The sequence below is a fragment of the Lathamus discolor genome, chromosome 4 (genome assembly GCF_037157495.1).
Source record: "Lathamus discolor isolate bLatDis1 chromosome 4, bLatDis1.hap1, whole genome shotgun sequence".
Lineage (NCBI taxonomy): Eukaryota > Metazoa > Chordata > Aves > Psittaciformes > Psittacidae > Lathamus > Lathamus discolor.
Window position 1 is genome coordinate 37,950,916 of NC_088887.1, and position 272,083 is coordinate 38,222,998.

The 272,083-nt window shown below is 39.2% G+C and overlaps 4 protein-coding genes, 1 long non-coding RNA gene and 1 pseudogene across 11 annotated transcripts; 3 read left to right on the top strand and 3 right to left on the bottom strand.

Annotated features, from left to right (window-relative positions):
* Positions 1-16,722: 16,722 nt before the first annotated feature.
* CASK (calcium/calmodulin dependent serine protein kinase) lies at positions 16,723-221,399 on the top strand. Of its 4 annotated transcripts, XM_065677115.1 has the most exons (26): positions 16,723-17,442; positions 73,305-73,417; positions 102,289-102,394; positions 107,397-107,474; positions 108,386-108,458; positions 129,514-129,616; positions 140,791-140,966; positions 142,906-143,028; positions 144,239-144,322; positions 146,023-146,122; positions 158,759-158,880; positions 175,493-175,570; positions 176,868-176,948; positions 182,094-182,282; positions 182,733-182,811; positions 189,164-189,249; positions 191,066-191,134; positions 196,662-196,730; positions 198,073-198,108; positions 200,785-200,981; positions 202,231-202,346; positions 207,180-207,260; positions 207,352-207,432; positions 211,654-211,856; positions 214,063-214,146; positions 219,985-221,399. In XM_065677115.1, the coding sequence occupies exons 1-26, from the start codon at positions 17,384-17,386 to the stop codon at positions 220,159-220,161; spliced, it is 2,763 nt and encodes a 920-aa protein (XP_065533187.1). In that variant the 5' UTR covers positions 16,723-17,383; the 3' UTR covers positions 220,162-221,399. The 4 variants fall into 4 exon arrangements, with proteins under 4 accessions (XP_065533187.1, XP_065533188.1, XP_065533189.1 ...); XM_065677116.1 differs by lacking the exon at positions 198,073-198,108; XM_065677117.1 differs by lacking the exon at positions 196,662-196,730 and having other exon boundaries at positions 16,724-17,442.
* Positions 21,736-24,860, top strand: LOC136013359 (uncharacterized). 2 transcript variants are annotated; one of them, XR_010612238.1, is made up of 4 exons: positions 21,736-21,937; positions 22,396-22,583; positions 22,961-23,093; positions 23,198-24,860. It is a non-coding gene; the product is annotated as an uncharacterized LOC136013359 (long non-coding RNA). The 2 variants fall into 2 exon arrangements; XR_010612237.1 differs by having other exon boundaries at positions 22,396-23,093.
* Positions 114,757-117,970, bottom strand: GPR82 (G protein-coupled receptor 82). 3 transcript variants are annotated; one of them, XM_065677113.1, is made up of 2 exons: positions 117,188-117,970; positions 114,757-115,940 (listed from the first exon to the last, which is right to left on the bottom strand). In XM_065677113.1, the coding sequence occupies exon 2, from the start codon at positions 115,905-115,907 to the stop codon at positions 114,870-114,872; it is 1,038 nt and encodes a 345-aa protein (XP_065533185.1). In that variant the 5' UTR covers positions 115,908-115,940; positions 117,188-117,970; the 3' UTR covers positions 114,757-114,869. The 3 variants fall into 3 exon arrangements, with proteins under 3 accessions (XP_065533185.1, XP_065533184.1, XP_065533186.1); XM_065677112.1 differs by having other exon boundaries at positions 117,184-117,970; XM_065677114.1 differs by lacking the exon at positions 117,188-117,970 and adding an exon at positions 116,064-117,175.
* On the bottom strand, positions 123,105-127,892 carry GPR34 (G protein-coupled receptor 34). Its single transcript, XM_065675713.1, has 2 exons — positions 127,802-127,892; positions 123,105-126,090 (listed from the first exon to the last, which is right to left on the bottom strand). The coding sequence occupies exon 2, from the start codon at positions 126,062-126,064 to the stop codon at positions 124,928-124,930; it is 1,137 nt and encodes a 378-aa protein (XP_065531785.1). The 5' UTR covers positions 126,065-126,090; positions 127,802-127,892; the 3' UTR covers positions 123,105-124,927.
* A 4,223-nt stretch (positions 221,400-225,622) lies between the features above and the next one.
* LOC136013375 (tax1-binding protein 3-like) lies at positions 225,623-227,657 on the top strand (annotated as a pseudogene).
* An 11,734-nt stretch (positions 227,658-239,391) lies between these two features.
* Positions 239,392-245,073, bottom strand: NYX (nyctalopin). Its single transcript, XM_065675714.1, has 2 exons — positions 245,028-245,073; positions 239,392-241,668 (listed from the first exon to the last, which is right to left on the bottom strand). The coding sequence occupies exons 1-2, from the start codon at positions 245,047-245,049 to the stop codon at positions 240,269-240,271; spliced, it is 1,422 nt and encodes a 473-aa protein (XP_065531786.1). The 5' UTR covers positions 245,050-245,073; the 3' UTR covers positions 239,392-240,268.
* Positions 245,074-272,083: the final 27,010 nt, after the last annotated feature.

Here is a 272,083-nt window from a genome sequence, read left to right on the forward strand (position 1 = left end):
ATGCTGTTCTTCCCAATAGCTTCTAAATTCCTCTTTTCTGCTGCTCATTCTTTCTTTTTTTACATGATAATCAGAACTGAAATGTTCCTAATAAACATAACAGAGATTTATTTAGCATATAAATCCATATGTTATTCCATGCCAGTCCTAGATTTGCACTCAATCTTTTATTTTTTACTGATCGCCATTAAATTTGAGCTCTGACTTCTGGCAATTCTTACAAAATGTAATACCCACATTAATGTTCGTCTGATGCTCAGTGACCTAGCTTAGCTGTCTCAGTATTGCTCTTCAGTCTTCTCTTGTTTTAATTATTCCAAAGAATTTTGTCATATTGCAAACATTGCCACCTCACTGATCATTCTTTTACAGAGTGTGAGTTACATTAGTCACTAAGTACTGTTACTCAGCCTCAGGCCATTCCACCACTTCTGTTGACATTTCTTTATCTGTCTCACCATGTTTCGATAACAACTTTTTCTTCCCTCAAAACAATTAGCATTTTTCACAGGTTCCTAGTACTTACAAAGGATTTTTGAGGAATATTTTTTATATTAATTTCTGTAAAAAAATTTTGCATTTTCTTTCATGGGAAAATACTTATTGCTACCACATTACATCCACTTAGGTGTCTTGTACCTATTCAGAATTATTTAATCCAATTTACTCAGCAAAGCTCACAAAGGCTGTAATCAGAAGATTGTCCAGAGCATTTACAATCTGTTCAGCTGTCTAATACCCTTGCAATGTCTCATTTCCCATTTGTGCTCTACCTCCCTGGAATAAAAACCAGCCTGGTGACGCAGGCAGAAAGCCCAGAGTCAACACTAGATTCTTGCTCCAGCTCTGCCAACTACTGGCAGTGTAGCCTTAAGTAAGTTTTCTAACCTTTCTGCATCTCCCTCCTTTCTCCAATGTAGATGGTGCGTAAGAACGTCACAGAATAGATTTGACAGGTCTCTGTGTTTGTCTTAGTGCCAGTTTCCAGAGGCTTGTTAGATGTCTCCATCAGAGCATTAGAAGTCAGGGTATACATGAATGCAGAGCAAGCAGGGCCTCCTGCTCCTCCGTACATCTCTGAATACCCCACCAGCTTTCCAAGGATTTCCTTTCTGGATGAGGCAGGGAACACTTTGCAGGCACAGAGTGGAAACTGGCTCTGGGGGCCAGGCAGTGGGGCTTCAAACTGCCTGCCTTTGGGAGCAGACACATCTGGAAAAGCTACATATTAATTTTTTATGAAGCTTGATTATTAATGTTTTGTAAAATGCTTGGAGATCCTTGGTAGGGAAATTTTACCACCTGCTAAGTATTAGGCTTCTATAAATATTTTCAAGCAGGTCACAGTTGCCAAATATTTCAGTTTGCATTTAACTGTTCTAAGGCTGGGCTTGGGAGAAGTTTCACAACCATCCAAATCTTCTTGCTGAACAAATCTTTTCAATTGTTCATTTTTCATTCGAACAATGTCTCAGCAGTCTCCATTGACTGTCTCAGTAGTCTCCATTGTGTCCTGTCCTAACCTGTGCTTTAAATGGTAATTTTAATCATAAACACTTCTTGTCAAACATGTATCTTCTTTCTCAAAGCCAGAACTCTAGTCTTAGGATTAATGCACCTGTATGCTACAGATACTAGTTTCAAGGTCTTACCATATGTAAAGTAATTAGAGAATCTGATTAACTTGTTCCAGTATTGTCATTTTAATACTGTATTAGATTTCAGCTTCATGAAGTATTGCATAGGACTCTGACTGCAGTAAGTCTGAGAGAAATTACACCACTTGAATTTTGAATTTATTTACTCAGTAGCTTGTAACAAAATTCATAGTAATTCTACTGGTTAAATTATGGTTGTGACTTGTTGGCAGCTTCATTTACAATATTAGTAGCTGACTTCAAAATTAGTTAAGGCAATTTAGTCCCATTCAAACTTATGCAAGACCAACATGCAAATGGAAGAGAGAGATCTTTAGACATTTAGAACTACTACTACTTGAATAAATATGTATTTAAATTTTTATCTCAATAAGCACATCACAGAGACCAGCCAATGCCAGCTGGTCCTCCTACAGTGTAGGCTGGCTTTGATCTCCACGTTCCATGTATTTCTTGCCTTATTTCAGCAGAGCTCTTGGCTTTCTCTCTGCCAAAGCACCATCTAAATGACTGACTTGAGAGTTTTTCTCTTCTTTTCCAGATGCTGGTGCTTGAATCAGAAAACATTATTCTGATTTTGTACCACATTTGTGTAGGACACTATCTCTCCTTATCTCAGTATGGTGTGTTAAAGATGGAAGAGTAAAATTATGTGATTGTTCATAATGAATTCCTGACAACAACCCGTTGTACTGTAACGAAAATCCTGCTTGGCTCAATTTTCACTTAGCATCTCTCCCATAAGTGTACTAAGAAGACAGGGGTAAAAATACACAGAACTGTGTGTTTAGAGTGATGTTTTCCTCATGTTGTATGTCTAGTCTATATGACCTGAAGACCTACTCTAAAGCTTGGTGTTCTGTGGCAAGAACCATCAGCAAAGAAATAACTATACAGTTCAGGCTACATACTGAATTTGGTGGGGGATTCCTGGGTTAGTATCTCTCCTGCATTACCTCTCCCTTGGAGGAAGGTCTTTTTACTGCAGTGGCTGAAAATGAGCCAGACATGCTTTCAGAGTGCACTTGAGTTTGATATCACCATACAGAGAAGTCTGATTCAGTTAAACAGACAAACCAAAGTTTCCAGATACTTAAACACACACTTGACCTTACATATGAGAGTTCCCAAGTTTAAGGAATAAATTCTAGATGTGATCTTCCAGTGTGCTGCAGGATTGAACTCGAGGGGTTTAAAACTATGTGGAAACAAAGCTTTTTCTATACTATTTCACATCAATTTATTTTCCAAAATATTTTGCCTACCTGTCAAAAAATGACAAAGGTGCTTAAAATTGACCTTGAGACTAAGAGAAAAAGAAAATAATTAGTTTTTAGTCAAGAGCTAAGTTTAATCAACTCTTCTAATAAGATTAATTTTAGAGAGTCTAATGAGCAATCATCTGCTATATTTAGGGCTACTGTGTCGTTTGAGTAACATGAAAAATCAAAGCCTAACGAGGAAAAGGTAAAATGAAAAATCGGGCAAATGCCTAATGTAGCATCTAAGAAACAGAGCAGTTATATTAGCAGCCTCCTCTTATTTGAAGTGAGAAGTTAAACCTAAAAGAAAACAAAAAGCAGAAGTTATTTTGAAAATCTTAATTTCTGATTTCAGTTGTAATTCTAGTAAAACAGGTGTCTGCTGACTAACAGCATACAGGTCTGCCAAGGGTGACAGGACTGCTGAGACCTCTGACATTTTCACGTTGAAGGTAGAATCTCTCAAGTGCTGAAATGAAATTTTTTAATTACAATTAAATTGCCAGCTTTTTTTGCCTATCCACAACAAATTATTCTGTAAACATTTTCAGCACTAGAGAGCATATTTCAGAGATGAATGATGGTTGTAAGTGCCATCCATAGACTTCTAAGTGCAAGACCTGAGAACATTTTCTGAACCACAACTTCTGTTAGCTGACAGTATCATCTCTAAGGCTGGCCAGCATGGGTACCGCAGCTTTCCAGAGCTCCGGAAGAAGCCAGGAGCTGGTGCTGACAGCCAGGTTAAGCCATGGTGGTCAGTGAGGTATCAGACAGGGAATGAATCAGATTTCATTCAAACATCCTGGTTCTGTATGCTTTCAGAACAAAGCCTGGGACTGAAAATCAAATGAGCTAAGGCTATAACTTCACTGAGGACTTCAATGGACAGCACAGATATCTGAGACAAGATTAAGGCAGATATCTTGGACAAATTTAAAGTAGGTATCTTAGACAAGTTTAAAACTTTAAAGTTGAAGACTTCAGTGGACAGCACAGATATCTGAGACATGTTTAAAGAGCTTTCAACAGAACAACTTAACCTATGCAGAGTTTCGCACTTTCATATGCAACCAGCTTAGCATATGAGCACACTCTTAAGAAAGTTTGTCATAGCTGCTTTAGTTTATGACGTTTAATCTAAGGTGTATAATCTTGTAACTGGGATGTGATGGATGTTTTGGGACAGATAGATATCCATTCTGGTTGTAGCAGTTGTGGCAGAAGCTCATGTGTTGAGTCAGAATGAGCTGGGCAGCTTTAGCAATTTAAATAATGTCTTCATTAATCCAGCTTATTCTCTAGAATGGTTTAGCAAATGATCACACAAGGGAGGTTGATGTTATCATTAGTATACCTAGCCTGACAGACAAGAAAGGGTTTAAAGATTCCTTGGAGAGACGAATGTTGTAGGCAAATTTGTGCCTGATGGAGCTGCCAGAACCAGCTTTCTAAGCCTGCCACACTACGAAACAGAGGGCATGGCAAAGACTTTGAGAAATGAGCACCACCAACAGTGGCAAAGCTTTTGAGAAACCAAAGGAGTTAGAGAGGCCTGTAAAAATAATCACGACACAGTTTTCTGCCACCTGCTCCAAGAAAGGCAGTGGCACAAGTCCTCTTTGAGCTGCACAGCAGCGGCATGCATGTTGGGAGTGTCAACAAAATGCCAGTGCCCTCAAAAGGCAAGGAAAGCAATGGCTGACAGCCCTGCAGCTAGAGTGGTTCACACTCTCATTCCCCAGAGTTCAAGTTTAGCTGAAAGTGACTGTCAGCCATAGGGACCTGGGAAATAGTTCTTTAAAGAGGGATATTCAGCTACAGATATGGGATTTACAAGTTGAATGTAAACCTAGGAAACTTTTAGTGGTTGGAGACACGCTCTCCTAATTAACAATAGGGCTGTGATTCAAAGTCCAGAGTCAGATTTTACATGAATCTGGAAGATTCTATAAAAACAGAATGCACTTTGTCAAAACTTCTCTTACGAACAAGTTACTTACAAAATGAAATGATAACTATTTACATACCTTGCCCAAGACACGGTACTCTCTGTACTGATAACTTTTATCACTCTACAGCTGGAGGAAGCTCTTAGCACCAGATGGATGTTTGAAGACACCGGAGAGGTCATTTTTAAGACATTATTGGAAAATCATAAAATGGTCAGCGGAAACCCACTTAGGGATTGAAAACTCCAAGAGAAGGACTAGAGGTTTGTCCTGATCTTAGGGAAACAATGCCATTAAGGAAGTGGTAAGACTTGTCATATGGCACAGCAACTTCTTATTCTCTGTGAAAAGGAGAAACTAACTTACATGTCCTGGATCAAAAGGAAAATATGCAGTCAGCAATCCCTTACTCTGAAATACGTATGTAGAATATTTGCATTTTCCTGAGATACTGTTGATAGAAAACAAAACAGCTTAGAAAGATGACATCCCAAATTTGATTCAATATGCTGGGCTTGGTATATGTGACATAGTAATGTCTGACATTTAACATGTGCATGCTTAACTGTTCTGCTCTAAAATATAAGTTTAGTCATATAATCTTAGCCTCCATTATCTCTAGCCTCTGAAGGCTATCAGAAAATAGGTTCAAGAATATACAGGAACAGATGCCAATTCTGATCTGTACTTGGTACCGCTAAACAACAGAGTGGTACCTTTGTAACATGACTTGTTACTTGCTGACATTTTATTCAACAGAAAACTGAAAACAAGATCGCCTGCTCTTGAGCGCCTGTTAGGAACTCATGTCAAAGTCATGGACATCCAGCAGATTTATGCGAGAAAAGGCAGGGTGGGGTGAAGGTAAAAGGGAAACAAAATCTGGGGTAACGGGAGCTGTCACCGTTTTGTAAAAACAGCTGAGAGACTGTTTGTAATGAAAAGCAGTGACGACAAACAGCAATAATGTCACAATCCTATGGTCAAACTTGACACACCAGGTGGACTTACGCAGACGAATAAGTGACAATTTCTCCAAAGGAGGAGTACCAACACAGCCATTGTACCTAAGAAATTCTGACAGCCAACAGCCACAACAGATTGAGATGAATTAGTTTCAGAACATGGCAAAACTGGCACTAACAGACTTGATGCCATCTGACAGCAAGAGTATTGATACTCTGGGAGATATTTCCAATTCCATGAATCAGTGCAGAGTACCTCAGAGACTAACTGAATGTGTGCTTGTTCATTAAGTTAGATTAAGTTAGTATCTGAACTTCCTTATTATGTTAATACTTAATTTCAGGATGCAGAGGGAAGTTGCTGAGAACCATGTCTTTAAGAGGTTCTGGCCTGAACCAGTCATTAAATACAAGGTACAGAGTGCAAAGCTCTTGTTAAGAGCTCATACTCCAAGTAAAGCAGATCCCTATCAAACTCCATGGTGCCTGCTGGTCGCAGGACAACACAGACATGTGGAGGAGACATCTTTTTCACTTCTGTGGAAAGTGAAAGCCAGACGAGGAAAAAAATAATATTTTCTCATTACTTTTTAAAAAGCTAGTAATTTCTTGTTATCTTTTATGGCAGTCATTACTATATTAATGGAATAGTTTAAAGCACCCCTCTGGAAGATCAAAGGCAAAATACCCTTATTTGTTATAAGAGAAACACAGGAACTTTGGTGGAGCTACTCGCTGCCTCCCCAACATATCCAGAGTGATTATGCCCCAGACATGCCTTTATCTGTTGACTGGCTGTAAAAGAAGCCCAGAAAACTATCCCAGATGTAGAACTTTCTGCAATTGGTGTCTAAAGTTATATGAGATGATTTGGATTAGAAACATACCAGATGAGAAAAGAGACTTAATGACCACTTGCTAAAATCTTGGTTACCTGAGATAACAGCTGGGCACTGGCTGTAGCTATACAGCAGAGGTAATAATAATGTTTCCCTATATATATTCCATTCTTGGTGTGCAGCCCCTTCACATTCTTGAGCTGACAAGCTGACATCCTTCTGGACAGATACAACTACAGTAGGCCACATCTGCTCTCTGATTACCTTCATACTTCCAACCAAAGGCGCCAAAGGACAGACCATGCAACCAGCATCAGGACTGGCACTATGAGTCACAGCTTTTCCACTCATGGTAGGGTTTACCCATTGTTCTGACAATTACTGTAAATAAGTACTTAACAGTTAATTATTAGTTGCCAATGCTAAGTTCGAAGTTTTTTAGACAGTATCTCCTTCCTTCTGAAACAAGGAAACACTTGATTCCGTTTTGTTCTGATTTGAAAGAATCAGTTACTATGACTGAACTCGAGCCTCCAGTCTCAGAGCTGTCCTTTATCCAAAACTGTAATGACTGAGCACAGGCACGCCCAAAGCTTGTGGGTGTGGAGCACACATACATACACCATGGTATTTGTAAATCTTCCTTAAAGAGAACCCAAACAGCAAGGGAGCCAGAGGGATTTGAGTGACACATAGTGACAGCATGGTGAGGACACCAGAGTGTATTCCTGCTCTGGGCTGGCTTCAGGGATGCTTCCCTGTACTTGTTACAGCATCCCACAGTCTGGGTGGACTGTTAGCAACAGCACTGGGTTTAATTAGCCTAAAACTGCACTGTAAGTGGGTATTTCAGAGTCTGAGTGACAGGCAACATAGCCTCTGCTCCAGAGGTGGGGGAAAAAGGAGATGTTAAAGTAGACCCCTGTTTTCCATCATCAGAGCCCGAATTTTCTTAAGTTCTTTTTAAAGAAGGTCATGTAGCCCAGAAACCAGCCTCACAGCAACTAAATCAGAATTTTTTTCAGAATTCATCAAAAAGTGTTATTTTGATTCTTTTCTCACAGAAAACATAATTACTCCTAAAGCTTTTTCCTCCTTATTTTATGGCAAAAATATAACCTTGAGAATTTAGTTCTGCTAGATGCTTTTGCGTTACCTGTGCTAAGGACATTACCAGCATCAGACAGAGTTTCCGATAAGGAGCTATCATCTGTAAAATATAACTTAAGTTAGAAAAGGTATTCACAGTTCTTTAGAAACTGTTCACATATTTCCATGATTCTTGGTTTTCCTCTACCTTTATCATAACATACGGATTTTACATTGGTGAAGAGAGATGTGTTTGTTGTTGCTGTACACGTAGAGCTGTGAGAAAACTGAAGGCAAAGTCTTGTTTCCAGATGAGCACTGATGGCTGAAAAAAACCTGAAGCTGAGCATACTGGCCTCATTTATAAACAGTGAGCAAAGCATCACCAGGGACCACATTTTACTACAAAATAAATAACAATTTGTTCACCTGTGTGTCAATATCCCATCCTAACATCAAGATTCCCCACCCACTTCTTCCCACCTCACACATTGCACACAAAAAGCCTTTTCCCAAAGGAAAAAATATTTTGCTTTTGTGGAAGCGTTTTTCCCTCCTTAAATGAAAGGCCTCAAGTAACTCTTAAAAATCTCTGCTCAGATTTGGACCATGTGCAGCACACAGGTGATCATCAGGGGAGTTATGGCTGGAATTTCTTCAAAATAAGGGTGCTCTTGAGCCTTTAAAGGAAGAGATCAAAGAGATACTATGTGCTGGGTTTAGAGAGAGCTATTACAGAGCATGGTTTTGTTTTATCTCTCTCCGCTGTCTCTAACCTTCACTTTCATGACAGCTTTTTAGCTACAGCCAGAGTGTCAGGCTCCCAGCACAATCCTGTGTGCAGTGGACAATGCCTGGGACGAGAATGCCCATGGCTGGTCCCTTGGATGGCTGCCAGAGTGCTGCTGCCAACATAAGCCATAGGAAAAAAACAATACTTTTCTCCCAGCTTCTCCCTGTGTCAGACCTGAATAGAACTCCATGGGACACAGAATAGCATACATCTTTGCTCTCTAGGACATTTTCCCTGCTAAATTTCAAAGATCTGTTGCAAACAATCTATGAATTGGATTTCTGCAGGCAAAAGACTCACAAGCAGCTTTTCCAATGGTAAGTTGGCCACTCTGAATCAAGAAGTCAATATTAACTCCTTCCACTGCAGGTGTGCTTGTTCTTTTAAAAGAGCCTCAAAGTCTGAGGATGAATTGTCATGCAGTGTCAGCAGAACAATTCAGAAAGGGAAAGCATAAGGAAGAGGGAGAGGGAAGTGGGAAATAACTAGATGGCCAGGCGGAGTGGTGTTTGCTCTCCTCTCTGAAGCTATACCCCATATGGAAAAAAAGTAGGCTGAGAAAACCAGGAGGAAAGGGAAAAAAAGCTGTGTGACAGAGAGTAAGACAGAATTCTTGCCAAATGATTATTTACTGTATTCGTATTCTCTTCTGAAGTTATAAAATGTGGTAAATTTGGCTTACCCTGAGGCTATAAGGTAAGTGGTAAAGCTATAGCTGTGTCTTATAAGTCTTCCACTGTAAGTCTTGTCAGCTTTTGGACTGCATTACTGCACATTAATAGAATAGTTATCTGGGAAATGCAGTAAGAAAAAATAGGTATCTCAAACCGCACAAACAAGGTTTGGAAAATAAATTGGTGGCAGAATGAGGACAAAATAAAGGACAAATTTGCAAATGAAAAATTAAACATACAGTGAAGCTAAAAGGTTGAAAATGTAAGAAATGCCCTAATGGGTCCACCTAGCTCTATTTACCCAATAGGGGATAGACTGAGATCGATAACAAGGCCTTCCTGGCTAAGGATATTTTTTGCATTCCAGGTATGCTGACGCTGGTGATTTCCCTGAATGTAAAGAAGCCAGTAGCATAATTTGTAGTGAAAGACTGTATTTTACACCTTCAAAAATGAAAATGAAGCAGTGGCAGTAGGATGTAATTTAGAAAGTACATGAAAGTCTAGTCACTACCCGCAGTCATTTTCCTTCCACTTCCCCAGTGTCTACGCTTGTTGTACTAGGTAGGGGTGCTCCATAGCCCACCCCTGCCTATTGCTTTCAGTATTTGTTTCTAGCGATGTGTCATCCCTGAAATAGTCTAATTCCTTTTTGAACCTGCTGACACTATTGGTGTCCACCATCTCCTGTGGCAGCACATTCTCAGAGGTTGCTATCCAGTGTGTGTGTATGGTTTTTTCTACTTTAAATACGTATTTCATGTATCTGTCAAACTACCTTCCTACTTATTTTACTGAGCACCCTTTACTTTTAGTATTGCATGATTTGGTGAATAACATTTCTGCCTTCACTTTATCTACCACCTTCATGATTTTTGTAAAACTCAACTATATCCTGCCTCAGGTGTCTCTGCTTAAAATTGGCAAGTCCCAGCCCTTTGACCTCTCCTGGCAAGACAGATAGCTCATCCTCAGTTTCATTTCATTTCCCTTCTCTGGCTGTTCCTTTGCAAACTCCTTTGTGTCCTTCTGGAGACAGAGAGTCCTGAAATGTTCCAGCCCTCCAGCTGTGGTTGAACAAGAGCTTCACATGGATGCAAAAACACACGCCATGCTTTGTTTTCATGCCTGTCCTGATATGCCTGATATTTTATTGGCTTTTTTTTGGACTGTCACTGAACACTGCAGCAATGGTTTCAGAGAAGTGCCATGTTGAATCTGAGGGCTCTTTCCAGAGCTGCAACTGATTGTTCCAAATTCATCATCACGTGTGGGTGGTGTAGATGACGATTTCCTCTAGATGCAGTATTCTTTGCCATTTATCTACACCGAAGCCCCGCTGGGAAATTTCTCTGCTTTGCAGGGCCCTTCTGGAGTTCTTAACTATTAGGGTGGCACATGTCTACTCAAAAGAGCTTAATACATTTCTACAAAACGTAGTAAGAGGGCAAGAAATGCAACAAAGAAGAAAAGAAAGATATAAAAGGAAAATACAAGGTGGCCTGTTGTTGGTTGTTGGTTTTGTTTCAGTGCTAGTATGTAGCATTCTGGTATTATACTTGTGATGCGATTTTTAATTATTCTTGTCTACATAGGTGCACAACTGTAGCATATGGTTGCAATTTTCTGCTTAGGATAATGAACAAAAGATAACCCAAATTATGAGTTGTTTTTATTACTTTGTTTTATTCCCTGTATATCTTGTAAGCTCTTTTTAATTTTAAAAAGTTTCAATAAATGCAACATGGAGAGATTTCCTCCACAATTCTTATTATTTAATCCATAGCCATTAATGAAGAAAAGTTGCAACTGGGGAGAAAGAAATAAGCACCTCCAGTAATACAACCAAGATTGTTCACAGCTACACAGTAAACAAGGAAGGGGAAAATAACCAGAATGGCAAGGAAAAGTGAAGAAAGCAACTTCACTAAGTGGGGATTGTGTAATTTCTGTGTTTTTTGGGTTTTTTTTATGTTGCCAGCTGTTCCTACCTGAGACTGTTTCACCTTCGGAAATCAATTCTGAAGGGTGACCGTGAGCTTCTTTGGCAGTGTCAGATAGGCTTGGGTTTGGTTTAGTTTACTATCTATCTTCAGCAGTGTTACTGTAATATATATTTAATTATGATGACAGCCTAATTACAGATGAGGAACGTGACTTTCTCCCTTACCATTCCTTGACCACGACCCAGCTGATGACTTGACCTGACACTCTCGCAGCTGAGTGGCTGGGTCAGAATAAGTCAACGGTCTGGTGAAGGGTATGTGGTCCACATGTCTGAAGTGCAGTGAAAAAGAATTCCTCATTCAAGAGAGGCAGCTCTTAGCCAGTTGCTTGAGAAATTACATTTACGCTTTACCATGGTCACATGTATATACAAGCCTGTACCTTTCCCAGGAACTTTTGGACCTGGTTGTCTGTTTCAACAGAATTAGATGGGGGCAAGGTACGGATTCCAGAGATAAGCTCCAACTTTCCTTTGAAGATAGGGGGCTGCAAAGAAGAGACCTGATAATGTCTTCAATGAGGAACGGTGGCAGTGAAAGTCCACTTCTCATTGAACAATGGAGAATTGGCACTGTGGAGGAACTTAAAAAAAACACCTCCACTAAGGAGAAAAATGGAGATTTATCTTCCTAGACAAACGTCATTCATCTGTTAAGACATGCAGTCATGGGAAGCCAGCCTCCTTAATTACGGTGTGGCATGACTTGTGCAGTGTGCTACACCCGAGCTCTGCAGCTGCAGATTGCTCGACCACACAGTAGATTTATAAGCTGATTTAATTATATGCTTTCTTAAGAAGTTATCCAGACTTATTCAGGGCTGGCTGATGGCTTTTCAGGGTTATTTTGACCAACATTTTTTAAGTGGATTGAAAAGGTCTGCATCTAGCATGATCAAAATGTTGTCTTTTCGTTGCAAGCAATATACCTTTCTATTGTCCAAAAAATGAACTATTTTCAATTCAAAGAATTTGCACTCCTAAACAATATGGAAACTTGTCAGCAATCTGGTAGGCCTCCAGCATTCTCTCTTACAAAGTACAAACAGTTTATACTCATCTTCAGTGTCAGTATCATCCTCAAACTTTGTAAGAGGGAGTGAGTTGATACATGCGTTACAGATCAAAGTAACTGAGGCCTTATTATACCTGGAACCTAAGGCACAGAATTTGGTGCTTCCTACCTTTTTTTGGTAGGAAGGTTTAACTATCAAACCATTGACGTTTTTTGTTCATTGTCACATACCTTTCACATCACACTTTTAAATGGGAACAGTATAAGAGCTGTTTGGATGTAACTAATTGATAATTATAATTCCATAAGCAAACTTTGGAGAAACTTACCTTCCCTATGGCTCACTGTCATGGTTTAAGCGGACACTCACGAGCAGTGTGCAGACTGTCTGTGCACACCCTGCACAGGACACAGCCAAACAAAACTTGAGAACCCCATGAAATTTAAGAAATGAGTCTTCAAGTGCCCAAGCCCACACTTGGCTTTTTCTAAGGACTTAAAAATAAACTTTCTAATGAAACAATAGTGGTTTACCACACCTTCACCTAGCAGTTCAGAACCTGACAGGCAGCGGGCAAAGGTTTCGGGAAGGCTACTAGGGATTATAAAGCATTTCCTTCCTGTGAATAGTCAGTGCCTTTTTCTTGCTGTTCACCTAGGAACAAGTCCCTCTTCCAGCCCTGAAACAAGTGATGCTCTGCACTGTTTTCAGACCAACCATTATCCTTGCCGGTAAATCATTCCAGGTCTCAAGTGTAAAGTTTCTTCTGCTTGTATGACAATACATACTTTTTAGTAAGATGTTAGATGCACATATTTCAGAATTTGAACTTTTATATTAAAGCAAGAATCTATAAGATGTGTTGGATACGTGGGTGAAAAACAAGAATGCCTGCTTGTGAAAGGGAAAGAGAAATGACCACTTTCAAACTTGTAGCTGAAATTCATCACAAAATGGTGATCACAATGGTTTTGGGTTGGAAGGGACCTTAAAGATCATCGAGTTCTAGCCCCCCTACTGTGGGCAGGGACACCTCCCACTAAACCAGGTGGCTCAAAGCCCCGTCCAGCCTGGCCTTGAACACTGCCAGGGATGGGGGAGCCACAGCTTCTCTGGGTAAACTGTTCCAGTGCCTCACCACCCTCACAGTGAAGAATTTCTTCCTTTAATTTAAGTCTACCCTCCTGTCAGCTTGAAACTACCTCCACCTCATCTCTCACCACATGCCCTTGTAAAAAGTCCTTACCAAGATTTGTTGTAGGCCCTCTTTAGGCACTGGAAGCCTCCCTGAAGGTCTCTCCAGAGCCTTCTCTTCTCCAGTCTGAAGAAGCTGAACTCTCTCAGCCTGTCTTCACAGGAGAGGTGCCCCCACCCTCTGATCATCTTCACGGCCCTCCTCTGGACTTGCTTCAACAGGTTCACATCCTTCTTATGTTGCGGGCATGCGTTCACAATCACAAACATGTCTGTATATGCATTGCTTGAATGGCCATATTACTGGGTATTGACTGCTGGCAAAAGAATGCTCGTATTTTCTCAAGCCCATTCAATCTGAACCTGAGTTACAGCATACTTCTCATTTGTTCTAGTAATTGCTGATGCAGTGGTATCCTTGCTGTTTTTGCTCGTTCAGTGATCTGCACGCAAATCCCAGTTCAGACAAGCTCTTCTCATGCAACTCCAATGGTAGGTAAAACATGTTTTTGCTCTTCCCCTGTACTGAATGTGGACAACTGACACAGTTTGTAGGCTTTGATAGATTTGCCTTGCTTCTTGTCAACCTAAGCAACAAGTGCTACAGCTGCTTTAACAAGCATGTCTCCTTTGCTCCAGAAAGGGGAAAAAAGGGAAGGGAAAGGAAGGGAAGCCTGAAAGGCAGTAGGACCCTTCAGAGAAGCTAGATGCCAGTGAATGAAATGAACCACCTCTCTTCATGGAAGTCCATTTTTTGTTCACTGTCTTCCAAGAAACTACCTTTCCATCACAACTCTCCAACCCTGTATTGTGAAACCCCATCCCTTAGCAGAAAACCATCCTATGTGCTGCATCATCCCCAGATGGACCCAACCGCCATCCAAAGGTCTTGAAGGGTTTGCTCTGTTACAACACTTTGGCTCAAAGCCACCCTTGTGTTATGCTTGGTATTCCTTGTTTCCAGATTAATCTGTCACACACAGGTGATGTGGCCTAGTGTGACCCTCAGCACTTAGCACCCAGAGGGAGGAAAACATCTATCAAGTGGCATTGCTGGATAGCAGAAGCATTTGCCTCAGCTCGGGAAGGAATCTGCTATGAGCATTCTTCTTTCTCACACATCTTTGTATAATTATTTCTTGTTAACTTGACAGCTCCACATACGAGATTGTAGAATTGTAGATTCTATGAGATTGTAGAATTGTAGAAAGGTTAGGATTGGAAAGGACCTTAAGATCATCTAATTCCAACCCCCTGGCATGGGCAGGGACACCACACACCAGACCAGGTTGCCCACGATCCTATCCAACCTAGCCTTGAACACTGCCAGAGATGGGGCAGCCACAGCTACTTTGGGCAAACTGCTCCAGTGCCTCACCATTCTCACAGTAAAGAATTTTTTCCTTATATCCAACCTGAATCTCCACTAAGTTTGAACCCATTACCCCTTGTCCTGTCACTGCAGTCCCTGATGAAAAGTCCCTCTCCGGCACCCCTGAAGGCCCCCTTCAGATAATGGAAGGCTTCTATGCAGTCTCCACGCAGCCTTCTCTTCTCCAGGCTGAACAACCCCAGCTTTCTCAGCCTATCTTCGTACAGGAGGTGCTCCAGCCCCTTATGGCCCTCCACTGGACTTGTTCCAACAATTCCATGTCCTTCTTATATTGAGGACACCAGAAATACATAGTAGATGACAATTTCAGCCGAAAACTTAAACAAATACTCACCCGTATTCTAAAACTCACTGCTGTGAGGCCTATGTGAGGGCAAATGTCTACCCATGCTTGCTGCATGAAATTTGGGGAACAATCTAAATATAGTGGCTTTTCCAAAGAGCAGACAGTGTTTAAATCTTTTCTAAAGGTTTGTATGACATAGAGTGCAGCCTCACGGGAATGTCTCTCACCTTGTATCTTAACATTGTGAAATAGAGAAATGGAGTAATTTTTACTGCTTTTCTTCATTTTTTTTCTTTTGAATTTATCTGGAGACAGGAACAAGGTGTTCTTGGTGAAGTGTGGTCAGCTCTGCATTTTAAATCTAACCTTTAAACCATTTCATCAGGTAATTCTGCTGTGACAGGCTTTTTTTTTCCTCTGTGTGGGTAACAACTGTATAATTTAGCTTTGTTAATGATTTTTAAGAAGTTGCGTGTACGCTAAAGTACTTTGGCAAAAAATAACACTTTGTAAACTGTAATAGTTCCCAACTAATTACTATAAGAGAGCTTTGCTTTCTTATACAATTTAAAACTTGCGAAAGCACACAGCTGCAACTTGCGCCTATCTTTCATAAGCAGCTTTCTTTGCAACGTTAAAAATCATGTAATGCAATGTATCAGGTGAAGTACTTAACATTCTGAAAGTCACCAACTATCTCAGATGTTGTTTTTAAGTAGCTACTAATAGAAACAAGAGCTGCCGGTTAGCAGCCCAACTGGAAGAGCATTGAGAGCACTTCCTAAAGGTTCTTTTCATTCACTGTTTTTAGCACTAATGTGAAGATAAGTGTTTTCCTAATAACAAAGAAGGCTCAAATTGTGCTCCAGAAAATGCTTGTATCCTCTTAGGCAAAAAAAAAAAAAAAACAAAACAAAACACAACAACCACCAAAACCACCCAAAAAAAAGCCACTTCAACCGCCCCTGGACAAAGCTCTCCAAGCCCAGTTTTGCACAGAGGTTCTTTATTACTACAGTGAAAACGCGAAGGGACGCCCGTCACCAGAAACCACGCTTGCGTGCGGCTGAAACGCGGCTCCCCTCGCCCAAGCGGCAGCCATCGCGACCCCCTCAGGGCGCACCAGGCCTTCTGCCTCCCCTCCCCGTAGCTGCCAACGCGCATACGGCCCCAGAGCCGCGTTCCCCCGCGGCCTCAGTGTCCGCCGGTGCTTCCTTCGGCCGCGGCACCAGCCAAGCGCGAAGCCACCGGCGCTCAACGACCGGTCGGCGGAGGAAAAGATAAGGACGGTCGGCACCTGAGCCCCGCCGAGCCCAGCCCTTCCCGCTGCCGCTCCCCCCGGCCCGGCCGCACCCTCACGCACGGTAACTCCAACACCCGCCACCGCGCTGCCAAACCCCACTCCCCGCGCATGACGTCACCCCAGCCCACGCCTGCGCACACCGGACCGACCCCCCCCTCCGAAACGGGTGGTGGGCGTGGCCCCGCGCGCGGTTCTGGCGGGGCGGGAGGAGGTGGCCGAAAGGGAGCGGAAGCGAGCGCAGCCCCCCGCGTGCTGTGCGTGCGCGCGCCCGCGCGCGGTGACGGCTTTGCGTGACGGTGGCGGGGGCGCGCCCGCGCGCTCCCGCCCTCCAGTAAAGCCAGCGCCTATCGCGGCCGCCGCTGCCTTTCCTCCTCCTCCAGCCCGGGAGCGTGATCAGCGGCCGCGCCTGCAGCTCCCCGCCTCTCCCCCTCCCACCATTATCCTCCCTCCCGACGAGCCCCCCCCCCCCCTCACCCCCCGCCCGCTCGGCGAGAGAGCGAGACGGCGCTGCCCGCTCCCCACCGCGCCGATCCCCTCCATGGAGCTGGCGCCGCCCCGCTAAGCCGGAGCTGCCCGCCCGCCCGCCGCCGCTGGGGAGTAGCCGGCTGAGAAGGGGAGGGAGGGGGGGTGGGGGGCGGAGGAAGGTGGGGTCGCGGAGTGTGTGACACGCGCGGGGAGCGGCGGCGGCGACTGCGGGCCGCGGGAGGAGGAGCGGGGAGTCCCGGCGCGGCCGCGGGAGCCCCCCGGGGCGGGCGGCTGGAGCTGCCGTAGCGGCCGGGATTTACCGTGGTGGTGGCGGTTGGCGCTGACCGGCGGGGGAGCGCGCCGCGCGGCGGGGACCGTGCCCGCGGTCCCCCCTTCCCCCTCCCTCGCCCCTCTCCCTCCTCCTTCCCTCCCCCCCGCTCCCCCTCCCCGGGGCCGCCGCCTCTCGGGCTGATCCCCCCGGCCCGGACCATGGCCGACGACGACGTGCTGTTTGAGGACGTGTACGAGCTCTGCGAGGTGATCGGCAAGTGAGTCCCGCGGGGAGCGGGAGGCGGGCAGGGCCGGGCGGAGCGGGGGAGGGGGAGCCCCGGGCCCCTCCCGCCGGGCGCGGGGGCTGAGGGATGCTCGCTCTGCCCGGGACCCACCTGAGTTGCCGCCGGCGGGTCCGTGCGAGCGGCGCCGGGTCCGGGTCGTCCCCGCCTCGGCTGGTGGCGGCGGCACGGTGGGTGCCTCCGCCACGCTGCCCACCGTCCTTATGACAAGGGAGGCGGAAAGGGGAGAAGTGACCCGATGTTTCCTCAGCCACCATGATTAACCGCCTCACCATCGCTCAGGCTGGCTGCAGCAAGCGGCAACCACTTCCCACCCCCTTTCTTCTCCTCCCCCCTATATCCCATTCCTGGCACACCCATCGTGGATTGCCTATTGGGGAAGGGAAAGGGAAGATATCTCTCCGTAGATCCACCTATTCACTGGGTGTCTGCATGTCGGTGCGCCAGGTGTTGTTTTTTCCTCTCCTATGCTGCATAATAACCAGCTTGTTAGTGGCAGCTCGGGTAGTGCTCGGTTTTCGTCCAGATCTTTCCCTCCATTCTCATTCGTGTGGAAATAGAGATGTGTAAGGCAGTAGGAGTGTTTGGCCTTTTGAGTCTTATTATGCAACTGCTATTAAACCGGTGTTCGAGGCTTGTATCCAGCCTAAGAGTTGAGGTAGTTGCTGGCGTTCCCCAGCTGCCTATTTCGGGTTGCCACTGTTATAGGGTGGATGGAAATGACAGTTTAAGTCTCAGTCGGTGTGATCGCACCAAGAAAATAGAGTCCCCCACTTCGTATGGTAATAGCGAATTAAAGCTGAACTCTATTTCTGGCCCATTTTTGTGACTGCTCAGTTTCAAAATCCGTTTTTATTTATTTGTTGTCATTCACGTATTTTCTGTAGTTGTGTCTGTGTTGCAAAATGCACATGAAAGATGTAGCAATATTGTGACTTTGTAATTTTCTATGTGTTTCTGATTCCAAACCTGAGATTGCTGTGGAAGCCTTAGTAGTGACACCGTTTGGTGTGTCTGGAGTTTTTTCTTCCTGACAATTAATTTTATAAGAGTAATTGTTCACCATGTTTTGATTATAAACAAAGGATTTTTTCTGCATGTATTCTCTTGCCTGCTCTCCACTGGTATGCTTTTCAGTTTATATCAAGTGCTGCCTACTTTCAAAGCTGGGGTTGCAAATATTCTCGGATTAATCTTTCCTGGCGATTACGTGAAAATGTGAGTCTTGGACTTGGCAGGTGACTTTGGTGTCAGCAGGAGTTTCAGCACTCAATTCTGTCATTTCACAATGTATTGCTACCTCTCTCAACACAACTTTTTAATATATTGAGCTTAAAGGGCCTTGTTTGCTGCCATAATCGCTAAGCAATTGCTTCAGTGTAATGCTGGTTGTTGGTGAGGAGCTTCTGTAGCTCAGAAACAAAACTCGGTTATTAAGCATGTTTTGAGGACAATTTTTGGAACACTCCTTTTATGAGTGGTTTTGTGCTAGCCACTGCAGTTCACTCACTAGTTTATTCATACCTAATTATTGTTAGAAAGACGGTGCAGTGATTATGTGTGACCGCATACCCGTTTAGAGAATGGATGATTCACAGGAGTCCAGATGTTTGTACACCTCAAATGGCTTTTTTGTTTTGTGATCTGAGAATTTTGAAGAAAGTGCTCAAAAACTGTGGGTTCGGTATTAGCTGCAGAAGTTCTGCATGAAATTTTGGTAGTATAGATAGTGTTGTGATGTAACTAGATGTAACAGATAAATACTGAATCACAGTAGCATAATGCCGCCAAGAGTACTGTAGCAAAACCAGGGTGGATCACTGAAAATAGCAGCAGTGATGGTGAGAAGGGCTGATAGCTCGTTGTGATTGCTCAGGCTTTTCCGCACAGATGTCATATCAGTCCTCTAAAAAAAAAAAAAACCAAAAAAAAACCGCAGTTAAAATAAATACACAGTGTCATGAACAGTTGTATAAGGAGTAATTCCTATTTCATTGCAATGCTGTGCAGGTGAATTCCAGGGAACCAGGAATGCAGCACCTTTATTTAGCTTACAGATTTTGGATACCACCTTGGCTGCCTGGAAGCAACTTGAGGAAAGATGCTGTAAATCTGCTTTCAATTGCTACGTATGCATCTTACTAAACCTCTTTCAGTGAAACATCCGCTAAATGTCTGCACATTCTTGTGATATATCATTGATTGATACAGTAATTTAATTCTTGCAAATAGCACATCTGGCCCTGATTTGTGTTTCGGACACATCAAATACTAAACCAGGTAATTTATCTTTTCTAAATAGGTAGTTACCACTGTCATGTAAGGTAGTAAAAGGTATTTTCACAAAGGGTGTGGGAAAGAGATCTTTGCCTGTAAAATAACTGAATATTTAGTCAAAGTTCCCATGCAATTCACAAGCTGAATAAGGAGATAGTTTCTTAGCTGACAGTATGCAGTCCAATTTGTTGAGGCATATTCTGATGTTCAGGATAAACTTTAAACGCTTTAAAATATAATAAACTGACAAGATTTACTTTGTGTAAATGCAGTGATGATAGCTTTTGGTGTGCTGGCATGTGGAACACTTACTATATAATAGTATATGAATGGATTGGAGTGACAATGATAAACTGTTTATCGTGTGACATTTAATGTGTTTAAGTTCTGCAAGCATGCATTTTTCATATTGAAAAGAAAGGCCAGGAGGGATAAAGAGAACTATTTTGTCTCCTTTAGAGAGAAAAAAAAAAAATAAAGGAAAGTGAGATCTTAATTTCCATATATTTCCAGTATACTGTTCTGTCGCTGAAAGCTATATGGAGATACAAATTGGAATAACAATACCAATTTCTTGTTGAACTTTTAAAGCGGCATTTATGATCCTATCATTAGTCATGCAACTTTATTTTGCCAGGTGTGTTATGTTCTAAGTTTACTGTCTTGTCTTCTGACTTGACTGACACAAACACACTTCAAGCAAGAAGTAAATTGGGATTTCTACACTAGGCTTCAAAAATATGTTAACATATCTCGGGATAACAGGTGGTGATGAAAAACACAAACTGGTAGTGATGGAAAACACAGGTGTGCTATTTTTTCCCCTAGACTTTCTTTCAGGTGACTTTGAAGAGGTTCTTCCTGTTGATTATCATAGAATCGTAGAATAGGGTTGGGTAAGTACATAGTCTAAAATATTTAAGCCTTTTGTTATGTCGATCAGACCATGCATTTGATTGACAGTTCACAGATAATCGTTCTAAATGTACTACTTAATTTTCTTATTAACACTTTCACTGAAAAACGCATTTATTTGTTTATAAAACATAGTAGGTGTAGTGTTGAAACATCTTGGGTATTCATCTGAGGTGAAAACTGGTCTGAGTTCATCATACGAGCTCCACATACACATAGCAAAAGTTTTATTTATGCCAAAGAGAGAATGCCTGTGTTTAGTTGGTATTGAATCTAGAAGACAAGAACATGAGATAGAGTCCTTGTTCTGCAAGGACTTTGTTTTACATCATCTGGTTTTGAGTTTCTGTACCTCTTCAGATTCATCTCCAATTATGTTAGCATGAGGGAAGCACTGTAAAGGACTGCAGACTGCTTAAAAAAATCTCTAAATTTTTAAGTTGTAAATAGTGTGTGATAAAGTTGATAAATGTTTACTCTTCTTAAAAAGGGCATTGATCCCAGTTGAAATCGTTAGTCTTCATATTGTCACTTAAAGTGTAATTTTTGTAATTTTGCCTTCCATTGGTGAATTATGTATGAACAATCATTGTGCATAGTAGTAGTGCAGTTTTTTTTAGTGCCAACGTATAATGTGATGAGCGGTGCTGCTACTATTGTAGCTTTCAGGATGTTCTCTGCAATACATCTGGGATCAGTGTGTTCCTTTTCTGCCCTGCATGCTTGAGGATTTTAGTTTGTTTTCACCCCTCCTTCCCCTGTGATAGGATAATTCTCTCTGCTTGGGCTCATCTAGTAAAGAAGAGTTTAAGTGCCTGAAGCCTGCAGGTGTTTCTCTTCAACAGCCTACTAGCACTGTTGGAACACTGCAAAAGATGTGCAGGAGGATACAAGGTCTTTAGTCAGGACAGGGGACGGGGTTGTTTTGCATTAGAAGTTTGAAGGCTTGTATCCTGTTGGAGTTAGGCAGGAGGATGGTGGTTGCAGTTCCATCCTAAGCTCTTACCTTGACATGGAGATGCTTTGTATTTATGCTGTAGACTGGGAGTGCTTAGGAAAGAAAGGAGAGAGCTCATGGATTCTTTGTCCAAGGGAAATGTTTATAATTTGAAGTATTGTGATAACAAAACTATCTAGAAGTATTTTGATGGTTTCAGTGATACTTTCTTTTCATCGTTGCTTTAATTTTCTCTGCACAGGAGTGAGAATACTGTTCACTATCAAATGCACTTTTTCTGTATACACTTGAAATTTTGCATCTCCTGGTGAAGTGATGCAGGTAACTGATGGGTGTAATTTTAACAAACCAAATGAAAATGTGAAACAACTGTGTTATGTCACTGTTTAGAAAGTGGGGAGAGGGAAGAGAACTTCTCTGGAGCATGGAAAGTGATTTGTGTGGTTTAGCTTTTGAGGGGTTTTTAAGACTGAAATAGACGAGAATGTTTTATTAGTGCACTGGTTTCTGTATTACAGTGTTTAAGTGTAACAGATGATAATGAATATTTGATTTAAGCATGAGGTCATAATGTGCATTGCTTCAGGAAAATAATGTTAGATTGTTTGAAGTATGTAGTTGCTAGAATATCTCCTTAGCTAAGTTATTCTGCTATGGATTGAAACTTTAATAGTGACTTGTTTATACTTAAGAGGTTCAACTGTGGGTGAACACTGAATAATATACCTGGTTGCAAACTACATCATTTTAATCACTCTCCATTTCTGTTGTTTTGATAGGCAGCTGCATTCTGACATAAATCCATATGGTGTGAACAAGACTGCTGTAATGACTGGGAAGTAGAGCCTCACTTAAGACAGGGGTTTGAAGGAACTTGATCTAGGAAAATGCAAACTGAGAAAGATCGTGAAGGGCTTTACAAGTATGTTTTTGTGCTTAAACACCTAAGAGAAGGAAGCCCTTGAAGGTAAGGGCACATGAGCAAATGTGTGCAGATTAGTCCTGAGTAGTTTGAGACTGAAAATTAGAAAATTTCAGACCAATTTACTGCTGAGATTCTGGAGCAGCTGTCTGTGAAAAGTTGTGGGACAGGAAATAAAAAAAGCTCCCTTGTCTTGAAGATTTTCAAGAGTTTGATCTTTTTATTAAAATAGTGTGAAATTTTGCTGCCTTCAAGAATGGGGGCTTTATCCCTGATAATCACTTCAATCAAATACAATGCTTGAGATAAAATGCTCTGGGATAAAGAAATATTAGGGAAAGAAAAGACACGTTTTATGTCAATAGAAACTCATCTACTTAGCTCTCTGTCTGATACAGTGGCTTTTTTATAATCTCATACAGGTGTCACTACAATGAAAGGTAATGAAGCAGTATTAATCCTAATATGATGTTTCCAAAGATCACTCTTCAGAAACTTGTAGTGCATCATCTAAAGAATGGTGACTTCAGAATTCTAAGTGGTTGTCCCTTAAAAGTAGGTGTTTTATGCCAAATTTGGAGTTGATAAACATAACTATGAATTGTCCCTTTCCAGTAGTGAGTTTTTTTTTTTTTTTTAATTATTTTTTAAATGTACAGTGTGAAAACGCATCTACAGGATACATTACATGTGTGGCCAGGATTGTCATCCCTCTTCGTTTAAAAAGTTCGACTGATCTCTGAAGATAGTGTACCAATCAGTTAATATGCCCACAGAAAGAACCTCAAGAAGCCCTTTTTCTTTGCATGTGTCAGATGCGTGTAAGGGGACACCTAGGCAAGGCATCGAAAGCATGGGAATAGAGAACCTTCACTTCAATGTAGCTGTAAACTGAACTGTTTTTTAGAGTGTCAGGTTAGTAACTTCTTATAATAAACTTCTGCTGTATTCAGAGTGAGTTATAGTGTTTCTTGGGAGATGTCTGTTGGGGAAAATAATGCCTCCCTTGTCAGAAAAAGAAGTCCACCACAAGCTTTGGTGTTTCTGTTGCAGTAATGTTACTAGTAGTGTTTAAGCCCCATTCTTAGCCAGTATCTTTTTCTGAAATGAAAACAGCTAAATAGAGTTTGGAATAATTTTTGGAGCTTGACCATAAAAGACCCTTGCATCATGGTAAGAGTTTAATTTTTCACTTCACTTTGTATGAGAAGCAAAGACGTCTTTTTCAGAAAAACAACTAGAAATCTGTTACAGCATAAATTCAGGACTAAAAGGACCAAGAAGTATTTCCTAACGTATTCTCAAATGACAGAAGTGACTGTACTTTGGTTAACAAGTGCCTTGCTCTTTTACTTTCATATCTTTTTGCTAAAATAGTGTGAGCAGGGGTAGCCAGAAAGTTACTATTCAAGGTACAATGGGGCTGTACTTCCCTTCCAGTCTCAGGATGTGTCAGTTTTCTTGTATTGTCCATATTTTGTCAATTTCTGTATTGACTTTGCTGCTTCAGAAATCAATAATTAAAATAAGTCTTCACCATGTGAAGACATTTATAGTTGATGTATAGTTCTTATGTACTTGCAAAGTTCACCGTGTGCCCCTTAAGTCCTGAGTGTTTTCCTTGCACCATAGGTTTATAAATAGCATTTGGTTAAATAGATTTTCACGTGGCTCCTTCACCTGCTTCTTTGGCTACCCAATGGCATATGTAACGGCTTGCAGGTACTTCAATTTCAGTTTTTATTAACATCCCCATTTTCTAAGCAGTTACTCCTAGCATTTAACATTGAGTACGTTTCCTGGGATACGTGAATTAAGAAAGTTGTAAAGAACTTGCTTCTAAACAAAATTTTTAGAAGTAGAAGCTTTGGTGTAAGTGAGCATTTAAACTGGTATATAAAATATGTTCTGTTTCAGTTCAGTTGTTTAGGAAGCACTTTCAGCTCAGCTGAAAAACTAGTTTTATCTCATTAAAATGTTAGTTCTGCTGTATTTGAGAATGAGAAACAATTTTAAAGTGTTCCTTTTCTAGGAAACACATGGTTCTTGGGTAACTTCATTTAAACTCACTGTTACCAGGGTTTGGAAGGTAGTTCACATTTCAAACTTTTTGATCCGAAGAGCTCTAGGGGTAAGGGAAAATGTCTTGGCTGAGGCTTTGCAGGCCTTTAAGATATTCAGAACTTTATGAAATCCATCTCTAGATGTCTTCTTACGTGAGTATGTAAAGTATCCATGTATCTTTTATGCCTTTAGAAGTCATTATGGATTTTCCCGGTATTAAATCTGTTGTCTTTAAAGAGGAAAAAAAATAAAAACAATCTGTACAAAGGTAGTCCCTTGTTCATTGCTCTTTCAAGACGGGGAAAAAGCCCAAATGCACACAAAATACCAACAAACAAGCAAAACCAAACAAAGACCACAAACCAAAAGAGAAAATTTCTTAGTATTTCTCCTGAAGGGAAGTTTAACCTGTCCTGACAAGGTCTTCAGGCATGTTTTTCTGTCTTCTTTATTCTCCCAGTTTTGTTTTGGGGAGAGGGTCTATGAATAAAGCCTTTGACTGCTTTCCTGATGTTCTACCTTGGAGAAGCCAAGTCTCCTATTACTTTACTTCTACCCTGCTCCAGGGAAATGCTGCAGCTGCTGCTGCAAATGTAGTGGTCAGCTGCCCACTTTTCTTTTTTTTTTTTTTTTAATTTTTCGTCCAGATGTTGTTCTGGTTACTGAACAGGGGGAAGCAATTCTGAACAGTAGGAAAGCACTGGTTAGAGGCATTTGTACACCTGTAAGTGGAAGGCACAGTGAGGAAGCAAATGAGGTAATCCTACTTCCCTCTCCAAACCTTCCCTCCACCCCCTCTTACTGGTTGTGAAGAGGCTATCTAGAGAGTAGGGATGAGGGTAGCCTGGGAAGATTACAAAAAAAAAAAAGTAGTGAATGATTTATTTTAGTAATAGGATCTTCCCTGCATCAATACTGATCTGATCTAGTAACTTTTCCTAGAACAGAGCAGATCTTTGTGGAACACTTTAGATTTGCTAGGGTTGAACTCGAATCTAGCAGGATGAGATAGGTTGGGTTCAGATGGCTTTAGAGAAAACATCTGTTTGGCCAGCACTAGTCTAACTAGAGAGCAGCTAATTGAGGTTAAGGGAATTGAGGTTAAATCCTGCATCTCCGTAATCCTGCAGCCTTTTTAAGAATGCCATGATTCCAGAGGAATGCAGTATCTAGTTATAGCTGGTCTGTAGATTCTGTCAACATGGTAGTATTAGCCTTTCTCTTTATTTTGCCTCTGTGTGAGGCACTGTGAGCATATGAGTTCAGTTATGATGTAAGCTGAATTAAGTTTGCTGCTGCTGGAAGAGGGAGGTCTTGCTCTAATGATGTGGTTTCATGCCCTGTGATATCCACCCTTCCTCTATGCCAGCTATAGTATTCATCTGATCTATATAAGCCGGGTGCACTACAAAAATATTTAATTGTTGAATGGGTTGTTGTTCTGTTGATTTCACTGGCTTGACAAGACCTACAATGCAGTCAGGGCTAGCTCAAGGTAGAAAACTTAGGAATGGAGGGAGAGAAGTGTTCAGGACAACTTCCCTCTTCTTGCCTTTGACAACAATGAACTACTAAGGCCGTATCATAAAAGGCTTTGTTGTTGCTTTTCATAAAGCATGTTTGGCTTTTTTACATGTTAAACAGAAGGATAGCCTGCAAGCTCTTTTCTGCAGTAATCCAAAAAATACTAAGGAAAGGGAAAGAGGGTTTTTTTTGTTTTTGTTTTAAGGAAAAAATAAGTTTTAAATTAACAAAAAACTATTAACACACACACACGAAAATCACACTTAGTTGCTTTTATGTTATTAATTTGCTTCTTTCTTTCTATACACATAGACATTCCTCATAATTAAAACTAAGCACTAACTTTGTCAGGACCTCACCTCATTTAGGATTTAAATTGAATACACAATAGAGTCAAATTAAAATTAGGAAGGCAAAGTGTGAATGTGGGATTTGTGTTTTTTGAATGTTTGAACTAAGTCTTTGAAGCATATTAGCTTATGACATGGTTAGATGCTTTTGAAGTGTGCATGTATTTTGTTTGGTCCTTCAGGACTTGAATATTAACAGTCGGATGTACTCTGAACCACAAGCATGCTTAACATTTGTGAGTGCTTCTAAGTTTTATAGAAGCCAAACCTCAGTGTGTTTCTGCTGGTTCTGGTGTGATTGTGTGCAAAAGTACTGGTAAGATATTTAGGAAAATTGAAGAAATTAAAAATATTCCTGAGCTACCTTTTTCTTCAGATTTGTTTTGCTCTAAATCTAAAATGTATTGCATTAGTCAGGAACTTGTTTCAGTTAAGATATTTGCTCTCCCCCCTTTTTTTTCTTTTTTTTTTTTTTTTTTTTTTTTTTAATATGGAAAAGTTCTGTATTAGTATGTCTAGATCATTTAGATTTAAAAGTACCAATTTGGGCTTACAGAAAACACTGATTTTCTCTCTACACCCCCCAAGCTAGAGCTAATCTCTTCTTTAGTATGTTCCTACAAGTGTCTTAATTCCAGAGCTTTGGCACCAGAGAGATGAAAGCAACAAAAGGGGCTTTCAAACTGAAGGTCAGGCAGAGCTGTTTCGCTCAGTTACAGCTATTAGCTTAAGATTTTATTTATTATTTATAGTTTGGGTTTGTTTGTTTGTTGGGGTTTTTTTTCTGTCTATGAAAAAATGGTTACCTGTTGGATAGGTTTCTCAGATGTTCAGCCCTTAAGGTTCAATTATCTTTAAAACGTGTTCCTCTATCTTGTTTATTCTTAAAGTAAACAGGGTGCTTAAAATATCAGGAGCTCTTTCTCTAATCTTAGATCTGGAGTGCGTCTTTTTTTTTTTTTTATCAGCTGCAGGCACTTCCAATTGGAAAGTATTGAATACTTCATAGCTGTCATTGAGGAAGGATACGTTCTGAACTCTTGCAGACATATCGTCTTTCTTGAATTCTTAGATTTTTAGTTATTTAAAGTGTTCCAAAGTCTGAATTGTCTGTTTGCTCTGATGGTTAGGAATGTTTTCAAATAGATTGCTGGCTGTAGAGTTGGTTTCTTGTGTGTATGAAATAAAATTCTCACAACAGGAACTGGGAATCAGATTTCTTTTTGCTTAGTGAGTATGATCATCGTGGATGTTGCTTTTCCCTTCTTAGTGGTCTGGTGAGTATTAAATGCTTCCATAAAACAACAGCCAGCAGTGCTGAGAATACCTTTGTTTCTCATGTATTCTGGTGAGTGCTTTTTCAGGTGCTGTGTGTTAGGGGAGGACTTGCCTCCCAATTTCAGAGTGAGTGTTCCAAGCGCTGATGAGAGAGTAGCAGATGCTGCTGCACTGGACATGGACTGACAGTTTAGTTCTGAGAACACGTCACAGTTAGCTTGACAAAATATGTAGCAGAACTGTTGGTTTTGGTGTTCGCCTTAGTTGTGAGATACTGAGATATTTGTTGCTGTTGAGACAGAACTTTTCAATATGCGAGGATCCTTTTCTTTTAGAATTAAAGAGCAAACACAGAAGTGTAGCATTTTAGAGTATTCTCAGGAGGCAGTTTAGCAGAAATCTGAGATCACTTTGTGAAACTTGTGATTCCTTCCCTGAATATTTGCTATTTTTCAGAATAGAGCTTAGTTTCCTAGACTAGTATTTTTTTAAAAAACTAGGTGTTGCAGGAGACTAAGAGGTGGGAATTCTTTTCCTGCAACTGAGCCTGTACCAGATTTTTCAGTATTCATTAGGGTTGCAAAGCCAAGCAAAAGCATGAGGCTAACGCATTCCTGAAATGTGGTTTCAGATACATGGTTGGAACACTCAGAAATCAGTGGTGAACTTCTGAGTACATTGATACATGATAGATTTAAATATGCATCTTCTCTTGAAAGCTGCTTAAAAATGGGTTTTCTGATATGTGCTGAAGATTGATCTGTGAAGTCCTTGTGTTAGAAAATGAAGTCTTACTGTGGTTTATACCTTTTCTTTCTAATGGGTTTCCTTTTTTTTTTTTTTTCTGTATTGTCACTGTTTAAAAAAAGGAAAAAGAGAAAAGCAACTTGAAATGTTTACTGTTTGACAAGGCTGTAAGAATTATTCAGAACTTTCCTTTTAATTTAACTTTTACTCTCAACTGATAGCTTGAGACTTTGCTGCCATCTCTAGTTTCTTGATGAAATTTATCTTGAGCTGCTATTTGGTTCTACATTTTCATCTGTGCTCTTAAAATGACAAATTTTGGCTGGATTTCATTAGTGACTGCTGTTACAAGAATTTGTTTTGTAAAGGCTGTGTCAGTGAAAGAGAGCTGTGTGGTGTTTATTTTCTTTAGAAAAAATCGGGGAGTTTCTATGAAGAGAAGTATCTTGTATTCCCTCTTGCCTCATCTTCAGATACAGAATCACAGAATCACAGAATCCCAAGGGTTGGAAGGGACCTCAAAAGATCATCTAGTCCAACCCCCCTGCAAGAGCAGGGTAACCTACAGTACATCACACAGGAACTTGTCCAGGCGGGCCTTGAATATCTCCAGTGTAGGAGACTCCACAACCCCCCTGGGCAACCTGTTGAAGTGCTCTGTCACTCTTACAGTAAAGAAGTTCTTCCTAATGTTAACGTGGAACTTCCTATGCTCCAGTTTACACCCATTGCCCCTTGTCCTATCACTGGATATCACTGAAAAAAGCCTAGCTCCGTTAATGAGCAAACTTTCAGTACTTTTTGCTTTAGTTTTGGCTGCTAAAAATTTGCACGTGGCACTCCTGTTATTGTTCATACTATGATACAGCACCTTAAAGTTTTGATCTTAGTTTGCTTTCTGTAATCTTAAGAGCTGTTTCAGAAAGATTGCAGTTTGGGTGTAGAGATGAATATACTGTTTTGTATCACTTCTGTGCATATTTATATATTTTGGAAAAAATAAAAGGATTTGTTCATCTTATTCCTTCCTACGCCTTTGTGTGTTTTCAGAATAACTTGAAGAGAAGATTATACTGGATCTGACTCTGCGTTCTCTGTTGCTTGGTTAATGAACACAGAACAGTTTTATTTTCTGCTAGTCTCTTCAGTACCAATATTTTACTTCCAATTTGAGTGTCAATATTCCTTAATGTTTTTTAAGTGTTCCTCTGCCATTTTTCATTATTTTAGTATTTCTTTTATAATATAAAGCTCCTCCGTATCTCTGCCAAAGCTTCTTTCTGGCTTTTTTTCCCCTCACTTTGTCTTACGTTTCTTTTTCATAGTAATACTATTATACATTGTTTCACACTGTACTTACTGTCTTACAATGAGATCTCGTTTAGTTTTCTTCAGAGTCACTGGCCTCCCAGCATACTGTAGGAAGTTTATTAATTAGAATTTTGCTCCCATGGAAACTGGCTTGCTGCAGAATTGAACTGCAATTTTGGTTTCTGAAATAAAACTAAAAAGTTTCTCTAGTGTTCATAGTTACAAGAACCTTTGAAAAAAGCGTCATCATTATGGTTTTATCTTTGAATCTTCAGCCACCTGCAGACTGTAGTGTTGCAACCTGGATTGTTTTCCTTAGAGGGAGTGGTACACAGTAACCTGTTCTGTTACTGTCTCTTGAAAGTCCTCCTGGCAGTTCAGGTATTTGGTACGTGATGTGTATTTCCCCTCTGCCCCCCATAATATTTGTAAAAGCTTTAGGGGAAAGAGCTTTTCTTTCAACAGGTCGACTTTGCCTCTGCAGCATGGAAAAAGTAAAGTTTGTTGCTTCACTGGTTCTGCCTAGAATTCAACGGAGAGGTAGTTCTCCACACTCAAATTGTATCCTGGTGAGCATGTGTGGAAGAAAGAAGTTTGCCTCATCCTTTCTCACCAGGGAGAATAAGATCTTGACCACTTTGTTTGCACAGCCATGCTTCCCTACCTAATCCCTTTTGGGGAAAAGAAGGGTTTCCTAGCACACAAGCATGTTTTACACCTACTAAGTACAAGCCTGAATAAGTCATTCTTGTGTACTGTAACTAGCAAAACCTTTTTTTTTATATTTTTCACAGTTTTCCAGTATCTAATCTCATGGCTTTGGCAGGGGATGATCCTCAAAGAATGATTAAAAAATGTTTGTCTTTTTCTCCCTGCTTAGCTGCTGCTGTTTTACAGGATAGCACTTGAAATCTCAGGAAACGGAAACTTGAACGCCTAATGCCCCTGTTCAAAGTCCTGGTTACTTTCAGAAATATAAGCCTCCAAGAGAAAGGAGGAAGTCATATCTCCCAAGTCTGGAACTGTAACATATCTTCTGCAGAAGTGTATGTGTTCTGTGGAAAATGTTACTCCAGTAAGCTTGTTTGAAGGGGGGTGATCATCCCTGTTACTGAACAAGAGATGATACCAACAGTGTATATTATCATCATCTTTATCCACATGTAAGTGTGCTGGTGGTAAAAGTCTTCAGGTTTTTTTTCCCCTCTATTCTCCTTCACTTCTAGTAAAAATAAATATGATCTTCCATCCTCTCAGCTGAAATGATACTTGGAAATTTGTTAAAAACCTTTGGAAAGTATGTTGTTCTTTAATGACATGTAAAAATCTCTTGGTCAGCATTCTTTGGAGTGGCTCAAATGCACAGAGGTTTGCTAAGTCCAAATTCACACTTGACCAATTGCTCATTAAGTGCTTTTCTTGTTTGGAGTTAAGACCCTGTGAGACATGCAAAAAACCTGTATTCTTTTCTGCTTTAGTGGATATGAGCTGAGTCGTTATAGTCAGTCAGTATCTTTCTCAGGAGCAAATTTTTGGTCCTGGCACACTTAATGCATATAGTAGAAATGAGAAAGTACACAGTATTGATCTAATGTGAAAAGTATTTGTTTTATTTGTTTGTTTTTCCAGTTGTTTCAGATGTTTTCTATATCTTCAGTCCTGTTTCTCAGTAAAGCATGTATAATCTGTTTGCTTCTTCTTTTCCAAGAGGTAAAGTGGGAAGGGCTATCACTCAGTATTGGCAAGTTAGTAATCAACAAGAAAAATATGGTGATATGGTTTGGAATGATCCAGTATCCAAAACTGTCCGTGTATTTATGAATGTTTGGTTCCATTCAGAGCGGGCTGAAAAAACATGTTAAGCTTCTCAGTATTATGTTGGAGGTGACTTCCTAATTAAAATAGATTAGCATATGCTCTTTCATCAGTCAAAATGGTTTCTCAATTTACATACTTAAGAAAAATCTGTCTAGTAGTAGAAGATGCTGACTGTAGTCAGATGCTTGTCATAAAAACAGTTTATTTAAATCATAGACCATGTTGGTCTACGTAAACAGTTTGTAATGTTTATGTAGTATATGAAAATCTTGCAGATTTACATAGATAATTCTGTAAAATGGGAATTATTTGCTTGTGAGGAAGTTGACAGCAAGTAGTAGAAAATGTTCACAATATTGATATTGCAGATCAAATTGCCTTGTCCAGAAAAGAGTTTCTGTGCAAGTGTTCACTTTCAAATATATTTACATTTCATAGTAAAATGCATATAATGAAGTCCTAAAAAAAAATTGTGAAGTAGTGTTCCTTTTAGGTGTGTTCCTCCCCTCCTTGTCAGTTTTGTTCACGTTCTTACTGTTCTGTGGCCTAAACTAGGCTGGGAAAAAACCCAACTCAGGACTAAAAAGAGCATCTCTCTCTCCTCCCACCCCTGTCATAAATTTCCCACTGAGTCATTCTCTTCAGGGATTTTGGCCACTTTTCCAGCTACAGAGCAATTACTCTGAAAACCTTCATATTTACCTGGATAGAAATCAGGGAGCACCAGAAAGCAAATTGCTGTGTGAACAGCCATGTGTCTTGATGAAAACAGTTAAGCCAGGAAACCAGTTTGTCAGAAAGATTACAGTCCTTTGATTTTTAAGAAGGAAAGTACATATTATATCAATTATTTTACCTCTTGGGCAAATATTTTCTGCTTCTCAGTGGATTACATGTGGCTTTAACATGCTGGGAAATGTTAATGAGGGAAGGGTTTTTTGCTGTTGGCTCCCTTTTGATGACGTGATACTTGGAATCTAGTTTGTCACAGGGAAGTGTCATGTAGTAAACGGATTTATTTATCCCTTAAGTATCCCATGTGTAGAAATCTTGTTGAGAACCAGGCCAGCACCTTCCTTGAGTGTTAAAAAAAACCCCAAAGCCCACCCCCCACCCCCCCCAAAGAAAACCAAACACAACCACCCGGGAAAAAGAGGACCAAGATACCATTAGCAGTTTTGAATATACGTATCCAAAACCCCCCTTCTTTTAGTTTGGCATAATCTTCCTCCAGCTTGTATTTTAAATCACATATAGACTCTGAATAACAAAATAATGGTTTTAAAGCTTTGTTCAGGGCAGATTCTTGCAGAAAGGAGAAAACTGTAAAGATGGAGTTTTCTAGCCTTATGGGCTCCTTTCTCCTTAGGATAGGAAAGGAGGAATCAATCGGAAATAGAGAATCAATTTTGAAAGTATGCCTAAACTGTTTGGGAAACAATAACTAAATAAATAAATAAAAAAGGTGGCTACCCCAGACATATGATTTAACCATGCCATCCACAAACTATGTAAAATGATTTCCAGATACCTTAGAGCACTCATTTTGTGGATTACATATTCTGGTTTTGGCCACAGAAGGATCTGATTTTAGCTATAGCAGTTGCTGTTGAATAAGATTTCCATAACAAATGGGGTGATTGCTGCCTCTTTGTTCAGAGGGAAAATAACCCTAGGTTTAGAGGAGACCGTATTTATTCTGCATTCCAAGTCTGCAACCAGAGGGGAGAAAAGAAGCAAGATCTGGAGAGGTGTGCAGAGGGTTGCTTCATTTCTTTCAATTGCACTTTAACTCAAAAATGAGAAAGAGGGCTTTGTTTCAATTTGTAGTGTGTGTTTCCACTGACAGTCAGGAATGGGATCTCCATTAGCGGGGGAGCTAGTAAAGGGGACAGTTCTAGACCTGTTCAGCAGCTTCTCAGTTGAATGTGGAGAGAAAAAGCAGGTAATAGCAGTGACCAATTCTGCCTAGTTCCTACTAGCATATCATTGGGCTTTCAAGTAAAAGTAAATAAGTCTTCTATTTTGCAAGGTAGGATAGATTGAAATGAATGCTTGGACAAACTGATTAAAGAAAACTTTGCTTAGCTGCTGCTAGTCCTTATTTTAATTAGTACATTAACTTCTGAAATATAGCCTAAGCTTACCCAGGAGAGTTTCACAATAAGCTGATAGCTGTCTGGGGGCTGGGGGGAAAGGTTTGTTCATTTGTTTGTTTTCAAAGTATATGCATAGCATTATTTTTAGTATGTTGTTGGGGAAAAAATAAATGGGGAGTTTTACTGCCAAGCAGACAGTAAATCCTTCTTTTCAGCATTCAACCTTGCTCCAGCTGTGAAGGTTCATGCAGTACAGCTTTGAACTTTTTTATGCTTGTAGCTGTACTGAAGTTGCATCTCTGCAGAAGGGTATGTCATATTTATCATCTGCTACCATGTCTACAGAAGGCTTTCACCACCAGTTAGGATGCATGCTTCACAGAATCACAGAATCACAGAATCCCAAGGGTTGGAAGGGACCTAAAAAGATCATCTAGTCCAACCCCCCTGCAAGAGCAGGGTAACCTACAGTACATCACACAGGAACTTGTCCAGGCGGGCCTTGAATATCTCCAGTGTAGGAGACTCCACAACCCCCCTGGGCAGCCTGTTCCAGTGCTCTGTCACTCTTACAGTAAAGAAGTTCTTCCTGATGTTAACGTGGAACTTCCTATGCTCCAGTTTACACCCATTGCCCCTTGTCCTATCACTGGATATCACTGAAAAAAGCCTAGCTCCATCATCCTGACACCTACCCTTCACATATTTGTAAACATTGATGAGGTCACCCCTCAGTCTCCTCTTTTGCAAGCTAAAGAGACCCAGCTCCCTCAGCCTCTCCTCATAAGGGAGATGTTCCACTCCCTTAATCATCTTTGTGGCTCTGCGCTGGACTCCTTCAAGCAATTCCCTGTCCTTCTTGAACAGAGGGGCCCAGAACTGGACGCAATATTCCAGATGCGGCCTCACCAAGGCTGAGTAGAGGGGGAGGAGAACCTCTCTTGACCTACTAACCACTCCCTTTCTAATGCACCCTAAGATGCCATTTGCCTTCTTGGCCACAAGAGCACATTGCTGGCTCATGGTCATCCTCCTATCCACCAGGACCCCCAGGTCCCTTTCCCCTTCACTACTTTCCAGCAGGTCACCCCCCAACCTGTACTGGTACATGGGGTTGTTCTTCCCCAGATGCAAGACTCTACACTTGCCCTTGTTAAATTTCATCCAGTTTCTCCCCGCCCAACTCTCCAGCCTGTCCAGGTCTCGCTGAATGGCAGCACAGTCCTCTGGTGTGTCAGCCACTCCTCCCAGTTTTGTGTCATCAGCAAACTTGCTGAGGGTGCACTCAGTTCCCTCATCCAGGTCATTGATGAAAATATTAAACAGCACCGGTCCCAGCACCGACCCCTGAGGAACTCCACTAGTCACAGACCTCCAGCTAGATTCTGCGCCATTGACCACAACTCTCTGCCTTCTTCCTTTCAACCAGTTCTCGATCCACCTCACTACTTGATCGTCAAGCCCACACTTCCTCAGCTTATCTATGAGGATGCTGTGGGAGACAGTATCAAATGCCTTACTGAAATCAAGAAAAACTACATCTACCGCTCTACCATCATCCCTCCACCTAGTCACTTCCTCATAGAAGGCTATAAGGTTGGTCATACATGACTTCCCCCTCATAAAACCATGTTGGCTGTTCTTAATGACCCCCTCATCCTTGATATGCCTAGTGATGGAGTCAAGAATAAGTTGTTCCATCATCTTTCCAGGGATGGAGGTAAGGCTGACCGGTCTATAATTACCCGGGTCCTCCTTCTTGCCCTTCTTATAGATTGGTGTGACCTTTGCCATCCGCCAATCCTCAGGCACCTCGCCCATTTCCCACGACTTACCAAAGATGATGGAAAGTGGCCTAGCAATGACCTCCGCCAGCTCCCTCAGCACCCGTGGGTGCATTCCATCCGGACCCATCGATTTACAGATGTCCAGTTTGCATAGCTGATCCCTAACCCAATCCTCATCTACCAAAGCAAACTCCTCCTTTGTCCTGACTCCTTCTGGGGCTATAGAAATCCGGGGCCCTCGGGGAGAGTCTGCAGGAGTAAAGACAGAGGCAAAGAAGGCATTCAGCACCTCTGCCTTCTTTATATCCTCTGTCTCCAGGGTACCCACTTCGTTCTCTTGTCAGTTTCTCATTGTCAAAACTAAGCTTTGTCTGCACGCAAAGTTGAGGCAGGTATATGCCCTTACTGTAGTATCTGCAAACCTTTTTCTGTTAAAAGTGTAACTGAATATTGTTTTGTGGGAATTTAGGTCCATTTCTGGGACTTCTCCACCACAATCCTAACTTGCCTGAAGGTCTCAACAAAGACTGAAGACTGTCAGATACCTTACATTCATTCTGTCTTGTCAAAAGATGTGATTTTTGCCTTTTTTTGTACCTATCATTCATGAGCTGCTGAATTTTATCTTAATTAGTATTTTGCATTGCTGCTTGAAGATGAATGGAACAATTATGTTTTTCCAAATATCCCCATCACAGATGTTTTTGAAACATATTCACATCTCTTATGGGTTATAAGGTATAAAGGCAAATTAAAAGTTTGAGCTTTTATATTGTGACAAACTGAAGGGATTATCTATTGTTTAATGGCATTGAGTTAATCATTGGGCTTTTTGTCCTGATAAAGGTAAATGTGCAGTTTCTAGGGATGAAGTTCTACATTAAAGAAAAAAATGCTGCTTAGTATTTCTAAAGTGTCATTTAATTCTTCCCACCTTCCTCAGCTCAAATTACCTTTAGCCATATAATGTACTTTCTAAAGTTATTGGTCAGTTGCACTCACTGAATAGAACTGTCAGTAAAAAAAAATCTGCATCTGTGTGTTAAGCAGAATTGGCTCAGTATTGCATTCATATCAAGGATTTTGCCCAAATTTTACTTTCAGAAGCCTAGCAGAGCCTCAGTCATAATGGTTCTATGATGACGATGATGATGATTATTATTATTATATTTTGTTTATTTAAATCTTCACATGTATCTTCATTTCAGATGGCGTTGAAAATGATACATTTTCGAGCAATAAAGTAGCAGTGCGCTTCAGCAAAGTCTTGTTGCTGAAACAATGAGAAATTCATGCTTAAATCTGATCTGCTGAGGTAGTTGCTTAGGATTGGTTTGAGCTCTGTTATGCTGCAGCAGTGAAGGCAACAGTGCAAAACCTTTCCTCAACCCTTGAATGTTTTGACATAAGCTTTTTCAGGTCAAGTCTGGCCATTTTAGAATATCTTGAACTTGGAGCAGAGCTCATCAAGCTTGATTACTTTTGATCAAAACTAGGCGAAGGAGGGCTGGGGATGGGAGAGCAGGAAGCAAGTTCCTTTTGTCTGGTGTGTGGTTAGTGCACCAGCACTGGCTATTGGAGACCTGAGTCTGACCAAGTGCCCTGAGCACTGTGCTAGAAGTTGGATTTAGATGTGAAGCTCTACAATCTTGCTGTTCTGGCTGCATGACTCTGTGCCCAAAAATACGCTGTTACAGGGCTACAGGTAATAGGGAATTTAGATTGTGTTCTTGCCTGCAAAGGGAACTGCACTGAACAGTCTGGAGCTTCTAGTGCTATTGATGCATCTTGTTCAGTTTGCTGTACTGAAGAATATACAAGTCTTTGGAGCAGGAGAAGTGTTAGACTCATCTAGGATTTCAGTATATCCATTAGTGTATGATGTGCTCCTTCTAGCTCTAGCTGTTTGTGTACAGTTCAGCTCATGAATGCTGTTTTTTAGTTTGGTGGGTTTTGTTTGGGTTGTTGTTTTGGGTTGTTGTGTTGGGTTGTTGTTTTGGGTTGTTTTTGTGTGTGTGTGTGGTGGTGTTTGGTTTTGGTTGTGGTTTTTTTTATTTTTATTTTTTCTTTAGAAAGTCATATTGGTTTGATCAGTGCCCTGGTTTCAGCTGTGACAGTTGTAGATAGCTCATGCAGTAGCTCTTGGGCCAGTCTGGACTGGCCAAGGTGTTAAAAATGCCCTCTACACTGCAGCCGGGGAGAATGGTCCTACCTGGAGCCTCTGGCAGAAAGCTTTTGGGGAGACTTGAGTCAGCTCCTTGGCTTTTCGAGTCAGGGATACAGAGGATCCGAGGCTGACTATACTCCAACTGAAAAAGAGATACAGGCAGCCTGTGAAGTGGTTATAGCTGCTTCAGAAGTGATTGGCACTGAAGCACAGCTCCGCCTGGCACCCCAGTTGATGCAGTTAAGTTATTGGTTTAAAGGGAGAGGGTAGGGAAGGGGGGAAAGAAAAGAATACTGAAAGTTAGCCAGGATTAATTAGTAAGTGTGACTCTTTCCACCTTTCCTGTGATGTACAGTGTAAATGCTATAACCAGAGTGTTTTTTAAATCTATTGTCTAGGCTTGAATGAGTTGCATAGAAGTCAGCATATGGTTGTTAAACTGGCAACGATTTCCTATATAATTTCCTTGCAGTCTCCTTGAGTAAGGATAGGATTGTACAAGGTTACCAGCAGAGCGAATTCAGCTTGCAGCGCTATTGTTGGTGATGGCACATTGCAAAGAAAGAACACTTGCTTAAACATTATTGGAAGGATGTTAACATATAGAAATACCTATTTTACAAATATAAACCTGGAGATTACCTTCTACTTAAGTCCTGCTTTGCTGTAAAAGAACCTTCTGTTCTTACATGTAATAAAAAATTAGCCATTGCTTATATCACATTTTTGTATACTGGCTTAACAGAAATCAAGCATTGTAATTCTTACATTTCTTTCTTAAAAAATATGCAAGATAGTGTGATGCCACTCAGCTTTCCAGGTCTCTACAGAATTGTGTGATAGTCTTATCTGTCACTGGGAAAGAAGATTCCAGTGTATGTGTGTAGTCAGAGAATGGGGTTTTGTGTCAATCAGACAGTTGGTTTATATTCAGTCAACAATGGGAAATAGTGCTCTGTCCTTCCTCCCCACAGATTTTTTCTGTCTTCTGTGCTGCTGGAAAGAAGCAGGTGGTTGTCAGCTCTCTGCCTCAGACTAATAAGACCGGAGATGCTTAATGTATTATACAGTATGAATGCAATACAAATTCTTTTGCTGCTGGACTCTTTGAATATCTGAAGATTTATGGGTGAGAAAATGAAGAATATCTCTTTAAGTCACTGAAGCTGTGGCAGTTTTCTTTCTCATATGGTGACCCATCAGTGCAGAGGCAGCATGATGGATAAATAATATATGTGCTGCATTGTTCCTTTGGCAAAGGAAAAAACCCTGAAGACTCAGATAAATGAATGAGGTTTTGGGGATGAATGAGTTATGCTGTGTATGCTCACTACATGTGTGGTGTTAGGACACTCTAAACATAAAGTAAAATTGATTTCATAGAATCTTTCAGATTAAATGGCCCAAGAGGTCTTCAGTCTGATCTGCTTGAGGTGGATTGCTCAAGGGTTTGTCCAGTTGGGTTTAGAAAAGAATGGAGAACCATAATTTCCCTAGGCAGCCTGTTTCAGTGTTTAATTATTTCCCCAGGGTGAAATGTTTTCCTTGTATCTAGATGAAACTTTCACTGTTTCTTTTTATGACTGTTGTGGCACAAGGTATGCATTCACTGTATACCTTGAAAAAGAGCTTGGTTCTATCTGCTTGATAACCTCTAACATGTTGAAAGACTACTGCTAGGTACCTTATTATGCTCTCTTTTATAGGCTATATAAGCTAATTTTCCTCATCTTGTCCTCATAGGCTGAATGGTTTGAAATCAGATGCTGTATTTGTCATTTTTTTTTTAAGGACCTCTTTGCAGTTGGCACATCACCATCTCTTTTCTTCTAGTAAGAAAAATCATGTTAGATGAATGGACAGCAAGAAATACTGTCTAGACTTCAGGAAGGCCATTGACACTGTGTCCCATAAGATCTTCATAGAGAAGCTGATGGCGCATGAGATGGATAAGCAGACAGTGAGGCAGATTGAAAACTGGCTGAAAAGCCAGGCCCAGAACATACGCATCAGTGGCAAGTATAATTGGAGGCCAGAAACCAGTGGTGTACCTGAGTAGCAGAAACCAGTAATCACTGGATCTAATAATCTTCAGCATCTTCATTAGCGGCCTGGGTGATGGGATGAAGTACACACCAAAGCTGCAGGTGACACCAAACTGGAGAAGTGGCTGATAAACCAGAGGGTCATGCTGCCATCCAAACAGGATTCATCGTTGACAGGAGCCTCATGAAATTCAACCAGGGAAAGTATGCAAAGTCTTACATCTCGTGAGGAACAACCCCATGCACCAATACAGGCTGCAGGCTGGCCGGCTGGAAAGTGTGGTGTTTTTTTTTGTTTTGCAGAAAAGGCCCTGTGGTGGTCCTGGTAGACACCACGTAAAATGTGAGACCACAATGTGCCCTTGCTGCAGAACGACTAACAGTATCCTGGGCTGCCTCCCTAGGAGTGTTACCAGCAGGTGGAAGGAGGCAAGAGAGGGAGTGGGCACAAACACACACAGGAGGTTCTGTCTGAACATCAGAAAATAGGGGGGTTTTACTGTGAGGATGACCAAGTATTGGCACAGATTACTCAGATTGTGGAGTTTCCATCCTTGGAGTTATACAAAAGCTACCTGAACACAGTCCTGGTCAACTGGCTTTAGGTGTCCCTGCTTGAGCAGGGGGGCCCTGGACCAGGTGACTTCCAGAGGTCCCCTCCAACCTCAACCATTCTCTGATTCTCTGTACATGATCTGGACTAACAGATGGTACCTCTCGTGTTTTTTATGAGCTCTGTGGCAAGTTTCCTCAGCAGTAGTCTAAAGGCTCGAGATTTTAATTGGATCCAACCTAGGTTTTCTTGTCATAGCTGCTTTTAATGTTTTTTGAGAGTGGAATAGCCTTTGATACTATATTCAATATATTGCAGTTTATAAAAAAAGTGGGAATGGGATGGCCAGTTCTACATACCCAGGTTTGCTGTGACCAGAAATATGTTGAAAATCTGGCTGTAATATATCTTTAAGTTTGTCCTCTTAAATTGGATCTTCCATTTTGTACCAGAAGCTATTAGGCAGCATTCCAGACCTCACATCCTTCTAAACCTGGGTGGCACACATAACTTCCAAAATATTTGGAAACATTTTTTATGATCATAGACTCATAGAATGATTGGGTTGGAAAGGACCTTAAGATCATCTGGTTCCAGCCCTCTTGCTGTGGGCAGGGACACCTTCCACTAGATCATGTCACCCAAGGCTCTGTCCAACCTGACCTTGAACACTGCCAGGGTTGGGGCATCCACAGCTTCCCTGGGTAAACTGTCCCAGCACCTCACCACCCTCATGATAAAGGAATTCTTTCTTATATCTAACCTGAATTTCTCCTGTTTAAGTTTAAATCCGTTACCACTTGTCCTATCGCTGCCTCAGTTCTTAACTGCTGCCTTGTTCACTATGTATGGCGATGATTTCTCCCACAGTGTGGTGCTATTGTCTTTAGCTCTGTAAAGCCAGTAACAGCTGAAATAAATCATTCTCTAAAAGGGTATAAGATAATAGAGTGACAGCTAAGAAGGATACAAATCTTTTCCGCCTTCTGAACACTACATTCCAGTTAATGTTTGCTGTAATAGAAGCTGTGAGCATGGAGAAGGTTTTCATAGAATTATTGTGCTAGTAAACCAAATTATTGTTAAAGTTTTAGTGGCTTCACAGCCTCCTCTTACTTTGCATTGTACAGAGAAGTAAGTGGAATATTTTTCAAAGGTAGTCTTGCACATTCATTCATGTTTCTGGAACAGATCCAGTGAATATTCCTGATGGCTTTCCATGTAGACTTCTATAGAGAAGGAAGATAACAATAGTTCAAACACTTGGGTACAAGGTAGTATTTTCTGCTTAGTCTCCACTAAATTAATGTAGGCATTTGACTAGGTCATTGGGCCACCTTTACTAAACCACAAGTGAATATCCTTCTGCACAGGAGTGGAAAAAATTAGCTTAATTTAAAACCATTATTTAGTTTTGTTTAATTATGAAATGGATTTCTCTTTCTTTCAAATGATACTGGAATTTAAACAGAAATGTTAAACCAGTGGGATGTTATACTAAGATACGTATCACATTAAAAGCGCCATGCAGTAAACTCTGGTCATCAGTAATTGTTCAATTTCCTGTAACAAAATGTGCCCAGCTGCTTGCAGTTCATGAATAGTTGTCAGTTCTGCTTATTATTTTCTTTTTTTTTTCCTTCTTTCTTAATTATGAATTAACAATTTCTGTTTCCTGAGAGGAAGTTGTTTCTTAAGACTTTGATTTACAGTAATGTGGTCATGAGTGATTCTGAGAGCCTTCTTTGCTTCTTTTTTGGCATGCTCTTCGAGTATCTTCCTTTTCACCCCACTACATACACAGAGTTCAGATTATTTTCCTTTTTTTTTTTTTTTAATCTTTTCATCACAATCTTCTCTCTCTTTCCCTTTTATTTTTTTTTTTTTTTCCCCAGTAATGTTTACTCTTCTCTGTTTTAGCCACATGGGTCTGAATTTAATCCTCATTCCCGTTACTTAGACCCAGTGCTGAAGAACAAAATTAGCTTATTTAAATCCAGTTACAGAAAGGTATTAGTTCTTGAATTTGCCTTGCTGATTTAGTATGCATAGACAGACTTTTACTTGAAGGTGTTGTAATGAATGGCTTGTTTGCTGTCACTGTCCAGTTTGTTTGAATTCATGACATCCTTTAATGTAACATATACTCTGTAGTTATTAAAGGTGTGAAGGGGTTTCAAGGGTAGTTTTGCTAACATTTAATAGGGTGTTGCTTAAGCTTTAAAATGTGTTGAAGAAACTGAGGTTTATGCAGTTATTTTAAAGTCATTGCATTTTAAATAAACAAATCTTCAAATAACTGTTAAATAGGCTAATGAGACTTATCTGGCTTTCACCATGTTTATGCTATAAATAGATCTAAAGCTGGTCCTTGGCATCAGGCCGCTTAACAGGCTTCTGTGTGGCTTTACAGTTAAAGCTGTGAATGTCTGGGGGACCCACCTGGTGAGTAAGCTTACTTTTTAAATGGACCTTTTTTTCACTGGTGAAAGTAGGAAAAAAAATAAAAGTCATAGTCATGGGAAAATGTAGAGGGGCTGGATCCATCTAGTGATTTTTATTTCTTCTAAGATCTTCAAGAGTTAACAGCATGCCTTTGATACTTCGCTACTTGGATGAATAAATTGATTATCAAGTATCCAAAGTTTCCTGGTTTTCTCAGAATGTACCACATTTAACACATCACAATTGATATAATTTATAATTTTCTCAGTGATTGAAAGAGACACAAGTAAAATTTTGTTATGTAAAAGGACATAAAGGATCACCTGCTTCAAACTTGCTACTCGGGAAGAGTTAACATAAAATACCCTTTCCATAGTTAAATTATGCTTAATGTGTATCCCAATTCAGGGCACAAATGAGGTAACTGGAAAGAATGTTCTCAAAATTTGCTATGCTAGAATAGGAGACCAGAGATACCTGGTTTAGATACAGAATTTTTCAGAGAAATGTTAAAGTAATGGGGGGATCAGATTGAAATAATTTTCTTACCAAGACATAGAATTTAAAAATCTTTTTCAGGAGATCATGGTGCTGTTTCTCTCATTTAAATTATCTTGTAGGCATGTGATGAGTAATTAGATCTTAAAGACTGTATGTTTAGATTAATTTCTGAATCTGCTTAAAATGAGTATGCATACATATATAGAAGTGGCCGAAGTGCATCAAAATTGCTCTGTATAATGTATTATCTGTGAAAGCAAAACCCCAAGATATCTATCTGAGATGATATACTGTACACTGTAATGGTTTTTATGCAAAGCAGCATGTCTTGTTTTCTGCAGAGTACAGTGACCAATGGAGGGAGGAATTCCACGAGAGACAAAGCAGCTTCTTGATGAAGGGTGCCAAGTTTTCTGTTTAACTGCTAGTAGTGTTGAAACCTGTCAGCTATTTGCAGTTTGTAAGCTGGTTTTGCTTTTGTGCCTAATATTGAAATCAGTCGTCGTAATCACTTGATTCGAAGTATTGACTGCTTAAGACATTAGGCATGTTTGTGATTTCCAACCCATTCACACAGAATTTCAATTTGAAAACAAAATTACTGAAACTAATAGCTGGGAATCTGATAGTATTTTGTTATGTTTGTGAGATGAAAAATAGTATGACAGCAAATAACAATTTAAGAAAAGTTTTCTTTTTTCTTTTTTTTTTGTCATCTGTGCTCCTTTGTGCAAAGAATGTTACTAATGCATGCATGCATTTCATCTGAATATAATTTGTTTGGGGTTTAGGAGATGGCTGTCGCCTTAATGACAGCCATGATACAGAAAATTCTATTATTCTGTAACAAAACTGTTTTGTAATGTAATTGTGGCGAGGACTTTAATATCGGTACAAAAAGAAAATTAATTTCATGAGCGCATTTGCATTCCCAATCCTGAAAAGTACTGCCTCTGCAAATGCAGAGCTAGATAAAGAAATCAGTTTCACTAATAACTGGAGAATGTATTATTTGGGCATTTTACTTAGAACTTTAAATTTCTTAATGTAGCATAAGGAGAAATAGAGAGATACAAATTTCTCAGGCTTGTCTCTACATTGATATCACCATGCATAGTATTCTAAAGTTGTGTTCTGTAGTATGTAGTCTGTATGCATGTAAACATAGTTTGTAGGGTAACTAATAGCATCTCTTTGAAAAATGACCAATACAGATTTGTCAGAAGGTTCATCTTAGAATATTATGGAGAACAGTTAATGCCTGTCATTGCTTTCTTCCAATGGGAGCTCCATGTAGCTAAAATTGAACGAAACTAGATATTCTCTGAGGCTTGAGTTTTTCAAAAAACCACAAGACTACGTGGTGTTTGCTTTATATATTTTCCCAAATTGATGTATTATACTATTTTTTCATCAGTGCGATCTGTGTATGAGCTACACATGTAAGAAAGATTCATGACGGGAGCATCACTAGCAGAGGCAAACAAGTATAATAATCAGGTTCTATTGGTTTGGAAATGCTGTAGCTTACTAATGGGCAATGTTTAAATGAGTTTATCCTGTGTGCAGTAATGCTTTATAGCATAGTGCTTGAACAATAGTTTTAGTGGTATCCTTTAGTTTGTTTAAGGTTCTCTAAACCAAGATTGTGGCCTGAGCAGATGCTGCTTATGAGTGACCCCACTGTTTTCAATTAAATGAAAATAGAAATGAAATAATTTCAAGTTCAACTTATGGTGAGCAGTGATTCTTTAATATAAAATAACAGTGTTACCATTTTTGATTGCAAGCACAACTGTGTAAGTTAGACACAATGACAACTTTCTTAACTCTGAATTCTTCATCTTTATAATTGTACCTGTAACTACTTTAGTTATATTCCTTATGGATCTGTTAATCTTTCTGTTCAAAACTGAAGAATAATTTGAGTTACTGAAAAAAGTAGATGCAAATATGTATCACAGAGCTAACAATCATTAAAATGCTGTAGAATTCCTGTATGTTTTCTAGGTAACTTTATTGCATGCTGTAAAAATTGCTGTACTACTACTGTATATTATAATAAACTGATCTCTCTATGTATTCTCCAACATATCGAAGTAATACTGAAATGCTTTTCTAAGCACAATTAAAAGGGCTTTTTATAATACCCCTTTGTGGGAACTGTGACCTAACTATTAGTCTATTTAAAAACAAACAAATAAACCAATAAAAAAAACCCCAAACACAACAGAGCCAAACCAAAGAAACAAATAAACCCCACAGCAAACCAAAACCTCACAGACACACGCAACATACAGTCCCCTCTCCAAACTAATACATGTTTTGTGTTGAAGGGCCATGTTCTGTGTGTATGGAAATTCTACAGTGGTTCACATAATGAAATTACATTAAGTGAATATGGTTACCATAAGGAATATGTGCAGCACTTAGTTGTATGTATTTAGTTTTAAATGTGTCTCAAATTAAACTTTGCTCTGCAAGAGGCTTGCTTTTGTCATGGCTGCTAAGAATAGCATCTTCTGTGTTAGCTACACAGATTATGGTTATCTAAACTATTCTTTTGTAACAGCATGTAGCTTTTCTAGCATGTCCATGTCACTGACAGATGGTTAAAACTGGTCCAGAGGAGAGAGTGCCCCACTTTGTGATGTAATCATTCCTGCTTATGAAATTTTGAGAGTTAATGAAAGGTACTTAATTCTATGTCTGAGACAAAACTTGGTTGCCTAGAATTTTACTAGTTGGAACAATGGGGTTTTTTTGGTGTTATGCTTCGTGTGTGTTTTGGAATTTAGTATTGTTAGAATAACTGCTTGTTCATGCTAAAATATTCTAACAAAATTGGAATGCAATTAATAATATGCATGTTGTTATGGGATTAGAGTTATGTTAAACTCTACTGTCAGAGCTCATTAGAGGAAGTATTGTCTGAATGCTTTTTTTAAGCTGTCAGAGTAGAATTTATGGAACTTCATCCTACAAATACTAGTTGCTTAATTTCTTTAATATTGGTAACATTAAGGCTATCATTCAGATAAGCAGTAAGACTGTAGATTATACATACAAGTAAAACTATAGATAATACATACAAGTGTTTAATAGATTTCACTATTTCTGGATTACTTTACTCCTGCAGTTAAAATACTTTGGGCAAATTGGCATTTTGGGCAAATTGAATAAGGCAGATCCTTATTCAAATAGGATTCTGTACTGTCTTTTCTAAATACATAGAAGTAAATATGATGTATCTCAAGGTTATGTTTGCAGATAACTTAGGCTTAGTATTTTCACTGTAAAGAATTCTTTGAGTTGTCATTTTTGCTAAACACTGTGCTCTGCTGGTACTTGTGGTTATGAATAAGTTGAGAAATGTTATGTCTTGCAAACTTGGCTTATTGATTTTATTATCAAAATGGAACTGTGTTTTAAATTTCCAACATTCGAACATTACTGTCTTGCTAGTATTATCTGTACATACCTATGCAGTTCAAAGCTTATCAAGCATTCAATACAACACCTTGGTTTTGTTCTGAGTGCTGGTTACAGTAGCTTGCTCTTTGCTTTCAAGTCTGACCTTTCAAACTGAAGAACAGAATGCTGATTTTGTTGTTTTTGTGGAATGTATTTAAGTTGCATCCTAGCTCCTCTGCTGGGTAGCAGAAACATCTGTTCTGCTGGCATCAAGTTCTTGCAGATCCTGATGTAGACTGGGGGGCAGGATTTAGTCTGTAAGTTAAGCAGAAATGTCTGGGACCAAAACTTCTATGAACTTCCAGTGCACAGCTAAACAAATCCCACTAACTTTTTTTAAAGTGTCATTTTTTGAAACTTCTTTGCATATTGGTTACTGTCCTGGTTTCAGCTGGGATAGAGTTCATTTTCTTCTTAGTGGTTGCTATAGGTTTGTGTTTTGGATTTAGAGTGAGAATAATGTTGTTAACACACCAGTTTTTTTTAGTTATTGCAAAATAGTTCTTATGCAAATTAAGGACTTTTTGGTTTCCCATGCTCTGCCAGTGAGGAGCTACACAAGAAGTTGGGATGGAGCATAGCTGGGACTGACCTGAACTAGCCAAAGGGATATTTATAGAATCATAGAATGTCACACTCGGTATAGAAACTGGGGCGGGGGGGAGAAGCTGACTGTGTGCTTGGGCATTGTTTGGCGGGTGGCGAGCAATTGCATTGTGCATCACTTGTTTTCTGTAGTCTTATTCCCTTCCATTTCTGTCACATTAAACAGTCTTTATCTCAACCCATGAATTTGACTTTTTATTCCCAATTCTCTCCCCCATCCTCCTGCAGGATTGGGGGCTTAGAGGAGGAGTGTGTGCGTGCGTGCTGGTGTGTGTAAGCAGCTGGGTGGTGTTTAGCTGCCTGCTGGGTTAAACCCTGAAGGTTACCAACATAGTACCATTATTGACTAGCAGTGAGAATGTAAGACAGTATTTTTTAACGTTGATACAGTGAATATGGATAGTCTTCATGCAGCTTGTTTGCATCTTGCCCCCTGTGCTTTAGGGCATATATACCTGTGATCCTAAAAATTAACAAGTAATTAAGCTCAAATATAAACCAGAAATGTTTAAATGCATAGATGTTAACTCTTCATATGCCTTTGATTTTAATTGCTCTCACTGCCTCTCTCAAGAAGAAAAAAAAAACAAAACCCTTCTGTAGAGCTGGCTAGCTGTGAGCATTGCATATATGAGCCCAGTGCTGTTGCTTAACCTACGGTCCAGGAATGGGTCTTCAGTTGTCTCTTATTTGGCTGTTCAGCAGTTCAAAGGTCACTTTCTAACTTCGTACATTTGAGTGTACAAAATTATTAGCTGAAGCCCTTCAATTATTGCTTGCAGTTACAAATGTGGTGTTCCAGACTGTATCGCAGATTATGTGTCGCGAGTACAGTATGGGTATTTTAAATATTGTTTTCCCAAATCATCTAAGCTGCAGATCAGTGTGATTACAGGGGGAGGAGGTGGAAAGCCAGGCAGAATAAATAAATGTATCAGGTATAAAATAGCAAAAATTAAGTACATGTACAAAAGTTGGACTACAAAAAACCAGACATGATCTCTTGGGGTCCAATAACAGTGGAGATGTGAAAAAGACTGTAACAGTATTTGCCCATAGATTACATGGTGCATTTCTTGATGGAGTATCTTTAGAAGACTGCTGCAAAAGCACTTAAAGTTAATTTAGTGTCCCCCTTGTGAATTCCGTGGAGAAAAGAGAAAATCAAGAGATGAATTGAGCAATGTAAATAAATTTGAGATGGAGCATACTGAACTCTCCAGTCAGCTCTTACATTAATTCTTCAAAGGGAAACAATTAAAATTTAATTATTTGTTAAAACTTTCCATTTGCATTATTTTTTTTCCTGTGGTGGTTGTTGTTTTCCAGATGTCTGCCTCACAATAGTCTGACTTAGTGTTTTCAAGTCACATTGATATGTATCACAGCTGAACTCTCAATGGTGTTGGAGAGAAGACGATGGCTCTTAACATGGTGCTTTATCAGAATTGTCTAAGCCATACAACTTCTCTGGACTTTGTCAAAGCATTTTTAAACACTTCAGAATTTACCAATTGAATACATAAAAATTAGCATACACTTTCCCCAAGAATAGATGTACAAGAAAGATACAACACTCTAATTTCCGTTCTGTTTGCAGTGTAGCTTGTTTTGCAGTATGTGATATGTTTTCTATAGTTCCAACGTGAGTTTTAGATTTCTTTGTAACAGAAAAATTAGTTTCAAATTAGCAGACCTGCAATATGGGTGTGTGTCTTGGTGTTTTATTTCAGGTCACAAGTGCTCTTCTGAAATCTTTTGATCATCCAACCTTTGCTGCATTTCATAGTGATCTTGGAGTGTGTGAACTGAATTCTTTTTGAATGAAACTAAACTGAATAATGTGCTCGGAAGGTGAATGTAATGCTCTCCAACCTAATGGGTATTTAGTTTAAGGGACCAGACCAGAGACAGTTCAGAGCAAAACCTCTGAAAATACTTCCAGTGTGAATGTTTGGGTTTTTCATTACTTCTTTACCAATCTGTTCCTATTGCACTGTTCCACTTGCTAATGTTCTCTATGTAATTTGAATTTTTTTGACAGGAGAGCTATTGCAGAATATTTGCAGATAGCACAAGGTTGAGCAGGAGTATCCTTTGCTGGAGGGTAGGAAGGCTCTATAGAGGGCTCTGGACAGGCTGGATTGATCAGCAAGGGCCACTTGTATTAAGGTTCAATATGGCTCAGTGCCAGTTCCTGTGCTTGGGTCACAAGAACTCCATGCAACAGTACGGGCTTGGGGAAGAGTGGCTGGAAAGCTGCCTGGCAGAAATAGAATCAGAAATAGTGTGGCCAGCAGGGCCAGGGAAGTGATTGCCCCCCTGTAATTGGCACTGGTGAGGCTGCACCTCGAATACTGTGTTCAGTTCTGGGCCCCTCACAAGAAGAGAGATATTGAGGTGCTGGAGCAGGTCGAGAGAAAGCCACAAAGGTGATGAAGGGTCTGAAGCACAAGTCTCATGAGGAACAGCTGCGGGAACTGGGGTTGTTTAGTCTGGAGGAACAGAGGCTCAGGAGAGACATTATCACTCAAAAGGAGATTGTAGTGAGGTGGGTGTCAGTCTCTTCTCCTCAAGTAACAAGCAGTAGCACAAGAGGAAATGGCCTCAAGCTGTGCCAGGGGAGGTTTAGACTGGATATTAGGAAAAATTTCTTTACCAAAATGTTTGTCAAGCATTGGAATAGGCTTCCCAGGGAAGTGGTGGAGTCAACATCCCTAGAAGTATTTAACAGATGTGTAGGTGTAGTGCTTAGAGATATGGTTTAGTGGTGGACTTGGCAGTGTTAGGTTAACAGTTGGACTCAATAATCTTAAGTCTTTTCTAACCTAAAAGATTCTATGTTCATCTTTAGCTGTCCTAGTGAATTTGACAAGTTGTCTTTCTTTTCAGATGCATATGGTAACAAAGTTTTGATACAAATTGATTTACTAAAATGTTTTAGAGCATGTGATTGCAGTGGTAATGTAGTATGAAGGATGTCATCTTGTACTGATTCAGATATCCAACTACTATCATTTAAAGGTAGGGACTATAGCACATGCTAGGGGTTGACCAGCTGGAAAACACCTTTGCAGAAAAGGCTCTGTGGTGGTCCTCGTGAGCACCAAGTTGAACACGAGACCGCAACGTTCCCTTGCTGAAAAAAAGTATCCTGGATTGCCTCCTTAGGAGCCTTGCCAGCTCCCCAGTTCCCCTAGTCAGCACTGGTGAGGCCACACCTAGAGTGCTGGATCCACTTTTGGGCTCCCCAGTATGAGAGACATGGAAGTACTAGGGGGAGTCCAGCAACAGGCCATGACTAAGATTTCTCTAAATTGGAGAGACATTAATCTGATAGGTGTACCACTCGGTGGATGAAGAACTGGCTGGATGGCTGCATGCAAAGAGTTGTGGTCAATGGCTCAATGTCCAGCTGGAGACCAGAAATGAGTGGTGTCCCTCAGGGATTGGTGCTGGGACCGGTCTTGTTCAGCATTTTTGTCAGTGACATTGACAGTGGGATTGAGTGCGCCCTCAGCAAGTTTGCTGATGACACCAAGCTGTGTGGTTCGGTTGATACGCCGGAGGGAAGGAATGGCATCCAGAGGGACCTTGACACGCTTGTGAGGTGGGCTGATGCCAACCTTATGAAGTTTAACCATGAGAAATGCAAGGTCCTACACCTGGGTCGGAGCAATCCCAGGCACAGCTACAGGTTGGGCAGAAAAGAGATTCAGAGCAGCCCTGCAGAGAAGGACTTGGGGGTGCTGGTCGATGAGAAAATGAACATGAGGCAGCTTCAGTGTGTGCTCGCAGCCCAGAAAGCCAACCGTATCCTGGGCTGCATCAAAAGGAGAGTGACCAACAGGTCGAAGGAGGTGATCCTGCCCCTCTACTCTGCTCTTGTGAGACCTCACCTGGAGTCTTGTGTGCAGTTCTGGTGTCCTCAACATAAAAAGGACATGGAACTGCTGGAACAAGTCCAGAGGAGGGCCACGAGGATGATCAGGGGACTGGAGCACCTCCCGTATGAAGACAGGCTGAGGAAGTTGGGGCTGTTCAGCCTGGAGAAGAGAAGGCTGCGTGGAGACCTCATAGCAGCCTTCCAGTACCTGAAGGGGGCCTATAGGGATGCTGGGGAGGGACTGTTCATTAGGTACTGTAGTGATAGGACAAGGGGTAATGGGTTAAAACTTAAACAGGGGAAGTTTAGATTGGATATAAGGAAGAAGTTCTTTACTGTAAGTGGGGTGAGGCACTGGAATGGGTTGCCCAGGGAGGTTGTGAGTGCTTCATCCTTGGCAGTGTTCAAGGCCAGGTTGGATGAAGCCTTGGTTTAGTGTGAGGTGTCCCTGCCCATGGCAGGGGGGTTGTAAGTAGATGATCTTAAGGTCCTTTCCAACCCTAACTGTTCTATGATTCTATGATTCCAAGATGATGAGCACCTCTCCTGTGAGGAAAGGCTGAGATAGCTGGGACTGTTCAGGCAAAGATGAGACGGCTCAAGAGGCTTCTCACTGATGTGTACAGATACCTAAAGGGAGGGTGCAAATAAAACAAAGCTAAGCTCTTTTCAGCGGTGCCCAGTGACAGGATGAGAGACTGTAGGCACAGTATGAAACAGAGCAGCTCTGTCTGAATGTGAGGAAACGCTTCTTTTACTGTGAGGATGACTGAGCACTGGCACAGGTTGCCCAGCATGGTTTTAGGGTCACCATCCTTGCCGATACTCAAAAGCCACCTGGACAAAGTCCTGGGTAATATGCTGTAAGTGGCGTGTCTAAGCAGGAGGCTTGGACCAGATGATGCCCAGAGATACCTTCCAACCTGCTAAATACACTTTTTAGTTAAAAGCAAATGTGGAAACAAATGGAGAAAATGCAGGTAGTCTGAAATTTGTGGGGAGTAACACTGGATTGTTTTAAATAGTAGCTTCTTTAAAAGAAGGTTTTTGTTGAGAATCATTTAGGAAACTTATTTAAATGGTGGTATATATTGGAAGCTTGACCAAATGCTGCTCACCTAAAATTATTTTCCTTTTGTCACATTTGGCATGTGACTTGCAAGGTTATTTCAGGTAGGTGTTATGTCTAAAATAACTTCTAAACTTGGAGAACTGCAGAATTGCAGTGTGGGTGATCAAATTGAGAGTGAGATACATGTTTTGGAGAGCTTTTTTTTTTATGGTCATCTGATTGCATTCAAAAGCATATTAAGATTTCATTACTGGTTTAGTAGTCTGTAAGAACAGCAAAAGGGTTTTGTTTCAATGGTTTGTATTGTGTGATTCTCAACTGACCCAAAATAGTTTTGAATGATAGCTTAATTCTTTGTAGTTAAACTTTAGGCAAAAATGAATTAGTTTTTGACAAAAAGGAAATAATGGAATGTCAATTTTGCTTTCATACAAATGGGATCTTAGCTTTACTTTTATATTTAAGTTTCTGTCTGGAGGAATCTTAGTGATAGCAGCTGTAATTTTGGCTTGTGCAAAATAGAAGAGTATCGGTATAAAAGAGAAGCCAAGCCTGTTTTGTAAACGGGATTCTTTTAAGACCTGTCTGGTTCTGCTAACAGTATTTTGTTCTTAAACATTGACAAGCACTTGAGTTATGCTTCAGTTTCTTTATTTCAAGCTGATAGAAGTAGCATCTATTTCTGAAAAAGGTAATCATTCCACTGACTAGGAAATAACTGCAAACCAGCTCGTCTAAGCCTAGTTCTTTCTGATGAGCTATTTTTCACTAGGTACATTTCTTATCCGTCTGACTCCTGTGGCCACACAATTGCCATGGATAGTATAAAGAACCTGGCAGAAGTACATGCCTGGAAGAACAGGATTTCCTCACTTGGTGACGGCCTGCATAATGGTTCATTTTAAAGCAATCATCAAGCCATAGTCCAGGTGGCAGTTAGTCACTTTTGGTGTCTTCCCAACTTTTCTGCTCTTGAAAAAGGTCCAGAGGTGTGGTAGAGCACAGGAAAGAGTTATTGAAGTCTCGCCAAAATAATCTGCTTGTGTGTAAATGAGGTGCACGCTTGTCTAGCATTTGTCTGCTTGTGCTGCAAATTAATGTTAAGTAATAGGTTATTTTAACTGATGCTGTTTGGTTTTGACCCAGTATGTTACCTAAATTACATTTAAATTACAGTAAGGTATGTATTACAGTGGTTATAAGTGGGTTTGTTTGTTTGGGGGGTTTTTTTGTTTGTTTTTGTTGGCATATGTGTGTTCTGTTTGTTATTTGATGCATTGAGGGCAGAAAATATACTTTCAAATAAAACACAGATAAGTGCTTTCACTTTAAGTGCAAAGAAGCACCTAGAAAAGTCTGAACTGTAATGTACAAAATTGTTCAATACAATATGGAGTGTATTTTTTAGTCTAGATAAATATCGTAGTACAGAGTTATATATAAGCATTACATTCTCAACTGTGCTAATTACATTAGCTATCCAGGAATAACCTTTTTGTTTTAATTTCTGGATAGCTAATTTGCTAAATATACTTTGGCCATAAATCATTTTATTAATATTTAGTATTGAACAGCGCTTTGCAAAAGCCACTTCTCAGCCTCAGCAGAGAGAGAGGCAAGGTAGTGATAAAGCTGCAGATACATGCAGAACCTGGAAAGAGTTTTTCAAGAGTTCAAAAACTCTTTTTTCTAAAAAAAAAAAAAAAAAAAACCCAAAAACTTTTATATGTGAAAATGAACTAGATTGCCTGCAAGAAATTTAAACCACCAGAAGCAACACAGAACTGATGGATGTTCTCCAGAGAGGAAAGACCTGGATATTCTGTAAGCATTAATCTAGGTGGAACTTGTTGATAACTTTTTGAACTGTGAAGATTTGCAACTTCATCGGTTGGGTTGTTGTTTTTTAACCCTTGTTTCTTGGCAGAGCTATGAATACAAGTGTAGAAGATAGAGTTGGTGAAGAACGAGAATAATTATGTGCTAGAGAAGTTGACTTTCACAGCCAGCCTGAATCTCTCAACTTGTTCCTGCCTTAAGGAGGTGCCCTGTTCCAATATCTTTGTATGGGACTAGGGTGAAGAGCTGTCAAACAGTAGTATAGGCAGAGACTTAGTATGCCCAGCGTTTTATTACACATACCTCATCTGTGTTTGGCAGAATGGTTGTACAAGGTGGTTAGACATTGATTGGTAGACTGCTGCTCCTACAATCTGTCTGACCTGCTCTCTGGTTGCACTTGGGAAGGAAGGTTGTTGGGAAAGCAGCCAGGCTTGAAGGACTTCTGTTCAGATACAAGGTAAAAGATTTTGCGCTTTATATTGAATTGTGAAGACTATTTAACTTTGTCATTCAGTCACAGTGTAATGTTCAACTACTTTGGTGTGGCCTATGTTGACCTCAAGATGCAAAGGTGCTCTGTGTAAGGTGAGCAAGTCAGCTTAAAATTGAAATGAAAACATTTCCAGGAACTGTAGTGAATTACCTGTGACTAATTCTTTTTCTGATTTTCACTTTTTTTATTGTTTAGCTTTTAGGGAGAATTTGTTTTTATTATACTTAAAATATGTAGACTATATGTGAAAACCATATACTGAAACTGTAGTCCTTGCTAGGTGCCTCCATGAATAAGGCAACATTAGCTGATTACAGAAGGACCTTTGTCTAAAGATTTCTAGAGAATGCTGCAAGGTGAATAAAGAATTGTCATGCTTCTGTCAAACCGTACAGGGGAGAAGAATTTTAAGAGCTTGTTATGAAGTTCTCCTAATACGAAGAATGTCTGAGCAGATCATAATTGCTATGTAGGCAGCTCTACTTGTTTTCATAGCTTTTAATATAACTTTTGCAAACAGTAGAAGAGTAGAATGCTCTGAGAAAGGGACCATTATCTATTAGTATTTTCTCTTTATTGCTAAATTTGTGTTACCCATATTTCTTTCCCAGTGTACGTGAAAGCATGGGAGCTAGTTTTTTCTCTGTTGGTATCACAGGACTGCTTAAATTTTGAATTAAAAACTCAATAAATGTTTTCTTCCTCCAAAGTGGTCTTATTTGCTCTCAGTAGAGCAGTTGGAAACTTAATTTAGGCAGATTATGATGTGCCTTTTAAAATGTTTGGGGGTTTTTAGAGAAGTATCATAAGAAAAATGTGGGGATTCTCCTATATCATATTGATAGATGGTAAACTTCTGTAGCTGTACGTTTCACACACACCTCCTGAAGAATCAAGAGGTGAAGGAAGAATGTCCCCTGTGATTTTCTTCTGTAACTGGTATCAAGGGTTTACCTAGGAAGAAGGAACATGAATACCAGGTATCATTGCATACATACCTACAGTGTGCTCTTGTGAATATGTATGCATATCAACTTAGAAAGAGACTTGATTATCAAAGACGTTAGCATACCTTTTCTGTAAGGACTTCAGAAATGAGACTTCTGCGATACTCAGATAATGTTATTTAATTTTTAATTCTTGTCTATGGATTTAAATAAGTGTCAGCTGATAAAAATATTCAAAATGTATTCTGCTGTCTGTAGAGGAATTATTTATTTCTTTTAAACTTAAATTCAGTGCTTGGTGTTCCTAGATAAAGATCTGTTGTGCAGCATAAAAACATTGATTAAAATACTTGTGTAGGATTGTCTTTTGTAAGATTGTGATCTTAAGCTAAGCCTTTTTCAATAGATGGGAAAGATGGATAGGGAAAGAAAAGAGATGTAGCATAACTGTGCATTCTAATAAAAAATCCAAACCTGCACTTGACTAAGATACAATAAAGTAAGTCTTTCTTATGAGTCGTGAACATAGACTTCACAAAAATGGAATGGGATCCTTGTGTTGCTGTTTTGTTTGCAATTTGTAGAAGTGGAGTTTTCTTTGAGCTAAAGGCAATGATTCTTTAGAATTGCACAGCAGTAATTGCCAGGAGGAGCCATATATTTCAGTAATGCACTGAGTTTACAGTTTCACTGGGATTTAATTTTTTTAACTTTCCTGAAGAAACAAGAAAATTTTGATCCTTGTTTTTCTTTTTGTACTAATGCACAGATTTTAGCTAATAGGTGAAAAAAGTAGAGAACATAAAACCTCTTCATTAGTTATTTTGGCAGTTGACAAGCTGATAAGGTATCAAAATCAATCCTGCTGAATTGTTTTTTGCTGTTCTGTGAAGCTGAATCATCAGGTGCTTCATAGACAAGCACTTTTCTGTCTTTCAGCAAACTAAGATCTGTAAGTTTTGCTCAGATACATTTTTTACAGGATGGATTAAATTGTTGTCTAATCTGCAACTAGATTGGTGAAGACTATCAAATTTAATATCAGGTCTTAAATTCTTTGGCTTTTCCCTCATGGTTGACCTAATGCACAAGATGGTTTTGTACTGGTGTGCTACAACAATTAAAATATGTAACTTTAATGTAGTGTAAATTTATACCCTAGTATCTGCATTTTATGAAAGAGTGGATGGAACTGAAAATTTAACACTTGGAATGATGCTTTTATCAAGCACTTCCCCCACCCCGCTCATAATAAAACAGCTTTTATCTGGTAACTTTCTATTATGAGCATGGGTTAGCTTGCATACTTGAGCCTTGCAGAATAAGAACTCCAGTAGAATTAAATATAGCAGAATAATCTGAGTTATGTAATGATGGCTCACTAAGGCAGTCTCATACGCACTTCATTTTCCAAGAAGAAAACTTGATTTCAAAAGTGCTTGCAAAAGATTTTACTTGAACATATATTGGAATTGCTTTGGCTATACAACAGTTTAACTGTGTGTTTGTGTACATACATGGGTGTGCATATATCGTATCTCTATGCCAATTTATATTATTAGTGATGTACCCATTCAGCTACCTCAAATGAAACTTCCTGGAAAGGCTATATCCAGTTTGGATATCTCTTTGATGTTGTTTGGAGTGAGTTTTGAATATTATAGCTGTTTTGCCAGGGAATTGGGTGTATTAATTCCTCATGATATGTAGGAATCACTGCTTTAAATATGTTGCCACATGTTCATTTGGAAGTGAAACTTAGTTTAGTACTATCAGCCAATAAAGTTTGTTTGCAGGGGTATTGTTAAGCTCCTAATGAAGCCATAATTTGTTGTAAGAGTTCATCTGGGGATGCCACAGACACTAAAGGAAGTTAGAAACTAAAATATACAGCTGGGTTACGAGCAAAACTCTTGACAGTTATCTGAACAAGTAGATTTTGTATCTAAATGACTAAAACCAAAACAGCTTGATTAAAATTCCTTGCAATTCTGGTATAGCAGGATGTCAAAGCTGCTTTCTGATATCAGTTATTTCTTTTGTAGTTCTGTAATTGCCATCATCCTTTGATTATTTTTTTATTATTTATTTATTTATTATTATTATTTCCGTATACCTAGCTAGGTGTTCTGGTAAGTTACAAAAAGTATCTCTCCTGCTCTCATTTCTCTGCTAAAATCTAGGATTGTGATGCCACTTTATGCCTTGCTCCTTTCTTTTGGGATTCTGAGTTACACAATCTCATGGTCCTGCAGCAAAGGCTGCCTCTGACATTGTTTGTGAAGTTTTTCCCCCTCATTGGTTCCTTAACCATGTGTGTCAGGAACTTACCATCAGTGCACTCCAGAAACCTCCTGGGTTGCATGCACTTTGCTGCTTTGTCCCTGCAGCAGATGTCAGGGTGTCCACCATGAGGACCAAGTTCTGTAAACATGAGGCTTCTTCCACTTTTTCTGAAAAAGACCTCCTGGAGGACATATCAAAACATGGAAGGCAGGGAGGTGATCAGAAACAGCCAACATGGCTTTACCAAGGGCAAGTCATGCCTGACTGATGTGACTTTCTGCAATGGAGTGATTGCTTCAGCGGACAAAGGAAGGGCTACGCATGGCATCTGCTTAGACTACTGCTAAGGCCTTTGATACAGTTCCCCACAACATTTTTGCCTCTATATTGGAGAGATATGGTTTTGATGGACGGGCTATTAGAGGGATAATGAATTGGCTGGATGGTTGTGACCAAATGTCTTAAGTGAAAACTAGTAATGAGTAGTGTCCTGCAACAGTCCATACTGGCATGAGTACTACTTAATATCTTCATTAGTTATACAGATAGTGGGATTAGATGCACACTCAGCAAGTTTGCAGGTAACACCAAGCTGAGTGATACAATTAATACCCTTGAGGGAAGGGATGCTCTCCAGAGGGACTTTGGCAGGCTTGAGGAGTAGCCTTGTGCAAACCACATGAAGTTCAGCAAAGGCCATGTTTAAGGTCCTACACCTAAGTCATGGTAATTGCTGATATCAGTCCAGACTGGAAGATAAATGGATTGAGAGCAGCCCTGTGGAGGAGGGTTTGGGGATACTTGTGACAAAAAACTGGATGTGAACCAGCAGTGTGCACTGGCAAGCCAGAAAGCCAGTCAGGTGTGGCCAGCAGGGCAAATGAGATGATTCTCCCCCTCTACTCTGCTTTCACAGGACCTCACCTGGAGTACTGCATCCAATTCTGGTGTTCCCAGCACAAGTAAGACTGTTGAAGTGAGTCCAGAGGAGAGCCAGGAAAACGGTCAGAGTGCTGGAACACCCCTCCTAAGAAGAAAGGGTGAGGAGAGGAGTCCAGTGGGGCTTTGTTGCAGTATTTCAGTGTGTGAAGGGGGCTTAAAAGAAAGATGGAGGGAGACTTTTTACCAAGGCCTGTGGTGATAAGAGAAGGGGCTACAGTTTCAGACTGAGAGAGTAGGTTTAGTTGGAACATAAAGAAGAATTTCTTTATGGTGAGGGTGTTAGAAAACAGAGAAGTGAAGGTGTTGAAGGCCATGTTGGATGGGGCTGTGATCAACCTGATCTAGTGAAAGACATCCCTGCCGTGGTAGGGGAGTGGACTCTAGATCATCTTTAAAGGTCCCTTTCAACCCAAATTGTTCTATGATTTTGCATTTTCCTGACCAGGCAGTCAGTAGCAGAAACCCACCACAGTGTCTCCTGTGTTGGTTGTTTGCTAATCCTGACCTATAGTTTCTCACCTCGCTCCCCATCAGTCTCAAGGCAAAGTTCCATACCTAAAGCTTATCTCTTACATAAGGAACAACTCCCCTTCATTACTGTGCCAACCTGTTCTTTCTAAAGCTTTGTACCCACACATTACAGCACTCCATGCCAGTGAGGCAGCCCATCATGTTTCTGTGAACCAAATGAGACTGTGGCCCTGAACTTTCATGCAGACTTCACATTCTTCAGGTTAATTCTCTATCTGGCATGAGTTATTACACAGGCACTTCAAAAAGACGCCTAGTTGTGGTGATTGGCCAAAAGAGGAAAGAGACGTGTCTAGAGAAGCATAATGAAGAAAAAACAGTATGATAATTTGATTTTTTCTTCCCATTTCCCTCTCTGCCATTCTCAACTGCCAGTGCTTTTCTCCTCATTCACTTTTCCTGAATGTGCTTTTTCTAACAGTTAACTTCTGGTTCTGTTTTGTATAACCTTAATTAATCTAAAAATATGGTTAGACTTAAATTTACAATGAAATTTCTAGTATAAAGCAGGAGGGTGCTATGGTAGGGTTCCATAGCACATGTTCATACATTTAGTCCAAAAACAATTGGCAGTTTCAAATTGTAGTTTTGTTCAAATTTGTAACCTCACTGTTTGAATACTTAGGATTCTTTGTAGCTCCTAGAATGTACCATCATTCAAACCACAGTAGTAGCTAAATTCTCTTGATTTTTTTTCTTCTAAAGGGAGGGAAGTTGGTGTGGCTATGTGTTTACTCCTTCATGTGCGTATAGCCTAGAACAAAGCTGGAAACTGCATTTCTACTGCTGGGCTCCTTTTTGGTGACAGCAGTAGCAGGTGCCACCAGCTACTTGTGGCAGCCAAAGCAAGCTAAGCTTGGGAATGCCTCAAATAGGCAGCTGCAAGTTTCTTACTGAATAGTCTCCTAATTATTTTTTAGGACTTTTACGAGTGTCACTGCACTATTTTGGGTTGTATTTTTTGAGAACATCAGTGCATAGGTAGCTCTGAGACAGTAATTTAGGGAATTGCTTAAATTCTATGGTTTTAATCAGGGGCCACAGCATTTATCACTGCAGTTGAAATCACTTTTAGTTTGATTTTAGTTGAGTGATGTAGCTGAAACTTCGACCATCTTTTGTCTTGGAGTGAGAATATCTTAAAGAAACAAGCTGATATCTAATCTTGGACCCCCAGTGATGCTTGTCTGGCTCATTTCACTATTCAGTCCTCGAATAAAATAAATAAAGGGCATCTGGAAACTGGTGAAATGTCAGATGCTGTTCCTGACCTGGACCATGAATTCAACTTCCTATTTTTGTCAATGTCCCAAAGGTCAAATAATCCCTTGCAGGAGGAGTGTGGGATCTTTCAGTCTATGCACCTTACATGGTCATGCAGGGATGGAGTCAATGCTCTAATTCCTGCTAATTTCATAGTTCCAGGAATAATATATTGCTTTGTTTTGGGCTGGTTTTTTGAGGATGTCAGTGCACAGGTGGTTTGGTGCTTTGAGACAGTGATTTAGGGAATTACTTTGATTCTATGGTCCTTTTTTAAAAACACACAGTACCAAAACCCTTGTCCTCTCCTGGCAGGTTGCTGGCGCCCCTGTGCTATCTTCACATGAGTACTGGCACAGTCTTTAGTACAACTGTGTCTCAGAGCTGACTGGGAAATTATCTAGGCAGCTTTTCGTTTTACAAAATGAAAAAAAAAAATATTCAACATATCTCTTAAGTAAAGGCTTTATGTTTAGTTTCAGGTTGTTGGCAGTTCTATTAAATGTTTAGCTATTAGAAAAATAATGTAGGGTTTTTCAATGAAGAAATTGTGAAAGTATCATATAATACCTTATGCTGTATGTGTATTAATAATTGACTTGTATATGATTATAATTAAAATAGAAATAATTGTCCTATAGTTAATATGAGGCATTTTTGTGGTCGAGTCTTTCTAATGGTAAGATCAGGCTAAGGAGAGACCCTGAACTTTAAATTAGCACATGAAGACAAAGAGTTGAATTTAAAATTCATGAACAGATGTTTTAAAGGAAGGTGGTATTTCATATTTAGATACTTGTGGTATTTGATGCTTTTACAAACAAGAGTGGTCAATTTTCCTACTAATATAACAAAATACAATTCCAAATACTTAGTAAGGTGAATAGCTCTGTTTAGTTTTATTGTAGCTGCATTAGCTTTTTCCAAGATATCTTTAGTTTTTGAAGTTAGCAAGAGAGATAATGTTACTAAATAAATTACTAACATATAACTTGCTTGAAGTTTAGAAAAAGGATGAACTAGTACAAATGGTATAGAAAAATGTTTTTCTCATAGAGATATCTAGGCTGTTGAAATACAATCTCTACTTCAAAACCGAAAAAAAACACACCCTGACTTTAGACAGTAGTTTACATGCATTAAATATATAATAATACAAAGAACTACTGTTCAGAAACTGAAGAGATCTAGATAGATGTCGTGTGTCAGATTTTTCATTCCTGTACATAGTTGAAAGCTTCAGATTTCAAGAGGTCAAAATTAATTCATTTCTCCCCTGGAGAGAGAATTCAACAGTCTTTTATAAATACCATAACCAGGAACTTTTTTCCCAATATTTAGCTGAATATTCTTAATAAATCCCATAATCCTTCCATAATTTAAAATGTTATGAATCACCCTAAAGGCTGATGATTTGAGTAATAAATTCTGCTTCTGAAATATTGGAAGTCTTCCAACATTTTTAAAAGAAAACCTCAAGTATTTATGTTTTCCTTCACTTCATACATGATCTTGATGAGAATTTATGAAATTTGATACTAATCTGCATACTTTTGAAACACACAAAACAGACCTTTTCAGGGTAGTTTTTGGTTTCCTGACACGTGAAGGTGTTTGGCAGTTCAGAGGCCAAACTCCTATAGGAAGTATAAGAAGCTGTGTGTCTGAATCAAGATTCTTTGGATAATATAGCTTTGTGGGTCAGGACTACAGTGGCAAACTTTCTCACTTAGAAAACTGGTCTCTCTTGCTGAGGTTACCTCAGTAACCTCTGGTTTGCTTTTTGGGTTCCAAAGGGTCTTGTGAATTGGTATGCACAAAGAAATACCCTTGAGGCTACGATTTTAAGTGACAGGTAAACTGAACTGAGATTTATATGTTTACTTATTTTAAAAGCAAAATTTCAGTATTGAGTGATGCAGGAAGCAGTTTTGATTGAACTGATTACCAAAATAAATTCTGGTTAGATTCAGGTATTGATTTTGTGGGAGATACTGATTTCTAGTATATGTGTGTATTTTAAAATCATTGAGGGGTTTGGCCATTGCTGTCTTTCAAGTTTAAGACTCAACTATTGTGTAGTGGTAGCAAACTAAATGTGAGTTTTGCTGTTAGTCACATGGGAGAGAGAGAAGCCCTCACAGAATCTCTGAACCATTTGCATATATTACAGTATAAAGGTGATGAATTTTCTGTTTTGAGGAACTGTTATATGTTATCACAGACATAATAACAGTATTTAAATGAGGCTATTTCCATTTAAAATGTGAAGTTTCTCTCCACTTCTGTAGTGGCCCATGCAAGTGTGCCTTTCTCTATTGTCATGAACATGTAACAAACTTACGATTTTTGTAATGCAGTAGTGTTGGGGCAGCTGAATTAGTGGTGATGTATTTGAAGAAATGAGAAAACCCCTTCTGTCAGACAAATATGCTAGTGCTTCCCTCTCACTTCCCTCTTATAGTTTAGGTTGCTAGTTTCTTTAAAACAATAAAAAAAATTACAATATGATAAATTCAAACTATTCTAGGTTGGACTGAAGAAGAAATTAAAAAGGGACATTCAGAGAGGAAAGAGTGAAAAAGGTGAAGGTTTGTCGTTCGTCAGTTTGGGATTAGTTGTCTGCCAGGTTATTTTAAAAGTAAAAACACTAAATTGAAATATAATGGTTAAACTTTGGGGGTTTTGATGCAACATTTGAGGATAATTGCTGCAGAGGAGGATCTGGCATCATCCAGAGAGGGGAAAAAAACAAGGACTTCAGTAGTGGAAATTATGAACTTCTAAATACAGGATCCACCACATGAAAATGGAAGAACTAGGAACAGGCTTCGGATTAGGCTGAGGCTGTTTGGTTGGAAATAACTGAAGAGAAGAACGCAGCTATATTAGGTAGCTATATGATGTGTGTGTTATGATGTGAAGTGTAGGTTTGTAGCAGGCACAATATTTCCAGCAGAGAAGAAAACATTGTTAACATTGTGCCAACTGTTCGTAAGACCTCATCTGGATTGCTGCATACAGTTCTGGTTCCTTTTGTTAAGAAAAAATAAAACTGGAACAGATTCACAGAACAGATACTCAAGTGAGTGACTTCATGATAAAAAAGTGCATTTTTGTAGGCTAGGTAAAAGCTGCGAGTGAAAGAAGAGGAAGTAGTATGCAAGCTCAGTTTTGTTAGCAGGACTAATAGTGGAAATGAATAATCTTAAAGTGGAAATTTAAAATCGAATCACAATGCAGGAGGGAGAGATGTAGGGAGTGCTTAATGCATGATAATTCACCTGAAGATGTAATCTCATGAAGGATATTTTGGCAACAGTGGTGGATGACATATTCCTGTCCTTTCTCTTCTTGCTCTGTCTGCTATGTGTTATGGAAAGCACTTGTAGTTGCAAAATAAACTATGCACAGTGGAGCCAGCTATATATGGATTTACCTGAGACTTCCTGAGTTAGATGAGTTCCTTTGCTTCATTGCATGAATGCATGTATGCTGTATTAGTGCAGGTCCTACAGGTGGCTGTTGGACCATATGAAAAGTCTTTGTGGTCTGAGACTAGATTCACTTTTAGCAGCAGTACTGTTTAAGCTCAACCTGTGTCCTAGCTGTTTGTTCCTGGTTTTGACTGTTGACAGAGCTCTTTTGCATAGCTTTGCTTTAAGTGAAATCAAGCAACTGCTCTAGATGAAAAGTAACACAGTAAAAAGTGGGAGAAGCTGTTTGTGTGGAATATTTCGGTGGTTTTTGCTGCTGCTTTGATTTGGTTCAGCATAACCATGCCAAAGCTGTTTCAGAGCAACATAATACCAGGATGGGTTGCTGGTTTGGCCAGTGCTGCTGCTGAAGGAATGCTGGTGAAGGCACAGCCTAAGATGGAACGAGACTGTGTTAAGATGTGAATGGGATAAAAAGGTTCTCTGAATGGGGAAAGAGAAAAGTAATGGTCATTGTCTCTAGCTGACGAGACTGAAGATATGCTTTTCTTTTGGAGGCAAAGCTATTATTTTTAATATACTCCCTTTTGTTCCTGTGATTGCAATACTTTTTTTAACACGTTTGCTCATTCTTTATGCTTTTCTTCTCACTGTTGAATGATTTCACTGTAGTTTTACAGGGTTTTTTTTCAGGTTTCCTTTACTGCCTGCTGATTTTGTCCTATAAGTCTTTCTTCACAAAAAAAAAAAAAAAAGGGGGGGGGGCAAAAGATTTCTTTGGATATTAAAGTATCTGTTAGGAGAACAGCATAATTTTTTCTGAACACTTGAACTGGTGCTCTTGATTCAGTTGCTGGTGTGTTGTATTTTTCTGTGAAGTGTTGCAGAATAAAACTTAAAATTCTGTGGATTTTGGTTCCATAATTTTATTGAAGTATTTCCAGTGGGAATTTATCAGTAAACAAAGCTTTCGCCTCTCCTGTTCAAGAAGTAGGTTTTGTGCTTTGATTACCTGTCTCCACCTGCGCAAAGTCACTTCTTGCATGGACATAAATTCTCACCTACCTGAAGGTGAACCAGGGGAAGAGTACCCTTGCCATTACTATATTTGCTATGGTTGCAGCTTTTGGACCAACTCTTTTAAGGCTGTGAAGTCTATTACTAGAATATTTATTGAAAGCAGAATTTGCTTACCTGTATGCTGAGGTGGGTAATTAATGTAAGTGGTTGTATTCAGAAAATTAGGTAACATTTATTAAGGATTTATTAAAATTTATTAAGCATGTCCTTTTAGAAGTACCCTTCAACCTGAGTTCTTCCATGAGTCTATGAATAAGATGGTAGAGTTCACAAGGAGAAGGTCAGTGTTAACAGATAATTATGGAATTCTGAAAATTAAGGATGTTGTAGTATGTGTGAACATAAAAATATTTTCTGAATAGCTTGCATGTGAAGAATGTTGGGTTTGACTTGTGCTGAAGTTTTTATTTCATGGTAATGGAATAGAGAATCTAGTTAGTATCTTGTCTCAATGTTCTTTCTTTCCCATCCCTTCAATATCCCAGTCAGTCAACATAAAATGAGTTGTTTACAAACTAAAGATAAATTAAAGATATTTTACATACCAGCATCTGTTTATAGCATATACATGCCTAAGAGATTTGGTAAATACCTCATATAGTAACATGCAGAATGACTGATAAACTCATTCTTGCTTTTTTGCTTGATAAGAATAATCAGGCCACAACTTACTATTTCTGTTGATAGAGTTTATTACAGATCAGGTAAGGATAGCTGGATAGCTTATCCCTCTTGCAGGTTGAAGATAGGAAAGACAGGATAGCAGAAGAGATCTCTTTCTGCGAGTGTTTTGCTTTTATAGTTACAAAAACATGTAAACAAGCTTCTGAGTTATAGGATAAAATCTTAAAATTGAAAGCAAGTATTTTCTCAGTATGTTGCATAAATTCTAAGCATACCCTAAAGCTTTCTTGAGGAGTGTTTCGGTCAGATAAGGCTTTGAGGAGGCCTGAAAACGCGGGTTCTGATAATACTGCAAGGAGGGCAATGCTGCCGGTAGAGCAGTCGGTTGGAAGGGGGACCATGACTGGGTGTCTGGTCCACACTAGCAGCCACTGTTTCTGACTGGAGTTGTGATGAGGTCTACAGTAGAAAGTCTATGAGTGCAAAGGTCACTCCGGATGTCTCATTAGCCCCTATAGTGTACTGCATTGATAAGCATGTTTCCCCATCGTCAGCCCCCATCAAGTATTTCTGTGTTGAATAAATGAAGTTTAAGGATTTTTGTCTAGGACTTTTGACAAGTGTTTTCCCTGATGGTTCTTTAGTTCTTATGCATAAAAGCTTGCTTAAGCCTTTAAAACAGACAGTAGTTGAATATTTTTGAATTGTAACAATAATTTATAAAACATGTTTTATCACTTGGCTAATATTTTAAAATTCTTTAAGTGCTGTTATTTAAAAAATACCTGCTATTTCCAATCTTTTATTCACATTAGTTTCACTGGTTTTAAATGTTTCAAATCTTACCAATTTACTCAGTAGCCATTCTCCAGTTATTTTGTTATTTACAAAATCATTACAAAAGAAAATCTATATTCTACTCAAATATTATGTAAGCACTGTAATTCAGTATTTTCAAAGGTGTGTAAGTTTACTTACGTCATTTAAAATTGATCATGAAGTTGAAGGAAGACTTGTTGGGTTTTTTTCCTACCTTAGAACCACAGTTTCGGTACTCTGTATGTTCTCTTTTCGATTGGATTAATATTAGAAGGTACATACGTCCACACTATATATAATATTCTATACATTAATTATAAATATATACATTAATATAATAATATAACATTTATATCTAGTGTGTGTGTGTGTGTGTGTGTATATATATATATATATATATGGCTGCTTTCTTGTGCTTTGTACTTTGTCAGTTTTGCCCTAAAATTGAGTTAAACATGGACTTGGTTTCCACGATGTGACCTGTTGAAGCATACTTGTGATAGTAATGTTGCTGCCTGGGAACTCAGTTTTGTGACTTGTTCTGGTACATGTGATTTTCTAAAGAAGTATCAGATCTTCTAAAAGTATCAGATTTTCTAAAGAAGTATCAGATCTTCAGACCAAATGTTCTCCTGCGCCACAGTCATAATAATGCAGTATTTAAAATTTTACTTTGAGAATAAAACAGAAAATGTCTACCTAACAATGGTCTGATCTCTTTTTAAATGTGGATGCCCTCTAATCCAATATGCTGATTCACGGAGAGGTTCAGTCACTGTTTTAAGCTGCAGTTCCATGTGCAAATGAGCTGATATAATGACTAATTGCAGGTTTAATTGATCTTGGAAATACTTAATTTTCAAAAGAGGTTCACTTCAATCAAAGGGAAAATTAAAGAACAATTATATATTATAAATGCCATGGGTGAGTGAGGAGATCTATCTCTTTAAAATATGATGTAATTTGCTTTTTTCCCAACAATTTTTATCTCTTTGGATAAAGTTGTTTTGGAAGTATTAAGCACATTAGGACAAAAGCAGTGTTGTCTGCTGCTTAGGTAAGAAGATGCGTAGCCTTTAAATAGGAAAAAAAATAATCTCTGTATATATGTCTTTTCTTATGTGACAGACATTGCATTCATTTATAGTATCTTCATGCAACAAGCTGACATAATCTCTTTAAGGAAATATTGATCTTCCATTTAAAATGTTGAATAAAGGTTACTTTAAGACCTGTATTGCATGTCTGAAGTTCTTAATCACATTTCAGGTTCTTAATTCATTTTCTTAAGGAAAAGGAGAATCAAAGGCCTTTTACTTCTAAATGGAAGGTCGTTTTTAAAGGAGCACTCTGTTCATTGGAGGAGATGTTCAGTGTTCTTAGTTTTACTGACAAAATGTTTGTTTCTTACTTTTTGGGGGGGCTGTTTTTTGTGTGTTTGGTTGTTTATTGTTTGGGGGGTTTTTGGTGGGTTTTTTTTAATTTTGTTTTTGGTTTTATTTTGTTTTAACTTAGTGAAACTGAATTTGAGAGCCAAAATGCATTGGTTTATACTAAGTTAGTCAGAAAATTCTGATTTGTTTGGGAGAGATGTTGAGCAAATTCTTGGTCATCTGACATATGAATTACTTAGAAACTTAAATTTTGGGGTTCTGAGGCATAAACTTCAGAATGTGTCTTTATAGTATACTTTAGTGGGAACTCCATTCAGTTCATTCCAGACATGGGAAGGGAAGAGGCTGTCACTACTGGTTGCAAGTGTTTGTGCTTGTTACAAATCAGCAAGTTATATTTTAATCACAACCAGTTCTCATTCATGCATACCAACATAGAACCATAGAATAGTTAGGGTTGGAAAGGACCTTAAAATCATCAAGTTCCAACTCCCCTGCCATGGGCAGGGACACCTCACACTAAACCGTGTCACCCAAGGCTCTGTCCAAACATAGTTTGGAGTGCAAGACAGGCAAACAAACCAACAAGATTCTACTATAAAAAAAATAAAGTTTGCAAAATATCAGCTTATGGTACTTATCCTTGAAGTCCTAATGACATACACTAAGTAAAATAATTTAAAGTGAAAGAGATTATAAAAAGGGCTTTGATGGTCTCAGATTTTTAGGATTTTATTCTGTAAGTGGTATACTTCTGAAGGAGGGAGTAATATAATTGATTTTCTTCAAGTTGGCATCTAGCTGATATAAAATTAATTGTTCTGTGCTAGACAGTAAAGCTAATCACCAGAAAATAATTTCAATAAAGTTAAGGTTAGATCAGGACCTGCCCTGCTTATTCAAATTTTGGAAGCATGAAAAGAAGTGGCTGTAAGGCACCTCTTCAGCATCCTATCCGCTTTTTTATGGCCTACCTGTAATCAACTACTTCCTTAATAATGTGGTGTTATACTTCTTTTTCCAGTTGCAGTACACAGCCAAAATCAGCTTGCATTTCAACTTCAATTCAAGCAAATACATTTTGCTTTCTGATATACATTGCAGGTGGGACTCGAAGGATTGTAGGTGTTGGAATGTGCTCTACCAGTGTTGACAAAATATTAGTGAAAAAAACATCTGTCCTTACTACTTGCATTTTTTTAACGATTCTCATGTTTTGAGCTATTGTAGACTTCTGTGTGCATGTGAACTGCAGTCAAAGATTTTGAAAGCTTGTGGGAGGCAGGAGGTCTGAAATGAAAGATTTGTGCGGATCAGCAGGAATGTTTGTCAAGGGTAGCACAGAGAGAAACAAAATATAAACCACATGATGTTACAGTTCTAGTTTATATGACTTACAAGGTGAAGCCTTACTATGCAGCTTAACTTGGTTCCTCCGTTTTAATCAATAAAGAAATAATCGGTCTGATCTGTCTATAGCAGTTTTGAAGGTGTGTATCTCGTGCTACAATTGTCCCTTCCCCTGTCTACATTACCTCTGTATTTTAGAGCTGTATAATTTGAGCTGCAGGGTTAGTAAAATGGGCTATAGAAATTGTCATTTAGAGACAATATATGTTTCCCCAGTGGCAGACACAACTGTTGAATAGCTCCTTGTCTTATTAGAGAGATGAAATATTGTAGCCCTTTTCTTCACTGGAAAGAGTGTGATTTTACTGCTGGGACTGAGGGTGGCCTGAAAGACTTCTGTTATTGAACTTCCAAATAAGGTTTGAAACGACTGGGTTAGGAAGCATGGACTTTTGTTTTATGACTCAGATTAGACAGTATCACCATGAGCTATTAAAACTTTGTTTGTAAAATTGCTATGTGTCATTGCAGCTGTGAGGAAAAAGTAAAAATCCTAACTGCAAACCTTTTATTTTAAAGTTCTTTTCTGCTACTTAGCATGTGGAGTCAATGCTGCCTGCTTAATTATTGAGTGCACCTGTCATGAGTGTTTTAAAATCACAGAATGACAGAGTATCTCAAGTTGGAAGGGATCCATAAGGATCCTTTATGGGTCCTCTCTCAATGGGACCATCAAGTCAAACTCCCTTCTTCTCGCAAGACTACCTAAAACTAAACCATATGACTAAAAGCATTATCCAGAGTTTCCTTGAACATTGACAGGGTTGGTGCTGTGACCAACAGACTCCCTGGGGAATCTGTTCCAGTGACTGAATACCCTCTCAGTGAGGGGTAATTATTTTTGTGCTAATAAATATTTTCCTAATAAATATTTCCCTAATGTCCAGCCTGAACCTCTCCTGATGTGGCTTCATTCCATTTGCTCAAGTCCTATCACTGGTCACCAGACTACTTCCCCCTCTACCACCCCACTTGTGGAAGATTTTGGTCAGGTCACCCATCAGCCTTCTCTGCTCCAGGCTGAGCAAACCAAGTGACATCAGCCACTCCTCAGAAGTCTTGTCCTTGGAAAATTCAAGCCTTTATTGTGTAAATCATCGATTTTGAGACTGTCCGTGGCTTTAATATGAGAGACCTTGTTTTGAGAAAGTTGGGAGTCTAAGGCTTGTAAACAGCTGAATCTTCAGGTTATGTTTAAAAATCTTTTCATTTGTATATGAAACTCTAACTTGGTGTATTTTGATAATAAAATCAGTTTATTGTGGGTGTCACTGAATTCTTACTTTCTATGCTTTGAAACACTTTTGATTTACTTAGAGTCTTTGCGTTCCTCAATCTAAGTAGATAAGGCTCTGTTAAAACTATAGCTAAGTTTCAGTATGCCATGAAGGTTGAGACTGTACAGATGTCTCTTGTACCCTCTTTCTCTTATGGAACTGAATAAGATGCTGAAATTTTTTTTGTCCCAGCCTTAATATGCAGGAAGCAGATCACTCAGGTTAGGGTTAGGGTTAATATGAAATGTTAATATATAATGCAAAGAAAAAAGAAGTAATGGTTAAGAGAGAGAGAAGGGAGGGGTGACCACAAGTGTGATCTCTCTTGGAGCTGTGGCTCATATGCTCTTTTTTGATTTATGGTTCCTCCAACTATCTCTGCTTATCTGCTCTAAGTATGTATGCATATTCAGGTGGCTGGACAGGCTGTCCAGCCCAGACTTGAGGAAACTGGGAAATCTAGAAGTAGCTTGGTCAACAACAAAACATAGTCATTTTCATAGAGTTTAAGTGAATGAGTATTCAGGGGTATATGAGTATATCAGGGGTCTACCTATAAGTAAGGATATGGTCTTGAAAGGTATCCCTATATTCTAGTGATCTGTATCCGATTATGTTGGAAGTGTTGTTTAATGTCTTCAGAAAGGCTTTTTGTGGGGAAAAAACAATGAGAATGAAAAGAATCATTCTAATGAAACGCATTTAGTTTCTAGTAATTTATTTCCAAATTACCATAATGTAAATTGTGTTTATACTATTTTAAAGCAATTTTACTTTGACAGATGCTAAAAGAGTAAACAGACTTGGGATAAGAAAGTGACACTAATCTATGTAAAATGGAACTTTCTAATAACTGATTACTTTTTGAAATGTGAACGGGAGTATTACAAGTCAATAGCTGTAGTCTTTCTAGTGCCAAATGAAGTCAGTTGAGCATTTTGCATTTACAGGTGTGAGTTTCTAAGTATTAGACTATTAACTGAACATCTTTTTTAGAATATCTGTGGTAGCTGTTGGTAAAGGGCCAGATACTGAATAACAGTGGAGTGTGGATTCAGAGGGGATTTCAACACATGTTAGGAGCAAGGGAAGAGGAAAAATCCATGTGTTTTCTTGTATAGTTAGTTCTGTTTGAGCACAACAGCATAATTTGCATGTATATAGCTGTGCTAGTAAGTATTTTCCTTGTTTGTGAATGTTTAGACTGTGATTCATTGACTGGTTTTGGTATTCATGTTTTGTGTCAGAAATGATCCAATTTAAAGAAATCTTTGCAAGTCTGTTATTTAAGGAATACAGGAATTGTTTTTTAGCTATGGGAGTACAGGTTTGGTAGTGTGCTGACTTACATAATTGTATCATCTGGTATATAAAGGAAAACCAAAAGCCAGTCATAAAGGTTTGTAAGTGCCCTCAGGGGGACGTTTCTCCCTTTGCAGGGAGTCTTTTATTTCAAGAATTGTGTTGCTTTGTAATCTTATTGCTCAGAAACCTGTAAGCTAACTTCCTGTTCACTGCTTGAATAGACGAATTTGTCTTTTAAGCTATATTTAAGCATTTATTTCACTCAGCAAGGTGAACGTTAACTTAATAAATAAACTTCTAAACAAAGTCTCTTTCCATCCTCAAATTTTCCCTTACATCTTTTTGAGAAGACTGCAGAATGGATTTCTTCAGAACTATCTTGTCAGTCATTAAATAAGTAGCAGTAAAAAAGGCTTGATTTGCTGCAATTTCTGCAGTCTTGAAGCAATCCTATTCTGTTTTCATGGCCTATTAATTCTTTTATGTTTGAAAGTTTGACCATAGTTACCTGATGGTATTGTTTGTTCTTTAGCATTGGATGAAAGTGTCCATATTTTAGGCAAGGCACCAAGAGCTTAAATAATCTTCTAAAGGAAGCTTACAAAAATGTATAGGTGGTCATGGTTTTTAAAAGGCTGACATTGTTCTAACTCGTGTTTTGACAAATGTGATTTCATTCATAATTTATTACTTGAGTGCAGTACTAACACCTGTCTGAACTAATTTTAATAAGTCTTTTTATCTGTAACTCTGTAAGGATTCATAAGTGCCATAGATGAGAGGTTGTAAGTTTTTGTGGAATTTTGAAGTACTGTTATGGAGGCTGTTTATATCCAGTGATGTCAAATGAGCTCAGAATAAACCTAGTTTGTGTAAGACAAATGAAACCAAACAGAATGGCTCAACAATTCTCATTGTTTAGAAGGAATAACCTTTCAGTTGTTTGAAATAGTAATTTCTAAACTTTAGCCTCTTCTTTGGAGATGTTGCTGGGTTTTGGGGTTTTTTCTTCTCTTGTTTGGGTTTGAGTTCCCCCCATCCCCTCCCCTATTTGGATTATGTATCAAATTAAAGTACACCTTTAATAATAATATCAGTGTGCTGCACAAGGTTTCTAAGAGAACAGGGTTTCTAAAGTGTCAGGGTAAGAGAGTATGTCTTTAATATAGGAAAATACAAAACTCATTTAGTGTTCCTTATACTAGTCTGTAGTTAAAATTATTAATTTTACATTTTAATGAGCAGCAAGCATGAGAGGTATAACCTTCCGTGGAACTACTACACTTGGATGTTGGAATCTAAACATTGTCTAGGAGTAATAGAACTGTAGCTCAACACATAAAAGAGAATGGGTTATATATTGCTGTTTTCTGTTTGTGTGTGTTCCAGGGGTCCATTCAGTGTTGTGCGGCGATGTATCAACAGGGAAACAGGGCAGCAGTTTGCTGTAAAGATTGTCGATGTAGCAAAATTTACTTCAAGTCCTGGATTAAGCACAGAAGGTAAGAACAAACTAACAAATTCTAAGCAGACGGATTTTTTTTTTTTTTTGTCAACCTCTTAAATATTTTTGTGCTTTGTAAGATCTTTTCTGGTTATATCCTGTAGAAGCTTTAAAGCAGGATCTTATATTGCTAATTTAACTTAGTTGCATGCATTTCTAATCTTTAGTACTTCCTATGGGTGTTCAGTTGCAATCATAAATATTGGAAATAATAGAAGGTCTATACTAATGCTAAGCCATTGCTATTTCCGTTTGGATTTATTTTTTTTAAGAATGAGAATTTCTGAAAACACAAATTCTGAAACAAAAAAGCATACAAAAGAAATAAAGTAAGAATACATCAGTTTTGTTTTAATTAGTGCAAATTTAGCAAGTAGTTTGCTACAAAATGAGTGAAGACTTGCAATGCAGGTGTATAAAATGATATAAAAAACTATACATTTTTCATGTAGCCAGGATTTTAAAACAATGCTGCAGAGCTGCTACAGTGTAAATAAAAGGCTGGTTTTCTAAGTTGAATATACAACCCATGTGTGCTTAAAGTGCTTCTTTTACACTTTATCAGAAAGAGCATGGTAACTGAATAGCAGTCATTGTGTATTCCATGTCCAGTGTTTTTTTTTCTGGAGATCATATTCTTTCGTGCAATAATGGTTTCTGAGGATTCCATATGTGCCATCCAAGTCATTATGACTTAGTCCCAGGTTCAGCAGCATAAAAGGGCCAATGACTTTTGTTGGTAATTATAGCAAACAGTACCTGGTTTAATTTACAAAGTAACTCACAAGTCTTACTTCAGACTTTAAATCTGATAATGCCATTGCTAGTTTGTTTTTTCTGGACTTCCAGCCAAGTATGAGCAGCGCCTTCTGTAATATTCAGCTTGTGTGCAGCTGCATTAAAGCTTTGGCAGGTTATATCAATACTGCGTTTGGAGTTAGTGCATTTTTACCAAAATGATTTGATATCTCTTAAAGAAGTTCTGTCCGTATTGTAGTCTTTCTTTGAACCTTGTCTAAACTACTGATGCTAGAAACACTTTTCTATCTCTAGTGGAGTATGGCTTTCCTTGCTCCATGAGAGTAATTTTTGGGCCATGAAAGAATTGTTGAGAGGGAAAATAGTAGACAAAAGAGAAAGGACTCATCAGGAGGTAAAGAGAAGGCAATAATAATAATATAGTCACTGAAAAATGGAAGGATAGCCATTGATGGTTTGCATTTGCTGCCTGGGTGTAAAGAAAAGACTTAGGAGTATACTAAGAATTTGGGTTGGGTTTTTTTTTTGAATCCACTTGTGCTATATTGATAGCACTGTAATTCAAGGTAGCATGTCACTGAGTTAACAGATCATAAAACACCTTCTGGGTTTAGAGGTTTTTTGTTTTGGTTGTGGTGATGGATTGTTGTTGAGGTTTTGTTTGGTTGGGATTTTTTAAGGTTTTGAATTGTTAGGCGTTAGATGTGTAATATTAAGACACATAAATGTGTAAATGAATGTGAAGCAAGTTCTTAAATCTGCATAAGAATCTGAACCTGTTTTTCACATACACTTTCCAGCTTGTGTGCTATTTATTTTGTGTTCTTCCTTCTGTTTTCCTCTGTTCTCCGCCCCGCCCCCCCCCCCCCACCAGGTTCTAGTTTGGCTGCGGTTTTGGTGGGGGTTTTTTTGCTTATTTCTGATATGGCATTCCTTAAACACATTGGTAGGGAGCCATGATCATGGAATCATATAGAATCATAGAATAGTTTTTGTTGGAAAGGACCTTAACATCATCCACTTCCAACCTCCCTGAGATGCGCAGGGATGCCTCACCCTGCACCATGTCGCTCAAGGTTCTGTCCAGCCTGGCCTTGAACACTGCCAGGGATGGAGCATTTACCACTTCTTTGGGCAACCTGTTCCAGTGCCTCACCACCCTAACAGTAAAGAACTGCCTTATATCTAACCTGAACTTCTCCTGTTTAAGTTTAAACCCATTACCCCTTGCCCTATCACTACAGACCCTGATTATGGTGGTAATTGCATAAAAGTTACATAACTTACCTGGGAGGAAACTATATTTGTTAATTGTGTTAAAGTGTAAGTTGGAATGGAAAGATTGATTCTTAGGAACATTCTTTACCTCAGTTTTGCGATCTGTTATCTTTGTACAACTTCCCACCTCCATTCTTCCTTTGAGGCACAGGAGTGGGAGAGCAAGGCATTCTGCATGTGAGGTAGCTGATGACAGTTCCTTTCGTTAATTTCACAAATATGTAGAGTGCCGAGTGGTAAAGGGCCCAATATGCCTCCATATTTATGACGAGGTCTTTGTTCTTGAGTGCTTTCATTTAAAAGTGCCTATGTGAGATAACATGTGTTTATGGACAATAACTTCATCTTTGTATTTGTCAGCAGTGTACTCTTGTGGCAAAGGCAGACAACTGCATAGCATACTGTTGCAGAAGTGTAGCCAGAAAGTCAAAGGAAATGATCGTTTTCTCTGTGCATCCCTTGGGAGACCACATCTGGAGCATTGTGTGCAGTCTTGGTTCCCCAGTACAGGAAAAACAATGCTGTACTGGCATGAGTCCAGCAGAGATGGACTGGGAGAAGTGAGTTTGTCTAGCCTTGAGAAGCTAAAGTGAAATTTAGTGCTGTCTTCAACTAAATAGAAGGGTACAGAACAGATGGAGCCAAACTGCATGTATCGGTGCACACTGAAAAGACAAGGACCCATGTGGACAAGTTGCAATATGGAAAATTCCAACTAGAGACAAGAAAAAAAGAAATTACCCTGTGAATGGTAGAACTGCTGCAGGTTGCATAGAGAGACTGTGGATGGAATCCTCAGATGCTCAGAACTGGGCTGCATGAGGCTCTGAATTGCCTTGTATACTTTGACCTGCTTTGGGCAAAAGTATGGAAAAGATAACCTCTGGACGTTCTTTCTCACCTATGTGATTCTGTGGTTATTAGTAGCAACAGTCTACATGTAATCTGTGGGCAATATAGTTTTAATATTGTACAAGGAGAAATTTAGGTGTAACAGTGCTATGCTTAAAAAAGTTGAAACTGTTTGACACAATGTTTCAAGTCAGAAAAGTTAAACTGCCTTTGATACAGTATTTTAATTTAAACCTGGCTTAGATTTAAATTAATGTTTCAATTAACTCTCAACTTCTTTTAAGGTTGGCTGGGAGTGTTTTAAAAGGACTATTTGACAGTCTAAACAATTCATTAAAAAGAAATAAATTATACTGATTTCTCACAATAATGGTATCTGTCTCACCACAGTAACAAAAGCAATCAAGCTTGAAAAATTGATACTTCTCTAAGCTAATCTGTGTTTATCAATTGAAATATCATGGGCATTTGTAAGCCACTAGCTTGCAAGGCAAACTTCTATCTAGTAGAGCATTCTTTCCATAAGACTGCTCAGTACACATAGTGTGTATAGACACTGACATCTCAAGTGATTTTTGTGTCTGTGTGCATGTCTGCAGTAGTTTGATAATGCAGGGGGAGGGGAAAAATAATGCTATGTAACAATGCCTGACAGCTAACAAATTTAATTCAGGCTGAATTCCATTGGATTTAAGTATTAGTATTCATGGTCTTGCATACAGTGTGTCATCAATCTCTGTAGTATTGTAATTCAAGCATATTAATGAAGTATATTGACACCTTGCCACTGTTCACGTGGCTGCATGATCTACTGGATTAGTGGTGGCTATTTTAAATGGTGACGGATTCTCCCACAGTTCACTGTGCTTTCATATCACAGAAAATTAAAAATATACACAAGAAAATGCAAAGCTTTAGTATTTTTAGTACAAAAGATACTGTTTCGCACAGTTCAATTTAGAGGATTATGTTGAGAACACTTGATGCTCTCAGAAACAGGCTTACTCATGAGGTCTGATAAAAATAGTGTAAATAAACACTTTCAAATACAGATCTTTGTTGCTATACTCAGAACTTTTGGTATAGAAAACTGTAAAAAGCATGTTCCTTATTTCTGAATCTGTTACAGCTGACACCATAGTTACCTTTTACTGTCCATTTCTTCTGCTGCTGTCTTCACATCCCATGCAGTTTCCTTTCTATAATTCTCTGTATGGCTTGCATATCTTTCTTTTAGTTGGAGGTTCTAACACCAAATATATCTTAAGTGCAAACATTGTTACTCAGGAAGAGAATGGTGATGGGTTCTTTACTATACTTAGTAAAAGCTAATACACGATATTTGCCTGCTTTTCTTTAATGTCAGATTGCTGTCTTTTAACATGCTGAGTGTTCTTTAAAGCAATTTAAATGGCAGCGCCCTGTGCTTACAACGTCTCCTTGAAGTTGTTTTTCAATATATAATTCATTGTATATTAGATTCAGTTATGCGTAATTCATTTTGATAGAAATGCCCTCACAAAGAAAGTGATTAGAATTACTTCCACAACCTTATGATAGGCTAGACTGTATTTATTAGGTTGATATATGCATCTGTACAGGTTTGTATGCATGCATATCACTGTGAAGCAGAACAGATGAGCTGATAAGGATTGATTCAGGTTTCCTTTAGAACCTCAACTGGTTCTACTGGAAGCTGTAAAGAAAGTGTCTGCAAAATGTTACGGCTGTGTCAAAGAGCAAAACTGTAGCCAAGAAAGAAGCATTTTGAATATAGTTCTTGGACTGTTTCTATCACTGAGACCGGCAGGACAGTCGAATCAAAACCAGAGTTGTTATGGTTCATCCGTTTTAGGAGAAGAATTCCAAAATTAGTTGGGGGGGGGGGGGGCAGGCAAGAGGCGATGGAAATGTGAAAGTTTGCGTTAGTTTGATTTTGGTTTGTTTTGTTGTGTTTTCTTTTCCCACAAAGAGCCCACAGATCTTTTCCCTGACATATTTTTGGGTTGTGAGGTATTTTCTTGCAGTTGAGATCTTACTCTTGTTCTCCTTTCCTGAAATACTTTACCCTTGTTGCTTGTTTGTGGGTTTTGGTTGTTTGGGGTTTTTTGAGGGGAGGGAGGGTTGGTTGTTGTTTTGGTTTTGTGTTTGTTTGGGTTTATTATTATTCTTGTTGTTGTTGTTATTATTTAGACTTGCATTTTTGCAATTGCTTTATCAGTGCTGTTAATTTTAAAAGCTTTGTTTAATTCTAGATAAAGATGCCCGACAGTATCTTAACTTTTGATGTTGGAAGGCTGTGGTGAATAGCATTATTTTTTGCAAAAGTATCTGTGTGTAAATTTCCGTACCTATATCCCTGCTTTTTTCAAATGTTTGAGCAAAAAAATGTAGTGTTAGTGTTGAACCCAAGTCTCCAAGTAAAAGGCATTGCGAATCTGTATGGCATCAGATTTTATGATACTATATTGTATGTAGACTGGATTTTATGAAAGAGCAACTTTTTGCCTTTGATTTGGAAATACCAATTTATATGCAATTTCTAGTAGCTGTGAGTTGTGTGCTGTTCTGTATTTCACAGATGGAAGTTGCCAGAAGTGTGGCATTATTGGGCCTACATCTGAGCTATTGTGTCTAGTTCAGGGCTTCACAGTCTAAGCGATGCTAAAGAACTGGAAGGTCCCAGGAAAGGACTGTCAAAAAGAGTCAGGACCCTAGAGCACATCATGGGCAAAGAAGAAATAGAGGGAGCTGGGTTTATTTAGTCTGGTGAAGAGGAGGCCAAGAGGCTAAGATAACACTAGTCTACAACTATTTGAAAAATTACAAAAATGGCAGAGACAAGCTGTCTTTAATAATGACAGCTATTACAGAAAAGAGTAATGGTCAGAAATTGTTGCTTGTAAGGTTCAGGCTGAACCTGGGGAAAAACCTGTCCACTGGGATGGTGGTGCAGCAAGTACAGGTGGCCCAGAAAGGTCATAGGACCTCTCTTGCTGGAGGTTTTCAGGAATTTGCTTATGAAGGCACAGCTGTCCTGATCTAATGATAACCCCACTTTGAGTCAGAGTCTGATCAGGTGACTGTCAGAGGTCATTTCACACCAGCATTCCTATAATTTAGTAAGAGTATGCGGAAGGCACCATTATAGGTTTACTTTCACTGAAGCAGAAAATACGAGGATATTTCAGAGAATGAAAAACTAGATCAGCTTGACTCTGCTTTTTCCTTTATTATTTTAAACCTATGAGAAATCTGAAAGGATTTAGTGATATTAGTATTGCAGATATAACTGTTATACAGGAGCTTTCTTGAAAATTCATTGAGTATGTACATATTGGTACCGAAGACGTTGAGGCATCTGTTCATAGACTGCAAAAATCAGATGGTATTAGTGACACCTCTGTTGATAAGAAAATACATAAATACGGAATTTTGAAGTGAAAGTGTTTAAAATGTTGATAGCTGCCTGTCATGGAGTTTATGTTGCTGGTCTTTTAAATATCACTACAGTTTCTGTGTATGCTGTACAAATGTTTTGGGGAGAGGGAAGGTGTCAAGGTCATGATGAAAGGGACCTGTACTAGAGTTTGTGCTTATCACCAGAACTTGAAGACTGATGCTTAAAACCATGTCTGATATTTGTCATTTCAAAAGTCTACCTTTTGGGGGAATGCGCCATTTCCAGCATAGTTCTACTTCTTATGCACATGTGTAGAGCTGTTCCTGTTCTGGTACAGGAAATGTTATCTAAGCCTTTCTGAGAGGTTTGCTTGTTTTAACTTAATGAAGGATTTGAGTTTTCTTCTTTTGTTTTCCTGGAAAAGCCATAGGCTGCTCTGGTTATAAATTCAGTTTAACTAATTTCTGTGTATAATTTTCATAAATGTCTGTTCTATAGTTCTGCTATAACTGTCATAAAGTGTTATGAAAATTAAATACTTCTATGCAGAAATAAAACATGAGAGATGAAACCAAGCTTTTTTGCCCAGAAGACATTTCTGTAAGTGTTTGTGCATGTTAACCAGATAATAGATCCAATGAATCACAGGAATGCATGAGAACATAACAAGGATTTCTTTTTCAGGATTCTTTTTAATCTCTTACTATTGCAAGTAAGTTTACTGCAGAAAAGGTGCGTGTGTTTTTTTAATGGTTAGAAATACAGAATTTGGTCTTGGGCAAAGCTTCACATAATATATGTGAAGCATAAAATACAGTGTTATATATTAGGGGCCTTTTTGGTACTGTTTCTAGCATGTGGCCAAATACAGGCTTCCAGGAATGGGCTACTAAGTGTCACTTTGTTTAGACTTCATTTGGAGTCCCACACAGGAATTTGATTGGTCCAGGGAAGCAAATACGAGGTTCTACAAGAAAATATGGCCTTTCATCCAGATCATAAGCAAAGAGTAATAAAGATCAATTACATGGTATTATTTCAAGAACATAAAATTTCTTGAAATTTGATGAAAGCATATTCACAGCAGTGTTGACATAATGCTGTTGCCATCTTCAGAAGGGAAGGCATAGTTTGTGAATATATTATACCTACTTTAAAGCACGTAAGAATATTTACCTGGTTTTTATGAACTATTACTTAAATAGAATGAAAATTATTAAGTTTTATGCTTTGCAAGCAATTTTTTTTTTATATAATCAGTCTCCAGAACAAGGACAGCTTTGTTTGCTATGTGACTTCAGTTCCTTGCCTTTAATATGTATTTGGTTTTACTGTATTTGCTGTAGTACTTGAATATACAATAGCATTGCAGGAACATACCTCTTCTCCCCTCTTTTTTGACCTTTACTACTTGACTACACTTTGCTCTGATAACTTTACCTGTTCTTGGTTTCACTGTAGTGCCAGTAATGTAAAAATGACTTGTATTTAGTGGCTGAAATCCCTGTGGACCAGTTGCACATTGCCAGATTAGTTAGGTCTTTACATAACCTTATCCTGAAACTGCTTTTGGTGATGGTACAAGCAGAAAGATTTATAAATGTAACCTTTACAGCTTGCAAAATGCAATTAAATGAAGTGTCGTTGTAATAATTACTCATTCTAAGAATAACATATTAGAATACTAATTAAAAAATTGCTGTATCTTGAAATTCTTAGAACACATATAATAAAGTAATTATGTAATTAGCATTAAACAATACAGCAGATAATATGTAATTTAACTGTTATTTTTGTTATGTAACTGAGTGTGCAGTTGACCTGGATTTTTTTAAAAAGCAGTCATAATTGATTGAGAAGTGCTCCAGAAGGAACATTGCCATAATCTTTTCTCTCACGTTACATCCCACTTCCATATATGTGAAACAAGAAAATATTTTCATGAATGCGAACAAGAAAGTAAGACCTCTGCAAGTGAATCTTGTTATGAAAAGTTGTTTTAAATTTGCTGTCATTTCAGTCAGGGAACGTCAGTGAATATGATTTATAGCTTAGAAGTTAATTCCTCTTAGTACATATTAAATAGGACTTGGTGATCATTTAATTAAAATCTTTGCTGAAATAACTAGTATTGTTAAATATGTGACTCTGGGTAATACAAAATATCAAACTATTTTTCTGAAAAAAAAAACCCAAACCAAAACACATAATTAATGCACATTTTAATCATTTCAAGTCATAAAGGATATTTACTAGTTGAGGAAAACTTCTGTACAGAGTTGCAGACTCGTACTTATGCATCACTTTTGCTTAATCTGAACCATTTAGAATGCAGCTTTCACTGAAAATTTTGAATTCTTAATAGAATTTTTTAATTTAGGAAAAACACTTTCAGAGAGTGCTTGTGGTTTAGCGTAGATCACAGAACCCAAATGATAAGCTGCAGTTGATACTATGTATTTCAAGCAGACTAGTAAAATGATGCCTGCCAGGTAATTGGGATGTCTTGTGGTATACTGAATGCTTTACAAAAGTCTCAGAAATAAGTGTCAAAGGTTTGTTTTGTGGATTGTTTTGGGTTTGGTTGTTGTCTTTTTTTTAGCCAGTGGTAAGCCTATCATCGAAATGTCCATCCCAGTCAGCTACAGTTGCATCCTCAGTCAGTCGCTTTGAACTCAGTGCTGCTTTCCAAACTCCATCTCCTAAATGGTAATTAGGACTGTAGCTTAGCAGGGTTCTAAAAAACCTTCCATATTAATCATCTCTCTACCCAGAAAAAAAAACGTAGAAAAATAAAATATTACAGACACACTTTACTATTATTCAAAATCAGTCTTTAAAATCTCATGCTACCTAAATCTTGACTGTTCCTTTACTAAGTATTTGTTTGCATGTATATGGTAGTTTAAGAGTATGGTGATATATGTGCTTACATTTGGTAGTTAGAATTGTGAAGAGTTTCTACTGGAGATGCCTAAGAACTCTCTGCTTTGAGTCAATCAGAAGCAGGACTGAACTACGTAATAGGATGATGTATTGTTAAGGTGTTCATTGCCCCCCAGTGTATTTGCAAAGATGTGGGTCCAATACATTAGAGCCCAAAAGTGCTCATGGACCTAAGAGGTATCATTGCAAGGCCACTCTGGATAATCTTTGTTTGATCATATTGATTAGGAGAGATGCTTAGAGACTGGAGGAGAGCAAATGTCATTCCTGTCTTCAGGAATCGCAAGAAGGAGGACCCAGGGAACTACAGGTCAGTTAGCTTTACTTACATACCTGGAAAGGTTATGGAGCAACTAATCCTAGAAACCGTTTCCAGGCACGTGTAGGACAAGAATGTCATCAGGAGCAATCAGCATGGATTCACCAAGGGGAAGTCATGCTTTACCGACTTGAGAAACTTCCAAAATGAAATGACTGGCCTGGTAAATGAAGGAGAGCAAGGGAATTTGTCTACCTAGACTCTAGGAAGATTCTCATAGAGAAGCTGATGCCATATGGGATGGATGAGCAGACAGTGAGGTGGACTGAAAACTGCCTGAACAGCTGGGCCCAGTGGATACTCATCAGTGGCATGAAGTCTAGTTGGAAGCCAGTAACTACCACTGTACCCAGGAGTTAATACTGAGTCCAGTCATCTTCAGCATATTCATTAATGATCTGGATGATGGGAAAGAGTCACCAAAGCTGAAGATGACACAAAACTGGGAAAATGGCTGATAAATTATAGGGTCATGCTGCCATCCAGAGAGTCCCCAACAGGCTGGAATGACGGGCTGACAGGAACCTCATGAAAGGGGAAGAGCAAAGTCCTGCACCTGGGGAGGAGCAAATGCATGCACCAGCACATGCTGTGGCCCACCCAGATAGAAAGCGTCTTTGCAAAAAGGTCCTGTTGTGGTCCTGGTAGACACCAAGTTGATCATGAGACCACAGTGTGCCCTTGCCACAGAAAAGGCTAACAGTATTCTGGGCTGCCTCCTTAGGGAGGAGTGTTGCCAGCTGGTAAAGGGGGGTGATCCTTCTCCACTACTCAGCGCTGGTCAAGCCACACCTGAAGCGTTGGGTCCAGTCCTATGCTCCCCAGTGCCTAGAGAAAGAGACATGGAGATACTAGAGGGAGTCCAGCAAAGGGCCTCCGGGTTGATGATGAAGGGACTGGAGCATCTTTCCTGCAAGCAAAGGCTGGGAGAGCTGGGACTGCTCAGCCAGAGAGAAGGCTCAGGAGGGATGTCATTGATGGAAGGGAGGGTGCGGAGAAAATGGAGCCAGTTTTTTTTCAGTAGTGCCCAGTGACAGGACCAGAGGCAATGGGCACAAACTGAAACACAGGAGGCTCTGTCTGAACTTGAGGAAACAGTTTTTCACTGAGAGGGAGATTGCGCCCTGACACAGGTTGTACAGAGACATTGTGTAGTCTCCATCATTAGGCGTTATTCAGAAGTCATCAGGATATAGTCCTGGGCAACATGCTCTAAGTAGCCCTGCCTCCGCAGTGGGGTAGGACCAGATAACGTCCAGAGGTTCCTTCCAGCCTTTACCATTCTGTCATTCTACAAAGGCAGCTTTATTACTTTCTTGATGGGTGAATGGCTTTCCTGTGATAAGCCTGGGAGCAGCTCACCAGGGTACTCTTTGGGATCTCCTCTGCTCCACATGCCATTGTCCCTCTGTACTCCTTGCTGAGTGTGTAGATAAGGTTTTATGACACAACAACATTTTTTCTTTTCTGAAGCCCTAGTTTAATTATAGCTGTCTTCTTGCTTAGGGAAGCAAACTCTTTGAGAAGGAGTTTGAGAAAGTAAGCTTGTTTGAAAAAGAAATCTAGGTTGGAGAGGGAAGCAAGGATGTTCCTTTGGTGTTCTTAAAGTAGTAAGCAATGCCTGCAGCTTTTACCAGTACAATAAACAAAATTGCAAAGGTGTGTTTCTTCACCCTCTTTGCAAAGCAAAGTCATACTTAAATTTATGCAAAGAAATATGGAAATACGCTTTTTAAAAGAGTTATTTTGAGAATGCTCTCAAGTCTTCATTCTTAAACATGACTGTCTTTAATCTCTTTGTAAAACGAATGAGGTAAGTCCAGCTTCTGTTCTGAAAAATGAAAACGCTTTCCAAAACACTTCTCTTTCTACAGTCTGTACTGATCTAACGAGTCATGATCCTTGCCAATAGTCCAGAAATAGGCTTCTAACTGTGCTTGCCATAATTCAGGCTGGTTGCAAACACAGGGAAGATAATAAGCATCAGCTGTATTTTCAAATATTTCTGTTTGGATGCAAGCATGTATTCTGTTCTGGTTTGTTCAGTCAACAAAACTCAAGATTAATTGCAGCTGAGCTGCAATTTCTGTTAATTCATTAGTCCAGGGAGAGCCTTCTTTGACTCTTAAATGCTGGGGTTTGGGGTTTTTTAATCAAATAATGTGGTGATATGATAAATAATGATACTTGTGCAATTTCACTCTTCTAGAACTGCTTTTCATGTCAGAATGACAAACCTGTATTCTGCCATAGTGTAAGATATTGGCAAAAATTGTGTCTTTGGGTTACGTGATTTTTGTTTTGGATACTTTTATATCCTGTGAAAATCCCATCTGAAATCTTTCTTGTTCCAAAAAAGAGATTTCAGGGTTTGTAATCCATAGATTCCTGTTCTTTTGTACTCTCCTGAGATTTCTGCTAAGTTAGATAGGTACGTTATGATCTTGGATAATCTTGCCACAAATCAGCTACAAACATTGCACTTGGACCTTTTCTGCATGTGCTAGTATTTTTACTAGATTATGGATGAACATGCTTTTGAGCTAGAGGCAATGGAAATTTGCAAAAGTAAAGCTATATTAGCAAACCTTGATGGACTGCCTAAATAATAGGCAGAAATGGGAGAAAGAATGATAGCTTTTAAAATAGGTGCATGTTTTTAATAGGTAATACATATATACTTAATAAGTGTGCGTGTTCATCATAAACAAGACTGCATGCCTCTAATCAAATCAAAAAATGATTTTTGATCAGGAGTACTTCAGATCACTTCTTAAGAAAATACAAAGGAGCTACCTAATAGTTGACATTGATTGCTGTTAAGTTGTATCAGTCTTTGGATGTAGAAGCTTTTACCTTTGTTTGTCGATTTGCTGCATATGCACTGGTGATTGTAAAACAGTTTACTAAAATTAAGACACATAGCATAATCCCCCTAACACCTAACTGGTCTTCAACCTGAAAAGTTAAGCAGGGGAAAAAAAAGGTAAAGCTGAAAGACCAGTGACAAACTATCACAATCTGTGTCGCGTTCATAGAAACTACAGAGTAAGGTATTTGCACAATTGAAGGTCTGCCTTTCTTGAGTGCAAGTCAATGGGTTTAGTCCGGTTGTAAACAGTGCCAAACAATGGCTGTGTTTTCCAGCATAAGAGTTGCTTCAGTAGAAAAAATAAAAAATGAATCTTGTAACCTTCTTGACTAAAGAAAATCTTGGGGAAAAAGAGGAAAAAAAATGTTGAGAGAAATTATTAAGTCTACCTAATATGAAGGCAGATGGAAATGTTTATTGTTTGGAAGCTATCTTGTAAAACAGTTTAAATAAAAGATCTTGGTTAACATATAGAGTAGAATATTGGAGATACATAGCTTCTTAATGAAGAGAAACATTTTGATTTAAATAAATCAGAGACCTGGGTGTTCTGAGAATACTGATTAATTCTGTTTCGTAAAGGCTTTCTACATTTTACCTGGTATTCTAGTTCTATCATGTCAATTATTGTCCTGTCAGTTTTCTTCCACTATATTAATAATTTTAATAGAGTGAAGGAATTTACATACAACGATTTTCTATACAGTTAAATTTAACCTAAAGGCTACTTAAAACTTGAATGAACATGCATTATGTGAAATCAATTTTAATATTGCATTACATTTCCTCCTAATTCTAACTTTTAGAAGTATTACATGTATAACCAGTAAATTTGAAGAATTTTACTGAGACAATTGTCATTACCAGAGTAATGGAATGGAAGATGTATGGTTTTAAAAGCTTTCACACTTAAGTACCTAGAAGACAGAAGGATGAGAATATTATAGCATATCTAACTAAGCACTGCAAGATAATTGCACTTTCTTAAGGTTATCACTTAACAGTTTGGGGGGGTTTTAAGTGCCATTGGCGTTAGGAGAGAGACCTGTTTTTAACAGCTCTGTGTATTACTGCAGTCTTAGCACTCTGGAACAGCGCTTACTGCCATGGCATTTTCCAACTACAAGTAATTTATTTTAACGATGATGCTGATCAGGGACACCAGAGTAACCTACTCATGCTGAATGTATTGTATGTACTTGATTTCCTAAAATGAATCCAACCAGGAAGTATACACCGTGAGAGTAAGTGAATTGGCAATGTAAATAAAAATACAGTGATCTATAGCAGGTTTACTTAAAATCCATGACAGAAATTTGTCTTGGAAGTTGTTTCATAAGATCACTTCGTATATGAGTAAGACTTAACATTGCATCTCTTGGGTGGGGGAGGGGATCATTCTATCTCTTTTGCCTAAAATATGCCATGGTCAAATTCTTTCTCGTTTGAAGTTGCTGTAGAAGAAAAAGCCCTATCACAAATGAGACTGGTTCTAAAAAGTAATGTTTTATTCTTTCAGAATGTCTCATCATTTGTTAAGACACATAAATGAGGATTAATTTTTAAAACTTTACAGAACTGAGAAATTACTGTGAAAGATCTGTTCCAAATTCTACAGAAAGTTACTTAGCAGAATCAGTGATACAAACCCCAAGCTTCTTGATTTTCTGTGGTTTCCCAGAAGACTAACTAAATAAAGTTATGTTAAAAATGTTATTGTTTTATCTACTGTGACGGATCTGGTTACTGTAGATATCTTAATATCTGTCCCTTTTAACATTGCCTGTGATATAGTGACTATTAACAATTGCAGGTCCTGGTGAAAATATTGCCTTAGTTTATAGCATCATAAATAGCAAAAATGGCTTATGAAATACCGCTTTGCCTGAGTAAGGTAAATTTTTTCGCTTTGCCAAATCGAATAAGTATTTGAATCCAGGTTGCACCACATAAATGTTTATTACAGTATATGTGTGTTACACATCACTGTTTTCAGGTCTGTACTGGTTATCATTGTTGTATTCTATTTTGTCCTCGTAATTCTCTTTGAAAAGCTGTGACAAACTGGAGCCTGTGTTTCCAGCACAGCGCTGGACAAGTGTGGTGTTTGTGCTTGGAAAGAAGCTTTTTACCTCTGATGCTGTAGGTTTGCAAGAACCTCTATTCTTGTGCTATAGAGTGATAGAGGACCTACTGTCTCTCTCTCTCTCTCAAAAGCTTAGCTTCTTGAGGGGAAACCAGTAAAGAAACTCCTATGCCCTGGAAATGCAGGATGCTAACATCTAGGATTATTAGATGCCACTTACCATCTGTGCGGTGTGTGGGTGAGTCTCACTGCTTTGCATCTTCTCCCCTTTTCCCCTCAGTAAGACTGGTTGAGCTGATTTAACGGCTCCTGGCTGCTGAAGGGAGAGGGAAAACCCTGTTTCTTCAACCCAGGTTCCTTACTGTGCAGCCCTGTTTCTTCATTTGCATTGGCTTTGGTGCTATTTTTACCTTTGGACTGATTTATTTTAACTCAAGCTGGGGAAAAAAGTGAACAGAGGACTTGCATCCTCAGCCTCCTAGTCTTTACTTTCTCTTGATTGGCTTGCTTACTTTTTTTAAATACATCTTCTTTAGAAACCTGTTAGGGTTAGAGAAGGATTACCTTGCTAAAAGGAAAATGTAAACAAGAATAGTTTGATTTTATTCAGCTGGGAATTTTAATGGTGTCTTTAGAGGAAAATATTTCTGTATGTTGTGTGTTCGTCTAGAATGTGAAATAATAAACCAGTGTGGTATACTTAGAAAACAGAGTAGAGGTTCACTTCTAAAGGCTACCAGTGACTGTTTAACACATGAATGCAAGCTGGGGTTGGACAAGGAACTGGAGAAGCATGTCTTGTAAATAGCTGTGGTTGCAACCTCAGTTCCTTCCTAAATAGCTCATAGGCGTTGTTTGATTTTTCTTTTTGCCTTAAATAACAAACAAGCAAGCAAATTAGCTGGAGAAAGTGCACGTACAAGGTAACATTAACAACAGTGAGAAGAAAAAAACTCAGATGTTATCAAAGCTGCTATCCTTATCTGTGTTCCTGTCCATCTGGTAGCACTGGTGAACAACTAAATACTAATTAAGGATTGAAAGTTAGGTGATCCATTCTAGAAATTGTCTGGGCTACCAGCTTTTTCCCCTATTTTTTGTCATGTCCTGTTTTCCTTGTGGGTGTGGAGTTGTCTGTGTGATTAGCTCTTCTTACAGGCACTGCCTGATTTACTGAAGGTGGTCATGCAGTTCAGATTTGCTGCTTTAGTGTCATCATCCCCTCCCTTCCCCATCACATGGCCAAAAGAAGAGTTTACCAGTTTAAGGCGTATTTCAGTCAGCTTTATTGATCATCAGCTGACAGACTTTCAATTGCTGGTTCTGGTATTGAAACAAACACACACAAGTGTCTCCATGCCCCTGGCCACATGTGTGACATTGAGTCTTTTTGGAGAGGCAGTTGGCAGGGAGGAGATGGGGTTAATATATGCTGGGTCCTGCAGTGGTGGCAGCCCCTAAAAATGTGTTGATAGCTTTGGTAATTACTTTTATTTTTTTCAGCTTAAGAATGCTATTATGCTGTTTATTCTGTTTTAAAGTCCTGCTTCCCTAAAAATCTCAAATAGGCTTTCCAAACTGACAGTAGTATGTGTAAAAAAACCCAGGATATGTATATAAAATGTATGAATTTATCTGTGTTCTGAGGCCATTTTTCCCCTAATTAGTTGTTCATGAGCAAAGACTTGATGCAACAGGAGGATTTAAGCTGCCAAATTTTACTTCTCTGGTAAATGGAGACAGATACTGTAGCGAGTAAGAAAAAAGAAGTGCAATAAAACAGGTACAGTGGGATGTGTTAGAAAGCAGGTGGATGTGCAAAACTTGTACGGCATGCTTGAATGTGTCAAGATTTGTGAGCTCTTTCTTAGCACCAGTCCAGAACTGACCCTTTGGTGAGTATCAGCCCTGTTTTCTTGGCAGTCCATTTCTGTGAGTGTTTATTAGAGCATCCTCAAGAACCAGGGTCACCACTGTGACTTCAGGTGACCTTACATAGAGCTAGCTCAAAGTCCATCATGGTTTATTAATTCAGGTATTGACTGGGAAAAACTATACTGTATCATCATGCCCTGAAGCAGCATAGCTGTTATGCATTTACTGCATTTAAACTAATAAAATCTGCTAGACCTGAGCTGGCTCTTAATATTGTTGCAGTCGCATATAGGACCTTCATAAACAGCTCAGGGACTTGCAAATTTGACTTTTTACGTCACAGGTATATAACTCATCCCCTTCCTGTAGTGGCATGTATACCCCTCCTTGCCTCAGTTTCGTGTCTTCCTGTGCCTACTGCAGTACTCTGGAAAAATAAGAACATGGTTGTGCATCGTGAGACACACTGAACAGGTTGTTTCACCAGGAGAGGTGTGGGAACTGAGGGAAGGCAGGTCAGGAACCAGTATTTGCTTCCTCCTTCAAGGAGTGTACATCTTGTGCAACTAAGTGTGCTTCAGATTATTTTCAGGATCAGGACAATGCTGCATTCAACCTGGGAGTCATGGGTTGTCATGTTAAGATATTGGTTTGATTTTGTTGTGGAGACAGGAAGGGTGGTCTAAAGAATCTGTGGAATGGGTCGGAGGTCTCTCGAGTCAGCTGATCTATGTGAGTGTTACATTTCCAAGTAACCCATCATGTCAATGAAATTCTTAATCCTGGTGGTATTTGGTGGTATTTAATGCAGACAGATTTATTTGGTTTTTTATCATCTTTTTTTATAACTTGTGAGGAAAGGAAATTTGGGTCTTTCTTTTAACAAAAGAACTTTCTTAATTGTTTTTTTTCCACTGGTCTTATACAGCTCTGTTTTCAAGAGAGGATGCAGATTATTATCAGTTATTTTACTTCTGTGGACTTCTAAAATCTAATAGTAGACAATATGCTTTGACCATTTAATATATGCAAGCTTATTGTTGCTCTTGCACTTCAGAGCAAGAAAAATGAGCAGAATTTATAAGGTTCTGTTCTTACTCTAATTGATCATCATTTCACATTTAGATACCAACAAAAGAAAATGAATCTTATGCTGAGCATGCAGGAGTGAGATAGTACAGGTTAGTTGTTGGAACAAATTTGGGTCAAGCATTTTAACATCTGAAGAAGTTTAATTCAGTTCTGAGAGTGTTTACATGCAAGTACTATGTAAGTACTTAAATAATCTTTGCTTTGTCAAGTAGGAGGAGGTTACTGCAAAACGTCATAGATTGATGTCAGTCCTCTGTGTCCCTTCACTGTGACAGTGAAGGAAATTGTTGAATATATTCCCTATGTGGTTCTTGCCATTGGTATCACCTGGAATTTCAGAGGCAGTGGGAAACTTCCTCAGAATTTAGTTAAAAAGCCATGCAGATACACTTGTTTCCGAGTGTGTACTTACTTTCTCATATAATTTCCAAATGCACAGATTGGATTAGGTGACCTGTTTCTAACTCAATTTTTCCTAAGTATAAATTTTAGGTATTTTTTGTTCTTTGCTCATCACCAGATAATAAAGAAGGGAAATGAAATACTGTTTTCTTAATGCTTAGGTGAGATGAAAGAAGTAACCTCTTCATATCTGTATTGATGAAGAGGAGTTGCTCTTTAAATACCATGAGAAGTGTGTGAATATTATGAAAGAAGATATTTCTCAGATGACCTTTAGTTGTGATCCAAATCAGTTTACAAGCAAAATTGTCATTGGATAGGTTTTTTACAGGGATATGCTACCTCTGTCACTTACATTTGCTAGAGAAGAAAGCATGAGTGATGATTTGTAAAACCTTGCAGTATTTTCAGCTTGTTGTACAATCCAAGTTAGGCAAGCTAAAACCTTGTTCCTGCAGCTGTGACTTGGATGTTGCTAGAAACAAGTTTGAGCTCAGGTCCACTGATTTCATCACCAATGTTACATTTTTATGGAGTGAAAGGGGGAATATATTTTAAGAGCACTAGTTTCAGAGCCTTGGAGGAGTATTGCAACTGCACAGGCAGAAAAGGGAAAAAGTGCTCTTTTAAAGCTTTGCAACTTTAATAGACAATATTCAAAAGTATTTTATGAATATGTGGAAGTAACAAGTCTAGTTAAAACTTCGGTTCTTAGCATGAAATCCTGAAATTCTGGTAAAGAATGCATCTCTAGTGCTGCACAACTGTTTTACAAAACTGGGTTTGTAATCACAGAATGGTTTGGGTTGGAAGGGACCTTAAATGTCATCTAGTTCACCCCACTTGCCATAGGCAGGGACATCTTCCACTAGACCAGGTTGCTCAAAGCCCCGTATTGTGTTAGTTAACAAAGAAAGGGGGGGGGGGGGGGGTGTTGATAAAAAAATCTGTGACTTGTGGTAATAATTGCAAAGAGAAGCATGTGCAGAAGTGGAACAAGAGCAATGGGTAATCCTGGATTACTACTGCTTGAAAAGAGTTTTCTGGTTCCTGACATTGTTCTGTCACTGAACCAGAAAACAGGTTTTGTTAAGGTAATTGTTCTCCAGCGTTCAGACATTACTCTGCTACAGGATTTCCTAGCTGGACAGAATCGGTGTCATCCTTAAAATTTGCTGGTTATTTATTACTCAGGGTGCGTCTCCGCAGTGCACTGTAAATGCTGTTTGCCCTCTAGTTCAGTGTGCTGTGAAGGGAGATTTTGGTACTCAGGCTGCCTCAGTACAGCAGCATATAATGCATCTTGTGCTGTTTTACCTGAAAAGTCTGTCAAGTAACCTGGGTGGCATGCCACAGCTGCCACAAGTAAAATGTTGTCACTCACTGAGCTATGTGACATTGCAGAATTAGCTCCATCAGAGTACACTGATATTTTAGATACTGGTTTTGCCTGGGTTGTCTAGACTAGATATGGGCAAAGTAGACTATTTCCTTTCTAGCACCAGTGAGCAACTGGTTTCGTATTAGCTATGCGGAGCCCACAGTTCAGGGCCTAAGTTCGATCAAAGCAAACAAACAAGTAAATTTTGTTTGTATGGGAAGCGTCTTAAGCAGTCACTTCCCTCTTCCGAGTGCCTTTGGACAGGCACTCTTTTTCTGCCTGTAGTGTTCAACAGTGTAATGGATTGTTTAACCCTTCCTAGAATAGAAGTTAGAGTTTATCTCAACTAGCTGAATTATGACTAGGTCTCCTTTTGTGTCTTTGAAATTCCAGATTTTTTTTTCCTGTGAAATTGAGAGCCTTTTTTTAATATCAAAAAGCAGGTTTCCCTCTCATTATGTTAAGGTAGAGGCTAAACAACAAAATAAGACATTTCAGACAAAAATAAAACTGCAAATGTTAGAATGATCAGCAACAGAAACAAACTTTAAGTTTTTCAGGATCAAGTAACATTCTTGATAATGTTTCATTGCCTTCAAGGGCACTTACTTCATGTAATGTCATTACATTTTAGTACATGAGTACTAAAAATTCATTTAAAGGACTGCAAAGTCTAACCTTTAGCTAAATTGATCTGCTAAGTGAATTTCGGCCAAAATATTAGAGAGATGTCAAAGTCTGGTGTAAAAATTTTCTGCCAATCTAAATTCAGCACTGATAATGATGCTCTTAGCACATTCTGGGATATACATTACCTATATTACTCTGGCCAAAGGCTGCAGAGCAAACATAAACACACACATACATCCGTGCACACACGTGTGCAGCAAAAATATCCCTGGAAACAAGCAAACAAAACACAAACCAATAAAAACCATCCTGGGTGATTAACCTTTGAAAAGGAGAAATTGCAGAGATTTAAACTACACTATTTGCAGGTACTGTCTTTCTAAAGCTTTTTGCCAGACTTCAAAGCAATAAATACGCTCTTCTGTTATTGTTCTGTGGATTAAACAAGAACTTACCTGTTGTAGTTGGGTAATACAGTTATTGATGTGCGCAGTGTAGATTACTGGTGTAGATTACTGGTGTAGTCGTTAGCTCTGAATGGCTTCTTAGGTGTAGAGAAAATTGTTTCCCAGAGAATCTGGATAAAAGGGTGCTTAGCCCTGGATGTACCATAATCATTTTAGGGCGGCCTACTTTGTTGTTGTTCTTAGGTTTGGACTGTAATCATTATTAGTCGGATCAATGGTATAAAACTAGCCAAATGTAAAGCTCTCCGCGGCTAAATAAAAGCAGCCACATTTCGTATTCAGTTGCTGACTACATACCAGAGCAAAGTAGGAGCTCTGTTGCCATCTAGTGAGAAATCTGCAGGTACGCAAGTCGACTTGGAATTGCACAAACGTAAGAAATTACCGAGAGGAAAGAGAAATAGGACCTGACTTACAACTTTGTTTTCAATTTGAGTTTCAGTTAAATATACGAAGCTATAACGCTACTGTAAATTAGATTTCACAGTATTATCAGGAAATGCTAGTGCTTTTAGTTATCTGACATCTTTACTCTTAGGAGGAGGAGGGCAATGTCATAGGCAGTTGTGATTTGACATATTGACAAACATTTCAAGCCAGTGCTGCTGTTGAGATGAGCAATGCTGCTGTAATCTGGCCATTTGTTTCTATTGCTCTGCTGTCAACACTATTGTGCTCGTAAGTGTTTGTGCAGATACCCAGAACTAGCCAGAACTAGTCTGGTTGAAAAATAGCTCTTTGGGGAAACAAAAAAAATGATTGTTTGCAGCCAGGTTGATTCCTTGATTCTGTTTACTGTGCAGTTGCACAAGCAGTTGCACTAGCCTGAAGGGGAGACATAGTGCAGGAGGGGAGAATGAATTGTCAGGAGGGGGAACAATTGCTACTTTAAATAGGACTGCTGGTTTTAAGAGTTTAGCGGTTAGTTTTCACTACAAGAAAGAACAGTCAGTGTAACTATGAAATTATGACCTTTCAGTCATTTAAGTAAAGACCACTGTGACCTTACAGCTGATCATTTTGCCAGTTCAATGCTCCAGCCAGCATGTAGCATTCTTTATACCAAATACACACCTGGTGTCTGATTGTTTTTCTATTTTTTGCTTTATTTTTTAAAAGAAGTTTCACAACATGTTCTGACAATGAGCTGCTGTACATACCTTTCCGATTCCCTCTGTTAAAGAGTTCATTGTATCACAAAGTGTTTAAAATTGTGGTTTGTAGTATAGCAGCCTGTGGTCTATGGTTATTGTGAAGGTGGTGTGTTTCAGGCTATTGTACAGTGCTGCATAACAGGTGGGAACATGGGATTTAATATAACGGTTATCAGCAGTGAACCCACTTTTGTAATTTGATTGATCACAACCTGAAAGTCAATGACTATTTTCAATTTCCTTTCATTAATTATTGAAGACAGAGCCTTCAATAGGCTCAAGGAAAGTGCCTCAGATTTTATAGCAGAGGTTCCAAAATGTTTCTAGCAGCAACTTCCATTTCTGTTTGTCAGTTCAAACTTGTGACACAGAGAGCTCTCTTTATTCCTTTTTAAATTAATTTATGGCATTTATAACACTGCTTTTTATTATCATGCCCCTCGTTGAGTTTATGAAACACTTTTGAAACTGCTACGTTGCAGCAGTTCAAAATACAGATTGTGCATCTAAAAGAAAAATAATCCAGGAGGTGTTGGTTTCACTTTTATGTGTTTCCCTCCTCTTCCTCTCTTCCCCTACCTCACTGAACCTGCTGTTGAGTATAAACTGAGTGGATGTAGGATGTAGAAAATCCCACAGGAGAGAGATCCAGTCTGTTTTCCTGCTTGAGAAAGATTGGATTTGAGGGGTTTTAATTGTGGTGGGTGCTTTGTGAAAAGTTGCTAAGAATTATCTTTTAATTAAATGACTGAAATTATTTGGGCTAAATTATCTTCAATAGGCAGCTGTTATTCTTTCAGGCATTCCTAAACATTTTCATTAGTTCAGGTTGATCCATTACCTAAAATACGCTGTCTTATTTATGAAGCATTGCTTATTTGTACGCCAATAAAAATTAGGAAATAAGTAAAAAAAGGCAGGGTTTGCTTTCATGCACACGACTAGGCAAACTAACTTAAAATGTCTGTTAGATATGTGATTCTGGACAAGTCTGGTGAATATATCAGAAGTCATGAGAGAAAAGGCAAGGAAAGAGTTTTTCACACCCAATTTCGTGTTCTACATAGCTGATGGAGTATAAACTGAGGAAGGGAAATTGCCTTTTAAGTCTCCCAAGGCACCAGCTCCAGCTAAAAAGCCATTAACGTGTTTATATTTATGTCCAAACACTGAGAGAGTAGAGTAGAAAATGGAAGTTATTCAGAACTTAGCGGGCGTCTATAAAGTCTGATTCCACAAAATGGAGATTTCCATAGGTTTCTGCATGGGGGCTCAGAAATATATTCTGGTTGTTGAATACTAGCTATAGCTGCATTTCAGTTTGCTTTCGTAATGTCATTCTTTCATTTCCAAATATTTGAGTAGCATTAAAACAAAAGATACTAGGAGGAGATGGAGTGTCTAACAATGTCATTGTAACTATTGATTACCATGGTGTTTTTATCAAGGGCCACTCACAAGCTATATGCATGTTTCTCTTTTTTTGTATGTTTTTATTAAGGTACAGATTGATATGCAATAAAAAATTTGATGACAGTAGAAACATTTGCAGGGAAAGGTGTGTACTCGTGCTTGTACTTGTGTTTCTTGACATCCTAAGGAGCTCCAAGTGCTGGCTTTCACAGTCTTACTTGCTTTCTCCTTCCATGTTCCTTTCCTTTCTCTTAAGCCAGCTTCTGTACTTGAGATTGCTCACTGAGCCATTTCACATGCCAAGACTGCATGACACCGAGCCAGTGGGGAAAAAATAAATGAATGGGTTTTGTTCTTTTTTCACTGAGTTAACACTGAAATGGTTTGCTGTGTGGTGTGACAAGCTCCAGGCTGCTGCACAGTGGAACAGAGGGCAAGAATGTGTGTGGGATGAAGGGAGAAACAGCCAGCAGTTAAATCAGCTTGGCTACCACGGAGCTTTAGCCACCCCAAAGTGTGTGGGAGGGGAGGCAGGAAAGCTTTTACTACTTGTAGAAACAAGGAGTCATTGACTGGTCAGATGTATGTGTGATGAGGAGTCAGTCACATATCCCAGGAAGGCATTCGATGTGGTTTTAATGAAGAGAAAGGGGAATACTCCCTTATAGCAGAGGGATGGGTGTGTAAAAAAAAAATAACATCTTTGGGGCAGAAACATTGCTGTGGTTCTGTAGTATAGGAGCTTCATTGCCAATGTCAATGTAAGATGTTCCCACCTCCAACTGCTCCTTGCTGTTGCGGTATGTTGGCTGTGCTGAGAGCTTTTATGACTTCTTCGCTATATTACCAGAATAATAAAGCCTTAGAGTAATTTCACAGAGGAGCAAAGATGACCAAACAGAATGGGGATGGGGAAACCTTTTAAGCTAGTATTGCTCTGGAAGTTCACCTGGTTTTGGAAGTGTGACCTCAGGTACAGTATGATTAGTTAAACTGCAGTTTGCTGTTGTGAAGGACGTCACGTGCTTGTTATGTGCTGTCTTGAGGCAGAGGTGTATAGCTGTGTGCTCTACTTGGAGGTAGTCTACTCTTTTGGAACCCTTTGAAGCATGGTGTCTAGTGCAGTCTTGGCTACTTGAAAATGGAGCAAAGCTGTATTAAATATAAGTTACAAGTTCTGAGCAATGAGGGGCTGCAGGGATAGCGTCTATGAGAAGAGGCTTACAGCTGCCCTGTGCCTGGATACAGCTAGTTCCAGACAGCTCCAACGGAGCAGAGCTAAACCCCTCAGACATGTGTGGCACTTCTGGTAAGATACATTTGAGGAAGGGTAGTGAGCACTGGAATGAGGCATGGGGAATCTGGAACAAAAAGAGGCGAATACCAAGATCAGGGAAGGAGGTTTGCTGTGTCAGAGCAGATGTCCTCTGCAGCATGTGGAAGACCCATTTTGGAGCAGCAGAAAGTGTGAGAAGGAACGAACAGCAGAGAGGAACCACCATGTACTGACCCCCACCCCCTGCACCATTCAGAGTTGGGGTAGAGGAGCCTGAAGAGAATGGGTGAAGTTGAGCATGAGAAAGGGTGTTATACCCAAGCTGTGGCTGGAGAGCTAATCCTTTAAGGGTCTGACCCTAGAGAATCAGAATGCTGTATATTTAAAAATGACGTATCTTCCATCTTGCTAACTCGATGCCATCCTTCCCCCAAAAATGATGTGGCTACTACAGTTTCTGCATGTCAGTTTCAAGATGTTAAAATGGTGCTATAACACAGGCTGCTAGACAGCATCTAATTCTTCCATGCTGTAGGATAGATAGCAAGAGCATACTTTCAAAATAGGCTCAGTATGCTTGAGATGTTTTAAAACCTTGGATATCTGGTTTTGAAAGGAAATCAGGTGTTTGCCAGTATTGTCAGAGATGTGTAGGATATTTGGTAGTTAATTCCCAAGGAATTTTAAATGATGCGAATGTGTTATATTTTCTGTCAAAGACTGGTTTATCTTTCTCTGCAGTTATTTAGAACAGTTACCTTTTTAGTGCTTCCAGCAAGTCATTTTCAGTGTAGCTATCCAAACACAGGACTGCATTTTCTGTGTGGGGCAATTATCACTGGGAATTACCTTTTCCATCTTATACTTTCCCATTTGTTTCAGAAGTCTTGAACTTTCATGCAATTTCAACAACTTCAGTGACTCTCTAAATAATTAGCTACGTATAAAATGGAGACTTTATTGTTTCCAGTTGCTAAAAACACCTCAAAGTTTTGTGAACAGAGTGAAATTCCAGAATATTTATTGGTAACAGTGGTGTAAAATGAGAGCTTATAAATGTTTTTCAAATTGTGATTTAAAGTATCAAACTATGTGCTAAGCAACCTAAATGAAACACTTAATTTTTCTTCCTATTTCTGGTTCTGTAACAATACCTTTCATGCAGTCAGCAGAGAAACTTTTAAGGCTTGTGCTTTTAAGCCTTGGTCTTCTATTTATTGCTGTTGTCATTAATGTTTCATTTTGAAAGAAGTGCTGACAGAGGAGGCTTAAAGTATGGACCAGAAAGCCATTTCTTCAGCCATATCAACAGAAGAAGCATGAATAAATGAAGTGTTCAAAAAGGATTCCAATATAAAGTAAATTAGTCCAGCAATTGAAATATGACGGGTTAGTTTAGTTTTCTGAGATGTTGTCTTGCCTTCAGGTATGTCCTCTTGGGTAAATTTTGTTTCTTAGCAAAGGAGACCATTCTAAATGAGATACATAGCTATTAATAAATGGTACAAGTCATCACTTGCTGCTTGAAGCTTTTAAAGCCAGCTTACTTTATTGGCAGATTCTAGAGTTGTCATGAAGCTCTTTTAGGTGTTTTGAATATGAAAGGCTTATTCTCATATGGGATGTGTGGGACCTTTATTATTACACAACTTGGCTGAAATACTGAGCATGGGTTTAGAAAATTTAACAGCAGGTAGCAAATAGTTCATACAATTTTATATTCAACATGATAAGTTACAGGTATTACAATGGGTCACAAGATAATAATGGGATTATTCTTAGGAAATCTTCAGTCACCTGCTTGCAGCCAAACATCTCTTTGGTTTTGTGTTGTATTCAGAACTGCAAGAGTATCTGTAGGCATCTGGGATTTTATTTACGTCTTGAGGAACGTGTGAAGGTAAAATTCAATTCAGTCTGGTAAAAGCATTTGATAAAGGTCTGAGTACATCATGATGTCATTTTTTAAGTGAAAACAATTAAATGTGTCATCTCTGCCTGTTCTCACCCCTCCCCTTTCCTTTTTACTGGTCTTAAATATGACATATTTTGACACTTGGGTCACAGTCCAAATGGACTTCAGGCTCCGTCATCTCTTTCCTACCCTGTGGCTTTGTTGAATCAATGTGGTATGTACTCATCTGTCTTTCTATACCTAGTTTTCTTCTTCCTTAATAGGTCTACTCTAAAAAGTCCCTGCTGTTTTACAAATAGGACTGTTCTTCTCTTGACCTCAAGACCTCTTAGTCATACAAAACCTTGTTGTGTGATTTCTGTTTATTTGGGTTTTTTCCTGTTTGGAGTTATTATTTGACACTTTCCGTTTCTCCTTCCTCTGCTGCTGACACTTAGTCTGTGAGCAATTGTTTCACTCATACAGTATTACACAAAAGAACAAGGTAAATGGCAGCATATGTTTTCTTCCTCACAGTTCTACTTCTCTCCAAAATATAAATAAGGTCCACAAGAAATTAATAAAGTAAATGGCCAAAATAAACTATTTTGAACACAATTTTTACAATTTTACAATTTTTGCTTTAAATAAAACAGAGTTTTCTGTAGTTTCCTGTTGGACTTTGACTTTGCTTTCCATCTAAAATAGGTCTCAGATACCATGGTGAAGTGTGATAACATTAAAGCTGTTATACAATAAGAGACAAAAGCAAGGTATTCTCTGAAGTCTGTCAACATTCACAGAATCCCCAAGTTCTCTGTTCTCTTAGGCTATCTGTTGTTATGCTTACCCGTGATTCCACTTAGGAAACCCTGGATGTGTACTTCAGTGAAAGACAAGGAGAACCTCACTACCTAGAAAAGAGGTTGTAATCATTTAGCGTCAAATCAATGCCAAACTGTGATGGAAGGGAATGTTGGAATGTGGTTTTAGTAGTTAATCTTCATGAAGGTGGTATAAAAACTGATATGCCAGTATTTTGAACAGTGAAAGACATACTGCTGTTTTATTTCTTGATAGAATTTCATCTCTGTATAAACGACAAATTTTATGCTGATGTCTTTATTTAAATTTCTTCTGCATCAGTGAAAGACAGTTACTCGCTTCTTTTTGCTGCTCTGTTTGCACTTCCCAAGAGGACATTACATAATGGTTTTGAAGGGGTTGCTCTGCTCATTTTGCTTTTAGATTATATTTCCAAGGGTGTGAGAGATGTAGCGCATAATGCAACTGTAATGCGAAAGTTATAGTAACAAAATTTGCACTTTCTGAATCTATTTTTTCCCGAAAATTCAGTCATCTCCAGTTTCTGATCATTTCTGTTGAATTTATAGATGACTAAAAGAGCAAAAGTCTAGCATAAATCTCTAGTAAGCTGTTAAATGCTTCACATGAAAGAATGTTCATATTGCTGCTGAAATATTTGAATGGTATTGATTCATGTTAGAAATGCAGTAAGGCACATATGAAACCAGTGCATTATACGTTTCTGTGTAGCACAGCAACACAGTGGTAACCATTCTCAAATGAAGAAACCATATTTATGTTTTCCCATACATATGTATGTAGGTCATTCTTGAGCTAATCATCTGTATGGAAAAAGAATAGAAAAGTAAAAATGTCTGTTTCAGAATTAATGAAGTAATATTTTTCCTCTCTTCTCAACTTATCATCATGGTTATTCATTCAGGATTTTGCTATTCCTCTAAATATTAGTGGTGAATTGAAAAGGAAAATTAAAAAAAAAGTTTAAGGATGATTAAACAGCAAAAATACCAAACGGTTTAAACAAAGAAGAAAGAAAATTGATCATTTTTTTTTTGCATTTCTATACTAGCAGAAGGATTGCTCTGTGATCAGAGAAAGTCAAGAGCATTGTTAAAATCTCTTAAGCTTTGAAAGATGTCATAGTGGTTTCTGCTCTTTATTCGAAACCATTTCTGCTTTACTGCCTCATACGTAGAGCAGAGCTGCAAGCTAATATATGCTGGTTAAAATTTATGCCAGTGTAATTTCATCTTTGTGATTAAAAAAAAAATCACTATTAAAGAAGTAAACTTCAAGAACTTTAAACATAAGAAAAAAAAACTTTTTTATTTAGGAGGGTAATCAGATACTGGTATAGATTTCCTGGACAGGTTGTAGAGTCTCCATTCTTGGAAGTGTTCAAAACCCAACTGAATGTAGTTCTGGGCAACCTGCTGTAGTTAATGTTGCTTTGAGCAGAGGTATCAGACTAGAGACCTCCAGGTTTTAATAGTTCTGTAGTGAGATGAAAGAGCCTGTCTTCTGTATTTGGAGATAATTTTGCAGTGATGTATGTTTAGGATTAGAATCTTGGTGTAATCTGCATATGTGTGCTAAAGGAATTTATTACTGTACAGTTCTTCAGATTATGATGGAGATCTTTTGTTAATAGTTCAAATCAAGTAAACCTATTAAGTTTTGTGTGTTTGTATTTTGAGATCTATGGGAGTTCTTAAGTTTGAAATTAAGTTCTGAAGGGGAATAGTTAAATATCATCTCATCAGTGTTCTTTTCTAATAAACTCTAATCTTCATAATTTCAGACGTGTACATAGAATCATAGAATAGTTAGGGTTGGAAAGGATCTTACATCTTTCCTAACATCATGTTCTAATTGTTTCTGGGTTTTTTTAATTCATCAGACTGAATATATAGTTAATATACTGCCTTGTTATCTTCCACAGATCTGAAGAGAGAAGCCAGTATTTGTCACATGCTGAAGCATCCTCATATTGTTGAACTATTGGAGACATACAGCTCAGATGGAATGCTTTATATGGTCTTTGAGTTGTAAGTTTCTCTCATTGATTTTACCTTTCTTTGTTGTTATTTGCTAAATAAAATCCTAAAAGTATGTCCGATTTCACCTGCTTGTTTCGTGACTGAAGTCTTGAGTGCTATCAAGTATTTATTTCTGGCAAGTACAGGCTGTCCCAAATAAAAACAAGTTGTCACAGTGGCTATGTGGCTAATGTCAGGCTGATACTTTATGGCATGCTTCATAAGGGCAGGCTTCATTGATGGCTGCTGTGTCCCTAATAGGGTACATGAGAACAAGTTAAAAATCCGCTGATTGTTTTCATCTTTGGGTAGCTGATGGCATTCTCTTCCAATTGTGAAGTTTTATTTGGTTGTCGTGGTGTTTTTGTTTTTGTTTTTTCCAGACTGTTGTTTCTTTATCACTGCTTTTCCATTTACGAGATAAGAAAGCTTATTGGGAGTATTTATGAGTATTCTTGTGAATCAATATATCTGTTCACATCATATGGAAACAGTCATTTGACTAAAAGATAGGTTTTGGAAGCTTGAATGTAATAGTTTAGTTACCATCGGCATAAGGAAGGGTGAACAAACCATGAGTTTTCAGCAGTGGACAAGTATTTTTAATAGACAATGAGAAACAAAAGGGAGGGCAGCCCCTAAATTGACACATTCCTTCTTTCGGGGAAAATTATCTGTGCTCCTTCAGTTAGGTGTTAGGTGTTAGTTAGTTAGGTGTTCCCTGACTGGGAAGGACAAAAACAAACATGCAGAATGCATGTATTTGATCTTCCTTCTCTTGCGTGTACCTATGAGCTCTTCTTTTTTATGTTCCCCATATATGTGTTTCTAGTGTGCCTGGGCACGTGTGCTTATACCTCTTTAATTTCTCTGATCTTTCTGCATAATGTTTTCTGATACATTTGTCCTGCTTATGTTGAAGCAAGCCACATCATGCCAGTGTGTTAGGTCTAATTAGCATGCCCACTAGACCCAAGAATTTGTCTTGAGATGTGCACTCAGTAATTCTCACATCTTAGTTTTACCATTCAGGTAGAGAAACATTTAGGTGGTAATAGCAAAACAAATGATGTAAAGCTGAAAACCATTGCTTGAAAGCCAGCATCTTTTTTGATGAATTTATAAAGTTGTGGTTGTGTGAAATAACTGTTTTATGCTTTCCTTTCTGTAAGTTTTATTCAATACTTTGGTCTTTATTTTGTAAATCCCAAAGCGTGGACTAAGGAACTTTAATTATCCTATTATGAAATAATGATGTACACCTTGGGGAGACATACCATGATAATTAACAAGATTTTGAAATGGAAGAAAGGGTTTGCTTCTATTTTCACCATGCTGGTAGTTCAAAAAGATGAGACAAAAGCAGTAATTCGTTTTTAATGACAGGCCTATTATCATTTATGTTTGTATACATAAAAAGTAAGTCTGAACAATTAGCATTACTACACAAATACTGTACCTGACTTCAGGCTACATGAAAGAAGGAAATATGAGGCTAAATGATGTGAAGGATCATAATCCTTTACCATTTCATAGTTCTTGTCTGCCTTGTACACTGCAAAACATTACTCTTTTGTAACAAACACTGAAAGAAAATGAGACAGGAGGAACACCTGTTCTCAGAATGCAGCAGGGAATGGAAGAGTTGTGGGCATAATGCGTTATGCTTGAGGGGATGCTTTGGTAAAGTGATTCAACAGAAGACCAGTGTTTGCTGTGGATTAAGACTGCATTGTCTGAGTTTAATTGGGTTAGTGGCATAATAACAAACTTGTATTTAGTAGGAAAGCATCTCTGTATTTTAGGTAACTTACTTTTCCACATGTTTTCTGTTTTGTTATGCTGTTATTATAACAAATTTAACTGCTTTGCAACAAAGTTGTCAGTAATCAAGTATATTTCATTAGGGTCTATTTATTCTGAAATGACAGAAAAAGAGAGGACAGTACAGATCTGCAAGGAGCTATCAGCCCAGCTGGTGATAGGGTATTAATGGATCAGCAGGTGCTTTGCATGGAAATGAATGCAGGTCCAGCACATGAAATGTACAGAATAACCAAACCTAAAACTTTGTACTATCACTTGCACATAAATGATACATAGGTCCACTACTTTTTCATGAGATGTAAGCTACATGGAGCAGCTGCTACAGTGACCCTGAATATCTGGCTTAAATCTCTTGTTACAAAAAAGTACAAGTTAAATAAGCAAAGGCAGCATATATCTGGTAACAAGAGATTGTACCTCTGAGGAGAAAACACAATCCGTGCACAATATTGACTTTTTTTTTTTAATAAACATTTAAAAAATCAAGTCACAATTCTTAGAAGCACTGATGAACATGAGCAGTAGCAATGAAGTTTAACACAAAAAAATGGCTGTTTTTAACCAGTATTTATACACAGATTCAAGCAATGTTTAGAATGGGACTATCGTGTGATGTTTCCAGTAGGTTGCAATTAGCCATATGGTAGAAGCAGTTGGTTATAATAGAAGAAGTGCATGTGTAGACTAGGAAGTAGATGCTGTACTGGAAAGTGTTATTCCTAAAGTAAAGTTATTATTTTAAAAGTATTTAGATGTTATTACATCATAAGTAAGAGAGTATATGCCTGTGTCAAGTGATTTCCCCCACATGCAGTTCAGCTGCTCCCCAGAAGAATAAGCTGTGTATAGGAAATAAGTGTTTCTGTACTTTTTGGTCTAAATTTTCAGATGTTACTGTGTAGGGCTTCGAGAAAAAATAAATACTATATTTTTACATTAATTTATGACAGTTTATTTGTAGTTAAGTGAAGATAGAAAGCATATAAAAACTGTCCAAGTGAGGGCGAAAATGCTGTCATGCACAAACCTTTAATCTTTCACCTTTGGGGGTTGGAACTAGATGATCTTAAGGTCCTTTTCAACCCTAACCGTTCTATGATTCAATGAACATATATGATACACAAAGTTCAGTAAACTCAGTTATGAGTAACATGCCCAGTCTTTTTCTTTTTTAAGTAATAATTCAGTTCCCTAAAGTAGTACTTTCTTATTCTTCATAAATAGATTAAGTTGTAGGTAGCATCTTAATAGGTCATCTGCAAATTCAAAGCTCTCATACCCTGGTATTAAAATGTAAATCTCTTCTGAAGTATACTGTTTATTCTTCAGAGTGACTATTAGCCTCAGAACAGATTTCTGCACTGCATATGACTCAGAAGTAAACTTTCTGGGAAGACTGCAACTTACCATCAGCTTTATGAAGAACAATAGAATGATTGTCAAGGTGCACAGTACCACTGATCAGAGCTATATAGAAAGAAACATTTACCTAAAGGGCCAAGATCCAGGCACAGTTCTGCTAAAATTATGGCAAAAACAATACTAGAATATGGGAAATTGGGGGGCACAGCGCCTAGTAATACCCAAAATAATTCAGATGCGGTGGTGGCTGCCTGTTAACTTCCTCTTCAGAGGTGTTTTGCCACTTCCAGTGCGGCAAATAACGTAAACCATCCCAGTCAGTTTATGTGGCTTCCGTGAGTGCCCTCTGCTGGTATCAGGTGATTCTCTCTCTTAAATTATGAGTGTGCTGTAATTTTACCAACGTTTTTTGTCTTCATCATGTATATAGTTTACTGTAGTGGATTTTAACTTAAGTCTTTTATTTTTGTGTTTTTCACTTGCCTAAAGCTGACAGGCTTCACAAAACCTTGAGACTGCCTGATCTATCTCAAATCTTTAATGCTCTTATATCATAGAATCACAGAATGCTTTGGGCTGGAAGGGACCTTAAAGATCATCTAGCTCCAGCCCCGCTGCCATGGAAGATCTTCTACTAGACCAGATTGCTCAAGGCCCCATCCAGCCTGGTCTTGAACACTTCCAGGGCTTTCAGTTTTTGCAAGTCATCTTTTATGTGGTTGTGATATTGATGAATTTTTACTCTGTTAGTGCACTGAACTCTCCGGGGTTTCTTAAAACTGAGGCTAACTCTGCCGAAATCAGGACAAAATCTCAGCTAGATAAAAGTTTTCAGGTAAATTCAGTATCATTGGGGTGATTTAAGCCCTAATTATACACAAATTAAAATCTACTCTTAAGGTTGTCTTGAAAAAGTCATCGAAGTCAGAGATGAAAATATATCTGCCACATTTTTGTGATTTTTCAGATCAACAGAGTTCATCTTAATGAAATAAAACTCTCACACATTACTGCACGCAGTTTGTAGCATTAAGCGTTTAATATCGATATAAAAGCTTTAGGTTTGAGTATCAATGTAATTTAAACTAATATAAAAATATTCGCAAAAATAATCAAACTGCCACTTACTGTTACAAAATTTAAATAAAAAATGCTGGTATGTTTAAGTGGGAGAGAGAAATGCATGTTAAAGACCATTCTGATTATAAACAGTTTAATAGAAAAGTTAGTGTAAATGACGGACTTGGCTCAGTGTCTTAGCAACTATTGATACTGCTAAAAATCTTGAATGCCTCTGGATCTTTATTGATCTGTATATTATAACAAGTCAGAGTGAAATTAGTCTTCTAAAGAGTTCTGCTGCGTCGTGAGAATGACACCTCTTAATTTTTGGTAGTCAAACATACATTTTGTATGTTCTACAGAGCTTGGTGTGGGGCTCTGGTTTGTTTGCTTTCCCGTCTAGCTGAAATAAATTGTTGGGAGGAAGCACTGAAAGGGAGATTAACATGAGGGGTTTTTCCCAGTGAGCTATCTAAATCCAGACGTATGTTGTTCTCATTGAACCTGACCCCATTGCTGCTATATAGTACCATGTATAGTGCAGCACATTGTACTGTTTTATGACATGAGGACAATAAAACAGTTAACCTGTGGCAAGCCATGTTGTATTAGATTGCCTATTAAATGCTTTTTTAGTTATTAATGCATTGTACATGTATCCAGAGTATTTTATGTAATTGCAGTAAACATTTTTTTTGAGCCTTTTTACATAATTGATTGTAGTTATCTGTCTTGAGCACTTTTCCCTTTTTACCTGCAGTATGGATGGAGCAGATCTGTGTTTTGAAATTGTGAAGAGAGCAGATGCTGGATTTGTGTACAGCGAGGCTGTAGCCAGGTACGTATTGTAAATTTAATTAATCAGACAGGATACATAAATGGAAAATAGTGGAATACACTGTAGTACCTGAAAGTTGGAATACTATAAATAATCCTGTTTCAACAGTCTGAATGTTTTTTGCAATAATTAGCATAACAAAGGTAGATTTCTGGAACATTTTGTCATTTAGTTGTATATTTGGATGGGGTTATTGAAGAAAATAGTATTTCACATACAATACTGAATTCTTTGCCTTTTATGGATCTATCAAGACAATGGCATTGGGTGACTTGCCTGACAGGTGTGAATTTTACTGCTTTTGCTAGATGCTCTTGCTCATCTTTTATATATGTATAAATATATGTTTATGGTCACTTCAACTTTTCACTTACGAGGTGAACTAAAATCAAATGGTCTATGTAAATTGCAAAAAGGACAACAAACCCCAGTGTCCTCATGATATGGTGACTAAGCTCAAAGCCCATGAGATTCTCTAGATTTTTTAGCATCATCGAAACCAGGTTGGAAAAGACATCAAGAGGCCTCTATTTCAACATCCTGCTCAAGGCAGGGTCAACATTGCATTTGGATCATGTTGCTCAAGGTTTTGCTCAGTGGTGTCTAGAAAACCTCCAAGGGTGGAGATTCCACAGTCTTCCTGGGCAACTTGATCCAGTACATAATTATGTTCCTAGGGAAAGATGCTTCGATATCACCAGCTGGAACCTCCTGAGGACAAGGATTGCCTCCTTCAGCACATATTCATATTCATTGTTATAAACACAAACTCCGTTCTACTGAACTCTGTATATTTAAGGTTAAGTTGGTTGATTAGTTTTGTATAGTTAGACTCCTAAAACTTAGTTTGTTATGTGTGTATAGTAATTTTTCCTGCAGGTTTGTCACGTATAATGTCTTTGTTTTTTCAGTCATTATATGAGACAGATATTGGAAGCTCTACGTTACTGTCATGATAATAACATAATTCACAGAGATGTGAAGGTAAGGGGTTTAAATGCTTTCATTTTTCTTTGCCACAATAGTACAAACTACTGAATTTTAATTTCTGTAATTTAGACGAAGTGAAAAGCTCTAGAAAAGGATGCTGTATTTGCTACCTGTGTGTTTACTCCTAGTGTGTCATGTAAGATTAAAGCCCATCTCTAATTCCATCACTATAGAACATTTAGGAGTTCTTTATTCACAGATTGCATATGCATTTGATTGCAACTTACTGTGAGAGTCAATTTAATTTCTAGTTTTTGAATATTCACATGAGCTCTGCTTCAATTTTTTTCTTGTTAGGAAAATGTGTGTATAAATTAATTGCATAAATTAAACTGGCATTGGTAGATTAATGGCATCATTTGATAGCATAAAAATAGTCTCCATCCAGACTAAGCTTTTGGAGAGACACACATGCTTAAATGCTGCAAGTTTGGTAGTATTATCTACTTTTTGCAAGCAGTCTTAAACATTTGTTAGTATTATGAAAACTTCTCTAATACAAACAAGTTTGGGAGGAGAAATACAGTGTTTAAGAGCAATTTATGTACATACTCGTTTTGATCTGGTGAATTTTGTATCATTTCTATGGATATTTATGGAACTAGCTTATTCCAAAGTAACTGTAATGTAAGTAATTAGGAGTTTTAACCTAAGTCGGTTTGACTCCTTTTAATTTGAATATGTATATTCTTTGTTAACAACAATAGTTATTCCTGCTTGTTTCTGTGAGAGTTTGCTTTTATCCAAAGTGAGTCAAGCACTGTTGGAATTAATAAGAATTCTAACAAGCTCTGATGGTGCAGTTTGAGAAGTGAATCTTGGGGTTTAGTGAATAGAGATGATTGAGAGAGCGTAAGCTGTCCTTTGAACTTCTACAGGTAATCTGTGACAGAAGAGACTATGGACACTGAACTGGTGATTTTAATTTAAGGAGTCTTTTGGTCTTGTATACATGGGCATTACAGACCTTTACCAATATCTTCTTCCGTTTTTTCTAAAATCAAGAAAATTATTCCATGTAATAGGTTGTTCGGGTTTTTGTAAGTTTGGTATTTTAAAAGTAATTTCTTACAGCAGATTCTAAAGACAGTTTCTTAATTGATGGTAGAATGTCTTATTTTTTTCAGTCTTGAAGGTTCTAGGTTCCTGTAATTACTCATTTTTGGTACCATATAAGAATTTCAGGATTAACATCATCTCTGTTGCTATGTCTTCCTGAAAGCTGCACCTCTTTTGATTGGACTGTGTTCTTGAACGAAAAACATTTCAGCTTCGGGGGCCTCTAAGGGAGGCCCATTTTACTGAGTGTGAGATGAGAATTTGTTTTGCAGTTTATCCAGACTCTTAAAACTCTGAAATCACTGGCTTTGTTAAATATCATCCTTAAAAATAAACCTGTTTAAGTACATGAGCGAGCAAGAATTTTTTCGTGTATTGCTTTAAAGTAGTATAAACCAGCAGTGTTTTATTTTGGCAAAGGCAGTGCAGATTTGGGTGTGGGCTTGGGTGTAGATTTGGGTGTATAGGATTTGGGTGTCGGACATATTCAGCTAACTGCAGTGTCCCAGCTCTAGATGTCACTGTAGACATTGCTTTGAAAGAAAGTAGACAAAATGACCACTTTCTAAATTATCTGAATGGATGAAAGTTAATTAATTATAGAAGTGTTTGGGTTGGAAGGGACCTTAAAGATCACCTAGTTCCAAGCCCCCTGCCATGGGGAGGGACACCTCCCACCTGTATTGCTCAAAGCCCCATGCAAGCTGGCCTTGCCTTGAACACTTCCAGGAATGAGAATCCACAACTTCCTTGGGCAACCTGTGCCAGTGCCTCACCTCTCTCATGGTGCAGAATTTCTGCCTTATAACTAATTTATATCTACCCTCTGTCAGTTTAAAGCCATTCCCACTTGTCCTATCACTACATGCCCTTGTAAAAAGTCCCTCTTCAGCTTTCTTTTAAGCCCTCCTTAGGAACTGGAAGGCTGCTCTTCTTCGGGCTGAACAAGCCCAACTCAGCCTGTCTTCATAGGAGAGGTGCTCCAGCCCTCTGATCATCTTTGTGGCCCTCTTTTGGCCTTGCTCCAATAGGTCCATGTCTGTCTTACGCTGAGAGCTCAGAACTGAACACAGTACTGCAGCTGGGGTCTCGCCAGAATGGAGTAGAGGGGAAGAATCACCTCCCTCAACCTGCTGGTCACACTCATTTTGTTGCAGCCCAGCATAAGTTGGCTTTCTGGGCTGCAAGCACACACTCGTGGCTCACGATGAGCTTCTCGTCAACCTGTTAACACAGATCTGTAATGCTCATATTGTCATACTGCCTTTTTTTTACCCTCTTAAGCTTTCTGTGAGTATTATTTTGAACTGCAAAATGTTTTAGCATTATCTGATGCAAAGGAAAAATTGCGTCTTATAGTCTGTGTAAGAATTAGGTGTCTTTTAGCCACTTCTGTGCTCCCTTAGCTCTTGACTAATTAGGAGATTTAAACAGGAATACTTAAATTTGCTGAATTTTGGTGCCAGAAACTTCAGCTGAATTCTGTGGCAAGATCTACCGAAGCTTCTGGAGCACTATGGCTGAAGCCTATGATAAATTCCTGTATGCCCCAGATTCACTTCTGATGACGGAATCAAAACATGAAAGCTTTCACAAGGTAGCCTGTAGTTGTCTTAATTTCCTTCAATGCTCTGAGAAACCAGATGCTTCTTGGGTCTCTCTATATCATTTGATCCCCTTCAGCATTGCTTAAAGGCTTTATAATTGTTGACAATTGCACCTTTGCTTTACCTTTGGTTAATGTAATCTTTTGTTCACTCAATAATGCAGTGAGGTGGAAGACTCTTAAGACAGCTGTGCGTCAGAAATGTAAATGTCAAGAACTTTTTCCCTTACCACTACATTTATTCCTATTCTGCCATCCTCGTAATATAGGACTCAGCTGTTCCTTTTATTCTTTCAGAAATATGCAGAAGATGGCTACCAAAAGTAGCAACATTGAAGTGGGACCTTTTCCAATAGAAAATACTATTACACAGTAGTTTGTACACAGAATTATCTTTATGTGAGAGAACAGGGAAAAAAAAAAGGAGGTGGGAGTAATATGTGTCTGAAATGAGATGCTTGTCTTTTTCCATAAAACCCTTGCTAGAATTTTGAGTACCAGTTGTTGCTGAAGTCACTTTCTCTTGAGCTGTCAGTATTAGAAATTAAAGTGTTTCGTTCATATGGTCATTAAAAAATGGTAAGTGGGAGAGAACCTTTGAAACAGCAGAAAGAATTAGGAGAAAAATTGCTTATATCTTTATTCTAAATTTCCACTTTGCTATATATTCTGTCCTGCAAAATAGTGTTTTTTTCTCACGTCACCTTCAGGAATAAGAAAGTAACAAATTGCGTTAAATCTGCATTAAAGTATTTTTTCTCCTAAATACAGTTGAAAGTAGTTACTTTATATATGAGAACATATTTATTACAGGCAATTATGCATGCTTCAAGATTTATTGGAACTGAAAGCAGGTAACCAAAATGTGCTGTATACCTGCAATCTCTGTTCAAGAAGGATAAAAAACAGTAGTATGCCTTTGCTGCTCTTAATTGTGAAGGATACCACTGGTCAATGAACTTCCTTAAGTTCTGGGCTATAGGATTATTTTAATAGTTATGGTTTTAAAAGCTGAAAGTGGTGGGTTTGTTATAAATAGATGAACTTGAACATTTCCACTCGTTATGGCAGATAATGTGGTGTAGAGTACCTGAAGTATCATTGTACATTTAGGATAGTCACTTTTGGTCAGCAGTCAATATTTTAAGTTGCTGTATTCTCGGCATGTGAGAAAAGTTGCTTTGTCTTGTTTTGGCAATTCCACTGAGTTACCTGTTAGTAAGACTGACGCTGATCTTGGTATAAGACTACTGTGCTAGTTACTTAAAGTAGAATGTGATTCAGCTCAAGAAATAGACTGTTTAAGCGTTGTATAACTCATAAAGCAGGACAGTGTTCTATAAAAAGTGTGTTTCTTCAGTGTTTATTGCAGATTTTCTCACCTGTTCATTTTTGCAATAACTTCAACCGGATGGGGTTTTTTTTCATCAGTAAAATACTGAGAGGCTTTACAGTCAGTCTTCAGTTAGCCTATATTGGGATGCTTATGTAGTATTTCATATAGTTGCAGAACTCCTCTTAGAAAAATACATTTTGATGTAACAGATACAAGAGTAATTTAATCACAATTGCAGGGGTTTTATCCTTAGTTCAGTCCAAATGCTCCAACTTTGTTCTATGATACCCGTATAAATTGGGTGCTTCTATATGTTTCTGTGGTCGGTAAGATGATTGGTGTGCAACTAGAGTCAGGGCAAGCTTGTTGGCTCACTGTAGACATCCAAAATCTTCATTACAGGTTTATCTCAGTAGGTATGAACATTTGTTTCCAACATGTGATCGTCTAAATAGATAAAACTGCTGGGGGGAAAATATACAGATTCTGCCCTCTTTTTCCAGAGAGTAGGACCGAGTGTTACACACTGCCGTGTGACATCCACCAATCCCAGTTGGTCCAGGTGACCTGGGACTTGATTTGTGGATAGATTTGCATGTTAATTTATGCAGTATACAAAACTTTAATTAACCATATGAATTCTGACAGCACACTCAGTTACCACTTTTATCATTCATTGCCTAAACTACTTGTAGTTAAGCACTTCAGATTTTGCTAGTAGAGTTCAAGATTCCTATACTTCTGCTTTTAGGTGTATCTAGGAACTGAGTAGGACTTGTACGTATGTGTTTGTGTGTGTTTGTGTTTGTTTAACTATATAAAAAATAACCGGAATATAAGCTATTGTTTAAGACCAGCTGCTCTTTCCAATCTTTGAATATCCAAACCAAGAAATGTGTTGCATGTTTCTTTCCTTCTACTCTTTTCAGTTTGGCATGGAACCTATTTTATGCTCTCTGAGAACAGTCAGTAACCGCTGGTGCTTTTTCTGTATTTTCTAGAAGCTATCATTGAGATCCAACAGCAACTGCTGTGCAAGGATTTTGTAATTAAAATTAAACAAATTAAATTGTTAAAATGTTATTAAGGCTGTGAAACCAATAGCAGAGGTAGAATTAAGGTGTCCTATCTGGCTGTGTTTTTCTGAGGAGCACTTCCTCACTCAGTCTAGACCCTGAATCTCCCCGCCTCTGTTTTTTCCATAAGTCATATGCTAAACACCACATGGATATCCTGTGAAAGAGGGAATCACTAAATTCTATTATGGGTAACATTGTATTAAACGAAGGACTACATTCCTGTGATTTTCTGTCTTTTTCATTGGCAACTTTATTTAACTTCCGCAAAATACGAAGCAGCTGTCAGATGAGATGAAGTCCTGGGGTGCCCCCTAGAGAAGAACTCATATTTTGTGTTTCCTGACACTTGGGTCAGTTTAGTGTACATGTCGTGGAACTCAGTGGTGGGGATGGGAAGACAGAATTGCTCATTGCTATTTTGAAGTTTTGGGTGAGTGGTAGGATTTATCAGAATATCTAGTATTTCATAACATTTTTCCACTCAGTGAACTCTTGATCTCAGTTGCAAAGATTGTACAAGGGAAAAGACCATTATGTAGTCTTAAGTATCTTCTACAGAAATGATTCTAAGTAACTGAAATCTCCACTTAAGTCATCATAACATTCTAACTTCTACAGTTAGAACCCAACCACAAAATCTCCTATTTTGCACTGTTAATAATCATTAAATGCTTATTCTCGAATATATTTTGGATACCTGTAAAGAATAAGCATTTATGCCTTCCTAATTAAACTGTAGAATTGACCTCACAAGATTAAAACTAGGATTATTGAAATTCCCCATTAAAAAAAAAAAAAGAGGAATCAACCTTCTATCTAAATACTCATGAACAAAAAAATACATGTTAATCTTGAATGTATTTTGTAGCTTTCTGTCCCTGCTTCTTTAGGCCTGTAGTATGTGATTCAGCAATTGCAGAGAAAACATCTGCATTTTGTTCATCCTTTTTTTGTAAAGGAAACCTGTGTCCAAATCCTGGGACTCTTCTATTGATAATGAAAAAGCACTGGGTCAGCAGCGTCAGCCTAGTTTCTGTCTTCCACTGTCCATAGGTCAAACATAAAATGTCTTTTGCATTGTCTTTTTTGCATGTCTTTTTGTATGGATAAAGGTGTTTACACAGTTCACTGTATAAATTACTTGGATATACACGTGGGATTTATTATGGCTAACGTTGATATAGCAAGCAAAATAATTTGGAAAAAAATACATGTAATATGTTATAATTTTATTTAAATATTTACCATTTCATACCAAAGACTGGTTATAGGTGGTTAAAATGAGTTTACTGTTATATATTCTAATAAAACCTTTCCGTATTCCCTCACATTTCGAGAGTCTCTTCAGTGAAAATACCAGTTTTACGTTTGTGGTGTTCTGGTGGCGTGGCTTTTGTAAACAGGCCATAGAGACTTTTCTTAAACGTTTTATCTAACAGAAGGGTTATAACTGGATCTAAACTACTCTTAGCAGCAGCAAGACAAGTAAGGAAATTCTTAATTTCCACTAAATAGTTTAACCTTGGGCAGTCATTATTTGTAAGCAGTACATAAAAAATTGGCCTAAAAATATGATATGGAAGAAAGCAGACAGTTAGTATCATCTGGATGACAAAAATGTTTCTTTTCACTGTACTGTAAATTAGATGTTTTTCTCCAATACATGTATGTTTCTGTATTTTATTCAGATGTCTGGTAAGAGAATAGTATGACAACACCACTGTCATAAAAGATACAAAAAAACATGAAGTGGCAAGAAAAGCCGCAATCATTGCAGCGAATTCACCAGCTTCTACCCTGATGTTGTAGCATCTGTGAAATTCTTCCTTAGTCCTTGCCTGGACATTATGTATTATAGCTATTATTGTTATGCAGAGCACAATAAGCCATATAATGATGCACAAACATTTAGCAAATTTTGGCTGACGAAACTTTGCAAGTACAAATCGGTAGAAGTTTTCATTAACTGCTTGAGAGTATTGTACATCACTGTTTTTCTTCAGTGTTGCATACTGACTTAGAGCAATTGAACATAAAATTATAATTGTAACATACATACTGACATGCATAATAAGAGTCCCAAGGTGATTTGCTATTCTGCATGCTACACAGTCGTAAGTCCATTGATACCCTCTGGCAAAATAGGCAGCCAGAAATGGCATTGTGCTACATATAAGTAAATTTGCAGTGACGAGGTTTGCCAGGTAAATGTATTGTGTTCTTTTTGTGTGCGCTTGCCTTGAAAATATCCAGGCAGCAAGAATGTTTCCAAAGCTTCCAGCAGGAAACAGGCAGGAGTAGATGACTGGTAGAGCTACAGTAGTAGCTAGTGATGGCTGAAGAAGACATGTTGAATTTCTCATTTATGCTGTTTTTTCTTGAATGAATGATCAGAGCTGAAACAGAATTAAAAGAATTATTCTTCTGTAATGTGCATCTAACATCTCTTTCATTAATTTGCCTTAATTTAACTGTTCTTCCCCCTCCTCCCTCCCACCCCGCTCCCCACACATACACACTTTTCAGTGTTATTAACTACTGTTTGTCCTCTGGGGCTACCATCTTGAGTTTGCATAAGGTTACTTTTTGGGTGTTCTCTTCCACTGAGATTCTGTGAAGAGAAGGTGGCTGATGTTAAACCCTATAGATTTGCATGCATAGAATCTAACAAAATAAATTAGGGAACAGAAGGTTCAAGCTAGGCTGTAATAATAACTTGTGTGTTCTTAGTTTATTTCTCAATCTTATGAAACATCTGTAACCTACTTTGGAAACCACTTCTAGGCTATTTTAAGTTAAATAGGCAAAATAAGTGCAAAGAATTACTTTAACTGCCAAAATGCAGAGGAGTATCCAGTATCTCCATTTAAGTACAAATGAAACTGTGCGTGATGCAGGAATCTGGCTGGATGCATTTATTTTTTGCTGATGTCTGTATCTAATGTTACTTTATTCAGAGCTCTAATCTTGTGTATGCATTTTGCGTAAATAATTCAGTCTGTATTTTTGAACATACAAAATGGTGGTTGAAAACAGCAATATATTTATTTTTTCCAAGTTCAGTTTTCCATCTTTTCCTAGTTTCCAACTAAAAGTAAGAAATCAAAGCTCTATACAATGACTACACATAAAAACTGGCATTTCATCTTACTGACCTGTACTGAAGAAAGGTTTTATTGTCATACAGATACTGTTTCAGTGAAGTGCGTCATAGTTAGCTTTTGTCCCATACAAAATCATATTGAGAAAATTAAAATATTTCAGACTTAGACTGATAATATTTTTTTTAGTAGCTGTAAACAAATGAGCTTGAGTATCAAAGAGGATTCTGTGGAGCGCTGCAGTGAAAAGCCCAGACACAAGGTTGATAAGACAGCAAAAAGTTGTGAAAGTCATATTTAAAAATTATGCTGTAGACCATGTGTAACAACTTACAAATCAACTTTTATAGCTGTTGCATTTTACTGTACACAAAGTCTCATATGGATTGTTGAAACAAGTGCAGTAAATTCTTTCATTGCAATTGAGTTAAAGTCACATAGTATTTTTTAATTCAGTCATTTAAAAGTCTAATGATCATTTTTGTATCAATGCCCAAATTTGTCAGGTGAAACAACGAAGTAGTAGTTTTAAGCTTACCTACACAAGCTGCAGGCACCTTCCTTTGCAGAGAGGAAATTTTTCTGTCTTACTTCTGTTTTATCTCCACTGTTGCACTGAAAAGGATGATATTTGAATCTGGAAAGTATAGTTAGACCAGTATCTCTCGGACATAAGTTTTCAGAATGTGCACTTTTCTTTTACAGTATCAAAAATCAGATAGGCATTTAAAGTTCAGTCAAGATGATGTTAATCTGTGCGAAAAAAGGATTTTGAAATTAGGTCAGGATGCAGCTCCATTAGAGAAATTAAAAGCATGAGATAGCGTGGAAGAGGGATTGTAACAGTCCTCTGGTCATGTAGGTATGGCACAGAAACACCTTACAGTCCTTTATATAGTTCTTTACTCTTCGGGGGGGTGGGAAGGAATTGGTGCTTTTGTTCTCTTTAGGACTGCCCACTTTCTAGAAGTGGGGGGAGGGAAATGGGAGAGAGTTGCTATTTTATGCATGAAAACTTGTTATTTTCACTTGTTATGTTTAACTGTTCTTCAGCTCGATGATGAGCTACTGGAAAGCTGGCTCTTCTGTTCCTGAAGCCCACATGTAACAGTGCTGTAGCCATGTCTGTCCTCATGTGGGTGACCAAATGAACACATCTCAGTTGTCTAGTCGGGTGATGTATTGTGTGCAAATAATTTACAGCTGGTGCATTCTGAGCATCAGTTGGGAAAAACTGACTCTGTGTCCAAGAAATATGTTATTTTATGTAAATGACTCAGAAGTGTACACAGGACAATTACCTTCCTCCACAGGGAAGGTATAATCACAGATCAGTCAAATTCTGTCTGGTTCTGCAGAACTTGAGACCTTTGAATTTCCTTCTGATACATCTGTGATTGTCAGATATGGCTTTTCTACAGCTATAAGTAAGTTCCTTTATGAGAACAGAGGAGATAGATACCACATAGAAACTTCCGCAATTTTTATAAGGTTCTTGGTTTGTTAATTTTGCTTTATTTTTAAACATACACTGTAAGAATTCCCTTCAGTGATCTCCTATGAATTTTATTGTTCAGTCTCATTATTAATTTTATGATTTTGTACTAAAATGATTCACAGGTATGCTAGCCTCCTATTCAGACTGCATAGTTGATCTTATTTAAGATTAAATTTAAGTGAGAGAAACTTGCTGTGGAGTATTAGTAATCAGTTTGTAGTGCTGTAGTTAATTTGCAAGAGCTTCAGTTCTTGTTCCTGTTAGATTTAGTTATACCTTGGTTTCATTTTTCCACTTTTGAATATATAATTATATTAAAATTTGTTCTAATGGGAAAAGTCTTGTATTAATTAAATATTTATAGTCTCTTAAGTAGTCTTAGAAGTCCTTGTTATTGTGGTGTTCCATCCGGGTTTAGACATGCATATCCTGAACACTTGCGAAGAGGAGGCATGTTGAACAATAGTGTGAGCAATTGCATTTAGCAGGGTTTTTTCATTATTATTATTATTGGGTTGGTTATTAAATGTAGCCTGTAGTATTTATAATTCAGTGACCATAACTCTTGCTGTAGAAAGAAATAATGCTACATTTTTCACTGACTCGTCCTATTATAATAGGTTATTATAGTGAATTACAGTCTATCTCATTTCATTTTGTAACTGATTAGTGAGATGAGGAAAAAAGGAATGGGATATTATAAGTGAGGTTTTTTTCTTAAAAAAACCCCAAACAAACACAAAATCTTCAGAAATACTGGTTCTAAGCTGTAGTGATCACCTTCATTATTCTTTTAGTGAACTATTGCCATTCACCGAAGTTATAAATGGCATATTTTATGTAAAATATCTTTGATGATATTCAAATGCTACAAGTGCATCTTTCATACAATTCACTCTTAAGTTCATCATAATGACTTTTACATGCATTCTTCTTCTCAATTATTTGTATTTTTACTCTAAGTTACTGGTCACTTTCTGAGTTAAACATGTTACTAGATTTTATATGCCAGTAGGCAGCATATGTTGCATTTTGCCATGAAGGCATTTGTATGAAGGCAACTTATTTTGTGGCCTGAAACCACAAAAGCAGGGACATTCTGAGGGGTGAAAGGTATTTAAGCTAGCCTTCTATAACCCATACTTAGCATGTATTGTAATATAATTATATATGACAGAGTGGTCCACCTGCAGGCTGCCTGGCCACTTCCTGTTCCCTCTGCCTGCTTGAGATGATAGAACATAACTCAATCAACCCCTTATCTCCTTATGCCTGTTACAAACCAAGTGGACAACAGGACAGTTCCTGTTGTGCAACAGAGCATATAATCTGTTGGCACCAGTTGCTCCTTATAGGATGGAAAAAGGCAGCAGCTCAGTTACCTATGGCTCCCGTAGCAGACCTGGTTCTCTGTGCTGTGGAAGACCCAAGAGATGCGCTCTGTATCTTGAAGGATGGAAGGCAACTTCTTAGGGTAGGGCACATAAAAGTGTGCAACCCTGGGCATGGCTACTGTGGACGCTGAGCATGAATCATACTGAGCAAAGGTATAGCATTCACCAAACATGCAGCAGCCTTTAATTTGAGATTTAATTTCATATACTTGGAATTTGAACTACGGTATGGCATTTAATACTGAGAGAAGTCTTTAAGATGCACTGGCTACTACACAAGTGCAATCCATATTTTATTTCAAAAAAATAATAATTTACCAAGTAGCTTGCCTAGAACTTTGACTTTGGTGCTTAGTTTTGTTGTGGATTTAAACATTACAATTGGAAGGGTTTTTTGACTGCATAAATTCTAAGGCAGATGTACTACGAAAGAACCATCTTCAGCTGGCCCTCTCTCTGGGGAGTTATTGCAGAGTACCATGGTTCTTCTCTGCCTGCTCATCAGCTTTCCATGTAGGCGTGACCCAGTGTGTGGGCAGCTCTTCTGACTGGATACAACGAGGATTTTAGCTCTAGTCACTATGTGTTGCATATTGTAAGAAGTAGTTATCAAAGCAAAATCATCCAAGATCATGTTTAAATCTACTCTTGTTGACTCTATGCTGAATCAGTGAAGATAAAATGTTCAGCAGGTTTGAGCTGACTCTGTGCTTGCTGTTCACTAATGATTTATTTTCACCAGTTTAGATTCAGCAGAATAGTCCCAGAATCAAAGTTCTTAACGTTGTTTGATGAATTACAAGCATATGTGGTGTAACTGTGACATCCTTAGAGATGTAGGAATGGGGATATGTTATAATCATAACTTCAGTTCTTTGGTTGTCATAAAATATGCAAAGTTAAGTGTTCACGGGCTCTGGGTAGTTGTTTTACATAGGCAAAACACAAACCAAACAATGTCTTTTAGGCAGGAAAATTTAGCTTCAAGTCAACAGTGCTAACAAAAATGATCTTCTAAGTTAATTTATTCTTGTATTTTTTCCCCAGTGACTTTCTTTGTACAGCCCCAGAGGTCTCTTTGTATTAGCTTCTAAAAAAGCAGTGGCTGTGTATTGGTCATGATGTATTTCACTTTTAATTTCAGAAATTGGTTTTTAATGTGAACACTCTGTTGATCATCATAGCCAAATAGGAAGCTTTCTCTGTGTTTTTCACCACCATACTATCATTTGTGTTTTTCCAAGTTAAATATGTTTGTGTGTAACAGCTTTTTGGCTTTCACAGGTTCTTAAGCCATTGTGAAAATGCAAAAGTATTAAAGCAAAACTAAAAAGCTGAAATGTGGCAGTAAAAGCAACTTCCTGTGCGAGGATTTTTCCTACTGATTCACTCTACAGGCAGTGAATGGCGACAGCTTTGTAGCACCTTCTCCTTTCTCTTGGATTTGACAGTTGGGATTTAGTTTAAGGGATGGAAAAAATGCTGGCAGAGGGTTCCCAGTGCTACAGAGATTACATTGAAAATATATTTTGATTGGTAAAACATTATCAGTGGGTGCTTTTTCTCCATACATTTCTTTCGTATTGTTCAACACAACTCCCTCCTCTCCACCCTGATTCTCTATGTGGTTTCAGAGAGAGCATTAAATTAAAGCATCCATATGGGAACTTTCTATTTCCAGGTCTAATGTGACTCTCACTTGTTTATCAGGGATGTAAATTGTGCTCCTCTTTTGTGGTTTCATTGACTGATGTTGTGAGGGAAATTTTTCAACTAAATTTTCTCATGTTATATTATCCAAAAAGAAAAAACAAAAAACAAAAAAAAAAAAAAAACCCAAAAAACTTCTCTGCCCCCATGAAAAATGTTAATTTTCAGGTTAAAGCCATAATTACAGTTAATTTCAGTGTGAAAATAAAAGTTGATGTTGTGGTTTAACCCTAGTAGGCAGGTAAGCCCCTCAGCCACTCACTCAGTCCCCCTCAGTGGGAGGAGAATCAGAAGGGTAAAAGTGTGAAAACCTGTTTATGATTTCTGTCTCTCCCCCTCCTGTTCTTGTGGCTGCTCTGCTGCAGAACAGGCTGCTGCTTCTGATGCCCTCTCCAGCTCCCTTGTACATGCTGTGGTCAAATCTGTCGTTATCGTGAGCCCTTTGAGCCCCGTGTTAGGTGCAAAATGGGTTGTTGTGGTTTAATCCCAGCAGGCAGCAAAGCCCCACACAGCTGCTTGTTTACTCCCCTAACAGTGGGCTGGGGAGAGAACTGGTAAGGTAAAAGTAAGAAAATTCATGGTTTGAGATAAGAGTTTAATAAACTGGGGGAGAGGGGGAAGATGTTTCCTACATGACACTGCTGTCTGGTTTCAGATCCCTTTCTAAGCCAGTTGATACATCCGACTTTTAACATCTTGAAGCAATGATTTACATAGCTGTGGAAATCCATCAGTATTTTCACTTGTCTGGTGGCTTTTTAAGGTTGTTTTTTTGTTCTAACTGCTACTCCATTAATGTCATACTCTGATAAAGATAGTACAGTCATACCAGTTCCTCTCTTCTGGGCCGTACCAGCTGTTACACAGTTGTGTTCCCTTTCAGATTTTCATTTCTGAGGTGAAGAGTTGATTTATTTAGTGTAGTCTGCATAGAATCCATGTCATATAAATTATTATCACAATTATGACTTCTCAGTTTTTTCCTCCTTATTTTAACAGTCTCTTTGCTCTTTCATTGCTGTTGAGCAGAGTTATATCTTGAATTTTTTTTAGGCTTGACCACCCCAAATAACTGTGTGCTGTTTGGAAACTTTGTCATCTCCTTACTCTCACTCATTCCAGATCGTAGTATTAAATGTGTTCGTAAATATATCTATTTGCAGGTTCTCTGAGTATATGATGAAGAAAAATGACTATGTATTTCTAAGCTTTCTTTCCAATTTTTAACCATTTCTAAAACAAGAATTAACATCTAACATCTTAGCGTTTCTTAGAGCCTTCGTTAAATGACTTTGCTGAAGTCCAGTTACACCATATCAACTTTACCCCAGTGTTTCTCACCTCTTCCACAGAGTTACTCTGTTACTGATTTTTCTAGGATGTGGCTTCCCTCAAACAAATCTACTCGCTTTTGCCTAGGGTACCTTATACATAGAAGCCTGCCTAATTTTATTTGTCTTTATAGGTGCTATGAATTTGCCTAATACAACTCCTAGCTCCTGAAATGTCTTTGTAAAATTTGGGTCATATTTGCTGCTTATGCACAGAGGCTGATTTTAGCAAAAGATGATTCTATATTGAAGTGTTTAATGTATACCATTAATGTGTAGTCCTGGGAAAGTGTAACTTTTCAATCTTTCTTTTAAAAAGTTTTTTCTTTTTTCTGAAACCTTGTCCATTGAGACTGTGCATAGCTTCCTTGGTGCTCCGTCTCTACAATCTGTAGAGAACAGCTGTCATGCAGAACACATCTGATCAATACAGATAAAAGCACACTAACTAGATTACACTGTTAAAATCATTAAAAACAAAAAAGCCCACGTAATACTATTCACATGATGGACCAGAATCTTGAACTTGTACTGCATGATTATTTTCCTGTTGTCTTTTAATGTATTTAGTTGCTTCCAAAATAATATTATAGTAACCAAATAAGCATTACATATTTTACAAAAGTATGCCCAGAATGCTAACGTCTTTTTTTGTCCTGTGGAACATATTCCTATTAGGCTTTGGCTTTAAAAGTCTCATTTGTTTCATTGAAGCTCTGTACTGTTGATCTTCTGAAGAGCTCTTAGTCTGTTTTTGCAACTATGTAGTGTTCAGGAATTGCATTCTTTATAAATGAAAGCTCTGGTTTTAACAGAACACTTCCTTCAAAAGAATTTTAGAATTCAGATTTTGTTCAAGCCGCACTGAGATGTTCGTGTCCATCCTCTCCCATGTTCCCACCCTGGCCTGGTGATCAGTGTCATTAATCAACTACTTATAGTAGAAAAAATACAGGCAAGGAAAGAATGACAAGATAATGTATATATCTTGTGAAATGATGGTTTATAAACTCCACTAGATTTCCCGGAGTTGATGTAACTGTATAGAACTAGAACATAGCAGAATTGCAAAGGAGGAGGAACATGCTATTCCATGCACTTTACAATTACAGAGCCAAAACAGTTCTTACTTCAGCATACACACAAAAAGATGACAAGATGATAAAGATCGTGAAAAAAATACAATGCAATTATTGTGAAGTCATTGTACAAATATCTTACTTGCCAAAAAAAATCCACTTACCATTGTACTTACATAAAAATTACATGCTCATAGGCATCTCTCTCTTGAACATTAAGAAATCCTATCCTTTTTTTGTTTAAAAAACAAACAAAAAACCCCACTGGCTGGTCATTGTAATTCATTTGACATGTTTATAGCCAATTTCACCAAAACTGAATTAAGTAAAATCACATAAAAATTAAGCCAAGTTTATATAGCAAAAGTGTTATGTTTACTTTGCTTAGTATGAGTTTTATGAGTAACTTTTGTAAAACCAGAATATTGTACAGAATTGGTAAAAATCCACAAATTTTGACACAGGTTTGGCATAAAAAAGTGACATGATCCATCAGACAAGTTACTGGTAGTAATATTAAAACTGACTTCTTTACATCAGCTTACTTGAGCAATACTGCTTGTATGTATTCACGATAATAAATCCTTATTTTATGGATCTTAACACCTAGTGTTTAATTGGTTCACATTTCTAGCCTTTAAGTTGTTCTTGGGATAAAATGCTTGCTATTTAATAAAATTAAGTGTATCTTCTGTAATTATAACTGAATTAATGGCAGTTGTATTCTTCCTCATTTTCAGACCATGCGTGTTACTGAACTGTCAAATATTTTCTTGGAAAAAATACTTCTATAAATGTAGTTAAAATGCTGATGTGTGTTTGAAACGTATTAAAACAGAGAAGTACATAAAATCTGTAATGATTTTTATAGCTCTTTTGAATAGGACACATTATTTTTTGCAAAATTCATTGTTTACATACCAAAGTTTGTTGTATTAATGTCTATGTACAAGATTCCTTATACATGTTCAATCCACTTCATAGAAATCTCCTTAAAGAGTTAGTGTTCTAGTTTAGTCCAACAGCAGATATCTGAGAACTTCCTATTTTGTTTTCTTGGATAAACAAGAGTGAAGTACTTCTGAAAAGCAACTTCTTATTTTCACAAACAGAAGTAAGACTTCTCGTTTTTGTTTTTTTTTACCAGGAAGAAAGAGGCAGGATTAGTAGCTGTACGGTATAGCATTTGGTAATCTTAAATTGATGTGATGATGAGTTGATATAAATCCTGAAGCAACAGAGAGAAATTATTATCCATTCCTTTAAACAATCAAATCAGAGATTTCTTCTTTAAAGAACTTGAGTGGGGAGTGGTAGTAGAAAATCGCTCTTGTGTATATTGTCCAAGTTTTATTTCTGAAGTACTTTCCAGTGCTAGGCCTGAATCTCCATGAAGTCTTCTGCAGATAAGTTGGAATACAGTCTTACGGACACTTCTGGACATTAGGAAATACATAACTGGGTCTAAGCAGCTGTTGAAAGATGAGAATATGAGCATCACCTCGTTGCATTTGTGAATTATTTCCTTCCAATGACAAGATGGATTTTGTAACTGTGATGTAATGTAGACAAACCGGAATATGTGGTAAGGGACAAAACAGATGGTGAAAATAATGAGCACAATGAAGGAGTTCCTTGCTGTCTGGGTGTATTTTCCTGCATTGGGAAAATTTGCTCTTTTCCTCGAAATTTTCAGGAGGTTCTTAGCAATTTTAACATACGAAAGTATCAAAAGGAAAAAAACTATCCAAAAAATTATTACAATAACATAATTTAAAATTGCTTCTGTCTTTGCATTGTGTTTATTTCGGTAATGAAAGCACATAGTAGAATTGCTGTTCTCACTCTTAAAGAAAGATGGTGCAACTACTATTATAAATCCTGTTAGTGCGATTGCCCACACCATGCAACAGATATGTATACTTCGTCTAGTAGTTAACATTTTAGGGCGCTTCACAGACTTATTTATTTTTACGTAACGATCTAGACTGATTAGTCCCAACAGTACTATGCTAATATACATGTTCATATAAAATAGAGTTCCTACAATCTTGCATAAAATCAGTCCGAACAGCCAGGTGTTGTTGGTAACATGATAGAGTATTCGGAAGGGAAGACAGAAGATCAGCAGAAGGTCTGCAACGGCTACATTTAGCAAGTAAACTTGGATAGAATTCCTTTTCTGATGAATGCACAGGAAAGCAAACAGGGCTATAATATTTCCAACCAATCCAACAACAAAAATAATAGAGTAAAAAACTATCAAAGCAAGTGACAGTGAGTTGTCATCTAAGGAACAAGTGCCATTGTTTTGAATTTCCGAGGCATTTATGGCTAGGTTAGTTAGGTTACTCCAGAAGTCCTTGTATGGAATAATGGTCAGTAAATCAGCTGAAGCTGCACCCATCCTTTGTGAGGATTTTTTTAGCTGTTCTGTAGGAGCGCAAAGAGAAATTGTAAGAATTAAATCACCACTGGATCATTTTCATGTGTTTGCTTTATCGCATACAGTCTTACGTGATATAAACATTAAAGGAAATCGCCAAAACAAGTAAATGCACCGAAGTATCATTGTAGCTGAGTAGAAGGACTTTCAGATAGGTATCATGATACAGTGTAAGTCTAGAATAACCAGTTCCCTGTTTTAGTTCACAAGAAGTACAGAAGAACAGATAGTATAGAATACTCACACAGACAACCATTTTTGTAGTTATATCTTTATAACTGTTATTGTTTTCAAAATCAACTATTATGGTTTGCTGCAAACTTTATAAATTAGATTTTGTTTTCTTTTTCTATAAGTACAAATAATTATTTTCAGTTCAGATGTTAAGATTTGTCTTTCTAACACAGAAAACTTTTTAATTAAGATGCAAGAATGGGTAAGCATAGCTAAGTGAAGTATTCTCAGTGTTGATACAAAGTACATAGAAATATATCAAAACCATTCTAAACTCATCAGTATTAATTTTAAATAAGTGCCCAGGATCTCTCCCATACAAGTCACCAGTTTTCAATTAGAAAAGCAGTTGTAAATTAATATTTATTTGGCTATGTAATCTCTTAGAAGTAACATTATGAGCTTGTTTTTAATACTTTATATCTTCCTGTAAATTTAAGTATTTTTTCCTTATCTGTTCACAAATCAGTATTATGCAAAGAAACTAATATTAGCTGGAAGTCACGTTAATGCAGTAACACTGTTTTCACATTTTCCTTGTTTTCGTTGTTTCCTTTGTTTTAATTTCAAAGCTTTTAATTTCACTAAGCTTACTTTGAGCAGGAAGGTACAATGTAGAAGTTACGAATCAGTTTTGACCAAAGAAGGAAAAACAAAAAAGTGTGTGGTTAGGAGAGCAGAATCAGAACGAGCTGTTTAGGGAGATGGTTGACTGATTACTAATGATACAACTTTGTCCTCAGTTGGTATTTCATAGTGATAACAGGTTTCATAAATAAGTTTGCTTCGATTTTTTTCATTTTTAAGCAGCAAGCTTTTTTCTCCTAATCCCACAAAAACTGTAGAATTGGTGTTAAAATAGTTTTTCATTTGCATGCTAGGTCTAAAAAATGCAAATTTACATTTAAATGTGTGACATGGCTACAGCAGTGAAAATGGCAGCACTTTAGATAAAAATCTCAGTAAGAATTCATGCACATACAGAATCTGAATTATTGACAGACTAAAATATTTTAAATGTGCTATGTAGGTTGACCTCACATTTGTGTTAAATTCATGCAGTATGTTAGCAGTTTACAAAACATTCCTGTTTCTATATTGTCCAGGCAAGATGTAATTTTGAAAGTTTCATTAAAAAAATATGATGCTTTCAAATACATCTTGAAACCTATCTACTGCTAGAATTTCTTGTTACGATGCTTTTCTGTAAAAATAATTGACATCATAACCTGCAAAGTATTGACAAGTTTTAGGTCAATGAGAGTGAAAAATCTATTACATTGCACATGCATTAGAAATACAACTTTTCACTACCATAAGTTTTGTCACCTGGAAGCAAACAGGCATGCTTAACCCTAGGTGTATTTAAGAAAGAGTTTGAAGGTCAGTAGTACCTTTATAGTTAAATGACATTTTAATAGAAATCTGGTTTAATATGGGTAAAGTATAAAAGAAGACACTTACCATTTATATATTGAGAACTTCTGCTGATTTTCAAAACCACTAGTGAAGACAGGGAGGAGTAACATGCAAGTCCTCTTATTAGAAAGCTAAATCACCAGCTTCTCTATGAAAGTGATGAGAATCAGCTGACATAGTACAATTAGCAACAAGAGGAAGTTTAACTAGTGTTGCAACTGGTTTTTTTTTAAATGTGTTTTAACTAGCAAAACTCAGTTTATTGAAAAGATCAATTTTGCTGTTAATTTGGGGTTTGCTGGGAGATGTTCTATAGTAAAATTCTCTCTGAGTTGGAGATTTGGATTTTTTATTTTATTTTTTTCTCCGGAACTTTGTTTCCAGTGAGCAGTGTCAGTGGCTTCCTTTTTGGATGACAATTTGGTGCATTCTCTCATCTTTTTAATATTGTCATGGAAGTTGATTAAAGATAAATCCACACTACAGTAAAATGGTACATTTTGCTTATGTTGGTGTAGTTGTTCCATCTACCTTCTTGCCTGGGGTTAGAAGTTTGAGGTCGATCTTTTTTCCACTCAGAATGGCAGCAATGAGAGATTGTGAAAGTGCCCTAAGTGGTGTGGCTTTAGAATTTCAATGAGGCAGAAGTGGAATACAGTGTGCTGAGATAATACTATCTGGTAATATATTTTTATCTGGTAATATTTTTTTAAATAGGGTGAAAGGGATTGAAAGTTACATTTGTAAATCGCAAATTTAGAAATGGGTTCTAGAAATCCTGATATATGGTAGCCTAAATTTAATGATCATCTCAAGAACATTGTCTTAACTTAGTATTCTCCTTAGTATTTGAAATGATAATTTCTATGTTAATTTTATTAATATATCATCTGTTTAGGAATGAAGCTTTTATGGGATTCTGCACATTTCAGTTAGACTTTTAAACAGGCTCTGTGCATTCTTACTTGAAGGTGATTGCCTTGTATAATTGAAGCTTTTTAGAGGAAAACATAGGTGAAAGCAGATAATGATTTTAAGTACTCAGATTGATCTTGTTGTAGATCTTTTGCACTATTTTGAGGTGCAAGGTTTGTAATTTCAGCAGTAATGTATTCTCAAGAAGCAGTATACACATTTGACATTCTCCCTTTTAAATAATGGTTGACTGCATAATGAGGCAGGAAGTCATTCTGTATCAAATGCAGTAGTTTGGCTATGTGTATTATATAGTAAATTGTGTTTGAATGGATTATGTCTATATGTTGCTTCATCTTACAGCAGTCAGTATCCATCCAAATTGTTGTGTGATATTATTCCATTTTTATATGTTACCACCTCACTAGTGGAAAGACAGTGGAAAATCAAAGATGACTGTGCCTGGAATCAGTTTAGAAGCCTAAACAATTCCCCTTCGCAGCCCCCTCACCCCGTACCCCACCCCTTAAAAGCTTAAGGATGAAAAGTGAAAAGAAATTACAAGTGTTAATTTTTACCTCCATTTTATTATGATTTCACTTTGTGTTCCTTGTGAATTCTGGTAAGTCCTGAAAGAATATTGCTGTGCCTGGGACAATTGAAAGGGAAGCCAGTGAAGAAAGATGAGACCATACCAGGGAAAAAAATACCTGAAATTAAGAAATGCTGAAATAAATAAATAAAAACTAGCTTCTGTTTGGAAATTTATGAAATCAAGTTCTAAAATGCCAATTTTATTTCTGAAATAATAAGATAATTTCTCTGGGGTTTTATCTTTTCAGCCACACTGTGTACTGCTTGCCTCAAAAGAGAATTCAGCCCCAGTGAAGCTCGGTGGCTTCGGGGTAGCAATTCAGTTAGGAGAGTCCGGGCTAGTTGCTGGAGGTAAGAAGTTTTCCTTTGAAGTTATATAATATTATGCATGTTTTATTGCAGAGTTCTGTTATTCTCACACAGACTGGCCTGCAAAGCAAGAACTCAAAAAGAATCTTTCACTAAAGACTTATTAACATTATAAATGCACACAGTTAAGCTAAATTGCTTGTAATGTGTAACGTAGTGCATACATATACTGACTATTAAATCCCTCTAAATGTTACTCAGTAGGAGCTTACACTGACTTGATCAAAATAGAATTGAAAAAAGCAAAGAATTTTCCACCTTAATGCAATTTTTGACATAATTCTTCTGTGCTTGACAAACCAATAAAATAACAATGCTATCAGGATTGAAATGTATGTGAAAGCAATTAAGGATTTACTACAGCATCGTCAGTGCTCCCCAATGTTTTTTAGGCAATTTCTGTCAGAACACTGCTGTTTAATAGCAAAATCTTACTAGTTTTCACATGTGACTCTTTTCTATGTTTTAATATTTCATTGTAATTATTGCATAAAACATCAATATCTTGATGCATATGTATATTTTTTGACTGTGTTTTGTTTTCTGTGGATTTTATTTCCTCTAGCTGCCTTCCATATTGTTCCAGACAATAGGGTTATGCTTTTATCAGCCTACACAGATGAAGACCCAATCAATTTTCTGGTGCTTTCATTGCCAGAGTAGGAGACCAGAGCAAAAGATTTTGTTAGTTTTATTATTTTTTTTCTTCAAAACAAGTAACCTCCTCTCAGTACTATGTTTCTTCAGAAACTCAGATTTCTTAATCTATTTGCTTAAAGGTCTGCATCAACTTGGCTTTTCTATGCTCTTTAAATTAAAACAACATAAGCATGCCAACAGCTTCCATTCCCTTCCTGATGTTGCTAATACCCTTGAAATATCCAAGTATCTTGTTAACTGAGACCCCTAGATACATCTTTTCAAAGAGAATACCCATTCAGTTAAGCTACTGCTTCCTTACTGGAAAAGTCACTCCCTTCTTTACTTTTCCTGTGTTTCTCAAATTTTCGGTACCTCAGCCACAGCTTTTTTTAATGAGTGTTCCTACACTTTTATTTATGATTCTCCTACTTTTCTTCTTCATATTCTCACTGAGCAACTTTATCCATTTCACCTGTTTCAGCTGCTCTTCTGAAGATAGTCAGATACAGTGTTCTTTCTTTCAGACTACTAACTGGCTCTTAAGAAACCTCAAGTTCAACTTGGAAAAAAATCCTGTTTCGTGATCCCGCACATCATTCATGTGCTCAGCCTCCACGCAGTTGTCAGTGCTGGTCTGGTCTGTCCTTTTTTATGTGAAAATGTTTTCATTCCTTTCTGTTCTGTTTACAGTACTTCTAGAAGCTTCTTTCTTAAGTATCATCATTATAATTATTCTCTGTATCTTTTGCCTCATCCATCTCAACTTCTGCCATATCAGTCTACCTTCATTCTTTTTTTTTAACTCTTTCTCAACTGTCACTTCCAATTTGCAGCCCTTTTTTTAGAACTTGCTGTTTTCAGTTTCAAATTCCTCTTGCGTTCAGGGATACACAGAGTAATTCCACTTCATTTATATACCATGGAAGGTCACAGTGCTACTACTTGTTTCAAGATTTCTCCTTAACTGACTCCATATCTCTTTCTTCCCATCTTCCATTTAAATCCTTATACAACAAACTACATCTGTTATCTGGCAATTCTTTTCCCTTCCCTACCTGACACATAGTCCCATCTACAGCACTTCTATGATTCACTTGCAAGATTTTATTTCTTCAGCTTTACAGTGTCACCCCATATGTGTTATGTGAAAATTAACAATGCTGTCTGTTTGAACTGGGCTATAAATTCCTTGTAAAAAAATGTTTATCTACATATTTGTTTAAGTTATGTATGTGCCCTGTGGAGAAGTTTTGTTTTGTAATGCTGACAATAACAGTAAATACAGGCAGTACCTATTTTTCAGTTCTCCTAAATTAAATAGAAGCTCTCTGTATAGACAGGTTTGAGCAGTATAAAACCCAACCCGTTCACTTTCGCATGCTTTTCCTAATTTTTAGTAAAAAACATTAATTCAGCTTAACATGGTCAATTATTTCCCTTTCAGCATGGCAATTCCTATATTTGGTGTTTCGCACATCTAAAAAGGAAAATCTCTATTAAATAAAACCTATTATGGCACTAAGATTCTTTTACTGACCTAAACCCCCCTGTGCTTCTAAGTCATTTCATTACTAAGTACACCTTAAAATTTTTATAACACTGAAAACACACTGCCTTATACTTACAGAAAGTGGAATACTTACTAATCTTTCTGTATCTAGGTAATGTGTATTACCACAGTACCCTAGCAGAATATACTAATTACTAGTGTAAATCACTATGTAAATGACCCTGATGTTGAAGGGCAGAAATCTTTTATCTTTCTTTATGTTGCTTGGAGTAATTTCTCATTTAAACCAAAAAAAGAACAGCTTTCCTTTAGAAAAAGCACGTCAACACTGAAAGTAACGTAGGTGTAGTAATGTTCAACTGACAGGACTCTTCCCTTAATCTAAACCCCCAGCCATTATGCAAAAGCTCTTCAATATCTGTGATGATAACTCTCTCTTTTCCTCCTAAAATAGGAGTTTCTGTATCTAAAATATTCAGGGGTTACAAGTGTTATAGAAACTTTTTCTTGCTTTCATGTGTTTGTGCCATTTTGCTTTCCTTTTTACACTGGTATAGCTGTGCTTGGTGTAAGCACAGATAGTGTGTAGCCCCAGGACAACACAAATAAAAGGGAATTTTCTCCCTCAATGTCTTCAAAGCCTGCCTTCTAGGGTCCAGCTTTTGCTTTCTTTGGGACTACAGAATTTTTTTAACTTAAAAAACATCTTTTTTTCCAGTGTGTGTAAATTGAAAGGGTATTTTTGTAATTAAGTTAAACTAAGTCTCGGGAATTGAAAGTAGACCAGTCCCAATCTTTTGATGTAAGTCAAAGATAGACTTGTGTTGTTTAGAAGGATTATAACTACAGTGTTCTTTTGAGCAGATAGAGGATTATTTGAGAGACATGTAAGGGAGCTTATGATAGTAACCTCTGATGTCATACTAGATGTCATTAATGAAAATGTCTGTGGAATAGATTTTAGGAACATGATTGTGTTTTATCAGCTAACAACCCAGTTGAGTTTAAGATAATTTAATTATTATTAAGTACCAGAAAAGGGAACATAGCCATAACTAATTTTTCTTAAGACCAAAAGGGAAAATGTAAGGGAATACTTCCAGTTCCACTATGTTTGTCCATAAGGGGCAATGCAATGAATAAAAAGCATGTGTCATCTTCGAAGTTACAGAAAACTGTTTTCATGAGCTGCCGATATCAAGGTCTCTTCTTGCAGTTCTTGTATCAGAAGGAGAAAGTTTTCCTAAGTGTATTCATTTGAAGCATCGAAGTAGGTACTTCAAGATGGAATTCTGGCAGTATGCTCAGTAGTTACAGATCATCATAATTTGTAAGTGAACTCTATTGTGGAACAGGATGTAGATAGGAAATTGTCCATGTTTGCATGGTTATCATGCAGCTGGAGTAGTGGAACCTCTGGGAAGTCAGTGATTTAACAAAGCAATCTCACACTACTATCTCTGTCTTCCTTGAACAACTTTCTTTCAGAATGTGGTATGAATAGTCTCAATATTTTCTTAAAATAAATGTGACATCAGATTTATCAGATATCAAATATCTCAGATGCTAAATCTTGGGGGTTTTATCTAGTATATGGTATAAAAGTCTGAAGGAACAAAAGCCATTCAGTCCACAAGTTCTTATTTCCTCCACTTAATCTACTTACTTTCTCCTGGTTTCCACTAGTAAAAATAACTGTATGAGGTTCTTTACTGTCAAGTCTTACATATGGATAGCTGACTCCTTTTCACATTTTACCTTTAGCAGCAAAAAGTCACAGGTATGATGCTAATCCAGTCCAGCACTGATTTGTATGTATTATTAGTTAGTCCCCCTAAATTGCATCAGAATCCCATAGTATCTTCATAGTATCACAACCATCATCGGCTTACTGGCAAACATCTTGTATGTTCTTAATAGAAGTACAGCACATAAATATCAAGTGTTCTTGGTTCTTCAACCACTAGCCTTTTAGACTCACTACAAAAAATAGTAAAAGAAAGCATTACCATAAATTTCCCTGCAAGTAAAACTGTGGAATTGGGGAGGGATCTTTTAAGTTCCTTTTTTTTTCTATTTTCTTTCCATCAATGTAAAAGTGATCACAGAATAGTTTGGGTTGGAAGGGATCTTTGAAGGTCATCTAGTCCAATGCCCCTGCAATGATCAGGGACATCTTCAACTACATCAGGATACTCAGAGCCCCATCCAACCTGACCTTGAATGCTTCCAGGGATGGGGCATCTACCACCTTTCTGGCCAACCTGTTCTAGTGTTTCACCAAACTGGATCTTCTTGGTTTAAAGGACATATTTTTGAATTGTTGTGTTTGTACACTGCATAGACTTTTTTCCTTTTCATCATCATTGTCTGAATGATACAGCAGATCTTTATTTTTTTTTCCAAGAAGTAAATGTTTATAAACTGATGTCCTACACTAATATTCTTCTTTCTATTAAATGGTAGCATTTCTTTCTTTGGAAAAGCAAGTGCACTATTTCACTTTTTTTTTTTTTTCCTGAAAAATAAAAAAATGTGAGAGTCTTGTAATTTTTACCTCTGGTAGACTTTAAAAAAAAAACCACCAAAAACACACCAACTTACAACTGTGGTTTACTGTCTCTCAGAAATTCCACTTCACATCTGGGTCAGTTTGAGAGCACGTGCAAGAGGCTAATGTATTTAAAAGTCAGTTTAGGTTTACTTCCTCCATCACAGTTTTATGGCTGAAAATGCCATTGAATCAGTTATTATAATTTGTCTGTTTAACATATGATCTTTGTTCATTTTCTGGACACTGATATCCGGTTACCCAGTTGTCTGCTGATGCATCTTTTAAAATACATTTTCTTGAGGCAGTCTTCTGTGCTGAAGCTGAATTGCCTTTTTTTTTTCCTCTCTCTCTTTTTTTTTCTTTTTTTTTTTCTTAACATTTTTTGTTAATCTATTCATCCTCTCTGTCCACCTGCCTTAAACATCTCTATTGTCTGGAGTAATGTGGAAAGGAATTAAAAGCATGAAGTACTGACCTAGCTGATCTGTTGTGTGTGATTCTTCAATTCCTTCCACATTATTCTGGACATCCCACTCTCTTAGAAACTCCTTAATTTATGAACATATTTCTTATTACACTATTATGAGAGGTCAGATGGTGATGTTTATTAGTACCTCACATTTTTTTCCTAAAAATTATTTGTTCCAGTTGTTTCCTTATACATCGTTCAGATACTACTGCTGTTGAAAGACTCTCCTTCTGATATCTTGGTCATCAATCCCCTGCCTTAGGGATGACAAAATCTGATTGGGTCTCTGTATATACTCTTCTTCTTGTGGAAAGCATAGCCCTATTGTCTGGAATAATATGGAAAGAGTCATAGAAACTAAATTATCAAAGGTAAGTCAACATTTATCTTTGGTGCTTGTAAATAATATCAGATTGACTACATCTGAAGACTGAAGGTCTCTGTTTATCCACAGGAATAATCAGTAAAATTAGCAATTTTATGAATTTCCAGACTACCATCATGCTTCAAAACTGGCTGATAAGAAAGCTTACCTCTAGAAATATGATATCAAATATCTGTAGCTATTCAGGCATTGAGTGCTTCCTAGGTCAGCAAATAACTTTGATGTAGTCATTTACTTACAATAAATTGGACGCATGCAATTATCACGAGTGGATACCACTGCAGAGTCTTCCTATAGTGAAGATTTTCTGTTAATGCTACTCTAGAAAAGTTAAGAAGAACCTAGAAGCATATAAACGGAAAATTGATTCCAGTCTTCCATATGATTTCTTCTCACAGACAAATACGACTGAAAATGTGTGTATTATTTATATAATGATTAATAACTAATATTTATATAAATAATATTATGTGTCTAATATTTATTTAATTAAAACAATGTTAATTTTTACGGGCAGTCATTCAAATGTATCCATGAGTGTTCTTATATCTTGAAGAACAGAAGACCTGTGGAAGGCAGAAGTTGCCTACCTAAAGAGAGAAAAATGCCTTTGCTTACTATTCTTTCTGACACGGCTTCCAAAAAACGATGCAGAGCTTCTCCCAGAACACCAAAGAAATTCAAAAGCTTCTAAAGTATTTTAAACAACTAAACTGGAACAATTTTAAAATTTTACGCTGAGTGAGTTTAGGAGACAAACGTCGTACTAGATAATTTTCAGCAGAAGTGATACTTGGTTTAAAGAGCAGCGAGTATCCCTGATTTTAGAAAACTTTGATGTCTACAGATTCTGTTTATCCTGCTGCTGGTGTTCACCTTACACTTCTTGTGGTTGCAACATAGGGAAAATCTCTATCAATGTACGTGCAGATGTGCACGCCGTTCATTTTGCTGAGCTAAGTGTGACCCAGAAGTGCAGTTCAGCAGTCCTTGCTCAATTCAGTTTTTTAGAAAAACCTCAAAAGCTGCATTTGCTCCTTTTGATGAACCCAGTGGTTTGTTGTCACGAGGATGACAGCTGCCCCGGAAACTGCTTTAGACTATACACACATATATATATACATTTTCTTATCCTATTTAAATGGACACCTCAGTATCAACCAATTAAGTTTCAGTTCGTCCTGAGTTTGCTTTTTCACACCACCATCACCCACCCCCCTATCAAAAGTATCAGGATCCTGTAGTCTGTACTAAAAAGGTTACGAAACCAAATCATTCTGTAATTATTTTCAGTAATTATAATCTAATAGGGTAAATAGCAGGATTTTATTAAGTTAGCCTAGCTTTCTTTCTTATTACATTTGTTTTTATAGAACTCTCATTTTAAATTTGAAAGTGAGTATTAAGGTTTAGTAGTACTGGTTTTTCAGCATGCTGTTAAGTAGCATCCATTTTTCATCCAGTTTATAGCAGCAGTTTCTTGGGGTTTTAAACAGCTGTGTAGAATGTTTCCTATTATTGAACTAGGCTACTCTTTCTGCTCAACATTAAGCAGTTCATTAAAGTAGATTTTTATAGTGTACTGGTTTTGAGCTAGGGCTACAAAGATCCAATTCTTATACTTGTAATCTATGTGCTTTAACTTCCAAGAGAGGAGAAAAAAAATCTGGGGTGATCAGAGAGGGGTGGTGGTTTTTAACCAGATCTTCTAAGTCTGTCAGTTTGTCTGTAAGAGCACTTGCGTACTTACTAAACATGCAGCCTCACATTCTGATGTGAGGCTGCCACAAAAAGCAAAATAGGAACCTTGAAGTATCAAGAGGCTATGACTTGTCTACTATCACATAGAGAGTAGGATACAAAAACCTCAAGAAGCTTGTTTTGTTAGAAAAAAAGTGTGTCTCAGGAAAAAAATTATTATGAAGGTCACTGATAATGAACAGAGTGCTGGCAGTGCATGGCTACTGCGTAAGAAAAGCTCGCATATTATGTTTTGTCTGCAGTTTTGATAAGCATACTGTTGCAAGTTATGTTTGCTACTTGTTGACATTCAATAGTTTTACCAGAGTTTTCGTACTTTCTTGCACTGTGCTCAGGAAGTAAAATAGAGGGGAAAAGAAAATCTGAAATTGCTGTCCACCATCAAGACCCTGCTTTGCAAATTTTAGGGAAGATGTGTAATGTTCAGTTTGAAAAAACTGTTCTGTTCTGCATATATTTATGAGTGCCTATAAATAATGAAGGATTTTTCTTGCTTATCAATCTCAGCAAAGTAATTTTCGTTCAAAATATTACTTGCTGAAGGGAAGAAGGAAGAAAAATACAAATTTTTTATCATCTCTGACACTGTAGAATACTTGATTTAACCACGGGCTGTATAAAATATCTAAGGTGATATTTCAAAACTAAAAATGAAAGAAATAAGCTGTATCTTTGGCGGAAGATTGACCGTATTTTTCCCTGTTCGGTCAGTGTTCTGTATGTTAACACCAGCATAACCCATTTGGTGGGTTGACCTTGGCTAAAGGTCAAACTCCTACCAGCTGCTCACTCGCTCCCTCTCTTCATCAGAGCAAGGGAAGAAAATAGGATGAAAAAGTTCACAAGTCAAGGTAAATACATGCAAACTGCTTGTCAGTTACCATCATAGATAAAACAGACTTAACTTGGGGGAAAAGAGTTGATTTTATTGTTGGTTCAAATAGGTTTGTGTAGTGGGAAGCAAGGACGAAAATTAACACCACCACCTCTACTCCCTGGGTGCAGTTTCACTCCCTTGCTCCTGACTCCCTTAACCTCAGTCCCAGAGTGGTGTAAGGGGATGGGGAATTTGGGGGCTGCAGTCAGTCCATAACAGCCCTTCTCTGCCGCACCTTCCTTCTCACACAGTGCCCCTCCTTCTATGTGGGTCCTCCAGGGAATGTCCGCCTGCTCCAGCGTGGGGTCCTCCTTGAGCTGCCAGGTGGATACCTGCTCCACCACGACCTCTGTAGGGGCTGCATGGCCATCTCTGCTGGGGCACCTGTAGCACCTCTTCCTTTTCCTCGTGCTCTCACCTTGGTGCTCGCCGGCTGTTTCTCACACTTTTCCCCATATTCCTCACTGCTGGGCAATGTTTTTACCTTTCTTGCCCTTTACCTGAGGCACCACCATCTTGACTGCTGTGCTGAGCTGTGCCCCTGCAGTGGGTCCATTGGAACCACCACTGTTCAGCATGGGGCAGCCCCAGCCTCTCCTCAAAGGGAACACTCCTGCAGTGCACAAACACACACACACTCTTGCCAGCATCTTGATATCTAAACACCTACACGAGATAATGCTATTGTATTCCTTATGTAGTATGTATTGCTGCTAAATATGCGATTTTACACCATAGGAGAAAATGTAGGATGCACAGTTGTTTGCAAGGGCACGTTTTCATCAGAACAAGGTGTTTTGTAGATTGGCCTTTACTGTACTGCAAATGCCCAGCAGACTTAAATGCGCTTCAAAAAAACCCTCAAAACCAAACCCCAAACCTTTAAGTCTACTTCTCACAGCACATAGTCATTTTTAACCATGTTCATCTCTCTATTTGTTTACTTAAAACACAGAGAAGGTCCTGAGCTGAGAAGAATGACACATAATTCTTGGAAATACACATTCAGTCAAATTAGGTATCATTTGATACATAGGATTCTTAGTGTCATTAGCTACATGATCCAGATGACCGTATATCTCCCTGAATTTTAATGCCTCTTTTAAATAGCTTGCTTTGTCCCTGTGATATCATCTTCTAGCTATTTTTGCTTTTTGTCTTGAAAAATTGCTTTTCTCTAGACTTTCCAGATTCCATAACAGCAGCTGGAAAGCCTCATAGGAAGGCAAAATCTTCAGGGTATATGTGATTTTTCCATTCATATTGATAAAAAAGATCTAAACAACATTTATTACCAAAAATGTTTGGGGTTTTTAATGTGTAAGGTTACACTTGCTCCAGAATTGCTGAAGGGTACCACTGCACCCAAATGCCCGGAAGTTTAGCACTGAGATAAACAAGACGTGGGTAAGCCAGACTGCTCTGAGCTCTTGCATGATATCTTCTGTACCAAAGATTTCCAGACTGCGGTATGCATACCAGTAATGTCATATGAGTAGTCTAAGTGGTATATGAATAATGTTTGAAGAGGCAGGTGTTGCTGCTTACATACATGTACAGCCTGATACAGAGTTGGAAATGTCGATGCTTTTTTGGTCATGAATGATGATATTTTGGGGTGGGGAAGTTAGGAAATGCCTTCTGTCAATTTATTACTCCTTGTAGATGCAAAAAGGAGTGAGTAAGGACTAGTTAGCAGAGCACAGTCAGGTCATACTCTTGCATTAGGTGATATAAACAAAGCATGGTCTTTACTGAGTAAGCTTCTACCAGGAAAATGTTTCCTAGGTGTTTGTTACTAGTGCTGTGACTCAGCTACCTCACATGCAAATGGTGTACAGGATAGGCTAGGGTAGTCAGCAAGAGTCTCTTTACCAGACAAGACTGAATTAAATAAGTTCCATGTGAACACCTCAGGTTTTCCAGACTTAATTGTAAACTATCCTAGACAGAACAAAGGTGCTGAAAGCCTTGAATGGAGACTCTGAATTCCACTGTAGAATCAGTAAGGAAGAATAATTTATGAAGATGGTACAAGCAGTAAGAGTTTTCTACAGTTATGTTTTTTTCTTCTGTTGGTACTTGGTGGAACCAGGGTAGTCCAAATAGGGCAGTGTTTGTACATGTCACTGATGCCTTGAGAATTCAAGCTTAATTTGTGAAAATCCTTTGCAGTGGAAACAAACCTCTTTACAATGGGAAACATTTATAGGGAGAGGTAAAATATTTGTTGCTTTTTCTTGGCTTAATGTGCTACACAGAAGTTGAATGAAGTCATTTTAATCCGTTTACCCACTCAAAAAATTTGTCGGTACTAAATACGTTTTTTTCTATGGGTGTACATTCATTGCCAATCTAGAATCAGTACTGTCCTAGAACCATTACTGTGTGGCACCCATTGAAAGCACACTGTGAAACAAATTAGCATTATCTTCTTATCTGTAGTAAGACATTGCCTTCTTCAAATAAATGAACAACATATTTGCTAGCATTTTGCTTTAGCTGCACTGGCTAAAGCTTGGGCAGTGCATCAGACAATGATGATCAAGACCATCTATGCTCTTTCTAGTCAGAAGCAGCTCTGCAGTGTCTTTGTACATGCTCTCTGGATAAATAATTCCTGTTTCAAAGGTTGTCCAAATTGATATTTTTACTTTTATATGTCATGTTTCACTTAATAATCTTAATGCTCTTATGTAAGTCTTATCTCACAGTCTGCAGGGCAGGATAAAATATTCATCGATTTATAAAAATATAAATCAAGCAAAAGCGAAACAACTGATTTGTCTTACTGGGTATATTTATTGTATACTAAACTTAAGGAAAAAAGGATTGTGTTAACAGCTTAACCCACAAACAAAACTTATTAAAACTGTTTTAGTTTAATGCAGCGATATTCTTTGTTGCCATATTTGACACACATCACTTTGACTCAATTTTGTTTTTATTTCCATTTAGGACGTGTAGGAACACCTCATTTTATGGCCCCAGAAGTGGTAAAAAGGGAACCTTATGGGAAGCCTGTAGATGTTTGGGGTTGTGGTGTGATCCTTTTTATCCTGCTAAGCGGTTGTTTGCCTTTTTATGGAACCAAGGAAAGATTATTTGAAGGCATTATTAAAGGAAAATACAAGGTAAATGACATTATACCTGAATCCTTTTCCAGTGAGATAAGCTTTGCTGGTAAAATTTCTGTCAGTTGATTTTTGTATTTAGCCTCATATAATTTGAAGCTTACAGAAATCTGCGTTACACAGGAAGAGAGATGATTTTCTGTCTCCAGTCTGTCTTGTTCCTCCTGTGTTTTGTATTAATGTTGGTAATTAGAATATAGGACTATTTACTCAGATGAAATAATAAATGGGTGCAACAACTACACTCTAATTGCACATTTAGCTCAGTAGGATTGTGTAAGGTTTAGCTGTGTAGTATAACGTACTGTACATTTCCTTAGGTTTATAGCTAATGTAAATTTTTTAATCAACTGAAAGAACTATCATAAAGGCTGGTCATCATATTGTCTTGATGTAAAACAAAATGCATGTTACTGTAAATACGTAGTTACACATTTTTCTTTATATTACAGTAAGTAGTAAAGTGCTGAGGATGATTCAAAAGGATCCACTTAGAACTGAAAGCACATTGGTGTGCATGCAAGATATGCATGTTTCACAGTACAAGTATCCTTGTATTGAAGCTGTGACTTCACTGTTTTTGTGGTTTTGTCTAAGATCAGTATGCACCTGAGGTCACACATGAGTTGTGTATTAGCAAGTTAAGAGTTGAAACTCCTAAAACTGCCTGATAGTCTGTAGTATGGTTTAGAAAGTATTTTATTATATGAACTTTACAGTATTCTGCTAGAATATAAGTGACAGCAGTGGTACTGCACTTGGTCAGGAATTTTGTATTCCTAGAAACAACAGGATTTCTTCATGGCACAGGTTTTGGAATTGCTTAGACTCGTAAGATGTTCCAGTTTCACTTTCTGGAAGATTTCTTTATGAAATCTCTTAAACAGCTAAAAACTTCTGGAATTGTATGAGTTAACTTTTCTTTGTTTTAAAAAAAATAGTCTTGGCCAGTACATTGTGTCTTCTCAGTTCCTTCTCTGTTCCTGTTTCCACAATGATATGTCTATTCAGTGAAAGTACTACAAGGATTTTAAAACCATCTTGCTGCAAATTTGCAATTTTCTTCCTTCCATTAGAGCTAATTTTCTTTAGTATGGTTTTATCGGATGACATGTTCCTGCCCGTGGCAGGGGGGCTGGAACTAGATGATCTTAAGGTTCTTTGCAACCCTAACTATTCTGTGATTCTATGATCTTGACTAGTTGGACACAAACCTGCATATGCACAATGTATTCAGACTCATCCTTCGCACTGTTGTCTCCTCAAGATACAGTTTTGCTCTAAAAAGAGTTGCAATTGCTTGTATTGTTGATCACATGTTAGTAGGCTTTCCTGCCTGAGTGGCTGAAGATCCATAACTGTTGTAAAGTTGAAAGGAATTTATTGGTAAGAGTTATAGTCCATGACCCCTCTGGAACAGGACTAAAGGAGTCCTTGACAGGCATTAGCTTACTCCCCTCATACTGAGCATCACTGGCATGAAATTGTGGTTTGACTTAGACAGACTATCATGCCATTCCTTGTAGTGATTTCAGGAGTAGACTTAATTTCTACATTTATCATATGCATAGGTAACTGTCAGACAAAGCCTAATTATTTTTTCTTTTTCTAGTGAGGGGTCACTTTCATCTGAACAAAATGTAGCATAGGTAGAAAATTGTGCTGTGATTATAACATAATACCAAGGATATATCAGCTTTTATGTGATACAGAGCTCACTGTTTTCAATTTTTTATGCCATTTCAATAGCTACTAATGTATGATTTTGTACATTATTACAAATCTTAGAAACTTCTTTTTACGTTTATTATAATAAAGTGTTTACAAGTACCAACCACTGTTTAATCTATGCAATTACTTTACATAAAAAGTAGGTTCTTTTCTATAGTCTTATTATAGATTTAATTTCTTTTTTTTTTTTTTTTTTGCTTGTAATCAGATGAATCCTAGGCAATGGAGCCATATTTCTGAAAGTGCCAAAGATTTGGTACGTCGCATGCTCATGCTGGATCCAGCAGAAAGGATAACAGTATATGAAGCACTGAATCATCCCTGGTTAAAGGTAGTAAAAGCAGTTGTTGACATACCAGTTTCCCCTGCAAGGGAGAAAATGATTTATTTCTTTGACCTTTTCATAGTAGATGTGACATTGTAGAAAATGTGTCATAATGTGCTTTAAATACTTTATACAATTAGAGCCTGAGCTTTTGATAATTGCCAGACTTGAACTCTTGCTTAACAGCAATAGCAAACTCTCTTAGGCATCTTTAGCAGCATCAGAGTATAGACATTGAAATGCGACATGATGGGGGTGTTGCACATTTAAAGAGTGGCTATTACTGGCTCAGAGCATTTCATTTTCTGGGGCAGGAACTATTTTTCTTTGTTATCCTCTTTATTTTCTAAAGTGCAAGCACGGGATGGAGAATCAGAATATCAATAACTTAAACAAGGCACTTATTTGGAAAGGGTGGTATTCTGATGTCTGCTCCTGGACTGTATATAAAGTCATACAGTAGACAAATATTCACACACACACACATACACACCCACCACAAAAATAAAGAACAGCGGAAGCACAGGCTCATCTGTTCTTCTTCCAAGTAAATGGTCTGTCATCAAATGGAGTTGTTCTTCCACTTCTCAGCTGTCTTTCTGGCTCTAACTCTGGTATTCCAAGTTGCAGAATGGTCCAGCTTATAAAAGGAGGGCAGGAGTGTGCACCTCTTGGCAATAACAGTGGTTAAGACGCTCTTCTGAATATTGGGAAACTGTGGGTCGAAACTTATCCAGTTGAAAGGAGCTGATGTCATCAGCTGATGTCATCAGTACTTCCTCCTCTGTTAGACATGTACCCCATCTCCCAAGCTTACCTGAAGTACCAAGCACCCCTTAAAAGAGTGCTTGAACATGTTGCTTCTCTGGGAGTAGCAGAACTACTTCATGTTTGCCCCCTTCAACATTCAGTGCTCGCCACAGACTGACTAAAACTACAACAGTAAAACAAAAGGGTAGGGTCTTACTGCAAAGTGGGAAAACAATTACAAAAATAACATATTCCTGGCCCAAATTAAGAATTCTCTCCAAATATTGTAATCTCTCTCAATGCCTTGACATTTTCCTGCAGTTGCAATTACTCTTCATTCTCCTTAGGATGCTTATAAGCTGGTACATTTCTTGTCTAGTTTCCTAATGCAGTGTGAATATTAAGAGCTTGCTTTTAATGTTTCTTTTGTTTTGGTTGGGGGTTTTTGTGTTTTTGTTTTCTTAAGGAGAGAGATCGCTATGCATACAAGATTCATCTTCCAGAAACAGTAGAACAATTGAGAAAATTCAATGCAAGACGAAAACTAAAGGTAAAGTGAACGTACTGCTAGAACAATACAATTAGAGAACTTAAATTTTGTGTGATACTTTATTCATTTTAAATGTGCTGAGAGAAATCTATCCTCTGAAGTCAGCAATAAAATAGCAAATTGAAACAGAGTTCACAGCTGTTTATTGCAATGTCCTGTTGAGGGTGTTCATCCTTTCTTAATGCATAGATTTCTAACTAAATTTCAGCGCAGATTGTCAGATATCGACCCAGGTGTGTCTGAGGTCTTCCTTTAAAATTAATTCAGTAATACTATGTAATACGAATTGTTGGAGAGAATGGTACAATGGCTTCTGTTAATATTCTGTTACATTTATAATAAAAGGAACATAATATTTTAATGTCTTTTTTCAGAAAGAACTGAGATGGATTCTTTGGTTTATCCTGTTATGTTTAACTATGCACAGGATTATTCTAGCTGTATTGAAAAGAATGTTAACGTTTTAGCCCAAGGCAACATGGTTTCCCCTCAGTTCCTATCTTGGAAAGTTTTTCAGAAAAACGTTTTAAAATTCACTGAAAGTCTGAGAAAATTGAAACAGAAGTGTGCAGCATTACAATTCATGAGTGGTATTTATGATTTGTAATAAAACACAGAATCAGATATACATATTGAGTTGCTGCTGTTCAAAATCTTAATGTATCTGCAACATTAGAATGCAACAGTTGTCATAGATCATCCCAAACAGCACTTTCTCTTAGGTGGTTTGTATGTCCAGGTAATGCTTTCATTAAAATGTTGGCTACTCCCTTTAAGAATATGAGCTGTTTTCCTGCTCTAGATGCAGTTTCAGATCTTTCCCGTATTTCTTCTGGGGAGGCAACTAAATTTAGTCACCAGAGGGGTTTTATAGAATCATAGAACAGGTAGGGTTGGAAAGGACCTTAAGATCATTATACCTGTGCTATTTGTTTTCTACCACTTTAATCAAAGCACTGTTCTACAGAATGTTTCATGAAATTATCTATTGTCCGTTTTGCCTGCTGCTAACCTTGCTCCCATGTAACACTCATTCTGGGGGTCTGAGATTAATACATTTTCATGTAGATATATTATGGATATATAGTTCTGTCAGTGTCAGATTCTGGCCATTTCTCAAACAACAACATATTGTGTTGGTTTAATGGGTAAATTTTTGTACTTGCTAAGTTCAGTCTAGGTAAGAGGGGAAGTGGAAATAAGTCTCCTGTCCCAGGGAACAAGGGATAGGACAAAAAGAAACAGCCTCAAGCAGCACCAGGAGAGGTTTAGGCTAGATATTAGGCACAATTCCTTCCCCCAGGTGTTGAAACAGGCTGCCCAGGGCAGTGGTGGAGTCACCATACCTGGAAGCCTTCCCAAACTGTGTAGACAAGGCCTTAGTGACATGGTTTACTGGCGGGCTTGGCAGTGCTGGGGAATGGTTGGAGCTGATGATCTTGAAGGTCTTTTCCAACCTAGTTGATTCCATGACTCCAAATTAGAGATTTTGATTACATTATAAGACAGGAATTTAGGCTTCACACTTATTATTTTAAAATAATAAATAAATCCCCTTGCAAAGACTATAAAATTTATTTACTCTTCAATGTGAAAGTCAACACCTGAGAGACCTCAGGAGATTAAGTGATCCAAGATATCTGGAACTGTTACATTATCCTTCTTTGTGTAATTTAGGCTTTATGGGTATTTTTATTCAGGGGGCAGTACTAGCAGCCGTGTCAAGCCACAAATTCAACTCATTCTATGGTGACCCCCCTGAAGAGCTGCCAGACTTCTCTGAAGACCCCACCTCCTCAGGTATTGTAACAGAAAGTATATTTACTGCAGTCAACCTGTCGTAATGCTATACTGTCTAGAGTACCAAGTATTTAATAATTTCTCATGATTTCATAAAATTGCATAATAAGTTAACACTTCAATGTGAAAGCATAAAGAGTTTTTCATAATGGTGCTAGTGACTGGAGAAAATGAAGATAAAATCTCGGCACAGTTGTAAGTTTCTACAGAAATCTGATTTTTTTTTATTTGTTTTATGTGCATTTAATTACAAATGGTGCTAGAACCTCGTATTTTTCCTTATATTACTTCAGTGTAAAAGCTTATTGAAATTTTGTCTTGAATCAGGGGCAAGGAGCAAGGGCAGTAGCAAGGTTCTCATACCTTACTAGGAGTTATTTATAGAAAGAAAATATTGTGTACCAGAGTTTCTTGACCTCCTGTTTTGGAGAATAGTATGAATTAAGATTTCTCCTCTTTAGAATATATTGAACAGTATTTCTGATATTATAACTCAGATCTTCAGAGAGAGACAATACCTGTGCTTCAGGGACCTCCCAACATACTTCGAAGGGGAAGATAATACCTTTGCTGTGCTCTGAGCACATAGCTACACCTCGGGCAGGACAGTGATCTTACTCCAAGTAGTCCTTTTGTCCAGGAATTCAAATAACCTGGCAATCCCTATACTAACACAGCCCTATCCTAGTTATGTATCTTAATTCTGATATAATGTTACTCATGACGTTTGCAGTGCGAAAGTCTGTGTTGGTCTATCTGACCTAAAATTAGGATTTAAGATCAAAATGAACTTTTAAGAAAAATCTAACGCAAACTGGACTCTCTTATTTTTCTAAACTGAATAGTACTGGCAGAATATTTATTGTATACATCAGCTTTACTGGAAGACATTTCAGGAACTTAATTACAGGTGCTGAACTACTGTGTGATGATTCTTTTCCCCAATATTTTAATAGGTGAGAAAATTACTTATTGGCTGCATATGTTAAATCTTCCTTTTTTGCTTTTTCATATGAGCAAGTAATTTTCATAAATTATTTCAATGTCATTAATGTAGGGACTGGGGGCAATTTTCTTGGTTGAAATTCTTAAATTTCATTTCTTGGAATTCAATTAAATCACTTCATCTTTAGAGATGCACACTGCTCATCATTTCTACAGAAGTGAATGGGAATCTCAGATCATTTATTAAAAATGGGTAATGACAGCCTCACGGCCCAACTTCAGGCAGCTAGCTCTTGAATACTTGATGTACTTGTAAGTAAGTATCCATATATTCTTTTAAAGAAAGAATAAGTCTGTTTTACTTCACCCAGAATTACTTCCAGTTCTTTAATTCTTGTTTCAGTTACTTCCCCCATTTCAATAAAACAAACAGGCCACCATCGTGATTGGTAGTAGCAACTTTCCTAATCTGAAAACTGCAGTTCCTCTTTCCAGTTTCAATCTCGCATCAACAGGGCATGTGTCTTCCTCATATAGTGATGTAATTGCAGATACCAGTATCTAACAAAGGTACAAGTTCTATTTTTTTCTGCTCACAGAATATATGAATCCACTACTTATGTAAATTCTATGCAATATCTGTGCTGGATCCATTGTTATATTCTGTTCATCTCTGAAATAACTGAAACAATAGCTTGGATTTCTCAGGAAAGCTTAGTTGTTCCTAGAATAACATTGTTGATCTCACTGATGGGAGATCACGGTGATCAGGAAATCATACTAAGTGAGTAGTTTTCATGATGTGTCCCTATCTGACTACATTAGCTGATAAAATATTTAATATCACAGGATAAACACTAATAAACACTGCAACTTTCAGCTTCTGAAATTGCTAGATATAGAAATCGATCCTCTTCAGAAGAATACTATTAAAGTTTTCAAATATTTTAAGCTTGTAAAGGTAGATTCTTGTAATACTTCTAAACTGAACTACTTTATAGATACTAGAGATAAAACTCTTGAATTGCCGTAAAAACTTGGCTATCTTAAAGGTTATTTAAGTTTCCTTCTTAACGGCTCATAATGCTATTCCAGACCATAAACTCTAATGAAGAGCATTTAATATTTTAAATGTTGCTGCCTATTTAATCCTCCCATAAAATTTCATGGAGCTTATAATTGAATTTAAAGGAGTTGTCAGAAATGGGCAAATGTGGAACTCCTACCAAGATAAAGATGTAAAAATATAAATGCTTATTGGGTTATGCAAATTGTATATCCTGTCCTTCTCCAGGTCTTTCTAAACACAGAAACAAAAACTTTCAATTCTTTCCTTTTGCTGGATCAATGTAGAGGTGTTCTTCCTCAGAGTTCAGTGAACCTGGGATTGCCGGAACCTTCGAGCATCTTCCTATATTACCAGACAGCCTGGAATATGAAGGCAGTATAGATAGCAAGTCAGGTGACTTTTTTAGATGTGGAATCACAAAAGATATTCTTGTTAGAGAGCTTTCCAATGAGGGTCAGCAAATTGTATAACTAGATTAGATGGCAGTGAACACAGATAAATGTCGTATAAAGTCAACCAGGTATTTTTCTGTACACATCTTCCCTTCATTCATTAAATGTATTAATAATTATTGGTTCCCAAAGCTTGTTCTGGGTGATCTATTTCCTCTTTAGTCAGTAGCTGTCCTCAGAAAGACTAGACTTAACCCACTATCATTCTGTTGGTAACAAGGCAGAAGTCAGTCTCACTAAATTTTGAGAAAGTATGGCAAAGGCTTTTAAAATGTTTTGAAAAGTTAAGTAAATATTTTTAAACTAAAGTAATATTACTTTGCTGCTGATAGGCTGTGTTCAATAACTTCTTTAGTAAAGCCACTGAACAGCTCAAACGACAAGCATCTTGCAAATATCTTTTTGCTGGAATGTAAAACATTTTACTTCCAGGTTGCCTGTCTTCAAGTCATTGTAAACGTCAATTTCCCAAGTTAGTGAATGTTTTGGATATTTCTAATATGTTGTAACAAACATATAGCAATCAGCAGCCCTAAAGGCTAAATCTGACACATGAGAAAAATTGGCCCAGTAGAGAGTATTGGAAGTGGACCATGAAATTAATTAGGTTCCAGAGAAATTACAATCAGTTCTCTCTCTGCTGCCCTTCTCCATCCAACTCCCTTCTCTCTCCTCAACCCTCCCTGCCTCTCCTATTGCCTGATTGCAAATTAGATTAAGATAGAGGATTTCCTCTGCTTATGTCAAATGCTGACCATTTGTTGCCTTTCAGGGAGTACGGAAGTATAATTTCCAAGTGTTTTAACAAAAGGCTAAAGAACAAACATCACCAGTGTAAAGCTTTTCACTTCTCCTCCTTCTGCTTTTTCAGCTTCCCCATTCTGCAGCAGCCCAAGGAAAGGCTGTGGAATTGTTTTACATTTTGACTTGGGAAGCTGAATTCAGGAAGTCTATTCAGTTTACTTTGGAGTTTTAAGTAGATTTATGATGTTTAAGTTTTTAGGCCAACAGTTAGAAAAACCCATAAATTGAAGAGGGTGTTTACAACTTTGTATTTCCAAAACCTGTTTTGTAGCCACCTTTTCAGAACCACTGAGTCAGTGTTGGATTTAAGCCAGTGAATAGCCTATAGACTTTGGAAAACTGCATAACTGATTTTTTAGATTAAAGCAAACCTTAGTTTTTGCCTGAAGGACTTTCCTCTATCATGCCTGCTTGAATTGCTTGGTTTATAGTGCTCATATTCTGAAATGTGACTAACAAGTTTCAGAGTAGCTTTTTGCTGAAAAAAGTCCTAGATTCCTGTAAGGCATCTTGTAATGCTGTATTTCAGTTTAACCACAAAGGTACAGCAGCATATTTTATAATGCACTGACTGATCAAGTGTACTTACTGAGCTCAGGCTAACAAATACCACTGTTGCAGTACTTCCTGAACATTTCTGTGATTTCTGAGCTCTGTGGTAACTGTAAAGGTGACAAACATAGAAGCAGTGCTTTTGCATTGCACAGTGAGCAGGCACTTTAAGTGTACATCAGTGTTTCTAGCTTGTTTTCTCAACTGCAAGGCATAAATTTCATGTGGCATTTTTACAAATGCGTTTTGATATTTTGTCTCAGGATTGCTGTAAATTGAAATTTTCATTCTTTTAATTTGTTCTACTATTGTCACATTGAATGAGAAAATTTTAGCAGTATGAGATCTTGATTTTCAAATTTGAAAGTAATGGCAATGGGGGAAAAGCTAAATCAAATAGTATGTCAGAGTGAGATCAAATAGCAAAAGTATGGCCAAGTTGTTTAATATACATTGAACTAGCTTAATGCATAAGTTAGTGAGTGCTTTGTAGTTTTATGGGATTTAGATTTCATGAAAAATGGGCAGTATAAGTCCATATCTTAAAAACTATCAGTCTCGTTGACACAAGAAAGAAAAGGAAATCCTGCTGTTATGAAAAACTTTCCGCTTATTTTGTAAATATTTGCAAGGGGCCTTGTGTAGCATTTTTAAGCATGACTTCTTCAGGGGAGGGAGAGAAATCATTTACCTTATAATTTACTGTTATTAATTCCTTATTTAGTATTACAGGTATTAACTGACAGGTTTGACAGGTTTGAGATCATAAATTTGAGTGTTTCCAATATTCCATTATTATCTTTATAACTTTTCAGCTGTTATATCTTCTGGTTCTGGTATGTTTACATACAAAACCTTTTAAGTATATAAAGTCATTATTAATTAAAAGCAGTAATAAAGTGGTTATGTTGCTAAATGATTCTCATATTGGTTCTCACTGAAACTTTGGTAAAAATAACTTCAGTATAATATTGCTAAATTCTAGTTAGTAAATTAGTATGTTGTTATGCTTCATTTACAGTACGTTGAATTAGTTTTTCAGTTTACCTTTTATGATAAACTTACTTGAAATCATTTTTTGTCCATGAGTTTTTTAAACTAGTTTAACCAATGTTGGAAAAAGTCTGGTATTATAGATACCTAGCACTGTGTACATGTGCTACCTTCCCAATGCCAAGTGTTTGTTTTCCTCCCATCCCAGCCTGCAAGTCCCATTTGCTTCAGACATAGAAACCATATTAAAAAAAGAGGGGGGGAGGGGGGGCGGGGAGGTCCTTGTCACTTTGTTCATACTATTTTGTGGCTAAAATAGTGTGCTAGGTTGCAGCTTTATAAATCGCTTGTTCTGAAATCTTCATACTGTTTGTTGTTTGTCCAAATGCTGCCTTCCTACTAGGACTTCTAGCAGCAGAAAGTAGGTATCCCTTTGTTTTCCTTTAAGGCATATCATTCAGCTATGGTGTGTGTCTTTGCATGTTTAAAAATCAGCTTTCTTCTCTTTGCTATTTTCAGTTTTAATACTGCCTGTTCAAGAAAAATGGCCTGTACATTTTTGACTAAATCTTCCTATAATTTTGAAAGTATAATTAACCAGGAGTGATATGTTTTCCAAGGAATTCCTAAGATTCTAGTTTAGAGGCAGTATTAAAATTACCTGAGTTTTTTGTTTTCAATATTTGCAACACAACTGAAAAAAAAATAATTTTTATCAAATTAATAAAGGATAAAGTGGTTTGGGTTTGCATTTTAGTTCCAAAATTAATGTTTTCCTGGACTAATGGGCTTTTTTCTCCTAACACTGAACATATACTGTAATATTAGTCATACATTCTTTTCTTGCTATCCCCTTGCATGAACATTCTTGACCATTCTGTGTTGATGTGATACACAATATATGCATATACATTTTGTATATGCATACACCTGATTTAATTATCTAGTATGTGTCTCCTTAATGAAGTAATATTACTGACATGTAGGGAAGAGGTTCTGCTGCAAGTTAGCTGCACACTCCATGAAAGACTGAAAACGCAAACACTTCTAATATCTACAGACTATTTAGACAGAGGAGAAGGTGTGAAATTCTAGACCCTTTGATACAAACCACAACCATTTCAAAAACAAATTCAGTGTCTCAAAATACAAGCTGTAAAAGCTGGGGGGTTTCCTGCAGCATTTTAAGACTTCTAAACTAACAGTTCTTCTATTCTAGGTCAGGGCAGCATGACATATGTTCATGATCCATTTCTGATCTAAGTCATGGATTGTTGTTTGGTTCATTCTTTTGACATTAAAGGTTGTGCGGGGTGGTGTTCCTTATCCGCCTGTTTCCCTGCCTCAGAATGCTTGCCCAAGCTGAGCCCATGTACAAGAGCTGCTGCAATGCCCCATTCCTGGAAATGTTCAGGGCCAGGATAGATGGGGCTTTGAGCAACCTGGTTTAGTGAAAGGTGTCTCTGCCCATGGCAGGGGCTTAGAACTAGGGGATCTCCAAGGTCCTTTAAAGCTCAAACCATTCTATGACTGTGTCTATGTGAAGCATGTATCTCCCACCTTATTTTGAACTATTATAGGCATATACATACATAGACATGCACACTCGTGCTTTGGCTGTCATCTGTCCTTACAGAGATAGTTGCTCTGGAATGTGGCAAACAGCAAAGAGCAACAAATCACTGTGTGAGGTTGGAGGCATCTCGGCTCCAGTGATTCTTGCAGTTGTGGTTTAAAGTGATGAAGAGATCTGGTACTCGATTAGCTTTCTCTTAATCTAAGAAGTTACATCAGCACAAGCAGTGGAAAGGTCCCACCTCTGTAAAAGATTCTTTTCTTGCCCTTAATGGAAACAGTGTATGTTTAGTAAATTCTTTACAGAATCAACAGGCAATAGGGGTGTTCTATCTTACACATTTTTAAGTGGACTCCTGTCCACTTGTCTGGGCAAACCAGACCTAAAGTGAACAGTTTAAAATGTGTATGGGATTGTGATTTACAAACCTCAGCAAACAGATACCTCATCATTTCCACAGCATTTTGGCATAATGCTAAATTACCTAATTGTGTACAATATTTATGTCTTGTGTTTTTAGGGTATCATAGTCAGATGCTAGCAAAACAAAACTACTGGAAGCATTCATTTATACAGTTATCACTAAATAGCCATTTAAAGGTGTAAGTTTCTGAGGTCTTGAAGCAGAAGCAATGAATCTTTGTTTTGTCATACATGAAAAATGAAAATTAAATCCATGAAACTTGAATCTCACATTACAAAGCTGGTGAAACTTAACTTCTCACTTCACCAGATGTGCTCTATCCGAATCTTGCAATATTTATAAAACACTTTTTTCCTAAAAATAACTGCACTTTATAATAATGCACATGCTTGGTTTTATGAGATTGTACCCAGTGACTTCATTTAGTGATTCTAATTTCTTATTTCTCTAAAACGTAACCATTTCTGATGTTTTTTCTTCTGTCCTTGTTGTATGTGCTAGCCTCAGACGTCTTCACAAAGTGAAATGCAAATCCTACCTTCCAAAATGCCTGTGCTTTGAGAGCCAGTGTTGGTTTTTAATTTCATTTACAGCAGCTGCACACAAGAAGGCAGCCAAGAGATGAAGTTGGGAAAAATCAGGTTATATGTTGATTATAGATTGACTGGCATAAGGATTGGATTGCAATATGTAGAGAAATTGCAAATAGCTGCTAAGCTTTGGTTAGTCATTTAAAAACCACTGTAAATTTTTGAGGCATAGTTACTAACCTATTTATATAACATAAAGAATAGTTGAAAAGCCAATCCAAATTAAGGTTGTTTATAAGAATGAGCAAGTTTAAAATGACTGGTTGGCGTCAGGAACTTCATTTTCTAGGGTTCCTCAAATTTAAGGGATTTAGAGATAATCAGTCTTTCTTTAATTTCACTATTATTATAGTGGTTGTCATTAGGTCTTCTACAGAGTCATTTCCTGGATTACTAATTGCAGGAGACTTGCAAAAAGGTCACAGTTTTATAGCTTTGTATTTAAATGATGTCAGGCTTCCTGTAACAAGTTTTCGTTTCTCATAAGTTTTTGTATGACCGACCAAGAATTAAATGGGCATTTGTGATCCTTGGTATTAAAAAATAAATAAATATGCAAATAATTATTTTACCCTCTTTGAATGTATTTGTAGTCAGAAAGTAGTCTTTGTATTTTGCAGCATGATCTAAGTCTTTTTATCCAAACAGATTTTTAGTCATACATTGTTGCAGATCACTGCTGCCTGAAAAGAATCTACTAATTCTCTATACTACCTGCTCCATGAGAGAGGAAGTCAGTTGTACCTGCCTGGTTTGCTGAGCCTTGGAAAAGAAGCCCTTTGGGGTGCTTTATGGTGGAGACATATTACTGTTGTAGAATACATAGGCAATTCTTGGAACAATATTTTAAAGATTTCTTCTCTTCTTTCTCTTGTGGGGAAGAAGTAAGCAACTCCTACTGGCCTCTAAAGTTCAGTTTCTGTAGCCAAACCACCTGTTCCAGATTAGAATAGCTAGATACCAGGATGTAATAACAGCACTTTATTTTACCAAAGCTTTATCTGCTTGCACCTTGATGAGCCAGTGTCCATACGAACCTCAGATGGTTTTAAGGGCACTGTATGAGAACTGGAATTCAGCTTTAAGAGAGAGCTGTTTCTGAATTGCCCTCTCCATAAATGAGTTAACAGAACCTACAGGAAAATAACTGTGATAACTTTGACTACGCACCAGGTGAAGAAATAATCCCAAATTGCTGCCCTTTAAAACAAGTATGTCAAACTGACAAATAAGAGAACTGCTTTAGTAGGCAGAAAGCTACTCAGTTCACCTCCATCTTCTTAGAAGCAATTTGGTATCACGTTAAAAAGTCATTCCATTAACTATAAAAACATATCATGTACCAGTACTGACTTCAGAAGTGTCATAAGCATTCTGACTTTTTTTACTCTAGTGAGAACACATAGGTTTAAACTTTTCAGACTTGTTAGCCCCAAGGAAACTGAATAGTTGCAGCCATCCTTTCTTAGGTAGCCTTACAGGAATACAAGAAAGACAAGGTTCTGTGCATGGCCCAGAATATCACTGCTCATTTGCACCCTGAGAACATATATGCATTTACAGTAGGATCTCACAGAACTGTGTTGTGCTGATTTTGTTACTATTACTGTGGAGAAAAGTTTTCTGCCTGTATCACTGGAATTACAACCTTTCCTTCACAATAATATGTGTATATATTTTTGTAGTAACCTAAGGCGTAGGGTGAGATTCATGTCACCTTAGTGGTTGGGGCTGATTGAAAGTTCTGGGCAGTGAGCAGCGTTTCTCACAGTTTACTTTAGAGAGTCTTAAAACAAACAAAGCCAGTCAATTTAGTCAACTTTCATTGTCCTGGATTCCTAATATTTATGCATCATTCTAATTTTTGTCTTTGTGAATTCTGTCTGTAACTGCTACAGACCATGAGCAGTCTGAGCTTTTAGATTGTATGGCTGTATAATAGCTTATTTAAGTCCTTCTTTTAACATCTCTGCTGAGGCTAAAATGGGTGCATTGGTGAAAGACATTAAATCCTATTTCTAGAGGATACAAGCTTTAATTATAAATATTGAGTGCTTTTACACTTTCCCCAAAGGCTGGAAATTTAACTTAAATGTGATAGAATATGAGTCTTTTTAGGGACAGGTGTACTATAAGGATTGCTTGGTTTTATTTTGTGTAGTCTTTTATCTGAATTTAAAACTCTTCTGAAAAGTACTCCTAGGCTTTTAACTAGATGTCTGTAAGAGAGAGAATTTAGGTGTTCACAGAAATGCCTGTAGAATTGTTCTGTCACTATTTTATGCAATAACAGGCTGTGAGTATATTGCTACTGTGCCATTTTATCATGCAGGTTCATGTTATTTGTAAAAGCATGAAAGACACAGCAGTAGATACAGCATAAGATTTTAGGTAAAACAATTATAAGATAGAACTGTGATTCTGAGAGATTAGCAAAGTCACTGTCAGAGCTTCACATTCATTATTAAGTATATTCTTGGAAATGTTGTTTTACAGCGGTCTATTCAGTGCAACCAATGGACAGGAGAAAAAATACCTAATGAACATCCAAAAGGTTGTTGGGATGCAAATATTGAATAAATAAATAAACTAACAAACGAACAAATAAATAAATAAGTAACTTTGATTGCTATTTGAAAGGCCCAAAGTATTCCACAAAATAAAATTCCCAAAGTAATATTGTTAAATAGATAATGTGATGGTCCAGAGTTGAGTGATGGTCCATTCAGTGTTTCACAATAATACAGCACTAGAGACAACTTTGAACATACTTCTCATTGCTTCTGGTTTTGGCTCACATTTTGGTGGTTATAAGCAACATTGAGCACTATTAGAGACTTAAGACAGACAAGCCTTAAGATATCCAACTGTTCTCTTGAGTTTTCCTTCAACACTCCACTTTGAAAGGGGTTTGAACCCAGGAAGCAAAGTTGTGTTAGAAAAGAAAATAATTAATTTGAACTCTGAGCATGACAAGAACAGAAGAATTGTAACAAATTTCCTTCCACTAACTCCATCCCGGAAAGTCAGGCACTTTCCTTCAGGCTTGAAAATCTCTGAGTTCATCAGCCTTTAAGTGACATTCTGAAAATGTTTAAAGAAACTCAGTACAGTCCCTTTTGAGTCCCTAGGTAGTGTTTTCCTTCTTTGCCTTTAAGGCTTAGGTCTGATGTCTCCATGCTAAACCAGCAGATTCCCAGACCCTGTGTTTTCTCAGGTTTCCTGCTGTGTTTCCCAGTATGGAAGCTGTGGCTCAGGCAGAAGAATGTGAACAGTTTCTTTCAGCTGAGTATGCTTATGCATTAGCAAAGAGCAGTTTTTTCTCCAGTGCACCTGACTCATGCGTAGCAACTACAATAAGACAAACCATTAGTTTTATTTGCTGACCAGCCACCACTTGCTGGGGAGGGACTCTTTGTCAGGGACTGTAGTGACAGGACAAGGGGTAATGGGTTAAAACTTAAACAGGGGAAGTTTAGATTGGATATAAGGAGGAAATTCTTTCCTGTTAGGGTGGTGAGGCACTGGAATGGGTTGCCCAGGAAGGTTGTGAGTGCTCCATCCCTGGTGGTGTTCAAGGCCAGGTTGGATGAAGCCTTGTGTTGGATGGTTTAGTGTGAGGTGTCCCTGTCCATGGCAGGGGGGTTGGAACTAGATGATCTTGAGGTCCTTTCCAACCCTAACCATTCTATGATTCTATGATAATGTAACTTAAACTAATACATCAGCTGGAAATAAGTAGTCAGACTCAGTGGGAGAAGACTAAGAAGGCTTCTTGCTCCTGAGCCATGAGTTGTAAGTAGAATACTGTAGTTCTTAACCTGGGTGTACAAGGAATGGTGAGGAGAATCCTAGGTTGAGACTTATACTAAATTTGATGTAAGTTTCTAGACTTGTAACTTATTCATCCAGCCATGAGGTTACAAGCCTTATATAGTAGGGGTTGTGTATTCCAGTTTTTCAAAGTTTTCAGAGAAATAATTAAAACTTGTTTCCTTGTGTGATTAAGAGAAGGTTAGGGTTTTGTTTTTATTGCGTTCTGAAAATGCAATACATCATAAAAGGGGTTGTGTTTAGGAAGGCCGGTAAGTATTGTTCATATAGTGAAGAATGGAATTTCAGGAAATATGTCAATTTTCAGATATTGTCTGTCCTGACAATGAATAAGCAAACAAACTAAGCACATTAAGGACAGATTTGTGAAATACAGAATGCATAGAATTCTGTCTCCTGAATTAGAATTTACGTATGAAGAAACATTCACTGTCAGACACCACCATTTTAGACTAACACTGCATATGCTAACATCTTTCCAGATGCTTATACCAGTGTGGAAAAACTGAAGACAAGGGCCGTGCTTAGATAAGCTAAAATTACTGTTCTAGTAATGCACACAAGTGGCAGCCACCACTAAGACCTGATTTTCAAAAAAGGAACCAATATGGGCTGGTTTACTGTGGATTTGTGTTGTGTTTCTGTATCCTCCCCTGCTGTGAATTCAACTGTTCTCAAGGACTTCCACCTTCCATAATGCATCTTCCTGTTTCTCCTTTCTGTCCCCATATCTCTTGCTTCTCTTTTCACCCTTACACCATATAAAAATCATGCCCACCTTTCTATGACCCAAAACAATCACTAGTCAAAAGGCAGCAAGTGCTGGGTCTGAGATAACCAGGCAAGCAGAACAAACAGAACAGAAAGCGGAGCTCATGTTACATACTTTTTTACCTTCTCTGGAGGACAGAGCAGCCAGCTCTTTCTCTCTTTTCCCTCCTCTATCCAGAAGCTGATTTTTAACAAATTTTGTGAGAGCATTGGTTCTTTCAAATTTTTACTGATTTGGAATATGTATTTGAGGATGGCCAGCAGTTAAAAAAGTGAAAAAAGAGAAGGTTGGGGTGAGAACAATGAGGACAGGCAGATAACCAAAGTAACTTACTAAGACATCATTAGAAACCATGGTAAAAGAGAGCAAAGTGAAGCTTAATAAAAACAGGCTTTAACCTCTTTTAGTTACACCATTTCTTATGTATAATTGCACTATATATGGGCACTGTTGATATGCATAAATTTTATTCTGTGAGTTTTCCTGTAAAAACTCCAGCTTTTTGAAGATCCTGTTCCAGTTATACCAGATGAAGTGAAAGTTTCCCTTTCCAAAGTTCAGTTTACCGTGAGTCTTTGCTTTATTGATTTTTATTCTTTCTTTTTTCCTGTTTATTGCCCCATAGGAGCAGTCTCACAGGTGCTGGATAGCCTGGAAGAAATTCATGCACTTACAGACTGCAGTGAAAAAGACTTAGATTTTCTTCACAGTGTTTTCCAGGATCAGCATCTTCACACACTACTAGATGTAAGTTTTCTGTTGCTAAGCAGTTTGAATGTGCTTCTGTATCTGTTGCTCATTGTGTATTTTGAGGGCTTTTGCTTTATACTAGTTACACTAGTGTTACTTAGTGTCATTTGAGAGGAAATATGCTCTGCCAACACTGTACAGTGAAAACCAAAAATGGGTGATGGGCATAATCAGAAGATGCATTTCAAAAATGCACTCTTGAATCAAAACCAAAATGCTCATGTGACCATATAGATGATGGCTGTTTTATTACCAAATGTAACAGCTTGGATACCTCAGTGAATATCACAAATCTGACAAGATGTCTATGTTTTTTACCCAGTGGAAGACACCCAGCTTTCTGATCTGAAGGTAGACGATTATGGTTGTAGAAACTTCAGAGTTTCTGAAAAATTGGTGAATGCTTTAGTTCCTATATGCAGCTTTGTAGGGATGTGGTGTGAATGTAAATGGTGCCATAGTTCCTCTGGTGCCCAAACTCTTTAAAATGTAGTAGACAACTTGTACACTTCTTACACTTTGTGTAGTGATTAGTGAATAGTGGGGCCTCCTGGATTCTGTGCATCCTTCAAGTTTAATGGATGCAAATCTTCACACACTTCTTTCCGGAAGATGACCCAGCTGCAGGGTTCTGAACTGGCCTGTATGGGAACATACGCTTTCTAGTGAAGCTTCCCCATGATGTAGCTCTATGACTCAAAGAACCATAGATAGTTGGCTGTTAAGTGTTGAGTGCATTGCTTTGGCACAAGACTCTACAGTTCTAATCTTTGTTCTTGATAACTGTATATTTTACATTAAACACTCATTGGATAAAATTATATGAAGCATGCAGGAAGAAGGGGTTAGGAGCTCATGACTTTCCTGAATTGCTTCTCCATCAAGTCATCTTGGAATTTGCATTAAAATTTGATTTTTTCTTTTTTGCCCCAGTAAGTTCATCTAGCTTGTGTTCCAAATGCTTACATTGCTCTGTCTTTTTATATCACAAGCTGCGGTATAGGAAGGTGATCAGATAATATGACTGAGAAATAAAAACCTGGATAGGAAGAGATTAACATGAGTCTAATAGTAAGAACCAAAACACTTGTGTCACTTATGCAGAAAGGTTTTAGGTATTTATTAATCATTCTTCTATGAGGAAAGACTGAGAGAGTTGGGGTTGTTCAGCCTGGAGAAGACTCCAGGGAGACCTTATTTGCAGCCTTTCAGTTCTTGAAAGGGCCCTATAAGAAAGATTGGGAGAGACTTTTTAGCAGGGCCCGTTGAGCTAGGATGAGGGGTAATGATTTTAAACTAAAAGAGGGGAGATTCAGGCCGGATGTGAGAAAAAAAATTTACAATGAGGGTAGTAAAACACTGGCACAGGTTGTACAGAGAGGTGGTGAGTGTGTCACCCCTGGAGACATTCAAGGCCAGGCTGGATGTGGTTCTAGACAACCTGATCTAGTTGAAAATGTCCCTGCTCATTGCAGGGGTTTGGACTAGACGACCTTCGAAGGTCCCTTTTAACCCAAACTATGATTCTATGTTGTCATATAACTTCTTGGGCTTTGATAAATCAGATGGCTTTTGTTTAAGCATTTTGGTCTATGACAGGTCTAGCAGACATTAGCTCATGCTTCTGCAATGCTTTTACTTTTTCCTGTTCTCTGCAATACCAGTCTGGTTCATAGTACTTCACTAATGATCTGTTATTTCTGTAATGGTCTGCCATACCCTTTTAAATGAGAAAAAAATGAAATTAATTCATATCATTTTGCCATTCTTGTATTTAAAAGTCGTAGTCATTCTCTTAGATAGAAATGGATGCATGTAAATGCACACTATTATAATATATTTGTGAGACCAAAATGCTATCAAAAAGCAGTTTTGTTCTGCTGTGTGAGAGGGGAATGATAGAATTGCATTGGTACTATCCCAGTTTCTGTTTGAGCTCTGAAAAAATCATCAGTTGTACTTGGATGAAGTTCTGTCAGGGATACTGGTTTCCTCTCTTGGAGTATTTGGGTTAATGAGGCCATCAAAACAAGTAACCTGTAAAGCATTATATACCAGTAAGTAGGAATTTTCTAATATGTTGTGAAGTTGTGGCTGTCTCTTTGCATTAAAACTACTGTTCCTTTTCCTTGGCCTTTTTCCACAGTTAAATTTGTTCTCATGTTCCTACTCTTTCTCAAGAGTTATCCTTATTTTTATATTAGGCACATGATGATAGATCACTCCTGTGACTGAAAATACCTCCTTTTGCTTCTGAAATAACTCTTTTTCAGAAAGAAGGAAAAAAAAAAAAATAAGGGAAGGTCTACCTTTGTGTTAAGAGTGCAGGTTACCCACATGTTGTTTTCTTCAGGTAATACAGGTCGCAAAATGGAGGTCTTCTTTCTCTGTAATTCATTAACTTCAGTGTTATGAGAACAGAGGTGCCTCTGAAGGCCATAGAAGCAGCAGTCCTGTCATCCCATCGATTGTTTTTAATTGATTCATTTATGTCTGTCTGTTTAGATACCTATCTCATGACTCTTCCACTCCACTTGGGTGCCAAAGCTTTTCAAAACAAGGGGGAAAAAGGTGCCAGCTACTTACAAGTAATTCGTATTTACTTCAGGCCAAATCCTGCAATACACCAGCATATCCTGATGTGGGCTTATTTAATTGGTTAATTTTGTGATTTTTTTGATTTCATTTTTGTTAAATAATTTTACAGAATCCCTATATTCTTTCAGTGTTTTATTCCTAAACAAAAGTTGCACAGTTCGTTACTAAAAACATCATTTTGTTTATTGGGGAAAGCAAAGCAAAGGGCCTCCAAGAAACAACCATTAAAAAATATTCACTACCTAAAAAAAATAAAAATTAAGGTTTAATAATTGATGTTTCTTATAAAGTGTAACTTTGGGTTGGACAATTTTTTTTTTTTTCTCGTTTTTGTTAGAAATGTCATGATCAAAATTTTGGTGAACGCTGTAGGACATTCCTGTGTCTGACATAGAACTGTCTTGGTTTATGACTATGTAAATCTTTATAGATGGTTTCATTCTGGTACCCTGTTTAGATTATAAAGAAGGTAATAAAGTTAAGTAAAGGATATAAATAACTTTATGGAAAAAGAGAGGTAAATTTTAGTAGTTAAGCAGCTTTAATTACCACTGACAGATTTTTAGAAGTCTTACCAAGTGCTTGAATTAAGATTTTCTTTTTTTCATCGACATTCATGAAAGAGATCCTGGAGGCAGTGTTGTCTTGTGTCAGCAGTACTGACAAAGAAGTTGAAAATAAATGTGAAGAGGTTACTGATTCTGGAGGAGTTTGTGTTTAGCTATTTTCTGTATCATGACACAAGATTTTACTTTTATTATTTGTTTTGAAAACTATGCTGGCTTCAAGACCGGTGCCTAATGAAGAAGATCTTTATAGATTATGTTTTATCTCTGACAATGCATCAAAGGAAGCGAGGTTTGCTAAAAAGTAAAACCAGAAGCTGCTATTTTATGCAGCTCTCTACACTGAAGGAGACAAGAGAAATCATTCTGCTATTGAGTCAAGTAGTTTGGTCACCTCTTCAGGGACACTCTCTGTGGGTGATTCTGAATGCAGATGTCGTTTGATTTACAAGTGAGATTTTCACTCGGCAGGAGAACAATACCTGCTTTTGTGTGACTGGGGCCTCCCTATGCTACTGGCTTTGTCTGTGTCTGTCTGTCCTGAGTCAGATAGTTCTCTAGCCTGGTGTCTTTTGGCTGTTAATTTAAGAAGTTTGTTATATTACTTTCATAGATGGAATCGTGAAGGTAAGTGTTGTTATTTCTGAAAGTATGTCTGCGATAGAAGCATTATGAACTTTCTTAAAAGTTTATTTTACCTCTTGCTGGCATAACACATTACACATGTACGGTTTTAACTAAATGAGATTAAATAAATTTTGGAGTAGCTGTATGTATTGTATCTACATGTGTAGCCACTTCCTTCCTTTAGAGTTTAATGTATATTCACAGTGTATATTCATTTAAGTTATAATGATTTTTAGAGGACTTTTGTCTCTTATCGGTTGCTGATAATGAGAATGTTTCAAAGGAACGTGCATCCATGCACACTTCTGAGTTCCCTTAGTATTTCTTTTGAACTTGGTCTTTCAAACAGATTTGGTCCTGAAGTCCAGACTTTTAAGGAAACATATTTTCTGTTTTGCCAGAATGAATGCTGTCTGGATCTCAGTTTAGCCTCTTACATGGTTGGCTAAATCTTTCTACTGGATTTATTTTGGTTTCTTCTGTTTACCCTCTCTATGTTGGATGTTGGCACAGTAAACTCGACCATCTTTTGTAAAAGTAGCAGTTGTTCAGCGGTGTCCAGCCATCACTGATGCTATAGTTCTCTATTTGAGAATGTTTTAAACTCTTCTTACACTTACTCCCCATTTGCTCTTTTCTGAACAAAGTGTGTTGATCTAACAATTCTTTTATATACTTTGATAAAAAAACAAGAGACATTTTGATTTCTATTTTCAGGACATTTTCATTTTCATCTTCTCTTTTCATTTAAATCACAAATAGACTAGTGGAATATCAATCATATGATATAGAAAAGAAATAAAACCAGCAACTCTGTATAAAAAGTTTAAATATTTTAATGGATCATCTATTTTTTCTATATTTTTATTTGACTAATAATGGCTTTCTGTGTGACTCACATGGTATGGTTCAAGTTTTTCAGATGAACATTGGTCCGTACCCTCTTGAATACTAATTACGTTAAAACTAATAAGCAGAACATGTTTTACTGAAACATGAATGAATTTCTTTTGCAAAAACAGTTCAGAAAGTGTGTGTGTGCTAGATGTCTTGCTAACCTCCCTCAGAACATGTTATGCTTATGTGAAATACTCCTTTCTTATTTTTAAGAAAGCTTGTTTTCCTGTTTTTAATCATCCTGTAAGAGATATGTTTGTAAGACAAAAGCAAATGGAAAATATTTGTAAAAAAAAAGAAGCAGCAGCTATGTTGGCAGGAAAGCACCTTGCTATTTGAGGAATCAAATCTGGCTTTTATCCCAGTCCAGCAGAGGCAGCATGCTCAGCCCCAGGGAGTGGGAGGGACAGTCTCACACTGCAATGGAAACTCCTTTCCCAAGTAGAGTAGAAGGAACAATGACCAAGCCTTAGGGAGAACTGTTTGAAGAATTCCTTCAGCAGGTGGGCTGGATCATCATCACCAGTGCAGTATGCTTTTTGTCTGAAAGGTAATTTCTCTGGGAGGCCATATCTGCAAGAACACTAGAAGCAGAGGCTATTCTAGGATTCCTTCTGCATTGTTTCATAGTCATTTTCTAAAATACCTTCAATTTTTAGCTTCCTTCATATCTTTGCATTTCATTTTCTGTGTTCCTGGGATACGTAGATTACTGTGCTAGTCAGCATCATCTCATTGTTTTCTTGTTTTTCCTGTTTGTCTTATGTATTTATATACAGAATTTGTCTTATATTTATGCTTCTGAGCAGAAATTATTTTTGTTCCAGGTTTTTATTATATCTTATATAATACTGATATATGACTGGGTCTCTTAAACCTAAGATTAATACAAAGAAGAGATAACAGTAACTTTTATATTGATTTTAATTTTTGATGAATGTATGTATCCACCAGTTTCCAACAATGCATAATTCTGGGTTGGGTTTCATGACACTGTGATAGCAGCTTTGTTGCACTTAGACTATTTTCTTTCTAATTAATATTCTGTCATTTCTGAATATTTATAAGCATAGAACTGATGTGGTGAATCATGAGGTGAAATTCAGCTTAATAAAGTATGTACTTTAAAGGAGAATTGTACTATTCAGCCTGTTCCTCTTCCCTGTGTCAGTGGTGTGTCATTGTGAATGTCTGTGCAAGTGCGTGTCTGTGTGCACCAACATATCTTACTCCAAAACCATAAATCCATAGACCTTAGCATGTAGAATTAAAAATTCCCTTGATTACCGTGTATTTTCATATTACTGGCTCCTGATCTGTCAAAGTACTCTAGAACAGTATTCCTGGCACTTGTAGAACATTTAGTTAGCTTCATTGATATTGTTTTGAGGTAAAGAGAAGCATTTTCATATTCGGCTTTCTACATTTTCTTCACTTTTTTTTGTTGTGTGTAGTTCAAGTTAGTTTCTTTTCCTTTTTAACCATAAGGGCTACCTATTTGGGGTGGGGTTGTCTGGGGAGGGGAGGTTGTTATAAAACTTCAGATTCTCAAATATAGTATTTCTCCAGGGGCTTGGGACTTACTGTGAGAAATGCTACAACACCTGGGATAAGTCCGCAAGTCTTGAACATTTTGCTTCATTGGTGCTGGGAGCTTTCTTCAGAATTATATTTTAGTCTACGCTTGGTTTATCTTAAAATACCCAAGGCAATATAGTAACAGCCCGGTAAGCTATCCTTCTCTCTTTGAAGTCAGCCAGGCCTCACTGCCTCTTACTTCCAGTTATGCAAGTAATTGGCTGTTACATGTTGACTGCTCTTTGTAGTAATGAGGTCATTGCAGTATATTGTTATTCTCAGTATATCATTACAAAAAATTTACATGGATGGGGAAAAACAAAAATGGCTGAAATGCCAACATTAGCAACTCCTGGTGCCAGATATGCTTCATGTCACAAAGCAGGTGAGAAGCTGTGTCCTTTGCAACCCTCTGTAATCACTGTGGACTTAACTAGTTTTATATGGATTTTATATCCCCCTGGAATGATGTTTGTAGTCATTAGCATCCTTTTCTTCAAGATGGTGATCTAACCCTGAAGAGTTAGTTCAACTGACAGAAGGCTTGAGTCTGTAGCTCCTGCTGTAGGTCATTAGTCCATATCGGAAGGGGAGAGAGTGGGGGGGGAAAGAGAGGAGCAAAGGTTATTCTGTGGGGTGTATCAAGGTGTTGTCCATGTAACATAGCTCTTTTTATAGTCTTTCCTGTGTTGAGGGATTCAATTTCCCTGGTGCTTATAGAATCATTTATGTTGGAAAAGATTTTTCAGATCAAATTCAACCATTAACCTAGTATGGCCAATTCCACCATTAAACGATGTCCCTAAGCACCACATCTACATGTCTTTTTGGTATCTCCAAGGATGGTGACTCCACTACTTTTCTGGGCAGCCTATTCCAGTGCTTGACAACCCTTATGGGGAAGAAATTTTATCTAATATCCAAACTAAGCCTCCGCTGGTACAACTTGAAGCCGTTTCCTCTTGTCTTGCTTGTTACCTGGGAGAAGAGACTGACACCCGCCTAACTACAGCCTCCTTTCATGTGGCTGTAGAGAATGATAAGGTCTCCCCTGAGCCTCTTTTCTCCAGGCTAAACAACTCCAGTTACTTCAGCTGCTTCTCATAAGACCTGTGCTCTAGACCTTTCACCAGCCTTGCTGCTCTTCTTTGGACATGATCCAGCACCTCAATGTCTTTAATGCTTGCTTGTATCTGACCAGCTGCTTGGTGGTTTAACCAGCTATCTTTAAAAGGTGGTTTGCCTTGGTTTTCTCGAGGTCAGCTTCAGTTAGATACCTGATGCAGGAAAAAAAATTGTCCTTGATATTACAAATATGTTAAAGTACGTTGCAAAATAACAATTGAAGCCTATGCCTTTCACAACAGTACTTCCGCTACATTCCAGAATGAGAGTGGAGTGGTTTTTTTTTATTGTGACCACTGAATTTATTGTGTTGCTGTGCTAATTTTCTTGGTACTGCGATGTGCGAAGCAGTACCTTTATCTCATTCTAGTCTTTAACTTCTTTGGGAAAGATAAAAGAACTAAGTTTTTGCAATGTGAACAGAGAAAAATCTGGTTTATGATGTAGGAATGGAGTTCACAGACACATGCACACATACACACACCCCAAGAAAAACTGGCTGGAAGGACTTGTGGCAGAGTTTCTGAAACAGAAAAAGATTAGAAGATGTCTTGTAGTGTGTAGTGGAGAACTGAAGGGTATCCTGGATATCTGCAGTCAGCTCATGGCAGCGGAAACTGAAGAGTTCGCACCTCCTTTAAGGAGGTAGGAAAACATCTTAGCCAGTCTACTTAAATCTAAATAGTTTTTTTGTCACTATGATTTTAAAGTGTACTGTGTATTCATTTAAGGTTATTCAGTGCCAGGCTTTGCTTACCACACTTTCTAATTTGAGAGAACATATGTTTACCTACATGTATCTCATATGATCTACAATTTTGCTTAATTGCAACCTCTTCCTCTTTGGCAAGCTATGTACATGTACTGTCTGGCGTGTCTTTTAACATCTGCTATCACTTGTTGAGAACTGCAGCACTTACAGCCAATAGAATTTTTATTATGATTATTAATATAGTCTTTTTCTTAAAATCTGCAATAAATTACTAGGTTAGAGTCCTAATTTATAGTGAAATATAATGTCAGATACTGGAGTCTGGATTCCTTACATGAATGAGGTATTTAGGGCGCCTGAAATGAAATAGAAGGAAATAAAGTCCTGTATGATTGTGAGGAGTAATGTAATGGTTCATTATTGATACATCTATGACACAATTAAAAAAGAAAAAGAATCACCTTCTTGGCACAATTTAAAAGGATGATTATGGAAAAAACCCACACACACCCTGCAGTTTGTTCTGTAAGAATATTGTCCTTAGCACTTTTTTACCTCTGAAGTGTGAAGGATTTGAATTTACAGGGGAAGTGTATAGCACACAGTAGTTTCTGTTAAAAAGGTATGCATTTTACAATAGAGCTAAAATCTGTTCATAGCTCATGTAGGCTGAAGGTTATAAGTTAGTCCCTTGAAAAGAAATAGAACATACAAGTCAGATACTACTGAACATCTTGACACGTGACCATGAGGTCTGAACCAGTGTAAGCACGTGCCTTTGAATCTGCTTTTAACTCTATCAGTTTAAAAAGAATAAAATTAGATCTAAGATTGATTTAGAACACTGTGAAAATATTTTACTTTCTATTGAAGACTGTAAAAAGCAATATGCCAAGTATGATGCAGAAGTATAAATATTTCCTTTATCATTTTAAAAGCTAAAATTGATGCTTGTCCTAGCAGTATAAGAACTCCAGTTAAAAATGGCTACACCCACATATGTAAGCACAGTGGATTTAGAGTATTGAGCTGCACAGATTTGTGTAGTCTTAGTTTCAGATTGAACTTTGTGTGATTTCCCCGCCTTTCACAACTGCCTGCAGTTTCTCTACAGGATTGTAACCTATTGAGAGAATTTAAACTTGGGCACATTTTCACTTCTTGAAGTTTTTGATCGAAAGATAGATACAACAGATATTCCAACATTTAGTTACATAACAAAATGAAAAAAATATACCTTAACCTTTCAATGCAAGATTTGGGTGATAAAATATTGAGTGGTAACATATGTAACGCCACTTGGCATCTTTGCCTGTTGCCAACACTGGCAAAGTGCTGTATGATTTCCTTCCAACTGTCTGTCACAGTTTAACCCCCTGGCAGCTAAGTATTGTGCAGCTGCTCACTTACTTCGCCACCACATTACCTGCCCCCCGATGGGGTGGGGAGGAGAATCAGAAAAAGGTAAAGCCTGCAGGTTGAAATAAGAATAGTTTAATAATTGAAATAAAGTAAAATATAATAACAATAATAATAGGAAAAAGAGAGGAATGAAACCCAAGTAGTGCACAATACAGTTGCTCACCACTCATTGACCAATGCCCAGGCAGTCCTCTAGCAGCAAGTGGCAGCTCCCAGCCAACTCTGCCCAATTTCTATACTGAGCATGACATACGATGGTATGGAATACCCCTTTGGCTCATTTGGGTTAGGTTTCCTAGCTGTGCTCCCACCTGGCTTCTTATGCAGCTCCTCAGCGGCAGAGCATGGGACACTGAAAAGTCCTTGATTTAGAGTAAGCACTGCTTAGCAATTAAAACACTGGTTTGTTATCAGCATTGTTCTCAGACTAAAATCAAAAACACAGCACTGCACCAGCTACTAGGAAGAAAATTAACTGTCTCAGCAGAAACAAGGACACTGTCAAGTAACCAAACTGCTACTAATACACAGACCCTGTGAAGGCAATAAGAAGGTTTTCTTCCTGGGTTTCTTTTTACCCCTTGGACTACTACGGAGTCAATGCATACACAGTTCTTTGGCTGTGCACTTCTTTGGGTTTGGGGGGATGTGTTTTCCCTCTGAAAAGACGACTGTGATTTTTCACAGTTCCACCTTTATCAGACAGATAATATATCTGTCACCTTCTGTCCTTTAGTTTATATTAATCCTCAGTAGAATGAACCTTGATCATTTGTGCTTTACTGAGATGCTGCTCCTGCAGTGTGTGTTGTCGCATTGTTTGCAGTCGTGTGCAGAGGGAATTGTACTAATACACAGAGAAAAATATTTGGCTCGGTTTAGGTGAGTTTCCTGTCTTCTCTTCTTCCCCCCAAAAGTTAAGTTCTTGATTTAAAATAAGTGAAGAAGCCCAAGTGTAGGATGGTTCCAAAGAAGAAAGGAAGCAGCTTGAAGTTAAAATTCCATAGCGTTGATTGACTTTACCTGGCATAATTTTTTCTTACCTGTTGTTTTAGGTAAAGACATAAGAAAATCTGGTTCATTTCTGATACAGGTAGCAGCAAGTGTAACTCTATTCCACAAGTAACACATTACGAATATGTAAGAATGCAGATGACTTTTAAAAGCAAATTACAGTTGGCCTACATTTTGCAGATAATTGTTCCTCTAAAAATCAAGAGTATGCATATTTCAGTTCTATCACATAAATAATCAAAGTGAAGTTCAGAGTTCTCTTTGCTACTGTAAGAATTTTTTTTACATAGAACATAATTCATATGTTGCGTGAATGTGAATATGTAGAAAGAAATGGAGTATTTCAAATTAACATAACCTCTGTCCGGGTTACTGAAAGTCTGAGTGCCTGAACTAACAAGTTGTAGTGATGGCAGCTGTCAGTTCTGTGGTATGACAGAAGCAAGTATTTGTCTGTTCAGACAGAATTAATGTACTGCTTCAGACTGTCTTGTTCTATTAATACTGTGTCAGGGAGACTTCGTTTTAGCAGATTCACTACTTCTGAAGCTTTCTATTGAGTTAGCTGTGTTCACTGTTTCATTGCACAGCATTTCACAGTGTAAGGAATTTGAATGCAAAGGTCGATCATGCTGCTAAGTGTATTACACAAAGAAGTTTGAAGCTGTGGAGAGCTGAAACTTGTAATGCTTTAGAGTCTAGAAAATAGAGTCTTAAAGAAGTTTCAGACTTTGATACAAGATGGGATTACAATGTGTACTGTAGAATTATAACATGCATTATAAATGAATGTTAGGTCACTGATGGTAAAATGGTAACAGTACGCTTGGGACACAGACCTTAACAGTGGAAAACAGGAGATTTAAAAGAACAAACTGTCCTTAAACAAAGTTTAAGATAAAGCTCCTGCTGACTGTGACCTTGTTACTCGGTGTGTTTTTCAGTAGGAATTGTTACCTTCAGGGATAAAGGCATAGAATCCCAGGGAAAGAGGCACCCATAGGAAGGTTACAACATTTTACACAGAAAAGGAGAAATGCAGCAGAACTGGCAGAAGAAAGAATGAGGTGGTCTATCAACTCTCTAATTGGCTTTTTAATTTTAGCACTACTTCGATATTGCTGCTTGTGAATATTATTTCATTCAGTAGATCGTGGATTTCTTTCAGACTTGCAGCACCTGAAACCTCTGAAGTAAATGGAGATCCATGATAGGGAGCTGTGAAAGGTAACAGGGCAACAAGCCTATTTGTTAGTAAATGTTGCTGTGCAAAGGGCAGCACCTCCACCCAAGAATTTTTAGATGGTACAAAACCTAAAAGTGATGAAAAAGAGTCCTCTAGTCTCACAGTATTGTATATATTTATATTGTTCACAAATCAAAAATCAAATACGTAATTACATGTTTTAATGAGTATTTTTAGATGTTTCAATTTGGAGATTTAAATACTTGAGTTTGGCAACCCAGTATCTGTCTGAAATAGAATGGAATCCTCAAAAAACGTGTTTGTGTTGAAAGATCAGGGGGTTTTATGCTGTAGCAGTTCAGTAGCTCTTGTTTCAACAAAAGTTTCTCTTTTGCATCGCAGTAACTTCCAGATTTTGGATAAAATACTGATTTCACTGTGTGATCTAGCTTTGGTTGCATTCAAGATTTGACCAGATAGTGAGGCTAAATTTCTCCTAGTTGTGATGCATCTAAATTTTTCAGTGTGACATTGAATGGGGGTTGTGTTTGGGCAGTATTATGACTCCTCTTACAGGAAACAGTTAAAAAGGAATTTCTGCACATCTGAAAAACTAGTCAGAAGAGACGAGTTTGTTGTTTTGTCTCGCCTGCCTGATTGTGGATTAGGCTTTGGGCTGTCTGCTTTTAAACATCAGAAGAAACGAGTTCCCTTTATACAGATAGAAGACAACTCCTAAGAAGCTGGGCAACTGATAGTGACACAGCTTGACTTCTTGTGGGTATTCTCTTCATACTGTTTGTGTTCTAGCATGCAAAACTTAAGCAAAATATGTCTTTTTAAGAAGTAATTTTAGTCTATTAATTAGCTATAATGTCAACGTTTGTTATATCAGGTTTTGTTAACATATCTGTTGTGTTTGGTAAGCTTTTCTATAGCAAGCTCTTCTTCTGATTTTCTGTGTAGCAAATGCAGAATTGGTGCTGAGAAGTGAGACTGAGAAGCAAAATATTCAGAAGTCTTGAAATTCTAACTATTACAATTGCTGTGGCATTTTGCAATTATTGTTAATTATTATTAGAAATTTTCAGTTATATTTATGCTTATTGCTGAGTGAAATTCTTGGAGGTTGGGCTATTGGGGTGAAGGGCAGTGTTACTTGCTGGAAAATAAAAGCATCCCAGGAAAAAGAGAGCCCATCCTTGGGGCACATACAGATTTTACTCCACTGACTGTCTCTTAGTATTACCTAGAAAAACATTCTGTTGAGGACAGTGAAGAATGAACCACGTTATTCTGTTCCTTAAGAAACCACCTTTGGCATGGTCCCTGAAGGACTTAGAGTTGCAGGGCTGCTGAAAAACAGCAGCATTGTAAACGGGCTGGTTTTCTCTGATTAAAATTGTGTAGCTAACTGCACATGTTAATATTTTCTGTACCACAGGAGTATATGAGGCTTGGCTGGAATTGTCATTAATGTTTACTTTAATCTACAATGTGTGCAAACAGGTTTCATTCACAGTTTTCTTAAACATTTTGTAAAGCATTCATTTAAAGGTGTGTTAGATTCTTACGTCTAAGGGAACAAATATTCTTCTTAATGTGTCAAAATGAAACCTCTAAATTCAGATGCCTTCAGAGTCAAATTACAGAGTTGCACATTTCTTTTTCTTAATTGCTTCTGCTGCAGCTGCTGTTTAAGTGCAAAAATACTTGAAAAATGTTGCAAAACAATCTTTTTTTTTCAAAGATTGCAAATAAGGTAGGACTGCTCCCCAGCTGGGGTGCATTAATGCATAGCATAAGCTTTGCTCCTCTTGCCAGATTCTGCTCTGTTCTGACAGAAAGCTTCTAATCATCTTCTGAAACCAATAAAGACTAATTATTATTAATGAGTTTTTTTAAAATAGGGTTCATAACATAATGCTAAAAAATTCTGTCCAGACTGCACATACAATTACTAAAATTGGAAATGAGAGATGCAGAATAATATCCTGGATGTGTCCTTCTGTTTATATGAGTCCATACCAAACAAGACAGTTTAGAACTAGATTTATTTTAGTGCCCAAAACATTCTGTGAAAGCATTGCTGAAATGGTATCTTGAAAAAAATCAACATATTAAGCAAATATTAAGAGGTACTAATACTTCCTTTGTTTGTGGATTTACTTACTATTACTCCCTATGATTTTAAAGATATGTCTTGATTGTAAGCTAAAAACTTCATGAACTAATTTGAATTAGAGAATACCATTTCAACCATGCCATGTTTTAATTAGAAATTCACCATTTAAATATGCATTTCAAGTTGGAGAAGTTCCAAGTTTCTTTTCAGATTTATTGTGGTGTTTTGTTTCCTTCTTGCTTTTTAGAGTTAAGATTGGACAGAACTTTAGAGAAAAACACATTATACTCAGGATAAATGTAATGTGGTGCAGGCTGTTTATATAGTGTTTCTATTAGACTCTGGAATGAGTGCCTTCCACTGTAATAAGCTTTGAAGGTAAAGTACCCAATAAGATTGTCTAGAAGCGATCTGCTTGTGCTAGGGAAGCTACTAAAAATACATCCTTTCTCTAATTGAGGCTGTCTTCTACCTCCAGAAACAATGAATGGATCCTGTATCTTGGGTAATACATAGGCTTTAAGCCTTAATGCAAATATGAAGGTTTTTCTTTTAAGTACTGTCAGAGTCCCTCCTAATAGTTTGATGCTTTGGAAGCAAATCTCTGTAAGTAGCATTCCTGGAAGACGAAATTTAAGTGCCATGCCTCAGCATGAGAAAATAAACGCACCCTTGTTTAGTCTGAACTTTGCCTTGATTTTTTTCTAAACATTCTTAGAGGCACTGCTTTCTACTTTCCTTTCTGCCTCCTTCCTAGTCTCAGAAGATAACTCTCCCATGATAGTGAGAAAAAACATTGTTTCTGTAAACTGCTGGTTCTTTTGTATCACAGTAACAGCAATTTGAGTCATCCGCAACTTCAGCAACTCAGCTTTTAAACAATTGCTAGAATAACTAATAAAGATATTTTCATGCTCTTATGTAATTTCATTAATCTGTTCTGTGATTTCTACAATTTCATTAAACAGGATGTATGTGTGACTCTTAGAAAAATACACTCAATAGTATTCATATTGGGTATCAGCTCCTACTGCACTTAGTACACAGTACTTAATGCAGTTTCTTAACAGCTGTATGAATGTGACACTTAACAGTTTGGAGTTGTTGGAGTTCGGGTATGTTTTGTTTACTTATTTAAGAAAAGGAAAAACCAAATAATTGTGTACACAGCTAAAATATCTCCTGAACTACAACGTAGCAGAAAGCTTGTAATTTAAAGACTTCACCAGTGGTCAATGCTGCTTAAACTGTTAAGTATTTTGGCAGCACAAGGTGACGTTGTTGGATGTGGAAGAAACTGATTTAGCTTGACTTTTCTATTTTTCCTCTTTATTTATTTGCATATGGACTTGAAATGTTCAGCATGTGGGATAGATTGTTAGAGAACACAAGGAAAATTATGATAATGCTATTGGATTGCATTTATTGCGATTTGCATCCCTTCTAAAATGGAATATTATTTCACGTGAGAAATACAAGAGAGCACTTCTGCAGCATGACAAGATTCCCTTTTTCAAATATCCGAGGTTGTCCTCAGCCAACCCATGCAGCTGTAAGCTTCTCCAAGCAGGCTTCTCAGCAACCCTTGCTGAACAGCCTAAACAGGGCGTTCTTATCAACTCATCCCTTACAATGTTAGGAATTCCAAAGGTGTTAAGAATCCCTTGTGTATTTTGAATCTTTGTTTATGTACACTATTTTGAATTTCAGTTGGATTTTGAGTATTTCCAAAGTTGAGAGACTCCACAACTTCCCTGGGCAACTTGTTGCAGAGTTTCGCCACCCTCACTGTGATAAAAAATTCTCTAATATCCTAAAAATAGTTATTTGTGTCTTTTTTCTGTCTAACATTTCAAAGAAGTCATCTATCATAAATAGGAATAATTACAGGCATGTCCATCTTCATATCATTTGCAAAGTAAGCCAAAAGGTTTTCATTTGAAAATAGTACTTATTACAATGCCTTTTTTTTCTTCAGTATCATTTATTCCTTTGAAACCTACACAGTCTTTTAGGTTTGTATTAAAGAAAGCCTGTAACATCTATCTCTAATTTGAAACTGAAGACAGATCTTTCTCCTGTTGTATTTTGCATAGTTAGGGGGTTTTAAAAGTTTTTTCAAAACAAATAATTAACCTGGAAGGTTTACCATTTCCTATTTAAAGAGTTTGGCATTCTTCTGTCCAATAGGAAATCCTAGTAAAAATAAGGGTACTTTTTATTTGGTGAGCACTCCTTCTTGGGAAGTTTTGATTTTCTCGTATAAGAGTTTGGTTTTTGTACCCTTCTGTCTTCAAGAGCATTTTTCCATATTCTGAGGTTTATTTAAATTACTGTTCGGAATGTTTGATGCTTTGATTTATTGAGACAAGCACGATATGCAGAATAATTTGATTTTATAGCAGAATATATGGCTCACAGCGCTTATTTGAGATTCATAGGATCACTTCTAGTAGAAGAATATAGTTTCTGTAAATCTGTGGAAAAAACATGGGAGGTTTGCAGAATCCCGTAACCTCCTGAACTTTCCCATGTCATCCTGTGAACTCTGAATCTATGGCACTGTTCAAATCTGGAAATGTTTAAAAATGAAAAGCCAAAACCATGAGCTGCTAGATTTTGTATATAAAACATCTGTGGCTCATGCAGTTTAGCAGTCATCTTAATTTTTATAACATAAGCAGGCTACTGTTAGCACTCGTCATTACTTTATGTAAAGTAGCATATGATTTCAAAAGTTTGTTTTCCTGTTATTTCAGCTTTATGATAAAATAAACACAAAATCTTCACCACAAATCAGGAATCCTCCAAGTGATGCTGTACAGAGAGCCAAAGAGGTAATGGCTTTTAAATATATATTTTTTTTTACTCTGAAAGTTTGATTGTATTTCAAGTGAAACATTTTTTCTTCAGTAAGACATCGATACATATTTTGTTGTATAATCTGAATTCTTTCTGAATTCCACTGTTGCTTATTTAAGTTACATAAACGTGCATCATTGAATTATGTCTGTGTTACGTACATTACTCAGTTTCATCGTTTAACCTTTGGTGCAACAATAGCGGCATTAAAAGGAATAGTCTTGTTGGGTAAATGTGATAGCTTTAATATTCAGTTTATCTGCAGAAGTTTCATATTTATATGATTAAGTCACAAAAAAAAAAAATTCTAGGTATCAGCTCCTTAAGTTCAAAAACTAAGTTTATCATAGGTAGTTCTAAGAAGAGCAGACCTAGAAATGCAATGATGGTGGCCCATTTGAACAAAGAGTAAGACACAGATGTTCGTAAGTATACCTGACAGACAGTATTTTGTTTATTTAAGTAGTAAAAGCAAAATAGCTGTATTACATATTATCAGTATAAGTAGGTGCAGTTCTTAAGGGTAGTGTCAAACACTGTTAATAGTCTATTAGAATGAACAGGTAGACTTTAAAACAGTGTGTAGTAACTGAAGTCACACTGATAGAGACCCTGAAGTCTTATTCTGCAAATTTTTCTGTAAATTAGTCCTGGAAGATGCTTTCAGAAGTAAATTACTCTACTTTTGTTTTCCAAGTAGTTGCATGTGAAAATAAAGGTGTAAGTATCAGGTTGCAGGCAAATGGGTTAAAGCTTATGTACTTCCTCTCTTCCTTCCCCCAGTGATAAGCTGAAGTACGGCTCCGATTTTACAAAATCTGGAGCTTGGAGGTGAGATAGCAGATGGACTACACCTACACTTGATGTCTTTAACAAGATAATTTGTGGGAGAAGGTTTTATGAGTCTTTTTAGTTCTGCTTTTAAACTGGTTATCTTAATAAATTGAGACCATGCGTGAAAGTAGCAATTGGTGGTGGTGATGTGTGTCTCCTATTAGCACTTCCTTTCTGATTCCGTATATTTGGCTGTTGGAGGAATACTTTCAATTGAAAAAAAGAGTAATTTCTGCTTTAATCTCTCAGAAAGAAAATCGAAATAAGGTATTTTATTCTCTTGGAGGAGCACATTCTCCTGAGTGCTCTCCTGTCAAAAATACTGTTTTGTATATTCTTATAGATATTCTGACTGATCAGTGAGGGTTTTCATTTGTTTGATTACTAGCTTTATTTAAAAGAAAGTTATCATGGGCATTTCTCCTGCTTATTTTGCAGGTATTGGAAGAAATTTCATGTTACCCAGAGAACAATGATGCAAAGGAGCTAAAGCGTATTTTAACACAACCTCATTTCATGGTAAGCAAATGCTACTCTTCTTGGGTTTATTTTTTATAATATTCTTTACATTAGAAAACTTACGTTCAGTAAGCTCTCCCTAAAATCTGCAAGTGATGAAACTGCATATAATACAATATACCTATTAATAAATATTTCTGCTGGTCTGGCAGACCAGCTACTACTATTGGTCCTCATTACTGTGCTGAAAACTGTCAACGGTTTGGAATAATCTAATTATGGAACAATTTCACTGTCTTTAGGGGAGCTGTGTTGCACTTAGAGCGAATCCTTTTGGATGTGCATAGGCAGAACTGGGATCCTTATTTTTCTTCCAAGGTCTTGTTAGGATAAAGGTGAATGAATTCATTGCAAAATAAGTGTTTATTCAACACTATTTTACGATAAATCAATAGCTTCTACAATCTAGTTACATATCAGTTCCTACTGTGTCTGTTTCACAAACCTGATTTGTTGGCAGTAATTGTCCTAAGTTCTGGGATGTGACTGCTTAATAACTTGATTCAAGTTAGTGAAGCCCAGTCTTTTCAAACTACTTAAAAGATTTCTTCTGTTTATGCTGTGGATGAAGTTAATAAGTTCAGAAATAAAAGTGCTTGCTTAAATCTGCTGTACACTATTGTCAGTTTAAAATCATGAATTTGACTTTTCCTTACACAAGGGTTATATGCAGGGGGCTTTGTGGAATTTGCTCACCTGAAAGCTGAATTACAGTAAGTCTGAAGGATAAACCTAATTTCCAGGAAAGAGTGAGCTGAAACAAACCTCATATTCAGGTATAAGATTAAATCTGGATAGCTGCATGTCCCAGTGTGTTCTTTTGTTGGCCACTGTAGCCTTGGGTGCATTTATTTTAGTACTTAAAATCAGAGGAGGAGTGTGTTTTGAAGTGAATCTCCTGATTGTTACCTTACAGTGCTTTGGCTTGTATCATGTAAAGGCCCCAGAGCATGCAAACTAGACTCCTTTCAGCTAAAATAAAATTCAAAGATGTACTCCAGAAGCCAGTGTAATCTAGCATCTGATGGGCATTCAGTCCACAGAGCAAGATAGAAGCTGGTCAGAAGTAATCACTCGTGCAACATGTTCAATGTGTACATCACATCCTAACTAACCCAATTGTTTTACTTGCCGATTCGTTCCTGTTTCATTATGCTAATTGCTAATATAGACATTGGCTTTTTATGTTGTACTTAGCGACACAGATATGCTATTGCCTGGAGATGATACCTATCCTGAAGTCTGTAACAAATCTGGTTGAATATTTGACAGGAATACTTGCTTGAAATAGAACATAAAACAAGGCAGAATGGTACTTAGCTGTATTATAAGAAATATTTAGGAGAAAACAATGGGAGAAAGAAAAAACCCAAGAATAATACTCTCTGATGCTCTACTTTCATTTGATTTACCTTTTTTTCTTTGCATAATTACCACACAGTGTTGATAAAATATTAGACACTGTGGACAACGACCATTTTTTAAGTATAAATTATTTTCAGAGTAGACATCAATAAAAATGATTGTGGCATATAAAAAAAATCATGTATCAAATCAAGCAATAGCAAAAGTGAGCTGGAAATAATCTTTTACAGGTATCTCTGTTTCCACCTGATATCTTCCTAAACATAAAACCATCTGTCAGAATTCTTTTGCTGCAATTTTATAAAAAGTTGGGATGGATTTTTTTATATGGAATAAGCTGCAAATCAGTAAAGAGTTTTTTTAATACAGAATAGTTTCTGTAGGTTAGTCTGTGGCATCCCAAGGTAAACTGCTAGTTGATGTAGTCACATCCCTTCTCTCCATGTTTCATCCTCTCCCTTGCACTGCACTTTGATACTGTACTGTGCCAAACTAGTAGAAAACTGCTCCAAAAAAACAGTAATCCACTTAGCAAAAAGATTTAGGGACAACTTAAGTGCTGCCAGAGCCAGAAGAAGCAAGGGAACAAACACACAGTCCAGGTTAGGGAGGATATAAGGTGCAGACACCAAAGACCAAAGAGTCTCCAGATGTCAGAGGCAATCCCATCCTCTCCCATCATTACCAGTCCTGCTTCTGGATACACCTCTTATAAGGTTGCAGACCTTACAGAGTTGTTCTTCTGTATCATGCTAAACTTTCTTTCAGAGCCAGAGCCTTTAAAATAGATACCATTATGAAAGGAAATAATTTTATAAAACAGTATTGTCAGCCTACACTCAATGTGTTTACCAAACACTGTACAGAGCAATACTCTGGTTAGTAAGTTGCTAACCAGAGACTGAAGCGTGGAGACTGAAGCAATAAGGTGTAATAAGTAGGATCATATGTATGATAGCATTGTATTTTACTATTGTTTATATTATTATGTGATGTGTATACCTGATCAGAAGACAATGGAGTATAGTCTGAATCATGTACTTAAACACAGTGTTAGTGGTTTAGACTATGTATAGGCCTTTACAAAACCAAAGCAAATAAAGCATTTGTAGGTACACTTACCGGCACAGAGATCTTCAAGTTCAAGGTTTCTTGGTTTACTTTTGGTTTATCCTTGGGTGCCTCATGGGTACGGGAGTGAATTATTAATTTAGTCTGTACATGCTTAACATTTTAATTTAAACGAACGTATGCAAATTTTGCATAGAGATCTTCCAGCGGATAATTAATTTAAGAATTCTTTAAGAGATTCTCAAGTACCTCATTTGTTGTGTTCAAGGAGCTTTTATTCCATTACACAACTAGTTTTTCAAATGTGCCAGTTTTATTTGCAAAAGGTTCTATTATGTGTGTTTAGTATGTGGCAGCAATTGAAATGCTTGCTGTACTTAATTACATACTGAAGTTTTAGCCATCATCATGTGCCTTCCTACACTGTTCTTTACAGACAATGATCCCACAATATAGTAAAAAGCAGTTGTTCTCACTAGACTAATTTTCACCAGGATTATGATGTTTTTCAAATGAAAAGGAGACAGGGAAAAATCTGAGTTATCAAACTTAAGAGAAATGCATGAAAATTAGTATCTTGAAGTCCAATCGCAGTCTTTAAAGTTTTTCAATATTTAAACTGAGCTTGCTGTACTTTAATATCTGGTGTTTCTGAATTCATGTTAATTTTTGTTAACACATTCAGAAATAATCTAGTATAGTTATGAGCCTTTAAGAATGTTCAAACTACCATACTTTAACCTCCTACAAAGTGTATATTATTGCTAAAAATATAGTATAAAGCAAGGCAAATATGTGATGTGAAACAAATGTAAGGCCCTGAATTACATAAAAAATGTAATGTTGAACCATGGAGAGTATAACAGATACAGGCAGGTGCATGAAGTTGAGTAGCTTTGAATAGATTGAGCTGAAGGAAGCATAGAAGATTATCCTGCTCTGTTAGAAAGCACTTGAACACAAAGCCAAGACCACACTCCTAGAGTGGATGTTTCTTGTAACGGACAGAGCTAATGCACGTTTGCACACAGCTGCTCTTATCTTATTTGGGACAACTGCAAACAGTTTTCAGACGCTAGAATGAGAATTAAGCTTAATCTGTAAACCTATATAGGAGTATTCACACATAAGTTTACACCCAATTAAAAGAAATCAAATTAAGGATTTATTTCATTCAAGTGATTTAACTTACATGTATGGTCCAGATTTCTAATGCAAAATGTTGCTTTAGTAGTACAGACTAATGCAGAGGAATTGTAAATTTGAGCTTAGCGGTTGACGAAATAAGGTGAAAACAGAAAATGCAGATACAGGTCAGTATTTAACTAAAAGCAGTATTTGTGTGGGTGGGCTTGAAACACTAGAAGAACAGGAAGGAACGTGGGCAGAGCCTTGCTAATTTAGGGAATTCCATTCCATCATTATAATGCTGAATTCCAAACTATAGCTTGAAACTGATTTGAGGAAGGGGAACTTAAATTGTTTACGAAATTATCATTTATAATATGGTACACTTTAGAAATCCTACCTTGGGGACAAATTCAGGTTTTTGTAGAGGCCATGAAACTCCCATTTCTCCCTTGGATTCTACTTTAGAAAAACATCTTCTATCACTTTTTTTCCGTTTAAGTTCTACTTCAACATTTTAACTGAAGACTAAGACAGAGTCAGATTTCTCTGCCAAAATAAATTCTAGATGTCAATCTAAAGCCTTGCAAGATTGCTGGGTTTTGTAAGTTAAGAGCTATGAGCATTTAGATGAAAATTAACGAGATGTGAGCTATAATATACATGGTTCTAACTGCAGTGGTCGCTGATATCTCTACTGTTGTGGAGGTACTGCAAGAGCGAGGCTTGATTTATCAATCCCTATCTGAGAAACATGACAGTTTGAGTATAAAAGCAGGATCTATGTCTGATGCTTGATGAGTCAGTATAGGAGTAGAACTAGCATGCTGACATAAATCATATCTAGCTTTTGGACAGAAGGAAGTTTGCTATAATATACTCATTAAGAGTTGAATGCAGATATGAAATGACATTTAATCGATTATCTGCTGTACCATTCTCTACATTAAGAAACAGAATAAAACCAACAAAGTACTATTTGAGCAGTTTACTGGTTTAGATGGTAATTTTTATCAGGCATCATGAATGCAATGTGGTTGTGCTGGGTCCGTGCTCTGGAGGAAGGGGAGAATATGGAAGTGATTATGCTGGTAAATAACAAAAAAAACAGTATTTCATTCTTTCAGACAAAACTGATGCACAGCCTGTCTTAATTAGAATAAAATACCATGGGATCTGAATATCCTTCCGTCTTATATGGGTAATTACTATCGAACAGTTTGCTCAGAAAGGTAGCTTCCTAATTCTGTGTCTAGGCACATAAATAAAAATGTCTTAATTCTGACACCTTGCAGAAAATGGGGAAAAGGGAAGCAGCATCATTCTTACTGAGACATCTACAGTAGAAAATCAGGTTTGCCCATGCAGATTTTAAAGGCTAGGGTTGTGTGTACACATTTGCAGTCTGCTGAAGTTTATCTTAAACTTTCTTTAAGGGAAAAGTTCCTATATAGACAGTGAGGCACAAATATCTTGGATTTCCTTTAATTTCTAAAAAGCTTCAAAAATACTTATAAAAAATGAGTGGTTGGCATCAGAGATTATGGAAGTCTGATATTTTGTTGCTGTAATCTCCTCTAGGCCTTACTTCAAACTCATGATGTAGTGGCACATGAAGTTTACAGTGATGAAGCGCTGAGAGTTACACCTCCTCCCACCTCTCCATACCTAAACGGGGATTCCCCAGAAAGCGCCAACGGTGATATGGATATGGAGAATGTAACACGAGTTCGACTGGTGCAGTTCCAGAAGAACACAGATGAACCAATGGTATGGAGGACACCTCAGTATTATTCTTGACTCTGTGCTGGTAAAGAACAGTATTATAATGATTTTAATGACATTTTCTGCACTTTGGAGTGGGGTTGCCCGTATAACTGGTATTGTTCAGCAGCCATTGTAGATGCTTATTCTCCTGTGTATATACTTAACTTAAAATGCTATGTATGCGTTCATACTACTGCTGGTTTTGTTTAAAAACAACGTTGTAGTGCTTACAGCAGATGAAGCTTTTCACTAAACTGGGGACTTTGCACTGTAATACAGAAGTGCATCTTTAACAAACCAGAATGCTCATGCATTAAAGTATTGCGTCTTCACTTATAAAGAGTATTTGTTTTCACTGCTCATATCTGAGTGGCAAAGTTTTTATTATAACCTTAGGATTTATACCCTGCCTTCAAGCTTTTTTCTCTTCTTTTTTTTTTTTTTTCTTTCTAGGGCATCACTTTAAAAATGAATGAGCTGAACCATTGCATTGTGGCAAGAATTATGCATGGAGGAATGATTCACCGGCAAGGTAATTACTTGTCATTACTAGCTTTGTCTTCAAACACAGTTGTTTAAATAATTTTGTACAAACTGTGTAATGGTTGTACTCCTCATTTTGATTGCTACTATTCCATAGTAGCGTACCTCTATCTAGATGGAGTCCAGGTGACCACCTTTGTCACCTGCCAGTCTGCATTTTGAGATGAGGGCCCACTGTGTTTCATGTAGGCCTTAACTAGGGTAATGGACGTACAGCTCAAGAAGAGATTAAAATGCCAATAATTTCTGGAGCTATACTTATTTAATGCTCTGTTAAAAAAAAAAAAAAAAATCCCTTGACTACTTACAGTACTTTTGCATGGAAAAATGAAAGAGCCTTGTTCAACAAAAATGAAAATAAATGTCTTCATCTATTTTCACACAGCATCTTTGTACTTTTGATGTTGAGGCTCATAAAAATGATTTTTTAAACAAAAACATTTCTTGTGCCTGGAACTTGAATCTTTGTTTTCAGTTTTCACTACTATAGCAAACACTTCACACACATCTTTTCTCATCTCCAGTCTACTGCTTTTTCCATTTTGTGTGTCCAGATCAGATGTCAAAAAAAATAGCTGGACTTTGTCCTACTTTAAACAGATAAAGTTCCCACTAAGTTGTTAGCTGCAAGGTTGGGTTGCAGCTTAGAAGTGTTACTTTAGTTTTTCCAGTTTGCCATCTTCTTCTTTTGATGAATACACAAATTTTCATCATTTGTCAGACCAAGGTTTATTCTAGCCTACTGTTCTGTTTCAGAGGATGCTAGGAACAGGTAATTAGGGAGACAGAACATAGAATCATGAGACCTGGACAGGCTGGAGAGTTGGGCGGGGAGAAACTTGATGAAATTTAACAAGGGCAAGTGTAGAGTCTTGCATCTGGGAAAGAACAACCCCATGTACCAGTACAGGTTGGGGGTTGACCTGCTGGAAAGTAGTGAAGGGGAAAGGGACCTGGGGGTCCTGGTGGATAGGAGGATGACCATGAGCCAGCAATGTGCTCTTGTGGCCAAGAAGGCAAATGGCATCTTAGGGTGCATTAGAAAGGGAGTGGTTAGTAGGTCAAGAGAGGTTCTCCTCCCCCTCTACTCAGCCTTGGTGAGGCCGCATCTGGAATATTGCGTCCAGTTCTGGGCCCCTCTGTTCAAGAAGGACAGGGAATTGCTTGAAGGAGTCCAGCGCAGAGCCACAAAGATGATTAAGGGAGTGGAACATCTCCCTTATGAGGAGAGGCTGAGGGAGCTGGGTCTCTTTAGCTTGCAAAAGAGGAGACTGAGGGGTGACCTCATCAATGTTTACAAATATGTGAAGGGTAGGTGTCAGGATGATGGAGCTAGGCTTTTTTCAGTGATATCCAGTGATAGGACAAGGGGCAATGGGTGTAAACTGGAACATAGGAAGTTCCACGTTAACATCAGGAAGAACTTCTTTACTGTAAGAGTGACAGAGCACTGGAACAGGTTGCCCAGGGGGGTTGTGGAGTCTCCTACACTGGAGATATTCAAGGCCCGCCTGGACAAGTTCCTGTGTGATGTACTGTAGGTTACCCTGCTCTTGCAGGGGGGTTGGACTAGATGATCTTTTGAGGTCCCTTCCAACCCTTGGGATTCTGTGATTCTGTGTAATAGTTAGGGTTGGAAAGGACCTCAAGATCATCTAGTTCCAACCCCCCTGCCATGGACAGGAACACCTCTCACTAAACCATCCCACACAAGGCTTCATCCAACCTGGCCTTGAACATAAAACAGGGAAAGGGTACAGCAGTCCTTTTCCTGATATATTGACTTAGTCTCCTTGATATGATCAAGCCTGTCAATAAGCAGGATAGATAAAACTTTCTGTACAAGCAAAAATGGAATTCATATGGACTTCTCTGTTCCCTTAGAGGCCCCTCTGAACTGAAATTTTTTTGTCTTCTAAAAGTGAATTTTACAAGGAGATTGCTCTAAGATTCACAGGAAAAAGGTTTTCTTTCAATTGTACTTGAATAGTGGTGATCTCTACAAAGAACTTTTTCACAAGACTGTGTTTGATAATATGGGTGTAATAAAACTTCTAAAACCTGTTAAAAGTGGTTAAAAAACCCAACTATGCCCATTAACACTCTGATATTTTCTTTTTAATTATACAGTGTCTTTTATTTCTAAAGATTTGGGAATCTTAACCTATTTTATATGTGCTGCACCTAAAGATCTCTTCTGCATGTTTCTACTTTTGTTAGTGCTCCAGATGCTTTCATTCACTGCTTCATTCAACATACCTATATTTAGAATATTTTTACTGAATAGAACAATATAAATGCAAGTTCACAGTGATCTTGAGCACATGTCTTTGAATCCTATTGACAGGATCTGTAGCTTTCATTTGGGGAGGAGAGGGTAGGAGAGGGGGGTATGTTGTTGTTTCTTCTGTCTTCTCTTTCTATATGGAAAACTGCCAGAGCATAACACCAATGACTAGATAACAGATCTCCTGGGAGGGTTACTGGAACTGTATAATTTCAGGTCTAGCAATATTAAGTACAAACTGCATAATTCCCAATCACAAAAACATAGCTGCTGTGATGTCTGCTTTCTATCTCTATGCCAGCTCTAGCCAGTCCTGCTGAATATAGTTGTGCCTATTCAGAAGGTTAAAGTGGGAAGATAAGCTTGTAAAGATCCTATCTACTTGCACCTACCAGAGAATTCAGCTCAATGAAAATGAAACACCAGTTTCAGCCATAAAAAATTGTCTTTTTGTTGACCTGTCTGCTCTTGTAGGATAAGTGCATGAATGTACCTTAGATCTCAGGCTTTTAATTATGTCTTGGCTTTCACTTTCGTGTCTGTGCCTTAACTTAGCTCAGTTGTCCATTCAGTTTTTACCTATGGATTCTTTTTAGAATACTTACAGTGTAAATATTCTTTTCAGGGGATCTGCATATAGCCTGAGTTCTCAGTAGCTGTCAGTACCTTAACACATTTTTTTGCTGCTGACTGGTTTTGGGGCATATGTGCTTAAATGTGAAACCATTCTTAAGATGCATTTAAGAAGAGGTCCCAGTTTGGCGTTTTAAAAGATTTCCAAATAAGAGAGAGGATTTACTGGCTGCCCATTTATTCTCATCAGAAAAACAGCAGTTGTACATTGTCTGTGCTACGTTCTCGAAGAATCTTAATGTAAATCTCACACTAATTTTTAAAACACTGATACCTCTGATAATGTTTCTTCAAGTCTAACAAAACCTATGTGAGGACTTGGCGAAAATATGATTATATGTTCACAGCCTTTCACTTTTCAGCTGCAGAATTTCCTTTTGGCTACAAAGCATGTTTCCAAAGAATTTGTTCTGTGCTCTTCCTCATAGGGTAGGATTTCTCCTACTTCTATGCAGAGCAACAGCACACACTTCCTAAAACTGTCTTTACTCTGGCTTGCAAAGACAAAGAAGGAAATAATTTGTTCCAGAAATGCATCTATTCTTTATTGTTACAAATGAGTTATACATCAATAAGTCATGAATAGCTTAAGTTCTAAAGAAACACTGCACTTTCAATAGAAAAGGAACCAAAAGCAACCAAAATTAAATGGCTAAGCAAAGGTATCATGAGAGCTACAAATAGTACAGAACCCCTGTTATTAAAAGATGTCAAGAATACTCTTTTCCAATGAGAATATTTATGAAAAGTATAAAGTTTCTACAGAATAATAATGGCCTCTTCCCTGAGACTGAAAATGTCTTCTTATGGTTTCCTAGCTCATCCACTCCCCAAAACATCTACATGACCATCTACTACTAAATATCCATGCTTTAGTCCCAATTTTTATGTATACTGCTCCATTCCAGGTACAAACGGAACAATATTCACTTCTGTCAGAATAACAGAAATGGGAAATGCTCCAGAAGAGGGAATTTCATTTAAGTGCACTGTTGAAATAATTTGATACAGGGATATCACTGACTCTGATTCTCATTCTAATATTTAATCTAATAATAATTAATAATAAATCTATATTTTGAATAATCTATATTTTGAATAATGCTAAAGAATCTTAATACTGTTCCAGGGCAGTATTATTCAGTATTATTGTTTCATGACAATTACACTCAATTCAAACACAGTTTAATTTTGGCATGATACAGTCAAAGCAAAGCCTCGTTTATTTAGAATATTTTTTAAGAATTGGGTATTTAATGGCTTCCTGAGAAAGCATGAAAAGAAATGAATTTTCAAAGTGTTTTACTAGAGGTTTGGTCATAACTATTCTAGATGTGAACTAGATTGATTCAAAATTCAGATGCAGGGCTGTTGCATTCACATTCAGTAAACTACTGATTGTGATAAACATTGTGATGAGTCCTTTTTTAAAATGCCACTATCTGCAGATCAGTTCCTAAAGAACTGTTTGGAGCATTTAATGTGGCTGAAGGACTTACTCTTGAGAGTAGCAGGAGTTTTTGTGAACTTCTGGCACTCTCTGTAGCACTGCCAAGTGAGCTTCTGTTTTGCAGAAGAGAATCCAAAGGAAATCATAGGAACAGAGCTTTTCAAGATTCTTCTCTTTTAGGCTGTGCTTATGTTTAGCAGGAACACAGTTTAGTTTTCATACATTTGTCCAGCTGAAAGTTGTACTTGCATGGTATTCTTTGGAAAAATTGATTAGTTTGGTTCAGGAAAGGATTTTAAGGATTTTTCAGGATTCAGGTTAATCAACTTTTTTCAGGTAATTTACTGTACATATGCTTTAGTTTAGGAACAGTTTAACAGTTGCTAGTTTTCCAAATAAGATTAATTATATTGGGTACAGCAATTGTATTAGGTACAGTATTTAGAAAAGGATACTTGGACAAATTATTTAAATCATACAGTAGAAAGAAATGTATGTGAAGTAAATGGTCTTGTCATTTGGGAAAGAGTGACTGGAAAGCTGCCTGGTGGAAAAAGACCTGGAGGTGCTGACTGAGAGCTGCTGAACATGAGCCAGCTTGTGCCCAGGAAGCCAAGAAGGCCAATGGCATCCTGGGCTGTATCAGCAACAGCGCAGCCAGCAGGACCAGGGCAGTGAGCATCCCCCTGTACGGGTGAGGCTGCACCTCAGATACTGTGCTCAGTTCTGGGCCCCTCACTGCAAGAGAGATATTGAGGTGCTGGAGTGGGTCCAGAGAAGGGCACAAAGCTGGTGAAGGGTCTCAAGTCTGGTGAGAAGCAGCTGAGAGACCTGGGGTTGTTTAGCCTGGAGAAAAGAAGGCTCAGGGGGGACCTTATCACTCTCTACAACTACATGAAGGAGGAAGGAGCAAGGAAGTGGCTGGTCTCTTTTCCCAAGTAACAAGTGATAGGACAATAGGTAATGGTCTCAAGCTGAGCCAGGGAAGGTTTAGACTGGCTATTAGGAAAAACATCACGGAAAGGGTGGTCAGGCATTGCAACAGGCTTCCCAGGGAAGTGGTGGAATCACCGTCCCTGGAAGTGTTCAGAAACTGTAGATGAGGCCCATAGTAACATGATTTAGTGGTGGACTTGGAAGTATGGAGGTGAAGGTTGGACTTGATCTTAAAGGTCTTTTCCAATCTAGTTGATTCTATGATTCATTATATACAAAAAACATTTCTTGCTAATAATAAACCATGCAAGTTTTTTTGGAGAACTGATAGACAATTGGGTGGGCTTGAGCTACTCAAGTCAGAAATTATAATCCAAAAAGAACCTCCTAGGTTGCTTTTATTCCTAAGGATAACTAATTCATTCACTGCCCTCTCCTTGTTTAGCTTTTGTAGTGTCTCAGAGCCATGTTGTAGCATGCCATTCCCATCCCAGCTTCAACAGGTCAGTTTATGACTTGCCTAAGATAAGTAGATATTTGTTTCATCATCTGACATTGTAGGTAGTCACAGCAATCATTCACATTCAAGCTGAAGTTAAGTGTACATACAGAAAATGCATACTGTAACTATGGTATATCAAAATCAGAGAAATGAAAAAAATACAGCAATCTGACAGATAATATTAAGGCTGTGTCCAGAAACCAAACGGCATTAAGTAGTCATCTGATAAAATGCTACTTGAATATCTGTTGAACATTTCCAGCTGACTACTTGCATGTGACTTTCTTTTCAATGTGAGCGGTTTTGCAGTGTCCTTGCATAAGGGACTTATATCTTTCCCATGTACTTTATAGATGCCTATGTATCTCATGCTGGTGTATTGATTGCACAGACAGATTCGTAATAGCTACCAACGTCCTTATTTTAGTGTTGTTTCATGTTTATACCTTTTTATGAATATTAGTACTGTCTTACAATTATCTCATTTTGCAAAAACATGTTTGAGGTAATTGTGTGTTTCATTAACTCCGCAGGTACGCTCCACGTAGGGGATGAGATCCGAGAAATAAATGGAATCAGTGTGGCAAATCAAACTGTAGAACAACTACAAAAAATGCTTGTAAGTGCCTGAAATCATTTTCATGCTCTTTACAAAATCCTTTTTTCTTCTCTTCTTGATAGTCTACTGATGTATGTAACACAAAGTCTTCCTGTGTTCAGCTGTGAAAGCCTTCTACAGGCTCTCCCCTGTTTTTTAGTGAAGTCGGTTTTTTGCACCTCATACCCAGGAATGGTAGAAGGCACCTCCAGTTGTCATCTTATTTATTCAGTTTAGTAGCCCCAGCGATAAGATCACTGATACCAAATCATTCCTGAGAGATGTACATCTGACCAGCTCTTAAAAAGAATGTGAGTAATGGATGTTCCCCAAACTCTCCAGGCAGCTTACTTTAGTGTACAACTCTTCTGTGTTTTAGAAAGGTTTTTCTGATGTCCGAGTTTACTTTGAAATGCAGGAGTTTCGTTTCTTTTCTCTGGTGGACATAACAGAAAAAAATTCTGCTTTCCTCCTATTACTCATCCCAACGTAGTCTGTAAACTTCATGCCCTTGTTTTAAATCTTCAGTCTACCTCAAGTGTAGTCACTGAGTGTACTATGAGAAAAAATAAGCTTTTCTTGACTATTGGTATACTTGTTACACAGGTACAAGGGCAATAAATCATAGAACCATTCAAGTTGGAAGTAACCTCAAGGGTCTCCAGTGCAGTCTCCTGCACAAAGCAGTCTCAACATTGAATGCAGCCCAGGTTGCTCAGGGCTTTGTGAGATTAAGCCTTGAAAATATCAAAAGATAGAAATTTGACAGCACAGGTGCCTCTTTAGGCAAACTGTTGCAATACTTACTATCATCATGGAGAAAAAATGTATTCTTTACATGTAGCTGGAACATCCCTTCTTTCAATTTGTAACTATTGTGGTTGATAGTTAGTGATGTAAAAAAGAAAAAAAAAGAAAAATACAACCTATTTTGAGTTCAGTATTGTCTTTTTGCAGGAAAACTCATTCTTAGGATTTGCTAGTAAAGTTTGATGTTCCATAACCTGCAAATTTTTTCTGTATGCAGCCCTCACCTCGGGATCTTGGATGATATCACTAATCCTTTTGTTGTGTTCAGAACCATGTAGACAAATTAAAGTGAGTCCAAGCAAATAGCATTCTTTTTTTTTTTGGCTCACAATAAGCCAGACAGGAGAAAGGGAAAAAACTCCCAAGATCACTTGAAGTGATCCGCCTACCTTTCTGCCCAGATCAAGTCCTGCAGTTGTCAGACATTTGGTGACACTTATATTCAAATTGTCATTTGAGAAAATATGGCTGAGCAAGTATGTTGCCACATCTCCTGCTACTCTGCAGTTACTACTTGTTATGAATATTCTTGCACCATAGTAAATGCAAACTAGGAGACCCCATGTTCCGTTTTGATGAAAGACTATTTCTTACATTTCTACCTTTAGTAGAGGTACATGCAGCTTTTCAGAAACTGTGAATATGCTTTTGCTATTTAAAATATATGATGAAAGGGAAGAAAATGTCATTTTAGTATAGCTACAAAGAAAAGATTGACATGGAAGAAACCTACACGCCTCTGAATCTCTCACCTTAAAATACAGCTCTAGGTTCTAGGCATTCGGAATCTGTCCAGGCTAGCAAGCTAATAAAGTTTGTTTATCTTTTAGATGAATGAGAGGAAATTTAAATGTTTGTTTATAAGTGATATGGCAAATTAGCCCTTGCATTTTAGCTTTGCTGAATATTTATTTTAGCAAAACATACTGCTGCTCTCAAACTATGATGCTTTCCTTTCAAACATTAGTGATTTGGAGATTCGATCTTCAATATCTTAGTCTTTAAAGAAGTGCTTCTCTTTTTGCAGAGGGAAATGCGTGGAAGTATTACCTTTAAGATTGTGCCAAGTTATCGCACGCAATCTTCATCCTGTGAGGTAATGAATTTAATGAACCATCCCGTTTCTTCCTCAGTCCTGTAACTAACTGCCTGCTGATGGCTGAATGTTACTGCTTTCTGGGAAATTGTTTCTGCCTGTCCTGTTAGATCACGCACACCAATTTTACAACAAAGATAACGGAACATGAGTAGGTCCCACTACCTACTCAGCCCTGCCTTCATATTCATCTCATCAGCACCTTAACTAACTCTTTACAGCCTGTTTTTTTTTTTAAAGAAAAAGAAAAAAAGGAAAGGGGATCCTCAACTCATGCACTTAGGAAGCCCCTTAAGCCCCTTTAAAATAAATTGCCATTTAAACTTATTCTCCAGGAAGTCTATTAAAGTTCCTAAGCTGAGGAACAATCGTTTGTTTAGGCACTAAATGCTATTTTACTGCTTTGGGCTGTTAAGGGTTAATTGAAGAATTTGTTTCTGTATAACCCTGTTGAGGTAAATTTGTGATGGTTGTCTGTAACAGTTACATGTGGCTTAATATTATGTTTCCATGAAAAAATGGTGGTGTCATTACAGAAGAAAAACAGATTTGGAGTGAGTTCTTGTTGAACTAGAAACTTGGTATTACTGTTCGTGCACAGTAACGTTTAATTCCCTTCTGCTCACAAAGTTATGTTCCAGATTGCAAGTGAAGGGAATTAAATTCTAGAAAATGCTACTTCAGAGTACTGTTCCAATTTAAGCATACAGATGGCATATGCAGTAGGTAGATGATGCCAGTCTTTCTGTGCCACATGCTTAACTGCGCAAACAGTTCCCGAATTAGAATTCTGAGTGAAACACAGTCCCTGTTGAAGTCAAGCACCTTATCTTAATTAGAGCTGTGATTTCACCCAAATTGGTTTTGTGTCTCAGCAGATGCTAGAACACACACAAACTGCTATTGTGATTATCAGAACAATCTGTTTGCAAGAAAAAAATTACTGCCTTTTGGTTGCCTTCTGTACTTCTGATAGAAGTACAAGAACTAAAAGGTTTTAGGGACAGAAGGCTTGACAAATTTTCACCTATGAGGCTGATTTTCTTAAAAGGTATAAATATGAAAGCAAAAGATTTTCATGAAATGCAAAAGCTTTAGAAAAAAATAGAAATTCTAGAGTGTGCTGACACATTTTCATATTGACTTTTGTGCTGTAAATAGTAATAATAAAAGCTATCTCGTTTCCCAGTATTTAAATACAGAAACTGATGAAACTATAGACCTGCTGGGAAGATGATTATTTGGAAAAAATAGTTCAGCATAAAGTTTTAAATTAATACCATTAGGTGTCATTTTAGTAGTTGCCGGTCCTCTCTTTACCTTAGCTTTGTGTCCTTAGGTTCTTAATGACTTTATTTCACAGGGATGAGAAAAATGGACTCTTACCTTCTTACGGGGTAGGGGAAGCATGTCTAGTTATCACACTTCGTGGCATTTAGCATTCATTTAATCAGAGGTGGCTGAATCTGTGCCACCTGCTCAGCCACACTATGACTTTGGCTAGATTTTCAACTGTTACAAGTGTACGCAAAAAGCCAACATTTTAAAATCACCTTATTAAAGCATCACTGGTCCTTTGGTACAAAATTTTTTAATTTTTTTTTTTTTTTTACGGAATTTTTCAGGATTGTGATTCAGATGATGAATCAAATTCTTAATCATTGATAAAGACTAAAAATGAATGTTGAAACACTTTACTAAGACACAGAAAGCCTGCTTTGCATGCTGTCTAGCAGGATAAATTCAGAGATATAGGGTCTTTTTTAGTATAATCTTACCACTTAAGGTATTTTTTTTGCAATATTTTAGTATAAATTTGTGTCTGGTGTCCCATCCTGCCTCACCCTCCCCACTTCAGTCATAGACTGATGCACACATAGTATAGTTTTACCAGAAGAGGAGTATAAGACAGAAGTGATAACTGGGGATTTTTAGGTCTCCTGCCATGATCATGTCATTGGATTGCAAAACATCTTGAATAAGAAAGACTAAATATTAGTAGAATCACAGTTGATCTGCCTTTTACATAGAATCTGTCTATAGGCCTCTATACACAAAGGTATGTGGGGGGGCACAGGATGTTCTTTTTTTTTTTTTTTTTTCCCAAATAATTGAGAATTACATTTCACTTGCCATATTTTTCTTCTTTTGTAGGCATTTAAGAGAAGTGTTGTAGTGGTGATTTCTAAATATTAAACCACTTTTGCATATCTAGGAAGTCTTGTCCCTGTAGTATGTAATGGCACTTCAGTGTCACTAGGCAGTTTCCAAAATCTCAACTGAATAATTTAAAGTTTCTTAGGGATTTGTGGCTTTTCCTGCACCCACGCCTTCCATTCAGCTACGAGGCCTTGTATTTCGTGGAACAGATTTTGCTTGAATACATAATACTTATGAATTCCCTTGTATAAAAATTTGATTGGCTGATCTGCTCTGAGATGACCTGTTTAGCCATTGGTGTGGCAAATGACCTGAATCACTCAGATACTGAGATAACACAGTGACCAGGATGTTTTCTGCTTCAGATACCCAGGAAATTAGGGTTACATAAATATGAACTTAAGTAATTATTGCAACATATTCTTCTTATGGCTGATGACTGGATTTGCTGATTCAGTTTTATCCAACTGAGTAAGCATTTTGCTTCAGCTACTTTTGCTTTTTTACTTTGTACTGACAAAACACTCCAAGTAACCTTTTATAGCGTCAGATATGTGAGGATGGTAAGGGAACAGATATGTGAGGATGGTAAGGGAATTGCTTTTTTTTTTTTTTTTTTTTTTAATTTTTACAAAACCAAAAATCCTTTCAGATCATTTTTGTGAAACACTTCAGCTGTTCCATTAAGAAGAAATGCCTTTACATGTATATGATGTTTTAAAAATCTGGTGATAACCACCTTGGGTTTTTCCCTTTAGTCTTGCAATGTTTCCATTAGTGCTCAGATTATAAGACTTTTATAGTCTTAAAACTTTTTTACATTTGTATTAAAAATACTGCCAGGCAGGTTCCTCAGGCGAGTCTGAAATGGAAATGTGTTTTCAGAATTTTGAAAGGTCTCTCTCTAGTCATCGCAGAAATACAATAACACTTCTACAGTACTCAGAACTGTTGGATCCTCCAAATGTTTCTCTGCTCTTCTCGCCAGGAAAACCAGGGCTTTTTCTGATACAGCGGAGAAACAAACTCACAACCACAAGTGAAGTTTTCCAGTCCTGTCCTAAGCAGTCCTAGCATTCTACAGGAATCTCTCTACTGATTGATGTGTTTCATTAGATTGTGCACAATGCAGTTCTTCTCTCAGCTTTTGAGTCTGATATTTAGGAAATTAAGAATCTTAATGACTTTGAAATCAAGGCTGAGCTGCCTAATTATTTAAAAATTGTACATATGCCTCTTGGCTAGCTTGATAGATTAATTTCTTACAGTTAGTACTGAAATCACCAATAGCACTTAAAATGTGCATTTTCCTCAGTATGCTATGATGAATAGTTGCTCTGAGTAAAATCCTGTATTCTGTTGAGAATTGCTGGAGGAATACAAATCAAAACATTCTCAAACCAAGAAAATTTCCTTCAAAGGGAGAAGCCTTCAAGAGTCCAGAAATAGTGGCGTTCTCTACTTGTTTTTCTCCAGACTACTTGGGTGCTTGCATCACTTTCCAAAGCTTTCCCTTGCTAAACCGTCACTGACTAGCAGATCGTAACAACCAAGGTTAAAAAAAAGAAGAAAAAGAAAAAAAGATACAATTAATTTTTCACGTCTTGAAAGTGAGAAAATGGCAGAGACAGAATTGCATAGCGAGCAGAAACTCTCCTTATAAATGCAGCAAGCCACTGCTCTTTTTGAAAAAAGTATCTCCTAGCTGCTGTCTGACAACGGTGATGCTGATAATCCTGTAGCCAAAAAAAATCGGAATGATGGTTCCTTTAGGCTTTTCTTTGACTTTTTTTTTCTCCCCCAGTAATGAATAACTTATTTATTTGGTCTCATTTGAACCTTTTAAACCTGTTATGCTGGAGTGATTTTGTAGATAGAATTAGAGCTGATTTCCCCCAGTCTGTCATTGTATGTTGCAAATAGTTGTGGGGGGCAAACGAGTATTTTGGTTTTATGCCTGTAGCAGAAGTATACAGACCTACATACTTTGAACCACAATGATTTTAGAGCCAGAATATTGTCAGATCTGTCCTCAGCTGTGTGAAAATCAAAGCAAGTGTCTAGACAACTGCATATTGAACTTTCTGTGAAATCATATCTAATGAGTCCACAAAAAAGTGCAGAAGTCCTAGATAAGGTTGCTGTACATTGAGCATGCAGGTAGCAAGAGAGATGAAGTATGGCCTGTCATTATTATTTATTTTTTTGATGCTTTAAAATAGCTATGAGTGCTATCATGTAATTAGTATAAGCTCAAGAATATTAACAGAAAACCCTTACTTCGTTGCATGAACAATTTAGGTCCAATTCTGGGTTTTAATTTCTTCACAAATGGCACTTTGTATTGACAAAATGTGAGGGGGATAACTTTGTTTTCTTTGAAGAATGTTATAGCCCTTTTTTTCTGCTAACCTTGACATTATGCAAAACTATCAGACATTCCTAAATTGACCTTTGACATGGAATATTGTATTTCAAAATCCTTTAGGGGGCCAATGAGATTTATTTTTTTTCCCATAGTGTATGAGTGAATTATTTTATTTCCTGAAGAGGTGGCTCAGTCACCTGATCTTACAGAATTAAGTACCATACAATCAAAATGGCATGTGAAAAAGATTGCTCTGCAAGTTACTCGTTTGCCTTCGCAAAACCCAGTCAGGAATTCCTATTATCCTGAACTGTAGAATTTCTCGCTATGCACCCTGCATCTGTTGTCTCCTCACTGAAGTGTAGGACCACACTGGAGTCTTGAGTCGTAAGAGGTGGCTTTTTTTAAAAGTGATGTATTTTGGCAAGGTTTAACACATTTAAGCCTATAAGAATGTCGGAGAAAAAAACCTCAGTGCGCTGTAAAATGATGAGGAGAGAGAAGAGAGTATCTAGCTTCCTTCTCAGGTGTTAGCTTCAGTGTCTTTGAGGCACTGGAAAGAGATGTATTTTACAGAGTAGAAGTCACAGAGTGATCAACACTGACCACCGCCACACAGATGAAAGAAAATTTAGAAGCATCTTTAGAATGGAACATGTTGCCCAGCATATAACTTTCAGGTGATTATGGTAATTACCTCTGACAAAGACACCTGTATGACCAGTTGCCTTTAGCATTGTCAGCCAATGAGATCTAAGAGGTCCCAGATACTCAGTAATTAAAAAGCTAAGGCAATATCTAGGATAAATCAAGATGTCAAACCTGAATCTTAAACTATGAAAAAACTTGTCAGACTTACAGAGTTTGTAGCGGGGAAACTTTCACAGATAAAGCAGCTAAGCAAATGGTTATAAGGCTGTGGATGTAACTGTTCTTTTAAATATATCTGTGTTCCTGTGATAGTGTTGTGTTGTTAATGAACCTTGTGTCTTATTTCAGAGAGATTCCCCCTCTACATCCAGACAGTCCCCAGCTAATGGTCATAGCAGCACTAACAATTCTGTTTCGGTAAGATTTCCAGTTCCACACAGAGAAAGTGTGAAAGTTTTGTTGGTGCTCATCTGCCATTACTGTGATACTTATTGTGTGGTCAGTGGAATATTTTGTCCTGATGGTAGAACCAGGGTTATTATATATGTAATTCCCCATTTTCTGTTTTTTAAGGATTTTTTTCCAACATACTCTTCTCATTAAAAGCCATATAGTGAATTAAATGTTAATAACTGTAATGTGATACTCAGTCATCCTTAAATCATTGTTAGCATTTTCCTCAAAACTGAGCAAGGGTTTAAAGTGGAAGTTTTGTTTCCATCCTGAACTTGGAAGCAGTGTTTGAAGAAGGAGTAACTGTGCAGTTGGTATTTCAAGATATTTTAGAAGCTTTTAAGTTTTGTGTTTTGAGAGACATCTGGAATGTGTACTGGTTTCCGCTATCTGAGTTAACGAATTGGTGTGCCCTCTGCTGTTGTGGTACGTGCACATACTTTGTGAAATATGAGCCTTGCCTGGATATGAAAAGCAAAAGGAAGTGGCTTTAAACTGCACTACAAACCAAGCTGTTATCATCACATCTTTAACACAAAGTACTTCCGTTCCATATGTATTCAGGTAGCAAGGTGCTGTCGATTTGCTGTTTTTCTAAAGTATATTTATGTTAAAATTTGTCCTGTTTTATCATTTGTCATCGTTTGGACCAATGTAGTAACGATACACGCAAGTTTCTTCAATATCAGTGCTGTCAATATTATAAGTTCATGGGACTAGCTAAAAAAAACCCAACAAAAAACAAACCGAATAACTACTGTTTTGACTATTAGAAATTATTTACGACAAGGTAAAGTGCTTAATTAATACAATAAAAAGGAATTGAAATAGTTGACAAATTTAAGAAATTTTTGTGAATTAAATTTCATTTGTAACATGATTAGTAGTTATAATCTTATTCCTCAGCACAATTACTTAAATTATACATTTTTAATAATTTTTTACTATTTATAATAGCCATCCTTCTCTTTTAAAAACAAGACTAAGTATTAAGTGGAAAAGGCATTCATGTAAAGAGCCTTTTTCACTTGCTGGTGCTTTTGTGTTGAAGATGCTGAATTATTTATTAAAAAGCACATTCTCTATCTGCTTAAACTTTTTACCTGCTTTCTTCAGCTTGCTGCTAAACAGCCTGGGTTTGATTTTTCTCTAAGGAAAAAAGTATTTCTAAACATTGGTCAACGCTTTATACTTTTGTCTGACTTACCATTTACTGTACTGTAGTATGAATCACTAACAAATGGTGTTGTATACCCTTAAAAAGTAAAATGAAAATTTCTTCTCCTGGGTTGACTTTATTCCGCAGGACTTGCCATCGACAACACAACCAAAAGGACGACAGGTGAATAGATATTCTCCATGGGAATTTTTGTAAATGTAGCTGCTAGTGAACATCCCTGCTTGTCTTTTTTTTTTCTGTATGTGCTGGACTAAAACATTTAAGCCTGGAATATTTGGGTTTTGGTTTTTTGTTTTTTTCATTTTCATTTTTCTTTTTAACTCATTTGTTTGTGGCTAATTCAAAATAGCTTTTTGTGTGTGTGTGTCCATATATGTGAAAGTTACAAAATCAATCTACATTTAACTAGAGATGTTGTTTTAGTTCAGAAGGCGTTAATAGACTTACTGTTATGCAGTGACCTGCGCAGATTTTAGTCTTAGAGGAAAGCTCAACTTTATATTTTGGCTGAAATGGAGACAAGTAGAGCAAATGTCTCATACTTTAAAACACTGTACTGACAAAGATTCTAAAGCTTAAGTTGGCCTATAACTAGTCATTAACAAAGCTCTTCAAAGAAAAACATTAAGGTCAATTTCTATTAATGGTGAGTAAGTCTGACCATTAATAGAAAGAGAGCCTCTTAAATTTTCAGTCCTAAGGCTGAATAACCTCCCTTAACTTGACCTGTTGGTAGCAGATGTCATCATGGACCAAAGAAAGATCTTCCCTCTCCAGAGAATTCCAGGAAAAGCCCTAAAGGACTCTTCAGAGGATTTTGTATGATTCTTTTTGCAATTTTAATAATTTTTTATTTTTTTTACTGCAGCCTCCAAATCAACACGTACCATCAAGGGATTTGCATTTCACCTTCAGTAACTTCTCCATGTATATGCGGCCCTTCCAGAATCTGCTTCTGAATCTTGAACCGTAGACTCAGCCTCTTTATCAAGCAAGGGTTTTAATAATAACTCTTGCAATTCTATTCAAAATAGTCGATTAACTCCATGATCTGTTGTCTTTGAAAATCTTTTTATACTACCATCTGGGTAAATTGGCTGGAATATCTATCACAAGAATGGATTGCTTTCACTTCATTTCCCATTTTTAAAGCTTACAGCTATATGTTTTTTTCAACTTTCTGTTGTCTTCTGAGATTTCCAGCTGAAAAGCCTTCCAAGCTGTTAGGTTTTCATTTGTCTCTCATAAGGTGTTTTTTCCAGAAGAAGAGACTTTGTTTAAGGCAACATCAGAATAATGGTGTTCCTTGTACTTACACCATTTACAGTTACCTGGTGGTTTTTTTTTTTTTCAAGAGTCTTTTCCCATTGAGCCAGCAGATTTTTCTGGTAGCTTGTAATCCTTGAAGACTGTAGGGGCTTGGATAACAGATATATTGCTATTTGTACAAAACTCTTGTTATATTCCATGAACTGCCAATATATGGTGGATAATGGCTCAAACTGGAGCAGGGACTTGAAAAGCAAGGAAGTTTCTAGGTGGTAAAAATACTGCTTAGATTTCTAGAACTATATTAGATGAGGTTGAGGGGAAAAAAGAGATTGGTTCATTACTGATTACTCAATAGAAAGCCAATTGCTGCATAAAAGTAATTGGTTTCAAAAGATCTTTCAGGTAACTAAAAGAAGTTGGGTTGCTTGTTTGAACTCACACACTCAATGCACAGCAGAACAAGGGTCAGATTTAGTATATTACATGTTAATTTACTCAGGTTGGGTTGCAGGTTGGACTACTATAAAAATTCATTTATAAGTGCCATGAGTAGTGCTAACACTGCGTAGTTACAGCTCTTTCTGAAGCAGAATTTGAGCAAAATTGAAAAGTGTTAGTTGCAGTTTAAATGAAAGATATGACTTTGCAATGTAATTTTTTTTTTAATCTAGTCAATTTTTAGTAAGAAAATCAGCAGTAGAATAAACATGACTGTCTGAGATGCTATAGGATGATGTTGGAAGTTCATACACAGTAGAAATCACCCATATTGGACACGACATTTCATTCCAATTTGAAGATCCTTGGATGCTGTAATTAGCAACCAGAACTAGAGATCACTTAAATTTTTATTTTCTAGAGTTGAGACCTCAGTAACATACAAAGCAAGGATTGGTATATTATTTTAAATTGTCAAGACAGAATCTGAATTCTTTCTGTTAATGTTCTTTAGATAATAACTTACTCAAATTGTTAGTTTTCATGTATACGTGAGTAGACTTTTACTGAAAACCCCATGCAGAGAATTCCCAGATTCCTCCCAAGTAACTGTGTGTGGTAGGTGCAACAGAGGACTTCCTGTTAAGTCTTAGAAAAAGTACTGATTTTCCAGTCTAAATACTAAAGATCAGTACTGTAGCCTAAATCCTTTATATTCTCCAGTAAAATCTCCTGTCAGACAAATTTTTAAATCATGGGACTTCAGTTGGAAAGTATAGCACAGTTCAGCTGTAAGCTTCTGGCTTATAGTCTGTAATATTTCATGATAGTCAATATTGATTTGAAGGACTCTTATCAGTTTATTACACTTGTTCATTTTTGCTGTCAGGTTTTGCAGTATGTAGAAGCCTGCTTTTAAAATAACATCATATGTCTCCATTGTTTGCTGGGGGCCTTGTTTCATTTTCAGCTATCACTCAGTCACTCATGCTTTTGCCATTCTGTTTCTTCCTTTGCTTGTTGCAAACAGTATATGTAGCTACATGCACAGAACAAATTTTCACCTGTTATGCTTAATACTGTACCTGTAATAATATTGCAGTGTCTTTTATAAACTCTTTTTTTTAGATATATGTAAGAGCACAATTTGAATATGATCCAGCAAAGGATGACCTCATTCCTTGCAAAGAAGCTGGCATCAGATTCCGAGTTGGGGATATTATCCAAATCATTAGCAAAGATGATCATAACTGGTGGCAGGGTAAACTTGAAAACTCGAAAAATGGTACTGCAGGTCTTATTCCTTCTCCTGAGCTTCAAGAATGGTATGACTTTAAGTTTTCTATAAAAAATAATCTGGCTTTGTTTTTATTTCTGTCTTTCATGCTTTTCATTGTTGTATAGCTTGGTTTTGTATATTTTCTTATTTTTTCAGGAAGAAAAAGTGTCTATTGCTTCAGTTTGTGTGGCATTGATTTTTTTGTACATGCATAGCTGTAAGGGTTACGTGTAGTATCAGATGTGTGGTTACATTAGAAAAATAAGCACCTGTGTTAGTAAACATCATGCTTTCTGATACACTACAGGAAACTGGGATTGAAGGCAACATACAAATTGTTTATGTAACGGGGTCAAATTAATTTCTCTTTTAGGTTCTAAATAGTGTTTTCATTGGTACTGCTTACGTGTCAGTGCTGCAACAACAAGGTGTTAGCAAGGCATCAAGCACAAAGGTCATTGTGGGAGTTTTGTGGTTTCTCTCCTTTTCATTTTTCTTGTGAAAGATAAAAAGTAGAAAGAAATCACAGTGTAAAGATTCCTGAATGACAGATTCAATGCACAGCAATGGCATTGAGTACCAAAAAAGCAATGCAGAGCCTTTGAACAACCTCTTGCAGAAGCTGGTTAGTAAATATTTGAAGTATATCAGCACAAACTCTGCAACAAGTACTGGGCTGTGAAAGTCACAGTCATAACTCAAGAAAGTGTATCAATATGGAGAACACAGCCCAAAATATTTCAGGAAGATTTGCTACATAAAAGAATTTGAGTGCTGTAAGGATTTAACGGCACCTGTGCCACCTGGACTGACTAAAGGAGATTTTACTAGAAGAGAAACAAAGGTAGACTATACAGTCCATCTGAAGACCTCCCTTGCAAGCCCCGACACAAGGGGAACACTGGTACACATTGCAACAGGAACACCTGCAATACTTCATCCTAAAGATTGACCTTAAAACAGTTCCACAATGCAACTTGCTCTGTAGTTAATTTAGACCATAGTGGTCTTTCCAGACCTGATGTGCTTCCAGTCTAATCTGCTGCAAAGTGTCTACAGCCAGTTTAGTAGCTACCCTTCCTCCCATGCTCACTTGATCTGTGAGCTTTAATTATCTGTCCTTAAGAAGATTTTCCTTATATCAAAGTGGGTTTAAGTCATTAAAAAATAAAAGGGTTTGAAAGGTTTTACTGTACTCTTGTACTATTAAAAGTCTTATTTTTCTAACTCATTCTGTGTGGCTTTTTAAAACTCAGTAATTACAACCAAAAACAATTTTCTCCTTCATATGCCAGGCGAGTTGCTTGTATTGCCATGGAGAAGACCAAACAGGAGCAACAAGCCAGCTGTACTTGGTTTGGAAAGAAAAAAAAGCAGTACAAAGACAAATATCTGGCAAAGCACAATGCAGGTACGAAAAAAAAGACATGAGTATCTTTAACAGGTTATATTTTTCACAATCTAAACCTTGCCACTAATTGTTCAGCTGACACTGTTACATTAACCTAATGAGGTACTTAAGAATATATAAGTAAAATTCTTACTATTATTACATTATTACGCTGCTTCTTCTTTGCTATTTAAACATATAGCTTAATCAGTGAGAGGCAAGCAACAACATAAATGCATCATAGTATCTCCTAATACAGGCTATATATGCACCAATTAAATAATATAAATCTCTATTTTCACATTTCTTCTTACCTGTGCAATCTTTGTGTGGCATCAGAGCTCACCATGTATCAGTGCTACAGAATTTATGTTTCCTTAAAACTCATTTGAAAATAAATTCTTAAAGTCAAAGAACAATAATTGTCATTTATAGTCCTTAATTCACCATCACATTTCAGGTGTTTACAGTTAAATATAAAATTACTTGTTACCCTGAAAACCTTTATAAGTACAGAACGGAAGCTTTAACTTGTTTACTTCCTTTTGCTGTTTTAACATTCTATTTGTTTTAATATTTCCACCTATTGCAGTAGCACCAAACCATGTTTTACTAACCCTTAACAAAAAGTGTTGGGATTAAATTGGATTTTATGACCTAAAGTCTTTGACAGTACTGGTTTTTAAGTATTACTGGTTGCTTCCACCATACATTCCCACAGTACTGCTGCTCCCTTCAGTTAGGGGAGCATAACTTTGTGTGGCCATGCTCTTAACTGGATTAACTGAAGAATCACTTGACAAAAAAAAAACATTGATTCTTTTTCTCTAAGGCAGATACATTTCTTAATATAGTTCACAGTGCAGGTATATAGTTCATAATGTCAGCATGACTAAGCACAGCATGCTTCACAGTAAGTGAAGGAAAGAGGATGGCTAGAGAAGGAGCAGTCAATACTTCAGGAGCAAAACTAGCTCGAAGACTTTGTATCAGTTAAACCCCTGTGTGGTGCTCAGCTGCCAGCTGGGGCTAACCCTGAAACAAAGTAAATCTAGACTTCCCTGTCTTGATGTAGGGAGTGCCTTTTGGAGAAGGTTGACAGTACTTTGAGTCACACAATTTCTTGCCTTAGTGCTTGCCACCATCAGTGCTGTTAGCCACTTTACATCAGAGCACAGTGTTAGCCAAAAATTAGAAGCATGGAATCACAGAATCAACTAGGTTGGAAAAGACCAAGTTCAACCATTACTCCAGTGCTGCCAAGTTGACCACTAAACCATGTCACTAAGGGCCTCATCTACACTGGTTTTGAACACTTCCAAGGACAGTGATTCCACCGCTTCCCTGGGCAGCCAGTTCCAATGCCTGACACATAAGTATTAAAAGTTATGATAATGACAATAAAAAAAACCTGTTCTTTTCTGAATACCATCTGACATTTTCCCCCTCAGAAGTCCAAAGGTTAATGAAAGCACTGATTACAATCATGATTTCTTTTAGAAATGTTCATTGATCTTCGTGTCCTTGAGGTACTAAAGGTGATGCCAATAATATTGCAGGGAATGATGCCAAATGTAGGATATAAAGAGCTTCACAGAAATGCTGCGGTGCTCACTTAAGTTTAACTATGGTGATACTGAATTTGCCTTCTCTGAACTACTTTTATCATCTCTGGTATTGTTAGTCAGAAATACAGCAACACTGGCTTTTGCAAGCCATCAGTGCATCTGTCTCAATATAAGCAAGATTTTCTCTTCTGTTAGATCCAAAATAAGTATGATTAATTTAGCTCTGAGAAGTCTTAATCAAGGTGTCAAAATGTTGCTCTTACAGTAAAGTAGAATTTATTTCTCTTACGTCTTAGTATGAAATTCAATAAATCGTTTAGCAGTGTGTAATCTATTTGGACTTCCTTGTTATTTTTGTCTTAGGGATAAGACTGAACTGGGGTACTGAGAAATTATCTAGTACAATACTCCATAGTGAGCTAAGATTTGTGTGGCTAGCTAATGATTTGAGGGTGAAGATTTTGCTGTGATAGATTGGAATATTACTGGAACTAGAAATTAAATTATTCTGCAAATCAAGCACAGTTTGTGAAGTAGAGGAAAATATTTCACTTACTTTTTACAATTAAATGCAAATATGTTCTCCTTTACAAGAAAAATATCCTGTTTTTCTTTCCTCCATACTTGATATTAAAGTATTGTGTCTTTCAAGAGACAGTTTCACAATCATGCATCTTATCATTGTGAAGTCAGTTTTAAACCAAAGCCCACAGGAAAAAAAATGACTATTTTTCATTATTAGTGTCACTGACATTTTTATAAATGCTCTAGAGATATACGGCAGTGATATCTAGATACATGTTTTTATTTATTCTACTGAAGTGTTATTGCAGGACTTCATAAAAGAACAGTCTTTAGAATATACTAGAACTTTGCTTCATATTATGCATAATGTAGAAAATTGCCAAGCTTTTATAAAATATGTTTATCATTTCTTAATGCGATTTATTTGCCTTGTGTTTAGACTGTTGCATGGTAAAGTTTATTTTGTGCATATACTTTTTATTTTACTAATATATTACAAGCCATATCTCAATGACCCCTGTACATTTTTCATGCTGTCTTACTCCCAATGGCCTCTGTGCATGTAAGTAACCTGTCAAGTGACAATGCCTCTTTATTTGCTTCTTACTGTTTCCTTTCAAGATCTCCTTTTCTTTATTAGCTAGTAACACAGAAGCATTAAATTTCAGTGTTTAAATGTGCCCTGTATTCCTTATCTTGTGTACTAAAAAATAAATCGTTTTTTTTTTTTTTGCATTTGAAAACCCTACAATCATTAGTGAAATCCATGTTGACTGAGACACGTCTTCTCCATGCTGCTAGTTTGTGATGAAGGCATTAATATGTATCATTTCTGTTGTTTGTTCTTGTTGGGTTTATCTAACATGCTGTGGTTTTGTTCAAGAAGAAAATAAAGGATTGAATTTTTTAGAATCATAGAATAGTTAGGGTTGGAAAGGACCTCCAGATCACCAAGTTCCAACCCCCCTGCCATGGGCAGGGACACCTCACACTAAACCATCCCACCCAAGGCTCTGTCCATCCTGGCCTTGAACACTGCCAGGGATGGAGCATTCACAATTTTATTTTTTTTAATTATTTATTTTCTTTAATGGGAAAAGATACTTGCAGGCCTAGAAGGTTAGAATGGTAAAACTGTTCAGCATGTGGCAGATCTTTAGCCCTTTCTAATATTATAATATTAAAGGAATTGTTAATTAGTTTAAATGTTGTGAAGTTGCAAAAAGGACTGTAGCAATAATTCCATGTGTGTGAAATGGAAGAAAAATATGACTAAATTCTTGCTACTAAAGATAGTAAAAAAGATACTAAAGATACTAAAGATACTAAAAGTATTTGGGGAAAGGTTGAAAGAGATTCTTTAGGATGAAATTCAAAATGCTTCAAATGGATTAGGAAGTTTTCATATCTGTATCTTTTCAACGTCTTAATGCTGAGTATGTCAATTGGCTTGATCTGCTGTTTGACCAAATTGAAGTAGTTATACTTTTACTCTTTGCTGAAGTGAATAGAAAAATCTGCCCTATAAAAAGAAATGCATTAAATTAAATCCTTTGCTGCTTTAACTGGGACTTTTGTACAAAGAGCCCGTGCCTTCTGGTACACTCCACAGTCTTAATGCTGATCTTGGTGGCTGGAGACTTCTGGAGAAAGCAAACTAAAGCGTCCGCCTATACTTTCCTACAGGGTTTTGAAAAGGGGGGGAAGGATATATCCGGACTTATCCTAAAAGATGGATGGGATATAGTTGAGGTTAATACACCAGCTTAGGACTTGGAAACACTCAGAGATCTCATACTTTAGATGCAGTCTCTCCTCCCTTCTTTTTATAGCATGCATAAATACAGAACTGAAAACTCGTTCGTTATTCTGCAATTGCTGATTGCTGTAATTTTTATAAATGTATTAAACAGCCTCCTGGCTTCTTTTTTCATTAAGAAATGCAAGAATTACCAAAGATGATGTATTACTGGGCACAGGAGGAATAAGCTGGTTTTAATGAACAAAACTTGATCTGTCAATCCTTATATACCTTGACAATTGACAATAGGCTGATAGGCATGATGGAATTCATCTGATTTCAACTGCAGTTGAAATTCTGAAATTGTACTTTTACAATTTTTCCCTAAATATGGTGGAGGTTCTTTTATGTAATGCCATCACTTTTCATTAGAATTCTTCATTCTGTCACGAGTTTTAAAAGCATGTCCATTTAACTAGCACGTGTTTAAAGAGAACTCTAATTACAATTAATATGATGGTAGTTTTGAAGAATAAATACCACAAAGTATTAAGACTCTTCTCTATGCATCCAAGTATTAACACTCTTCTCTATACATTTCTCATAAATCTTGTTAAAACATGATTATGAAAATATTCCTGTCTTTAGTGTAAATAGATGTTCTCATATTGTATTCATGTTGGTCACTGTCTACTGATTTTTCTTTAGTACTGCAATTTCTTAGGAATTCAAACATGAATGGCATGCCATTTTAGCTAATTTTTGTGGTCTGCTGAACACTGCATGAAAGGACACGCAAACTTTCCTGAGCATTTCAGTACCTTTTTTATTGCTTTTTAACAGTTTTATTAATGAACAATTTCGTTAAAATTGCATAATGAAATGCTTTTATTTTCCATAATACATCACTTTGTATTATAAATCTAAAACTTGGTAAAATTATAATTTGTACTACAATTAATTATTACCCTTGATATGCCTTTTTTTCTTATCCCTGTGGGGGTTTCTTTTGTGTTTTAGTGTTTGATCAATTAGATCTCGTCACATATGAAGAAGTAGTAAAACTGCCAGCATTCAAAAGGAAAACGCTAGTCTTACTAGGTAATTTTGACTTATTATTCTGAACACAATAGCATAGTTTTGAATCTTTTCTGGTGGAAAAATTACCATTCATTTTTGTGTTGTGGATTAGGTGCACATGGTGTTGGAAGAAGACACATAAAAAACACACTCATCACAAAACACCCGGACAGATTTGCTTACCCCATTCCTCGTAAGTAGCAATGTTCAATGTGTACTGCAAAATCCTTTGTATCATCCTTGACAACACACCTATTGTACTGCTATGTGTGTTCAGTTCTGCTGAGACGAATCCTATCTTAAATGTGGGAACTATAATACAACTGGGTATAGTTCTTCTTTTATTTTTTTCAGAGGGAAGTGCAGTAAGTAGTACCACGCATGTTTCTTACTATTCACAAACTTTCTTGTTAAGCACACCTTTCTCTAACCCAAAGATCTGTTAATTTAGAATGAAGGTTAAAACATTTTTTGGTTTTTTGTGCTAATTTTATATTTACAGTTCAGGTAAGACTGGAACAGCCTTGACATTTAAAATTGTGGATAGTTCCCATGAGAAGAATTATAAACTGGATTTCGAGGAAACCTTTAATGTGTACCTTATCTGGATGTTTTTCATTACTTTTCACAGCCTAGCCTTGAGGACTGGTATTACACTAACATAACTTCAAGTTTCCAGAGATGATAATAAGCAAAGAAAACTCAATTAACTTTACTGTTTACAAGTGGGTTGTTATGAAGAACACTGGGGTGTTTTTCTTTCATGACAACCTCTATCAATACAATCCAGGAATTGCATATCCTACTACATAATCTCTTGGAGAGGCACTCTTTCTCCTCAAACTAGGCATTCTGAAACAAGAGTCTTCCAGCAGCTTAATCTGTCTGCTGTGTTTCAGGCTGACTTCAGAAACATCATACATGCCTCAGAAGTGTCATTGATGACTGCTGTGCATTAATTTATTTTCTTTATTTTTTTCTTTATTTTCTTTCTTGTTAGTGCTTTACCCTAAACTGGCACATGTGTGGTTTGCTACCTATGAGGATTTTGTTGTTGCTAAAAAAATATTATTTTTAAGAACTTATCTGCACACCTATTTGGAAACGGAAAAGGATTAGCTGGCTGCTGATTTTAGTTCCCCTGGCTTGCTTGCTAAGGAGTTACACAAAGACCAGTGCCAGCAGATGGAAAACAGAAAGACCTAGTAGCCCTTTCAAAAGCATGAGCCTTTGGATCCCCCCAGCAGCAATGCTAAACTGTACTGTTTGTCACACTAGTGTTTATATCTAGACACTAAAATCCTACATTAGACGCTTTAGAAGTGCAGTGCCAGGAGTATCCAATAAAATTGCACCTATATATATTATATATATATACAATCTTGTCAATACAGACAAGATTATATGGGGGGAAGGGAACAGTAACCCAGCAAATATGCTTTCAATTTCAAAGAACTAAACCAAAGAGTAATAAATGCTTTACAGTACGCTTTTCACCCAGCCTCTCTCAAGTACTAACTGTATTGCTGTGAGGAGGTAGAAGCTGAACTAGTGACCTCACCTTCAAATACCTATTAAAACAGACTCGCCTAAACTGTGACAACCATGCCTTAGATTGCCTACACTAGGTTCCTGCTCACTCTGTGGTAGCACTGGAATTGTTTCACTTGATTATATAAGGCTAAAAAGCCTAGACTGGAAATCAGCATGAAATTCAGGTGCTTAAGCATCAGTATGATGTTTAGATGCTTAAGCATCAGTATGATGTTTAGATGCTTGTTTTAGACATCACCTGACCTCCAGACCCACTCCAGAAGAGCAATGGCGTCCTTTAACTCCTCTGTTACATCTAGTAGTTCCTATATGTATATTTCAGACTTCAGGCATTTAGGGCATTTGAAATAGCACTTTATGCTGGTGTTTAGAGACCAAATTAGTTTGTTGTTAGTGGTATAAATAGGTCATATAAAATATATCACATACCCTTTAAGTATTACGGGAACCTGATCTGTCTTTCAGTGGACTCTAGGTAATTGAATTTATTCTCTACGACTCTCAGGGATGGATTTTGCTGCATTTTCTGCATTCTTTTACAAAACTGTAGTAGGAGTAGGTATATTTTGAGATAGGCCTTAAGTTGGGTATGGAGTTTTGGGGACTGCTTTATGAAGAAAGTATGTACCTACTGAAAACCTGGTTATAAAAATCATGTCACATACAACAGTATTTAATTAAAAGGATTATTAGGCCATATATCTCTCACCACATAGGTCTGCAGAAGCAATATATTCAAAAGTACATTATTGCTAAGTAGCTTTCATCTCTCTGGACCAGAAGTAATTAGGCCCTCACCCACTTTTTAGGCTTATACTTTCACACTGAAGAAGAAAACCTCACAAAAATTTAAGTAAAAAAAAAGGAAAATACTTTTTTTTTTTTCCAAAAGAAAAGGATGTGGGGGAACTACAAGAATATGTAAGTTCAGTAGACCTAAGGCAGCAGTGAGTAATATAGTGATATTATATGGTTTATATAATCCATTGTTCTTGAATTCCTTAAAATAATAACTATGATCTATAATACATCTATAGAACTTTTCATCTTTGAAATATGCTAATTAATCCTCAGTACAATAACAGGTATAATTAAAAACAGAAGATGAGCTCAATTTTTTGATACCTTGTTTAAAATTATTATAGGGTTTTTGAAAGATATGGGATTAGATCGGTAAGAGATGTGGTGTTTGAGATTTGTCACTGACATAAATATGATAGTGGGAAAATATGAGAGAAAATCAGTTTGTGAGGGAATACTAGAAGAAAGAGAAGCAAGTGGATATCAGTGTGCCTGTGTGGGAAAGAGAAGCAGATGGCCTATAGAAGCACAAAATGGTTGAGATCCCTACCTCTGGAAATCATCTGGTCCAGTCCCTCTCTCTACTCAAGCAGGGCCATCTAGAGCTGGTTGCCCAGAACCATCTCAAGGTGGCTTTTGAATATCTCTGAGGATGGAGACTCCATCACCTCTCTGGGCAACCTTTGCCAGTGCTCAGTCACCCTCAGAGTGTAAAAGTATTTCCTCACATTCAGGTGGAAGCTCACATATTTTAGTGTGTGCCCATTACCTCTTGTCCTATCATTTAGCACCACTGAAAAGAGACTGCCTCCGCCTTCTTTACACTTTCACTTTGGATATTTGTACTCATTGATGATAACCATCCTGAGCCTTGTCTTCTCTATGCTGAACAGTCCCAGTTTTCTCAGCCTTTCCTCATAGATGAGATTCTCCAGTTCCATAACAGCCCTTCAACGGAATCTTTCCAGTAAGTCCATGCATCTCTTGTACTGAGAAGCCCAGAGCTGGGCACAGCACTCCAGGTGTGGCCTTACCAGTGCTGAGTAGAGGGAAAGAATTGCCTTCTTCGACATCCTGCCAATACTTTGTCTAATGCAGTCCAGGATACCTTTAGCCTTTCTTTGCCACGAGAGCACACTGCTGGCTCATGTTCAAATGAGTGTCTACCAGGACCCCCCTCAGGGCCTTTTCTGGATAGCCGCTTTACAACTGGTCAGCCCCCAGCATGTACCAATGCATGGGGTTGTTCCTCCCAGTGGCAGGACTTGGCACTTCCCCTTCCTTGTTGAATTTCATGAGGTTCCTGTCAACCTGTTTCTCCAGCCTGTCAAGGTCACTCTGGGTGGCAACAGGACTCTCCGGTGTATCAGCCACTCCTCCCAGTTTTGTATCACTGGCATCCTTGCTGAGGGTACACTATGCCCCATCATCCACATCTTTAATGAAGATGTTGAACAGGCTTGGGCCCAGTACTGGCCCCTGGGGTAAAATGGTTAATTGAATTGATTAGAAACTGTAAAAACTGTGGGATTTGGCCTTTCTTGCTGTTGACAGCAGCTGATAGGATCTGATAGTCTTGACCAGGTAAAGGTTATTTATGACCTTCTGTTCTTTCTCTGTTACCTGTTCATTTTTTACCTTTTCCACATCCCTTAGTCTCCTGCTTTTCTAAGCCTCTGTCATTCTGCCTACCTCAAGCTCATGCTTCATGGTTCTATGTGTGATTTGACAGGTCATCATTCAGCAAATAAATATTCATAAACAAAACAAAATGCCATATACAAGCCTAATATTCATAGAATCATAGAATAGTTAGGGTTGGAAAGGACCTTAAGATCATCTACTTACAACCCCCCTGCCATGGGCAGGGACATCTCACACTCAACCATCCCACCCAGGGCTTTATCCAACCTGGCCTTGAACACTGCCAGGGATGGAGCATTCACAACCTCCCTGGGCAACCCATTCCAGTGCCTCACCACCCTAACAGGAAAGAACTTTTTCCCTATATCCAATCTAAAAATATTGCTTTTGTACTAAAAGTATTTTGTATTTTCAGATACAACCCGACCTCCAAAGAAAGATGAAGAAAACGGGAAAAATTACTACTTTGTATCACATGACCAAATGATGCAGGATATATCAAACAATGAATATTTGGAATATGGCAGCCATGAGGATGCAATGTATGGGACAAAACTGGAAACAATACGAAAGATCCATGAGCAGGGACTAATTGCAATACTTGATGTAGAACCTCAGGTAACTAATGAGAAGTATATAAAAATGGAACTCATCACAAATCAACCTTATTTTATTGAGATACATTTATTTTTATTGATAGCACAGTAGATAAGTAATGTATACAGTAATATGAAACAAAAATCCCTGGACCACCAAGGTATCAATTTGTGAAGTAGAATTCTGGTAATTGTCTGGTTAGAAGAAAAACAGCAGAAACAAGTTAGTACTTTAGCTTGGTATGCAAACACTGTAGCTTGAAAATCTACTTAGCATGTAACTTTTTACTACATTAGCCTCATGTCCAGTGAAATGTATCTAAAGAAGTGATTGTCATTGCCTGCTAGGAGTAATGTTTTAGATACTTCAGAAATCTCTCCTTGATGCTGTTATAGATGGTAATCTTGCTCCTGACTGACTCTTAGGTCCATGTCACTATTGAGCATGGTCAGAAACATTTGTGGTCGATCACCTATATTAATCCTGTTTGCACAGGGACCAGATCAGTGTTGTTACTTCATCAACTGCTTTCTGTGTTGCAGTATTAGACTTTCCAGAAGAAGGCAGGAAGGAAAATCAGGCTCCAAAGAAACACTAAAAGATTGTTCATTCCTCATATAAAATCTTCAGTGGAAAATGCTGATACGTTTCCTTTGTTACATCCATGTAGTCATGACTTTCAATTCACAGGGATGTGTCTGTATGTTTTGTTAAGTGGAACAACATGAATCTGGACAAACATGATGTTTATTCTACGATACTGAAGGAAATGAGAGGAAAGACAAATTAAAATTGTTACCAGTGTTAGCTGTTTAAATTTGCTGCCTTCTTTCCTTTTTTGTGAATGGATTCAGTAACTTCAAATTCTTTAAGAATTTCGTAACAGAAATAAGGTACCTGACTAAATTATTTAGGACTGTTCACATAATACACTGGTGTGGTGCTGTTCTGAAAAATAAAATCCCATGTTTTAACAGTTCTCAGGGAGAGCAGCATTTATACTTACTTGAAATGGAGTAGCTAATAAAAGCAAACTCTATTGATAGACCTTTTCAACTTGCATTATTCAGAAACATCACAATTCTCAGAAGCCATTTTAATCTTTCTTAGCACGTATTTACATTTGGTAACAGCCACTTTGGTACGCTTCCTCTACCATGTGTATAGGAAACCTCTTTCTTAACTAGCTTCCTCATGCATCCATCTTAGCTCATTAAGACCAGCCTGTCTGTGGACTTATTCCTAGTTATCTTACACCACTTGCCTTTTTTCCCTTAGGTACTCTTAGTTATGTGAGTTTTCTTGACTTTCATATATGGGATTTATCTCTCTGTTTTGAGGGTGTTGGCATAGATAATATAAATACGCCAGTTACAAGTAGCAGAGAGGAAAACCTCTTTAGCTTGGGAAAAGGATGGATTGTGGATTGTCTGTTTGTTTGCTTGTTTTAAAAAGAAAACAAACGTTGGAAAATACAGGAAGTAGAAGGAGCAAAAGACCAGCCTTTAGCCTTACTTTATCTTGTCCATCCGTTTGAGTTCAGCTGACATATGTTTATTTCCTTTCCTGTACTTCAGTCTAGCTTGGATCTGTACCAAAGTTTTACATATGGCAGCTCTGAGTGTCACTCAGTAAATTATGACTGAGTCAACTTCTAATGATAATTCTTTTCTTTTGTATAGATTTGGTTCAAGGCTTTGGTGCTGCATTTACTGCATTAGTGCTATGCTCACTTTTTAAAAACTTCACTCACGTCATATTTTGATTTGTTTCAGAGAATAATGACGAAGAGTTGGTAGAAAAACTTAGAAAAAAAATAGTAGAAAAATTCTATTCTAATCAGTACTTACTCTAAAATACAGTTGGCTCTTTTCCCCATTTATGGCATGACTAGATTCTTTTACCTGTTAATCATTCAGTTTAAATGCAAACGGAATTCTTAATCTTTGAGACTGTATGGGAGGAGCCTCTCTGAAAATGCTAAAGCTTTTATTGTCTTGAAAACTCACTTAAATTAAGGATAAATGCACAGTTCAACCACCAAAAAATGTAAAATAATGCAATAAGCTAAGTGTCTGCATTACGAAGGTCTTGATTCTTCTTCAGTTAAAAACAAATACCAGTGTTGGTAAATCGTGATTTTATATCTTTTGCTTGTGCAACTAAACTTGTTTCACATTGATTGTTGGGGGATTCTTCTAAAGTATCTGATTTATGTTTCACCCAGGCATTGAAGGTCCTGAGAACTGCAGAGTTTGCTCCTTTTGTTGTTTTTATTGCTGCACCTACGATTACCCCAGGCATTAATGAGGTATGGCATATTGCAGTCTAATGTCTTATCAGAGACAGAATTAAGGATGAGATTCAAATATGCAGATAAGCCTCTTTAATTGTTTCCTTGTCTGTAAATTGAGAGGCAGAAAGACAGTTGTATGGCAGCATTATTAAGTTGAGATATATTTATTGTTTAGTAACAGATTTTTCTAATTTGAAATTCAAACTTCAAGTTAAAAGATCCATATGATGTATTCTAATAATACATATTCTTTTATTTCATTCCCTACCCCAGAGACCTGCTTCCAAACCCTTCACAAATTATTAGCGCAAATTACTCAGTTCTGACTTGCAATGCTAGCACTAAATCACAGCTGGCCTGAACTGAAGAAATGGATGTGTGTGACTGTGCTGACATCCCCCCTTTATCTATAGCATTTTTTCTATACAGCAAACACATGTGTGAGAAATAGGCTTATTAGTTGAAGAGTCTGTTCTCTAAGAATTGGAAGCTTTGACTGAAGGGTTATTGCTTCTAGAACAATGTTAAGTATTCATGGACGTCCATATCCTGAATTTCCTACATTGTTTTTATAGAGTATCCACTCTGCAGATTACTACTGATATCAAAGATGTTATCAAGCAGTTCTGGATTTAGAGCTCACAACAGGGCAAGCAGTATTTATATTAACGCTTTATCTGCTCAGCCTTTTTAAACCATGATACTAAGGTATTTAATCAATTGGATTTGACCATGAATCTGTTCCAAGTTTCCTACATGTCTCCTTGATCATGCAAAAATAAACTCAGAATCCCTGTTTCTATAGAAATGTAATTACAATATCGTAAGTATGAAATTGCAACATTACTGCAGAGGCTTGCAGGAAAATAAGGAACAAGACAAACATATTAAATGCCAATACCCTGAATGATTATTAAAATAGTAAGTGGAGAGTGAAAAACATTGGCCTCAAGCTGCAATTTTACTGGCAGCTGAGGCATTCTACTAGTTCACTGTTGCTGAAGGGGCCGATTCTCTCCAACTTGCTTCTGGGACACATGCTGTCACTCTGCACTAGCCATGGCACATACCAGAACCTTTAGTGAGCTACTTTAGCTCTAAATTGGATTTTTTGTCAGTTTTGAAGCGTCCCACAAAGACTCTGACAAGCACCAGTGCCAGAAAAAGCATTCATTGTGTTTTATGGACCCAAACCCTAACTGGTAAATGTCATGAGCGTATAGATGAAGATATCTCAAGACATCGCAATCTGCAATGCTAGTGAAGTGACAGTTTGTCCAACTGCAGGTGTTGATGTATGCTGTAAATTAGTACAATCTTGAGAAAATACTAAAATTTTGTATTCTACACTGACTTTGTGCAAGCAAATGGCATGACAGCGGTTAAAAAAAAAATTGTTCTTAAGAAAAATAACTGTTCTTAGGATGTGTGAGGCAAGCATTGTGCTTATAGCAGTGTTCAGGCAGCCAGGTACCCTGTGGAATTATCTGATTGCCTGGGTTTGTTGCCTCAATTCCTGTGTCTCGGCTCCCACATAGTATTACTTGCCCTCACTCATCTGCCAGTAGTACTTTTAATCTTCCAGCTGTAGGATGTAATACAGAGATAATTTGGGGCAGCTCATATGAGGCAGAAAATGTTTTCTGTGGTACGCTGGGAAGAGGACAGAAATGTACCTTTTATAGTAGTGGTGGGGAACTACTTATTCATGCCAAAGAAATATTAGTAGAAGTATTATGTTCTAAATATTTGCATTCATGCTGTAAGACTGTGTCTTTATTTTAAGCTTTTGTGACTAAAGTATCTTCAAACAGGGTTTCACTCAGGCACATGAATTGCTGAACTGAGGCCATGCTTATAAAGCATGCTAATTTATGGATCAATTAAGGAAAGGGAGGGGCAGGAAATCACAACAGCAACAGACCTTACCCACATACAGGATCCTATTTTCCAAGGTTTACATGAAGGAGATACGCAAACTGTGTCTGTGTGTGAGCAGCCTGCAAGGCAGCAAACAAAAGTGGAGAGTGTGTTCCATATTTCCCATTCATGCTTCCTTTTTGAAAAGGCTCATTTGCATAATTAGCATCCCTTTCTGTTTATCCTCTTATCCTGCTGTGTTTATTTTACTTATGCTTTTTGAGAACACTTCTGTAAATGACTATCCTTTTTCCCCCCTTATGTTTTCTTAAATTTCATCTTTGCTTTTCTTTTCATTTTCCCGCACTCGTACTAATTGTACATAGCTGCCAAAATGGTGCAGAAAATTGCCTGTAAGTACCAGCTAGGGGCGGACAAGGTAGTCGTGGTTATTTTCGTAGTTTTAGAATGTAGATATGCTTGTTCCCTTTTAACGTTACTTTCGCCATTGGAATAAAAACTTAGTGTAATGATGACTTCAGATACCTGCAGTAAAATCGTTTGCTAGTGAAAAAGGAACTAGAGCATAAATTTTCTGTTCTTACAGCTATAGATCTGAACTTTGTGGTAAAATCAGTGCAGAGGCCTGATCTTAAAAGTATCTCTCTTGAGACACTTTAGCCTGTCGCAGACTGCACAAAGTATCTCAATAATCAAGGACCATACAGCAAGAGGTAGAAGACAAAGTATTATGCTTCCTAACAGAATATAGGAGTGCACTATGAGCAATTCTGCAAAGCACAAAACCAATAAAAACCATATAGGAAATCTCCCAGAGTGTAACCACCTGTCTAATCACAAAGGAAGCTTAAATCAGATTATTTCTGTGCTAAAACAGAGAGAAGAGAGGATATCAGGAAACAATGAAGTAGTTCCTCTTTCCTCCAGCTGTTTTCTACCTCACACTGCCCAGGCAGCAACAAATAGGAGTTGACAGGCTCCACTTTTTTGATCTAAATCTTTATTGAGCCATGTGTAAATCTTTATTGAGCCAAATTCTTCTGAAATTTAGCTAGGCATTCTCCCTTCCTACCGCCAAAGAATAAAAGGATATTTTCTCAAGAACTGTGCAGTCCACCAGCTGTTTAAATTGAGGAGAATTTCTTTCTGTTGAAGCAAAATTGGCAAAGGCTTGATGGTGTGTTTATACATTATTCACAGCCTTAGAAGGGAATCTTAGTAATTTGTTAGGCTGTGCTTTGACTGTCACAAGTGGTAGCTACTGGCCTATGTACTTTGAAGGCAAAAAAAACCAAAAAGAAACCCAGTCCTCAGATACTAAAGGTACTACTTGTGGCCATTGTGTACAGGGGAGAGATCTCATGGATAAAAGCCATGTTTCACTCCTTTCTGTCCCACCTACAGTGGGGAAGGAGAGAAGATTAGACTGTTACATGAGAGCTGGGGAAAGAAGAAAAGACAGAGATGTTCTGCTCCCAAATGTGGAATTAATGAAGTTGTGGCCACTCATTTGTTTGTCTGCAGCTGGCTGAACATTTCAATTTATACCTTTCTTGACACTACTGAGAGCACAAATGATGGAGAATATTCTTCTTGGAGAATAATCTGAGGTGTTCACTATTCAAAATTTAATTCAGGAATTTTAAAGAAATTGAGAGGATCTTACTACAGCAAAAATTTTGAGGAAGCATTAACTTCAAAGATGTATTTAAGACTTACACAGAGGAAACAGCAAAGTCTGATGTGGTTTTGAATGTACAAATAGATACTCAGAAAACACAAACACAGATGAAATTTGGTCACAGAATAGAACAAAAATCAAGAACTGTAATCTCTTTTTGCAAAACTTGAGAAAGTTTGAATCTATTTGAAAACTCCTGCAATGGCCTTTCTCAAACTTACTACTGCCCCTAAAAGTTTATGAAAGAAGTAACGTTTGACATTTCCAACAGACTAGGAAATTTAGATAGTCCAAAATACAGTAAAGTTAGATCTAGGAGAATCTAAGATAGAAAAATATTAAAAATCAATTAATTTTTGAAAAGTTTTGTGACCTCTATATGTACAGGCTAAAAAATTAGTATTCAGTCTTCTTTATATACCAGTTGAGGTTTTTTTCAAGTGAGATCACTATAAATTTTTACGATTTTTATTGTCAGTCACAGTAAGATAGATGCTTTACTGAGAAAAGTTCATTATCACACTTGTATGTAAAGATGACACGGGAAATCTGAATAGCATTTTAAAATGCTACATAGGACTTAACAGTTCATGGGGAGTTTTCAGGTACTGATAGCCTTGTGCCATGAGATTGAAACTCTTTTATAGGTGCAATATGGTTTTGTTAAGAATGGCTTTAAACATAAAATAAATCTTAACTAGATGTATTCAAGGCACAGGAAATATTCTGCTTGACCAGTATGGTTTCATTTTCTTTGTAGGTTAATTTAAGCAGAAAAATTTAGATCCTCTGCTGATATAAATTGATGTCTCTTTTGGAATCAATGAGAAGTTGGTAGTGTACCTGACTAGGTTTTGGGCTTAATGACACTAAGCCATATGAAACACTCCACAAAAGTATTTAATATTAGTATTGATCCATATTGTCCAATTTCTTACTAGAAGAAATTACATTTCCATGCACTAGTATTTTCTATAGAAGTTCCAGGAATCGCTGGCAATGCATAATGGTCCGTATAAGGAGCATCCCTTGTACAGAGTACATGTGAGGAGTATTTGTCTAACCTGGAATGAAATTTATAGTGATAATCATGTGAAGGAGACATATCCTCCCTCCCCCCATTTGAGGCTGCAGCTTCTGGAGAGAAGCAGAACTGTAAGTTTAGTACAGAACTTCTCCAGAAGTGGCTGGTTTCATTGCTATAGGGAAGGAGAACTGTCTCAATGCAGGTTATTCCCTTTAGAGGACCTGAAAGCCACTGTTCCACAGCTACTTGTCACTATAATTACAAATACTTGGAAGCTAAAACAGAAAAAAAGGGGAGGAGGGGAATCTCTTATTAGATAGATTAAAGTCTGTTCCCAGAATAATTTCTTGTGAAAACAGCTATAGGCACTGTGTCCGTACTTCCTGCAGCCTAAAACTCTCTTCTAATGAAGTGTATCCCAATTGACTGATCAAGTAGGATGGCCCTATAGATACTACAGAGCAGCAGGAGTTTATACTGTTCATATATAATTTTTTTCCCATATCCACCCCAAACCTATGGGGTACAATGGACTTGATCACTTTCACGAAAGCAGCAAATTATTTTTTTTCTTCTTTTTTTTTTTTTTTCATTTCTAAGGGAATTTGCAGGAAGAAAATTCAAACTTATGATTTGCTGCAGAGCATTAGAAAGAAGCTGTTTGCAACCCTGATCTCTCAGAAAGGCAGATCCTCATGATCTCACACTAGGAGATGCTGGGAATGGCATGCTCTGAAATAGGAACCACAAAGTAACATGGGTTGAAAACTTCCTTATCAGAAAACTATTATTAAAGGAAGTAGGCCCAGAAGACTGATGCTGAACAGAAAACATTACCAAAATCAGGAACAGCTGATACATGACAATATACCTGCCCTGTTTCTCATGTTCTTACCTGGACATAGGCCAAATTTGTGCTCGTACTTGCACACTTCATACATTTTATTCATATATGGTGTCTGTTGCTCATGTCTGTGCTGCTTTTCTAAGCTTCCATCCTCTACTTCCCTTGTTAACACTAGACTCGTGTTTTGTCTCAATATTAATATCTGAGTGCTGTTTGAGTGTCAGCTTCAAGAGAGAAATTGTGCCATTTCTCCCGTGCAGTTTCCATAGATTGAGGTGGGAGATCTAAACCACCCAGACCTCCCTAAGGCTTTTTTGTCTGTTTCCTTCTCTGTAAGTAACAGTTAGAAAGCTAGTTTAGAAGCGTACAAAAAGATCCAACTTCTCTCTCCCATTTTCTTTTCTGACCACCAAACAGGATGAATCTCTTCAGCGCCTGCAGAAGGAGTCTGAAATCTTACAGAGAACATATGCACACTACTTTGACCTAACAATTATCAACAATGAAATTGATGAAACTATCAGGCACCTGGAGGAAGCCATCGAGCTTGTGTGTACAGCCTCACAGTGGGTCCCAGTCTCCTGGGTCTACTAGACCAGTCATGAGAGAATTGAAAAGAAAAAAATCTGTCATTACTGGGAACCACCTCATACATGGAAAACCTCTTCGTTACTGACCTTGTGTCAACAGGTCTTGGCCCCTAGAGACTACCTAGATGTAGTGTGACCTAAAATATAATTATTGTCATGTCCGAATAGATAGGAGGAGGGGGAAAAAAATTCAAACACTAATTTAAAGAGACAGTATCTTTTTTTTAATCATTTCTCCTAAACTTTAATAAAATGTATCTTTAAATATATGTATTATTCAGTCCTTTGGAATGTTATATTTTTGGAAACCATAGCTTTTTATTTCAAGGGCCCCTAAAAACTGCACAAAATAGATGCTGCTTTCTATAATCTATTTTAATAGTAATAATAATATGATTCTGTTACCTTAACTTGGGGGTGGAACACTACATTCTTTTTAGAGTCTGATTTTATGGATTGGAATACTTTGCGTTCCTTTATTTATTTGAAGTAATTAGTCTAGTGGTTACGAAACAAATTCATAAATTTTAAAGGCCTTTTTTCGCGCTTTTTTTTTCTAGGATAGCATTTTTAAGTACTTTTGTGTAACATCCAGATAATGTGATACTGTCTCTTTGAAGAACTCTGTAAAACTTTTAGAAATCTGAAATTGGGTCTTGACTCTTAATGCATGTGGACAGTCGCAAGCGTTCATGCCGTTGGTGTATCTGTGTTGATAAAACCTGTAATCTACAGCAAAGTACATTCCGTTCATGGGAACACGTACCCAAGGGAATAAAGTAAAATATTATTCTGACTAAGTTGTAAACCTATGCACATCCCTTGCATTTTGGGCAACTTTATAAAAAAAAAAAGAAAAAAAACAAAACTGATTTTTATTAATAATAATCATGTAGTGAAATGTGTTTGTAATTTTGTCTCAATTTAATTTGTTGTAAGGTGGGAGGGGGCAATTACTGGTTTCACCATTTCAGATCCGTGTTGTCTGAGAGTATTAACGTTTTAATTAAGTTTAAGCAAAGAAATGCTGATTTTTAATATGTATGTAATTGTTTAAAAATGCACACATTTTAAAAGAAAATACTGTGCAATGAAGAAACCAGTTTAGGCATTGCGATAAACTGACTATTCCAAAAGACTCATCTACAACAGCCCTGTAAATTCCTTTAAAAATGGTAATTGACTCTACAGTCTGACCAATTTTTTTTATTTTAAATATACTTCCTTTTATGTGTTCAACAATTACATGCTTTTGGGTCCTTCATTTCATTGCAGGGAGTTTCAAGAACAAGTCAGCAGCTCATGCAGCAAGCAAAGGTTTCTTACAGTCTGTTAAGGGAAGACCCTTGGAAGAGCACAGCCTGTAGTGTGTTCCAGGGTCTCTGCTCCACCTGTACAACCACAAGTTAAACTAATTTAGAATTAAGAGCGGAGCCAAGTAAGAAAATTTAACTACGTGCTGACCTGGTGTTTTGTTTCCCTTCTTCATGCTCTTACTGGCCCAGATGCTTGCATTTTTTTCTGAAAATGGCCACCAGAAGCAAGCAATGCCACCTCTTTTTAGGTGGCAGAAATGCAGTGTTCCTTAAAACGATTTATCTTCAAAGCTTGGTTGGTGTGCTGTTGTGTAGTATGAAGTTTAGTGTTTATATTAAAATGATACAGTGTTCTCAAAGTGTTCATCCTCAGAGGTGAACTATCAGCTGTAATTGATCTGTGGGCTGTTCCAGTTGTTTGGCACCGCTACACATGTAATCAGAAAAAGTTCTCACAGCTGAACCTTTATCATATGGGTAATTATCTGAAACTGAACATGAGCTGGCAGTGTGCGCTCACAGCCCAGAAAGCCAACCATGTCCTGGGCTGCATCAAAAGGAGCGTGACCAGAAGGTTAAAGGAGGTGATCCTGTCCCTCTACTCTGCTCTCCCACTTAAAATATTGCAATACAGTTCTGGTGTCCTCAGCCTAAGAAGGGCATGGAGCTGTTGGAGCAAGTCCACAAGAGGGCCACAAGGATGATGAGGCGACTGGAGCACCTCCCACATGAAGACAGGCCGAAAAAGTTGGGGCTGTTCAGCCTGGAGAAGAGAAGGCTGCGTGGAGATCTCAGCAGCCTTCCAGGTATCTGAAGGGAGCCTGTAAGGATGCTGGGGAGGGGCTCTTCATTAGGGACTGTAGTGACAGGACAAGGAGCAGTGGGTTTAAACTTGAAGAGGGGAATCTTCTGCTTACTCCTGCTGCAGGTGGGGTAATCAAATCTCTGTTCATGTAAAATCCTTAGGCAAAGTCTAGGTCCAGCTCGGCCTCCTCACCAGCCAGGTCAGGCAAGGTGTTTGTCTTGTGCAGCACTCACAGGTCAGCTTGCAGCCTGCAGCACAGAAGGGAAGTTGGTCCATCACTTTACCTCACCTGACTGCATCCCAAAGCAAGTACTGTAACAGGTTCCTTGAGCTTGTGGTTTGTGAAGTGCTGGAAACTAATCGATGAGAAACAATCTGTGTGAGTCTTGTGTAAGCAAGCCAGCATGTAAGAGGGAACCTATTGGAATAATGATAGCTACTCATGTGTTCTGAATTTAGCCCCTGAAAAGGGGGATAGGTGCAAACTGTGAACTATTTAGTAAGAGATAATTTTTCAAGTAGTTGTGTCGTCTCATTCTAGTCCTGGATGAACCTTATCAGGTGTTCCTGTAGATCAGCTGTTGCAATAGTAGTATCACATGCTATCCGAGCTCATCGAAGTGACAGATTCATTCACTCTCAAAACTACCTCTTTTCCCAGTAAAGCACAAAGGTGGGACAACCTACTACTGAAAATCAAGCAGTGGAGTGTTTCTGATGTTAGAAATACAAATTTCTTCTCTGGTAAGCATTGGTATATGACTTAAGTGACACATCATTCTTCTGAAATGTTTATGACATTAAACAGTTAAATAATTTTGATAATTTGGGCATAGTCTGCCATAAATGTTTTGACTACATATTTTTGACTCTGTTAAAGTGAATTTCTTGGAGTTTCTGTGTACCCATCCTATAAGAAAGAAAACTCACCATTCCCATGAGGGTGCTTCTGCCTTATGTAGATGACAATAAGCAGTGATTCAATGTAACTAATACACTTATCTTAAGTGGAGCTACCACTGAGTTAATATTACACAGTAGAAAGACTAACTTGGAGAGCTCGTTTCTTTGATTCCTATGTATAGTCTTTTATCAAGGGACAAAAACTGTACAAGCACATCAGCTAGCATACTGTCCTGCCTCCCCTTTACCATAGACTGTTTTCCTATTGAGAACCTCCAACTTGGTTCACCCCCCTAGGCTTTACGTACAGCTGAACCAGGCAGCCCTACAGTTCCAGCAAGCACAAAGCAAGCCCAGAGACGACTCAGTCTGCCCAATGCACACCTTCTCTCCCTCCTGCCTTGCCCAAATCCTTCTGATGCATCTCTGTTATTTGTGTGGTATGTAGAGGGCAAAAGGCTGCCATAAATCAGCTAGAAGCTTCCCTTGCATAGGGAAGACTCAGGCAGGTGCAGAGCTAATGTTGCCATATTTCTAATTTTTTCCAAACCCCAAATGGAGAAGCATCCTCCTAGTGTTGTAAATATCACTGCATAATTTAGTGCATCTCTTGGACTTCTCTAAATTCATGCTGAATGTGACCTCAGAAGCAGCCCTGGGATTTGGAAGAAACAAATATTTCTGTTTGCCCCTTTTATACTTTATTTTTGTACAGGGGTTCATAGATTTGTAAAGAAAACTTGGACTTATCAGTATGCTGCCTCTCAGTCTGACTGATGCCTGTGATTTCAAGGTGTTAAAGTTAGTCCAATAAATGTTCATCAACCTCTGCTTCCATTTACTTAATAAAAGTACACTAGGTTATTCAATGTCTCAGAGTGGTAAGATTATTGTATGGAAATGGTAACCTAGTTTAGACAGTCCTGGACACTGTCATACAACTATTTAAAATCAGAGGGACATTTTTAAACTCATTACCAAAACTGAGTTCTTCAGTATATTTTAGCATTGGTTATCGTTTGATTTGATTTGGGTCAAGAAAGATGCTGTGTCACTAGCCTCCAAGTGAAAATATTGCTACCTGCTACAGAAACTTCATTAGTAAGGTTACTCAGTTGATTTTGAAATGACAGCATACATGTTACAGCACGAGCAGCATTGAACTGGAGTGTATACTTCAAGAACTTGATACCAGAGCCGTTAGGGAAAATTAATGCGCAGGTTAACTTCAGTATTTGTGCCATTTTTATTCTTTTCTCTAAAGAAATTATTTATTATTTAAACAAATACTTGGAAATACTGCCGAAGTTCATGTTTTTTTGTAAATCTAGATTGAAATACAAGATGCAGTTCAGGGCCCATTTTCTTGCACTGCAGTTAGTTCTCAACATCTTTAATGAAAGCAGTTAGAACTCAGTTTTGGGCTTTAAAATACTTGTAGACAAGGAATGGTGAAAACTAAAGGAAAAGTACATTTCTTGACTGACTCCAGTAAGAGTCATCTGTTTTTGTAAGTTAATCAACAGAGTATGAGCTAAAGCAGACACCACAAAAAGTCTGCTTTCTCTTTGTAATGCACATTCATTTTCTTAATAAGCCTGTCTCTGAGACTAGCTTCTTCACTACTTTTAATGAGCTAAGAAATACCCATAACTCTTACCAAGGAGACTGCTGCACATTATATCATATAGTCACATATAAATTAAATTCCTGCACAACAGGAATTACATCACAGACAAACAGGGCAGAAGTAACTTCTCATCAGTGAGTGTGCCTTGTGTGCATACCATGATTTTCTACTTGCTGATACACACAGTTAGTGCAGCTACAGTAATTTTTACTTTCTCCCCCGTAAGTGATTTTTAGCAGTCATCCAATCCAGTGAAAGCTGGACTGACGCAAATACAGAATCTTTTTGACTTCTTATGATTCAGCCTCAGAGTTAAAGGCTTTTAAAGCCTCTTTCCCAGACCTGTACAATACATAATTAATTCTTACCTTAATTATGGGAAATATGTTTCCCATACCTGTAATCCAATTAAGATTTTAGGCAGTTAGAAAGTTAATTGCTTTTCGTGTAGTCTTAACACCTTTCTAAGAAAAAACAAAGGGGAGAGAGGATGTATACGCACGTTCAGGTGTTCTGCTGTATCCCTTCTTAGCAACTGCCATGGGAAAATCAGTAACAAGCAAACTGAATCTGGCCACCTCTCTACCCTGTGTCTTATGATTAACGTGTAACTTGAGCCTGGTTTTGTGTTGTGGAAGAGAACAGAACTAGTAGCACATTCCACACTTTGTCCTTGCAAGAGTTCATGTTAGTATTAGCAAAGTAATTCCAAATTTTCCCTCATCAGTAGCTAATTTTTCTATCTGCGTAAAGAAAATACCCAAAGGGAGGGGAGGAATTTGGTTGTTGTAACTCATCATGAAACTGAAAAATGAGTCTGTTTTTCTCCATTGCTGGCCATCCAAATGGAGACTTCGTCACTGTTTTTCACTGGATGGTTGTGGTAGGCCAAGTCCTGAAAATAGCAGGGATAACATGTGGATTGTGCTGTGACACAGTTAACAAAGCAGGAGATATATCAAAAGCTTTAATTCTTCGACCCCAGTCTAGGGCAACAGCCAACAGCAAAAGCCCAAAACTTAAAAAAGCAACAGAAAGCATTTTACTAAATAAAATCAAGCGTCTTTCTGGACACCAGAGATCAGAAACAAGGTGATAGTTAATGACCAAATTCAATCCACAGATCAAGGCAGTCTAAGCTCAGACTTTAATTACCAGGTTTTTTTCCTCTTGTCATTTGAAAATCCCCAAACCTTACATAAGTAATCCACATGCTCTCTTCAAGAGTTCATAACCAACCCTATTTGGATTTGTAAGGTACCTGCCAATAGAAATTAAACATGAGGACTGAATGAACAAAGAGAAGGCTAAGTTGCTTACAAAGAAAATAAATAGATAAGGACTGAGAAATAGAGCAACAGATTTGAGAACATGAGAACCGTGATGGATTCCAGGAGTCATCTGCTGTGCAAGATGGGGTAAGTCACTGCACTTCTCACTACGTATGCCTCCTGCGTTGTGCTTGCTATCTGTTTAGGTTGCAAGCCATGTGGATAAGGACCTGACATTCACTATGTGTTTTAGTGTCAGACTGTGAGGTGATACCAGAACATACAGGTATTAACAACTCTTCCAGTGCTTAAAATTGGTGGTGAGGCTGAACATTCCCCAGCCCCTGAACAGCATCTGCAGGCATGCTCCATGTAAAGTAACTCAGGCTTTCATCAAAGATTCTCCCCCATCACAGTAACATTCAGTGCACAAGTCTGTTTCAGTAGGTGCTGTAGATACAGGTGTGATGTTCACTGTGTGCCTAAAGGACAGGCAGGTTTCCACCATGAGATGTACTTTAATCAGAGCTATTAAATACTAGCTCTTTTAATACTAAGCTGCACAGGCAGCATCCTGAGTAAAAGCCTCCATTGACTGAAGATTGAGAGATGACAAATTCACTGGAGTGGAAAGGAAGCCAAGGAAGCTGCCCACAGAGCTTAAAATCTGGGACTCCACAGTCTGTGGGATGTAGGTAACTTCATAGCTGTTGCTTGTAGCATTTTGTGGTTTATTTCCAGTTTCAGGGCTTTGGGCCTTGTTTTTTCAAACTGTCTTGTCTTCTCCAGTGTGACAACAATTGCAATGCTCCTTCTACAGTTGTGTCTGCCTCCTCACAGTTTTCCGAAGTGTTTCTGACAAACTTAGCCCCATTTTAGTGATTTAATGAAAAAAATTTCCCTCTCAAAAAGGTCAGTTCCATATATGACATACTTGAAGGCTATGTAGTGGTTTTTATTGGTTGATGTTGCCGTAAATACCAAACTGTTGAAACCTCACATGGAAATCTTGGGTTTAAGTCCAAAGTTTTAAATATTTAAGCCTTGTTTTAAAGCTTGGGGGCCTTTTACTGAACTGTATCATAAAAGCATGTAAATTCACATAAAAGTATGGTTTTATTGCTGTAACACTTCATAAGTTTAACACAGCCTGACAAGAAAGAGACAGCTGACGGAAAGGACCACTTCCAACTGACATGATATGAGGTGGCTGTGTCATACATGCCGGGGCAGCTGATCACTGCTGTGGTGCGAAGAATTGAAATACATAAGCTTTGTCAAGGTGACAGTTTGATTCTGGGGTTCAGCATTGGAGGTGGCATTGATTAGGATCCTACTCAGAATCCTTTCTCTGAAGACAAGACCGACAAGGGTATCTATGTAGCAACGGTATCAGAAGGAGGCACGGAAGAAGATGCAGGACTCAGACTGGAGATAAGATCAGGCTGGGATATGACGGTGGTGACCCATGACCAAATGAAGAAGAGGCTGACAAAAAGGCATGAAGAAGTGGTACGGCTGCTGGTGACTGGGCAATATCTGCAGAAGGCTGTGCAACAATCCTTAATATCCTAATCAGTCACTGAGTTGGAGTAGTGTTGGAGAGGGAGATATATAGACTGACGTCAAGCAAGGAAACAAATCCCAGGCTGGAACAGGTTGGCTGGAAGGGGACCATGTTCCTAACTGTGGTAAACATGATTTTTATTTTTCCATCTTCTGGTGTAACTCTCAGTAGGAGAATTCTGGTCCCATCAGCAGAGTGCTTCTCTAAAAGTCTTCCCTGCAGGTACATGGTAAGAGACGTCCATCACGGCACATACAGGAAAGGAGGAGGACATTAATACAGGAAGCTGGGATCTAGCAACAAAAAAAACCCAAAAACAAAACAAGAAAAAAAAAAAAGACAATTAAAAGCAAGGGGCTTCCTCCAAAATCCAGTGTCCCCACACAGAACCGCTTCACATTGCTGCAGGAAGCTAACGAGGAAACACCACACCAAATTAACAACCGGCTGATGCACCAGTAAAGAGGATCACTACTGGTGCCTCCAGGAAAAAGCCATGGGTCATAGCGGTAGGTGCAGCTACTTTGAAGGGCACAGAGGCACCCATCTGTCAGCCTGACCCAGTCTCAAGGGAGGTGCGTTGCCTACCAGGGGCTCACATCAGGGATGTTGCGGAGAGGCTGCCTGCTCTAAGTCCTGCTGACTATTACCCACTTCTTGTGGTCCATGTGGGTGCCAGCGATACTGACAGCAGTAGTCTGGGAATCAGTAAGAAGGACAATAGAGCCCTGGGAGAGGTGGTTAGGGGCTCTGGGGCTCAGTTTTTCCATTGATCCTCCAGGTCAAAGGGGAGGACTTTTAAAAGGACAGGCAGATTTGGCAGGTTAATAAATGGGAGGGGCTGGTTGGGAATGTGATGCTCCAGGGCAGCCTCAGCTGTAGTGATCATGAGATGGTTGAGTTTGAGATCCTCGGGACAGTGAGAAGAGCATGCAGCAAGCTCACTGCCCTGGACTTCAGGAGAGCAGACTTTGGCCTCTTCAGGAACCTTCTTAGTAAGGTGCCATGGGATAAAGCCCTAGAGGGCAGGGGGGTCCAAGACTGCTGGTTGACATTCAGGGATCATCTCCTCCAAGCTCAGGAGTGTTGTGTCCCCACTAGAAGAAAATGTGCCAGAAGGGCCAGGAGAGACCTCCATTGATGGATAAGGGACGGCTGAGGAAACTTGGAGGGAAAAAAATGGCTTACAAAAGGTAGAAGTGATGACAGGCAGCCTGGGAAGAATACAGGGATGTTGTCTGGGAAGCAAGGGACCAGCTCAGGAAAGCTAAGGCCTAGTTAGAACTGAATCTGGTAAGGGATGTGAAAGATAACAGGAAGGGCTTCTATAGGTATGTAGCAAACAAAAGACAGACTAGGGATAACGTGGGCCCTCTCCGGAAGGAAACAGAACTGTGTACCTTGGATCTGGAGAAGGCTGAGGTTCTCAGTGATTTCTTTGCCTCAGTCTTCACTGGCAAATGCTCTGAAGACACCGCCCAAGTACTGGAAGGCAGATGCAGGGACTGGGGGAATGAAGACCTTAGGCCTCACTGTAGGAGAGGATCAGCTTTGAGATCATCATCATTCAAGAACCTGAATGTGCACAAGTCCATGGGACCTGATGAAATCCATCCGCAGGTCCTGAAGGAGCTGGTGAATGAAGTTGCTAAGCCACTGGCCATTGTATTTGAAAAATCATGGCAGTCAGGTGAAGTTCCTGACAACTGGAAAAAGGGAAATATAACCCCCATTTCCAAGAAGGGGAAAATGGAAGATGCAGGGAACTACAGGCCAGTCAGTGTCACCTCTGTGCCTGGCAAAATCTTGCAGCAGTCTCTTGGAAACCATGCTAAGACACACGAAAAACAATGTGGTGGCTGGTGACAGCCAGCATGACTTCACTAAGGGGAAATCCTGCCTGACCAATTTGGTGGCCTTCTATGATGGGGCTACAGAACTGAGGGACAGGGACAGAGCAGTTGACATCATCTACCTGAACTTGTTCAAATCGTTCGACACCGTCCACCATTACATCCTTGTCTCTAAACTGGAGAGACATCAGTTTGATAGGTGGACCACCCGATGGATAAAGAACTGGCTGGATGGCCACACACAAGAGAGTTGTGGTCAATGGCTCAATGTCTGGTTGGAGACCAGGGGTTCGGACCAGGGATGTTGTTGGGGTCATTGTTGGGACCAACATCTTTGTCGCTGACATGGACAGTGGGATTGAGTGTGCCCTCAGCAAGTTTGCCGATGACACCAAGCTGTGTGGTTCGGTTGATACGCTGGAGGGAAGGGATGCCATCCAGAGGGACCTTGACACGCTTGTGAGGTGGGATGATGCCAACCTTACGAAGTTTAATCATGCCAAGTGCAAGGTCCTACACCTGGGTCAGGGCAATCCCAGGCACTGCTACAGGCTGGGGAGAGAAGAGATTCAGAGCAGCCCTGCAGAGGAGTTGGGGATGTTGGTTGATGAGAAAATGAACATGAGCCGGCCTCGGTGTGCGCTCACAGCCCAGAAAGCCAACCATATCCTGGGCTGCATCAAAAGGAGCGTGACCAGCAGGTCAAAAGAGGTGATCCTGCCCCTCTACTCTGCTCTTGTGAGACCTCACCTGCAGTATTGTGTGCAGTTCTGGTGTCCTCAACATAAAAAGGACATGGAACTGCTGGAACAAGTCCAGAGGAGGGCCACGAGGATGATCAGGGGGCTGGAGCACCTCCCGTATGAAGACAGGCTGAGGAAGTTGGGGCTGTTCAGCCTGGAGAAGAGAAGGCTGCGTGGAGACCTCATAGCAGCCTTCCAGTATCTGAAGGGGGCCTGTATGGGCACTGGAGAGCAGCTCTTCATAAGTGACTGTAGTGATAGGACAAGGGATAATGGGTTTAAACTTGAACACGGGAAGTTCAGGTTAGGTATAAGGAAGAAGTTCTTTACTGTGAGGGTGGTGAGGCACGGGAACAGGTGGGCTAAGGAAGCTGTGAATGCTCCATCCCTGGCAGTGTTCAAGGCCAGCTTGGACAGAGCCTTGGGCAACATGCTTTAGTGTGAGGTGTCCCTGCCCATGGCAGGGGGTTGGAACTTGATGATGTTAAGGTCCTTTCCAGGATCATCCCCTGATGCGAACCCCTGGTAGGCAACACACCTGCCTTGAGACTGGGTCAGGCTGACAGATGGGTGCCTCCATGCCCTTCAAAGTAGCTGCACCTACCGCTATGACCCATGGCTTTTTCCTGGAGGCACCAGTAGTGATCCTCTTTACTGGTGCATCAGCCGGTTGTTAATTTGGTGTGGTGTTTCCTCGTTAGCTTCCTGCAGCAATGTGAAGCGGTTCTGTGTGGGGACACTGGATTTTGGAGGAAGCCCCTTGCTTTTAATTGTCTTTTTTTTTCTTGTTTTGTTTTTGGGTTGTTTTTTTTTTTTTTTTTTGTTACTAGATCCCAGCTTCCTGGATTAATGTCCTCCTCCTTTCCTGTATGCGCCGTGATGGACGCCTCTGGCCCCTGCACAGCGCAGGCCCGGAGCAGGCAGCCCAGCTCCCTCCCAGCTTCCCCGACACCTTCCAGCCACTGACAGCGCCCCGCGGCTCAGCCCCTGCTGCAGGAGGGCCTCCCCCAGGGCACCGAGCGCAGCCCTGCCCGTGGCGCGCCCTCCCCTCACGACCCCGGTGCAGGCGCTCTCTGCCCCCGAGCTCCGCGCTGCAGCCTCCCCTCCCATCGGCTCTGCCTGGGGCCGACGCTGCCTCCGCCGGGGCAGCCGGGGCAGAGCTCCCGGAGGCGAGCGCTGGCTCCCCGGGGCGGGTGCTCCCCGCGGAGGGCGGGGCCGTCCCTCCTGGCTCCGCCCCCTGTGAGCCCCTGCTCGCCTCGGCGGGGCTGCGGCTCCTGGGCAGGGCCTGGGGCGGGCTCGGGGCTCCCTCGGGGGCTCTCGGCTCCGAGCGGGGGCTGCGGGGCGGGGGGGTTCCCCCTCGCTCCGGGGTTGAGGGCTCCTCTCTGGAGCCGCTCACCTCGGCCTATGACCCTGTCCTATGTCATATGTCAGCATCTATTTTATCTGTCACATTGCTCCAAATTACCTGGCTTTCAAGTAATTTGGAATTCATCAAAGCCCACTTTAAGCTCTACTGGCCTAAAAAAAAAAAAACTGTGTCGGAAAATTTCAGCGCTACTTTTTGCCTATTAAAATAATCAATCACCTGTTTCGGCACAGATATTTACAAGAAGCTTTGTCTGACTGCAAGTTTATCATTTATTCCTATACTTTGTCTTCTGACTCTGCCAGTCTTATACATCAAGAAAGTGTCTGTCTATACAGTGTATATACAGAGATTTATCTTAATGTCACAGCACATTGAGACATAATCTTTCAGTACGGTGAGGAATTGCTACTGCCAACTCCATCCCGATTTATACACACACAGCTAGCTGTCTTTTGTTACTGATTTATCATGTTTGCCAATTTGCCTGCTCCTGGCACTGTGCACTCAGCCTTGTCTTCAGCATCAAAAGCCCAGAAGTAAAACCCCACCGAGCTATGCATATTTTTACACCTGCCTGCATGCTGTTTCCTCTGAGTTCCAGCAAATCTTCATCCCGCCAGGCATGCAGTGCCGCCTTGCTTGCATCAAGGAAACCCTGCTTGTCCCCTTGTCTGCTCTTGCAAAGCCCAAGCCTCCCTAATACCCTGTATTCCTGTGCCCATGAGTCAACCTTCAGTCTAAGCAAAATAGAAATAAAAAAATAAAACCATTACTCAATAATTAATGCCCACAGTCCCCACGTGCTGTCAGCTACAGGCAGGTCCTACAGAGCTCCCAGCAAAATCCCATCTCACCCATCCAGAGCTAGAGCAAACACATGCCAGATCCAGACCTTGCTGCCTGTCCTCTGCTGCTTTATCTGTCCACCCTGGGCAGACACGAGGTCTATTCGCATCCAAGAGGGCTGTGAGGAGCAGAGGTCTTGGCAGGCAAGGCAGCTCCCCCAGGCAAGGGAGCCCTGGCTGCTGCCTTCTGCCTCGGCCCATCTCCTGCCAGCCCCCCAGTTTGCTTCCTCCATGAATGCTGACAGCTCAGCCCCTCCCAGGGGTTAACAGCCAGCTGGTGCAGCCCTTGCTCTAGTGCTCAGAGACAAGCTTCTCAGAGTTGAAAGGTTTGTGTTTACATGGCTGCTGAAATCTGTGCTATACTATGGTCCCTACCCTCTATGCTCCATAGCCCCCATGGATCTATGCTATCCATCCCCATTGCTACTGATGGGAACAGCCCCTTACCCATATTCTCATTCCCCAGGAGGCAGTTCAGGAAACCAGTTTTGTCCAAAACTGACCCAGGGACAGTGGTTCCTAATCCAGCTATCACACAGCTGTGCAAATGCTAGTGCTAGCCCAGGAGAGCGGGAGAATAGAATCACTGCCTGAGACCTCCACCTCATTTGGGCTACAGGCTGCATTGGATTGAAGCTCTCTGAAAATCCCACTGTTGTGGTTTAAACCAAGCCACACAGCTCGTCCACTCACTCCCCTCCCTTTTTTCTCCCTCTTTCTTTCCTTCACCCCCCCCCCCCCCGCCCCCCTCGCTCCCGGAGGGATGGGGAGGAGAATCGAGAGAATGTAACTCCCACTGGTTGAGATAAGAGCAGCCCAGTAACTAAGGTATAACACAAATCACTACTGCTACCACCAATGATAATAATGATAAGAGAAAATAACAAGAGAAGAGAATACAATACCACCACCGAATGAGTTTGCCCGCCCCCCCCCCCCTCCCCCCGAAGAGAGGCTGTGCCTTTCCGGGTAAGTCCCAGTTACCTCCCTGGCCATGACGTGCTGTGGTATGGAATACCAATTTGGCTGGCTTGGGTCAGGTGTCCTGTCTCTGCTTCCTCCCGGCCTGCCCTCGTCCCTTGGCAGAGCATGAGACTCACAGTCCTTGGCCAGAATAAACATTACTTAGCAACAATTAAAAACATCAGTGTTAGCAGCTCTGTTCCCAGGCTGGAAGTCAAAACACAGCGCTGCACCAGCTACTAAGAAGGAGAAAAACTGCTACTGGTGAACCCAGGACACCCACACAACCACAGCTTTCTGTTGTGGGATCCCACACCACAAGACTTTGTGTCCTTGCGCAGAATTATGCTCCTACTTTCTCATTAGACCAAGGCACGGGTTGACACTGTTCCAGCTAAGTGACATAACTCCCAGCTGTCATTTTCATAGTACACCATCAGATCTTATCAGTTATTAGATGTTTATTCATTGTTCATCATTTTAATAAAAGCATGTAAGCAACCAACTCAGGGGCTGCTCATCTATTGTTTCAGGGGCGATACAGGACAAGGTAGACAAGCTGCAATGATGTCAGCCTCAAAAAAAGCTCTCTGCACCAAGTACAGCTGATGACAAGAGTTAATGATTAAAATCCTAGAATAAGATTATTTTTACAGTGTGTCTTAGACTATAGTGTAGGACCTATTTTGCTCAAGTGTTTCTTGAATTCAGTTATTAATATATTTGTGTCCTGAAAAAAAGAGAACACCTCTCCGTGCATCTTCAAACCAGAGCCATGCCAGCACAGGTAAATCATATGGTGCAAATCAGCAGTTGAGCCCAGTCTTTCCAATTTAGCTTGTCCCCCTTTCAAATGCAGCAATTTTCTTATTATTATCCCTAGTTTAACCTACTTATGCCCTACCTGGCTCATAAAATTTTAGGGGAAATAATTGGGTTTCTAACCATAAAAAAAAGCAGAGGGCACAGCTGTTGTTTTCAACTGGGACATTTTGGTGATCCAGTTTCAAGCACAGCCAGGCCTGGTGCAGCAGTCCACCAAGGGCACAGGCAAATTTTGGCTTGGAACAGGAGGACAGGGGGAAAGAAGGAGGGGGCAGAAGAATACCTTAAGCTTGTCTCATTGTAAACCTATAGCCGCAACAAGAAGCTCCTGGCACAGGTCAAAGCCTCTGTCTTTGATGCTGAACAACCACAAATTAAAATTAGCTGGTAATCCAAAAAAGTAAATAAATAAGATATGTACATGAGGTAAACCATGGGATTGGTGAGTGTAATAAAGCTAATGGAAGTTTTTTGTCTATTTATTTAAAATGTTTTGGGATTCTTCATAGAGAATATAAGATTTATGCTATACAAGTTAAGAATAAACTTTAAATTCATCCTTAAAAGAGGGAGAGATTAAGGGGGAAGTACAATAAAAATCAAAGAATGTGGTGAAGGTCAAAGGTGAGAAAAACTGCCAAAGTAATGAATGTTTTGCATTCAAGGATAAGTCTGACCACACAGTACAAGATCAGACTGGTTCAACTAACCACAGGGTCAACAAAATCAAGCTTTGGAGAAGATATTCTCTGTTCAGAAGTATCTATTTGGCATATTTGTATTCATCATTTTATTAGAGTTTAAAAGACCAGCTTTGCCCCAAGACAAAGAGACTTCTGGTGCTGATTTTGTGCATGTTTAGGTTTTGACCTATAGGTGCTGCTTCATCATGTAAAATCTAAAGTGTGCCCAACAGCTGGCCACTTGATAGTGTTCCTTGACATAGCTGCATCTTAGACTTTCTGCATTTTCAGCATGAACATTCTTTTGTTTTGCAAAAAAAAAAAAAAAAATAGAACTTTGTGCTTTTAAGTAATACTTGTGATATGCTTTTTATTATTTGTGGTCTTTATTCCATGGTTGACATTTTCCATAAAGCTCTTTTAAAACTGTTTTGGAGGTCACTGCAGCAGAGTCTTCAAACTCCATGGGCCTCCATCAGATTTGGGGGGGGGAAAGTAAGGACCAATATTATTAGTGTTCGTGCAAAGCCCGTTCCTTGACTCTGCAAAAGCAGACCTTGAGAAAGGCATGCTTCGTGTACCTAGAAAGTGTTCTTTTCTCACCCAGACTAGCCATGTCTTGTGAAGCTCAGGCTGGGGCAGCGGTGATCATTGCAGGTTATTTTCTTGCAAGACTTCATAGACTTCATATACTTTCATATAAAGAAGGAACGGCAGTTTTCTGCAATAAGAAACTTGTAACTCAGTTGATTTGGTTCCACCTGAAATCAAGGGAAAACTCAACAAATCAAGATTTAGGGTTTTTAAGAGCTAGCAGCCAGATGTCATAAAGACAAGAATTAGCTAAAATACATAAGAGTTCCTGAGTCTCAGCTGGTCGGTATCTGCTGCCTTTCTAGCAAAAGTCATCTTTATTTACCTTGATTCCTGAGTCCTCCTGGACTTATTTCTTTCCAAAGCAGAAAAACAATGTAAGACTCCACAAGATTAGCAAAAAGCCAATACATTTCACAGGAGATTACTAGCAGTAGCTATAAATGTAAAGAAAGAAAAAGGAGGAGCATAGCAGTGTTGATGTTAAACACCAAGTAGGACCCTTAGGAATGTAACACAGGCAGAATTCTGAGTCCAGGAGATGATATCCAAATTCTTTTTTCTATTTACTTTGACTACTTCTTCCTTCTAATTTAATAGCAACTGTTGTAAAGCGTAAAAATCACCTGTGCCAGTGAAGAGCACCATGTTAACAGGTACCATACATTAAAACAAATTGCCTTCTCCCAAGACCTCAAATGCTTCAGCTGGGGAATACCAGCTCTCAATAAACTTCAGTTATGAAGTGTATTTTAACACCAGACAACTTATGACCATCCCTCCCCACTGCTTCAAGTAAATTCATGGCATCTCACACTGAGGACAGGACTGGAAACCACCCTCATCATTGAGACTGGCATCTCAGCAGGGCTTGACCTGCAGTTCTGTGAGATCTCTGGTGGTGTCTTAGTCCAGGAGCAAACTCTTAAAATAGAATTGGTTTGTGAAAGGATGCTGTGCCATGGAATCGTAACCAACAGCTGGTTCATGTTTACCACCTGAAGCACAATTTGGACCAGGAGTCTAGTCTAAGAAAATAAACCCAAATTATTCATGCAAAAGGTAGATCCTTAATTTAACTTGTTTGCTAATCAAGAGATGCAAAATTAGGGGGAAAAAAAAAAGTTATGAGGAGTTGACGTCTACTCATCTATTCAGTGAAACAAGAAGCCTTTTGCTAAGAGCTTAGAAACCAGGATCATGAAAATGAACCAGGTACTTCTAGTCTAATACAAGCTTTTGTGGTGCTGGAAGTCCTTTCAGGGCTTTTGAGCAGCCATATTTTGCTGCCCTTTGGAGAATGCTGCTGCTTTTCCAGGTAGGCACATGCTAATGACAATGCCCAAGCTGGATGGAGTTACAAGGAAAGAGCAACACAGAGAAGAGAGGATCAAAGGGAGACCAATGCACAGACTCACAGACTTCTGATTGACTCAGAGCACTCACATGCCAGATGCTCTGTCCTGCTGGAACCACACGTTGCTGATCTCTTGGCTCAGAGGGAAGAGCAGGATTTCAGAGCAGGCGAGCATGAAGTCTGTCCCCATTATTGCCAGGAAGCTGAAAGCCCATTACATGCAGCACAAGGCCAGCCACGCACTTTCTAGGCGGCCACAGCTCTGTTACAGCAGCACAGGGAAAGCTTTCTGGGGCAAGTACTTAGGGTATTTGACTAAAGAAATTTTCAAATCATTGGTGTCCAAGGTCACTGGCCCCATTGTCACACAATAAAGTATGATATACAGTCCCTTTGTCTGTCACCTGACAGTGCCATCTCTGCTAAAACCTACATTTTAAGATGCTTCACATTCAGATCTGCCATTCTTGCAGATAAAGCAAAAGCATCTTTGAAGCACTAATTAACTTCAAAGCCATGCTCAACAATTGCACAGTAAGACGATCTTCAGATTTAATGTATTTCGGCACAGAAAATGAAAATGTGGGCTATAAAAACAATTCACTCATGAGGCATCCGTACTTATAGGAACTGAAATACAACCATTTGTGCCCAATATCCTCCCATCTGTGCCAAGCCTATTGATCCCTGACAGGATGAAATATTGCCCCTGTAAAGGCATCCTTAACATAATATGCCTCTTCAGCACTGGGCTGGACTAGGTTTGAAAAACAGCCTTTTATAATACACAGATGAATTTAGCACTTAAGAAGATTAATGGATTCATAAATAGCCTGGAAATCCAAACTCATTGAATTTAGTTCACAGAACAGGTCAAAGAGGCATTTATCAAACCATCTGGCATTCTTCTTCCCTGGGGAAAATACTGTGGTCGAGCTACAGATAGCTGAGGAGCCATTGCAACAGGGAGGGTTTGGTTTCCCTTGTACTCAGCCTTCCTCTAGAAGTCTCTGGTGCTAATTAGAAAGCAGTAGATCTTTTTGGACAGAGTGCTGCAGACCAAAGCAGGTTGCCCCAAAGCATGTATCTTGAAGCTGCTGGAGATGCCTCCCTCCTTTTTGCAGGCAAAAAAACAGCTTCCCTGTTTCTTGCAGCAGCTGCTCCAGTAGTTCAGGATCACACAGTCATTTTACGCATGAGCTGATGCTGGTTTCTCCAGAGCTGTTTAAACAACCCTATGGGCTGTGGGACCATCCATAGGGTTGTTTACAAATGTGCTGGGGGGCCAGTGCTACTTGAGGCCAAGGGCTGAACAGAATGAACAGACCTGACCCAAGGTACCTTTGCTGAAGGGTTGAGCCCTCTTTGAAGAAGTTTATTTATTTCCCCAGTTCTCCCAGACAATCCCAGATGTAAAAGGGCACAGGAGCTGCTAAAAAAAGATCTTCATGAATTAATTTGTTCATTACCCACCACTTTTCAGCTGTTCTATGCCCGAAGTCCATCCTTAGCTGATCTGTCCTTTGCATACGTTTTTGGGTACTCACCAGTGTGTGACTGGGGGAGCGGCCAGAGGCAAAGACAGCTACTCTCAGTAGGTTTTAGCCAACGTGTTGTCCATACTGAACCACAGCCTTAGCAGAGCGTGAGACAAGGCAGCTCCCACTCTGACACTGCTACACCAGCACCCACAGGGACCAAACTAGGGCTGGAGTGGTCATATTTATGTTGAATTGGACATGAAAGGAAGGGGTGAGTGGAAAAAAAGGGGGTAGGAAAATGTTTGATAGGGGTTTTTAATTGATTTCCATTTTTATTCCTATTTCATGACATCTTAGCAGTAATAAAAGATTGTATATATTCTATCATTTCATATGAACATGTACATCATAGTATGATAAGCCATGTATAATGATTTAATACAGTTAAAATATCACAGAAGTGTATTTCTATATAGTCACTTATTTTTTAAAGTGTTACTACTTAACACAAATGTAAGCACTGTCATGTTCTAAGTTAAAGTGTCTGTTTTTTGTGCTGCAATAAATAGTGTGCCATTTGCTCTAGACCATAAAAAGGACATTCATGTGTGTTAATTTGAGTAGCCTATAAAAAAACTACCAGAATAATTCAAGGATCTCAAAAATAAAAAGGGGGAGATGAGCAGTTAATTTGTTTTTGTGAGCAAAATATTGAAGTGTTTTATTAATGTGCTCTGACACATAAAGCATGATAATTATTTCTGATCATATTGGCAGCTTTCATCAAGGATTTCAAAGAAAAACATGTTTGAGCAACCTGGTCTAGTGTGAAGTGTCCCTGCCCGTAACAGGGGGATTGGAGAACTAGATGATAGAATCATAGAATGGTTAGGGTTGGAAAAGACCTTAAGATCATCTAGTCCCAACCCCCCTGCCATGGGCAGGGACACCTCACACTAAACCATCCCACACAAGGCTTCATCCAACCCAAACCATTCTATGATTCTATGAAAGAAAATGATGGCATAGTTGTTTGCACAGCATAATATAACATGCTATATGGTACACGTTAGTGGTGGAAATACAAAATATTTAGCAGGGTGTGGATGCATTTGTCATTACAATGTTCTGCCCCTCCTTTCATGCCATGAAATAATCTACAAATAAAAACAATATGTTCCTTGAAGCAATATACTAACTGAGAAATAAAAACACATTGAAACAATGTTAGTAAGTAAGCTCTTCAGTTTAAATAGCTTTGCCCCAGAGAAGAATGTGCCCATCCCAGCCCCGCCTGGGGCAGGTGCCATCCCCAGATGCTGTTCTCTTGTTCACAAGGGCTAGTGTTGCATCCCTGGATGCTGCTCAGGACAGCCCTGTTCCCCCCACACATGCTGGTGGAAATCAGTTTGTCAGCATCTAGAAGCACCCACTGTGGGTGTGGGTGTCTGTCAGGATATGCAGAGAGAGGTGCTTTTGATGCCTTGTCTTGCTCTTATAAAGTGGACAGTTTGGTCAACTGGAGTTGGCCCAACAGAATACAGAGTACCGCACCGCCATCCGTACAGACTGCTCTTCCCTCTGCTCCCAGCAGGAGACATTGCATGTCTCTAAGTGAAACTCAACCTTACAGCTATCCTTTCATTGCTCATCTTCCACACAGCAATGTGAAGTGTTTGGGCGACTCTAAGAGCCCACAGGACAGGTTTCTCACCTGGAGTGTAACCCAGCCTTGAACCACATCCCACCAGCTCCCAAGAGAATCAGGAGCCAGATCCAACCAACCCAACATGGGAGAGTTTGGAGCCAGTTATGTATTGGAGGCTCATAATACAAACTTCTCCCTAATGACTTGAGTAGGTACAGGAACTCTTATGCAGGACCCATGCTTCATGTAGCACTTGGACTATTTGCATTGCCAAACAATCACTGTAAAAAGGGCCGGAAGGTAAAAAGAGAAGGAGACAGCCTCCATTCTGTCTTCCCCCACCCCAGAAGAAACCCCATCAGTCAATCCATTCAGCTGTGTGGTGTTACTGTAGACTTCAGTGGTATTTGCCACCTCTTCAGAAAGGCCCATCTGGAGCAAGAGTTTGGAGATAAGGCTGTTGAACTTGCTCTCTGTGGTAGACCAAGGCTCTCCACTTGGGGTCGGGCTTTCAGATGTGACATTTAGCTCAGCCGGGTCAAGACAGTAACCTTCTGGAGATCTCTCATACAGCACGTCCATTAGGTCAGTCCCAGCTACTGAGGAGGGGGAGGCACAGGGAATATCCCTGACAAGCCTGTAATTCTCCATCCACTCCTTCAGCCACTCGATGCGGCAGTCACACTCCCAGGGGTTGCGGAAGAGGTACAGCCGCCCAAGGAAGTACACCGGCTGGAAGACAGAAAAGGGCAGGGTTGTCAGGTTGTTGCTGTTCAAGTGCAACGCAACCAGGCTGGTGAGGTTTTCAAAAGCCCCATCCTCAATGTAGTTGATCCTGTTGCGGTCCAGGTAGAGGACCTCCAGCTCCCCCAGGTCCCTGAACCAAGTGTTGGAAATGTTCCTAAGAAAATTCCCCCCCAAGTTGAGCATCTTCAGGCACCTCAGGCCATCAAAGGAGTTTTCTGGAAGCTCGCTGATCAAATTGTCATTCAGATACAGGTATTCCATCTTCTGGCAGCCCTGAAAAGCTCGCTCATGAACTACATTTATCTTGTTGTCCTGCAGATTCAGGTATTTCAATTTGGTCAGGCCCTGCAGGGAGTTATAGGCTACCGCTTCAATCCTGTTTCTCTCCAGGTAAACGTGGGTCAGGTTCTCCATGCCCCTGATGGCACCTGGGATCCTCCGGAAGTTGTTCTGAAAGCAGAAGAGCTCCTGTAGAGCAGGCAGCTCAATGAAGATCCTGTCAGGGATGTTGAAAAGGTTGCAGTCCGCCAGGTCCAGCTTCACCAGCCTTTTGAGGGCAGTGAAAGTCCGTGTGTGTAGATAGCGAATGTACTCATTGTGGGCCATCTTCAGCTCAGTCAAGCTGGGCAGCCCCTTGAAAGCCCCTGGGGTGATGAAGGAGATATTGTTGTGATTGAGGGACAGGGACTTGAGGGAAGGCAAGGTCCCAAAGGCCCTTTCGGAGAGGAACTTGATGCTGTTTTTGTCCAGGTTGATAGAGGAGGCTTCACAAGGGAACTGGCTAGGGATCTGCCCCAGACCAACACGATCGCAGAGGACGGAGCAGCTCCGCTCTTGAGTGCACACGCAGTTGGCAGGGCAGGAGCGCACACAGGCCCACACCGCATGGACATGGGGGACCCAAAGGATCACTGTCAGAGAGGAACATGCCACCCCCATGGAGGGATGGGAGGAGAGAATCAGGATGCAAATATATTAGTCACAACAGGAAAAAGAAATTATGCTATCTTTGCCTCCCTTCTAGCCAGGGTAATTGTCACCCTCAGTGCTGACCAGGAAGTTCTCGTGAAAGATTCCTGAAAATCTGCTGGGTTTTTAAACCTTCTAAGAAGTTGTGTGTGTGTGTGTGGTTGTGTGTGTGTGTGTGTGTGTGTGGTTGTGTGTGTGTGTGTGTGTGTGTGTGTGTGTGTGTGTGTGTGTGTGTGTAAACACATCATCTAGAATATCATCCTTCATTAATTGCTGTCCCCAAGAGGTGGACACACGTAGATCTCAGTGTCTCTGTGGTTGGTCTCTCTGCAAGCTGATGGGGACATGGTTTGGCCAGGGAGCAGGCAGAGATGCTTTGAAGGTCAGAAGCTGTGTATGGGTTGCATTACTTCTGGGTGGGGAAGAGGGAAGGACAGTCTACGCTAGTCTGGCAGTAGGCTGGGGCGATCAGTTAGTTGCTTGGGGCGTGTCAAATTCATGCCTTTTGCTTCTTTCTTTTTTTGTTCATTCAACCTAACATTTCTCCACCAGAGCCCTGAGCTGGTGTAGCACTGCAAGGGGAACTACCAGCTCTTAAGGATGCAGTACAGTGTTTAAAAATACATTCCAACTGTGTATTGGTAGAACAGCATGAGGAAAAACAAGTTTACAGATATTGTTCAACTGCTTTCTTCATGACCAGATACTTTGGACCTCCAGCACAGTTTTTATTGTTTTGCTAATTCTTGAGACAGTCACCATCGTGCCTCATGCTTGATGGGAGGAGCTGCTTTGTCCTTTTACCAGCCTGACATGGGACGTGTGTAGCTGCTGTGGTTTATTTTCAAGTTAGTCCCACACAAGTGGATGTACAATGAGGAAGAGAAGGAGAAAACTCTTGGGGAGAAATCAGAGAAGGATGAAAGGAATGGGAAACATCATCCCCCATGGACAGGCATTTTTGTGGGGAAACACATCCTGTCAGCCAGGCATCTGCAAAACAAACTCATTAAAAAGGAAGAACTGAAGGCAGAGCTCATTTTGTTACTGCTCTCACAGGCACATCCCACCTGCTGCTCAACAAAATGAATAGCCACGCCAGCAGATTCTCCAGGTAGTCACTAGCAGGAAATGGTGGTATTGCTACTGCCTGGTTTTTCTGCTGAAGTTTATCAGCACCCACACAAGTATAATCCTTTTGTACTTTTTTCAGCAAGACATGAGACACCAACAGTTTTACCAACAGCCACTTTATTGCAGCACTGCTGGGATGACATTGCTGCTGCTATGTGCGTATCTGGCACCAGGGGCCAAGGGACAGGCTTTCCCCCATGCTCCTGCTAACTGGAGAGGGAACCTTCCAGCAGCTGGGCTGCTTCTCACTGCCAGTTTGCAGCACAATAATTGCCCATTACAGCTGTATTTCCAATAGGCATTTTTATGAAGGCAGACATGCGAGGTGATATGCCAGGGAAGCATCAGCTTCAAACTTTTATTTTTGCAGCCCCTAAAGCTTTAACATATAAACCAACCTACAGTTTGAACTGCAGTAACTCTGCCCTTTCTCCATTCTGTCTGAAGGTAATATGCACGAAACTGTATGTGAGTTTATGCTACCTGTTACTTCTTTGGGCAGTCTTGCAAAACCAGATGCTAGGCAGGTGCCCACTAATAGGACATCAACCCAGGAGCTGCCTAGCCTGATTCTGTTCAAACTAACCTGGCCATTGCATGTAGAAGAGGGATTTAGATATGCGGAGGGAGCATTCCAGAAGGACTTTAGCTGTAGCTTCTATTGAAATTCAGGTCCCATCAAGACTCGCCACGCTATTGTGACCCTAGTATTAGCAAAACAGCATCACTTCAAGGATAAATGATAGTGAAGGACTCTGAGAGGTGGAAAGGATTTTAGACAGGCTGTCATTTTGTTTGTTTTTATGCTCTTCTCCCTTTTCCTGAGCTCTTATCTAACAGGCACAGCTAACGGAAAGTCTCCTTCAGTCAAGGCCCTGAGCAGACAACACGTGAGGAGCCTGAGGACTGGAGAGCGGACAGCACACTGGCCTCAGACTGCTCTTACTTCGTGCAGGCTGCCCAGGGGCTGCCTCCGTTGCTACCCTATGCACCAGTCCACACTGTTGCTTGCAAACAGGGGCACGTGTTGTTTTTATTAAGCAGTTATATAAACTGAGGGCCAGACAGATTAAGGATTTGCCTGTTCCCAAATGCCTAACCTCAGGTGGCTGTTTGGAAAGTGATGGATGCCAAGTGTTGCTGCTGGAATGAGAGCCTTGCATGGGCTCAGGGTGACATCCAGAGGGACATATGTGCATAGGCAGTCCTCTGTGTGAGCCTGTCCCAAACAAGCTCGGTCTTTAGCTACAGCTACCCCAAGCTCAGACACATCTCTGACCTTCAGAGCAGATCTCCCCCAGCAGCTGTGTACACTGTGTGCAGTGTAAGAACGAGCATGCTGATAACGAAATCCACTCCCTGATTGTCCTTTAATCACTTGATAAAGGAAATGTCTGTACTCAAGCCATATCCAGCCTGTTTTCCTTATACACAAAAGATTTTTTTAAGGCCAGATCTGGGTCTTCTGATAGTGGCATTTCACAGTATACTTCTAAGATCTCTATTTACAAGCGTATCTCTTTGCATTGAACAGTACATGGAAAACAAGCACTCAAGCACCATCCAATGATGAAACATCCCCTTGGCAGTAGGAGCCCCTCAGCACCACAGCCTTTGTAGTCATTTTCCCTCTTTCTCTTGCAAAGGAAGTCAGAAAGAATCCTTCATCTGAACCTCACCAAACCCTCTGGAGAGCTGCTGCTCAGAGCACAGGAGATCACATCTGCTTTGTTGACCAGATCTCCTCTGACCACCATAGCTGGAAACATTGCACCTCTTCTTCTTTACCCCTTTCCCAAAAAGGATGTTCTTTGCTTTTAACACTGTGGTAGCAGACAGGGCAGCAGCTGGAAGATGCCTCCAACTTACTGACACAGAGGGTCTCAAATGAGATGTGTATTTAAGGAAAAGGGTGAAATACAGCAGTAAGGGGAAAATATTAGGTTAAGGCATAAACAAAATTCCACCCAGGGATGATCTCTTTTGCTCTTTTAAATACTATGATAATTCAGTATTTGAAAAGAAAAGTGAGCGACCAAAAAAATGTTTGCAGAGTTTTTAGAAGGGTAAAGAAACAATGACTGCAATAACTGAGCATTTACCCTACATCTTTTGAAAAGACCTGTCTGATCCGTTACTAGGTAATGCCAAATAAGAGTATACTCACCATTTAAAATGATGGCAAACATTACCTTGATTATTCACTAGTGGCATTTCAGGTCTGGAAAGCAAACTTGAAGGATCTAGAAACACACAAGAAGAGCAGATACAGGTTTCATCCTCTCTGATTTCCTTGCATCATTTTCCCACAATGAGATCTATGTTTAGAAAGGAAGATGATGGAAAAAGCTCCTCTCCCATATACCGTCAAACTGAAGAAGTCCCCAGCACCTTCCTGGTGAGTATCTTTCTTCCACCACTGACCTTCTCAGGGAATCCTGCAGCTCTGTAAAACTCCTTTTCAGGTCCTCCTCTGCATCCTTTTCACCAGCGGTTCCAAAGGCAGGTTCCTATCATCTGAGGTGGGAAAAGATCACCAACAGTAAGAGACTGGCCATGTCCCCAGGAAATAGGTGCTGGTGCCGAGGGGCATAACCAGCTTATCATCAAAAAGTTGAAACTAAAATTCCCAGCAGAAGTCATTTGGATGCATTGCTTACCTAGCCAGGCAGTGGCTGTGCTCTCCCTCCTGCTCATGAGGCTGCCATTAGCCATACGAGTCAGTCTCTGAAAAGTTGGCATTTTTTTTTCTCACAAGCTATCATTTAATGGCAGGAAAATCCTCTGTATCAGAGGAGGATTAGCGGAGATGGAAGAATGTGTCCGTCCTCTAAAGCTCCCAAAGCAAAACAGGGATTGCAGACAAACCAAACTGATGCTTTCTCCCCTCTGCCAACCTCCTCTCCCCACCCCACCATTAAAAAAAGAAGATAAAATACAGTCCAGAATTGGACTGCTGCCATTGAAACAGCATTGCTGAAAGTATTACTGCACTCCCCATTATGTAATGGCACAGGAGGTGGGAGTGGAGGGTGCAGCCCAAATGGGATTATAACTGGAGGCAAGTGCAGGCTTATGGTTTCCCTTCACTGAACTCTCCAGGCACAGCTTTGGTCTCTTTCCCCATGCACACTTTCCCAGCCCCAGTGTGGCTCACATGCTGGTAACAGAATACCAGTATGCTTTGCTTCCCTGGGAGTTGCTCCTGAAGGACAAAGAGTTGCCAACAGCAACAGAAGGGTCAGCAAACACAGGGAGCTTGTGTGGTGGTGTATATGGCCCTGGTAATAATGAACTCTGCCCTGTCTATGAGTGTGCTTTGATTGCAGTGCTGCAGCTGGTGCGTGGAAATCATAAGGACAGGTTCTGTATGTGGCGATGTTTTAGCATTCAGCATGTGAATTGGCTTTTAAAGCCTTTTCTGACAGAATGATGGTGGTTTCTTTGGAAAGTGGGGGCTGGATGAGTTATCTCAGCCTCCCATGCCTTAGGTAATTGCATTCACCATGTCAGAGGGAAAAAATAGCTCTACTCTTTATTTCTAAATGAGTTATTCTGCTCTTTTTTTTTTTTTTTTTTTCCCAGGAAATGGAATACCTGATGAATTTATGCTTGATACAGAAGGAAAGATTCAGCTGGGAACCAGCCTGCTGCTGCTCAGCTCTACCTGCAGATAAAAGCACCCAGCTACATCAGGTTTGATGTGCTTTGGTTTTTCCTCAGTCTTCAGACATCTGGCTAGTACCTCAGGAAATCTGTGTCCGTCTAAACAGCAGGTGAGCAGGCTGGTGCTGGGGGCAGGCTGGAGGGCAGGGGCTGACCCATATAGCACTGATTTTATCCGAAGGACACCTTTCTCCACCACCCTGTTATACCAACCCCCCCCCCAGCTTTGCATTTCTGTGCTTTGCACCACACTGCTTTGCACAGAGGAGGAAAGAGATTTGCAAAGCCACACACAGGCATGTTGCTGCTTCCACCATGGAGCTGAAGCTGCTGGAGCAGACAGCAGAGGTGGGGACAGAAGTAGGACCATCTGGTGATCACCAGTCCTGGGGCAGCTCATGTTCCCCTGAAGGTCCTGGTTCCCATGGGAATACTGGGAAGCCACAACCCGTCTGATCACAGGAAGCTTATCAGTGGCCTTTGGTCCATGAAGAAAACTAGAGGGGAGGAGGGGAAATACTGTTCCCGGCTCCTTTTTCCCCAACATTTGCCATAGCCCTGGCAGCGGTACCATAAATTTTGTCTCCCCAGGTGCACAAGGGGTGGAGGCATTGGGCAAGGACGGTAAGTGGGACTCAGGGGCAATTTGGTATGTGATCAGTCAGCAGCTACCAAGGAACTAGACCTACTGTTTGGTTCACACAGCGGTACTAAATCTGCTTGTCAGAAGCAAGAAGGGGCTGATCTGCACCAAGACACCCAATTTCTGCTGAGACTCTGGGGCTCTCCTGTGCCTAACTGTTCTTCTTCCATGTGCAAAGTAAGAGAACGGTGGGGATGGGACATGAAGAATCACTGAGCCCCAGAAAGTGCGCTGCAGAGGCACATCGCCCAGAGGGCAGCCTGTGGGACCTGAGGAAACACATCCCCTTAAGGAGGGCACTGGAAACCTCTGCTACATACAACAGGTGGGAGGGGACACTGGTGGGACAGGCGCTGGAGGGGCTTGTTAAACTGCATGCACCTCTGCAGTCACTTTGGGAGTGGGGCTACAGTGGCAGTAGCTGCCTGTTGCTAAATGAGCAGCTGTGGTGCTGTTAGCGATGCTGCTGAAGCAGGCTCCTGCTGAAGCCACAGGAAGGCAGGCAGGGAACACCTCTCAGAGAGTTACTGCAACAGGCAGCCTCACCACAGACCAGTACAGATATAATTAGCTCCTGCAGGAGCTTTTGAGACAGCAGTTCTGCCATCCACATCCCACATCCATAGCTCGGTGGCTGCAGCTGGCCTGGCAAATAAGCCTGGCTACCCTCCAGTCTTTTCTACTGCTGTCTGAAGGTAGGAACAGCTGAAACAGCCCATGTCCTGCCCCATCATGAGCCCTCCTCAGTCGGCCTCTGCTCAAGGCGTACCTGGAGCTCCTGACTGGCCAGCAGCAGCAGCTCTAAGGCTTTCAGCAATGTATCTCTATGCATCACCTATGGGCAGGATCCTCATGTACCTTCAGACCACAGCACAGAGAGAAGAAGCTTTCAGCATATGCACGGGGGAGGGGGGTGTGGGGGCTGTGTGTGTGTGAGTCCGGAGGGGCTGGTGGTCACACACACTGAGGTCACAATTTCTGGGTCGGCGATCATCGCCCTGCAAGCAGCTTCATCAGAGTGCTTCAGGAGCACCAAGCTCACCATTCACTGTCTTCCATGAACTTCTGCCAGTTCTTGCAACTCCTGATTCATTTCCTGATAACTCTTTGTTCTGAAAGTGTATGACCACATGAGAAAGGCCTAGTAAGGAGACGTTTCTAGGTAGAAAAGCTTAACTACCAGAGCATACATAAAGAAGAAGAAATTCAGAGCAGCCCTGCAGAGAAGGACTTGAGGGTGCTGGTCAATGAGAAAATGAACATGAGCCGGCTTCAGTGTGCGCTCACAGCCCAGAAAGCCAACCGTATCCTGGGCTGCATCAAAAGGAGCGTGACCAGCAGCTCGAAGGAGGTGATCCTGCCCCTCTGCTCTGATCTTGTGAGACCTCACCTGGAGTCTTGTGTACAGTTATGGTGTCCTCAACATAAAAAGGACATGGAACTGCTGAAACAAGTCCAGAGGAGGGCCACGAGGATGATCAGGGGACTGGAGCACCTCCTGTATGAAGACAGGCTGAGGAAGTTGGGGCTGTTCAGCCTGGAGAGAGAAGGCTGCGTGGAGACCTCATAGCAGCCTTCCAGTACCTGAAGGGGGCCTATAGGGATGCTGGGGAGGGTCTCTTCATCAGGGACTGTAGTGACAGGACAAGGGGTAACGGGTTAAAATTTAAACAGGGGAAGTTTATATTGGATATAAGGAGGAAATTCTTTCCTGTTAGGGTGGTGAGGCACTGGAATGGGTTGCCCAGGGAGGTTGTGAGTGCTCCATCCCTGGCAGTGTTCAAGGCCAGGTTGGATGAAGCCTTGGGTAACATGGTTTAGTGTGAGGTGTCCCTGCCCATGGCAGGGGGGTTGGAACAAGATGATCCTAAGGTCCTTTCCAACCCTAACTATTCTATGATTCTATGATTCTAAGACCAGCATTTATTCTTAAAAATACAAACTTGGGCTTTAAACCATACCTCAACATTTTTAGAACATGAGTCACAGCTGGTTAATGCTGAGGGTTGAGCATACTGCAGATGCTCAGTGCTGAGGGCTGGGCATACTGCAGATGCTCAGTGCTGGGAAGCTGTTGTGGCTGCCAGGCTGGAAGTAGACTCAGAAGATACAGACCTGGCTGCTGTGGCTCTGCACTGTTATTTGGCCACCAAGGGCTCTTCCTCATTATCTGTCCTGCCCTTTTTAAACTCTGGGAACTCAGAGAAGCCAGAGGTTAACATAGCAGTGAATCTGAGCCCAGCAGCAGAGCTATGCTGCTACTGGAAAATAAGTAAATAAATTAGATGTTTATAACTGATCTTCCACCTAAAGAATCTGAAGAATTCAGCCCTGACCAGCGGAACCTGCTCTGCTCCAGCAGTGTGTGCTGGAGACGTAATCCTTGGCATGGCTTCATGAGCTGGCAGTGAGGACAAGCCTGCCTTGCAGGGCAAGCCTGTGCAAACTCAGTGCAAGATTGCTTCTAACAACCCATTTCTTCATGGACGGGGCATTTCAGGTGACTGTTAAGGATGTGAACATTGATAGTATTTAAAATGATCACTGGGGACCACTTCTTGCAGTGGGTCAGCTGCATATTAATATATTCCCTTTATTTTCAAAGGCTGGCTAAAAAGAGCTGGTGGGGCTCATCTCACCTAACTGAAGGTGAAAGAGGTCTCACCTCACCCACTTCAGACACCTACCTGTGGGCACCATAATGGGCCTGAGGAGGGCCCATTTTCTCTGACAGAAGATGACAAGACATGCAGCTCTGAGGACACCTCCACACCACTAAACATCAGCCTTGGGTTAGCTGGATCCCAAGTATTGCACATCTGGGTGCTTCCAGCCAGATGCTGCCCTCCTCAGAGCGGTGAAGAGGCAGAGCTGCTTGCCTGACTCCAGTGGCTGAAAATCTTCGCTCCCGTTTTTATCTCTAATAGCTGTGCTTGCATTCGTGGGACAGTTGACAGGGGGTGAGGTCCCTGCACCACAGAGCACCCGAGCCCCTCCACCTGACCCAGGCTTTGGTTTCCTGAGCTTCTGTAATAGTGGCCACAGCTCAGTGCATACTTCCCCTCTTCTCACAGCAACAGCCGTCTCACACGTCTGAGCCTTTCCTGTGCATGCCATGGCAGGGGTGACCTTTGAAGTCGCTGCCTCAGCGTTTCTCGACAGGACTTCTGTTGCCAGCTCTACCCCATGGGACTTGGGCTGCATGTAGGGTGGTCACCCAGCCTGCTGCCCTGCTGCACACGCTGCTCAGGATGCTGTAGGTTTGGGGCAGGGAGAAAGTGTCCTCTGCAGTGGGAGCTGCTGTGCTATGAGCAGACAGGACGGACCAGCATGGCCATGTTGGGGTTTGCAACTTCAGCACAGCCTGTGCCACCGCCAGAAATAGTGCTTGGTACACACGTGATGTTGCTGCTTCCAGGAGACGCAGAAGCAGCTGAAGAGCCAGCCGGGACTCCAAGGGCAAAGAGCTGAGAGCCTTTCGCATGCTTAGAAGAGAGGACGGCTTTTCTTCTGCAGGCAGGGGTTTGGGTTTTGTCTGGACTGAGGGCCCCATGCTTTGCTCAGGCATTAAAGTCGAGGACTCCGAGAGTACCTGTAGGTGTTACAGGGGGGGATCTTCCCTGGGTGCTTCCCCACCCCTGCCATGGTCCCAGCCCAGGGCCATCGGTCACTACCCAGCTTGGATGCTGCAGATTGCATGTTGTCGCTAGCTCTCTGCGCCATGTTAGAGCCCCTAAGGCCTTCTGTTTGTCCCACCCCAGCTGGAGAAGATAGATACACCTCAAGACACCCCTCGGAAGAGATGCTGTGGTGCTGTACAATGTCCTCCCCATGTATCCTCAGCAAAGAGGGCTGCCACCAGCGACAGTGAGGCTGGGCTGTCAGAACGGCTCCTGCCCTTCAGAAATAGACCCATCTCACCCCAGAGACTGATACTGGCACCTAATCCCCTTCAGCAGCCTCTGCCAAGTGTCCGGGTTTGTTCTGCTGGGTACACATAAAACTGCCCAAGCTTTGACCAGCTTCCCTGGCAAGACACAACAGACCAAATAACAGCCCATAGCCTGGTTTCACCTTCACTGAGCTGGCCTGGGTTTGTGTGGTAAATGCTGCAGCCCTGAAGCCTTTTCACACCAGCAGCTGCCCCGCTTTCCCTTTCACCCTAAGCCAAGTCCCCCTGGCCATGCAGCATGCACACACACTGCCCAGCAGTGGGCTGCCATCACTTGGTCTAAGTGGGGACAGTTTGCTGACATATGGGCAGCATGGACAGTGCTGGGCATGTCAGGATGTGCAAACCCAGCCCAAGGGAAAAACAGCCCAGCAGCTGCCTCGCAAGCGGCTACCTGCAGGAGTAATGCTGGGGGACTCCACCACCTGCTCTGTAGCAGGAGGAAGCAGGAACAAGACAAGGGGGCCAACAGCAGCACCTGGCAAAAAATAGCCACCAAAAAGCCACTTAACCATGGAGGGGGTAAAGAAGTGAAGTCGATGACGCAGGAGAAAAAGGAAAGGGTCAAGCACTAGATCTGAAGCCCCAGCCCAGCTGCTGCATGATGGTCAAGCCCTGCAGCAGGAGCAGGAGTACCTTCTGAAAGGGAACAGCACACTCTAGGGTAGGGAGGCTGAAGCAGATACAGTACACACCAAAGAACAGGCTAGTGTATTATGTCTGTCAACATAAACTTCTGTTCATAGCTTAGACATCACACAGACCCCATGCAAAGGGACAAGGAGCCCAGGGGATGGAGCGTAACTCCATGAGGGTAAAATCTTCCCCCTTGCCTGGTGAGGGCAAGACAAGAGACCCTGTCCAAGACTGTCCAAGCCACTGGCTTTTACCCCAGCTCTCCTGACTCACCCTGCAGATGCGGTTTCATGTCTCCCTCATGCTAATCAAACAGTAACATTTCCAGTGAGAAGGGAGCTTCTGTGCTGTGAGTGGCTGGGCGCTTGTCAGGGGAGTAAGTTCCTGCCTCCCATTGCAATACGTGTGTATGGATGCAGTGCTGAAAAATATCTTTGGGGTTATCAGGTGACTCCCCACAATACCCAGAATAGCCCTGGGGAGGGAGAGGGAAGCTGGGCTGAGATTTAACTAAAGCTGAAGAGGAACTTGAATCTACATCCCCCCACATCTGCACTGTGACTCGGCCTTAACTAAAACCACACTCAGCCACACTCAGGCACCTCATTTCAGGGACAAACCGCTGCTGGGAAAGCCTGAACAGGGGCTGCATCACACATCTTTCTCTGCAGGGTTTTGGGAGTCCTGCCCTCACCTCTGGCTTTGAGCAGCCTTCAGCTTAGTGTGCTGCACTGCATCATCACTGGTACCCAGTGTGCAGCCGAGCAGGCAGCTGCTGCTCGCATGTCACACTCGCAGACAGGGAAACACAAGGCTGGCAGCACCTGTACCAGCCAACCTGCCCTCCCTGTTGAAGCTGGTCCAGCAGTGCTGGTGGTGTGGGCATGCACATCAGGGGAGCCCTGCGATGGTTCAGCCTCATGCCACTTTTACTAGCAGCTGGGGAGCTGCTCTGCCCCAGCCCTTTGGCATCTGCATGATCATTTCTATCCTGTGTAAGAAACAGAGAGCTGCTTGTCTCCTGCATAAGTCCTCATGCTGTGCTTTCTGCAGTCTGCCACCCAAGGCAGTGACCACCTGCAGTTCCATGTTACCTAATGGAAAGGCTGTGCAGTACACACATGAAGACAAAGACACATCACATGAGCTCCACTTAATTCCCCCTCACTGGCTAGTGAGTCCATTGATCTTAATAAAGCTGCCTCCACAGCCACGTATGAACTTAAACACAGCACTGCAATTGCCTTTTGAAATAGCCTTTCTGCACTAAAAACACAACAGGCAGTACGTTATCTAAGCCAGCAGCGCTCCCAAGCCTCACCAGCAGTTTATTTACCTTCTGGTGATTCATCTCTCCCATCTCCACAACAGGATCAGTGCCACCTTTTCCCTACTGAATAGCGTCAGCATTTGGGGCAGGTTCATGACTTACCTGTCCCTGCTTAGCTCAGGCATTTCTGTCAGAAGCCTGCTCTGTAGCTGGATCAGATACTCAGGAAGAATGAACCCTTAGATCGAGGGATCTGGAGAGCTATAACTGGAATACAGTGTGAGTTTTGCTCTGCCTATCATGGTACTTTCCCCTGCTTGACTACACTTCTAAATGCCAAGAACACCAAGATGCCATCACGCCAAGCATCCATAATTGCCTGGTAATAGATCTAAAAGGATAATTCTGTTGTCTGTCAAAAATGCTGGCAGATAGGAAAGGAGCTAATAATCAAATCAGGAATGAATTTCAATAACATAATAACCAGCACACTGAATAGGACGTTAGAGCGCTATACACTTACAGATGATCTGGAAGATCTGTTAAATGAACTTATCATGCCTTCCTGAGCATGTAATGGCAATGCATTCAGGGAATAATCCAGCCCTGATCAGTTTCAGGACTGGGCTGAAAACAGAGCAAGAGAACTTACTAAAAACTGCTCATTATGGTTGAGTCCTCTGTCCAACCAAAATGAATTACAATACAAATAGCCACCTACACACTTTTCACCCATGCCCTCTCCTTGCAAAGTGGCATAAGAAAGTCTTCAGGTCTCCTCTCCACAGCTGTGTAAAAGTAAAAAGGTAAAAGCTTCCCCACTATGGTACAACACACCTGAACTGCAAGTGTTGGACTACTAAAACAGGATGTGTCATGAGTAAAGAACAAAGAAACTCAGGGAGCCCAAACATGGAGCACATGAAACTGTGGTGAGAAACCCATCATCGCTCCAGAGTGCACTGGAGTGGCGATAGAGCTTGGACTGGGAGCTGCCCTGAGAGCAGCTGTCTGCTTTCTCCAGGCCTCCATCAAGTTCATTTGCAAAAGGTTTAGATCATCCAGATCTAGTCATGTTGCTACTCAAACATCCACCACCTGATGTAGCAGCACTTTTGCACAGGTCTAAAATGATTAAAGCTAGCAGAGCTTGGGGGTGGGAAAGGAACAGCCACCACGGCAGATAAGCATGCATTTACACACATATATTCTGCTTCCCACTGCTCCCTGCCTGTGATTTCATGGGCTGCTGACACCTCCTCCTCCATGCCAACTCCTGGGTGTTGCCAAAAAAGCCCCCGTGGCTATGTCATGGGCGAACACAGCAAATCCCCCACATGGGGGTGTATTTATGGATTGCAGAAGTACACTCATGCAAAAGGCTTTGTTTCCTGCCAGCTGCAGAAGACCACAGTACCTGAAGGAGATGGGGTACAACAGCTTCTTCTGAGACATCAAATAGACAGTGAGAGGAAATAGCTCCTCTGCAGCAGGGCAAAACCTACAGTCTCAGAATCAGCACCGAGTCCCAAGCCTAGCAACTGGCAGTGTGAAGAGAAAGCTCTACTCTTCCTAGCTCGATAGCAGCAAAGCTGCAGCCTGCAAATCTCTTAGCGATTTCTACATTGCGCCTAGGGATGTTGTGCAGGATGGGTTCATGGGAGCCTGCAGATGGGTAGGAAGAGCCCTCTTTATACTTTCCAGAAAGGCTGTGCTTCAGCAACAAGTGTGTTGCAACAAGTTGTTTGAGCTACCATGCCCAAGCTGAGTAATAACAGAGAATATCTGCTGTCCTTGTATGGTGGGAAACAGAAAGCAAACGAGAGGAGGTAAACACCACATACAAGACAGGGGGAGGGATATGCTGCAGAAGCGGGTTTATCAAGCCACCATGTGGGAAATGCAACACGGGGCTAGACTTTCAGCATTACAATAAATCACACCAGGACTTTGCAAGACACTGCAGACCTCAAAAAAACTGTCTCCTACCCAGAATTTCTCACTTACTACTTCACTTTGATTTAGGCAGCGCTTTTGTGTTTCTCCTCTGAGACTTATTGGGTTGTGCTGGAGGGGGACACATGTGGCACAGGATGGGATGGGATGGTGCAGTGGGGTCACCAGTGTAACAGAAATGCTTGCATTGCTCTTAAAGGGGGTCAGGAGACCTCGCCACTTGGGGCTGGCACTAGGATATTTAGTGGTGCGAGTTAAAAATTGCAAACCAAAGCGCAGAATGTGGAAGTGATGAGTGAAAGCACCAAGCCAGAATAGGGTTGGAAAGGACCTTAGGATCATCTAGTTCCAACCCCCCTGCCATGGGCAGGGACACCTCACACTAAACCATCCCACCCAAGGCTCTGTCCAGCCCGGCCTTGAATACTGCCAGGGATGGAGCATTCACAACTTCCTTGGGCAACCCATTCCAGTGTCTCATCACCCTTACAGTAAAGAACTTCCTCCTTATATCCAATCTAAACTTCCCCTGTTTAAGTTTTAACCCGTTACCCCTTGTCTTGTCACTACAGTCCCTGATGAAGAGTCCCTCTCCAGCATCCCTATAGGCCCCCTTCAGATACTGGAAGGCTGCTATTAGGTCTCCACACAGCCTTCTCTTCTCCAGGCTGAACAGCCCCAACCTCCTCAGCCTGTCTTCATACGGGAGGTGCTCCAGTCCCCTGATCATCCTCGTGGCCCTCCTCTGGACTTGTTCCAGCAGTTCCATGTCCTTTTTATGTTGAGGACACCAGGACTGTATACAATACTCCAGGTGAGGTCTCACGAGAGCAGAAGGGCAGGATCACCTCCTTTGACCTGCTGGTCATGATCCTTGCTACTTTGGGTGGATGCTCAATAGGTAGGTGCCTTTGACAGAACATCCCATCGGGTCTGCCAGTGCTAGAAGTTGGCTGTGTGTTGACTAAGGGTCTCCAGCTGAAGGACTACAGAATCAGGCCTCATCACAGGATGCAGAAAAGAGGAACACACACAGGTCCCTCCCAGCTTGAGGGGCAGCAGCATCCACAGGGAAATGGGATGGGCAGCCAGGGCAGTAATGCAGTACAGTGAGGTTGGCTTGTGCCAGCAAAGCCCAGATCTGAACACACATTTTGTGAAACCCGTTGGGGGTTAGAACTAGATGGTCTTTAAGGTCCCTTCCAACCCAAACTGTTCTATGATTCTATGAGACATCACTGCCTCCCCACAGATTTGGGGTTCTGTCAGGTAGCAGCACATGTGTTTAGGTGTCTCCTTTCACACTTGAGAGACCTGAAAAGGATTAAGCATTAGCCAGGGGATGTCAGCAGCACAGAAACTGAAATACCCTTGAGGGTCTGGGCCTGAGTGGACGATCCACAAAGGAACAGAAGTGTTCTGGGAGACTTGAAGCTTAGGCAGCAACTGAGGGAGATCTAAACGAGTTTATTCAAGCATCAAACCTTTCCATTAAAAGATCTGCTGGGCGTTTGCCTTTCCTCCATCATGCCTGTGCATGACCAGCCAGCGCAAACACGCTCTGTCAGGTGTCACAGGGGCATTGCTCACAGACCTTGCACTCCTCCACCTTATCATGCACGCAAAGCCCAGCCCCACAGCCGCTCATGAGGCAAACACTCCGACCTTCATCCCAGGCGAGGCTGAAGGGAGCATTTGCCACCACTCACCCGGAAGCACGCAAGGACAAACTGTGCTGTGTGGCACGCAGCAGTACCTAACGTAAGCAGTGTTCACCCAAGGGTCATACAACCAGCAGGCTTTTGAGCGCTCACCCGACAAAGTGCAGCCCCAACTTCTCTGCTTTCCACCATATGGGGAGAGCCAAACCCACACCCCCACTCTCCTCTGAAGCCCTACCACCAGAAGCAATGGGCCATGACAGATCAAAAGGGGACTATCCCCCCCTCCTGTTGAAACCATGACACTGTGCAGCAAAATTAATACATAATGCCAGAGGCTTCTGTCTGGCAGAAGCGTACTAAAGAAGGAGATGGGGATTTGCAAACACATCCGGGGGGGGTGGCAGGGAGGGGAAGCATCGCCTTCTGTTTCCTGAATAGCTTCTGCATTTCTGCATTGAACCAATCTGTAGATAAAACACAGAAGCAGCCTCAGGGGCAGATACCAGATCCCCAGGAAAGTTCCCCCATCCACCATGAAAGACCTTGCAGGCAGCCCTTGCTGCTGCAACCCCTCTCAAGGCCACTCTGCCCTGGCCCCCTGCCTGACAAACACTCAGATAAAAAATCACGACACTTTGGGCACCAGCAGAGCAGAAGCTGCAGAGGTCCAAGTTTTGCACTGTAATGAATTCTGGGTGGGGTTTTTTATGTCTTTCGTCTCCCCCAGGCGCAGGTGAAGTCCACAGCAGAGACGGGGAAGGAGCCACCTCTCTGTGAGGCCCTTTGGCATTATCAGACCTTTGCCTCGACTGCAGAGCAGCCTGTCTCCCCGTATGTAAAACAAGACCTGGCAACAGACACCCAAATCAAAAGACTTAAGCGTCTGCTTTCGAACAAATCTGACGTAAGGCAAGAAAGCTTAACCAGGGCCCAGAAGAACACTGATTATCAAATGGAAAATTAACAGGTAATTTGTCTCTAATGTGAGCTAATCTTTTCTAGGGGAGAAATTAATTAAATGGGGGAATTAAATCACCAAGAATTTGCAGAGTGACCAGTTCTGATGGGATTCAGTTAATGAGCTGTCTGATAATTGTGTCAGCTTCATTTTCTTCTCCTCTGGACACAAAAGGAGAGACAGAGAGCAGATTAGTGCAGTGCCTCCCCCCTCACAGGCTGCAGCCTAAGGTGACTGCACCTTACTTATCCTCAGCCTTTTTTCTTGACAAAACTTGAGTGAACAAAAAGCAAAAGCCAAAAGGAGACCATTGGCAAAGTGCTGTTAAAAAAAAATTAAATCACATTGAAACTTAGTAAGTGAGAGAGAAAGAAGTTTCCTCTCCAGAAATGACCCACGGGGTCATGATGCACCCTCCTGCCTGAGCCAAGTGCCAAACTAGCAATGCAGTGAACTAGAGCCAAAGTCTGGTGCCAGCACCCTCCAGCAAAGAGGGGGGGAAAGGTGAGTATCCCTCCCTCGGGTACATGCAAGCCACCTGGAACAAGATAAAACTCATTTTGCTTGGGATCAGTTATGTCTGAGCTGTAGTTACTCAGTCCTGAACAACGGATGGGAGGTTGAGGCTCTTCCATGGCCATTAAGGAAATCCATCCGCATGGTGCCACTGACATGCTCCAAGCACACAACCTCATTTCTGTCTAATTATCCGTTGTGGTGTTTGTGTCAGTGTTATACTGCTACAACAGCTCCGTGCCAGCTGCAGGAAGGGGAATGATCTCCAGCTTTGCAGAAACACAGAGCCACATGGGCAGACACCACCTGATCTCTCATAAAGCCTGCCAGCACAAAAATAACTTCTCAGAAACGCTTGAACATGTCTGAACAAGCACAGTGAACCAATATTGGATCAGCACTTTGCATCACAGGGATGCAGCATTTATGAGCCAGCCTTTAAAGCCCTAATTTTGGATTTGCTGCATCTTGAAACCAATGCCTGAGCTCACCTGCTTTCAGTTCTGCCATCTCCTCGCAGCATTGCGTGCCAAATCCTCTAACAACCCTCCTGGATGGAAAAACACAAGCATTTACACTTTAGGGCAGTGACTGATCTGTGGCACCTATAATTGGGGAGGCTCTGCAAGTGAAATAGCATGGTCAGACCTGGGTGGAACTGAGGGGAGGCAGTTACATTATCTACTTCATAGACTGTGTTTTTCCACATGTAAATAGAGGCTGAAGGAGGCAAATTAAAAGCTCATGGCTCTCAAGAAAAGAAATTCACTGTTGCTGATTCACTTGTAAATCGATCCTCCAAGTGTTAAGATCTTCCCTGTTACCACATGTACATATGCAACCCCATAGCTCTGAGACTTTTGACAGTTTATGCCTGAATGACAATAATAATAAAGCAAAACATGAAAGCTGGCAGTGTCTGTTCACATTACAGAGTGAGTTCACGTTACAGAACAACATATTCTCTCCTGGAACATGCTGGGTCTCATGCAGATTCAACTTTTCTGGGTGACGCAAATGCTGTAAAAACAACTCTGAGTCACAGAATAAAATCACATAATTCCCAAAGCCAAGTAAGGACAGAACTCAGCCCACACAGCTCTGGTTTCCCACTTTCTTCATAGTAACAATTTTATTTATCTTCCCTTTTAAACGGTAGCATTTGCCTTGCTCTCACTGCAAATCTTGTGGTTCCACATCACTGAAGCCTATAGTCGGTGTAAACGCTGGTACTGTAAAAAACAAAGTTTTGTCCCAGCATCTGCAAGGTCTAGCATAAAGCCTGTTACGTGCTCTCTGGGACTAGCTTTGCTAATTGGTATGAGGTCTTTATTGGGAGCCTAGAAGGCATTCTCCCAGGCAGTCTGTAGCTTTATTTTGACATATTATTCACCCAGAGTTCATTTACAGCCCAATAGAGCCAGGCTTGAGTATTTTATGAATGTAATACAGCAGCACCTAATGCCTTATGCCTGTAGAAGGCTTTTGAATTTCATAACACAGCTAGCTTGTTTCACTGCCAGATTTCCCATGTACCAAACTGGGCAAAGCCGGGTGCAGTCTTGCAGCATGTAAATAAAGCCTTCAGACTTGATCTGCAGGTGGAGTAAACCATCATCGCTCTGCTGCTGTCATTTTGTGTCAGAAACTGCTGAGCTTTCCACTCTGAGACCTTCAGGACATTTTATTAATAGGGTGAGAGGAGTTACATAAGAAGGCTTGTATGCAATAAACAGGATGTGATGTATTTACAGCACATGTAAGCATATTGCTTTATTTATTTTCAGCATTGCTGATTTTCCCTCTGCCTGGCTTTACGGCATCTATGCCTGAGAGCTGAATGACTGTGCTGGAAATACAGGTTGTAATGTTCACATGGTAACACACCATAAGCTTGATCTAACTATAAAGCAAATAAGAGCTATTTGTGTCCTTACATAAGAAGCAATGACATACCCCAGCTTTACATTTTGCAAAGCAAAAGCCTCTTGAAGTGGATGAGAATGTAGCAGTGCGTTTGTGTATTGTTGCTGCCCGATGACTGACGCAGATGACAGACCACCACCTGATTCAGATACACTCACACTCCTGGGTACCGGAAGCCACTAACAGAGCGAAGCAAAGACATAATCAAAGTGTGGGGTTCATAAGTCAGAAAGCACAAACGGTACTGTGACCCCCACCAGAGCTTTAACCTCAGCCAGCCAACACATGCCTGCACAGCTGCACCCCCTTCTCAGCCTTCTGTTTAGCTATCCCTCCTCTTCCCCACACTTAAGTATCTTCCAAGTTACCACTAGTAACTGAATATATTTACTGAATATAACCGAGGTCTCCAAGACCTCATTCACATTTGACATTTTTGTGTTTTAGCAGTAACATTTATGTATTTGAGGCATGTTTTTCCACTGCTGTTTTTTAAACACAGTGAATTCAGGCTGGTTTTAATGCTGTTTTTTACTAAAAGGTCTGCCAGATCTCTAACGGAGGCTATAGCACCAGCATGTCACTTGATGAAAAGCGAAGAAGTGATTTATTCAGCCCCTTTAAAACTCCTGTATCATTAAACCCAGTGTAGCGCGAATGTTTGAGAACTGTTGAGAAGAACAAGAAGAAAATACGTCCCTATTAAAGCTCCAAGAGTCTTGTATTTTTGATTAAGGAAAAGCAATTTTATACTTCTGAGACCTCCCACACCATATTCTTCAGAGAGGAAAGGCAGGAAATCACCTATCTGACATTTGCCACTTGGGGAGGAAAAGAAACACTTCAGAGTTCCTTTATATGTCATAGGCTAGCTAAAAAGAAATAACTGGGGTTTGACTTTCTTGCCAGCTTTAATTCACTGATAAGCCTCAATGCTTATGTCTACATGAAAGAATAAGTGAAACTTGCAGGTAAGCATCTCTAAAAAAGGGAAGGGGTATTGTATTACCCAACCACCCTGGCACAGTATCTGTAGCACTGTATATGTGCTTAAACTGTGGGCACAGCACTGATTTCCACTTGGACAAATGATACACGTGATTCTACAGTGCACTATTGTCTACAGTAACCATCGAGAAGCTTTAAAGAAATTTCCTCCAAATACTGTTATTCATCTAACTTGTACTATCATAAATGCACTATCATGGGGTTTGTTGTAAGTGCTGGCCTTTCTTTTCCATCAAAAAGAATGTCTTATATTGAGTTTTATACAAACAGGCTGCTCATAAAATTGCTACCAAGCCTTTGCAGCCCAAATATTTGGTCCTTTACCTGTAAATAGACCCCATGATCAAATCTCAAGTTTACAGCCTAGGAAGGTCACTGGAGCACTATGCCCCTGTAAAGCTACACATAGACGTATCTTATTTTAGCCTTGCACATAGAAGACTGGAATGCAAACACTAACACATTCCCAGGCTGCCAATGGATTTTATGACCTTTACTTTTTGTTTTGCATCTCCTGCTTCTCTAACTCATGGAAAAAGCTGCAGCTCCATCTCTCAGCTATGAAAGACAAGGGATGGTAAGTTCACAAAGCAGAGGGGCTGAAGCTGTCAGAATTGACACCAGTGTTGATTGTGTCACTCTGCAGAGGGCATTTGTTTCTCCTCCAGTCAGTCACCACACCATGGTGTGTACCGCTTCACAGCTGTCACACCAAATATTTTAAAGGACTGGTTTTTTGCCAAGTCAGAACACATTCACAAACTAAGAGATCATCTCAGGACAGAGCCTGTCCAGGAAAAAGCCTGTTTCTATTCTGGCACTACAGCTTGGAGCAAGAGGTTACAGATCCCAGGACTGTCACAGCTGGGATCTGTTTATGGAGAAGGTTTAAAACACAGACTTAGCTAATCTCTGCATTTCCTGAAGCCAAACATACAACACTGCTTGTTTATTCCCCTGAGACAAGAGTTTGATGAGTCAGATGAGGACTGCAACATCTGCCTACAGTTTGCTAGCCACACTCTCAAACCGCACAGGTGATACTCTGGGGAGATCAGAAGAAAAGCAGACCTAGGAGTCAGCTATGAAGCATCCTCCCTAAGAAGCTCTCATTAGCATCAATCTGCATGAATTATGGAGTTAATCCTTCCTACTCTCATGAGTAATCCTCTATGTACTTGCACAGCAATTCAGATAAGATGCTACTCTGCTAGATGCAATACAAACATGGAGCAAAAGATTACAGGACATCACAGATGGGATGTGTTCCCACACAGGTTTCCCGTTATCCCACGAGTCCCTTGCTATAGGTGGCTGGCATTGCACTGACACACCATGACACTCTCCAGAGGGATGATCCCATTTGGGTAAAGAAAATTTATAACGGAAAGAAGGCATATCTCACAACTGACAAGGTGGGATGAGGTATAAAAAGATGGTCCAGAAAGAGTTTAGGCAGGAGTCCTGTGGTGTTCAAAGTACCTGGAAATGAGGTAATTGAGAGATGACGACATAGATGGAAGAATTTTTGAGCCTGTGATCTGTGCAGTCTTCTGCCTTACACCCCTGTGCACTCAGGGACCTCAGATTTCCTCTGAATTTGCTTTGGTCCATCAAAATATACAGGAACACACGAGCAGCCATACTACACGTGACACACAACTATACACCAAAACATGGAAGCTAGAATGGAAGAGTGGAAGGTTGTATTTGAACATGCAAAATCCTTTCCAAGGCAAACTGGAAAAAAAACCCCAAACCAATCTAAAAAGACTCCTACACTGTTTAAGTGCCCAGTTCCAAAACTGGTAGCACATCCGCTCTCCCATCTGCAAGTTGTCAAGATCGAACAGGCTCAGCTCTCCAAGCAGTAGGCTGAACAGAAACACACAAGGGTTGCCTGCAGTCCTGGCCATGGTGGGGAAGAGCTTTAATGTGTCTGGCAGCAGGTGCTGCCTAAGGGACCAGACTGTGGGAGCCAAGTGCCTAAAACAGAGGGTAGGTAAATGCTTCCCAACTCTCCCACACATATGCCCTGCCTTTAAAAGGAGGAAGGACTGCTTACAGCAAATGTATTTACAGGCCTGTTCATGCAGGTAAGTACAGGTCTGTATTCAGGACTGCTACATTGGACTGTGGGGAAAGGGGGGGTTACGGCTCTCGAAAACCAACATCTTTGATCAAAACAGCACAGTCAGGACATACTGAGCTCTCTCAGCTAGATGAAGAGGCATTGAGCTAAATTAAAGGTTAATGTTACAATTTGAAGCATAAATTAATCTCACTATTGGCTACACTGGGTTAGAAATTGGAATTAACTTCTCATCACATGAAAGGGGCTCCAGCCCTGTCTCTGGGATTTTTACTGTTTCCCGGGAAAGGACAATAGTTTTACATTATTTATGTCAGCTGGGATAAGCCTGGCTCCTCTCTAGCCTGGTTTACTGGCACTTCACAATGCAAACGTGCATCCTGCGCCAGTCGGGCTGTGGAGACTTGAAGCAGCATGGGATGGTAATGTTCTGACACTCACGTACTCTGCTCTTAATGGCTTTTGCCAATCACCAATCATCCCGCTAAGTCTGACAGCCTTCTCTACTGCACTGAAATCACCTTTTCCTTTCTCCCTATTTGCTCTTTTCCAGTTTGATATGGAAAATCCTGGACATTTTCCTTCCTGCCTGCTCCTTTACTAATAGGGTAACATTATCCTACAGGCAAGCTGCCCAACATACTTGAAAATGTGCTCTGCTTGCTCTCCTGTGCCCAGCACTATTCCAAGTCAACACTCCAAGGACCTCTTAAGTGACCCCAGTGGAACTCTGACATGGTGGAACTTTTCTCTGGGAGGACGGGAAGAGCACAACCTGCTCCAGACCTACTTCTGAGGGCAGCACCACAGGTTGAATCAAGCTGGGTGGGAGGCGTCATCCCACAGCCGCAAGCTTTCCCTTGCCTCTCAGTGGGAGGAAGCACAAATCTCTCATTCAGGAGGAACGACAGGAGGGAAGAGTATCAACAGCAACCCACCAGTTTTAAACAGCTAAATAACCCCTGGATCGGGAAGGAAACCAAGGCACTTCCATAGCAAGGGAAGATCAATTCAGTGATATATAAAGATGTTCACAGGAAAAATGCGGCGTGTAGCCTGTGAGCAGAAGGGACTCTGGAAAGGCCCTTCCATTTCTCTGCGTGGAAAGCCCAGGAAAGACTCCCATCCACTGCTTCAGTCTCACAGTATTTTTCTCACTCTGGCTCTTGCCAGCACTAACTAATTCAGGACACTCTCTCTGCCCACAAAGCTGATCAAGCATAGCCTCCTGCCAGCCTGCAAGCGTCAGCATCCAGCTTGCACCAGCGCTAACGTGCACAGTTGCCATCTCTCCTACCATCCCTACAAGCCAGTGTCTCCACTGTTTCCAGCCTAGCCCCCACAGCACACAGCCTCGCAGACCGGGATGCAGATTGTGATGTGATGTTCTTCCCATGTCTTTGAAGTAGGAAGATCCAAAGCTTTCATCGTATTCCCACTTTGCTATTGACGTCGGAGGGCAAAGCCTATGGCACAGCTTCCTGCAGCAAGACTTATCTGTCCTCTTTTTCAGTCAATATAGTTCCCCCCAGCCGGTGGTATGCCCACTAAAAGCCACATATACAGCAGCAAGTAACAATAGTACTACTAACTACCTGCTGCCTTCGAGGCTTAAAACAGAGCCGTCCTTCAACTGAGCCCCATGAGGTGGTGGAGGAAGAACTGTCTTCAGCAGCCCAACAGGAACACCAAATCAGAAGAGGCGAGAGCTGCTGAACTGATTTTCTTCCCACTCAGCATCCGCAGGAAGCTTTCCTTAGAAGAAAATGGCAGTGAAGGTAAGCTGAGAGCCAGGATGCTTTGGAAATACTGCCTCGACTGTCTCCTCCAAGCTTAGAAAAGTGCTTTGCAACAGCGTTAATTGAGATGATGTAACTCTTGTGTAGGCCTCAGCACTGTGTACAGTACACAAAAGGAGAGAAGTGAACCTGGAGTTTAAAGGGCCACTTTTGTTCTCAGAAATCAAATAGACATTTTTCTCTATAACATTTCTGGGAGCAGGATGGGGCTGTGAATCAGATACACTCTACAATCCACATACTGAGCACGGAGGCTGCCGAGGCTGTGCTTTCTGGAAATTGGAGCTAACTGTGTAAAATGAACACGCAAAATAATGCGGTGAATAACAAGGCAAAACCAGTGTGAGCCCAAGTGCCCCTGCTGCTCCCTGCAGTGAAGCAGCTCACACCCGGGTTTTTATTGTCAAGTGGCACCCACACATGGGGCCTGAACCGGCAGTACCCTGGGTACAACCAAGGTCCTGTAGGCTGGTGACACACGGTACACATTTTGAGTCACACTGCGACAAAGAACACGGTGTTGCACACTGGTACGAGATGACAATAGAACTGGTCAGGAGCTCCGACAAAACTTGATTTGTGGCTGTTAGAAAACGCTGATACTTCGAAAGACGTGCAAGATGGGGCCATTGTGAAAAGTGGTTCAGAATTGTCAAAATGTCAGTCTTGGGCATTCATTACAAAAAGTGTATTTCCAAAACCAGATTTAGAAACTAAAAAACATTTTAACGTCATTTTTAATAAAGGGAGCAGTACAACAAACAGCCTGAAATTACCAAACAACCCAGAGTTCATGTTACATCAAAGACACTGCTGTTCTGATCCTATGCCCTGTATTGGAAGGGAGGAAAGAATTTTAAAGTTGGAAGATTCCATGGAAAAGGAAGAGTCCTCCCATCCAGGTCTAATTTTAGTAATACAGCGTGCTCTAATAAACAAAATTAAACATAGCATGCAAGTATAAATCAGGCCCTTCATTTTGGAGGTTAACTGGTCACTGCACTCTGGTGTTTTCATACTACTGACAAAATAATAGTGAAAAAAATACAAAATGCTTCCCAACGTGCAGCTCTATCTTCTCCCGAACTGATGAGAATTCAGGGGCTGAGTAGTTCACACAGCAGCTTTTGAGGTCTAAAAGCACACTTGACAGCCATACCCATTTACAGTTCTGCCAGCTACTGCCCTGGGTTAAAGAATTCAGTGACCCGGAGGAGCTGTGTTTAAATAACCTACAGTAATAATTCTGCTGAGACAAACGTGGAACAGTTGTCTCCCTGTGGCCAGACAGTGCCTGTTCCTTCATGAGGTCCTGCCTGAGCAGCCCTGCAAATTCTTTATCTGGAGGCATGGATTTGCTACCGGGAACAGCACTGCACCCCTGAAAGGAGACCTTCACACAACAGTAGGGAGTTTCTGACCTCTGAGGAAGCGGTTAGGTCTCTCAAAGTACCCAAAGCAAGTAGAGGTTGCAGACAGTGGACAGAGTTTGGGGAAAAAGGAAGGGGTACCTGGTACAGAAGGATAAGGGACCCAGAGGAAGGTACAGGGTTTTGTGCTCAGTAGAAAGAATCAGTGAAGGCAGAAGAAAACAAAATGGTTTTAAGCCAGTGGGACAAATAGCACAAACATGGCAATGAATAGCTGTTGGTCCCCAGCTTCACAGCTGGAATTAAAGAAACCACTGATAGATGCAAACCCCAGCACAGAAGTAACCTCTAATCACACAGCATCTGGTGACTGCAGAAGGAAAACCACTCAACAGCCAGGATAGCTAGAAAAATACGCACCACACAAAAATATTTGGATTTCCAATTGATCTGTCCATGTGGAAACTCATTCCTTGTCCCTAAGCATGATCTAGGATATTTATGTAATTCTGACAAGTTTTCATTTCACCTACTCTTAAAGGCTTCCATTGCTGCAAGTCCCATCTCCAATCCAATGCCTTCAGCTGAAAAACTGAAACTGAGGTAGGGGTGAACCTGTGTGGTGTCTGCAGCCTGTTCATGTGGGTTTGAATGTAGAAAGATGATCACATTTCTAAGCCAGAGCTATAACCTTAATACTTAAAAATTGGTCAAAGTACATGGGAGTGAGATTCTGGTATTGGAACTAAAAAGTGTGAAGTTGTTTGACCTTTACTGCAACCTGGGAGAGTCTCCACTGAGTTAGCAGAAGCTCTAGAGAAGTGACGGGTGGTGTGGTTATCAGGTAGACATTCATTCAGCACACTTGCGTAAGCAGACATCAACCGGGACTCGGAGGTGTCCTTGTTAAGATATTCACAATCCGATGGCACAGCCCATGCCAGAAAATTCAGTTGTGCACTGTAGGGTTCAACTCTTTATTTGCTACTATTTATGGCAATGCTGTCTTGTTGTGCCGTATATACTGAAACTTGCCTTTACTTCATGGGTGGGTCCTGTCAAAGCGTGTTTCAAAGTCATTATTAACTTCTTTAAGAGTACAACAAGGGAATAAAGGGCGCATTCACCCCTTGTGCTAAACTGAAGACCAGACCAGCAGCAGCAGAAAACAACTCCTAAGCTCCTGACAAGCACCCTAAGACTGATCTTGCGTGGGGAACTTTGATTCCCACAGAACTGCTACCACTACAAGAGTAATGACTCCAAGGCAAGTGCAGCGGCTGCAGCCTGAACACTAGTTCCCAGGCAAAGACAGAATGCCTCACACTGCTCCCAGCTCCCCAGGTTATCAGGAAAGGAAGCTGATGTTTGCACTAGAAGAGCAACATGGGGTCACTCTCGTAAGGGAGTGCTGGGCTTCTGGATTCTAACTTGACCAGTGCCCTCTTGCTTGATGGCTTTGTGGCTCAGTTTCCTGATAAGGCTGACCTCCCTTCTTAAAGCATGCTGAGACTTACTTGTGTGAAGCACTGCAAAAGCACTAGTTGTTGAGGTGGGCCTGTCATTTTAATTTACGCACATAAAATAGGCAAACACTCGAGTTTTTCCGGGAATTTATCAATTTTCTCCATAAAGTACCTTGTGATTCAGAAATGGTCTGATTATCAGATTTCCTCAGCTGTTTAAGGATCAGTGAGGTGTCTCCTTCTTTGAACCAGCTGAATAGTTAGAAAACTCATCATGCTTTCAAGTACATAACCGCATTATATTCTTAGACCCACAACTTAGATAACATCATTAAGTACATGTAGAATCTTCTCACGCAGAGTGCCTAGCATACCTCCTCCATACACAGACAAAGAGGAGAAAGCTGGAACAGATCAACAATGAGGTACTCTGCTTCCATAAACCAGTCCTCAATTTTCAAGTGTTTACATTTCTTCAGAGAATACCTCCCATAACCTGAGCCTAATCTCTGACTAAGCTCAGCATACCAGTGGTATTTAACAGCTTCAATTATGACTCCTGGTCCACTTAATTTCCATCCATGCCTTCCTTGTAAATAGCTCCAAGTGCCTGCTTCTGTTGCTTCACAAGAAATGCTTTCAATCTCACCAACCTCTGAGATCTCAAGCTCCGTCAGAAGCAATGTTTGTGTTGACTGCAAGAAGAAACCAGTACTTACAAAACAGAAAGATAGAAAGCAAGGTAAACAATGCAAGTTGAAGTGGAAAGAACAAAAGCAGCTACTTGAAAAATGCTATCAGGAATCTCACTTATCTGTCTTGTTATATTAGAATAAGCAAGAAATATGCTGAAGTGTACCACGGCTTTTACTGGGCAGTGATTTTTTTGTTTTTAAGCTCAATCTACCTGCAAATTATGAAGTAGAAACTAGAATCCCCAGGTGAATGACAGAGGGGTAGGATGCTGCAGCCCTTGCTTGAAAAAGTTGACATTTTACACTGACGGGATAAATAAGAGGCAAGGATATCAGCTGCAGCAGACGACGTGACTGGCACCAGGTAACCCAGATCAGCAGCACAGCTGGGAACAGATGCCGAAAGTGTCTTTGCCTAACCCTTTATTCTCTTTCCTTTTCAAATTTATCACTACTCCTTCTTTCCCACTGAGTCATCAACTGAAGGAGATTAGATACAGTCCTTGTCCGCTGAAAAAACTCTGCTACTCAAGTCCCTCCATGAAGCAACACTTGCGTTTTCTGCGCTGAGTAAGTACGTAACACCAACACCTTTCTATCAAATTACTCCAGATTGTACTCCAGGCTTCCCTATAAGGGAAGGCTGTAGAGCCTATAGTCCTAGCCTATCAGAGTACGCCCCTTGGTGATAAACACGACTTGAGAACTCCAGTTTATATAAAACATCAGTGGGAACAAAGTTCATCCTACCAAATCTGTAATTTGATGCTGCTGCTGAACTAAAACCTGTACAGATGATTAATCACAGATTCAGCAGCGTGCAATCTGTGCTCTCAACATCTATTTGAACAACGTCATTCCTTTAACAGCAGTATTTTTTGCTAACAAATCAGATTATGCGCATGGTAAAATTCCCCTGAAGTGGCAGGACTAAGAGTGAACCTATTCTTGGTAGAACACAAAGTTTAGAGCGGGATTTCAATTGCTTACAAAAACTCCCAGCAGAGATGCAGTGCCCCAGATGACCAAATATACAACAATTCCCTTTCAACCCTTATCCTAAATGGACAGCCAACACTCAAGAGATGTATAGCACTGACAGTCTTTCCAGACCTTCCCTAAATAATGCCCGGGAAGAACCAAGGGTAGCAGCACAGGACCCCATTCTGGCAGATCAGTGAGTGGACAAAGCTCCCCCCCCCATCACCACCACTCATGCTTCTCCTAGGCTTGGTTCTGGCCTAGACCTGCTTTGCTAGCCATCAGCTGGTCACTTCAGCTAGGCAAGTAGTGTTTCTGTAAACACAGTAATAGTTACCTAGACCACTTTCCAGGACTACTTACATGAGTGCCACAGGCGAGCAAAGCTATGCCCAAGGCAAATAATTCAATGAAGCAACCAGCCAGCAAGCTTGCAGAACCAGACAGAATCCGTACTAGTGTGTTTTCTGACACAAAGTGGTAACCGAGATAGTTTCATGCAATAATTGGTGTCATCTCTACAGCCTTGGCAATCTTCTTCCCCTCAAAAATAATCCAGTTACGACTGTCTTGTGACTGTCCTTGTGTGCTAGTGCAACTAGGTCCACTGAAGTGGAAGAGCTCACCACAAAGTAGGAATGAAACTACAGACTTGTCCTTTGCTCTCTTCCTCCAAAGAATGAGAGCTAACACCTGAGAGTTGTAATACAATGTAGACTGTAACAACCAGCTGCAGGATAACACATTGATCAATATGAGCAACAGTGAACACTGCATTTGATGAGGATTCACAAACTCAGGCAGCTACAGACACACAGTTTTAATGATGTATACAGTGCAACTTCTGTTTGCTTGCTGTGCTGAAAGCCCCAGCAGCATTCTGCTTGCACAGGTCAGCTTTCCTCCCTACCACTGCCTAGAGATTTTGTGCTTGCATCTAACAATATCCAACCCCCTATAATAACCCCATGCTCTCAACTTACATGAAAATCTACAACATAACATTCATCTAAGTCCTTCTCATCCCCATCACCACAGTCAAACGGATGTTGTTTCAAGACCACTGCTGATCTGCACAGGTCCCAGTAATGGCAGAAACTAGAACAGGTTTTATCACAGCCTTTTTACTGTAACCTCTGCCACTTACTAGCACAGGCAGCCATTTACTACACAAGGACTGAATACTGTATGTTTTGAAGGCCTGATACAATGCAGCTTTACAGTCTAAAGCACATCAGTAATCATTTTCACCATTTAACTTCACAACCTTTACCTTACAATTTAGGATCAGTTTTCTCTACCCAAACTATTTCCCCATTTATCATGGGAAAAAATTATACTCCCCAATATGCAAAGAATTACTGGTACTAAAGTAACTGCAGTGCTAAAGTACAAACTCACACCATGGGAACACGCTCTCTGCTTCTCTCAGCGGTACATGTCCCAGCACTTCTCATTCCTGCGATTTCCCCAGCAGCCTCACTGCAACCTCACACCACCAGAAGTCACTTTCTCCAGCCTCAATGGAAGAGAATCTTTCCAAGCATGAACAGCACACTTCAGTTTTCATTCACTCCCCATGCTTCACACTAACCATTCCGCTGCCTTTGCAACCCCTAGTCTGGAGAGCACTGCTCACAGATCTAGCCTAGAGCTGCTCTGCTGTGCTCCTGTGGTTTCAGCTGCCTCCCAATTTCTGCCATGCCTGCACTTCCTAGAACAGCCTTTGCCAGGAACAACCTCACCCTCTAGCATAGAACACAGAACTTTACACTCAAAACTTTACTTCCAGATCCCACAGGCCACCTCCATGGTGCACATTACTTCATTCAGTGCATTTCCTACCTGTGGCTCTGTCTGCCTCAGACCTTAGCGACATGATATACAAAGTGGGGTAGGGGGGAAAATGCCAGGTTAGAGCTTTTGGAAGGTACTCAAGTGCATGTTGCACATCCAGGGACATAGCATGACAACACAAAGCCCTGCACGATGAGGTTGGTAAGTCAGTGCAAGTCTAGAGCAGGTAAATTTAGTGTGGTCCACAGTCAGTGCACTCAAAGCAGGTCCTCCAGCAAGCTACCCTGTATGAGTCATTATGCTTATCTCCTCCTTCCCATGGCTCTTCAGGACCCATACATAGTATGGATTAGCCATGTACAGAGTAGGGAAGATACCATTTACCATGTGCACTATATGGATCCATGATTGCAAGTGCACTTGCTCTCAGGCATTACTTTCCTCTCCCTTCCTCCACTGGGAATTCAATAGCTTCTGCAGTCAGGACAGCACAGATCTGTATTCCTGCTAAACAAAGCAAAGCTTTTACCCAGCTTCAAAGGTAGACTGGAAACAACGGGACCTACACCTTCCACTGTAACCCCTTGAATATTCCAGTATTTAACCTCATTCCAGCCCAGTCTCATTGCTCAGTTTTAGAAAACCAACCCAAAACTGAGAGTATGGCTACATACTTGCTGAGGGAGGGGGGAAGCACATTTCTTTTGTAAAGAGCGTGCACTGCCACTTCTCATACATGCTTGTTTTCAGCAAGGCTGCCTAGCAAAAAATCAACAGGCAAGATACCAAATTTAAAGCTAAGGCACCTTTGCCAAGTTCAGAAGCACA

Coding starts and splice junctions, on each gene's coding strand:
- CASK (XM_065677115.1), top strand. CDS start 17,384: ATGGCCGACGACGACGTGCTGTTTGAGGACGTGTACGAGCTCTGCGAG. Junction 144,323..146,022: donor ATGCAAGACGAAAACTAAAG/GTAAAGTGAACG, acceptor ATTTTTATTCAG/GGGGCAGTACTAGCAGCCGT. Junction 191,135..196,661: donor CGCAATCTTCATCCTGTGAG/GTAATGAATTTA, acceptor GTCTTATTTCAG/AGAGATTCCCCCTCTACATC.
- GPR82 (XM_065677113.1), bottom strand. CDS start 115,907: ATGAGAAATTCAACATGTCTTCTTCAGCCATCACTAGCTACTACTGTA.
- NYX (XM_065675714.1), bottom strand. CDS start 245,049: ATGTTTGCCATCATTTTAAATG. Junction 241,669..245,027: donor GTTTGCCATCATTTTAAATG/GTGAGTATACTC, acceptor CCTCTCTGACAG/TGATCCTTTGGGTCCCCCAT.
- GPR34 (XM_065675713.1), bottom strand. CDS start 126,064: ATGGGTGCAGCTTCAGCTGATTTACTGACCATTATTCCATACAAGGAC.